The sequence below is a fragment of the Salvia hispanica genome, chromosome 4, assembly GCF_029641045.1.
Source record: "Salvia hispanica isolate PSC_SH4W2 chromosome 4, Shi_PSC_v1, whole genome shotgun sequence".
NCBI lineage: Eukaryota > Viridiplantae > Streptophyta > Magnoliopsida > Lamiales > Lamiaceae > Salvia > Salvia hispanica.
Window position 1 is genome coordinate 58,993,417 of NC_142695.1, and position 233,163 is coordinate 59,226,579.

The 233,163-nt window shown below is 36.9% G+C and overlaps 20 protein-coding genes, 9 non-coding genes and 3 pseudogenes across 37 annotated transcripts; 12 read left to right on the top strand and 20 right to left on the bottom strand.

Moving 5' to 3' along the window:
- Positions 1-7,864: 7,864 nt before the first annotated feature.
- Positions 7,865-12,873, top strand: LOC125195621 (disease resistance RPP8-like protein 3). Its single transcript, XM_089056082.1, has 4 exons — positions 7,865-7,974; positions 9,923-10,694; positions 10,793-12,568; positions 12,651-12,873. The coding sequence occupies exons 2-3, from the start codon at positions 9,929-9,931 to the stop codon at positions 12,562-12,564; spliced, it is 2,538 nt and encodes an 845-aa protein (XP_088912208.1). The 5' UTR covers positions 7,865-7,974; positions 9,923-9,928; the 3' UTR covers positions 12,565-12,568; positions 12,651-12,873.
- A 34,595-nt stretch (positions 12,874-47,468) lies between these two features.
- LOC125195619 (putative late blight resistance protein homolog R1B-16) lies at positions 47,469-52,869 on the bottom strand. The gene is made up of 3 exons (XM_089056132.1): positions 51,639-52,869; positions 49,080-49,665; positions 47,469-48,710 (listed from the first exon to the last, which is right to left on the bottom strand). Exons 1-3 carry the CDS (start codon positions 52,729-52,731, stop codon positions 47,849-47,851), a joined length of 2,541 nt encoding a protein of 846 aa, XP_088912258.1. The 5' UTR covers positions 52,732-52,869; the 3' UTR covers positions 47,469-47,848.
- Positions 52,870-77,747: 24,878 nt separating this feature from the next.
- Positions 77,748-83,535, top strand: LOC125193562 (putative late blight resistance protein homolog R1A-10). The gene is made up of 3 exons (XM_048091385.2): positions 77,748-78,218; positions 80,958-83,186; positions 83,268-83,535. Exons 1-2 carry the CDS (start codon positions 77,802-77,804, stop codon positions 83,160-83,162), a joined length of 2,622 nt encoding a protein of 873 aa, XP_047947342.2. The 5' UTR covers positions 77,748-77,801; the 3' UTR covers positions 83,163-83,186; positions 83,268-83,535.
- A 22,892-nt stretch (positions 83,536-106,427) lies between these two features.
- LOC125193515 (disease resistance protein RPP8-like) lies at positions 106,428-110,704 on the top strand. Its single transcript, XM_089056239.1, has 4 exons — positions 106,428-106,555; positions 107,764-108,558; positions 108,639-110,408; positions 110,491-110,704. The coding sequence occupies exons 2-3, from the start codon at positions 107,772-107,774 to the stop codon at positions 110,402-110,404; spliced, it is 2,553 nt and encodes an 850-aa protein (XP_088912365.1). The 5' UTR covers positions 106,428-106,555; positions 107,764-107,771; the 3' UTR covers positions 110,405-110,408; positions 110,491-110,704.
- Positions 110,705-116,831: 6,127 nt separating this feature from the next.
- LOC125192833 (putative disease resistance RPP13-like protein 3) lies at positions 116,832-128,454 on the top strand. 3 transcript variants are annotated; one of them, XM_089069539.1, is made up of 5 exons: positions 116,832-117,070; positions 117,853-117,987; positions 124,985-125,814; positions 126,372-128,149; positions 128,233-128,454. In XM_089069539.1, exons 3-4 carry the CDS (start codon positions 125,010-125,012, stop codon positions 128,138-128,140), a joined length of 2,574 nt encoding a protein of 857 aa, XP_088925665.1. In that variant the 5' UTR covers positions 116,832-117,070; positions 117,853-117,987; positions 124,985-125,009; the 3' UTR covers positions 128,141-128,149; positions 128,233-128,454. The 3 variants fall into 3 exon arrangements, 2 of the variants coding, with proteins under 2 accessions (XP_088925665.1, XP_088925664.1); XM_089069538.1 differs by having other exon boundaries at positions 124,990-125,814; XR_016137515.1 differs by lacking the exons at positions 124,985-125,814; positions 126,372-128,149; positions 128,233-128,454 and adding an exon at positions 118,586-119,062.
- On the top strand, positions 123,312-124,025 carry LOC148929743 (uncharacterized). The gene has a single exon (XM_089057008.1). It carries the CDS (start codon positions 123,312-123,314, stop codon positions 124,023-124,025), a length of 714 nt encoding a protein of 237 aa, XP_088913134.1.
- Positions 128,455-130,126: 1,672 nt separating the features above from the next.
- Positions 130,127-136,212, top strand: LOC125198109 (putative disease resistance RPP13-like protein 3). Of its 3 annotated transcripts, none has more exons than XM_089069652.1 (5): positions 130,127-130,286; positions 131,064-131,208; positions 131,868-132,740; positions 134,134-135,911; positions 136,001-136,212. In XM_089069652.1, the coding sequence occupies exons 3-4, from the start codon at positions 131,936-131,938 to the stop codon at positions 135,900-135,902; spliced, it is 2,574 nt and encodes an 857-aa protein (XP_088925778.1). In that variant the 5' UTR covers positions 130,127-130,286; positions 131,064-131,208; positions 131,868-131,935; the 3' UTR covers positions 135,903-135,911; positions 136,001-136,212. The 3 variants fall into 3 exon arrangements, with proteins under 3 accessions (XP_088925778.1, XP_088925780.1, XP_088925779.1); XM_089069654.1 differs by having other exon boundaries at positions 136,007-136,212; XM_089069653.1 differs by lacking the exon at positions 130,127-130,286 and having other exon boundaries at positions 130,942-131,208.
- Positions 136,213-136,335: 123 nt separating this feature from the next.
- Positions 136,336-142,529, top strand: LOC148929744 (putative disease resistance RPP13-like protein 3). Of its 2 annotated transcripts, XM_089069650.1 has the most exons (3): positions 136,336-136,880; positions 139,152-139,982; positions 140,374-142,529. In XM_089069650.1, the coding sequence occupies exons 2-3, from the start codon at positions 139,172-139,174 to the stop codon at positions 142,140-142,142; spliced, it is 2,580 nt and encodes an 859-aa protein (XP_088925776.1). In that variant the 5' UTR covers positions 136,336-136,880; positions 139,152-139,171; the 3' UTR covers positions 142,143-142,529. The 2 variants fall into 2 exon arrangements, with proteins under 2 accessions (XP_088925776.1, XP_088925777.1); XM_089069651.1 differs by lacking the exon at positions 136,336-136,880 and having other exon boundaries at positions 138,694-139,982.
- On the top strand, positions 142,320-147,240 carry LOC148929745 (uncharacterized). Its single transcript, XM_089057009.1, has 3 exons — positions 142,320-144,092; positions 144,150-144,231; positions 145,036-147,240. Exons 1-3 carry the CDS (start codon positions 142,503-142,505, stop codon positions 147,123-147,125), a joined length of 3,762 nt encoding a protein of 1,253 aa, XP_088913135.1. The 5' UTR covers positions 142,320-142,502; the 3' UTR covers positions 147,126-147,240.
- Positions 147,241-148,872: 1,632 nt separating this feature from the next.
- LOC125198110 (putative inactive disease susceptibility protein LOV1) lies at positions 148,873-154,273 on the top strand. 2 transcript variants are annotated; one of them, XM_089069616.1, is made up of 5 exons: positions 148,873-149,031; positions 149,969-150,063; positions 150,139-150,935; positions 151,698-153,434; positions 153,901-154,273. In XM_089069616.1, the coding sequence occupies exons 1-4, from the start codon at positions 149,029-149,031 to the stop codon at positions 153,428-153,430; spliced, it is 2,628 nt and encodes an 875-aa protein (XP_088925742.1). In that variant the 5' UTR covers positions 148,873-149,028; the 3' UTR covers positions 153,431-153,434; positions 153,901-154,273. The 2 variants fall into 2 exon arrangements, with proteins under 2 accessions (XP_088925742.1, XP_088925743.1); XM_089069617.1 differs by lacking the exon at positions 153,901-154,273 and having other exon boundaries at positions 151,698-153,563.
- LOC125191745 (zinc finger CCCH domain-containing protein 40-like) lies at positions 154,218-156,598 on the bottom strand. Its single transcript, XM_048089155.2, has 9 exons — positions 156,320-156,598; positions 155,721-156,060; positions 155,566-155,655; positions 155,470-155,491; positions 155,285-155,369; positions 155,036-155,190; positions 154,894-154,944; positions 154,673-154,827; positions 154,218-154,509 (listed from the first exon to the last, which is right to left on the bottom strand). Exons 5-9 carry the CDS (start codon positions 155,300-155,302, stop codon positions 154,493-154,495), a joined length of 396 nt encoding a protein of 131 aa, XP_047945112.2. The 5' UTR covers positions 155,303-155,369; positions 155,470-155,491; positions 155,566-155,655; positions 155,721-156,060; positions 156,320-156,598; the 3' UTR covers positions 154,218-154,492.
- Positions 156,599-157,537: 939 nt separating this feature from the next.
- Positions 157,538-160,206, bottom strand: LOC125191744 (uncharacterized). Its single transcript, XM_089057010.1, has 12 exons — positions 160,131-160,206; positions 159,443-159,514; positions 159,265-159,369; positions 159,161-159,188; positions 158,997-159,069; positions 158,867-158,902; positions 158,675-158,757; positions 158,519-158,590; positions 158,310-158,408; positions 158,114-158,196; positions 157,846-157,959; positions 157,538-157,765 (listed from the first exon to the last, which is right to left on the bottom strand). The coding sequence occupies exons 1-11, from the start codon at positions 160,204-160,206 to the stop codon at positions 157,955-157,957; spliced, it is 732 nt and encodes a 243-aa protein (XP_088913136.1). The 3' UTR covers positions 157,538-157,765; positions 157,846-157,954.
- A 1,166-nt stretch (positions 160,207-161,372) lies between these two features.
- LOC125197514 ((+)-cis,trans-nepetalactol synthase NEPS2 pseudogene) lies at positions 161,373-166,429 on the bottom strand (annotated as a pseudogene). The gene is made up of 2 exons (XR_007172081.2): positions 165,691-166,429; positions 161,373-165,600 (listed from the first exon to the last, which is right to left on the bottom strand). The product of XR_007172081.2 is annotated as a (+)-cis,trans-nepetalactol synthase NEPS2 pseudogene (transcript).
- LOC125197637 (small nucleolar RNA snoR77Y) lies at positions 164,107-164,189 on the bottom strand. The gene has a single exon (XR_007172170.2). It is a non-coding gene; the product is annotated as a small nucleolar RNA snoR77Y (small nucleolar RNA).
- On the bottom strand, positions 164,229-164,372 carry LOC125197661 (small nucleolar RNA snoR2/U65). The gene has a single exon (XR_007172193.2). It is a non-coding gene; the product is annotated as a small nucleolar RNA snoR2/U65 (small nucleolar RNA).
- On the bottom strand, positions 164,544-164,608 carry LOC125197663 (small nucleolar RNA U49). Its single transcript, XR_007172195.1, has one exon. It is a non-coding gene; the product is annotated as a small nucleolar RNA U49 (small nucleolar RNA).
- Positions 164,635-164,772, bottom strand: LOC125197676 (small nucleolar RNA snoR137). The gene has a single exon (XR_007172207.2). It is a non-coding gene; the product is annotated as a small nucleolar RNA snoR137 (small nucleolar RNA).
- Positions 165,646-165,768, bottom strand: LOC125197649 (small nucleolar RNA snoR80). The gene has a single exon (XR_007172182.2). It is a non-coding gene; the product is annotated as a small nucleolar RNA snoR80 (small nucleolar RNA).
- On the bottom strand, positions 165,804-165,901 carry LOC125197627 (small nucleolar RNA Z152/R70/R12). Its single transcript, XR_007172161.2, has one exon. It is a non-coding gene; the product is annotated as a small nucleolar RNA Z152/R70/R12 (small nucleolar RNA).
- On the bottom strand, positions 165,932-166,027 carry LOC125197626 (small nucleolar RNA R11/Z151). The gene has a single exon (XR_007172160.2). It is a non-coding gene; the product is annotated as a small nucleolar RNA R11/Z151 (small nucleolar RNA).
- LOC125197619 (small nucleolar RNA Z157/R69/R10) lies at positions 166,077-166,164 on the bottom strand. The gene has a single exon (XR_007172154.1). It is a non-coding gene; the product is annotated as a small nucleolar RNA Z157/R69/R10 (small nucleolar RNA).
- On the bottom strand, positions 166,228-166,315 carry LOC125197620 (small nucleolar RNA Z157/R69/R10). Its single transcript, XR_007172155.2, has one exon. It is a non-coding gene; the product is annotated as a small nucleolar RNA Z157/R69/R10 (small nucleolar RNA).
- Positions 166,430-167,800: 1,371 nt separating the features above from the next.
- Positions 167,801-169,945, bottom strand: LOC125197466 (peroxidase 27-like). The gene is made up of 4 exons (XM_048096208.2): positions 169,714-169,945; positions 169,120-169,308; positions 168,869-169,034; positions 167,801-168,330 (listed from the first exon to the last, which is right to left on the bottom strand). The coding sequence occupies exons 1-4, from the start codon at positions 169,921-169,923 to the stop codon at positions 167,921-167,923; spliced, it is 975 nt and encodes a 324-aa protein (XP_047952165.2). The 5' UTR covers positions 169,924-169,945; the 3' UTR covers positions 167,801-167,920.
- A 2,105-nt stretch (positions 169,946-172,050) lies between these two features.
- Positions 172,051-173,909, bottom strand: LOC125193268 (peroxidase 27-like). The gene is made up of 4 exons (XM_048091038.2): positions 173,656-173,909; positions 173,270-173,458; positions 172,998-173,163; positions 172,051-172,637 (listed from the first exon to the last, which is right to left on the bottom strand). The coding sequence occupies exons 1-4, from the start codon at positions 173,872-173,874 to the stop codon at positions 172,231-172,233; spliced, it is 981 nt and encodes a 326-aa protein (XP_047946995.2). The 5' UTR covers positions 173,875-173,909; the 3' UTR covers positions 172,051-172,230.
- Positions 173,910-180,448: 6,539 nt separating this feature from the next.
- On the top strand, positions 180,449-182,829 carry LOC125193737 (isocitrate lyase). The gene is made up of 5 exons (XM_048091605.2): positions 180,449-180,569; positions 180,665-180,904; positions 181,006-181,886; positions 181,966-182,447; positions 182,542-182,829. Exons 1-5 carry the CDS (start codon positions 180,537-180,539, stop codon positions 182,637-182,639), a joined length of 1,734 nt encoding a protein of 577 aa, XP_047947562.2. The 5' UTR covers positions 180,449-180,536; the 3' UTR covers positions 182,640-182,829.
- Positions 182,830-182,912: 83 nt separating this feature from the next.
- On the top strand, positions 182,913-189,187 carry LOC125193736 (exocyst complex component SEC3A-like). 2 transcript variants are annotated; one of them, XM_048091601.2, is made up of 25 exons: positions 182,913-183,236; positions 183,879-183,949; positions 184,245-184,325; positions 184,414-184,481; positions 184,554-184,653; positions 184,912-185,063; positions 185,481-185,598; positions 185,719-185,823; positions 185,919-186,020; positions 186,131-186,268; positions 186,365-186,493; positions 186,572-186,652; positions 186,751-186,825; positions 186,907-187,077; positions 187,164-187,266; positions 187,341-187,405; positions 187,502-187,672; positions 187,749-187,828; positions 188,052-188,133; positions 188,210-188,307; positions 188,378-188,486; positions 188,558-188,626; positions 188,702-188,767; positions 188,836-188,928; positions 189,028-189,187. In XM_048091601.2, exons 1-25 carry the CDS (start codon positions 183,056-183,058, stop codon positions 189,136-189,138), a joined length of 2,619 nt encoding a protein of 872 aa, XP_047947558.2. In that variant the 5' UTR covers positions 182,913-183,055; the 3' UTR covers positions 189,139-189,187. The 2 variants fall into 2 exon arrangements, with proteins under 2 accessions (XP_047947558.2, XP_047947561.2); XM_048091604.2 differs by having other exon boundaries at positions 187,614-187,655.
- Positions 189,188-189,886: 699 nt separating this feature from the next.
- On the bottom strand, positions 189,887-192,505 carry LOC125193740 (uncharacterized). The gene is made up of 2 exons (XM_048091609.2): positions 192,053-192,505; positions 189,887-190,254 (listed from the first exon to the last, which is right to left on the bottom strand). The coding sequence occupies exons 1-2, from the start codon at positions 192,374-192,376 to the stop codon at positions 190,081-190,083; spliced, it is 498 nt and encodes a 165-aa protein (XP_047947566.2). The 5' UTR covers positions 192,377-192,505; the 3' UTR covers positions 189,887-190,080.
- A 2,377-nt stretch (positions 192,506-194,882) lies between these two features.
- LOC125193741 (uncharacterized) lies at positions 194,883-196,715 on the top strand. The gene is made up of 3 exons (XM_048091610.2): positions 194,883-195,085; positions 196,017-196,096; positions 196,396-196,715. The coding sequence occupies exons 1-3, from the start codon at positions 194,975-194,977 to the stop codon at positions 196,463-196,465; spliced, it is 261 nt and encodes an 86-aa protein (XP_047947567.2). The 5' UTR covers positions 194,883-194,974; the 3' UTR covers positions 196,466-196,715.
- Positions 196,716-196,833: 118 nt separating this feature from the next.
- LOC125193735 (aconitate hydratase, cytoplasmic-like) lies at positions 196,834-203,362 on the bottom strand. The gene is made up of 20 exons (XM_048091600.2): positions 202,958-203,362; positions 202,120-202,224; positions 201,742-201,902; positions 201,564-201,656; positions 201,211-201,396; positions 200,881-201,042; positions 200,448-200,592; positions 200,226-200,368; positions 200,066-200,122; positions 199,896-199,975; positions 199,735-199,810; positions 199,354-199,539; positions 199,206-199,273; positions 199,011-199,129; positions 198,759-198,880; positions 198,505-198,603; positions 197,941-198,420; positions 197,743-197,841; positions 197,415-197,657; positions 196,834-197,339 (listed from the first exon to the last, which is right to left on the bottom strand). The coding sequence occupies exons 1-20, from the start codon at positions 203,232-203,234 to the stop codon at positions 197,271-197,273; spliced, it is 2,970 nt and encodes a 989-aa protein (XP_047947557.2). The 5' UTR covers positions 203,235-203,362; the 3' UTR covers positions 196,834-197,270.
- Positions 203,363-206,810: 3,448 nt separating this feature from the next.
- LOC125193738 (uncharacterized) lies at positions 206,811-209,207 on the bottom strand. The gene is made up of 5 exons (XM_048091606.2): positions 209,016-209,207; positions 208,530-208,672; positions 208,305-208,434; positions 207,701-207,892; positions 206,811-207,157 (listed from the first exon to the last, which is right to left on the bottom strand). The coding sequence occupies exons 1-5, from the start codon at positions 209,190-209,192 to the stop codon at positions 206,948-206,950; spliced, it is 852 nt and encodes a 283-aa protein (XP_047947563.2). The 5' UTR covers positions 209,193-209,207; the 3' UTR covers positions 206,811-206,947.
- Positions 209,208-211,880: 2,673 nt separating this feature from the next.
- On the bottom strand, positions 211,881-212,965 carry LOC125193739 ((+)-cis,cis-nepetalactol synthase NEPS3 pseudogene; annotated as a pseudogene).
- A 10,092-nt stretch (positions 212,966-223,057) lies between these two features.
- Positions 223,058-223,924, bottom strand: LOC148929746 ((+)-cis,cis-nepetalactol synthase NEPS3 pseudogene; annotated as a pseudogene).
- Positions 223,925-233,163: the final 9,239 nt, after the last annotated feature.

Below are 233,163 nucleotides of genomic sequence, written 5' to 3' on the forward strand. Positions count from 1 at the left end.
CACATTCCATTAACTCATTCTCACTCATATTTTTATTATAAAACTAATATTGTAAAGTAGGACCTACTACCTACTAACTTTTTCAAACACATTCCATTACATTTTTTAAAACCTATGTCCGGTCATATATGACAAAATTTAAGGGACGGAGGAAGTATTTTTATTGATTACAGTATTATGTCTATCAAACTATATATCCATCAAATTTTATGGATAAATATAATTACTAGTAATCATCAAACATGATGCCTTTGTTAACTTACTTAACCTTAAGTGAATATTTGACTTATTTGACGGTTTTTGAACCATTAGACGCTCTTACACAAGTTTTCATCCAGGTGCTTCCTGGTTAGCGGATTGGGGTTTCTAACGAAAGGAGTACTATCGATCAACAAATCGAGGGCAACATGCGGCTACTCAGACCAGCATTATCTCAATGTGGGCGGATGGCTATGCCTACTTCATGTCGTCTCTGCATTTTTTACATTTGTACTCATCTGTGTATGTCTTGCTGATTGATGTACTTTTTATTAGTACTAGCTATAAAATACTTTCAAGTATACAAAGTATATCTAGTATAGCTAAAGGTCAATACAGAGATATCGAACACAGAGTATAAGATTGCAATTGACTATCATTTACTAAGCGTCATATATTATCTAGAGACACAAGATTTTTTATGTGATTAATTAAACTAGATATATGTATATACACAGATGACAAAAAGCATAAAAATAAATATACAAAGCAAGCGAAAGAATGTAGAATTTTGGGATCCAAACACACAATCACTTTTGGTCTCATAAATAATTTTGGCAAATTATTTAATTAACATTTACGTGGAGTATATATTAACACTTTACAAAATGATTATATTAAAGTTGGATTATTTAGACAAAAAGTTTGACCATTCTTCCTCTTCAATTCCTGGAGGGAAAGAATTGTGGAATTTGAGGAAAGTTCAAGTTGGAAAAGATGGAATTGGTTTCTGAAGTTCAAGTTCAAGTCTTTCTTCGATTACAGTACTCTCTTGAGCCTTACATCGAATACCTGTGTTGTGAACAGGTCGATTGAGTAACTCCATTGACGATATTTATAACCAACTGTTTGATGAAACGCCACATCATGTCTCTTTTTTTGATCTCTCTCTCTGCTTATCATCTGATCCTTATTAATTCCATTATAAAAAGCGATATCTCATCACAACATGTGGTTGACACGAGAAACTAGCTAATCTCAGCCTAGCAATCTAGTATGCTGAGAGGTGCTCAACTGTTCGACGAAATGCTCGAAAGAATATTACTCCCTCCGTCCCCAATAAGAGTTACTAATTTCCATTTTGTTCCGTCCCCAATTAAGGGTAGCACTTCATTTTTACCATAAATGGTAAGTAGGTCCCATATTCCACTAACTCATTTCATTCACATTATATTATAAAACCAATATAAAAAAGTAGGTCCCACATTCCACTTAACTTTTTCAACCAACTTTTCTTTACATTTCTTAAAACCCGTGCCCGGTCAAAGTGTTACTCCTATTGGGGGACGGAGGGAGTAATTGCTTTTGAAATGGAACATCAACACGAGAAAATTGGATTACTCTTGAGCTTGAGAATCTCGCAATTGGCGGGGGCGGAATTGGATTACTCTTCAACATCAATGTTGAGATACAGGAGAAAAAAGCATGACGCGCATGGATAGCAGAGATTAGTCTTAATAATAATAAAAAAAAATAATTTGATTATATTGACTAAATTCCACTTTGTAGAGAAAGTTCATTATAGATAAGCACATGAACCAACTCAAACACTGTTACGAACACACCAGATGGAGAGGAACGCGATACACCGTCAGAGTCAATATCAGAGCAGACGCCACCAACGAAGGAGTTGGTGATGCCAACGGAGGAAACGGCAGAAGAGTCAGGGGGAGGCAAGTCGGAGGAACTGGAGAAGGAAGAGGCACCGAAGCTGATCGTGGAGGGAAGGAAGCTACGTCCGAGGGAGCAATTGAAGCCTCCAAATCGTCTTCACGATTGTGTCACCAAATAGGCAGGAGCCTTTAATTTATTTTTGCTTAATTTTGTTTAAGAGTCGAACACTCTGTTTTCCTTATTTAAGTATTTGTCTTGTTATTTAAATTGAGCGAGTTATAAGCTCCGTCGGGTTTTCTTTGTTGGTTCTTTCCCGATGTAGGGCATTCATTAATTTCGATACTCAATTAATGAAGTAATATTTTGCCCACATAACTTGTGCAATACACAACAAACCCTACACGCTGCCGACGGAACCTCTTCCGCGCCAGCCTATCGTTTATCAGCCGCTGATCCCAAGCTTAGGGATGCCGGATTCGTGTGTTGTTGGTTTCGTGACAGAGACACTTCGTTAAGAGAACAACAATCTTAACACACACACACACATCTCTTTGGTTCTTTTTTTTTTAAATGAACGTAAATTTAAAGGCCGCACCACGGAGGACTCGAACCCGAGACCTTTGGATTCAGTCATTATTATCCTCTCTACCACTTGGTCAATCACACACATGAATCTCTTTAGTTCTTCTTGATGTAATTATAAGAGGTACTCCCTCCGCCCCGGATAATTCGGGTCACTTTGACCGGGCATGGGTTTTAAGAATTGTAATGAAAAGTGGGTTGAAAAAGTTAGTGGAATGTGAGTCCTAACTTTATATATTAGTTTTATAATAAAATGCGAGTAGGAATGAGTTAGTGGAATATGTGATCCACTACCAAAAATGGTAAAAGTGAAGTGGGACAAATTATGTTGGGACGGACCAAAATGGAAAACTAGGACGAATTATCTGGAACGGAGGGAGTATTAGTAGTCTTTCGCGTAATCTCCTGTGGCATTTCATCAAACGGTTGGAGCATTATATGAATAGTATAGTTAGGTGGTTCGATTTTCTAGTTAATATAAAATCTAGATAAAATCTAGGATTGAATTGTGAAAGTAATTAGTCATAGGGGATTAGCTAGCTATAACTAATTATCTCATGATTATCCATCTAGGATTGAATTGTGTGATTGAATCAAACACACTACAACTTTTATCGAGATACAATCTTGCAAACCGATCACTCCCTTATTCTTCGAGGCATTTCATCGACAGGTGCAAAGTTTTATAGGAAATGATATGCTACAGATCTTACATGATTACTATCCTCGTTCAACGTGCACTTTATTTTATTTTATAAATTTAGTTTGATTCAAATACATTTAAAAATATTATTGGTATTTTTAATTATATAAAATTCATAAAAAATTAAAGTTCAATTTGTTGTTTTGTTCGTTTATTTGAACTTATGGAGAAAATGAATAAATCAAGTTTTAATTTTTATAATTTTAATAAAATAAAAATATATCATATTTAATTTATTAAAAATATACTCCTATCATTATTGTATTTATTAAATCATTTCAATATTCATAGAAAAGCACACTATATATGTAACGCCCCACTTTTTCAAACCCTAATTTTCGGGTTATAAAATTTTTGCATTAAATGCCTTAAATGCTATGATATGTGAATTATGTGACGAGTAATTAATTGCATAGTGTCTATGTGACCTAATTGCGTATAAGATTTGGGATTGAGTTGAATAGTCAACTTGTTGAAATGTTGACGTGGCTATTGAATAGTCAAAGATGGGGAAAAATGATGTGGCCGTTGTAAGGTCAATACGTTGAGAAAATGAAGTGAAAGTGAAGAGATGATTGAATTGAATATGTGAATATTTTGTTGCGGAGAAATATAATTGTGGGGGAATTATTATTTATTTTCCTAAGGGATGAGTGAGAAAAATAATAGGAGTATTATTTAAACCAGGTGGAATTTTCGGCCATTACATATATTGGAGGAGAAATAATATTATTCTTGGATTTAATTATTTGTTTGGGATAATTATCCAAATTAAATCCAAAGTCCAAATACTCTATAATTCCTACATGGAATTTTCGAACCACTACTATGATTTTTCCCATGAGATTTTCGAAAATCTCATTTATTGGAGAAGAGGGAATTATTTTATTATTTGATCTCTTATTTATTCTATTCCATGAATAAATATAAATATGCTAAAATATCCTAGCATATCTTGCCAAATCTAAGAAAATATAGCAAATCCTAATTAAATTAGGATTCGAAATTCAAATCCCTTTTGAAGAAGGCAAATCACGCCTATTCCTATTAAATTGGGGAGTTTAATTATTTATTCTTGCTCCGTGATATATTATTCTACTCCGTGAAATATTCAAATTAAATCATAGGCTATTTATTTAAGCCTAAATTTTCGAATTCCCCTTTCTTCTCAACAAAAATAACGCCACCCCCCCTTATTCTCTACCATATCTTCCAAATCTTTATTTATTTAATTATTTGGATATTATTATTTGGCACTCTATAAATAAGAGAAGACCTAAACCCTAGAGAACACAAAATCGGCGCCTCCCACTCCTCACAATTTTCGAAAACTACTCCCCCACTCTCTCCAAGTTTTCTTCAAGATTTCTTCATCAATTGAGAAGAATTCAAGTGAAATTCAAGAGATTATTGAAGAATCAAGACTAATTCCTTGTTTCTACCGTTCGTTCTTTTGAAAAAGGTACTTTAATTATTGATCTCCTCTTCTTCTACCGATTAAACGATATTCTTGAATCCACATGCATCTAGAACGAGTGAAAGGGGTTTTAATCGGTGAATTTTGGGGATACACGGATGTGTGTGAAAACGTGTGTGTGTGTGCGCGATCGTGTGTGTGTGTGCGCACGCCTCGATCGGCGTGCACATGTGTTGTGCTCGTGTGCATGTGTTGTGTGTGTGGAACACTCATGTGTGATGCGAACTATTGGTGATTTTGGAATGATTATTTGAATAAAAATGGTATGTTAATCATACTTTGATTTTGATATTTTGATTTTGAAAATAATCGATGGGGAAAAGGGAAACGTGAGATCATGCATAATATTGATCCATGATTGTAACTGATTTGTGATACGCCTAATTTAAAGGTGATACTTCGCGCTCTCAGCGTGATAAACGAGGAGAAGAGAATTCTATCGAGCTGAACCTACGAGGTGGGCTTTCTTTTAAAATAAGGACATTGTCCTAAAATGATATTGATGAGAATGAAAGATGTGTTATCATGCCTTGATTTGTTTTGTCGTGCCTATCCCTCGTGGCTATGCCACTATTGTTATAATCGAATTCGGATCCTTGTAGAGCCGCAAACTCTACTTGGGTTAGTGTACACCAATGTTAGACTGAGTGTCAGCGTACGGGTTGGCCGGTCTAGTGACCTGGATTGCGGCCGCATTCCTTGTCATGTAGAATGAGGATATGGTAAACGTCTATGAGAAAAATGGTTGCGCGACCGTGATATTTGAGAAAGAAGATATTTTGGTGCCTCGGGTCTTTCTAAAGTTAAAACCCCGACGGACACTTGAAAATGGCATGATAATAACTATATTTGTGATAAAACTGTTTTCGGCAATGAGCCCATTGAGTGTGATTTATCGTACTTAGCCCTGCATGTGTTTTCCTTATGTGCAGGTTGAGCAGTGACGAGCGAGCGGCGGTGTTGAGTAGGAAATAATAAAGATGATCTGTTGGTACTATAAGTGTCGTTGTGTCTCCATACATAGCCTCACTTCTTTCTTGGTCGCTTCCGCTGTTTATTATGAAAACTTATGATCTTTTGTTGGGATAAATACTTCTATTTTTGTGGGTATGTTTTGGGATATGAACAGTTAGAATTATTTTTTTTGGAAAAACTTTGATAAGTTTTTATTTCAATAAATCTTTTGTTGGATTCCGTTGCTAAGGCATGATTCTTACTCTACTTAATTGTTCATTTAATGTCTTGGTCAAATCCCTTTTAAATGAAACCCTAGTCTATGATATTTGATGCATTTAAGTCTACCTAGTTAGCGAACGCCGCATTTATTATACCCTAAATGGGCGGGTCGTTACAATATTAGTACTAATTCGTTGAAAAATTTGAAATCCCTTCTGTCTACTGTCAACCGCTTGAGCTTCAATCTGCCCAATTCAATTCCATTCAATTCATATCATTCATTGTTTCTGCAAAATTCCGATGGCTGAAAATTCCAAGGAAGATTTTCTGCAGTTGATCAATCGAGTTGGGGCTTTCTTCACCGACAAGATTTCTAATTTAATCCTACGCCTGGTTCGTTTTCAATTTCGTCGATTTTGATTTCATTTTTTTCCTAATTTTAATTTTTCTTTTCAATTCCACTCTTTAGCCTCTTATTTACTATGAATGATTATAATTAGTAATTAGTTGTTGAGAATTGAGGTTTAAGAGTTTATATGAGTTTTCAAGGCTTTACTTTTTCCTATTTTTCTTCACATATATGATTATTTTTTTTTTTACTTTTATTTGTGTTTTGGATGTGCAATGGGGATCTTCAGCTGAATTATTGTGGTGTGATTGGTAGAATGGAATGAGAAAATTGGGAAATCAATCCCAATTTTGAAGAGTTTATTCATTTAGTATAATTTTTCTCATCATTATAATAACTCAAGGATAATTATAATTATGCTGGATTAGGTGTGACAGTGATCTTAAATTATGGCCGACAATTTGACTTTCTATTATATATATTGTGCTATCGAAATTAGTAAAAAGATATAGTACAATATTGGATTAATTTAAACAATAGTAGCAACTGGCTGCATCGGTCAGAAACTACCTAATTTTTTTAATTTAATTTATCCTAATAAATTATGCAACTAGTTGATTTATGTGACTGCATCCACTTGCTTCTTTTCACATGGCTTATATTATTATATGTGTATAAGTCAGCTAAATTATTTATCATATTTTATTTTTCCAATTAATTAATTTCTATTTAATTTGAGTCTATGAATTTGTTGTTCAGAATTACAACCTCCAACTCTTAAAGATATCACACTCTCTGGCGAACATAAGAAAATGGGTTGAATCGGAAAATCAAATCCACACATTTTAAATTATGGCCAACAATTTGACTTGTGATTAAATTGTGCCATTGAAATTAGCAAAATTATTTGTTATGTGAACGTTGCTTCTCATCGGAAACGATGGATTAATTTATAATAACAATAGTAGCTGGCTGAATAGGCCAACTAATTTTTTTTAATTTTATCCTAATAAATTATGTAAATTGGTAGAGTTGACCATAAGTGTAATTGAGGGTTTATGAATTTTGAAACTGTTTATGAGGGGAAACATAATGATTTTATATGCATATTCATTTTGAATCCATTCCTAATTTAAATTATAATTATTATTTTAAAATTAAATCAATTTGACCATATTAAGTCTATAAATTTGTTATTCAGAGTCACTCCCAACTTGAATGATTTATTAATGTGAAGTTGCTTCTGATTGGAAACAATGGATTAATTTATAATAACAATAATAATAATGTTAGCTGGCTATCCTAATTAATGATATTCATGTTGGAGTTGACATATGATTCTAAATAATGATTTTTTAATATAAGTTCATTTTAATTAATCTCTAATTAAAATTTATTAGATTTTAAACTAAAAGTGTGTAACTGTAGGTTTATGAATTTGCAAACAGCTTCTGAGGGAGAAACATATGATTCTAAATAATGATTTTTTAATGTAAATTCGTTCTAATTACTCACTAATTAAATTTTAAAATAAAAGTCACCTAATAAAGAATAGCAATAGCATGTGTCTGAATCAACTAGATTCCTTTCACATGGATTATATTATTATAACAGCCAGCTAAACTAGTTGTATTATTTTTATTCTCACCATTTGATTCCCAATCAATTTGACCATACTATGTTTATGAATGTGTTGTTCAGAATCACTTCCAACTCTTGAAGATATCACACTTGCTGGAGAAGATAAGGAAAAAAGTTGGATCAGAAAATTGAACGCGCACACAGACAAAGATAAGAAGACATAACTACAAAAAGGTAGCTACTTTTTTCTTTGAATAGTTTCATGATGAACATGATTATGTTGTTTAGTATAGATTTTTGAAATCATTGTCTTTAAAAAATTTATGCATCCAAATGAAAGGTGAATACTTTGCAATTTATCTACTGCAAGAAAATTGTGTGTTGTCAAGTTAGACCTTGTACAAAAAGCTTGGGTGAAATGTGTTAAGAAGATTTCCTATCTTCGATAGCATAGAAAATCTTAATTAAAATTGTCAAAAGATTATTATGGTATCTGTGTATGGATTATGGATATACTGTCAATATTGATCTGAATGATTATTATGGTGTTACCTGGATTTCTGAAATAGAATAATATGAATCTGGATCTAAATCATAGTTGTATTGTTTCGGACCCTACAGATCTAAACTTAATCTCGACCCTACAATGATTTTAAATACTCCTCTTGTCTAGTTGATAACTGAGTTGTATTCATTTTTAAGTTGTCTCACAAGAGCTGTATCATTTCTTTTTTAGTAAAGGTCCATTTTGGTCCTAAACATATGATCAAAATACGAATTTGACAAAAACCATTCACTATTTTGAAAAACATGTCCATAACGAATGAAATGTCGCCGAAGTAGTCCATTTTTTGACTGTTCCGTAAAAAAACTAACAGTCAACGCTAATTGCACAATAGCATGACCGTTAGTTATTTAACGGAACCATAAAAAAAGGATCACTCTTATAAGGATTTCATATATTATGAACCTATTTATTCAAAAATTGAATATTTTGGACCAAATTCATTTTTTTCCCCAAATTTCACACTACATGCACTTCACACACTACACAAATTTCACACACTACAAATTTCACACATTTCACACACTACACAAGTTTCACACACTACACACATTTAACACATTACACACTATAAATTTCACACACTACAATCTTTACACACATTTTGCACATTTCAAGCATCCGGTTTTTTGATTTTTTTTTTCATTTAGATTTTTTTCCTATCTAAATAATAAACTAAAATTTTCCAAAATTTTAATCTGAACCAAATTTAAAATTTTAGTTTCTGAATAGTGTGTGTATTTTGGGTATAGCGTGTGTAGTGTGTGTATTTTGTGTAAAATTTGTGCCATGTGTGTAATGTGCGTAGTATGTGTATTTTGTGTATAGTGTATGTAGTGAGTTAATTTTTTGTATTGTATGTGTGTATAGTGTGCAATGTGTGGAGTGCGTTTCTTTGTATAGTGTGTGCAGTGTGTGTATTTTTTATATAGTGTGTGTGCAGTGTGTGTATTGTGTGCATTGAATGTATTATGTATAATGTGTGTATATTGTATGCAGTGTGTGTATTCTGTGTATAGTGCGTGCCATGTGTGTGTGTATGTGTGTATATTATGTGTATAGTGTGTGTACAGTGTGTGCACAAATTATTCAAATTCAATTTCATATCACTTACTCCCTCCGTCCCTCATAATTTGTCACTATTTGACCCGGCACGGGTCTTAAGAAATGTAATAGAAAGTGGGTTGAAAAAAGTTAGTCGCATGTGGGTCCTACTTTTATATATTAGTTTTATAATAAAATGTGATTGAGAATGAATTAGTGGAATATGAGGTCCACTACCAAAATAGAAAAAAGTGAAAGATGACAAATTTTTAGGGACGGACGGAAAAAGAAATAGGTGACAAATTTTCAGGGACGGAGGGGTACTTCACTTTACCAATCAAAGGATTTGGAATTGAACTAGAATTAAATTCCTTCCAATTTAATTCCATAGAATTCCAATTCCAATTCCTTGTACCAAATTGGGCCTTATAGATAAGTACCTATCGTTTTCGTAGAAAAACTACTAATGTTAGTTAAATTTCGAAACTTGATGCAATATTATTATTCAACTACATAGTTTATGTGGTCTTGGATTTTGCAAGAGAGAAATTAAATTTTTTACCATTTTGGTAGAGAAACATGTTGGAGGACATCATCATAGAGGCCATACAGAAAATAGAACTTTTTCTGGTCGGCATTCCGACTAGTGACGAGCTCTATATATACATGCCCTCTATTAATGCTAACAAGGAGTTCCTGGAAGAGGTAATAAATGAGCTGAGAACGATGCTGGATTTCTTGAGAGAGAAAGAATCAGGAGAGAGGAGCAGGCTAAATTATTTGCTAGCTGACTATGCCGAATATGTTCAACGTATAATACGCAGCACAGATTATATTAGTAGACACGTTATCAACAGAGACATGTCTCTTTTGCAACACTTTCTGATGAAGACAAGAAAGCGCGTGATGGAGTTTGGAATTGGTGAGCCGCAAAGTGTTGGAGAAGAATCAGGCGTGGTGGTGGGCTTGGAGAAAGACGTGCAGCAGCTCGTTGGTAGATTAATTCTTGACAAGAGACCGATGCTCTTGAGTTTGTATATCAAAGGCATGCTTGGTGCGGGAAAGACGACTCTCGCCAAACAAGTATACAACCATCCGGCCATCGTTGAGAAATTCAAGCACCGTGCTTGGGTAAACATGTCTTGTGACACGAGTGCGCATGAGGTGCTTGTGGAACTCATACACCAGTTGGTGGAACTTGATGGGCCGAAGGAAATGGACAATCCGAGTCTTCGACGAATGCTTTACCAGAACATGGAAAAAAAGCCATGTTTTATAGTCCTCGACAACATGCCAAAAGAATTATATCAAGATTGTATCTTTATGGATGATCAGCCAACAACAGGTATATTATCTTCTTTTGTATTGATTTTTTGTACTGAGTCCCATATGTGGATCCAAATAGTACAAGAATTCTAATATTATTATATGGTATGTCATCAGGTGGATCTAGATTGTTGATCACCAGTAGGCATCAGATTTTGGGAGAGGACATTAACACTCACGAGATGAAATCTTTGGATTCTGAAAAGAGCTGGCGATTGTTTTCAAAAACATTTGATAAATGTACAGGTGTTGAAAACAAATTCTCAAATGACGTGAAGAGGAAAGGGAAAGAGATGTTGGCAAAATGTTGGGGTTTGCCGCTAGCTATAATAAATGTTGCAAGGCAGAAAGCAAAGCAAAGACTTTCAGGGATTGAATGGGAAGAGCTTTTTGATTCAATTGATTTGAGTGAATCATTAGAGTTATTGGAACCAATGTATGATAACTTGGATGAACAACTCAAGGCCTGTTTCTTGCATATGTCCCTTTTCAAGGAAAATGCAATCATGAGACAAGAAAAGTTGGAACAAATTTGGGCTCTAAATGGAATAAGCCTAGGAAGATATGTACCATTTCCTCACAGTGTAGAGGAAAGATACGTATCACTACCATGTATATACGAATTAGTCACTGAATCCATTATTGAAGTTGTGCATGATTTCCGATGCGGCATTGAAGTAAAAAGGTGTCGCATGAATCCTTTACTACACATGTTATCCATCAAAATAGCAGAGGAGGAAATAGGGTTGGAGATATTCAGGAATAAGGCTAATGATCGATTCTCTCAGAGTCCTCGTCATCGTGTTATCCATTGTGGTAGAGAAAAGTTTAATCACTTCCAGAATCAAGACAAAAATCTTGTTTCTCTCATCTTTCATGGAGGTGGGAGGTACTTGGACGATGCTAGCATGTCTTATTGGAAGAGATTTGAACTCCTTAGTATACTCGACATGGAAGATTTTGGGGTGAAGTCTTTACAAGAAACTATCGGCACATTGATTGAGCTAAGGTATTTGGGATTGAGAAACAATTACATACAAGAGATCCCACACTCATTGGGGGGCTTGAAAAAGCTTGAGGTTTTCGATATTGCTCTAAACTTTATGGTGGAGGTGCCGGATATTATCAACGAAATGGGAAGCCTACGTCATCTCTACATGTCAGATGTGATTTGCTGGAAGCCTTTAAGAGTAGATGTCCTACAGAGTCTCGAGACCCTAACCTACATCTCGATTTATGATTGGTCATATGAGGTATCGAGCTTGGAGAAGATGACATATCTCCAGAAATTGGGCATTGAAGAAGTTGATGAAAACTCGGATGTAAGCAAGCTCTTTGCATCACTGGCTAGGTTGAGTAAGTTTGAATGTCTTATCTTGAGAGGGTTTCGTTTCAAAATTATGCCATGTTTGGACGAGATCGGTGTTCTAGATAAACTCGTAAAACTGAGACTCGATGGACGCCTAACTAGGCTACCAAGTGCCATGAAACGTCTTAAAGGTCTGTGTTACTTGGTCTTAGTAAACACTTGTCTTGAGGAAGACCCGATGTGCGTGTTAGAGTTTATGTGGAATCTACGAGTTATCAAAATGCGTAATGCATATATAGGTCGAAAAATGTTGATTGGGAGGTACTACTTAAGCCGTCTCAAAATCCTGCGCATCATTGAGTTCTGGAATTTGAGAGATATTCAGGTTCAAATATCTGGCTTGTTGTATCTGGAAGAACTAGAAATTAAGAATTGTCCACTCATGGAGACCCTTCCGGATAAGCTTGGGTCGTTATCGCATTTATGGAAGTTAAAGATGGTAGCAACCAAAGACATTGCAACAAAGATTAGAAAGTTGGACTTCATCTCCAAAATAGCAAAAGTGGATATTAGTCCATAATTCTGTAAGTTGATATACTTTTATTTTTCCCTTTATCGCCTTTGTTATTATGCGTTTGTAATTAACTTTCTTTACATTCTTCGCAGCATCAAAGACGAGGCAAGCATCACCTACTGCAGGTTTTATCTGAATTATTTTTTCTCAATTTTATTAAATTAACGTAATCAAGTCGAGCATGAAGTATAAGCTCAATTCCAGGTTTTCTTTACGGTTCTTTCCTGGAATGTAAAAAAGAGTCGAACCGCATAGGTGTACATATTTATGATAGGGCTATTGTATTCCATTATCAAACTATAAGCAATTTACTTTCTTTTTGGTCTCTTCCAACTAACTATATGCTTAAGTTCTACAATATGGGGTAAAAAAGCCAAAGTGATTCTTAAACGTCTTTCACGTTCATGTCACGGCAAGGCACTGCAGCAAAATCCAATCCGATTTATTGTAACAAATTACTTAATAAGTTGGTTCTGTGTATTCTGAAACAAAAAAAAAAAAAAAAAGTTCATTGGCTTATATCTGACCCTTACTAATTCCACTATAAAAAACGATATGTCATTATTAATTTTGTTGATCATATTCCACATCTCATCACAACATGTGGATGATACGAGAAACTAGCTAATCTCAGCCTAGCAATCTAGTATGCTTAGAGGTGCTCAACTGTTCGACGAAATGGTCCATAGAATATACTCAGAGCTTTTGAAATCGAATATTGAAAGGAAGGGATTTTTGCATGCGTGTTCCTTCCTATTCAACAATATTTATATGTTCCCAGTTCCCAAAATTCTTTTTTTTTTTATGAATAAATAAGTAAAATAAACCAAACCAAACGTTCACATCATACGCTCGGGCATACCCGAGGAAGAACAAAAGACATAGCTACAAGTCAGCTAAAACAAAGCAACTTGGAACAACCAAGAACCAAAAAAGCAAGGGGCGGGGCTCCAACAAGACCGATCACATTTCAAATCAACCATCGAAACCCAGAATGGGCGGGACTCATTAAAACCCCTTGGGGATAAAACCCTATGGGATAAATCTCCCCAAGGAAAAAAAGAGTACCCTGATGAGTGACTCAAAGTGTGTCGAGGACCGAACAACCAATACCCGAGAAGAACCTGCCCGTGGGAGAAACGTGAGTACAAGATGCTATAGGTAGTTTCCTTGATGTCAAAGATGACCCTAGCTGCATCCCAATGCTTTCCCATCAAAGATAACCTTGTTCCGCGTCCTCCAAATGATTGCCACTGAAGCCTTGAGAGCAATCCTCTTTGCCATCTGAACAATCTGTGATCCTCTAGTCTGTCGTCCGGCCCATTTGATGACACTCCTAATCGTTGTCGATCTCCTCGCAATGCCAAGCCAGAGCATGATCTGTACCCAAACTGCCAGATTAAAAGAACTATCAGAGCATTTAAAACAACAACTTAACCTAGAAGCTTGAATAAGAAAGAGAAAGGGGTATCATAAATAACGATCAAATTCTCAAGAGTACGACATAATATTCAAGATAAAATCACAAGAAAAGTCTAAGGCCTCAAATCGAAGGAAAACTGCAAATATCCAAAAACAATCCTAAAGTGTATCAAACTCAGCGGAAGACGACCAAGAGAAAGAGCAGCTATGTATGAGGACACAACTACGCTTAAAGTTCAAAATATCCATCTTAATTAGTTATCATGCTCAACACCCGCCACCGCTCGTCGCCATTCAACTTGCACATAAGGAAAACACATGCAAGGCTGAGTATTTTGAAATACCCAGTGAGCTCGTTGCCAAAACATTTTACAAGTTATGCCACCCTTACCATAGTGAACTCGAGGTTTTACACTTTTCAAAATAAATATTCAACGAGTATCACAAAAATATTTCTATAGATTGGACAATCAAACAACTCCCATTTTCTCATCAAATTCCACAATCACAATCACATCCATGGTGCGACGAAAGTGTGGCCACACTTTTCGCCCACGAGACCGGCCGACTAGCAAGGACGGCTCCCGATCCCCTCATGTACACAGCCTGGTAGGGTTTGCAGCCCATACTCAGACCCGAATTCATTTAACATATCCATAACCATATAACCCAATGGAGCGAACTCACAAACTAGGCATCAGACGCACAATATCACAACAAAACAGACATAGGCATGGCATAACAGTTAAACCACCCTTATAACACCAATCAATATTTTTGACAAAAATAAAAGAGAGTTTTTAGAGTAAAGCCCACCTCGACTTCTTAGATTTCAAGTAGTTTCGCTTTTCCGTTATCCGGCTTTGCAACCAAAGTTTCACCTTTTAATCACATAGGCACATATCACAAATTAGGTTCAACTCTACTCTTACTCATGCATGTCTCAATACTTTCCCCTTTTCCCATCGATTTATCTTATCATTACTAATCAATCAACATCATGTTTATCACACGAATTCCATTTGCGTCTCCAATCTAGATCTAACATCGACACATGTTACACAAGAATATTTAGCCATCAAACACACACTACACCAACACACTCACACACGCCACACACACATGAAACATATTCCTATATCCCCTTTGTCCCACTTTCACTCAACCAAGATGTATGAGGGTTCAAGAAGACCGATTAATCGGTTAGAAAGAAGAGAAATCAGTAAGAAAGATGAAGATTAACATAAGGATACCTTTTTGAGAAAAACGATCGGTAGAAATCAAAGTAAAGCCTTGGTTCTTCAAGATTCTTGGGTTAAACCTCAATTCTTCTCCAAAACATGACATGTATTGGAGAATAGAAGAAGGAAAATTGAGAGAGTGAGAGAGAAGAGGGGGAGACGTGTACTTTGGGGGCTAGGGTTAGGTGCTCTTCTATTTATAGTGTTAAATAAAATCTTTAGGTAATTAAATAGAATATTTGGGATGATTTGATTCTCTACAATTAAATAAAATATATATTGTGAAGTAGAGAGGAAGAAAAAATGGCGTGAATTAGGGTAGGGAAATAAGGAATTTTCGAATTCTAGGCTCTTTAATTAGCCTAGGATTTAATTTGGTATTTTCACGGAGTAGAATAAAATATCACGGAGCAAAATAATAATCCTTCCAACTTGGGATTGGAAAAAAGCGTTAGTTTTTACTTCTCCCTCAAGGAATGGATGTTAAATATTAATTAAAATAAGATATGGTAAGATCTCTTGATGTAACAGCCCGCCCTCCTAGGGTATAATAAATGCGGCGAACTTCTACCCAACCGACTCCAAAGAAGTAAATATAGGCTAGGGTTGCATTTAAATAGAGTTGACCAGAAGACTAGAAGAAATATCAGAGTAATTAATAGCAAAGACTTGATCTAGAAATTTTAAAGAAAGAAAAGGAAGGTATCACAAAGACGATCCAAAGGTCTTAAGTGTACGACATGATATCCAAGACAAAGTCACAATAAACTAAGGCCTCAAACCGAAGGCTAGGTGCAAATATTCCAAAAGAAGAAAGTCAAAAGTATATCAAAAATCAGCGGAAAACGACCAAGAGAAAGTATAGCTATGTATGGGGACACAACTACGTTTGAAGTTCAACATATTCTTTTTAATTAACCAGTCTGCTCAACACCCGCCACCGCTCGTCATCATTCAACCTGCACATAAGGAAAACACATGCAGGGCTGAGTATTTTGAAATACTCAGTGAGCTCGTTGCCAAAACATTTTATAAGTTATGTCACCCTTACCAAGTGAACTCGAGTTTTTAAGCAGTTATAAAAGAAGTATCACGAGTATCACAAAATATTTTCATAGATTGGCCAATCAAATAATCCCCCATTTTCTCATCACATTCCACAATCACAATCATATCCATGGTGCGACGAAAGTGTGGCCACACTTTTCGCCCACGAGACCGGCCGACTAGCAAGGACGGCTCACGATCCCCTCGTGTACACAGCCTGGTAGGGTTTGCGACCCATACTGAGACCCGAATTCGTTTAACATATCCATAACCATATAGCCCAATGGAGCGAACTCACAAACTAGGCATCAGGCACACAATATCACAACAAAACAGACATAGGCATGACATAACAGTTAAACCACCCTTATAACACCAATCAATATTTTTGACAAAAATAAAAGAGAGTTTTTAGAGTAAAGCCCACCTCGATTGCTTAGTTATTAAGTAGTTTCGCTTTTCCATTATCCGGCCTCGCAACCAAAATTTCACCTTTTAAATCACATAGGCACATATCACGAATTAGGTTCAGTACTAAACTTACTCATGCATGTCTCGTTACTTTTCTCTCTTCCCAACGATCTATCTTATCAACACTAATTAATCAAGATCATCTTTATCACACAAGATTATTTAATCATCAAACACATTCTACACCACACAACACACACACACACACGCCTTACACACACACGCACACACACGGCACACATACACGAGCATATTCCCACATCCATTTTTATCCCACTTTCACTCAACTAAGATGCATGAGGGTTCAAGAAGACCGATTAATCGGTGAGAAGAAGAAAAAGAAAAAGTAGAAGAAGAACAAGTAAAATTCTTAAACAAAAATACCTTCTAGAAGAAAAACGATCGGTGGAAAACAAGTACTAGACTCGATCCTTCAAAGTCCTCGGATTAAACTTCAAATTCTTCTCCAAAAGATAGCAAAATATTGGAGAGTAGAAGAAGAAAAATTGAGAGAGTGTGTGGGAGGTGGGGGCCGAAAATATGGGGTCTAGGGTTGGGGTTTTGGTTATTATTTATAGAGTTCAACAAGATCTTTAGTAATTAGAATAGAATATTCGGTAAGATCTCATTCTCCATAAATTAAATAGAATAATATACTATTGTAAAGTAGGGAAGAAGAATTAACAAAAATAGAATAGGGCACTAGTCATGAGATTTTCGAAAATATGGCTTTCCAAATAGCCATAATTTTGTTTTGGTATTTTCCATATAGAATAAAATATTATGAAGCAAAATAAAAATAAGGAAAATCCTCCATGAAATAAGGTATGGGGTGATTTCTAGCCCTTTTAAATAAGGCATGGATTTTTGGATATTAACTAAAATAAGGTAAGGTAAGATCTCTTGTAGTATGGAAAGATTTGGTAGAATAATTAAACTCTAGGTATGGAAGGAAATCAAACAAGGGATCAAATAAAATAAAATAATTCATTTCTTCCCTAATATGGTGATTTTCGAAAATCACTAGGAAATAAGGGGGCTCGATTTTTATATTTCTAAACAAGGAAATAATTGGCTCTTAGAACTTAATTCAAATAAATATCCCAAGGATTAAATTAAATCCGGAAAAATAGGAATCCTCTTCACAAGGGACTAGGGTTCGAACCAAACATGTTGAGGTGGATACACACTTTATCAAGGAAAACATTGAAGGAGGCATCGTAGAGCTGCCATTTATTCGCTCAGAGGATCAGCTTGCTGACATTTTGACATAGGCAGTCAACAAGAGAGTTTTTGAAGATGCTGTTTGCAAATTGAGTATTGGAGACCCTACCACTCAATTTGAAGGGGAGTGTTAGAAAAGGGAAGATTGTGATTGGCATCAATTACTCCAATTAGGTGATTGACAAAATATTTTGTAATTAAATTATAATACTTGGTGCCCAAGAATACTTGAAGCTCAAGAATACTTGGAGCACAAGTTCTACCATATTTACTTGTTTGTAATCCCTATTTAAAGGGTATTTTATACAATGAAATCATCATCATATTCAAAACAACCGTTCTCTTTTCTTCTTCTCTTTCAATTATGTTTTCTGCACCATTTAACATTCACCAATCTTAGAGCCTTAATTTCATCCCCTACCTTACATATAAATTCCTCCATCTTCTACAAGGAGCATAGAATTCAAGGGAGATTAGGCAAGAGCAAGATTAATTCTTTCGGGTTTTATCTAGTTTTTGTTAGATTGAACATGTCTTATTCTTCTTATATTTATTTAGATTATCTGCCTATGGATAGCAAAATTTATAGAATCATAGGGGATGAAAGTAATTGACTCTATGTAGTTCTTTTTGTTTTGTTTAATGTTCATAACTCGTTTTACTTTAATTATTCTTTGGTTTATATTTAACTGCTTGGTTGTTACTTTGATTATTGTTAATCTCTTATCAGTGATGACTTTGAGTGGTTTATATATTTTATGTGTCAATGCAATATCTGTGACATGAGTGTTGATACACGATAGGAATAACTTCTAGTAGAGCTTGAGTCGGATGAACATAGAACTAAAACATTAGAATTACTAATGAGTTGATGAAATCACTACCCTAGGATTCCCTTGTCTCATCTGCTTTCTCAAACCAAGTTAACTGCAAATTGTGAAGTTGTTTCACTGTTTTCATTTAATTGCTTTCTTTACTTGCTTTTATTTTTTGTTTTTCTTAGTTTAATCAAATCTCAACTGTGTGTCCAAATAGTATTTGAGACTTAGTATGTGGTAGACAGTTTGTAAATTTAGTCTCTGTGTTCGATATCCGGTACTGACCTTTAGCTATACTAGATCTACCATGTATACTTGTAGGTATATTTATTGCTAATAAAAAGTGCATCAAAAAGCTCAGGAATAAACCAAACAAGTACAAGAGCTAGATAAAAACGAAGTCAATTGGATTAAAACTATGAATCAATGCATCTTCACCAAGAATTCTACATAAAAAGTTTAGCTACTCATGTTCATGGTATAAAACAAAAAGAAACTAAGCAAAACAATGGAAATCATGATCCAAATTGCAATTGGCGGAGAAATAGAAGCATGAATCTCCAATCTTCTTCCAAGAGTTCTTCAAAGGGAGAGAGTGGGTGTTTGGCGGCTTGTGTAGAATCATCCTTAACCCTAGCCTTTTTCCTCTTTTTCTTCTCTCAAAAATCGTGTTTTATGCAACATAATTCGCCAAAGCAGTGCACCCGGCCGCGTGACGATTTTCGACCCCTTTCTGACTCTTTCTTCGCAGAATTACCGTACTCGGCCAGGTGAATTTACAGTGTATTAATTAACCCAACCACGTGAAAGTTCATGAATAGCGCAAGCGCAGTGTTCTTTGACTCGAATTATTTTAACACGAGAAATACCCGCAAGTGTACGGGGCTATCGTAGTATAGGCAAGTCACGAGTATCGTATCCACAGAGACTAATTAAGTGCTTAAGTACCTCGAATCAAGATCATTCGCTATTTAGACAACCGAAGATTGGGTTTTTGTATCTAAATCCTAAGAACAATGAATCGAAACAAAGTAAATAAAATGAAGATGAGTGAATTGAAGAGAAAGTGGAGAAAGAGTAGAGCTTTGGGATCCAACTACAATGTTATGGTCTTGATTAATCTCACTAAACCTCTAAATCAATCTTCGAGCTATGCCGACTAGGGTCTCAAGAGTTACTAAGTTATCACGAAGGTAAGATCATGCCTTCTCTCGAATGCACATGACCTGTAGGTTGCATGCTAGGCCCAAAGTCTCCTTATACTGTAAGCACACAACTCCAAAAGGCTCCTAAGATTTTTACCCTCACACAAAACCTCACTCCTCTCGGATGATATTGATTAAGGTGTTGTCCACTCCCAAATCACACATTTGTTAATCAACTCTCATATATTGTAACAATGTAAAGATGCATTCAAACGGGTAGCTAATCCAATGAATGTAAAGGCGCGGGAATGACAAAATAACTACATGAGCCAAGCATAACATTCAAAGATCGATTCACCTATTTGTGTCTCTAGGATTATTAGGAAAGTCGCTACCATAGGATAAGCCCTCTCTCGAGTGCACCTACCCAGTTGATTAGACTCTAACTATCAAAGTCTCCTTCTAATAGATTAGATTCTAACTCCTTAAGTTCCTAAGACTCAAGTCCTCACAAAGGGTCCCCTCTCTCGAGTGCAGATAAACCTATGTGTTGTACTCGTTCCTTTCACCACGTAAAACTAGCTATCTCTCGATTAATCTAGTTAAACGGACATAGTTCTAAAGTTGGCCAGACAAAAGAACAATAAAAGCACATGAACAAGCAAAATAACCACAAGAGCTAGGCGAAGGTTCAATTCAATTAAATCAAAACATATTCAAAGTAATCTTCACCCAAACCTCCACAATAAAATTAGCTACTCATGATGTTCATGAAAACCAAAACAATGGATTCAATCAAATACATCAAAGAAAGCAAATAAATACTCTTGTGGAATGATTCTATGGATTAGAGACTCCAATCTCTCGATTTTTAGTCTTCAATCTTCAAATCTCTCTTCAAGTGTTCTTGGGAAGTGTTGGAATGTGTGGTTGGCGGTAGAATGATGAATCCTGAACCCTAGGCGTTCTTCCCTTTTATCCCCAATCAAAAATCGTGTTTTTGGCAAGAAAATACGCCAAAATAGCGTACCCGGCCGGGTGGAATTATAAAGAGCAAAATTCACCCGGCCCGCCTCCAACACTCACACACACCTCCAAGAATACCTTTGAGGGAGAGAATTGAAGATTGAAGACTTCCAATCGGAAGATTGAAGTTGCAATTCCATAGATTCATTCTCACAGGAGTATCTTAATCTTTTCTCCATGTATTTCATTGAATCTTGTGTTTTAAACATGGTTTTTGTGAAGAACATGAGTAGCTAAACACCTTTTTGTAGAATTCTTGGTGATGATGCATTAATCTCATAGTTTTTATCCAATTAATTTCGTTCTTACCTTGCTCTTGTAGTTATTTGATTATTCTTGGGTTTATTCCTTTCAATTGCTTGATCACCACTTGATTGTGTAGGATTAATTAGATTAATCGGGAGATGAAATAATTAATCTGGAAATAGGAATAGTTCACACCTTAATGCAATAAAACTCGGGAGAGTTGAGGTTTTGAGTGAGGTCTTTGACCTAATCGAGCTTTTGGGAATTAGGGGTTTTGGGATTAGAAGGGGACTTCAATCCTAGCACCTAATCTGCAGGTTTCTCACCTCGGGAGGGGGTTTAATCTATAATTGTGGACAACTTAGTAACTCTAGAGACACCAAAAGGTAAGACAATTTGATTGGATAAGAGCTTGGAATTGTGCATCGGATCCTTGAGTTCTACATTTTTCTCCATATTATCTTTTCACTCCGTGTTTACTTGCTTTTATTTATTTACTTGTTCGTTTTATGCTTTTCGTAGTGTTAGAACAAAACCAAACATTTCCTGATTCTCTAGATAGTAGTCAGCATTTGTTCGTGGAGAGTTACTAAGTTATCACGAAGGTAAGATCATGCCTTCTCTCGAATGCACATGACCTGTAGGTTGCATGCTAGGCCCAAAGTCTCCTTATAGTGTAAGCACACAACTCCAAAAGGCTCCTAAGATTTTTACCCTCACACAAAACCTCACTCCTCTTGGATGATATTGATTAAGGTGTTGTCCACTCCCAAATCACACATTTGTTAATCAACTCTCATATATTGTAACAATGTAAAGATGCATTCAAACGGGTAGCTAATCCAATGAATGTAAAGGCGCGGGAATGACAAAATAACTACATGAGCCAAGCATAACATTCAAAGATCGATTCACCTATTTGTGTCTCTAGGATTATTAGGAAAGTCGCTACCATAGGATAAGCCCTCTCTCGAGTGCACCTACCCAGTTGATTAGACTCTAACTATCAAAGTCTCCTTCTAATAGATTAGATTCTAACTCCTTAAGTTCCTAAGACTCAAGTCCTCACAAAGGGTCCCCTCTCTCGAGTGCAGATAAACCTATGTGTTGTACTCGTTCCTTTCACCACGTAAAACTAGCTATCTCTCGATTAATCTAGTTAAACGGACATAGTTCTAAAGTTGGCCAGACAAAAGAACAATAAAAGCACATGAACAAGCAAAATAACCACAAGAGCTAGGCGAAGGTTCAATTCAATTAAATCAAAACATATTCAAAGTAATCTTCACCCAAACCTCCACAATAAAATTAGCTACTCATGATGTTCATGAAAACCAAAACAATGGATTCAATCAAATACATCAAAGAAAGCAAATAAATACTCTTGTGGAATGATTCTATGGATTAGAGACTCCAATCTCTCGATTTTTAGTCTTCAATCTTCAAATCTCTCTTCAAGTGTTCTTGGGAAGTGTTGGAATGTGTGGTTGGCGGTAGAATGATGAATCCTGAACCCTAGGCGTTCTTCCCTTTTATCCCCAATCAAAAATCGCGTTTTTGGCAAGAAAATACGCCAAAATAGCGTACCCGGCCGGGTGGAATTATAAAGAGCAAAATTCACCCGGCCGGGTGGTCATCATCGACCCCTTTCTGGCCATTTCCCGTTGAGTTACAGTACCCGGCCGGGTGAATTTACAGTATATAAATTCACTCGGCCGCGTGGAGGTTTTTGGACTGCGCAGTGTTCTTATAACGGCCATAACTTCTTCTACCGAACTCCGATTGAGGTGTACGAGATACCCACGCGAAGCTCTTTCCAAGAGGAAGATATTGATATTCTTTATAGGCTGATTGGAATTCAAAATCTCCTGTAAATATTGTCTCAAAGCAAGGTTTCTGCGCATCCACATATTTTGTACCTTTTTCTACATATTCTTAACGAAATGGTCAACATACCAATATAATAGAGAAGTATATATAAACATGTCCAATAATAGACAAAATATGATCAAATTCATACATAACCACCCTCTAAAACCATGTAAAATCCAAGTATATCATTCTTGTAATGGCCATAACCTCTTTTACCGAATTCAGATTGAGGCGTGCGAGATACCCACGTGAAGCTCCTTTCAAAGATGAAGAGATTGATATGCATTAGGGGCTGATTGGACTTGAAAGACACGCCCAATAATAGACAAAATATGATCAAATTCATACAAAGCCACCCTCTAAAACCATGTAAAATCCAAGTATGTCAGAGCCAAATCGTGATGTCAAAGCATGGGCCTGTTCCTCGTCAACCGCGAACTGTTCTTCGTCTACCTCATTCGGTGGTGCCGATTTTGAGGATTTGGCATTGAATTTAACCGACATTAAGGATAAAATTCAGAAATTAGTGAATGTTTTGCGCTTTTGTGTTTGTTTTGCTATTGTTGTTGTAACACTTATTTTTATGTTCAATTAATTTGATGGTTTGATGGAGTGTTTGAAAACCCTAATTTTTTATTCCTGTTTGAATTTTGAAGTGAATCATTGTTATTCTTCTTAGAAAAATTGGCAGAAATCAAATTGATTCTATAATTGGACAACCTTAAAATACAAGACAAAGTAGTTCTTTATATAAATTATTTACTTCCATTTGGTCCTGAACATTTAAGCACACCCATTGCAGACTTACAAGACAAAAATTGTGTAGTTGATGTTGGTTTCATACATTATGTGATTGCTTCTTCATATGTGATTGTTTCTTTGTCGACTATATCAATAAACTGACATCAAATTGAACCATTAAACAGACAAAAAAATACAACATAAATTGGTCCTTCATATTCATTTTCTACTTCGAATTAGTCCTTAACATTTAGACTATCAAAAAGACATTATCATAAGGTACTGCATCCTAACATCAATCCTAACACCAACGAAACTAAAAAATCACCACAATTAGTGTCGAATTACATCCACAAAAAAAGATTGTCATAAGGCACTGAATCTTCCTTAACACCAACAACACCCAAAAACCATCAACCCACACAAAAATAAGCAAGTATTCATTGTATTTGTTACACAACATGACAAGCAACATGCCAACATCAAACACCCTTCCATCAAGGTGTTTACTTCTTCGGAGGGAAAGCGGAGTTCGGAGAGACAAAGGAGGCATCAGCATTTGAGGAGTCGGGTTCTGCAAACATATCCACAACCGCACTTGAAAAGTTTCCCTATTGTGGCCGGGTTGGTCGCACAATGTACAAGTCGGTTGTTCTTCATCACGATTACGCTTCTTGCTAACCGTTGGCCCTACAAATAGTTTAGAAAAGAAGTGTTAATGTTTATGGTTTACGGTTGAATGAAAATAGTTCAAAAAATAAGTTATACCTTTCGGTTATCCCAATTGAATGCCTTGGGGATATCTCCTTTTGTAGTGACCTTTTTCACCACAAAGCCGACACTTATACTCCGACATCAGTCCCTTCCTCGACATTCTTAACTCATGCTAATTTTGTAATCAATATGTGACCCACAAGTGTATGGGGTATGTAGCACGTGGCAAGTTAAAATTGTCATTCCACTAAGACTAAAAGGCGGTTTGAGTACAATGATGCAACTTTGAACACTATCTAGAATAATAAAAGGGGGTTTTGGTTTACTTAAACTGTTAGGTTTGGTATACTGAAAAGCATGTTTCGAGCAAGTTTCGCTCGAATAGAATCTTGCTTGTATACGTAAAACTCTATAATCCACTTTTAACCCGATTCAGTATTATTCGAGCAGTTTTGCACGAATAGAATCAATATATTATCACATTGTGTTTGCTTGTGCATTTAGAAGATGTTTTATAAACATTTGAATGTATAAGAAGCAAACAAAGTCTAAGTCTTTTGCTTAGTAGACTGGTTGTGGGCGTCGTCCACTTTAAGGTAACACAGTCGGTTCTATGCAATGCTTTGCAAAAGAAAAAGAAGAATTTCACAACCCAGATAGGCTTAGACTACCTATCGTGAAAGGTTGCAATGTCAGTCCGATTATTTCTAAGCCTTACTGAAATAAGATGACGTTGGTGTGGTATAGCACTGAATGGATCTAACAGCAAGACGTGTCTTTATGCTATCTACTGAAAGACTAGGTCTTGATAAAATGCTATTTCTTAATCTACATACGTTAGCATTGAGCATACGGTATTGATTATGCACTACTTTGACTTATCAAATGGTGCGGGTTTTTCGCAACCCAATAATCCTGATATATTGGGTAGTGGTGATTAATATCTAGCGGTGCTAGGATTGCTATTATGTTGAATCGCGCACGAGGTGAGTCTCGTTTGATAATGTCCTCAAGAGGAGCTCGAACAAGGTTTTATTATTCGGAAAACTGGCCAGTTGGAGTTTTATTACTCTATGAATAATAAATAAGTGTTTCTTGCTAAGTCCACTCTTGGAATTAATAAGATGTTAATTAATTAAGTCCATAGCAGACATTAATTAATTAATGGACATTTATATCTTAAGCGCGGGAAATAAATAATAAAAGTGGAAACCCGGATTACTTGTAATTTCGGATTTGGATGGGGAGTGCAATATTACTTCTGTAGTGGCTGCTCGTAATATTCCAAAATAAGCTTATATTAAATTGGGGTTCAATTTAATTAGTAAAAAGCTAATTGGGTGAGCCCATATCCAAAACCTTCCATAGATCCCTGTCTGGGCCCATAAGGAACTTAATATAAATAGGAGAATAAAGGAGACAGAAGAATCACAATTTCATTATTTTGAAGTTTTCGAAAATTTCAGCTCCTCCAGCTGAAGAGATTTTCGAATTCTACTCCTTTTCCCAAAAGGATTTCTTCTGTCATCTTTATTTAAGTCCTAGTATTCTAGTAAGATCAGCCCACACTGATATTGGAATACAGTTCGGGAACCAGAGAGAAGATCCGTGGTCTAGTATTGAAGATCATCACGTGGAGAAGGCGCAAGCAATCGTCGATTCTTTGGAGAATCAAATCGGTAACTCTAAACCGTAGAATTCATGTTTAGGATTTACTTTCTATGAGCATGAATTATTTGCGTTCTAGCATGCAATTATCTGTTTAACATGTGAATTGATTAATCGCATAATCGGTCAAATAGATCCTATCTGATTTATTTGTTTTGTACAAGTCTTCCGCTGTGCAAGGGGCTCCAAACCCCAGCAATTGGTATCAGAGCCAATTTTTGGCTCTGATTATGTGGATTAATTTCATGTTATGTGAGTTGCTTGGATGCATGTTTTCTTTGTTACGTGGTCGTTGTTTCTAATAAATCAACATATCGTATCGAAGAAGTTAAATGCTGCGTGAATTGATTATCTGCCCAATTTGAGAGAATTAATTCTCCGAAATCAATTTATACCTTCAATATGTACGTGATTCACCTTGAATCATTATGCTGCAAATTGAAAATTGAGTGGGAGCTTGTCTCCCATGGCCGACGAGGGCAGATCAGCAGCGGAGAAGCAGCGCCCTTGCGAAACTTCGCGAGATGGGCAGGCTGCTATGGCGGAGTTCGGGCAGCATCACGTCGGCAGATCAGCGCCGGTAAGAAGCAACGACGGCGCAGCAGCCGCTGCGAAGTCGCCGTCGCAGCAGCGACGACGACGCAGCAGCAGCGCCGGAGGCGAGAGCTGTTCCGTGCAGCAGCACCGGAGGAAGTGCAGAGGTGACGAGCACGACGCTACAGCCACTGCAGCGACGTCGTCACGCAGGCTGGATTCCGGCGACAGCGACGCAGCAGCGCCGTCAGCTCGAGTGGGAGCCCGCCGGCAGATTCCCGGACTCGTGACGCGACGGAAGCGCAGCAGCAGCGGCGAATTTCGAGTGGGAGTACGACGACGCAAGATTAGGGTTTCCCTATGCGTGACGTCACTTTGTCTCATCTCGTAACTTCGCTTTCCAAAATTGATTAGGATTTCCATATCTTTGGATTCAATTTTGGAAATAATTCAAGATTAATTTGGAAATAAGATTTGAATATATCTTTTGTGGATTTTATATATTATATAAGATTTGATTTTGTATTAAATCGGGGATTAATTAGATTCTTTCCTTATTTAAATGGATTTATATGGATTTTATCCCTAGTTGAATCCTAGTTATATTTGGAAAATAATAATCTAAGTTTTTATCTATATCCTATAGATTTATGTGGATTTAATCCTAGATGAATCTTAGTTGGATTTAGATAATGATAATATTATTTTATTCTTATCCTATGAATTTATATGAATTTATTCATAGATAAATTCTAGATGGATTTGGATAGTGATAATATAATATTTTATTCTTTTCTTATAGATTTATATGGATTTATTCCTAGATAAATCTTGGATAGATTTGAATAATTATAATATAATATTATCTAATTCTATGGATTTATATGGATTTACTCCAAGATTAAATCCTAGATGGATTAGGAATAATATTAATATTAATTTATTTTATCCTATAGATTTGAATAGATTTAATTCTATTGAGACAAATCTTAGATGGATTAAAATATGTATTAATCCAAGTTATCCTTATCTTTTGGATTTATGTCCTAGATAGATTCGGATGTTAATGATATATAAGAAAATCCTTATTTAATTGGATTTAGATGAATTTATTCATCTAAGAAATCCTAAGTAATATTTGATGTATTCTGGATATCTATTCTAAATAGAATTAAGATTTGTATAAATCTAGGTTGATAGGATTTTATTTTTATCTTATGGATTATGATGGAATTGTTTCTATCTAGTAATATCCTAGTGCGATTTAAATAATGATAATCCTAAATCAACGTTATCTTGAATTGTAGGATTTGATTTTATCGAACTAAAATCTAGAATAATCCTAAGTGGATTTAGATAGTTGACTCTATCTTGATAAATCCTAAATGAATTTGGATAAACATTGTCCAAGATAAAACTTAATTATTTAATTGATTCTCCCTTGACTAGATTAAATAATTTTCGATAATTATCCAGTGTGTTTAAATGCCATGCTTTAAATGGATTTATCTGTTTATTTGGTGTTTATCTGTTTTAAGTGGATTATCTGCTTTATCTGCTTATGTGATAATTATGCAAAAACCATATAAAAATATCTAAGTGATAATTACAACAAGTGCGTTGTATACGGTCTCCATCGATTGGTTTGCAAATTTATGAAGCCATTTTCTAATATTATCGCCACCCATGCTGTGGGGACAATAATCCTAAGAAATAGCAAGTTCATATGGGCAGACTTCTCAAATATAAATAGTATGAACTAGAAAGTATTTTCTAATATTATCGCCACCCATGCTGTGGGGACAATAATCCTAAGAAATTACAAGTTTCAGAAGTTCAAATAGAATTTATGAGATAGCTTGGTTTTGTTATCAGCACATGAGCATTGTTATGGGAGTGTGTTGTAGAAACAAGATTCTGTAATGCTAAATCTGATGGTCGAGCTTAGGCAACATTTGGCGGCCATGCCGTGCTGCGGTCTCTGGACTATTCGTCGGTGTTGTGACCAGTAAAATTGCTAAAATTTTAATGCGTATTGACCTCTGCTTGAGGGTACAAAATTTTAACTTTACAGTTGCAAGATACATAATTGTTTTGTGGTTATTTGCGATTATGTATTGAGCATGAGTATGTGATAATAAGTTTATATGCCAAATCTTCATTATGTCATTTAATATTTGTCTGCGATCCTTAAAGAAAGTAAACTCGAATGCCTAAATTATGTAGACCGGAAACGAAAATGGATAAGATTCTCATCGCTGAAAGCTTGGAGTTTATACTCAATGATTCATGTCCTCCATTTCCTCGACACAATTCCACGAAGAATGTTCGAGAATGCATTATGCATGTACTTGACAAGCTCTTTGAGGAATAAGGTCGAGCTATTTTCCTTTTAAGTAGCTCGACAAGTCTTGGTTAATGACGATGAAATATGGATATCAATAGAATCTGTCAAGATGATTCGATTGGAATATCCTAGAGTGGCAGAATGTTTTGAGGATCTTTTGATCACTCAAATAGTTTCTGACACAAGTCATCGCCTAAAGTAATAAGAAATGACTACAAGAAGGTTTAACTGAAAAGTAGAAAATCTTCAGAATAATAGTCGTTATATTACTGTTAGAGGAAAGTAACATGATAGATGACGAATTCATAAAGGCTCATTTTTCTTAAGTCCTAGTTCATTTGAACAAAAGACTAGATATGAAAATGGGAGAGCCTGAATTGTCATCAAAGTTTGTTTAAAAGCGAGAAAAGGTGCTTTGTGAGTTGGATTGACCTATTTTATAGAAGGACAATGACTTACATGACAATGCAACTTCTAAGTAAGAGATCTTGATCCAGTTAGGTTTTTGTTGCAGTGGGAGCTATTAATGCTCAAGAATTGTTTTATGGTTGATGCTTAAGGCATCATAGTATTAAAATAATAAAAGTGCGACAAGGTTGAGTATTAAACAACACATCAACTTCTTAATCATTGAATGATAAAGTATTTATGGCTCTTAGTCTTAAGGCCAAGAAAATACTTAGCAATTGTTCGAACTGATCTAGACTATCAAGATTTTTAACATTTCGTTAAATAGCTTGATAGTTGAGAAAGTCTGTTTGATGCACTATGAGTTAGAATCATTAAAATTTTCAAGAGATTCAGAATACTTATAGAAGTGCAACATAGAAAGACTAGCAAGTCTCAATGGTTTACACCATAACGAGACGAGCAAAGGGTTATGATCAGTAGTGGGAGTCTAATCTCCATTAACGAATCCAAGCATTCATCTAATGAATGGGATAGTTATGTAAGAAGGAATCGAAGTCTTTCTAAGACAAGTTTGATTAAGTGATGAGTTGTACTCATTTAAATCTTATCATTGATGGGATAAACATTAAAGAAACTATCAACATCAGTACCTTCTACAAAACACGAGTTGTGGACTAGAGTGTCTCTAGTCTAGCACATCTCAAGGTGTAATGTTGTTCCAACACGTGTTGGAAAAGTGTCCAAGAAATTGGAGTTGTGTACTGAGGCATGTTTTGAGGTTTGTCCCAAATGATGTAAGATTATAAGTTCTGTAATCTTCAAAGATATAATTCTTGTATGAAGATCAAGAGATGAACTTCAAGCCTAACAACGTGATAACTCTCGAAATAAAGAGAGAGATATCGTTTTTCCACATTACCAAGAAGTCATACCATTAGAAACTGTTGCACTAATAAAATCAACTTCAGTACCTAAGATTGTAAGAACCATGTCGTAGTGGGAGCGTTCCACTGGAACACAACAAGTTCATGGGTCTAAGAGTGTCGTAAGACTCAGTCTTAGATTAACTTGAACATAATCCCTTTAACTACAATGTAGTATAGGTTAATTTGGATAATCATCTTTGAAAAGGTGATAGATTCCATATTACAATATATGATAGACAACATATTTTACAAGACTTGCAATACTACCTACAAGCTGTGTCAGTCAGTGGGAGCAAGTATCTTTGCAAGTGTAAATGTGGATCTCAAATGGCAAGACAATGACAATAGGTTATGCCCAAGGAGAATTATCTTCTCGCTATCGTTGTGCCAAGATTTACTCGATCATATTGTCTATTAGAACTTACATAAATTAGAATGTATGTATTATGATTGTCAAGACAGCCTTCTATAAATAGAAGTCTTGAGGAAATCATCTACTAGAACATTCTAATGGATATGTAATTAAGGGCAAGAAACACATGATTGGAAGCTTATATAGACCTTCGTGGTCTTAGGCAAGCATCTAAATCAGAGTATATGTGTTTTATCAAAATAGTCAAATATTTAGAATTTGACTTGTGTCCTTATCAGTGCTATAAGCACAAGGAAGTTGAAAGTGCATTAAATATGGTATTATTGGTACTCTACGATGATGAAATCTACAAAAGTTGCAAACAACTAAGATTGGCATCTGGCGTAGGAAACTGGTTGTCTACCCAGTTTAAGATAAATGATTTAAGAGAAGCTAATTACATTCTTAGCATCTAAGTCCTTTTAAGATTGCTAGAAAGAATGTTGAGATTCTCTTAGGAATTCTATATCTACACATTGCTTGGAACATTTAAGCATTAGAATTTCCATGCAAAGGTTTTACCTTTCAAGATGGAATTTTCTTGTCTCTAGTCAAGTGTCGTTTGACGCTTAGTGAGATCAAGAATTATGAGACTAGTTTCGGAGATAGTTGTCTCATGTATGCTTTAATGTGTACTAAGTTTGATATTAGTTGTGCTTATGCATGACAAGTGTATATCATATTAACCATGGCAAAGGACTTTGATTGAGGTAAAGAGTATACCATAGTGCTTGAGAAAGACTAATTGCTATATTCTAGTTTACCAGTCATTCATGTAATGTCCTTGGGGTTACACTGACTTAGTTTTATGACTAATCAGTGATCGAGTAAGTCATCCTCTGAAAATGTGTTTTCCTTAGGAGTATCTTCCTAATAGCTTTAATCGTAAGTTTGAGTATGCCTATGAGTTTTACATTTGGAGTATGACTCTAGTGAAGGCTAACTCAAGGGACACACGAGCTAATAAAGCTAAGCAATCACATAGAGAGATGAAATTAATTAAAGATCAAGTACGCAGCAAAGACATTATAGTTTAGAAAAGAAGTGTTAATGTTTATGGTTTACGGTTGAATGAAAATAGTTCAAAAAATAAGTTATACCTTTCGGTTATCCCAATTGAATGCCTTGGGGATATCTCCTTTTGTAGTGACCTTTTTCACCACAAAGCCGACACTTATACTCCGACATCAGTCCCTTCCTCGACATTCTTAACTCATGCTAATTTTGTAATCAATATGTGACCCACAAGTGTATGGGGTATGTAGCACGTGGCAAGTTAAAATTGTCATTCCACTAAGACTAAAAGACGGTTTGAGTACAATGATGCAACTTTGAACACTATCTAGAATAATAAAAGGGGGTTTTGGTTTACTTAAACTGTTAGGTTTGGTATACTGAAAAGCATGTTTCGAGCAAGTTTCGCTCGAATAGAATCTTGCTTGTATACGTAAAACTCTATAATCCACTTTTAACCCGATTCAGTATTATTCGAGCAGTTTTGCACGAATAGAATCAATATATTATCACATTGTGTTTGCTTGTGCATTTAGAAGATGTTTTATAAACATTTGAATGTATAAGAAGCAAACAAAGTCTAAGTCTTTTGCTTAGTAGACTGGTTGTGGGCGTCGTCCACTTTAAGGTAACACAGTCGGTTCTATGCAATGCTTTGCAAAAGAAAAAGAAGAATTTCACAACCCAGATAGGCTTAGACTACCTATCGTGAAAGGTTGCAATGTCAGTCCGATTATTTCTAAGCCTTACTGAAATAAGATGACGTTGGTGTGGTATAGCACTGAATGGATCTAACAGCAAGACGTGTCTTTATGCTATCTACTGAAAGACTAGGTCTTGATAAAATGCTATTTCTTAATCTACATACGTTAGCATTGAGCATACGGTATTGATTATGCACTACTTTGACTTATCAAATGGTGCGGGTTTTTCGCAACCCAATAATCCTGATATATTGGGTAGTGGTGATTAATATCTAGCGGTGCTAGGATTGCTATTATGTTGAATCGCGCACGAGGTGAGTCTCGTTTGATAATGTCCTCAAGAGGAGCTCGAACAAGGTTTTATTATTCGGAAAACTGGCCAGTTGGAGTTTTATTACTCTATGAATAATAAATAAGTGTTTCTTGCTAAGTCCACTCTTGGAATTAATAAGATGTTAATTAATTAAGTCCATAGCAGACATTAATTAATTAATGGACATTTATATCTTAAGCGCGGGAAATAAATAATAAAAGTGGAAACCCGGATTACTTGTAATTTCGGATTTGGATGGGGAGTGCAATATTACTTCTGTAGTGGCTGCTCGTAATATTCCAAAATAAGCTTATATTAAATTGGGGTTCAATTTAATTAGTAAAAAGCTAATTGGGTGAGCCCATATCCAAAACCTTCCATAGATCCCTGTCTGGGCCCATAAGGAACTTAATATAAATAGGAGAATAAAGGAGACAGAAGAATCACAATTTCATTATTTTGAAGTTTTCGAAAATTTCAGCTCCTCCAGCTGAAGAGATTTTCGAATTCTACTCCTTTTCCCAAAAGGATTTCTTCTGTCATCTTTATTTAAGTCCTAGTATTCTAGTAAGATCAGCCCACACTGATATTGGAATACAGTTCGGGAACCAGAGAGAAGATCCGTGGTCTAGTATTGAAGATCATCACGTGGAGAAGGCGCAAGCAATCGTCGATTCTTTGGAGAATCAAATCGGTAACTCTAAACCGTAGAATTCATGTTTAGGATTTACTTTCTATGAGCATGAATTATTTGCGTTCTAGCATGCAATTATCTGTTTAACATGTGAATTGATTAATCGCATAATCGGTCAAATAGATCCTATCTGATTTATTTGTTTTGTACAAGTCTTCCGCTGTGCAAGGGGCTCCAAACCCCAGCATAAACTAAGAGCTAAGAGAAAATAAGCAATAAAGGAAAATTAAGTGAGTAAAGCAAATAAAAGATGGTTTTCACACAAATCGGGAAAGGTAGGGATATGGATCCCTTAGAATGGATCGAGGATGTCATCTAAGGGGCATGCTCATCTATTTGGCCTCAATAGTGGTTAGGATAGTCGGGAAGGTTGGTTAGACCCCCTCTCAGGTGCGTTAAACTCGTTGTTCGGCATCTAATGTCGGAGTCTCCTTCGTACAAGTCAAGACCGACTCCTAAGAACAACGGACCCAAGCCCTCTCTCTAGCCCATGCATCTCTCGAGCATATATAAAGCACAGAGTTTTTGATTACACATTTATCCTAATCATGCATTTCTCAATGACATCAATTAGGCAAAAAGGATGTATCTAATTTGTAACAGCCCTGATTTCTAGGGTATAATAAATACGGCGATTGCTACCAAAACGGACTTAAAAGTAATAAGAACATAGGCTAGGGTTTCATTTAAAGAGGTTTGACCAAGGTATTAAACAAACTATCAAAGCAGTAAGTCAACGGTTCAATCAAGAAAAAATCAAAGAGGAATAGATACCATAAACTATGATAAAAATCAAGGGTTCGACATAAATCCAACAAAACCACAACAAGTCTCAATCTTCTAAACCAAAAGGAACAAGTTCAAAATAACCAAATGATACTAAAGTGTTTCAAAAATTCAGCGGAAGCAACCAAGAGAAAGTGGAGCTATGTATGAAGACACAACTCCACTCGAAGTTCAAAATATCCATCTTATTTTATTAATGTGCTCAACACCCGCCACCGCTCGTCGCCGTTCAACCTGCACATAAGGAAAACACATGCAGGGCTGATTATTTTGAAATACCCAGTGGACTCATGCCAAAGCATTTTATTAATTATGCCACCCTTACCATAGTGAACTCGAGTTTTTGCAGTTATCAAAAGAAATATCATCGAGTATCACAAAAATAATTTCATAGACTAGCTAGTCAAACAACTCCCCCGTTTTCTCATCAATTTCCACAATCACAACATTTTCATTGTGCGACGAAAGTGTGGCCACACTTTTTGCCCACGAGACCAGCCGACTAGCAAGGACGGCTCCCGATCCCACCGTGTACACTAGCCTGGTAGGGTTTGCGGCCCTACCCAGACCCAAATTCGTTTATACATATCCATAGCCCTATAGAGCGAACTCTTAATATCATCAAAAACAATCATAGGCATGGCATAATAGTTTAAAACCACCCTTATCTCTCCACTTTCATAAATTTGCAACATGAAAGAGTTTAAGAATAAAGCCCACCTTGACTGCTTAGATTTTAAGTATGATTCCCTCTTTTGTTATCCAGCTTCGCAACCAAAGTTTAACCTTTTAATCACATATGCACATATCATGTATTAGCTTCAACATCAACTCCTCAATCATGCATGTCTCAACGTTTCCCCTTCTTCCCACCGATCCGGTTTACGTTTATCATTCAAACCAAGACATATTCATCATATAAGTTTATTCACTCAACAATCATAGATCTAACATAAACTTATGTCACCCATGAGGGATATTCGCATGTCACACATACACACACGCACACATATTTTCCATATACCATTTATCCACTTTCACTCAATCTAGATACATGAGGGTTCAAGAATACCGATTAATCGGTTAGATGAAGAAAGATTAATATATATGTACCTTTTCTTGTCAAAATGAACGGTAGAAACAAAGTAGAGACTTGATTCTTCGACAATTCTTGAGGCTCAAACTCAAATTCTTCTCAAAAGATGAAGAATTATAAATGTAACGCCCCGTCTTTCGAACCCTAATTCTTGTGACGTGAAAATTTTTGCATTAAATGCTTTTAATGCTATGATATGTGGAATTAATTGATGAGTGATTTAATTGCAATATTCTTTGTGACCTAATTGCGATATGGAGTTAAGTTTGAGTTGAATAGTCAAACGTGTTGAAAATGTGACGAGGCTATTGAATAGTCAATATTGTGGAAAATATGACATGGCAGTGGAATGGTCAAAGTCGTTGGAAAATGTGGAATGAAGGTAAATTCGAATATGTGGATATTCTAATGTGGGGATAAATAATAATTGTGGTGAAATATTATCCTAAGGGATGAGTGAGGATTTAATAGGAGCATTATTTAATCATGTGGAATTTTCGATCCTCCTATTTATTGAAGAAGAAATCCTATTTTTCTTGGATTTAATTATCGCTTGGGATAATTATCCGAATTAAATCCAAAGTCCAAATATTCCTTATTTTATTGATGAAATTTCGAAACCCTTGTCATATAATGGGATTTTCGAAAATCCCTTATATTATGGGAGAAGGGATTATTTTATTATGTTATTTGATCCCTTGTTTATTCTCTTCCATAAATAAATTCAAATATCCTAGCATATCTTGGCATATCTTGTTTAAATAATATTTAATAATTGATTCCTTATGAAGAATCAAATTCCAACGCCACTTTCCTATTTAATTGGGGAGAATATTTATTATATTCTTGCTCCGTGATATTTTATTCTACTCCGTGAAATATTCAAAAATAAATCATAGGCTAATTAAATAGCCAAAAATTCGAAATCCCCTTTCTTCTCAACGGTTTTAACGCCAACTCTCCATAAATCTCTCCAAATCTTTAATTTATTTAATTAAAGATATTATATCTTGCACTCTATAAATAGGAGAGAAATCCTAAACCCTAGCACTGCAGAAAAACCGCCCCCCACTCTCCAAAATCACGCCACTTCTCTCCCCACTCTCTCTCAAATTTTTCTTCTATTTTCTCCATTAATTCTCCATCTTTTGGAGAAGAATTGAAGCTGCAATTCAAGAATTCATTGAAGAATCAAGATTCTACTTGTTTCTACCGTTCGTTTTTGCAAGAAAAGGTACTTTTATTATTAATCTTTTCTTCCTCTACCGATTAATCGGTGTTTCTGAGTCCACATGCATTTAGATCGAGTGAAGGGGAATTTAATCGGTGAATTTGGATGCATGTGTGTGTGTGGGTGTGCACGCCTCGGTAGGCGTGTATGTGTGTTTGTGTGTGTGCGTGTGTTGTGTGTGGGAAACACTCATGCGTGACACGATTTGATGAAAGATCTGAAATTGTTGTGTGAATAAAAATGATATGATAATCGTAATTTGATTCTGATTGTTGATTTTGAAAATAATCGAAGGGAAAAGGGAAACGTGAGATCATGCATAATTTTAATCCATGATTTGAGACTTATTTGAAAAATATGAACTAAAGGTGATAGTTCGCGTTCCCGGTGGGATATCAAGAAGAACTGCATTTTTGTTGAACTCGAAAGAAATCGAGGTGGGCTTTATTCTAAACTCTCTTCTATATGCAAATATATGATGTTGGAGAAATAAGGGTGGATTGAACTGTTATGCCATGCCTATAAATTATTTTGGATATTGTGTGTGCCTGATGCCTAGATTGTGAGTACGCTCCATTAGGCCACAATGGCTATATAAACGAATTCGGGTCTGAGTATGGGCCGCAAACCCTACCAGGCTGTGTACACGGTGGGATCGGGAGCCGTCCTTGCTAATCGGCCGATCTCGTGGGCGAATAGTGTGGCCACACTTTCGTCGCACTATGAATGATGATTGATGAGAAAATGGGAGGTATTATTTGACTGGCCAGTCCATGATATATTTTTGTGATACTCGATGCTTATCTTTAAATAAATGCAAAACTCGAGTTCACTATGGTAAGGGTGGCATAACTATAAAATGTTTTGGCATGAGTCCACTGAGTATATTTAAAATACTCAGCCCTGCATGTGTTTTCCCTATGTGCAGGTTGAGCGGCGACGGGCGGTCGGTGGTGTTGAGATGGTTGAGACAATGGAATGGAATAATGAATGGTTGGGAATTTTTGAGTGTAGTCGTGTCTTCATACATGGCTTCGCTTTCTCTTGGAAATGCTTCCGCTGAATATTGGAAACTATTATCTTTGGTTGTTTTAAACTTTTCTTCAAGTTAGAATATGGTGAATTATGGCGTTTTGTTGGAGTTACATTAAAACCTTTGACATTTGAGCTTAGTCTATGATATATATTTATTCTTGATTTTCGTGAGTTAGCCGTTGACTTGTTGCCTTGACCTTCACTAAATTCTTGGTCAAATCTCTTTAAATGAAACCCTAGTCTACATTCTTGTCGCCTTAAGTTCGCTTGGTTAACAGTCGCCACATTTTTTATACCCTAGAAATGTCGGGCTGTTACAATAGAAGAAAGTGGAGAGAGAGAGAAGAGAGGGAGGGGGCGTGTGATATGGGGTGGGGGCGAAAATTTTGGGGTTAGGGTTAGGTTTTGCTCTTATTTATAGGGTTCAATAAAATCTTTAGGTAATTAAATAGAATATTTGGGAAGATTTGATTCTACACAATTAAATAAAACAAATATTGTGGAGTAGAGAGGAAGAAATATAATGGCATGAATTAGGGTTTCAAGGCTAGGGATTTTTCGAAGTTCCCATGCTTTTATTTAGCCAAGATTTTATTTGGTATATTTTTCGGAGTAGAATAAAATATCACAGAGCAATATAAAATAATAGTTAACTCACTAAATTTCGAAATAGGCGTGTAGTATGGCTCTTCCATAAGGAATGGATTTTAAATATTAACTAAAATAAGATATGGGAAGATCTCCTTGAGGTATGGTAAGATTTGCTAGAATATTTATATTTATGTATGGAAGGAATCAAATAAGGGATCAATTAAACAAATAAAATAATTATTTCTTCCCAAACTTAGGTGATTTTCGAAAATCACCATAGAATAAATATGGGTGTCGATTTTTCTCATAGAGAAATAGACAATAATTAGGTTTTGGATTTAATTTGGAATAATATCCCATGCAAATAAAGTAAGTCCGGGAAATAAAAGAATTTCCCTCCAATAATATAAAGAGGTCGAAAATGTTAGAGTTTGTATACTAGAAATCACCTTTCGAGTGATTGAATACTGTTAAAACTCTTATTTTATTTTCCAAATGAATAAACAGATTATTTTTGTCATAATGTTGTTATATTTTACATTTAATGGATGTTTATTGCACATTTAAACGTATAAGTAATTTAACAAAGTCTAAGTCTTTGTTTTAGTAGACCGGTTGTGGGCGTCGTCCACTTTAAGGTAACACGGTCAGTTCTAAATAAAGAAAAAGAATTATTTCACAACCTAGATAGGCTTAGACTACCTATCGTGAAAGGTTGCAATGTCAGTCCGATTATTTCTAAGCCTTACTGAAATAAGATGACGTTGGTATGGTATAGCACTGAATGGATCTAACAGCGAGACAGTCTTTATGCTATCTACTGAAAGACAAGGTCTCGTAAATTATTTCTCAATCAATGTACGTTAGCATTGAGCATACTGTATTGATTATGCACTACTTTGACTTGCCAAATGGTGCGGGTTTTTCGTAACCCAATAAGCCTGGTATATTGGGTAGTGGTGATTAGTATCTAGCGGTGCTAGGATTGCTATTATGTTGAATCGTGCGCGAGGTGAGTCTCGTTTGATAACATCCTCAAGAGAATCTTGAAATAAGGTTTTATTATTCGGAACCTAGCTAGTTGGAGTTTAATTACTCTATGAATAATAAATAAGATTTTCTTGCTGAGTCCTCTCTTGGAATAAATAAGATATTAATTAATTAAGTCCATAACAGACAATAATTAATTAATGGATGTTTCTATCTTAAGCGTGGAAAATAAATATAATTTATTGGAAACCCGAAGTACTTATAATTTTGGATTTGGATGGGGAGTGCAGTATTACTTCTGTAGTGGCTGCTCGTAATATTCCAATTTTAAGCTTATATTAAATTGGGTTTAATTTAATTAGTAAAAAACTAATTGGAGGAGCCCATATCCAAAGCCTTCCATAGATCCCTGTCCGGGTCCAATATGTGACTTATTATAAATAGGAGAATAAAGGAGACAGATAATACACTTAATTTTTATCTCAAATTTTTGGCCCCTCGTACTTCGTGTAGTGGTCGAATTCTTCTCCTACCGGGGAAAGGATTTCTGTCTTCTCTATTTAAGTCCTAGTACGCTGGTGAGATCAGCCCACCCTGATATCAGTTCACAGTCCGGAAACCAGTCAGAAGATCCGTGATTTTGTACTAAATATCTTCACGAGGAGAAGGCGCTAGCTATCTTCGATTCTTTGGAGAATCATCAAGGTATAATGGCTAAACCCTAGAACAGCATGTTTTAGATTTCATTTAATTTAAAGCATGTAATTATTTGAGTTATGAGCATGATACGTGAGATAATTACGCGAATAGAATTTGTCTAAATAATCCGCTAAATAGATCTTATTATTATGTAATTGATTTATGCATGCGCTTCCGCTGCCAACCCCTTCAGAAAATTCCACAAAAATGTGGTTATGGTATCTATGGAAATATTCTAAAAATTCTCACTCACCCTTAAACAAATAATTCACCACATAATTTCATCTTTAAAACAAATATTCATATGTCACGTCATATATTCAACGAGTTTGACTTTTCAACCCAAACCTCAACCCTAGGCACAACTTGGTCATAAGAAGTCATGTAATAAATTCACTCATCATTTAATTCACGTCTCCCACGTCATCAATAGTATTAAAACATTTAATGCAAAAAAATTTTATGTCTCGACAATTAGGGTTCGAAAAAGTAGGGTGTTACATAATTGATATCTAAGCAATTAGACATTAAAAGCTCAAGAATAAACAAAACCAACAAAATGAGATAGATAAACATTAAACCAAAGATTCAATCCATACCATTCATTCAAACTTCACCAAATCCCTAATGGAAACTTAGCTATTCATGATGGAAGCTAAAACAAAAGAAAATACAAACGCAACAAAGAAAAACATAATGGAAATGGAAATTAGAACTCCCTAAGGTGGAATTGATGTTGGGGAGAGTCTTCTTCTTCAATCTCTTGAAGATGGAAGCTTCCTTGCCTTCAATCCTCTTGAATCTCTCGATTTCTCTTTTTGATTTTGCAGTGGGAGAATTTAGGTGATGTGAATCAAATCATGCTAATTATACTCCAAGTTTTCTCCTATTTTGTATATTTAAATCATCTATCAATTGATCATTTAGGTTTGATTATTATATATTAGTTGATAGATGTACATGTGGAGTAGGGTCTGGTTAAAACTGTTTCTTTGCCTATCAAGATCGTGTCCAAATTCTGTTATCTTACCACCATTATCTTCTTCTTTGAAATAGCTTCGCGTGGGTATATTGCACGCTTCAATCGGAGCTCGGATGAAGAAGTTATGGCCATTTGACGAAGGTTGCACGAAGCAGTCAAAACCGGCAAAAACGCCCGGGTCGGGCGTTTTTAGCATTAAAAACGCCCGGGGACAGTGGAAACACCTGGGTTGACATCAAAAACGCCCGGGTCTGTACCATTTTGCCCGGTCGGGCGTTTTTCTCGAAAACTGCCGAATTTTAGGTTTCAAATTGGTTTCATGGGCGGTTTTTGAAAGGGGAGAGACTTCCTTGGACGAAAAGAGAGAGGGGAAAAGAGAGAGAGAAAGGAGGAAGAAGAGAAGGAAGAAATCCGGCCAACATTCCGACTATCCGTCTCCAAATCTCAATTCCACTCAACGAGAGCATGCTTCCTATGGTTTTCATTGTGATTTTTATCATGTGTTTAGGCTAAACTCTCAATGTTGCTCCAAGTTGTGATTTAGACTTGTGTGAATGTATCTACACCTTTGAATCCACGTTTTGACATCGTTGATGTGTTTAATGTTTAATTCTATCACTTTAGAGGCCTTTATCGTTATAGATGTTTAATCCTTGTTTATCATCTCTTTAACATAGACTTGGATGGACTAATCAATTGATGTGTTGTTGAATTTGAATTGTTCAGAGGATAATTTGACAACGGATTATGTAAGTTTATATAGTAGATGTTTATTTCTCCCGCGCTTCCGTAGGAGTTTATAAACATTGAAAATTAGTTCATGGAACAAGTGTTCAGCTGACTGTGAACTATACGCCGCAAACATATTCAGTGCAAACGATTAGGTTGATGAATTAATCCCAAAGTTTGTGCTTTTGATAGATGTAGAAATATGCAAGTCTATTGAGCAACTTGGAGTGACATGCTTTTCCGTTTGAGAAATCCATCTTTAGTTATTTTTTTATTTTCGTTTGTCTGAATCTTTCAAAACCAAAAATCAAATCCTTATGTTACATCTTTTGAACTCCATAAGTTTTAAACAATCTTTTACCTCCCTGTGGATCGACACTTGAAATACTACTAACGACGTTGTAATCTTGCAGTATCGTAGTATTATTAGAGTTAATAATTAAACTTGATATCTTGTGTGAACTGAATCACATACTCTAAAATACGCATCATTAGGGTTCGAAGTGTGTGAAGTCCACTTTTATACTTGGAGTGAAAATCATGATTAAATGGGCACCTATTCAAAACACCCGGCCGGGTGATCTGTAAGCGGCAAAACACTTGGTTGGGTCTTCTCTATGGAGCCCGACACTTGCTACAAAACACCCGACAGGGTTTTCCGGGAAATGGAAAACATCCGGTCGGATTTCTTCTCTGGAATCCTCCTCAAAAATCAGCCTCGCCTCGTTTCAACCTGTTTTCATCACAAAACTACGATAAACTCATTAACTCACCTAATTAGTGTATTGTGGTGAAAAACCTATATTAAACACCTTAAATCATCAAAAGCACTATCTAATCACTCATAACACAATCCTAAACTATGAGTTTGTCAATTCTCTATCCACCATCTTCCTTATCTCGGACTGTGACAACTCGTCGAGCTATCTTTATTGCCTTCGCTTTGGACTTGCTTCTTTCAGATAGCTCTTCAGCCATTTTTTTTTCTTGCTCCCTTCGGACATCTGGGGAATGCGTAAAGTCTGGTGGAACGATATCAGGATGGGGGGTCTTCTGCCACATATCTGGTCCATGTACCGGGTAGATAATAAACGCATACACCAATTGCAAAGTCTACGTTGAGTAGCATTTAGCTACCAAGGAATCCACATCCCCGACCGTTATCTCAATAGCAGCAATTGCGTGTTGGCACGGTGACCCGGTCAACATCCAACGTCTATAGTTGTAACTCTGATCTCGTATATCGACCACGAACTGCTAATTGAATTTGGTGTTCACCTGATACACCCATTCACCGGCCCGACACAATCCTCCAACTTTGCAGCCATCTTCCGCCGAGAGGTGAACCTGTCCATCAAATACATGCGAATACATTCCAGCATGCCATACAAGGGCTTCTTCTGTGCAAACAAGAGAACTCTGTAGTAACATTCTGAAATGTTTCTGACTAGAATGTCACACTTGGTCTCAAAACCGAAGAAAGTTCGGCTCCAACTCTTCTTCAAAGTGTGCGTGGTCAGCCACGTGTGTGCAGCCGTATTAAGCTCTTTCACCTTATCCATGACCTTGTCGAAGGTGTATATGTTTGTTGCACGTGTTGCTTCCCAAATTTTGTCTTTCAGCTTTGGAGATGGGAAAACCTTCTTGAAGTTGTTGTGCATATGCCAGAGACAGAAGCTGTGTTCAGCATAATGGCAGCAGCTTCGGACGGCATTGATCTGGCCCTGCCCATGACGAAGAGAAACAGTAGCTAATAGTTAACTTTCTAGAATCTACAATTTAAATATATACCTTGTCTATCAGAGATGAATGTCCACTTGCTCAAATCCTTAATTTCCAAATCCTTTGCCAACAAATTAAAAAACCAGCTCCAAGTATCAGTGTTCTTCATGGCTACAACACCATATGCCCTTAATTTCCAAATCCTTTGCCAACAAAATAAAAAACCAGCTCCAAGTATCAGTGTTCTTCATGGCGACAACACCATATGCGACGGAAAAGATCTGATCATTCGGGTCTAATCCAATTGCAGTAAGCAGTATGCCCTTCCCTTGTCCTTTGAGGTGGCAACCATCCAATCCTATGATGCGCATGTAGTGATGCTTGAAGGAAGTTTTACAAGCTTCATAAGCTATGTAGATTCCATTTAACTTGTGATGCTTGATTGTATCACCCTCGATCAGCCTCCTCGCACGTGCCATTGCACGCTTCGCCTTTCCCACGGAAATGGTTATCTTCAACTCCCAATGCACCTTTTCCACAAATTGAGCAACCTTTATCCTGAGGAATACCCTCATATCCTCCTTGAATAGTTTTGACAAGTACTTGGCATTAGCACAGCTGTGGTTGTAACAAGCACCCTCAAACTTGTGTGTATCACGCAGAGCTGAAATCTGCCAACCGCCAAGCCCACTCCTACAGGATAAGGTAACTGACCAAGGACATTCTGCTTTAATTTTCTTATTCTCAACAACCCTTTGCAGCGAGCAACACAACTGATTTTTGTCATTCTTCTTGAGCCTCAACTTCTTACCTAACTTGACACCTTGATGACGAATAACTTTAGTAAAATATTCCTTCGTATTGAACCGCAGCCCTACTTCCAACCTTGGATCATTTAGATTCGTTGTAGGCTTGTATCTTCGGCTTACAATTTTGACGAGATCACAGTCACCTTCGCCCACCAAGTCATCCTCACTCGCACCCGAGCTAGGTGAGTCACTGCGAAGATTGTCACTTTCTCCACCATCATCAAAATCACCAAAGACTCTCATGGAATTCACCACGTTCTTCCATCCCTCAACTTGAGCTGTCATGATGTTGTCCTCTTCCTTGTCACGTAGATCATAATAACTGCCTACAAATGTAGGTTGCCCCACATTGTCGTCATCACCATCAGCATCAACACCAGCCTTACCTTCACCAACCTTACCTTTTCCCTTGGCCTTTCCCTTTCTTTTTCCCTTCACAGCACCCCTTCCCACATCATCAGCTTTCCCTTTTTCCCTTTTCACCAACTCTCTCACTGTTTCCCTTCCCCTTGCATTTCTCCTTTCCATTTCCCCTCCCCTTTCTAACTCCCACGGCCTTTCCTTTCCCCTTCCCCTTACTCACAACCCTCTCTTCTTCATACTCATTCTCATTCTCCATATGCAACTCATAATCACTAGCTGAACTTTGTACTAACCAATCATCTACACCAACACCCTCACCTTCATTAGATCCCTCACCCTCACCTTTATCACTAGATCACCCATCATCATTACCAGACCCCTTAACATTACCATCCTCTTCACTCTTATCTTCTTCTCTTGCGGTTAAACCATCTTTACATTCTCTAACTGGACTAGGAATTTTTTCATATGTTAACTGACTAACAGACAATTGTGTTAACTAACTAACAAACTCCTCAACAGAATCAATCCCCATACTCCTTGGGTGAATTACGTACACATCTATCACCCCAGCACTAACCCATAGCTCTGCCATCTCTATTGTATTAATACCCTATTTGATATTAATTGATACCCTATTAATTGATATTAATACCATATTTGACATTTTTTGTACATTGTAATGATAATTTGGATCAAATGATCTTGGTCCTAAATTTGAAGATCTAATGTCTATTACTCATCCTAGCAAAGTTAGTTTTGATTATTAGGATGCAGTTTTTCTAATTTTCATTCCCCTCTCTCTTGAGTTGGGTCTAATTTCTATAAAGGTGTGACACTTTGTAAATTTAAATTGACATGAATATTATATCTTCATGATTAACATCTAACACACAATTAATTACTCTCTTTGTTCCATAGTAGTTGAGTTATTTTTCCATTTTGAAACGTTCCATAGTAGTGAAGTCATTTCTCTTTTTTAGTAAAAGTCAATATATTTTTTCTCACTTACTTTACTCTGTCTTACTTTATTCTCTCTTCATTTCCTACTTTATTATTTCTTGGGGTCCATGGACTTCATTCTCTCTTACACGAAATGGCTAAAATATCCCTAAAAGTTTTAAAATTTATTGGGGCCCATGGACTTCCATGGACTCTACTCATATTCAAAAGTTTATTTATTTATTGATATGAAATATTAATTTTCGAATAAAAAAAAGAAAGAGTTCATGACATACTTGGATTTTGTACGATTTTAGAGAGTAATCTAGAATGATTTTGATTATATTTTTGTCTTTGTTTGACATGATTATGGCTACATTTCTATATTTTGTTATTTTGACATGTTTGTTGAAATATGATTGAAAAAGGTTAGAAAAAGGTACAAAATATGTAGATGTGCAACGGCCTTAATTTGAGGCAATTCTTCTGGCGATACTGAAGTACAATCAGCCTCCAATGCACATCATTCTCTTTGTCTTTAAAAGAGATTCGTGTGGGTACCTCGTACGCCTGAATCGGAGTTTGGTAGAAGAAGTTATGACCGTTATATTAACAATGTGTTGTCCAGAAACTTTCACCTGGTCGGGTGCAATAATAACAAAATCCGGTGGTTATGGTTCATATATTTAGTAGTACTACTTGTTTTCCACTCTATTTTTTACTTTCTCCGTTCCATTATAGTGAAGTCATTTTACTATTTTGGTACGTTCCATAGTAGTGGAGTTATTTCCCTTTTTAGTTAAATTCAACATATTTCTTCTCCCTTACTTTTTACTCTCTCTTACTTTAGTCTCTCTTCACCTCTCTATTTTTTTCTTTTTTACCTTTTCTTCATTTGTTTAACTCACTTAACACATTTTTCCTTATATCGCGTGCCAAAATGAAACGTCTCCACCACTACGGAATGGAGGGAATACTAGGTTTTCTTATGATATTCTAATAAAGAATCAACGTATATTCACAAATTTTTTCCAACATTTTGTGAATGATCAAGGTATCAAACTCTTCCCTACATCATTTTCTACCATAACATGCGGAATGAGAACATTTCATATAAAATATAATGATGCAGTTCGAACGTAGAAATCGGGCTAAAACCTTCGCTGTCAGAATGACTTGATATTCGCACGGTGCATGCGAATCTCGATTTGGAATCAAACTCATCGCGACGATGGACGATGGAATTTTGGCCATCTGATATCGTTTAGGGGGTGAAAACGACATTTTACTGTTTTTTCAGATTTAGTTTTGAGTTAAGGCCACATTTGGTCCCTAACATATGGCCGTTTTATCAATTTGGTCCTTAACATTATCTTTTTGATTATTTGGTCCCTCACAAATAAACTTCGACCCGAATTGGTCCTCGCCGTTAAAAAATAGACGGTCAACGTTATTAATCATGTTTTGACCAAAATTAACAATTTTAATTAATATCTTTAATTATTTCAGAATAATAAAAATATAATTTTATAATATCTTTAATTAATATCTTTACACAATTATATTTTTATGTGTTTTACACAATTATAATTTTATTTTAAAGATATTGATTAAAATTGTTAATTTTGGTCAAAACATAATTAATAACGTTGACCGTCTATTTTTTAACGGCGAGGACCGATTCGGATCGAAGTTTATTTGTGAGGGACCAAATAGTCAAAAAGATAATGTTAAGGACCAAATTGATAAAACGACCATATGTTAGGGACCCAATGTGGCCTTAACTCTTTAGTTTTAATTTTCTATTTTGCGTTTTATTTTCCTTTCGAATTTCTAGAGTTTCTAGACGCAGCTTATTTTTTATAATTATATTTTCGTTCACAGAAACTAGGGTTCTTCATTACTTCTTCGTTCAGTCTTGATAAGTATAAAAGAAACATGGCTTGAATTCTTCTTCCAATTCAGGATACATTGGTTTCAACAACTTTTTGTGAACAAACTCGACCAGGGTAGAGGCGGCACACAATGGACGGTTCGACTCTCTTTTGCATCCGGGAAAGAACCGACAAGAAAACCCGGAACAAGACTAATTAAGTGCTCGGCTGAGACAGGACAATAACTTAAACTAAAAAAAAAGAGTCAAGAAGACTTCAACAAAGAAAACTCAGAAGAAAGCTCACTAATTGCTCGACTGAATCAGGGTAGTCAATTAAATTAAAAATAAAGACTCAAGAAGATTCAAAGTACTCATGGAGATGGTTGGCCTTTGTCTGCTGTATCGGGCTCCTCATGGGCCGGAGGCGGCCCCTTATCAATCGGCTAACCTTATAATAGTCGAACTTGAAGGACTCTGCCACACCCTTCCTCTTGTTCTTTGCGGATCTCTTGGACACACTCGAGAAGAGGTTTGTTTGTGCGATCAACCTCAATCATTTTAAGTGGCAATATGTTTCCAATTTCTTCTGGAATATCCTCGAGCTTATCACAACGATTGAGAACTAGGCGCTTCAGTGCTGGGAAGTGGTTGTCATCAGTATTCCAAAACTTTAAATCAGATTTTTCAATAAGCAAATATTCCAGTTTAACAAAAATGTCAACATCATCTGACTCGTCAAAGGTGCTCCACGTACTGCCTTCAAAGGCATGATCTCTCAATTTGAGCACTTGAAGCTCGGGCAAAGTGGCAATAGTCTTCATATCTTCCCAAGGAAATCGCCAACCACTCAAGGTCAACTTTTTCAGCGTCTTCGGGAATTCAGGGTTAGCGTTCTGCTTGAGAAGAGAATCTTTCCTCACAACTAGTTTCAACTTCTCAAGTTGAGTGAGGAGAGCAAGATTCTTGAGCTTGTAGTCTTCATTTGGGTCTATGTTCCCATAATAAGTAATTGCCAGCTTTTTCACATTGCAAATCAGTCTCATCATCTTTTTTGTACATATCAGCTTCTTCACAACTGAGAGTGTGAGCAGCTCCTTCGAGGTAGAAGCTGCTCCTTCTTGATATGGCAGAAGATCAAAAAAGGAGACAAGATGTGTCAGAAGTGGCAACATCCAAATCTCCTTTGGAAGATACACCTCATCGTTTGTGTGTTTCCTCAATCTCTTGCTGGGACGAACAATCAAAGTACGGAGATTTTGAAGCCTTGATATGGCGTACGGAACCTCCATTGGACACCCGAAAGCAAGGTACCTGTTACATACCAATCAAAACATAAGAACTCAATATCAAAAGACTGCATATGTTAAAAAACAAAGTTCATTTAGAGCATTTTTGGTAGTGAAGATAACTTATCTATGTTTGGAATTCTCCCTACCAGACATGTTAATACAAGTTGCTTTTTCACAACCTATATGGGACATAAGAGCCCCTAACAATCGACCCCAGCCCCAAAATGTCCTCGTTGGTCACGACTAGTTCATTTGCCAAGCCACTACTCCCAGTCTTGTTGGGCCTCTCAACAATGAAAGCACCAGACAAAAAAAGAGAACACATCCTAATACATTTAATCTATAAACTCACTCCCAGCTAATGTTGGATATTAGAGTCTGTAAACAGTACCTCAAATGAAAGAGCTCGAACACAGGAGCTGGGAGCGAGTATGCCTTGGTATCCACCACATCCAGCACCCTCAGCAACTTGAACTTTCGCAGTCCGCTTATAGAGCTCTCGCTAGGCTGGAAGCTCAAACAAGAGCGCAGCGTTGAGGCGTAATTTCTAGCAACAGACAATAAATCTGTACGGCCAATACTCTGGCGCCGCTCGTAATTCTCATCTAGAGCCCGTGATTTGGCCATTTCACGTACCATATCATGTATGTTGCAGCTTTTGATTTTTCCATTGGACTTGGAGATCGTGTTCGAAGACATATTTCTCTTCACAATATTATTCAACTTCCCTTCAGCCTCCATTTCATCTCCAACGAATCCTTCAGCTACCCATAGCTTGAGAAGCTTCGAGGTCCTGATCTCATGATCTTCTGGAAAAGCACCCATGTGTAAGAAACATGGCCTCAAATCAGTAGGTAAATATGTATAACTCAAGGCGATTCTCTTTCCAAACACATTATCCTTCTCAACAGCATACTTTACGTCTGCCTCAATTTCCCCCCATTTCTCTGTATTCTTTTCCGCACTTGATAAGATACCTGAAAGATTTATAGATTTGCTTGGGATCATTTAATTATAAGAGTTTGAATCATTCATTATTTAATTCTTAAGCTTTTGTTAATCTATTCAGATAATATAAAACAAGCCCATGGGCCCACTGGCGGATCTAGTCTACGAGAAAAAATTCAGTGGTCTCGACACACCACGTGGTGTGTCCCACTAGTTAGCATTTGACAAGTGTAAGTAGGAAGAATATAAAGATATAAACTATTTAGGTATTTAGTTTAAATGAATCATATAAAATATTGAAATTTGGAAACTTTCTAAGTTATTACATGAATAATACGTATACATGGAGATGATCAAAACAAGTATGCATTTAAATCCAGAAATGCAGCCCAAAAATCTTGGCCCTTGGATTAAGTGATCTAATGGTCAATAATTAACCAAAAACACATAAGGTCATAATTAAGCAATTTTAGGCCATATTATAAAATTCGGGTTTATGTCATGTTAAGATCATTTTAGGTCATGCTTTGTTAGCATGACCTAAAAATAAACTAACTATGACCTAAAAATGCCCTACGTATGACCATGTTCTGCGTTTATGTATTTAAATCTAGTTTTCATAGATCAAAACCCTACGTATACATATATAAATATATATTTCATCTTTTATTTTCAATATCCATTCGCATCAATTTAAGTGATTGATTAAAAAAAATTGCATAAACATTTTTTATTTTGTGCAATGACAAAATAAATTATAGATATTTTTAATTCGTGTCTGGTGCTAATAAGATTGATTAGTTTTAATTTATCATTATACTTTTTATTTATAATTTTTATATATAAATAAAAGATAAATGATACTCCACTAAATGAAAGTTATCGTCTTATGATTTTTCAATATACATATAATACTTGTACTCATAATACTCTATAAAATATATATTGTAACAGTTATGCAAAATGTGAATACATATTTATATGTATATCAAAGAAAAAACCATAATAACTTAAATTTATTATTTTTTATATTTTTCGATTTATGTATGGAAAAAAATCACAAATAAAATGCATAATGATAAGTAAGCTATAATTAATCTTGTTATCATAAAAATATTTATTTAATATTAAATCAACCTATATGCAAATAGAATCATAGATGTGCAAATAGATATTGAAAATAAAAGATGAAATATATATTTATAGGGGCATGTTAGGGTGCCACCACCCCTTAAAATAACACCATACCACTATTCCTAGCCAATCATTTGTACATGTGGACGAATAATAAGCTGCCACGTGGCAAAAAAAATCTGAAAAAAGACAATCAGCAATTTGCTGGTCTTTATCCAGCAATATCCGATACGCTATACAACAATCTATAGATTGCTGTGTAGTGTTTGTAATATTGTTGTGTAGCGTTTATAATATTGTTGTATAAGCGGTGTCACGGTGTCATTTTAAGAGGGATTGTCATTTTAACACAAACCTATATTTATATGTGTATATCTATTATTCATAGAATAACTTAGAAAGTTTCCAAATTTCAAAATTTTATATCATTTATTTAAACTAAATACCTTAAACAGTTTATATCTTTATATTCTTCCTACTTACATTTGCCGAATGCTAATTAGTGGGACACACCACATCATCATGCCATGTGGTGTGTCGAGACCATTGAATTTTTTCTCATACTGGAACCCAGAAATGAATGGGTTGAAATTAAATATTTGAAATGTTTATCTTCTTAAGCATAGAATAAGATGTAAGAGAAATGAAGTGCTATATATTTTATGTGACCACCACTCTTGTTTGACGCACATTTAGCATTGTTCGTTTTCGTTCTAAGCCTCTCGTCTATTCTAGTTTATTTTCCTATTGTAGCAGAATAAGTTATGTTCAAGTTACTACGGATTGGATTAACATGCATATCCATGATTTGATCAATTATATTCACTGAATATATACATATGATGATGACATGAATTCCTAACAATACCTGCAATAAGCACAATTGCAAGGGGCAATCCTCCGCAGCTGTCTGCAACTTGCCTCGCGATCTTTTCCATATTAGGCGCGAGATCTTTTTCCGGAAATACCTTTTGCTTGAGCAGAGTCCAACTTTTATCCTCATCCATGAGTTCCATCTTGTGAAGAGAAGCGGAAGGACTGACCTTTGCTGCCACAGTCTCATCCCTCGTGGTTATCACAATCCGACTCCCGTCACACTTGTCGGGATTGCCAAACGCCTTGTTTATGTCGTACCACGCATTTTCACTCCATAGATCATCCACCACAATCAGGTACTTCTTCAACGACGTGATTCGGTGCAAATGTTGTTCCGTTGTCTCATTTTCTTTCAGAAGCTCCTTCGGGACTTGTTTCTTCAATTCAAATAAGAGATCTTCAAAAATATCTTCTGTTTTATAATTTTGGGAAACAACGATCCAAGCGCGAACAGGAAAGTTTTCGACTACTTTATAATCCTCGTAAACAGTTCTCGCCAGAGTTGTCTTCCCAATACCACCCATCCCCGTGATCGGGATTATCTGGCGTGGGGACTCTGGATCTCCGCAGAGCAGACCTCTTATTTCCTCCACGCGCTCCTCAAGACCAACTGTGACAGTTTCAAAACTCGGCGTCTCCGACAGGCTCGTGGTCCCCAGCTGCATCGCTGGACGGCCTCTGTGCTCCTTCGCTTTCCGCTCCATGATCTTAGCAATCTCCTCAGCGATGGGGGTTATGTCCTCCATCACTATTTTCAGCTCACGGAAATCGTGCAGAATTTCTTCTGCACGATTCAGTGGTCGTCCGACAGCGGCCCGTCTGTCGGACTTGAGCTGCGACCGGATGCGCTCATACATGAAATGCTCCAGCACATCTTCTACTTGATTTGCAGCGTCCCGGATTTTTATTTCAAACATCACTGCTTCCTTTGGATATATCTCGAGGATTTGTTTGAACTGTGTGATCTGTTTGAGGAGCTGTTGAATCCGTTGCTTTCCGTCATCAGAAATAGGGAACCTTTGATCATCCACATTTAGGATTCGGTTTATTGTTTGGATAAGTGAATGGGTAACAGCATAAGCCATTTCTGGAAGAAATATGAGTAGGTAAACAAGAATTGATCAAGGAAAATATTTGGTTCAAAATCAAAAAGAGATGAAAAAGATATGAAAAAGAAGAAACAATTTGGATTGCAGTATACTTGTTCTGAAAGCTCAATTTAAATTTCGGATTTCACTTGCACTGCTATACATCTAAAAGGGTAGGTGACCAATTCATATTTATAAATCATGGTATGAGTTAATTATTCAATTAGTGTAAAATATAGACAACATGCAACTAGTTTAATGTGTGAACATCCTACATATATAAAGAAGTGTTATTATGCATAACTTATTTGCTTTTATATTAAATTTTATTCATATAGTACCTCATAAATTATCATTCACGTCATTAGTTCCATAAGTTACATAAAATAAAAGAAGAAATTATTCATTGACTTTATGTAATTTTGTAAAATTAACAACAATATTAATTTTTTGAAGATTAGAATCAAAGTGGAGTACAACAAAATAAATACCCTTAATATTAATTTTAAGAAGAGTGGTGTTCACATATGACACTAACATAAGGGCACTAACATAAGGACAACGTTAGATATATAGCATCACATTTCTTTAGTCACATATACAGAGGTCTATTCAAATATGAACTAGTACTGTAACTTAATGTCACACTAAGACTAAATATGAGCTTTAAAATTTGGAAATCGGATTGCTCTGAATAATACACAGCGTACTAAATGTATAATTGTATAATAACCGCTAGGGATGAGCAATCGGGTTTCGTTTCGATTTTTTATCAAAACCAAATCAAAATCGAAAAACCGAATTTAGTACTAGTTCCTATCTAGATCAAAGTCAATATATAATGATAGTAATTAATATGACAAGTTGTAAATTGTAAACCGGAAATATGAGAACAAAATTTCGATTAAGGAAATCGCATAGATCCTAAAATTAAGACCAGAGTTCACAAATCATAAAAATGAGTAAAGAAAGACTATACCCTTCTGAAGTCAAATTAATTCAAACTTATTTCGATGAAACGCACTTCAGTTTATAAAACATTTCCTCCTCAATAAGTGTGAATTATAATTCGATATATTAATCATCTGACTTCACGCATTCATATTCAATACTAAGCTAACATTTAACCATTTGCAGTTGAATATGGTATATACATAGATTGATAGTGATCTATTTTATGGGATTAGCTGGCCTCTCACTATACAGGCTAATTCAAGTCAACTGAAGCTTAATTACTGGCTAATTCAAATATAATTTCCTACTGCCTCCGTCCCTAAAAATTTGTCCTAATTTTCCATTTTCGTCCGTCCCCCCAAAATTTGTCCCATTTTATTTTTTACCATTTATGGTAATGTACCCCATATTCCACTAATTCATTGATATACACATTTTATTGTACTAAAACTAATATTTCCTCTGTCCCAGTTTAAGAGTCACATTTTGTCATAAAAGTCCGTCACAGTTTAGAAGTCACATTTAGATTCTTCCATATTTGGACATAAAATTTTACCTCATTATTCATCAAAATTACACCCAAATGCCATTATCTACATAAAAATAAACCAAAAAAAAAATAACCAAAAAGTCAAACCATCTTACTTTCCACCAACTCACTTCATTCATTACACACTCCACCATCTCACTTCATTAATTACACATTCCACTAATTTCTTAAAACACGTGCCATAACTAATTGACACTTCTTAACTGGAACGGAAGGAGTATATAATAATAAGACCCACAATCCACTAACTTTTTCAACCCACTTTTCATATATTTCTTAAAATTAATGTCGGGTCAAAGTGGGACAAATTGTCGGGGATGGACGTTACGTTAAGCACTGTTCTTGTTTAATCAACGTTTAATTTAAAGTTTTTGTATTATCAATTTGATTTAATTCTAACATTTTAAAATTATTATTGACATCACTTTCACAAATAATATAAAGTAAAATCAAAACTGAATCTGTTAGTATCCATTTTGGAAGTTATAGATAAATTTGATAAATCGAGTTTTGCCTATTTACGTAGTTAACTTATAAATTGGTGAAGCTTATAATGGTTGTTAACGTATTAAAATCATATAAAATATATAGTAAAATGAAAAATAAAATTAATAAGGATGCTCACGGATTATATTCATTTGAATTACGTAGGAGTAGAACTTTGAGTGATATGGATAAGGATCATAGGACTTTGCGCTTTAATATCTAACTAACTTCCCCACTAATACACACAATTTATTTGATTTTATTTGCATATGCTTATTCAATCATGTAAGTTGTGACCATGTGCATCGCACATGCTATGGTGCTAATTAAGATGCTTTGTATAAATTAGTTGAGCATATAATTTACCAAATTAGATTTAATTGTGGTAGGTACTGATTAATTAAGGTTGGTAGATACTAATTAATTAAGGTTTGTGTAACTAAACATGTATTCAGCCACTTGCAGATGAGAATTAAATATGTAAACTAAGTAATCTCGGAATCCTTTTGACTCTAAAAATTTAGTACGTAGTCCGAATTAATCATGAGATCGGGAGCTTTAGAGCATCCGCAATGGTCGGCTAGCGACCGGCTAGCCGATTCGTCGCGCTAGCCGAACCATTGCAATCGGCCAGCGGCAAATCGGCCAGCGGATCGGCGTGGGCTGGCCGATCGCTCGTCGCTAGCCGATGCGCTGGCCGATCGGCTAGCCCATTGCAGCGGCCCGATCGGCCAGCGGCATTTTTTTTTAGAACCTATATAAACGCGATTTTCGTTTCATTTTCATTTGCACCACTTGTTTTAACGATTTTTCTCTCTCTCTAACTTTCTGTACAAGAGCATTATCGAGCGATGGATCACAACAACGAGTCCAGTCCAGCGACGAGTGGATCTCACACTCCCACGGTACCTGTGGGATCTGGATGGAGGCAGATGGGCCCGGGGTTTAACATCCCTTGGAATCAGATGATGGGGATGATGGCCGGTGTGCCGGGGGGTATGCCTGGTGGGATGTCGGGGGGTATGCCGTGGGGGATGACGGGCGGGCAGGGGAGCGGCGGGCAGTCAGCGCCCGGGTGGGGGGTATGCCCCAGATGCAGCAGCAGATGATGGGGATGATGTGGCAGGGCGGGGGGCGGGGGGGGGGGGGGGGGGTGCAGCACGGTATGTATCCCGGGATGCAGGGGGGGTTGCAGGGGTCACCGGGAGGGGACGCGGTATATCGGCCCTCTCTTGATTTTTTGACGGCATCGTCTCACACGTCGACCCCAGTGGAGACGCAGTTCACTGGCGATGACCTTCTGTCATTGCATGATATGGGGATCGATCTCGATCATCCGGATACTCCCGATCCGGCGAGGCGGGCCGCGCCGAAGAAGAAGACGAGGGGGAAGGCGAAGGCGGTCGGCGAGTCATCGCAGCCCGCTGTTGACCACACCCCTGGCCGGAGGAAGTGGACGGAGGATGAGTACGCCGGGGTGGCCAGGGGGTGGTTGGAGGTGTGCGACGATCCGCTGGTTGCGAACAACCAGCGGGTCGTCAACATGTGGGCGAAGATCAGAGCTGCCTATAGGAGGCACTGCCCGCACGGGAAGGACTTCAGCAACGAGGAGGTCCGGAAGGGGTGGGAGCGCACCAGGGCCGCGGTGGGCCGTTTTGCGAATTTGTACGCCAACGCCCTCCGTCAGCTCAAAAGTGGGCAGAACGAGGAGGACGCCCGGAGGATAGCCGCGAGTCAGTTCCCCGTGGAGGGGAAGTATAAGGAGTTCACCTTCTAGGAGTGCTTCTTGTTGCTGAAGGACTCCGAGAAGTTCCGGGCGGGGTGCAACGCTGGGTGGCCGAAGAAGCAGCGACCGAACTATAGCGGCGACTACAGCGGCAGCAGCGGCGGATCCCACGACCTCCCCCCGGATGCTGAGGAGTTTCCGTCCCCTCCTTCATTTACTGGTCGCCCCCGCCCGAATGGACAGAAGCGGGCGCAACGAGCTGCGAGGGGCGGATCCCCTCTATCGCCCCCGCGAGGTCCAGTCCTCCGCCCTCCCACCCACCCCACTCGAGTACACTCACCATTCGCGTAACCATACGCGGGATCAGATGTACAAGGTCTTACAAGAGTGGAAGGCCGCCACTGACCCCACGGAGAAGATGTTTCTTCAGGAGATGCTCGAGAGCATGCGTGCCGATTTAGCCGCCGCGAGGGCACTGCTAGCAGGTTCCGACGTGGGCTCAGATACCACGGGTGGCGGCAGCGGCAGCGGTGGCGGCGACGGCGACGAGGAGTAGAGAGCGGCGGGGCCCGTGTGTGGAAGCCTTTTTTTTTAGAAAAGAATCATGTATTTTTTTTTTAAATATTTGTACTTTTTTTTAATGGAATGGATTATTTTTCCCGTATATGTCTCGTACATTTAATTCCGTATTTTAGTAATTTTAATTCCGTAAATGTAGTATATTTTGAATTATTTTTATTGCGGCTGGCCTATGGATGGAGTAAATCTGATGTGGCAGGTGGAATTTTTAGTGTTGCTGACGTGGCAAGGGAGAGAATGGCTGGCCTATTATACCATTGCGGATGCTCTTATAACTGTATATTCATATCTACAAAATTAAAAATTAATTCATGTATTTTTGTTTTCCAAAAGTGTAGAAGTAACTAAATGCAAAAAATTTGACGTATCACAGACGATAAACTCATTCTTATCTTTATTCAAAATTCATTTTTCACTTCAAGAAATAAATAAATTGACTTTTGAATATGAGTAGAGTCCATGGAAATCCATGGGCCCCAATAAATTTTTAAATTTTAGGGATATTTTAGCCATGTCACGTGCAAATTACTCTAAAATGTGTGACTGTAAAAACCAGACGAAGGACTAAAACGGAAAAGCAGTAATTATAATATAGGCTTTTTTTGGTTGATCTTATAATAAAATATACGTCTAATGGTTTAGTTGAATGCAAAACAGCAAATGGGACAGATTTTGAGAACCCCATTTTTGTATTATCTCATTTTTTAAAATGGAAAAGCAGTAAATAGAATTGGTCAAAATTGAACAAAAGATTAATAATTTAAATGACAACTATCCCATAACCTAATGTGGTCAATTTTCCCAACATAAGGATATTATGAGGTTGTTATAATGAGGCTAATTTACATAAAGTAATGAGTTAGTTGCACAACATGAGTGCCGTTGACACTATAAACATGGGATACCAGCTCATTTTGATTTTCTTATTAACAAGCTGGATAAAAAAATAATACTACTACAATAAGTTGCATTTTTCAGTATGCTCCTCAACCAAAAAACTCAGGTTTGCTCTCTGTCATATTAATATATGATTAATTATGTTGATCTACAATAGTCATATTTTATAGGGAGGGTGTCAGGTAAATAATATTTTCTGTGTCGACTAAAAGCTTACGTGCATCAAAAATATACTTCATATGATTATAGCAAAAACAAATATTTAGATAAATACATTCTGGACTGTTTAACTGTATAGTTTAAATTCTACTCCTCGTTATGCGATTTAAGAAAAATTGTATTTAGTGAAATAAGTAAAGAAATAATAAAATAGAAAATAAAAAAGGTAAAGAGATAAAGGTGAAAAAAATATGTTGACATTGAGTTCTTAAATCCTATATTTATTACACTATATTGACATTGAGTTCCTAAACCCTATTACCTCCGTCCACTAAAATTTGTCCCATTTTTTCATTTCCGTCCGTCCCCCAAAATTTGTCTCATTTCATTTTTTACCATTTTTGGTAGTAGATCTTATATTCATCTAACTCATTTCTACTCATATTTTATTATAAAACTAATATATAAAAGTAAGATCCACAATCCACTTACTTTTTCAACTCACTTTCCATTACATTTCTTAAAACCTGTGACGAGTCAAAGTGGGACAAATTTTGGTGGACGGAGGTAGTAATTGTTATTATCTTTTTAATATTAAAAAATTAAAAAACAAAATTACAGGTAGCAATTTATATAACATCAGATCTCTAAAATCTTATAGTGTTAAATTAATTGTAGTTAGCAATTAAATGATGAGTTTACAATTGATCACATCTCAGTAACTATTTATGGAACTAACAATATTACAATTATTTTTTTTTCTATTGAATTTATAAGTGTTATTCACTATTAAAACTATGGGTAGTGCTATGTGATCACATTATTGCCAACCATAAAAGGGTATTTAGGTCAATATATAGCATAAAAGCAATAACTACTTAATTATGTTATTTAATGATCAAGTTTGTTTACACTATTACCCTTTACTATTTGTTTTAAAGATGGGAGTATTATTTTTAAGTTTGAATTTAATTCATATATTTATAAAAATTGAAAAAATAAATAAATAAAATTTAAAGAAAAAGGAATATACCGAGGTTCATGCCTGAAAAACTCTCCCACACCGTCTCAATCTCGTCGATTTTGATGTAGTGTTTTCCGAGTCAATTATTTTTATTTTTATGTACACTATAATATGTTTACTTAATCGTAATATTCAACTTTTTTTTATGTACAATATATAATGTATATTTAATAATTTTTCAATTTTCAATTATATCTTATAGTGATTGAATTTATTAGCACACTAGCTTTTATACTAATAACATAATAAGTCATGACATGCCGATTTATCTTATATTAATTAATTAGAAATGTTAATTGATTATAGATTAATAATTAGAGTTATCCATTGTTTTTATAGCTGATTAAAATATTGGAATTCAATACAAAATTTTTATTATAACTAATTAGAAAATTTAATTGAGATTCAGTAGAATAGTTACAATTCTCAATTAAGTTTACATTCAAATTTGATTGATAAATTGAAAATGAATTATATTCAGTAATCAGTATTTAATCAAATTGACCAATTGATTGAATATATTAACTGATTTTAGATATCACTTCTTTAGGATTGTACTAACTGATATAATCCCTCGTTCCCTAAAAATAAAAACTTTTTTCCTTTGATTGTCCTCTTAAAATAGAAACTTTTTATTTATGGAAATTTATTTCTCTCTAATAAAGTAGGATCCATTTTTCACTAACACACTTTTGTTTCTATCTTTCTCTTATTTTACCAATTTTACATTAAAACTCGTACCGTTTCAAAAAGTTCCTATTTTTAGAGAACGGTGGAACTATAAATAAATAAATTTCATAACATTTATCAATATACATAACCATTACATAGTTCCAACTTCCAATTGATCATAGATTAACTTCAAAAAAAAAAAAAACACTAAGGTGTATTATAATCTAATACTAATAATATATTATATTGTACTATGATATACGATTTTTAGATTATGAAATATTATGACAACGTAGTATTGAAACTTAATATTAAGTTATAACTAAATTATGAATCTATGATAACTTTTTCGTCATACTTAATTTATAAAAAAAAATAATAATAGTAATGATAAAAATATTTCTTAAGATTATAGCAGATGACGAGTAATATTATTTTGTATAAAAATCCGAATAAAAAGCAAAATGATAGAAAAATCTGAATAAAAAGCAAAAGGATAGAAAGTACTCTAATAAAACGTAAATATCTTCTAAAAATAATAAAAATAATGTGGGATGGATGAATATAAAGTACTTACTTTATAAACCAAGGTAGAGGATAGAGTTGTCTTAAGAGTTTTGATACTTTTAAGGCGAGTTCGTAACTAAGTGAGCTCATTTATTTTTCAGCTAAAAGATAAATTAGGACCGGTCATACTATGACCATTTAGCATCACTCTAAAACTATTGGTTATGGTTACAGACGAGTGGTAACTCATACTCATTCTTCATTGTAAGCAAGCTGATAAACTCCGCCACAGATGATTATATCCAACGGCCAAGTGGTTAGGTGTGAATTTATGTTTAAATATGAATGCGTAAAGTGAGATGATTCTTAATTATTAAATATTCAAATTAAAACAGTGAGTTTAAAGTGAGATGATTCATGCTGTATTTCATAAATTTATTGATCAATCCGATTTGTTTAAATAACAACTTGGATTTGTTTAATTATTTCCTACATCGGAATCATTATTTTTTTAATAATCTCGCCAAGTGGTACCTTGGAATATGAAAAATAATCCAATTTGTTATAAAATAAATAGGTTTGGTCCCTTAAATTACTGGCATCTAACGTTCTATAGTAAAATATTACTTATATAGTCCAAAATTAGTCCTTTGTATTTGTACATAAAAACGTTTTAGTCTTGCAACATTTTGACACACAAATATTGAATAAAATAATAAAAATGGGCATACGAGTCATTGACTTAGTTCAAATATAACCACTTGCAGCTGCATATGGTATATCTATAGACTGATTCGTGACAACTCGTATAATGATGTATATATTGCAATTAAGTTTCAAATGAAAAATTACTACATTGTGACAAGTAAATAAATTTTTATCCATGACAAGGTGAGAGTTGTGAGACTCATTTTTTACTAACAATCCCTAAACCATTTTTTCTCTTTATATATATATATCTATCTTAGTATAACAAATTTGCATTGGAACCCGTTTCATTTAGTACCATAACTAATTTCCGTGGATGAAGGTGATATTATTTATTATTTTATTATAATATAACTCATAATAATTGTTGGATATTTTTGGATAGACTTTTATTTGGGCCGTGTTATTTGTTAAGCCCGGATGTTATTAATTGGGTTGAGCCCAATAACTTAGCTCCTCTCACCAGATGCTGCCACGTGCCCCTCTCTTTGGATGATGGCTTCCAAGCCGTTGGATGTAGGGTTGTTTGTGTTAATTGAGAATGGGGGTTGTTGCCGTTCTTATTCGATTCATCCTCTCTCTCTCTGCTTTGTGACTTAGAGCATCTCTCTCTTCTCCGGTGACCTTCCTCAGTCACCTTATCTACTGTGGTAAGGGTGGTAGGTGGCTGGAGGCATGAAGACCTTTAGACTAATGGGTGTCAGCCCCTCTGGTGTCTAAAGGCAACCTGGTAGTTCCCAAGATGCTTGTGGACTTAGTCCTTTGGTGCTGAGGGATCTACCTTGTAGGCTGTGATGATTATAACTTAGCCCACAACACTTGATTGGTTTCCCAGAATAAAAGTCCAAGGTGGAGTATGTTGGATATTTTTGGATGGACTCTTATTTGGGCTGTGTTATTTCTTAAGCCCGGATGTTATTAATTGGGCTGAGCCCAATGACTTAGCTCCTCTCACCAGATGCTGCCACATGCCCCTCTCTTTGGATGATGGCTTCCAAGCCGTTGGATGTAGGGTTGTTTGTGTTAAGTGAGAATGTGGGTTGTTGTCGTTCTTATTCGATTCATTTCTCTCTTCTCTGGTGACCTTCCGGCCTTCTCTTGGTGATCTTCCATGGTTCTTTGAGTGTAAGATCAAGTGTGAGTGCTGGTGTGGAGCAATCTCTTCGATTGCTTAGTTCTGGAGAGGTTTTAGGGTTTGGGAGATCTTGAAGGCTGAGTGTAAAGTGTTGTTCGGTGAAACTTGATCTAGTGAGAAGGGCTTTCGCGGTGGAGGTATTGGTGGTCTGAGGGTTAACTCTATCCAATCCATTGGTGCTCCCTTGGATCTAGTTCTGGAAGAATAGATCAGTGTTTGGTCGTGGCGGGTTCTGAGCCAAGTTTTCTTTGATCTCTTGTTCTTACTCTCTGTGGTTTAGTTTAGTACTGGTGCTTGGATCCGAGAGGATCTCTTTTAGTGTTACTAACCTGTTTCTTGAGTGTGCAGGTGCAATTGAGTACAATTGAAGTTGGGTTGACAGCTTCAAGACCTAGTAATAGTTAGAACTAGATTCTTGTAATCCTAGTTGTATTACTTGTGTAAATCAGCCGCGTGGGTGAGAGTTTTGCTAAGCTCTCTTGTACAAGAACAAAGAGGTCTCGGTAATTAGTGAACCTAGACTAATCTGTACAGTGGTATCAAAGCCACGGGGGGATTAGTCTAGCACGCCAAGTCGCTTAAGGAGGTGGGAAAGTGGAATCCTCCTTCGAGAGGGGATTCACTCTAGTAAATTGGCTTAATCCTTCTTGTTTTAAGTTTTCTGTTTAGTGCCAAATATAGGCTTGGGCTTTTGTTTCTGATAGACAGTCCTTGGCAAGGACTTAGGCCTTCTGTGCTTTCTTTTCTCTGTGTAGCTTTCGCTGGTTCTTGTGCTCTGTGATCTCAAGTTACTTGACCACCTAGCATCCTGCACTGCCCAAGTGACCTCCTGCGCCCTCCAATAGTGAGTGATTGCAAGCTGGGATAGCCTTGGCCAGTCTTGCTCGTGACAGTCAAGGATTTGAGTCCCTTTCTGTTGTGTGAAAGCTCTTGGTCTGTTCTTGTGTTGCTAGTATATGTCTCTATGCTTTCAGGTGTGTACGGCTGTGTGTTTCTGTCTTGCTTCCTGTGTTCTTGCAAAATTTCTTGCTAAAATGGCTCAACTTGTTGGTGTGGTTCCTTACAATGGTAAAAATGATTTTGCTATCTGGAAACAGAAAATGAAATGTGTTTTGATTCAACAAAAGGTGTTCAAAGTTGTTGATGGTACTTTGCCTGATGATACTGCTCAGGATAGAATTGATGAGATGAATGAACTGGCTAGGGCTACCATTGTGTTAAATCTATCTGATTCTGTGATTAGGAAAGTTTATCATGAGGAATCTGCTGCTGAAAAGTGGAAATTGCTTGATACTCTGTATACTGAAACCTCTATGTCTTCCAGAATGTATTTGCTTGAAAAATTGTTCAAATTTAAGCTTGATCTTGCTAAAGATATTGATGACAATGTGGATAGGTTTCAGAAGTTAGTTCAGGACATTAAGAGATCAGGTGATAAAACCATAGATGAATACACATGCATAGCCCTGATGAATGCCATACCTGATTCCTATAGTGATGTTAAGGCTGTCATTAAGTATGGTAGAGACTCTGCTCCTCTAGACCTGATTATTAGCTCCCTGAAATCCAAAGAACTTGAACTTAGGGAAAGGGTTGCTGATAAGAATGCTTACAATAAGGTGTTGAATGTTAGAGGTAGATCTAAATCTAGAGGGGGCAATGAGCCCAGTAGTGGTTCTGGTAATTCCTCAGACTCTAGGAAAAAGTTTAGGTCTAGGTCTAGAAGCAAGGATCCTAAAACTTATAGGAAGTGTTTCAACTGTGGTGATGTTGGGCACTATAAGAGAGAGTGCATTAAACCTAAGAAGAATAAGTTTCCTAACAACAGTCTGTTGGGACTACCGCAGCGGAAGACACGGAAAACAAACAGGTCCTAGACTGATCTATTTAGGTGATTATGCATTCGATTCCAAATTCATGCAATATTCATAGATCTAATGATATAACATCAAATAAACACATAATCATGCATATTCGATGTAGATTCGATTGTTACGTCTTGATCCATCATTGGATCGAAGTTGCTAGCTGCACCACCCAGAGATCCTTGGTTTATCGACCGTGAATCTTCCAACATATTCCCTTGTCCTTGATTATTCATTCGTGTGGGCGGATCTCGAAGAACCAAATAAAAGTGATATGAGATCTAGGGAAAACCAACACAAACACGAAATTGTCTTGATCTAATCCTATGAATTAGGATAGAACAAGAACAAAAACCAAAACCCTAATCTCCCTCGTGCAAAGGCACGAAAACCGAGGCAAGAAGGGAGAGAGAGAGCGCCGGTTATGGCGGCTAGGGTTAGGGTTTGTGATGTGTGTAGTGCTTGCTAGGGTTTCCCATCTCTACACTATTTATAAGCATGGACTTGTTGGGCTATGATGGGGATCCATGGAATGATTTAAGTGTTGGGCTCACCCATTAGTTAAATTGCTAATTAAATCAAATGACCCATGATTTAATATATTATCAACGGAATATTATTTTGTTCCACTAAAGAATAATATTGCACTCCCACTTAAATCACCAAACTACAAATAACTTGGGTCCATTTTATTTTATAATATTTCCCGCGTTTAAGATTATCTTGATCCGTCAATTTAATTCTTTTGTCTGCTATGTGACTAGAATTAAATTAATTCTCCAAAGAGTTTTTCTAGTTTGAAACTTTATTTATTATTCGTGGAATAAATTCCAACTGCGCAGTTTTCTGAATAATAAATTCCTCTTTCAAACACCTCATTGGGGATCACCCTTTTAGGGATTTAATCATACCACACTGTGCACGCGAATTCTATGAAATAATATTCCAATACCTTCATGTTATTCAATTACTACCACCCAAGATATCATGAACTTGAGTTACGTACAAACTCTCACATATTGATAAGTCAAAGTGGCGTTTGATTGAATAAACAATATTGATATTAATATCATAGACTAGAAAATACTAAAATTTTCTGAAATATATTCTTTCAGTAGATAGCAATAAAGAATACATTTCGGATTAAATCCTTTCAGTGTTTTACCACACCGGTGTTACTAATCTCTTCTTAGGTAAGAGAGAATTATCACAAACACCGCAACCGTACCGATAGGTAGCCAAAGCCTATCTAGGTTGTGAATACGTTTTTCTTCTTACTAGATCTGGCCAAGTCCCCTACTGGAAAACTCATGAGGAGATTCATCGAATTTCCCTACTTGACCTTCTTAGTAAAAAGCCTTAGACTTGTTTATCATATTTCAATAATAAACCATTATATTATATTATTTATTCTCATAATTAGGTAAACAAGTGGACGTGGCATTTCTCGTATACATGCACAAGCTGACTGTACAAAGGCATGTAAGCTCGAAGCATCTTTTAGTATACAAACCCCAACAATCTCCCACTTATACTCAAAGAATGCTTTCGAGTATACCAACCGCTTTATTGGCCTTGTGCTACACATTCACACACATTTTCTCCCACTTATACTCAAAGCAGGCTTTGGCCACTATGTACTCAAAACTATAATTCTTTTAAAAGAATCTACCAACATAGTTTTCTAGAGTACATAAAACGAAAGTATACTTGTAATTTATAACCTTAATTCTTGCTAAGGAGCACGATTATTTGATCAAAATATTTCTAGGCCATTTGATCCAGTGGAATAATTTTATGTGCCTTTCTCAAGTGCACTTATACATATTCCTCTATCAAAATCCATTATTTTGATCCTTCTGAATTTCTACTAATTAAAGTAGAATACTTATAGCAAATATAAAGTTTTAATCATGTTGAATATGATTCCAAAAACTTTAATTATATAATCCCAATTTAACTTGGTATTATCCTTGCTATATAACTTGTGATGTAAATTTATGTATGAACATAATTACATCATCACAATGACTAATTGGAAATTAGTCCTTATGACAAAATAAAACCGAATGATTGCATTCTTTGTCTTATAGTCATAAATTCCAAGAGTTCATTTATTTAACCATTTGTTGTGATCTTTAGAAATACTTTCTTTGGAAACCCAAAAGTAATTCTAATTTTTAATAGCTAACTTGGAAATATCTTTTAATGTTATTAGAGTCTTAGAAAGTGTGCAACTCATCACTTCTTTCAATCTAGGGTGTGAACCCTTTAACTCTATCAAACATTACCTTAATTCCATTTATGAATATTCTATGAGACAAAATTTAGCTCCCACATTTAAAAGTAGAAAAATACTAGTCTCAATATTCTTTAAGGCTATTAAAACAATTTAAATAGTGCTTGGAGTTAAATTCATCCTAGTTTAATAAAACAAGCTATGAAGCTCTTATTAAACACTTAGAATTTAATCATTCATTAAGAAAAGCTCCCACTATTTTAATTATCACTTTCACAACAAAATAAATAAAATATCAACTATTTAAATAGTTAACTCTTGGCTTGGAACATTAAAACAAATTTAATGTGCACACTATATTTACTATACAAGAATTTCTAGTATTTATAATAAATACTTATCTTGTTTCTAGTTGAATTTAATTTACTTGTCTTGTAATCAATTATTGTGATTATTTTTCTTACACCTTTATTTGAACAAACGCGATCATAAGATCATTTTATTTTGTATTGAATCCATGTCGAACATTAATGTTCTATTGACTCTTCAACAAAATAATGGTTCAAAAGACTTAAGGATTAAAGAAACTTAATAATCATTATTTCTAGAAGAAAATTTCATAATAATTGAATCAACAATTTTAATTACAAGTAAACATTTTGATATTAACCATGTTACATTTGATGTCATAAATAATTGGATAATCAAAATTTCATTTATCTAATAATGCAAGCATTATAAAATGACACCGATAATCCAAAAACACAATTGATAAACTAGGAATAAAATTCCATATCAATAATCCATATGATATCAAAACCAAACAATATAAAAAATCCTCAAAATTCAACAATGTAAATATAAAAGCAAAATAAACTTTTCTGACTTGAACATGATCATCTCAAAAGTCTACCCCTTTTTTCTCATCTTTGTTTGAGCGGTCACAAGCTTGTTATAAAGCTCCAAAAACGAAAGCCTTTTGTCGCTAAACAAAATTTCATTTCTAACTTCATTAAAGCTATCTGGAAGCTCATCAAGGATCATTATCTGTTGGGTTTTTGGGTCAACTTTCCCCCCCGACAAATGAAGTTTATTGAAGTAGCCAAGCATGACTAGGGCATATACCCCCCACGTCTTGGCCCTCTTCAAATACATCATGCCTTAAATGCTTCATCGCGATACCAGCTCTTACCTTAGAGGACTTTTCTTCAAACCACGTGGGCTTGTTGACCAAAGGCCTACTGGGTTCGTCAAACCTCTCAAGGGCATTGCCAACACTGGCCAAAACGAAGCCCTTGAGATGACATTCCGCGGTATGCCACTGATCACGAAACTCCTTGTCCTCTCCTTGTAGATGGTATGTGGGCGGACGATCCTTGCTGAGAATCAACCTCAAGTCATTGATCAAACGATCAACATCAAGTTTACTTTTCCATTCCTTAAACAATTCAGAGTCATGCTTCTTCGAACTAAGTATGGCATAATAAATATCCCAAGTATCAATCATCTTTCGTTCAAGCTGAGAACAAATACCAATAATATAAACATGTAAAATTTCAAGGAATTGCAAATAACCACAAAACAATTCATCAATTTTACATCCACAAAAATCAAGCACAAACGTTCTTCTATGAGGAAGCCGAGTCTTATTCATGCAAGAAATTCATTATTTTTACTGGCCACAATGTCGACAGATAGTCCAGAGACCATAAGAATGGCATGGCTGACTAACAATGCTAAAGCATATAACCATAAAATTAAGCACTAAGGATTCTTTACTTGTGCGTGAACTCCTCTAAAGAAAGGTCGAACCGGACAAGCACCTCCTCCTATAGCTCCTTCTAAGAATTATTAAAATACAATCCTTATAATTTCGCAGCAATATTGCTCCGGTAAAGACCAGTCGCGATATTACTGAAAAACTAATTTTACGATTTTAATAATCCTTTATCTAGAGAAGTCCAAACTTACGAACTGGTAATGTTCCTCCCGTAAAGACAGGCGGTCACTACTTCGCACTAAGACCAATTTTATGGAGGCCATATACAAACGTGTTGTAATTGTCGCTTCATATTTTCTTGTTGGTGGTTTTAATAGTTTAATTATCACTTAAGCAGATAAGGCAGATATCCACATTCAAAGAATAATTAAACATGTACTAGCTATGCATGCAAGGCAATAAGTACATAGGCGATGCATGAGTTAAACTAGATTTTAACAAATAAAATCATAACTCAAATTAAATACCCATCATTCATCAATAAAACATGTAAATACATTTACAAAAGGTTCACATAAACATAATGACGAAACTTGATCATTTAATTAAGCATCTTAAATAAATAGATAGAATTAAAATTCTATCTTCACATAAACAAGATTATCTAGACATTAAGTCCAATCTTAAACAATCATACATTATTAGTTAAAATAACGTATCTTGATTATTAGAATTACCTTTTAATACTATTAATCCATCATTATCCTAAAATTAATGTCTAGGTGCATATCATAAAAGATTAGCTAAGTCTTAATTTTAAATGCCCACTTGGATATATAAATCCGCATTTATCCAATTAAGATTAAATCCGTTTAAAACACACCAATTAAATTTGAGAACTTAAATTTCTCATAGCTTTCATAAAATCACATGACATAAAGAATCTTATTACATCCTTAATTCAAAATGATGTTATCTAGATGAAATAAAATTCACCTTCATCAAAATTAAAGACAAAATTCAACTTAAAAAATAATTAAGGATTTTAATAGCAAAATTAATTCTCTATGAATTCTCATACCTTTAAATCACATTTGATGTTATCTAGATGAAACAAATTCACCTTCATCAAAATTAAAGATAAAATTCAAATTTAAACTAGGAATTGAATTCCAATTAAAATCCAATTAATCATTTAACACTTTAATAATTTAGGATTTTAGTAGCATGTTAATGCCAAATGAATTTTTCACTTCTTTAATTAAACCGATGTTATCTAGATGAAATAAAATTCACCTACATCATATTAAAGACAAAATTCAAACTAGGAATAGGATTCCAATTAAAATCCATCCAATTATTATACATGTAATTTTCGAAATTTTCAAGGTTTGAAACAATTGAAAAGCTCATGTCTTTTCCTTAGGTATATATCTAGGAAATAATTCCATAACACACCAAATAAAATATAGACAATTTTCAATTAAACCTTAAAATTAAAACATGAAAGCATATAGAGAGAATATTCTTTAAAATTACATCCGATTATGGAAAAGCCAAAAATTAGATCAATCAAATATTGAATTTCCTTATGTTAATTACCATGATATTATCTAGATGGAAAGAATCCATCAAAATCAACTAATTAACAATTTAAATCAATTTATTTGACCTAATTAATCAATTGGCAATATTTTAAAGAAAGCAAATATTCTCTTTTAAATTAGAATCTTGATTTAATGACAAAATCATTCTAATTACCACAAGATATTTAATTATTCTAGGTTTAGGATTTTAAACCACAATTATAAATAACTTGTGCCTTAAGAAACGAAAACACGAAAACGAAAAACGAGACGACGCAACGACGCAACCCAAAACCCTAATTAGGGTTTAGGCCGCCACGGGCCTCGCGGCAGCCGCTGCTGCCGCGCCCGACCTCCGCCGCCTCTCGCGACTGCCGCCGCTGCTCTCACAGCAGCGGCGCTGCCTCTGACCGCCGCCGCCTTTGCAGTGTCGATGCTGCCCGGAGAAGGAGCTACTGTCCGACGAAGACAACTCCTCCGCTGTCGCCCGAAGGCGACGCAGCTGCTGTCCCGCGACTGTCCAGCCGCTGCCTGTCTTGCTGCCGGAGCTCGTGTGACTGTAGCGACGCTGCAGTCCGCCTGGAAGCAAGCTGCCGCTGTCCGAAGACTACGGCTGCTGCCCGGTGAAAGGTGACGTCGCAGCTTCCTTTTCTGGAGCTGATCGCCACTGCCGCCGCCGACCGCCGCCGCCCGAAGATGACGACACCGCTGCTGCTGCCCGGAGTCGCTGCTGTCACTGGACTGTGCAGCCGCTGCCCACTGCCCGCAGTTGCCCGAAGACAACGACGTCCCCAGCACCTCCGACCAGCCGAAGCCGCCGCCGCCTTTTCTCATCAGATCTGGATCGACGATCCCCGATGAAGGCAGCCCGGTTCAAGAACACATCTAGGGTTTAAACCCTTGTGTTCATTTATTCGTTTTCAATTAATTAACTTGATTCATCGCGGTCGCTTCGCTTGACCGCGATCTTAAATCTTAATTAATCGTTTCTTAAATTGTAACAATCTTTTATGTTCAACACATATGCATATTTAAATATCTAGCATTTAGCAATTTAAAACATTCTTGCATATTAAGCACATAAAACTATAGATCAATGAATACTTGCTTAGATCTAGAATATTCTTGTGAAAAAACTCAAATAAAATTCGAGATTCATAATATTCTTTCATCGATCCAAGTATTCAATCATGGACCACTTTATTTCTTGATTCAAAAGCATATATTCACTTAAACACATACATATATGTAACATCAAACATATAAACTAGTATATGTTACTTAGAACATATAGATCTAATGTTGTTCATCATAGATCTAGAATATTTTTGTGAAAAACTTGAATAAAATTCAAGATTCATAATATTCTTTCATCGATCTAGAACATCATATCATAGATCCGAAAAGAAAATCAAGAAAAACATAGATCCAACACATATTGCATTATTTTCGAAAATCCCAAGTTTTTACACTACAATTTTCGAAAAATTCAATTAATCAAATACATAATCAGAGCCTAAAAATTGGCTCTGATACCAATTGTTGGGACTACCGCAGCGGAAGACACGGAAATCAAACAGGTCCTAGACGGATCTATTTAGGTGATTATGCATTCAACTCCAATTTCATGCAATTAAACATAGATCTATAGATATAACATCAAATAAACACATAATCATGCAATTTGATGTAGATACGATTGTTACCTCTTCTTGATCCATGATAGGATCGAAGTTGCTAGCTGCACCACCCGGAGATCCTTGGTTTATCGACCACGAATCTTCATTACTATTCCCTTGTCCTTGATTCTCCATCCGTGTGGGCAGATCTTAGATAATCAATTAAATAACTTTGAACGGATCTAGGGAAACCCAATACAAACACGAAATTGTCTAGATCTAATCCTATGAATTAGGATAGATCAAGAACAATAATCAAAACCCTAATTCTCTCACGTGCTAGGCATGAAAATCGAGACCAAGTGAGAGAGAAGAGGAGGCGCCGATTTTGGCGGCTAGGGTTAGGGTTTAGTGTGTCTTGGATTGTGTGCTAGGGTTTCCCTTTCATTCATTATTTATAGTGGACCTTATTGGGCTAGTAAGGGGATCCATAGAATGATTTAAGTGTTGGGCTCACCCATTAGATAAATTACTAATTAAATCAAATGACCCATGATTTAATATATTATCAATGGAATATTATTTTGTTCCACTAAAGAATAATATTGCACTCCCACTTAAATCACCAAATTACAAATAACTTGGGTCCATTTTATTTTATAATATTTCCGCGTTTAAGATTATCTTGATCCGTCAATTTAATTCTTTTGTCTGCTATGTGACTAGAATTAAATTAATTCTCCAAAGAGTTTTTCTAGTTTGAAACTTTATTTATTATTCGTGGAATAAATTCCAACTGCGCAGTTTTCTGAATAATAAATTCCTCTTTCAAACACCTCATTGGGGATCACCCTTTTAGGGATTTAATCATACCACACTGGGCACGCGAATTCTATGAAATAATATTCCAATACCTTCATGTTATTCAATTACTACCACCCAAGATATCATGAACTTGAGTTACGTACAAACTCTCACATATTGATAAGTTAAAGTGGCGTTTGATTGAATAAACAATATTGATATTAATATCATAGACTAGAAAATACTAAACTTTCTTGAAATATATTCTTTCAGTAGATAGCAATAAAGAATACATTTCGGATTAGATCCTTTCAGTGCTTTACCACAGCGGTGTTACTAATCTCTTCTTAGGTAAGAGAGAATTATCACAAACACCGCAACCGTACCGATAGGTAGCCAAAGCCTATCTAGGTTGTGAATACGTTTTTCTTCTTACTAGATCTGGCCAAGTCCCCTACTTGACCTTCTTAGTAAAAAGCCTTAGACTTGTTTATCATATTTCAATTATAAACCATTATATTATATTATTTATTCTCATAATTAGGTAAACAAGTGGACGTGGCGTTTCTCGTATACATGCACAAGCTGACTGTACAAAGGCATGTACGCTCGAAGCATCTTTTAGTATACAAACCCCAACAAGATCAAGTGTGAGTGCTGGTGTGGAGCAATCTCTTCGATTGCTTAGTTCTGGAGAGGTTTTAGGGTTTGGGAGATCTTGAAGGCTGAGTGTAGAGTGTTGTTCGGTGAAACTTGATCTGGTGAGAAGGGCTTTCGCGGTGGAGGTATTGGTGGTCTGAGGGTTAACTCTATCCAATCCATTGGTGCTCCCTTGGATCTAGTTCTGGAAGAATAGATCAGTGTTTGTTCGTGGCGGGTTCTGAGCCAAGTTTTCTTTGATCTCTTGTTCTTACTCTCTGTGGTTTAGTTTAGTACTGGTGCTTGGATCCGAGAGGATCTCTTTTAGTGTTACTAACCTGTTTCTTGAGTGTGCAGGTGCAATTGAGTACAATTGAAGTTGGGTTGACAGCTTCAAGACCTAGTAATAGTTAGAACTAGATTCTTGTAATCCTAATTGTATTACTTGTGTAAATCAGCCGCGTGGGTGAGAGTTTGGCTGAGCTCTCTTGTACAAGAACAAAGAGGTCTCGGTAATTAGTGAACCTAGACTAATTTGATCCTACAATAATAATAATAGTTGTTATTATTATTATTATTATTATTATTATTATTATTATTATTATTATTATTATTATTATTATTATTATTATTATTATTATTATTATTATTATTATTATTATTATTATTATTATTATTATTATTATTATTATTATTATTATTATTATTATTATTATTATTATTATTATTATTATTATTATTATTATTATTATTATTATTATTATTATTATTATTATTATTATTATTATTATTATTACAGATTAATCCTTTGTTTAGATGCAACGTCAACATTTAATCAAAAGTCAAATTATTGGCCATAATTTAAAATGACTACCACATGATACCAGTACAATCGAGTTAGTCAAAATGTGATTTAAAGAAAAGAACAGAGTACCTTTTTTTTGTTCTTATATCTTCTTATCTTTGCCGGTGTCGATTAAGAGTTGGAAGTAATTCTGAACAACAAATTCCTAGACTCAAATTGAATAGAAATTAATTAAATGGAATACTAAAATATGATAAGTAGTTTAGCTGGGTTATACACGTATAATAATATAAGCCACGTGAAAGTAAGCAAGTGGATGCAGTCACACAAATCAACAAGTTGCATAATTAATTACGATAAAATAGAATAAAATTAATTAGATGGTTTCTGACCAATGCAGGCAGCTGCTATTATTGTTGTAAATTAATCCGTTGTACTTAATCATTTTACTAATTTCGATTGCACAATATGTAATCGAAAGTCAAATTGTCGGCCGTAATTTAAGATCTCTGTCACACCTAGATCTGCCCACGGTCCATGAACCGGCAGTATATGGTATATCTGTAGACTAATTTGTGGCAAGTCGTATATTACAATTAAGTTTCAAATGAAAAATACTGAAAATTACTATATTGTGACAAGTCAGTAAGTTTTTATCCATGATAAGGTGAGAGTTGAGACTCATTTTCTACTTACAACTTATAAACCATCTTTTCTCATAAATCATCTTTCTTTTTATATATCTCTCTTAGTATAACAAATTTGCAATAGAACCTGTTTCATTTAGTACCATAACTAATTTTCGTGGATGAAGGTGATATTATTTATTATGTTAGTAACTAATTTTCCATTTCTTATTTACTACTAGTTCCTAGCTAGATCAAAGTCAATATATAATGATAGTAATTTATATGACAAGTTGTTACTTGTAAACTGGGAATATGAGAACAAATCCAACTGGGAATATGTAAATTAGGATCACAGCTCACAAATCATAAAAATGAGTAAAGAAAGACTACCCTTCTGAAGTCAAATTAATTTAAACTTATTTCGATGAAACGCACTTCAGTTTTTAAAACATTTCCTCCTCAATAAGTGTGAGTTATAATTCGATATATTAATCATCTGACTTTCACGCATTCATATTCAATACTAAGCTAACATTTAACCATTTGCAGTTGAATATGGTATATCTATAGATTGATAATGATTTATTTTATGGGATTAGCTGGCCTCTCACTATACAGAATCCAACAAAATATCCAAGATGTTTTCAAGTTTACGGGCTAATTCAAATATAATTTCCTTTGTAATATGGGACAAATGTTACGTTAAGCGCTGTTCTTGTTTAATCGACGTTATATTTAAAGTTTTTGTATTATCAATTTGATTTAATTATATCATTTTAAAATTATTATTGACATCACTAACTTCACAAATAATATAAAACTAAAATCAAAACTGAATTTGTTAGTATCCATTTTGGAAGTTATATGTAAAATTGATAAATCGAGTTTTGCCTATTTATGTAGTAACTTATAAATTGGTGAAGCTAATAAAGGTTGTTAACGTATTAAAATCATATTAAATATATAGTAAAATGAAAAATAAAATAATGGTAACATCGACAAAGTAATAATGATGCTCACGGATTATATTCATTTAAATTATGTAGGAGTTGAACTTTGAGTGAAATGGATAAGGATCATATGACTTTGCGCTTTCATATCTAACTACCTTCCCCACTATTACACACAATTTATTTGATTTTATTTGCATATGCTTATTACAATTATGTAACCATAGGTGACCGACCATGTGCTTCGTATCACATGCTATGATGCTAATTAAGATGCTTTGTATAAATTAGTTGAGCATATAATTTACCAAATTGGATTTAATTGTGGTAGGTACTAATTAATTAAGGTTTGTGTATCTAAACATGTATTCAGACACTTGCAGATGAGTATTAAATCTGTAAACTAATTAATCTCGGAATCCTTGTGACTAAAAATTTAGTAGTCCGAATTAATCATGCGATCAAGAGTTTTATAACTGTATATTCATATCTACAAATTAAAAATTAATTCATGTCTTGTTGTTTTCCAAAAATGTAGAAGTAACTAAATGCAAAAAATTTTGATAAACTCATTCTATCTTTATTCGAAAATTCATATTTCATTTCAAGAATGAAATAAATTGACTTTTGAATATGAGTAGAGTCCATGGAAGTCCATGGGCCCCAATAAATTTTTAAAATTTTAGGAATATTTTAGCCATTTTCATGTGAAAATTACTCTTTTTTTTGTGATTACTTCTCACCAGTCTACTTTTTTTTTCTTCCGTCCGATATTTGTTACACTTAATTTTACTACTTTTACTAATTGACTGCGTACTTTATTAAATCATTTCACTCACATTTTGTTATAGATACACATTCTGTTATTTTTTTCAACTCACTTTTTGTTTAAATTTTTTATAATTTGAGTTGGATATATTCAATATGTGACAATATAAACCAGACGAAGGATGTAGACATACTAAAATGGAAAAGCAGTAATGAAGAATTGAAAATTTGTTTGATGTATAAGCTTTAATCCGATGGCCTTCTGGTTTATACCACTCCTTCATCCACAATTGAATGACATGTTTTGCCACACCTAACTATTTTCCCTCAAAGCATCATAAAGAACGTCGAGCTAAGGGTAATGTTCTTATACGAATATACGATATCAGCGAAGGCTAATAAAAAGATGGAGAAACCGAAAGTCCTTGTATCTAATGTTAAAAATTATAATCCTCCCGTTCAGAATATAGTCTTTTAAAAAAAAAAAAATTAATTGTCCATAAAAAATAGTCACATTTATTTTTATAGCATTTTGGGTCCTCTTAATGCTTATAACATTATAATCCAAAATTAAGACTAAATTTATAACTTTTAAATTTGAAATGAGTGAATAACAAGTTCACAAATTTCAATAAATAGTAGACAAAATATCAATAAAAGGGTAATATCGCTATTATGATATCATATGATAATTTTTATAAGTTTTTTATATCAACATAGTGTATGTAGAATATCAACAATATGACATGAGGATTTCAAGACAAGTACACAAAAATATCAACACATATTTTACATACACTATATTGAGGTTTTTTTTTTTTTTTTTTTTTTGCATTTATTGATAAAAATTTGCTTATCAACATGCACGAAAATTGAAATATAAATCATCAAATTTTATCATCCGAACATCGTCGGAACATATGCAATTGAGATCTTGTTGAAATTCTTATAAAATTATAATTTGATACTCCCTCCGTCCCGGATAATTCGGGTCACTTTGAACATGCACGGGTTTTAAGAATTGTAATGCAAAAGTGGGTAGAAAAAGTTAGTGGAATGTAGGTCCTACCTTTATATATTAGTTTTATAATAAAATGTGAGTAAGAATGAATTAGTGGAATATGAGGTCCACTAAAAAAAATGGTAAAAGTGAAGTGGGACAAATTATGTGGGACGGACTGAAATGGAAAACTGGGACAAATTATCCGGGACAGAAGGAGTATATTATTTGTGAAAAAATAATTTGAATCGAGAGAGTTACGTAAATTTAAAGTTTTGAGATGATTTTGATGAGAGAGACCTGACATTAATATCCTTTAAATTTATTTATTAATTATTTAAATTTAAAATATAATTCACTTGTTATTATTTGAACCGTTAGATCTCTTCCTTTGTCCCATTCAAGATGACCACATTTTTGAATGGCACGAGATTTTAGAAAGTGTAGTTAGGTTGAATAAAGTAGAGATGAAAAAGGTAGTTGAATTTATTAATGAGGGGAGATGAGAGAGGGGGTTATTTCCAAAATTGCAAAGTGGTTGGGACAAACAAAAAAGGAAAGGTGGTTATCTAGAATTGGACCTGAGCGGATCTCCTAATCCATTTTCCTACACCATTCCTAATACACCTCTCACAACTTAATAAAATAATCTTATACATATAAGTGAGTTGTGAGTGTGGATTAGGAATGAAGTAGGAAAAATGGATTAGAAGATCCACTCCGGAATTGGACGGAGGAAGTAGCTAAGAATTAGTCTTAATTTTGAACTGCTAATTAGTTAGCGACGGATCAAAACTATATTTCTGTATTAGCTCATTTTCTATTAATAATAACTCTGCATTTTTTTTCTCTCTCTCAACCAATTTTCCATCAGTAAAGAACAGAGGGAGTTTTATTTTTTTACCCAAATTAACTAACCACAGTAACATGAACTTATATATAGGAGGGAAGAGCATTCCCAATAAACCATCTCTATAAGGATATCAAGAGAAAAATAGAGTGAGATTTTAAAAAAAAAAAAAAAACAGAGAGAGAGAGTGAGAGAGATGGCGGACGCAGCAATAGAATTCCTGCTCAACAACCTCAAGGAGCAAGCGGTGTACCACATCAATCTAATCAACAACACAGAAATCAACATCGAGAAGTTGAGGGAACATCTCGTCGTGTTCAAAGCCTTCCTCAAGGACACTGCGAAGAAGCGGGAAGGCGATCAAATAAAGGAGATGCGGAAGAAAATCTACAGTGCTGTCTATGATGTCGAAGATATCATTGACGCTTACATCTCAAGGTCCAAAGAGTCGGGGCGGAAGAATCATTTTCTGGCGAAGTTCCTGGGTAATAACACCAACAGTCTCCATAGCATTGGCAAGAAAGTAGAGGCGATCAGCGGCCGGATCGAACAGTTGAGGAAAGAAATCAACCTCCCCACCGTCGAGAAAGACGAGGATGATAAACCACCTGAGGTTACCTTCTCTTTTCACATTTGAATATATACTCTAAATTGAATTTAATGTAGGATCTATTTTGTCTAAATTGTGGAGATAAACTGCATATCAAATTATTAAAAGAAATTTTACGAGGATTATAACAAAATCTCAATGGCACATTTTTTGATGAAAAAAACTGTTACTCCCTCCGTCCCAGTTTAGGAGTGCAATTTAGTTAGGGCGCGGATTTTAAGAAGTTGTTGGAGTGTGTAATAATTGAAGTGAGATAGTAGTTGTTGAAGTATGTAATAATTGAAGTGGGGTAGTGGAGAGTGGGACCCTTTTGTCTTTTTATATGTTTAAGATTTAGTTTTGTTTTATTTTTATAAAAGTAATCACATTTGAGTGTAAATTTCATCAACAATGAGGTTAAATTTTATGTCCATAAATGGTAAATTCTAAATGAGACTCTTAAATTGGGACGAACGAAAATGATAAAATATGACTCTTAAACTGAGACAGAGGGAGTATTTGTATATATTTATAACGACATAGTACAATATAAGACTCTTCATTGCATTAGTATGATACATTAGGTCAATGTAGACTTAAGTGCACTAATATAATGCCTAAAAATATGTACATTTTCAAAAAATATATTTGTATTTCACACAATTGCTAGTCAGACTAGTTTACCTTTCAATACCGTATTCGCATATATAAAATGAACACGGAATAACTTGGATCTACACCATCTATATGTTCATCTAATAGAGCACGTTTGAGTTTAGTTTTGATATAAATTTCGGGTTCACTTTTACCCTACACTAGGTACCCATGAACTCTCTCTAACTATCTCTAACTATAGAACTAAGCTGAATTTTATTTTTACTAAAGTCCAATTTTGATTTCTTACATTTGCTCTAAAATTCTCTTTGGTCCTATACATTAAGTTTGTGACCTTTTGGTCTCTAACATATTGTTTTGGTCCAAAACAATTAATTTCTGTTAAAATTATTTGTCAAAATGTTTGATCAATTTAATAACTTAAATTTAGGACTAAAGTCCAATTTTGGTCTTGTACATTTTCAATAAAATTCTTTTTGGGTCCCATACATTAAGTTTGTGACCTTTTTTTGGACTAAAATGTATAAAAACAATATGTTAGGGACCAAAAAGTCACAAACTTAATGTATGTGACCAAAAAGAATTTTAGGGCACGTAAGAGACCAAAATTGGACTTTAGTCTTTTATTTTTCGTCCGTTCTATAGAAATGGTCTATATTTATTTATAGAATCCTTTTATTCCCCTTTACATTATCATTTATGGACCCCTAGTATCTATTATCCTATTTCAACAACTCCCTCCTATCATTTATAGAAGAGTTGTTAGATGGAATAAGTAAAGATAGAAAGGTATTTGAATATTTTAATGAGTAGAGAGGAATTCATTTCTAAATATAGATCGTAGGCATCTTAAGTGAGACAAACTAAAAAGGAAATGTGGACACCTTGGGTGGGACGGAAGGAGTACTTTTTTCCGTTCTCTCTTGCTTTACCAATTATGCATTAAAAATATATTAGTAAATGATAGTACATTTTTATGGGATAGAAGGAGTATATAATATAGGGTGTTATAGAAATCTCTACTAATTTCTTTTATATTTTATCTATCTAAATATTATTCTATAAATATCTATATGTTTTTACCACAAAATATCCTTTTTTTCTCTATTTTGGTTTGTCCCGCTAAATTAGTCTATTTTTTCATGATTAGCAAGTCTTTTCCTCGCTCATGAGATAAATTCATTCTCCACTGACAACACTTTAGTCATTTATTTATGTCCATCTCTTATTCTTTAACATTTTTGCATGAAAATTTGAAACGTCCACATAATATATTTTGTTTGGGACATAAGGAATATTACAAATTCATAGGGATAACTAATCTAGGGATAGATTTTATAAACAAAAATTTGAGTTATCAATCCTACCAAACATGACCTCCTCCTCCAACTCTTCTTCTTCCCATCTTTCCTTCTTTCATCTTCTTAATCTTTATCATCTTCTTCTTCTTCCACCCTACTTCCCTTTTTTCATCTTCTTAGTCGTTATCATCTTCCTCTTTCTTCTTCTACTTTCATCTTCTTCCACCCTACTTCCCTTCTTTCATCTTCTTAATCTTTTTCCTCTTCCTCTTCCTCTTTCTTCTTCCTCCTCACTTTTTATTCTTCTTCAACGCCCTTCTCCTTCTGCTTCCCTTGTTTCATCTTCTTAATCTTTTTCCTCTTCCTTCTTTTTTCCTACTTAAATTATTCTCCCTTTACCTCTTCCTCTTTCTTCTTCTTCCTCACTTTTTATTCTTCTTCAACTTCCTTCTCCTTCTACTTCCCTTGTTTCATCTTCTTAATCTTTTTCCTCTTCCTTCTTTTTTCCTACTTAAATTATTCCTCCCTTTATTCATCATCTTCTTCTTTCTTCTTATTTTTCCTCATCTTCTTCTCCCTCTTCCATTTCTTCTTAACTCTTCTTCCTTTTCCTCATCTTCACATTCTATGTAATTTCTTCTTCTTCTTCTGTCAAATTTATCTCGTTGTTCACCAAGATGGTTGGTGGAGGGTTCCGATTTAGCTAATTTTAAGGGACCGAGTGGCATAATTATTTGAATATTTTTTTCCATAAAAATTGATACTACGAGTAGGATCCATTTTAGAAAGCATTAATTCTTTCTATTTCTTCCTACATCTGGTTGAACTCGTTAAACTTTCCAAACAGACTCGACCACCAAGGAAGGACGGTAAAGTGGTGGGATTTGCAGACGTGACAGAAAGCCTCATACGACGTCTAACTGAAGAAACTGACGAATTTGATGTCATTTCTCTGACGGGTATGTTTGGACTGGGCAAGACGACGTTGGCATGGAAGGTTTTTAGTGATCCTACAATCGTACTACGGTTCCCCACCCGCATATGGCTTTCTGTTTCACAACAATTCACAGAGAGAGACATCTTTCTACGCATCCTCGAAAATTATATCCCAGTAGATGACACGCTACGCAACAGACATCCCGATGAGTTAGCTGATATCGTTGCTGATTATCTCCGGAGAGGCAGCTCCCTAATAGTGATGGACGATGTGTGGACGAAAGGTGATTGGGACAAACTTAAAAAGGCTCTTCCGTTGGAGGAAAGAAGAAGTAAAGTATTGATCACCAGTCGCCATGAGAACGTGGGAGAGGCTGCTAGTAAGCCAAGACCTTTTGTGGCGTTGCGAAAATTTACTAAGTATGAAAGCTGGGAGCTGTTCCGGTGGGAGGCGCTCCAGACGCTCAATTGCCCTCCCGAATTGGAAGAAGTGGGGAAAAAAATTGCAGAAGATTGCGATGGATTGCCACTTGCGATAGTAGTCATAGGAGGCATCCTTTACGAGCCAGCAGACTCGGATGTGGATATAAGAAAAGAGAAGTGGCTTAAAGTGTCCGAAAATGTGACCTCCTATATCACTGAAGAACCCGAAGCACGGATGAAAAAATTCATATCTTTGAGTTATGTGAATCTTCCTGACCACTTGCGACCTTGCTTTCTTTATCTGGGGTTATTCCCAGAAGACTACGAGATTTCAGCATCGAAATTGATCCGCATGTGGATTGCAGAAGGATTCATCCAACAGAAGGTTGCACATATTTCATTGGAGGAGGTTGGACAGGATTATCTCAAGAATCTTATTAGTAGAAACTTAGTCAAAGCTCTCAAGTTTAGAGCTGATGATAGTGTTAAAACATGCCAGATTCATGATACATTGCTTGAATTCTGCCGCGTTGAAGCCAGCAATGAAGATTTTCTCCAAGAGATCAAGCTCAACCAACAAGGGCAATGTGTGCCTCCAATCACTGAATTGTGCCGCCGTATTTCTATTCATTCAGATTGCGAGCTCTATATCTCACTGAAACCTTCCGCTCCTCGGGCCCGTTCATTTGTTTGTTTTTCCAAAAAGCCCTACACGCTGTCTGCGCAGAACAGCACAAAGATCATTAAAGCCTTCAAGTTCCTCAGAGTTTTTGATGTTCAGCCCTTAAAATTCAATGAATTTTATTCTGAGCTCTACAATTTGATCCATATGAGGTACATTGCATTGTCCATCACGCTTGACATGCTTCCTTCATATTTCGACAAGATGTGCAACATACAAACTCTTATCATCAACACCACATCTCGTACCCTTAAAGTTAAAGCCAACATATGGAATATGAATCAGTTGAGGCTTTTCAAGACGAATGCCTCTGCTACCTTTACCCAACCCAAGTCCACCGATTGTGCAAATGAGCTTCAAACACTCGGCTTGATCTCAGTGGAAAGTTGCAAGGGACTTCATAAGAGTGCTCCCAATCTGAAGATATTGGGCATCCGTGGGAAACTAGCCTTGCTTTTTGGCGAAGAGGGATCTTTTGATGGTTTGAGGAACATAAAACATCTTGGAAAGTTGAAACTGGTAAACGATGATTCACAAGCAACGGGCCTACTTAATTGCCTACCAAGAAGTGATCGATTCCCATCTGGACTTACGAGCCTCACACTGTGCTCGACTTTCCTCAAATGGGAAGAAATCTCTATTCTTGGATCACTTAAGAAGCTCGTGGTCCTCAAGTTGAAAAATCGTGCATTCATCGGAAACAGCTGGACATCAGGTGGAGTTGAAAATTTTCAATCTCTTCAATTATTGCACATTGAAGGGACAGATTTAGCTTTCTGGGAGGCCGAATCCCATCACTACCCCAAGCTTAGAAGCCTTGTGCTCAAGGATTGTGACGATCTTCGCCAAATTCCAATTCATCTGGCTAAAATACAGAGATTCAAGATGTTGGAGTTGGTTACTTGCCCAGTTGCAGTTGGCGCTGCCAAGAAAATTGCTGATGAAAAGAAAAAGATATATGGTGAAGGCTCTGGATTCAAGCTCTCCATCTTTCCTCCTCCTGCTGAATGATGAAGATTTGTTTATCATTGCCAAGTGAGTTATATTTCTAATTCTTCCTCCAATATAATCTTTTTTGTAATTTCATTTTAATTGATGGTCACTTGATTTTTGCAGCACATGTCTCACATTTGCAATGTGGCTGGCTGGAGTAACTGCTGCACTTCATTTGTTATGTTGAATTATTTCCCTTCTTCGGTTTGTGTTGAATAAAAGCCGCATTTGATTCGGCTTGTATGTGATCTTGGAAAACATTTCATTGTTGTGTTGAATTGGATCACATTTCTTTGTTTACCATCTTAATTTGTTTGTGTTCATTGATCACATTTAGAACATTGAAGATCTAATTTGGAACTCTGTAGACAGATTGCTGTCTTAGATTTAATCCCTCTTGTCATCGTTTTGTTGTTTTCCAAGATTATTGTTCATATCTTCATGCCAAGTTTGACGTTAAGATTGAAATTAATGAGAAGAAAAATGGGTGTGGGGATATTTTTAATGGAGCGGAATCTAGAGATTCACATAGTTTCTTCAGCCGAAACGCATTTTGGGCTCATCATTTCAAAAATCTATACTACACAACATAATCATGTTAATTATGAAACTATTTCAAAAATCTATAGTAAAAATAATACTCCCTCCGTCCCACTTTAGGAGTCCCGATTTACTACCTTTGGGTGTCCCACTTTAGGAGTCCCAATTGTAATATTCCATAATTGGTAATAGGCCCCACATTCCACTCACCTTTTTCCACTATCTTTTTTCACCAACTTTTCTTCATATTTCTTAATACCCGTGCCGAACTTAATTGGGACTCCTAAAGTGGGACGGGGGAGTACTGTTACTTGTTTAGCCAGAAGTTACTCTATTATGGATATTCTCCTTAACTGCGGTCGGTGGCGAAGCGCAGCGACCAAACGTAACTCCCGGCGCCCTGTGTAGGGTCGGCGGTTTGTAGATAACGGCTGCGCGCGGAGAGCTTCTCCGTTGGGCAGCGGCTAGTCTAAGTTGTGATTTCTTGGAGTGCAAGATTAGGGAGAAATATTACAATTCTTATTCAATGCTTTCATGTTTGACAATTGCCCTATTTATATATCTAAGGACCCTAGGGTTGATTCGACCTAATCATATTCATCTTGGGAAAGAATCAACAAAGAAAATCCGAAACGGAGCTTATAATTACGCTCGGTCTATACTGAAATAGAAAATACTTAAATACTAATATTCCAAAAATAAATATCAAAAATAATAAAAACAAAAACAAAATATCTTGTTCTCCTTATTTTGGAACGTAGTCGCCAAGTCGATCCGGCTGGCGCGCGTTCCTCTTCGGCTTTGACTTCGCAATGGATGTCTGCACGGTTGCTTGAGCAGCCTACTCCAGCTCTGCCTCGTCTGTCTCTGTCACGACCTGCTCTTCAGCTTCCTCCGTTTCCATATGCAGCACGCCTTGGGCTTCATCTTGGTGTGTGGCCATAGCCTCTTGATATTGAGGCGTATCAACTCCCTCCCCGATAGCAACCTCCTTGTCCTCAAGGAGTACATTAGGATACCGTTGTCGGATCATATCTAGTGGCTCCCATGTCGGTGAGTCTCACCAGTCCGACCATCGAACCAACATATGCTCCTTTGCCTCACCATCGTGCCACAGGACGCGACTCTGCAAGACCCTCACTGGGTACACCGCCGGTCGGTCACCCAAAAATTCCTCCGGAAAGCTAATTACTGGCTCCTCATCCTCCCCAGCTATGAACGACGTAACAGGCTGACATGGAACACATTATGGATTCTGCTGCCGTCCGGGAGTCTTAGCCTATACGCCACGGGTCCGATTCGTGCAATCATCTCAAAAGGACCATAAAAACGACGTGCCAATTTTGCGGAAAGAGGGCACACAACAGAATGCTATAAGGTTGCAACTTCAACAACACTTTATCACCAACCTTAAATTCCACGTGCCTCCGGTGTTTGTTCGCACTCTCGCGCATTCTCTGTTGCGCTCTCTGATGCACTTTTTATTAGCACTAAAAATACCTGCAAGTATACAGGGTAGATCTGGTACAGCTAAAAGTCAGTATCGAGATATCGAACACGGGGAATATAATTACAACTGACTATTATGTACTAAGCGTCAAATATTATATAGAGAAACAAGAGTTTTGGGTATAAAATAAATAATGTAAAACAACAAATGCAAAGAAGATGAAGTTAGACAAATAGAGGAATTTCAAGGATAATGATTTCACTAACTCTTTAGTTATTCTAATTAGTTCTACGTTCATCCGACTCAAGTTTTACCACGATTTCTCTTTATCATGCATCAATACTCAACAATATTGTATGAACATATAAGATAAACCAATCAAAGCTATCACCGATCAAAGATTGACAATAATCAAAGTAACGACCAATTAGTCGAACAAAAGTTCAAGAAAAATCAAGTGGAAACGAGTTCTGAACATTAAACATAAAAAGAACTACATAAAAGTCAAATACTATCAAACCTAAAAATTCTATTGTTTAGCAATCCATAGACAAATGAACTAAAACAATAATTAAAGTATGAGACATGAAATAAACAAAACCCAAGGATGAATCTTGAAGTCTTCATGCTCCTCTTGCCTTGCTTCAATCTCCAAGAAAGAGGGAATAATTAGGTTAAGGAGTGGAGAGGGAGGAGCCTTGGAGGCTCCCCTTTTGGGGGCTATGGATGGGTGAATTCTATGAATGAGGTTATTGGGTATATATAGAGTTGAGAATGATTTAAATTTGGTAATAAGTTTCCTCCAAGCATTAGGAAAGATGTAATTTTCGTGCCCCATAGTAGAAGGAAAAGATTTGGCTTCACAAGGTAATATCTTCTTTCCTTCTTTAAATTTCTGCCAAGACTGCAGTTGGAAGCTTTGCGCGACTTTGATAGAATGACCATAACTCTCTCCACAGAACTCCGATTGAGGTGATTTTGGTACCGACTTGAAGCTATTTTCAAGAAGAAGAGAATGGTGTATAAAAATCCCTGATCGGACATTAGAATCGCCGGAAAATTAAGTTTGAAGACAGCTGTCGCGCGCTGCGTTTTCCCAGTAATCGCTGGCAAGGGTGTAGCGACTGTTGGAGAGTGTCAGAGCCTTCTGGAGTCTTTGCAGCGAATGCTGCACTTGTTCCAGCGGCCCACTGGGCGTCCTTATGCTCCTGCTTCCGGAAATTCACCTTTTTATTCCCTTTTCTGCTCTATTTTGCACATTTCTCACAAATCACGTCAAAATACCAAAATGGATAAACTATAAATGATGGACATGTAATGCAACTTTGACAATTAAAACGAACCAAATAATGGCCATAAAATCGTGCAAAATCTGAGCGTATCACTCTCTTCAAATTTCGCCTCAACTCCACTAACAACTCACCACGTTGACGAATTAAGTTGGCCGCTGCAGGGGGGTGTCGTGTCGTAAGGCGGGGAAAAAATCAGCGATGGGGGTTTGCGGCCATATAGCTCCTTGAACGGAGATATCTTTAGATCTTCATCATAGAAACAGTTAAGAGCTAATTCCGCCTACGGAAAGAAATTGGCCCACTTTGATGGTTGATCCGCCGTAAAGGCTCGCAAGTACTGTTCAATGCCTCTATTCTGCACTTCTGTCTGACCGTCCGACTGCGGATGATAGGCTGTGGAAAAATTCAATTTCGTACCACTCAACAGAATGTCCTCCCACACTCTATTCAGGAATACCGGGACACGATCTGAGACTAGCTTCTTTGGAAAGCCATGATGGCGGACAACCACATTAATGAACAAGTGCGCCACCCTCAACGCATCGAACCAAGATGGTAGTGGAGCGAAATGGGCGTACTTCGACAACCTATCCACCACTACCATACAGGTCCGAGAATGAGGGAGACCGGTGATGAAATCCATGGAAACCTCTTCCCATACATGCGAAGGAACTGGTAGAGGCTGCAATAGGCTTCTGTGTGGAGTATTTAGTCGTCTGGCAAGTGACAAAAGACTCGACAAACTGCTTGACTTCCTTTCGCATATTTTTCTGATAAAAACTTGTTGCAATCCTCCTGAATGTTCGATCAAAACCCGGGTGTCCCGGAGAATAGTGATATTCCTGCATTATTGGCTTTCGCGCTGCTGATCTAGCCCTCATAAATATTATGTGGTTGTGAGAGACTAAACCAACTATGAATGACAAGTGTGGAGGGGCCGTTCCATCTGCAATTGCCGCCCTGATCTCTCACATTTCTGGGGATGATGCCGTCTCACTGCGAAGCAGTTCCAGCAACTGCGGAACCGGATGCGCTGCTGCCAAGAACAATGTGCCATCGCGTGACACAGCTGATGGGTCGTCGGCGACCAACTCTGTAACACCCCGACTTTTTCTACCTTTTTGTTTGTTCTTGAAAGGACGTCGTTTACGCACCAGGAAATTTTTTTCGCCTTTGCTCCTTTTATCGAGAGAAAGATTTTACTTTTCAGGCCAAACAATTATTCTTTCCTAGCCCAATTTGAAATCAAGTTATTATGAGTCCAAAATATATTTCTATTATTTCTTAAAGCCCAATTTTGGAGGAGCCTATTTATTCCGTTAGAATTTATTAACCAACACAAAAATATCAGTTCCACAAAATCCGATCGATATCTACAAATCTCCCCATGATTCCATCAAATCAGTTTTACATATATATCTCCCCCCATGATTCCACGCTTCTAAATCACACGATATTCACAATCAATTCCAAAAAAAATCAGAGAGTTAGAAATTTAGAGAAAGAGAGAGAGGGAGTCGAGAGGGAGAGGAAGGTCGACGGTGGCGCGAGTTGGAGGTTGCAGGCAACGACGATAGAATTGGTTCAGAGAGAGAGAAAGAGAGAGAGAGAGAGAGAGAGAGAGAGAGAGAGAGAGAGAGAGAGTGCGGCTGTGATGTACGGTTGTGATGGTGGTGGGGCAGCGAAGAGAGTGCTTGAAGAGAGCGTTTAACGAGGATTCTTTCCTGTGAAGTTGAGCGAGGGGAAGGTGAGGGAGAGATGACTCATGATGGACAGCGGCTATGATGACGGAGAATTACAACGAGACAGCGACGGCAGAGGCGGTTCACACAAGAAGCAGCAGCAGCGAAGGCAGGTTGTACGTTCAGACAACGGCAACAATCGCGGTGAAGGTCGCTGGAGTGGGAGAGGCGCCGGCTGGAGCAACGATCGACGGCAGTGCATAATTTGATGAAGGAGAGGATAACAGTGAGATCGAGGGAGATGGAATTGGGGCTGCATCATGGAGAAGAAGAAGAGGGATGAGAGAGTGACATACTTGGATTTTACATGGTTTTAGAGGGTGGTTTTGTATGAATTTGATCATATTTGTCTATTATTGGACGTATTTATATATGCTTCTCTATTATGTTCGTATGTTGACCATTTTGTTAAGAATGTGTAGAAAAAGGTACAAACTATGTGGATGTGCAGCAGCCTTGGTTTGAGACAATTTTTACTGGAGATTTTGAAGTCCAATCAGCCTCAATCGGAGTCCCGTAGAAGAAGTTATGACCATTTTACGAACATTGCGCTGTCCAGAAAATTACACGCGGCCGGGTGAACTAACCACCCGGCCGGGTACTGTGTTTATGCACTGAAAAGGTCAGAAAATGGTAAAAAATCATCACCCGGCCGGGTGAATTTTACTCTTTATAATTCTACCCGGCCGGGTACGTTGTTTTGGCGTATTTTCTTGCCAAAAACGCGATTTTTGATGGGGGATTAGAGGGAAAAACGCCTAGGGTTCATCAGCATTCTACACTTACTGCCTCCAACACTCACACACATCCCCAAGAACACTTTGAGAGAGAGAATTGAAGATTGATGACTTCCAATCGGAAGATTGAAGTTGCCATTCCAGGAGTATCTTAATCTTTTCTCCATGTGTTTCATTGAATTCTATGTGTTAAACTTAGTTTTCTCTAAGAACATGAGTAGCTAAACACCTTTTTGTAGAATTGTTGGTGAAGATGCACTAATTTCATAGTTTTTATCCAATTAATTTTGTTCTTGCCTTGCTCTTGTAGTTATTTGATTATTCTTGGGTTTATTCCTTTCAATTGCTTGATCACCACTTGATTGTGTAGGATTAATTAGATTAATCGGGAGATAAAATAATTAATCTGGAAATAGGAATAATTCACACCTTAATGCAATAAAACTCGGGAGAGTTGAGGTTTTGAGTGAGGCTTTTGATCTAATCGAGCTTTTGGGAGTTAGGGGTTTTAGGATTAGAAGGGGACTTCAATCCTAGCACCTAATCTGCAGGTTTCTCACCTTGGGAGGGGATTTAATCTATAATTGTGGTCGACTTAGTAATTATAGACACACCAAAAGGTTAGGCAATTTGATTGGATAAGAGCTTGGAATTGTGCATCGGATCCTTGAGTTCTACAATTTTCTCTATATTATCTTTTCACTCCGTGTTTACTTGCTTTTACTTGTTCATTTGCTTATTATATGCTTTTATTAGTGTTAGAAAAAAAACCAAACATTTCCCGATTCTCTAGATAGTAGTCAATGTTTGTTTGTGGTAGTTAAGTTGATACGAATTTGTCTCTATGGGATACGATACTCTTGCTTGCTATTTGCTACACTAGCCCCGTACACTTGCGAGTATCACTTGTGTTAAAATAAGTCGAGTCAGAGAGATATGAGCATGAGATGAAATGAGAAGGAGATGGAGACGTTGTTGTACAATTCTTAGAGAATGAGAAGAGAAGTGATTTTGTGTTTAAGAGATGGAATAGTGAAATATGTGACGTGAGTTTGAAGGAGAAGAGTAAAAGGGGATGTTGTTTACTTTTCAAAATGAGTTGGTATTTGGTCAAGCTGGATGTTAATTCTATTTGTTGGGTATGCAGTTAGGAGCATAATATTAGTTGGGCTGATTTGAATACAAGAATGCTTAGAGTTCAGGCGGCCTCAAAAGTAAATGAAAGATAAGAGAAGCTTGGACTCAAAGAAGGAATTTCCGCGAACAATTAAATAGACGAGGTGGGCTTTCTATCCTACATTATTGTGTAGGCTAACTTTTAAATTTATGCAATATCTTTCAAGTATGAGTTATGTGCTTAAAATTCAAATATATTGTGTCATGCCGTATTTTGTTTTAAGGATGTGCCACTATCTGATCGCCCTAGTGGGGAGTGAACCCTACTAGAAGTTATGAGTTTAATCGAATTTGGTTTTGTCTAGGGAGTGAGTCCCTATTCAAGCTAGTGTACACAAAGAGGATCGTGCGCTAGCTTTCAAGTTGACCGGTCTAGTGATCGAGAATGTGGCCACGTTCTCGTTTCACATATGAGGTTCAGATATGGTATGAGGAAGAGAGAAAAATGGGCTGCAGCCATACTTTTGAGCAAGAAAATGTTTTGGTGACTGGATCTTTTATAAAACCCCGAGTTCACTTTTAAATGCTGACACGATATTTTATGAAAATTATTAATGTAACAGCCCGCCATTCTAGGGTATAATAAATGCAGCGACTGCTACCTAGGCAGACTTAAAAGCAACACAACATAGGCTAGGGTTCCACTTAAAGGGATTTGACCAAAATAATTAATGCACTATTAAAGCAATAGTTCAACGGCTTAATCAAGAAAAATAATAATGGATAGATATCATGGAATATGCTCAAAAGGCAAGGGTTTAATATAAATCCAACAAAACGCATTATGTCTCAATACTCTAATTCAAAAGGAATAAGTTCAAATCAACCAAAAGATAATAAGTGTCATAATTCAGCGGAAGCAACCAAGAAATAAGTGAAGACATGTATGATGACACAACTCCACTCGATGTTTCAGACGATCATATCATTATTCAATTTATTAGCTCAACACCGCCAACCACTCATCATCGCTCAACCTGCACATAGGGAAAAACACATGCAGGGCTGAGAATTTTAAACATACTCAGTGAACTCGTGCCAAAACGTTTAAATAGTTATGCCACCCTTACCATAGTGAACTTGAGTTTTATTTATTTAAAGAATATCATCGAGTATCACAAAATAATTTCATGGACTGGCCAGTCAAACAATACCTCTCATTTTCTCATTAATCAACAATTTCATGGTGCGACGAAGTGTGACCACACTTTCGCCCACGAGACCGGCCGACTAGCAAGGACGGCTCCCGATCTCCAGTGTACACTAGCCTGATAGGGTTTGCGGCCCTACTCAGACCCGAATTCGTTTATATAGCCCTATAGCCTAATGGAGCGCACTCACAAACTAGGCATCAGACACACACAATATCCAAAACAATCACATGCATGGAACAATAGTTTAATCCACCCTTATTCCTTCACTTTCATAAATTTGCAACATAAATGAGTTTAAGAATAAAGCCCACCTCGATTCCTAGATCACAAGTATATTCTTCTTCTGCGCGAGTTATCACCTTTAATTTATGTATTACAAGTAAGTCTCAATCATCGATCAAAATCATGCATGTTCCCACGTTTCCCTTTTTCCCATTGATTAATTTTAATATCACCATTCAAAATCAAAGTACGATTTTTATATCTCTTTTATTCACACAACAACTCCGGATTTATCATCAAATCGTGTCACGCATGAGTGTTTTTCACACAACACACGCACGCACACAACACACATACCGAGGCATGCACACACACACGCGGTTTCACACCCACACACACACATGTGCATCCCATTCATCAATTAATTTCCCCTTCACTCAATCTAAATGCATGTGGACTTAAGAACACCGATTGATCGGTTAGACTAAGAGAGAAAACATAAAAGTACCTTCTCTTGCTAAAACGAACGGTAGAAATAAGTAATAGCCTTGATTCTTCAAAGATTCTTGAGTTTCAACTTCAATTCTTCTCCAAAGATGAAGAAATATTGGAGAATAGTAGAACAAAATTGAGAGAGAGTGGGAGAGAGGGGAGAGACGTGATTTTGGGAGTGGGGGCGTGATTTTGGTGTTCTAGGTTTAGGGTTTGCCTCTTATTTATAGAGTGCAAGATATAATCCCATAATTAAATAAATAAAAGATTTGGAAGAGGAATGACGTTAAATCTGGTGAGGAAAAAGGGGATTTCGAATTTTAGGCTGTTTAATTAGCCTATGATTTAATTTACATTTTTCACGAAGTAGAATAGTATATCACGGAGCAGAATAAAAATAATAATCTCCCACTAAGAATAGGGAATAGGCGTGATTTATTGATTCTATACAAGGAATCAATTTCAAATATTATTTAAAATAAGATAAGGTAAGATATGCTAGGATATTTGAATTTATTTATGGAAGAGAATAAACAAGGGATCAAATAATATAATAAAATAATCCCTTCTCCCATGAATAGGAGATATTTGAAAATCTCCTTGAAATAATCATAAGGGCCGAAAATTTCAATAAATAAGGAATAATCAGACGTTGGATTTAATTTAAATAATTATCCCAAACAATAATTAAATCCAAGAAAAATAGGATTTCTTTCCAATAAATAGGAGGGTCAAAAATTCCATGTGAATAAATAATGCTCTTATTTAATTCTAACTCATCCCTTAGGAAAATAATTCACCACAATATTATTTTGCCCCGTATGAAAATATTCACATATCCACCATTCAAATTTCACCTCCACTTCACATTTTCCAACGACTTTGACCATTCCACAGCCACGTCATATTTTCCACAATATTGACTATTCAGTCATATATTCAACAGGTTTGACTATTCAACTCCAATTCGCAATTAGGTCACAAGAGTCATGCGATAAATTACTCACAATTTCATCCACATATTTCATAGCATTAAAAGCATTTAATGCAAAAAATTTCACGCCTCAAAATTAGGGTTCGAAAAAGTGGGATGTTACAATTTAGGCACGTGTTCACTAGGTACACTACGTACTCAGCCCGCATATGTTTTAAAAATGTGTAGATTGAGCTGTGATGAGCGCGGTGGGTGTTGAGCAAGACCGTTGAAGAAATTTTAAGTGTTCAGAATGTGTCATGTCTTCACACGTGGCATATTCCTTCTCTCGAATGCTTCCGCTAAGCAATTGCTTTTCTTTTTGAGTTTTTGTATTGCTGAGATAATATTTTTTTCGAGTTGTTGTTTTTGAGATAATCTGATTTTATTCGAGCTATTCCCATTTATTTTGAGCAATTGTCGAGTTTTGTTGTTTTCCCCTTTCTTTCCCGCTTCTTTAACCCTCCCCTCATCGCGATTCAACCGTGTTTTCTATCCTTTAAAAATACGGGCGTGACAAACTCGTCCTCCCCGAATCTGGTACCCAGCTGACCCTCCTCACGACTCAATAACGCATCTGCTGTCCGATTAGTGCTACCCGTGAACTCATACAGCCGTAGGTCCGGAGTCTGCACTATTTGTAGGAGCAACTCTTTTAAACTCTTTTGATCGCTACGAATAATAAACTCCCGGCCCAATAAATACTGGCGCCACTTTTGCACCGCCTCCACAATGGCGTACAACTCCTTGTGGTATGTGGACTCCACTCTGTGGCGAGGCCCAAGCTTCTTGCTAAAATACGCAATCGGGTGGGTGTCCTGCAGAAGAACCGCTTTGATCCCCACATCAAATGCATCTGTTTACACGCAAAAAGTCTTCTCGAAATCGGGTAGCCGAAGCACTGGTGCTGTCGACATGGCAGTCTTCAGAATTTCGAAGGCGTCCCCCGCCACTGCTGTGTTAGAGTTTGTGTACTAGAAATCACATTTCGAGTGATTGAATACTGTAAAACTCTTATTTTATTTTCCAATGAATAAAACAGATTATTTTTGTCATAATGTTGTTATGTTTTACATTTAATGGATGTTAATACATGTTTAAATGTATAAGTTAACTTAACAAAGTCTAAGTATTTGTTTTAGTAGACTGGTTGTGGGCGTCGTCCACTTTAAGGTAACACGGTCAGTTCTAAACAAAGAAAAAGATGAATTTCACAACCTAGGTGGAATTTTACTATCCATCGAGAAAGGTTGCAATGTCAGTCCGCATATTTCTAAGCCTTACAGAAATAAGATGACATTGGTGTGGTATAGTACTGAACGGATCTAACAGCAAGACTTGTCCGTAATATTTGTTTCTTAATCAATGTAGGTTAGTATTGAGCATACGGTATTGATTATGCATTACTTTGACTTATCAAATGGTGCGGGTTTTTCGTAACCCAATGATCCTGATATATTGGGTAGTGGTGATCAATATCTAGCGGTGCTAGGATTGCTATTATATTGAATCGTGCGCGAGGGGAGAGTTCAATATTACTTCTGTAGTGGATGCTCGTAATATTCCAATTATAACTTATATTAAATTGTAGGTTCAATTTAACTAGTAAAAAGTAAATTGGATGAGCCCATATCCAAAACCTTCCATAGATCCTTGTCTGGGCTCAAAAGGAACTTAATATAAATAGGAGAATAAAGGAGACAGAATAATCACAATTTCAGCACTGAAATTTTCAAAAATTTTGCCCCCCCCCTCCAGCTGAGGAGATTTTCGATTTCCACTCCTATTCACAAAAGGATTTCCTCTGTCTTCTTTATTTAATTCCTAGTATTCTGGTGAGATCAGCCCACACTGATATCGAAGTACAGTTCGGAAACCAGAGAGAAGATTTGTGGTCTAGTATTCAAAGCGTCACGTGGAGAAGCTGCTAGCCATCTTCAATTCTTTGGAGAATTAATTAGGTATTTTTCTGCTCCGTAGAAAAGCATGTTTTAGGTTTCAATATTCTAAAGCATGATTAATTCAAGTTATGTGCATGATACATGTAAGAATTACGCGAATAGGTTTTGTCTAAATAATCTTCTAAATAGATCTGATTATTATGTGATTTATTGGTGTGATTAATGATTGCTAAATTATGTTAATTCATGCAAATTAATTAGCGCCCACCAGCGCTTCCGCTGCCAGTTCCTACATGATGACCATACGAACGCGTCATTCTTGAGGAGATCCGTCAAAGGGGCAGCTATCAATGCATGTCAACCCCAATAACCCACGCAGTTGTTTCACATTTCTTGGTGTCGGCCAGTCGGTCATGACGGTTAATTTGGCCGGATCGGCCTTGAGTAACCCGTCCCCAATCAAGTGTCCCACGTATTCGACCGTCGAACTATAGAATGAACATTTGGACAACTTCACAAAAAACTTTTGATATGTAGAGTTGTTAATACTGCCGCCAAGTGCTGACTGTGAAGGTCTTCGTTTTGACTGTAGACAAGGATGTCATCGAAAAACAAGATTACACATTTCCGCAATAATGGTTGAAAGATGGCATTCTTGGCGGCTTGAAAAATTGATGGCGCATTCGTCAACCCAAATGGCATTACCAAAAACACGAAGTGCGTGAGTACGAAACGCCATTTTGAAAATATCTCCGTCGTGCATTCGGATTTGGTGGTAGCCCGAACGGAGGTCTAACTTCGTGAAAACTCGCGCCTTTCCCAACTCATCAAAAAGTTCATCCGTTGTGGGAATAGGAAAATGGTCTGCTACGGTTGCATTATTCAGCGCTATGTAATCGATGCAAAACCTGAAAGTGCCATCCTTTTTGTGAAATAATTAGACCGGCGATGAGAACAGCTCCGTTGAATGATGCACTGGTCCAACATTTCGCGAACCTACCGCTCTATCTCGTTCTTTTGGAAGTACGGGTAATGATACGGCCAAACATTAACAGGGCGTGAGCCGGGTAATAGATGCACCCGGTGATCGAATGGGCGGCGAGGGGGCATCCCTTCGGGCATGCTGAAAACCGCGCGAAAACCCTCCAAAATTGTACTCAAATTGCCGGGTAGGTTGGCCGGAAAATCCTCAAGACCTCCCGGCACGGTGGGTGCCATCTCCGGGTCCAGTAATAAAATTTCATAACACTTCAGAGTAGACGACGAAGGAATCAACGATGCCAGAGACTGCAGCGAGACCCTTCGCGGAGGGGGGTGGATACCTTTTAGTTCTGTGGAGAAGGTTTTTTAAAAGAGACAGAAGATTTTTTTTTATAATTTAGACGAAAATTTTGTTGACGGAAAAAATAAGAAAATAGAAAATCAAACTTCTTTTTTTTAAAAAAATATAAACGAATTTAAAAGAACATAAAGTTTTTTTAAAAAAAAAATCTTGCTAAACATGAAACAGGAGGTTTTTTAAGCTAAAGAAAATATAATTTAAACTAGTACTAGCTTCAGCTCTACGGAGAGAAACCCCAGCTCTATGGAGGAAAAATAAATTAACAAAAAGAAGAGAGCGGTTAACAAGGAATTTTATATCTTACCCACGCTCTACGGAGCTTATCCAGTGATGCAGCGGAAGATTGTGCAAACACAAAATTTGACCATGGACACATAAAATTAAACTCATACAAATTGTACCTCAGATGATATTTCAGTTTGACCTTGGGTTTTTCAGCTTCTATCTTCCCTCCATGCATGACTTAATTGTGAATCTTCAACAAAATTAGCTTTGTCAGCAATAAAAGGAATTAAAGATAGAGAGAGGGGGCTTGAAAGATTTCACCCATTTGTCGAACGTATGAATATGTTCACTCATCACTTTGATCATATTGTCGTATCTCTTCTCTTTATTTTCCATAAAACTTGTCAAAGCTTTCATATAAGTGTCCCACCAATCCTTGATTTTAGATACATCATCTGCATGTCTTTTACTTCTTTCTAAGAATCCACTCATCACATCTTCAAAGCTCTCACAATCCCATGTCCAAATCAGAAGCCTACTATATAGAGAATAAGGCATTGTTGTGCTCCTTGCTCTCCTCAAGTACCTCGAAAAATAAAAATAAAATAAAATAAATAAAAAAACAATAAAATTACACTCTAAATTAGTAGTATCAACCTTTCTACAATATCAGCTTAAAGCAATAATATTTCCCGGCAATGGCACCAAAAACTTGATGCACTATTTATTAGCACTAAAAATACTCTCAAGCATACATGGTAGATCTAGTATAGCTAATGGTCAGTACCAGGATATTGAACTCAGGAAATAAGATTGCAACTGTCTATCATATATTAAGCCTCGTATACTATCTAAAGACATTGGATTTTTGGTTTGATTTTATAACTAGACATAAAGAAACAAAAAAAAAAATAACAGAAAATATAAAAATAAATAATATACAAAACAGGTTAAGGAATGTAGAGTTTTGGGAACCACAATCAAAAGCTAAAATCCAAAAGACTTCCTTGTATTACGGTCTCTAGAGTTACTAAGCTATCACATATGTAAAACTATATCTTCTCTTGAAGCATAAAATTTGTAGATTGCTACCTAGAACTGAAGTATCCTTCCTAAAACTAAGGCAACAACTCCTAAAAGCTCCTAAGATAAATTTTCTTCATTCAAAGGATCAAATCTCCCGATTATATTGGCAAAGACGTCAATTTCTCCTCTTTCAAATTAAACTACTCATCTCCCGAGTATTGTAGTAAAATCCACATGCATTTATAAGATGGCCAATCAAATAAATGTATAAGCACAAGAGAAATCGAAATAACTACAAGAGCTAACAATGAAAAACAATTGAATAAATAACTTATAATCATGGCATATTACCAAAAATTCTACAAAAGATGTGTAATACTCATCGACAAGTAAAACAACAAAAAGTACTAGACATGAAGAAAAACAAAACAAACCCAAGGTTGAATGATGTAGTCTTCAGTCTTCTCTCGCCTGGATCTGCAGAGCTTCACTCCAATGGAAGATGAAGGAATAATATGTGGAATATGGGATGGAAGATGGTGTAGAGATGGAGAAGGATTGGAGGCTATGAATGAATATTATGAATTAGGTTACGGGGTATATATAGTCTAGAAAAGGATTTATAATTGGTAAAAAGTACCGTCCAAGTTATGGATAAAATGGTAAATTTGAAATCCTCAATTAATAGGAGAGATTTGGCAACAATTTCTTTCCTTCCTTGATTTCCGCCTAATTTTTGCCTAATTTTGATTGCACTGCGCAACGTTCGTAAAATGGCCATAACTTTCTCCACAGAACGTTGATTTAGATGTTCAAGGTACCCACACAAAGCTCTTTCAAAGACGAAGATAATGGTATGTATTAAGAACTGATTGTACTTCAAACTCGTTGGAACATGGGCTCGAACAGAGGCTGCTGAACCTTGACACTTTTGCACATTTTTTCTATCTTTTTATATCACTTATCAACAAACACGTCAAAATACCAAAATATATAATATATGCAATTTAAGAATATAATTTGCAAGATTGACGTTTAAAACGAGCCAAATCTAAGCCTTAAAAACATGCAAATCCCGTGTTTATCATCCTCCTTGGTGAACTCCAACGTTTTTCCTGCAAAATCTATCGTGACTTTCCCCAATGATTCAAGGCAGTCTATTCCCAGAATTATGTCATGCCCATGGACCGACAAGATATGAAGGTCTATCTTGAACATCGTGCCTTGTATTTCCAAGTTGGTTTGTCTCGAAATATGTGTGCACAATAGTGCCTCACCGTTCCCGACATACACCCTAAAAGGACTGATTGGGAGAAGTGGAAGGTGTAATCGGTTTGCGATTGCTGGATGCATGAAGTCCCTATCGTTGCCAGTATCAATTAAGATGCCCACCTGATGAAGATTCTGAATAAGACCGACAACTCGTAAAGGTCTCGAGCGATGGCCCCCATCCATGGTGTGGATATGAGAAACGTCTGCCAGCACCGGTTCCTTTAGACCCTGATCGCTTATGAGTCCTCCCTCCAGAACCGACTCATCTTCTTCGTCAGCGTAACATAGTAGGCGTAGCTTGCACTCATGGCACAAGGCCCATTTCTCGGGGTAGTGCCAACAGAGTCCCAGGCGGGAACGTTTCGCCTTCTCAGCCGATGAAACTCGGATTCGTGAAAATTTCGGCTGGTCATTGGTGCGGGCTGCGGAGCCCGGGTTCACACCAGTCGTCGGAGCGACAGATTGAGCCGATGGCTGGGTGGTGGAGAAGCCCGATTGGCCTCGGGTATCACGTTGCTGCCATGATCGCCGATTATTGGATTGAGGTTGGGGCTGTGATCGCTCGGATTGTGTGGCTGCTAGCTCTAAACAAAGGGCCATCGCCGCGGCCAAGGAGGGTGGTCGATGTAATCTCAAACGCTCATGCATATCCGGTTTGAGACCCACGACAAATAATGTAAACAACTCCGATTTTGGAATCCCCTGCTCCACCACTGATCCTGTTTGTGTCTCAGGCCAAAATAATTCTGAAACCTCGTGGGGTCAAAGCGATGACGTACATCCTCCAAAAACTCCTGCCATGTGACGAACTCATTGTTCGCTCAATAATTGAACACCCATTCGGAAGTCGGTGGGTCGAATAACATTACCGCGTAATGTAACCGTTGGGCGTGGGGCATCATGAGGTGATTGAAGTACACTACAAAAAAATCGCTGATTAGTGACGGAAATAATTTTTTCACATAATTAGATTTGTGACGGAAATCTGTCTGTACTAATTAATGACAGAGTAATCTGTCACTAATGCGAAACAGTCGTTTATAGAATCTGTCACAATAGATTTAGTGACGGAAATTCCGTCACTAACACTTTTACTAACAAGTTTATTATTGACGGAACTACCGGATCAAGTTTTGGCCTGTCCGTCAATATTGAACTTGTCAGTAAAAAGTTTTAATGATGGAATTTCCGTCACTAATTTTATTGTGACAGATTCTATAAACGACTGTTTCACTTTAGTGACGGATTACTCTGTTACTAATTAGTGACAGACATGTTTCCGTCACAAATCTGATTATGTGAAGAAATTTTACTATTAGTGACGGAAATTTCCGTCACTAATCAGTGATTTTTTTGTTGTGGTAGTATTTCACCCAGGAAATACAGTTTGTTGCATCGGAGCCATCGAATCTCGGTGGGTCCATCTTTACCTTATGCGGTTTATCATACCCTGTTGCCTGCATATTGAACCGCTGCGGCGGGTTCCAACAAGAAGTATGGCGGCCCATCTGTTGATAATAATCGCCAAATTGAGGGCGTGAATACTGCGTGTCCGGTTGGGCCCAGCACGACGTCAGCCTTTCTGTTCTCCATGCGATCTCGATCGTCACCGCGATGATCACGCCGGCCCATAGCTAGGGTTTCTGCGGCAAGACCCCTTTTCCCCATTACGTCTCCGTCGTGCCCCGTCGCCATCAGAATCGTCGTCGTCGTCATACCATGTGCGCAGATCAAGCTTGCGGTTGTGGTTTGGCTCAAGATTATCAAATTTATCCTGTATATCCAACAATTGATCAAATTTCCCGCTAATGGGGTCGTCATTGTTGTTATCATCCATAGGCCGAGTAGATGGCCCCTCGTCCAACGGTGGTCGCTGAATACTCAGGTAATCACGGCGAACACCGACGTCGATGCGGCAGGAGGAACCATTCGAAAAGGTGTCCGGGCGGTGGTTCTCCCTAGTTCCTTTTGGGTTATTATGAAAGCGGGACATGAGTAAACCGGTGAAAGCACCAGTTGTTAAGGATATTCTCCTTGACTGCGGTCGGCGGCGAAGCGCAACGACCAAACGTAACTCACGGTGCCCTGCGTAGGGTCTGCGGTTTGTAGATAACGGTTGTGCACGGAGAGCTTCTCCGTCGGGCAGCGGCTAGTCTAAGTTCGTGATTTCTTGGCGTGCAAGATTAGGGCAAAATATTATAATTCTTATTCAATGCTTTCATGTTTGACAATTGCCCTATTTATATATCTAAGGACCCTAGGGTTGATTCGATCTAATCTTATTCACCTCGGAAAAGAATTACTAAGAAAACCTAAAATAGAGCTTATAATTACGCTTGACTCGTACTAAAAAGAAAATACTTAAATACTGATATTCCAAAAATAAATATAAAAAATAATAAGAACAAAAACAAAATATATCGTTCTCCTTATTTCGGAACGTAGTCGCCAAGTCGATCTGGCTGGCGCGCGTTTCTCTTCGGCTTCGACTTCGCAATGGATGTCTGCATGGTTGCTTGAGCAGCCTGCTCCGGCTCTGCCTCATCTGTCTCTGTCACGACCTGCCCTTCAGCTTCCTCCGTTCCATATGCGGCACGCCTTGGGCGTCATCTGGGTGTGTGACCGTAGCCTCTTGATGTTGAGGTGTATCATATTCCTTCCTTCTCCAAATATTGTCTCACTTTGACCCGGCACGGGTTTTAAGAATTGTAATGAAAAGTGAGTTGAAAAAGTTAGTGGAATGTGGGTCCTATTTTTATATATTAGTTTTATAATTAAATGTGAGTAGGAATGAGGAGTTAGTGGAATATGAGGTTCACTTCCAAAAATGGTAAGTGAAATGAGATAAATTGTGGGATAGACGAAAATTGAAAAAATGGGACAAAACTTTCAGGGATGGAGGGGTTTCTGACCGATGCAGCCAGCTGCTATTATTGTTATAAATTAATCAACGTCCACATTACTAAATCATTTCACTAATTTTGATAACATAAGTATAATCGAATGTCAAAATTGTCGGCCATAATTTAACATCATTGTCACTCACACCTAATGCTCAGTGCAATTATCTCCTAAACCAGTATAATTATAATTATCCTTGCGTTATTGTAACTTGCACAAGAGAGCTATAGTCAAAATATGATTTTTGTTTAAAAAACCATAATTATAATGATCAGAAAATTATAATTGAAGCTTTCAAACAGCAGTGGATTAATATCTCAATGGGTTACTAAAACTCTTCAAAATTGGGGTTGATTTCCGAATTTTCCCATTCCCTTCAAACAATCACACCACAATAATTCAGTAAGTTTCAAATGAAAAATACTGAATTAATTTATTGTGACAAGTCAGTAAGTTTCTATCCATAATAAGATGAGAGTTGAGATTCATTTTCTACTAACAACTCCTAAACCTTCTTTTCTCTTTATATATTTCCTCTTAGTATAACAAATTTGCATTAGAACCCATTTCATTTAGTACCATAACTAATTTTCGTGGATGAAGGTGATATTATATACTATTTTAATATATAACTAATTTTCCATTTCTTATTCACTACTAGTTCCTAGCTAGATCAAAGTCAATATATAATGATATTAATTAATATGACAAGTTGTAACTTGTAAACTGGGAATATGAGAACAAATCCAACTAATTTCGATTAAAGAAATCGCATAGATCCTAAAATTAAGACCACGGTTCACAAATCATAAAAATGAGTAAAGAAAGACTATACCTTTCTGAAGTCAAATTAATTCAAACTTATTTAGATGAAACGCACTTCAGTTTTTATAACATTTCCTCCTCAATAAGTGTGAATTATAATTTGATATATTAATATCTTATTGTAATCGTATAGGCGTTATATATATAAATCATCTGACTTCACGCATTCATATTCAATATTAAGCTAACATTTTACCATTTGCAGTCGAATTTGGCATATCTATAGATTGATAGTGATCTATTTTATGGGATTAGCTGGCCTCTCACTATACAGGCTAATTCAAGTCAACTGAAGCTTAATTACGGGCTAATTCAAATATAATTTCTTACTACCTCCGCTCCCTGAAAATTTATCCCAATTTTTCATTTCCGTCCGTCTCCCAAAATTAGTCCCATTTTATTTTTTACTATTTATGGTAGTGTACCCCATATTCCACTAATTCATTCCTACTCACATTTTATTATAAACTAATACTCCCTCCGTCTCAGTTTAAAAGTCACATTTTGCCATAAAAGTCTGTCCCAGTTTAGTAGTCACATATATAATCTTCCATATTTGGACATAAAATTTTACCTCATTATTTATCAAAATTACATCCAAATGTCATTATCTACATAAAAATAAACCAAAAAAAAAAAAAATCACGTGCCATAAATAAACCAAAATGTGTCCGTACAAAAATAAATAAATAAACCAAAAAGTCAAATCATATCACTTTCCACCAACTCACTTCATTTGTTACACTCTCCACCAACGCACTTTATTTATTACACACTTCACCATCTTACTTCATTAATTACACACTCCACCAATTTCTAAAAACTCGTGCCATAACTAATTGACACTCCTAGCTAGGACGGAGGGAGTATATAATAGTAAGACCCACAATCCGCTAATTTTTTCAACTCACTTTTCATACATTTTTTAAAACTCGTGCCGGATCAAAGTGAGACAAATTTTTGGGGATGGAGGTAGTATATAATATGGGAAAACGTTACGTTAAGCACTGTTCTTGTTTAATCAACATTTTATTTAAAGTTTTTGTATTATCAATTTGATTTAATTCTAACATTTTAAAATTATTATTGACATCACTAACTTCACAAATAATATAAAAGTAAATCAAAACTGAATTTGTTAGTATCCATTTTGGAAGTTACTCCCTCCGTTCCAATTTAGTAGTCTCATTGATTTTTCTGCCCTTTTTTTATAAAAATGATAAAAAATAGTTAAAGAGGAGAAATGAGAGAAAATAATATAGAGAAGAGTCGTATCTATATTATTGTCTCTCTTACTTTACCATTTCTCCATTTTAATTATTTTTTATTATTTTTACAAAAAGAGGGCAGAAAAGTTAATGGGATTGCTAAAGCGGGACGGAGGGAGTATATGTAAAATTGATCAATCGAGTTTTGCCTATTTATGTAGTAACTTATAAATTGGTGAAGCTAAAAAGGTTGTTAAAGGATTGAACTCATATTAAATATTCAGTAAATTGAAAAAATAAAATAATGATAACATCGACAAAGTAAGAATGATGCTCACGGATTATATTCATTCAAATTATGTAGGAGTAGAACTTTGAGTGATATGGATAAGGATCATATTTGCGCTTTCATATCTAACTACCTTCTCCACTAATACACACAATTTATTTAATTTTATTTGCATATACTTATTCAATTATGTAACCATAGGTGACCATGTGCATCGTATCACATGCTATGATGCTAATTAAGATGCTTTGTATAAAATAGTGGAGCATATAATTTGCTATATTGGATTTAATTGTGGTAGGTACTAATTAAATTAATTATAGATATAACATATTCAACTGCAAATGGTTAAATGTTAGCTTAGTATTAATGAATATGAATGCGTGAAGTCAGATGACTCATATATATAACGCCAACATGTATAAGATTACAATAAGATATTAATATATCGAATTATAATTCACACTTATTGAGGAGGAAATGTGTTAAAAACTGAAGTGCGTTTCATCGAAATAAGTTTAAATTAATTTGACTTCAGAAGGGTAGTCTTTCTTTACTCATTTTTATGATTTGTGAGCTGTGATCCTAATTTACATATTCCCAGTTGGATTTGTTCTCATATTCCCAGTTTACAAGTAACTACTTGTCATATTAATTACTATCATTATATATTGACTTTGATCTAGCTAGGAACTAGTAGTAAATAAGAAATGGAAAATTAGTTATATATTAACATAATAAATAATATCACCTTCATCCACGAAAATTAGTTATGGTACTAAATGAAACGGGTTCTATTGCAAATTTGTTATACGAAGAGAGATATATAAAAAGAAAGATGATTTATGAGAAAATATGGTTTATAAGTTGTAAGTAGAAAATGAGTCTCAACTCTCACCTTATTATGGATAAAAACTTACTGACTTGTCACAATATAGTAATTCAGTATTTTTAATTTGAAACTTAATTGTAATATACGACTTGTCACAAATTAGTCTACAGATGTATCATATACTGCCGGTTCATGAACCGTGGGCAGATCTAGGTTTGACAGAGATCTTATATGGCCGACAATTTGACTTCCGATTACATATTGTGCAATCGAAATTAGTAAAATGATTAAGTACAATGGATTAATTTACAACAATAATAGCAGCTGCCTGCATTGGTCAGAAACCATCTAATTAATTTTATTCTATTTTATCGTAATTAATTATGCAACTTGTTGATTTATGTGACTGCATCCACTTGCTTACTTTCACATGGCTTATATTATTATACGTGTATAAGCCAGCTAAACTATTTATCATATTTTATTTTTCCATTTAATTAATTTCTATTCAATTTGAGTCTAGGAATTTGTTGTTCAGAATTACTTCCAACTCTTAATCCACGCCGGCAAAGATAAGAAGATATAAGAACAAAAAAAAGGTACAGTAGTAGTAGTAGGAGCAGTAGTAGGAGCAGTAGTGGTAGTGGTGGTAGTAGTAGTAGTAGGAGTAGTAGTAGTAGGAGTAGTAGTAGGAGTAGTAGTAGTAGTTAGTAGTCGTGGTAGTGGTAGTGGTGGTGGTGGTAGTGGTAGTAGTGGTAGTCGTGGTAGTGGTGGTGGTAGTAGTGGTGGTAGTGGTAGTCGTGGTAGTGGTGGTGGTGGTAGTAGTGGTAGTCGTGGTAGTAGTGGTAGTGGTAGTAGTGGTAGTAGTGGTAGTCGTGGTAGTGGTGGTAGTGGTGGTAGTAGTGGTAGTGGTGGTAGTGGTGGTGGTGGTGGTAGTAGTAGTAGTAGTGGTGGTGGTGGTGGTGGTAGTAGTAGTAGTGGTAGTAATAGTGGTAGTAGTGGTAGTGGTGGTAGTGGTGGTGGTGGTGGTGGTAGTAGTAGTAGTAGTAGTAGTGGTGGTAGTAGTGGTAGTAGTAGTGGTGGTAGTAGTGGTAGTAGTGGTGGTGGTGGTGGTAGTGGTGGTAGTAGTAGTAGTAGTAGTAGTAATAATAATAATAATAATAATAATAATAATAATAATAATAATAATAATATGATGATGATGATGATGATGATGATGGTGATGATGATGGTGATGATGGTGATGATGATGATATTAGCTGGCTATCCTAATTAATGATAAACTTGTTGGAGTTGACGTAAAGTGTAACGGTAGGTTTGAGGGGGAACATATGATTCTAAATAATGATTTTTAAATCTAAATTCATTTTAATTAATCTCTAATTAAAGTTTATTAAATTTTAAATTAAAAGTGTGTAACAGGTTTATAAATTTGCAAAGGGCTATGATTCTAAATAATGATTTTTTAATGTAAATTCATTCTAATTAATTTCTACTTGAGATTGATTAAATTTTTTAATAAAAATCACCCAATAAAGAATAGCAATAGCATGTGGCTGCATCAACTAGTTTCCTTTCACATGGCTTATATTATTTATAATTGCTAGCTAAACTAGTTGTATTATTTTTACCCTCACCATTTGATTCCCAATCAATTTGACCATATTAAGTTTATGAATTTGTTGTTCAGAATCATTTCCAACTCTTGAAGCTGATATCGATCACACTTGCCGGCGAAGATAAGGAAAAGAGTTGGATCGGAAAGTCGAATGCACACACAGACAAAGATAAGAAGATATAACTACAAAAAAGGTAGCAACTTTTTTCTTTGAATAGTTTCATAATGAACATGATTATGTTGTTTAGAATAGATTTTTGAAATCATTGGCTTTAAAAATTTATGCAATAGTTTCCAGTATATCTAAATCCTCATATAACTGCAAGAAAATAGTGTGTTGTCAGGTTAGAGCTTGTACAAAAAGCTTGGGTGAAATGAATTAAGAAGATTTACTAACTTCAATAGCATAGAAATCTTAATTGATATGGATATACTGTCAATATTGATCTGAATGATTATTATGGTGTTATGTGGATATCTGAAATAGAATAATAGTATGAATCTGGATCTAAATCATAGTAGTTTTGGACAAATCTAGACTTAATATGGACCCTAGTGCAAACAATGATTCTACAATACTCCTTCCATCCATTTGTTAGCTGAGTCATAGTTATTTTTGAGTTGTCTCACTGGAGATGTGTTACTTCTTTTTTTGGTAAAGTTAATACATTTATTATCTCTTACTTTACTTTTTCTGACTTCTTTTTGGTAGTAAAAAGCGGAAACAAGCTGAAAGTCTTACTTTATTATCTCTCTAACTCTCTATTTTTATCATTTTCTACATTATTTTCTATTTACTTAACCCACTAAGCAACAATTTTCTTAAATCTCATGCCAAAGAAATGCTTCTACTGCATAAGGACGGACTAAGGAAGTACTAGTTTTGATTTTTGTTATGAAAAGTTCTTTGTTTATTTTTAGAGTTATAATGATATTTACAAAACAAGGAAAGACCAAAATAAGAATTTGGTTCAAAACATTCACCTTTTGATAAATGGGTCCATAACAAACAAATGAAATCTTTGTCGAAGTGGTCCTTTTTTATGGTTCCGTCAAAAACTAACGGTCATGCCACAGTGCAATTAGCGTTGGCCGTTGATTTTTTACGGAACTATCAAAAAAGTACTACTTCGGCGACATTTTCATTTATTATGGACTCGTTTTGCAAAATATGAATATTTTGTATCAAATTTGTATTTTGGTCATATGTTTAGAACCAAGATTGACTTTTACTCTTACAAAAATAGTCTTAAAGATAAGTACCTATAGTTATCATAGGAAAACTACTACTGTTAGTTAAAAATCGAAACTTGATGCAATATAATTGTTCAACTACATAGTTTATTTGGTTTTGGATTTTGCAAAAGAGAAATAAAATTGTTTACAATTTTGATAAATGCAGTTTGGTAAATGCAAAAGAGCAACATGTTGGAGGACATCATCTTAGAGGCCATACAGAAAATAGAATTTTTTCTGGACCGCACTCAGTTGGAGGACTTCATCTTAGAGAACTTTGACGAGTACTCCTTTATTACTACTAACAAGGGGGGCCTGGAAGAGATATTGAATGAGATGAGAACGATGCTGGATTTGTTGAGAGAGAAAGAATCGGGAGAGAGGAGCAGGCTAAATTATTTGCTAGCTGACTACGCCGACTTTGTTCAACATATAATACTCCGGACAGTTGATATTGGTAAAAAAATTATCGTCCGTGACCTGTCTGTTAAGCTACACTTTCTGATGAAGACAAGAAAGCGCGTGATGGAGTTTGGAAATGGTGAGCCGCAAAGTGTTGGAGAAGAATTAGGCGTGGTGGTGGGCTTGGAGAAAGACGTGCAGCAGCTCGTTGATAAAGCAATTCTTGACGAGAACCCAAAACTCTTGATTTTATGTATCAAAGGCATGCTTGGTGCGGGAAAGACGACTCTCGCCAAACAAGTATACAACCATCCGGCCATCATTGAGAAATTCAAGCACCGTGCTTGGGTAAACATGTCTTGTGATACAAGTGTGAATGAGGTGCTTGTGGAACTCATACACCAGTTGGTGGAACTTGATGCGCCCAAGGAAATGGACAATCCGAGTCTTCGACGAATGCTTTGCCAAAACATAGAAGGAAAGCCATGTTTTATAGTCCTCGACAACTTGCCAAAAGAACTATATTATTTCTGTATCTTTATGGATGAGCAGCTAACAGGTATATTGTATTCTTTCGTACTGGGGCAGCAATTTCAATTTTAAATTTAATTCTAATATTATTATATGGCATATAATCAGGTAGATCCAGATTCTTGATCACCAGTAGGCATCAGCTTCTTGGAGAAGACACTCACGAGATGAAATCTTTGGATTCTGAAAAGAGCTGGCGATTGTTTTCAAAAACATTTGATAAATTTACAGGTGTTGAAAACCAATTCTCAAATGACATGAAGAGGAAAGGGAAAGAGATGTTGGAAAAATGTTGGGGTTTTCCGCCATCTATAATAAATGTTGCAAGGCAGAAAGCAAAGCAAAGACTTTCAGGGATTGAATGGAAAGAGCTTTTTGATTCAATTGATTTGAGTGAAACATTGAAGTTATTGGAACCCATGTATCGTGGTTTGGATGAAGAACTCAAGCCATGTTTCTTGCATATGTTCTTTTTTAAGGAAAATGCAATCATGAGACAAGAAAAGTTGGAACACATTTGGGCTATAAAAGGAGTAAGCATAGAAAGATCTGTATCAGTTCCTCTCACTGTACATGTAAGAGACTACTCACTACCATGTATATACAATTTATTCAGCGAATCCATTATTGAAGTTGTGCATGATTTCCGATGCGGCTTTGAAGTAAAAAGGTGTCGCATGAATCCTTTACTACACATGTTATCCATCAAAATAGCAGAGGAGGAAATGGGGTTGGAGATATTGAGTAATAATGCAAATGGTCGATTCTCTCAGAATCCTCGTCATCGTGTTATCCATTGTGGTAGAGAAAAGTTTAATCACTTCCGGAATCAAGACAAAAATCTTGTTTCTCTCATCTTTCATGGAGGTGGGAGGTACTTGGACGATGCTAGCATGTCTTATTGGAGGAGTTTTGAACTCCTTAGTATACTCGACATGGAAGATTTTGGGGTGAAGTCTTTATCAGAAACTATCGGCACATTGATTGGGTTAAGGTATTTGGGATTGAGAAACAACTACATACAAAAGATCCCACACTCGTTTGGGGGCTTGAAAAATCTTGAGGTTTTTGATATAGCGCTAAACTTTATGGTGGAGGTGCCGGATATTATCAACGAAATGGGCAGCCTTCGTCATCTCTACATGTCAGATGCGATTTGCTGTGAGCCTTTGAATGTAGATGCGCTACATAATCTCGAGACCCTAACCTACATTTCGATTTATGATTTGATGTATGAGGTCTCGAGGTTGGAGAAGATGGCAAGTCTCTGTAAATTGGGCATTGAAGAAGTTGATGAAAACTCGGACGTAGGCAAGCTATTTCAGTCACTGGCAATGTTGAAGAACTTTCGGTTGCTTACCTTGAGAGGGTTTCGTTTCAAAAGTATGTCATGTTTGGACAAGATCGGTGTTCTGGATAAACTCAAAAAACTGAGACTCGATGGACGCCTAACTAGGCTACCGAGTGCCATGAGACGTCTTAAAGGTCTTACTTACGTGGTCTTAGTAAATACTTGTCTTGAGGAAGACCCGATGCCCGTATTAGAGTATATATGGCATATACGAGTTATCAAACTACGTAATGCATACACCGGTCGAAAAATGAAGATTGGGACGCACTTTGTAAGCCGTCTCCAAGTCCTGCGCATCAATGAGTTGTGGAATTTGAGAGATATTCAGGTTGGAAAATCTTGCTTGTTGTATCTGGAAGCACTAGAAATTAAGAATTGTCCACTCTTGGAGACCCTTCCGGATAATAATAAGTCGTTATCGGGTTTAAAGAAGTTTAAGATGGTAACAACCAAAGACATTGCAGCAAAGATCAGAAAGTTGGACTTCATCTCCAAAATAGTAAAAGTGGAAATTAGTCCATAATTCTGTAAGTTGATATACTTTTATTTTTCCCTTTATCGCCTTTGTTATTATGCGTTTGTAATTAACTTTCTTTACATTCTTCGCAGCATCAAAGACGAGGCAAGCATCACCTACTGCAGGTTTTATCTGAATTATTTTTTCTCAATTTTATTAAATTAACGTAATCGAGTCGAGCATGAAGTATAAGCTCAATTCCAGGTTTTCTTTACGGTTCTTTCCTGGAATGTAAAAAAGAGTCGAACCGCATAGGTGTACATATTTATGATAGGGCTATTGTATTCCATTATCAAACTATAAGCAATTTACTTTCTTTTTGGTCTCTTCCAACTAACTATATGCTTAAAGTTCTACAATATGGGGTAAAAAAGCCAAACTGATTCTTAAACGTCTTTCACGTTCATGTCACGGCGAGGTACTGCAGCAAAATCCAATCCGATTTATTGTAACAAATTACTTAATAAGTTGGTTCTGTGTATTCTGAAACAAAAAAAAAAAAAGTTCATTGGCTTATATCTGACCCTTATTAATTCCACTATAAAAAACGATATGTCATTATTAATTTTGTTGATCATATTCCACATCTCATCACAACATGTGGATGATACGAGAAACTAGCTAATCTCAGCCTAGCAATCTAGTATGCTTAGAGGTGCTCAACTGTTCGACGAAATGGTCCATAGAATATACTCAGAGCTTTTGAAATCGAATATTGAAAGGAAGGGATTTTTGCATGCGTGTTCCTTCCTATTCAACAATATTTATATGTTCCCAATTCCCAAAATTCTTTTTTTTTATGAATAAATAAGTAAATAAACCAAACCAAATGTTCACATCATACGCTCGTGCATACCCGAGGAAGAACAAAAGACATAGCTACAAGTCAGCTAGAACAAAGCAACTTGGAACAACCAAGAACCGAAAAAGCAAGGGGCGGGGCTCCAACAAGACCGATCACATTTCAAATCACCCATCGAAACCCAGAATGGGCGAGCCTCATTAAAAACCCTTGGGGATAAAACCCTATGGGATAAAATTCCCCAAGGGAAAAAAGAGTACCCTGATGAGTGACTCAAAGTGTGTCGAGGACCAAACAACCAATACCCGAGAAACTCCATCATCTGTCTGGAAGGTGGAGATGAACCTGCTCATGCGAGAAACGTGAGTACAAGATGCTATAGGTAGCTTCCTTGATCTCAAAGATGACCCTAGCTGCATCCCAATGCTTTCCCATCAAAGATAACCTTGTTCCGCGTCCTCCAAATGATTGCCACCGAAGCCATGAGAGCAATCATCTTTGCCATCTGAACAATCTGTGATCCTCTAGTCTGTCGTCCGGCCCATTTGATGACACTCCTAATCGTCGTCGATCTCCTCGCAATGCCAAGCCAGAGCATGATCAGTACCCAAACTGCCATGTCATCGAGCACTTGAAGAAGAGTGGTCTACCGATTCCTCCTCTCGTCGGCAAAGCTGACATGCAAGGTCCAAGTTCTCAAAGAAGTAAAGGCGATCTCACGTGAAAAGGCGTCCTCGAAGTGCAAGCCAAGTAATGAACGAGTACTTAGGAGGGACAACGTCCTTCCATACATATTAAGCCCATAATCGTCTCTCACCTCTCGGCTCTAAACCACTCATACGCCTCATGAACCCCTTTTTCCGCGAACCAAGTGCTCCAGAGTGCTGTGGCCTCGTCTCTAGTGCATCTGTCCAACATCTTATCTCGGATGGATAAGAGCTTCTTGATGAGCACGGAATCGTTCTTCTTGTGTGCCGTCCACACCCAGATCGAACCATTCCTGACATATTTAGGGTTTAGGGTTCTTCTTTGAGTGAATGTTCCAGAGGATCTTGGCTTGGAGCGCCGAATTCCAAGCCTTGAGGTTCTTGGCTTGGCTTGGATCTTAACTAGTACTCCCTCCTCCGTCCGCCATCAGTAGACCCATTGACATTTCTGCACTATTTTGTAAAAATGATAATAAATAGTTAAAATAGAGAAATGATAAAATAAAATTAGAAAATAATGAAGAAAAAAGTCTTCTCTACATTATCCAAAATTCAACCACAATCAAGGAAATAAGCTTAGAGAATCTGGTTTAAAAGCTTGAAAGAAGATTTAACTCAGAAGAAAGTAACAAACACTAGAGCTAACAACAAGCTAGAGCCTAAACATTCAAACAAGAACTAAGCTTAAAATATCAACCCAAGAAAATTGGATTACTCTTGCGCTTTAAATACAAGAGAAAGATGAGATGCATGAATAACAACTCTACATAAAATCCCGTGCCAAATATCTAATGTTTCATATTTAGTTGGACGGAGGGAATATCATTTTCTCAAATACCGTGCCCAAAAAAACTCCTCACATATAGTGGGACAGAGGAAAGGTGAGTATTGACTTTTTATGTGTTGTTTCTTAAACGAATGAGGCAACCCGTTACACTGCAAAAATGATTTTAAGAAGTGAGGTTGTGAATGATCTAAGTAATTAAAAAGTTTTGATGAATTGTCATTAATTGACTTTCTCTCTGTATATTAAAAATTTCATTAATACAAATTTGATTTTCTTAGTATTATATAAGTTTGATTATCCTTTATACAAATTATATTTTCTTATTGTAGAAATTAGATTTTCTTTTGATACAAATAAGATTTCTTCTTATACAAATTTAGATTTTTCTTATTGTACAAATATTATTGATAGTGGAAAAATAAATATATGTTCACACTATAAAAATAAATATATGTTCACACTATAAATATATGTTCACATCTAAAAAACTGCAGAGAATGGGGAACTACCAGGTAGTTTTCCTCCTTTTCTTGGTCGTCTTTGCACTAGACATCACTGAGGCGAATTTTGGGTGGAAAGCACAAGAAGCTCAAAACAAGGTAGTGATCTAGCACTAAATCATTGTTAGAAGTAATAGAAAATTAAATAATTTTATTTTAATTTTTTAAAATTTATATTAGAGTAATGTAAATTTGGTCATAAACATAGGAAATTGTTTACAAATCATAGAAAAGTATTCAGACCAATAAATAAAAATACGAGACATGAAAGAAATTGATAAATCAAGGAAATTTAAAAGCTTGAAAGAAGTATTAACTGAGAAGGAATTAACAAATACTAGAGCTAAACAAGAAGCTAAAGCCTAAACATAGAGTAAATGAGTTCGCTCTCTTAACAGGCTATTCTTTTGAGATGAGTTTTTCTTGTACAGTATGTTGGATATGATCAAGGTTTTAGGCCATTGTAGTTTTTGGTTATTTCTTAAAGATTTAGTGATTAGGTATGGTGAGTTATTTCCATACGTTTCTGCATCATTGTTGGTAAATTAGAAGTTGGGAGGCAATGAAATGCAGTTTCGTTGGTAAAACGCTTCTCCTCTGATGAATAGGTCAAGGAATCGATTCACCACAGCCAAAAGGAAAAAGTAGAACCATATATTATTATCTTTAAAAAAGTATAATGATATTTGAGAAGTTTGAAAACCATTGATTGATGATTAGGGAAAGGTTTAATTTTTGGAGTAAGTAATACTGCCTCTCTCCTTGAAAATTTATCACATTTTTTTCATTTTTGTCCGTCCAATAAATTTTGTCATATTTCACTTTTTTACCATTTCTGGTGATGGATCCACATTCCACTAACATTCTCACTCATATTTTATTATAAAACTAATACTGTAAAGTAGGACCTACTACCTACTAACTTTTTCAAACTTTTCCATTACATTTCTTAAAACCTATGTCCGGTCATATATGACAAAATTTAAGGGATGGAGGAAGTATTTTTATTGATCAGTATTATGTCTATCAAACTATATATCCATCAAAATTTATGGATAAATATAATTACTAGTAATCATCAAACATGATCCCTTTGTAAACTTACTTAACCTTAAGTAAATATTTGACTTATTTGACGGTTTTTGAACCATTAGACGCTCTTACACAAGTTTTCATCCAGGTGCTTCCTGGTTAGCGGATTGGGGTTTCTAACGAAAGGAGTACTATCGATCAACAAATCGAGGGCAACATGCGGCTACTCAGACCAGCATTATCTCAATGTGGGCGGATGGCTATGCCTACTTCATGTCGTCTCTGCATTTTTTACATTTGTACTCATCTGTGTATGTCTTGCTGATTGATGTACTTTTTATTAGTACTACAAAATACTTTCAAGTATACAAAGTATATAATGTGAATCTTCTAGATGGAAGACTCATGAATTTGCCCCGGACTTGTTCTTGTAAATAAACCTAACAAATAAATAAGATAAACCAAGAAATGGAACAAGAAAAATGGATAAAAGGATAGAAGATGGAATAGTGTTATGATTTAGGTGAAGAACAAGAAAGAAATCCCAAAGACACTTTCACATACAAACACCTAATGGCTCCACAAACTAGCAACACAAGAACTAGCAAGCATACCTTTACAATCAACCTTAGCCCGGCAAAAGATCGAATGCAACCCGAAGGAATTTGATAAGTCTTCAAAAGATGAAGAAGGTGAGCCCTCAAATATGGATAAATAGTCTCTTACAAATATTCAAAAGCTGAGAATGAAAATCCTACAAAAGAGTATTTATACTAAAACAAAAGTAATAGGGAAAATAGTCTTTAAGAGCTTGAAAAATGGCATTTTCGGGCAAAACGCCTGGCCCGGGCGTTTTCTCTGTCCCCGGGCATTTTTGGCAGCTCTGCGCGACTTTCGTCAAACGGCCATAACTTCCTCATGCGAGCTTCGGTTGAGGCGTGTAAGGTACTCACGCGAAGCTCTTTTGACGATGAAGATAATGGTGGTCTTAGAACAGAATTTGGACACCATTTTGATAGGAAAATTCCGGTTTGAGTCACACCTCCGAATCTGGCTTGGCTCCTTGCCATATCTCCACCTTCTTTTCGGACCCCAATCAACCCATGGCCCTCGATGTCGTTGCATCCTATGATTGTGAATACCCGGATTCACATCATCCTCTCCTTCTTTGTGAAAGGATTTGTCCTCAAATCCGGTTCTTCGATTCTTCTCTAGGACACCCGGATTCACATCAGTATATCTAGTATAGCTAAAGGTCAATACAAAGATTGCAAGTGACTATCATTTACTAAGCGTCATATATTATCTAGAGACACAAGATTTTTTATGTGATTAATTAAACTAGATATATGTAAATAAACAGATGACAAAAAGCATTAAAATAAATATACACAAGAAACCACAATCCGCTAATATTAATAGCTTTTGAAATAGAACTTCTAACACAAGAAAATTGGATTTCTCTTGAGCTTGAGAATCTCGAAATTGGCGGGGGCGGAATTGGATTACTCTTCAACATCAATGTTGAGAAAGAAGCATGACGCGCATGGATAGCAGAGATTATTCTTAATAATAATAAAAAAATAATAATTTGATTATATTGACTGTTCATTATAGAAAAGCACATGAACCAACTCACACACACATCTCTTTGGTTCTTTTTTTTAAAAAAACTGAACGTAAATTTAAAGGCCGCACCACGGATGACTCGAACCTGAGACCTTTGGTTTCAGGCATTATTAACCTCTCTACCACTTGGTCAACTCACACACACGAATCTATTTAGTTGTTCTTGATGTAATTATAAGAGGTACTAATAGTCTTTCGCGTAATCTCCTGTGGCATTTCATCAAACGGTTGGGGCATTATATGAATAATATACTTAAGGTATGTTTGGTAATCATCTAGGGATGGAATTCTATGAACAAAAATGACATTTTTGTTTATGGAATTCCATCCCTAGATGAGTTATCACCCCTACATTTTCGTTCATGGATTTTCATCCCTAGATGATTTATCACCCCTACCAAACATGGCCTTAGGTGATTCGGTTTCCAAGATAACATAATATCAAGATAAAATCTAGGATTGAATTGTGAAATTATTTTAGTCATAGGGGATTAGCTATGACTAATTATCCAATGATTATCCATCTAGGATTGAATTGTGTGATTGAATCTCATGAATCAAACACACTACAAATAAACAAATTTTATTTGATACAATCTTGCAAACCGATCACCCCCTTATTCTTCGAGGCATTTTTCCGACCGGTGCAAAGTTTTATAGGAAATGATATGCTACATACTTACGTGATTACCATCCTCATTCAACGTGCACTTTATTTTATTTTATAAATTTAGTTTGATTCAAATACATTTAAAAATATTATTGATATTTTGAACTATATAAAATTCATAAAAATTATAGTCCAATTTGTTGTTTTGTTCGTTTATTTGAGATTACAGAGAAAATGAATAAATCAAGTTTTAATTTTTATAAATTTTATAAAATTAAAAATAAATCATATTTAATTTATTCCGAATATACTCCTATCATTATTGTATTTATTAGTAAATCATTTCAAAATTCATAGAAAAACACAACATATCCATTCAGACTTTCAGTATCCCTTCTGTCTACTGTCAACCGCTTGAGCTTCAATTTCCCCAATTCAATTCAATTCAATTCAATTCCATTCCATTCCATTCCATTCAATTCATATCATATGTTGTTTCTGCAAAATTCGAATGGCTGAAAATTCCAAGGATGATTTTCTGCAATTGATCAAATCGAGTTGGGGCTTTCTTCACCGACAAGATTTCGAATTTACTCCTACGCCTGGTTCGTTTTCATTTCGTCGATTTTGATTTCATTTTTTTCCTAATTTTAATTTTACTTTTCAATTCCACCTCTTATTTACTATGAATGATTAAATTAGTAATTAGTTGCTGAGAATTGAGGTTTAAGAGTTTATACGATTTTTCTTCACATATATGATTTTTTTTTTTACTTTTATTTGGGTTTCGGATGTGCAATTGAGATCTTCAGCTGAATTATTGTTGTGTGATTGTTTGAAATTTCAAATTATTGTGGTGTGATTGTTTGAAGGGAATGGGGAAATTGGGAAATCAGTCCCAATTTTGAAGAGTTTTCAATTACTACAATTTTTCTCATCATTGTAAAAACAAAAATCCCATTTTTGACTAAGCTCGCTTATGCAAGTTATAATAAACACAAGGATAATTATAATTATGCTGGATTAGGAGATAATTGCGCTGAGGATTAGGTGTAACAGTAATCTTAAATTATGGCCGACAATTTGACTTTCGATTATATATATTGTGCTATCGAAATTAGAAAAATGATTTAGTACAATGGATTAATTTATAACAATAATAGCAGCTGGCTGCATCGGTCAGAAACCATATACTAATTTTTTTTAATCTATTTTATCCTAATTAATTATGCAACTTGTTTGTTGATTTATGTGACTGCATCCACTTGCTTCCTTTCACATGGCTTATATTACTTTAATCATATAAGCCAGCTAAACTATTTATCGTATTTTATTTTTCCATTTGATTAATTTCTATTCAATTTGAGTCTATGAATTTATTTTTCAGAATTACTTCCAACTCTTAAAGATATCACACTCTCTACCTCTCAAATCACACTCGCCGGCGAAGATAAGGAAATGAGTTGAATCGGAAAGCCAAATCCACACCGGCAAAGATAACAAAATATAAAGACAAAAAAAGGTACTGTGTTCTTTTCTTTGAGTACTTTCAACATTCACATGATTATGCTGTTTTGTATAGATTTTTATAATCCTTGACTTCATAAAATTTATGGAATCCGTATTAAAGATAAAAAGTTTCCGATTTCGAGCACAGAAATCTCAATTAGAATTAGAAGATACTATTTTTTATGGATTACATTTAGGATTTATTAGAAATAGAAGTAAATATATTTGTAGACTCTTGCCAATCTTATGAATCTGGATCTGAACTGTACAGTATTGTTTTGTATCCAAATCTGTACCCTACTCGGTCTTGGGCGGAGTAGGGGGAGCTTGAGCACCTCAACAAAGAAACAAATTTTAAATACTAGTTTTGATTGTTTTGTAGATTTTTTTAAGAGTTTATCTTGTGCTTTTTAGGGTTAAAACATCTACAGTATTTAGAATCAGAAGGACAGAAGCTATCAATTCTGAGAAATGTTGAGAATTCAATTATGAACTTTGGTAATAACAAAATTAAAAAAAAATGTCGTAAAGTGTAAAATAATAAAAAAGAAGTGAAGCAAAATTTGAGAGAACCATTATACTTCCTTCGTCCCAACTAAATTGTGATGCAGAAACGTATGAGAATGGCTGAACTGGTAGATAAATGATACGGTGCAACAGCAGCACGACCACGACGTCGAAGACGCCGACGAACGTGAGACTGAAAAGGTGACTCCGGAGGAAGACTCGCGGAAGGCAAGCAGCGAGTCAGCAGAGGTGCAGCAATCGATCGCGAACTCGAAGCCAAAGAGGAATGTTCGACCTCCTGATCGACTTGGCGACTACGTCCCCAAGTAGACGTGGATTCCATGAATAAAGCTTAGTTTATTATTACTTTCTTTTTTTTGGTTATTTTATAATTTGTTTCTTTTGGGATATTAGTGTTTTTATTATTTATTTTTGCTTAGATATTTCGGGTTTTCTTTTGTTGGTTCTTTCCCGAGATGAGTTAGGATTAGGAGTCGAACCAACCCTAGGGTCCTTAGTATTATAAATAGGGCGCATGTTTCATAAACGAGATACATGAATGAGAATTATCTTTTGCCCAATTATCTTGTTAATCAAGTTACAAAACCTAGAAGCTCTGCTGCCCGACGGGACTTTTGCCCGCGCACAGCTGATCGTTCTTCTCCGCCGACCCTAAGAAGGGCGCCGGAACTATTCTTGGCCGCCGAGCGTAGCCGCCGGCCGTGGTTAAGAGAAACCCTCTTAACATATGGTGCTTTCACCATTGTGAACTCATGCCACGATTCAACAACAACAGTGGGAAAGGGTGGGGCACAGGCCGACCCGACTATTTCCCGAATGGCTCGTCGCGCCGTGACATCGCGATAGGCTGCCGCGACAACAGCGGTTTGAACCGACAACAGACCGACAAGGGGGATCGTGATGATGCCCGCCACGATGATTCCGTGGGATATAAATTGGATCGCTTGATTGATAAACTTGACAACTGGATTATTGGAAGGACGATACAACGAAGACATGACGACCTCCCGTTCAATGATGATGACTGGGACGAGCAAGAATACGCAGATCATCGGCGACGGAAGCAAGGAGATAGGGGACCGCCAGGTCGTATCCCTAATGTTAGTATGCGTGACAGCCCGCCGAGAGACCGGTATCAACGCGATGGAAGAAACCCTCGAGCCTCGTGTTGGGAACCTCCGGGTGGTCAATTTAATCGCCACCACAGAGGCGGTTATGATCAGCAATCCAATAATACGCCTACGTGTTGGGACCCACCCGGGCGTTTCCAACTACAGGCTGCACGATACGATGCGCCACGACGTGTTAAGATGCAACCACCGCGTTTCGATGGTTCGGATGCTACAAATTGGATTTCTAGAGTGGAATATTATTTCAATCATCTTATGATGCCTGACGCACACCGGTTGCACTACGTCGTCATGCTATTTGACCCCCCGGCCGCGGACTGGGTGTTCAACTACTACGGAAATAATGAATTTGTTTCTTGGCAAGAGTTTCTGGAGGATGTCCGACACCGATTCGAACCACAAAGCTTTCAAAATTACTTTGGTCTTATTATTGCAAAATTGGTGCAAACTGGGACAGTAGGGGAGTACCATATGACATCCGAAAAGTACCTCAATCGAATTCATGGTATTCCGGAATCGGAACTTTTCACATTATTTGTCGCAAGCCTAAAACCTGATATGCAGGACCGCCTGAGACTCCACCGGCCTCCCTCTTTGGCGGCGGCAATGGCTCTGGCACTGGAGTTGGCACCCACACAACCCGAACGACAACAATAGTACCAACCGGCGACATCTACACGTCGCACTTGGTAGCAGCGCAACGGGAAGGCTCCGATAGGGGCGCCGCCAACAGGGACAACGGCGTCAGCGTCCGCTACGGGTACGACACATCAACAGGGAGTTACGACACGTTCTGGGGAGCAAGAGCGCACCCCAACGATCAGAGTGTCGTTAGCCAAGAAGGTTGAACGCTCAAGGCTGGGCCTATGTTGGCATTGCCCGGAGAAGTGGATCATAGGACACGTCTGTAAACAACGCTTGCTCTGTTATGTAGATGAGGAGGCCGAATGGGAGCCGGAGGGATTCCAGAGCACCAATCGGAGCAGACTATGGAGGTGTCACACATTCACTCGATGAAGGGTGATCTTAGTTCCCGGCCCCTTAAGGTGGTTGGCCGAATTCTAGACAAGGAGGTGAGCGTCCTCATTGACACAAGCAGCGTCAGAGATTTCTTACATCCGGCGGTAGCAGAACAACTTCATCTGCCATTGTCTCCGATCCGCCCATTCCACGTTGTGGTGGGAAATGGCGAAACGTTATTATGCTCCCATATCGCCAAGCAAACTAAATTGGAGATGCAAGGAACAACGTTCTGGGTGGACTTACACATATTGCCGGTGCATGGTCCCGACATTGTATTGGGAATGGACTGGCTCGAGTCTTTAGGGAAGGTAACTGCCAACTTCGCAGGAAAGACACTTGAGTTCACCCAAGGCGAGAAACCAATTATACTCATGGGTATTCAGCCGCCGCCACGTCGGGTGGCATATCACTCGCTTGCATCTCTGTTGCCTCCGTCCGATGCCGTAGATTGTTACGAAATTTTGTTGTTAGATCCAGAGGCACAGGCGAAGGGTACCGAAGTTCCCGAGGAATTCCCGCCTAACTTGCCAACCGAGGTTCTGGAGGTGTTGGAGCAGTTTCAGCCAGTGTTCAGCCTCCGGGAAGGAATGCCGCCGCCGAGGCTATTTGATCATAGGGTTCATCTCTTGCCGTATACCCGACTGATTAACGTCCGTCCATACCGTTATCCGTATTTTCAGAAGAATGAAATCGAGGGCCAGGTCCGGGAAATGTTAGAGCAGGGGATAATACAGCGAATGAATAGCCCTTTTTCTTCGCCAGTTCTCTTAATTCGCAAAAAAGACGGCACCTTCCGATTCTTCATCGACTATCGGGCTTTAAATAATGCTACTGTTCCCGATCACTTCCCTATCCCGACGGCTGACGAGTTGTTTGATGAGTTAGGGAAAGCTCGCATATTTACAAAATTGGACTTACGTTCGGGGTACTATCAGATCAGGATGCATGAGGATGATGTTTTCAAAACGGCGTTCCGAACTCACGATGGACACTTTGAATTTTTGGTCATGCCTTTTGGCCTGACGAATGCTCCATCGACTTTTCAGGCAGCCATGAGCGCGATTTTCCAGCCACTATTGCGAAAGTTTGCGATTGTTTTCTTTGACGATATTCTTGGTCTATAGCCCGACAGTGGAGCTTCACAGCCAACACTTAGCTGATGATTGAACGTCCTCCGTGAGGATAATTTTTTTGTGAAATTGTCCAAGTGCTCCTTTTGCAGTACGACGGTAGAATATCTAGGACACTTGATCGGGGACGGGTTATTAAAGGCGGATCCAGCTAAGATAGTGTCGAAGACAGAATGGCTTACTCCGAAACATGTGAAGCAACTGCGGGGCTTTTTGGGTCTCACGGGTTATTAAAAAAGGACGCCTTTGAATGGTCCTCCGCGGCAGAGGCGAGTTTCGCGGATCTCAAGACCGCGATGACCTCAGCTCCGGTTCTGCGGCTGCCCGATTTTGATAAAACTTTTTGCGTCGAAACGGACGCCTCAAATTTAGGGATCGGTGGGGTATTACTTCAGGATGGCCATCCAATCGTATTCTTTAGCAAGAAATTGGGGCCCCGCGGAAAGGCGGCGTCTACCTACCACAAGGAGTTGTACGCGATTGTGGAGGCAGTCTAGAAGTGGCGACAATACCTTTTAGGTAGGGAATTCATTATTCGGAGTGACCAGAGAAGTTTGAAGGAATTGCTGCTGCAAGTCGTGCAGACACCCGATCAGCAGTTGTATGTTCAAAAACTTATGGGCTACAAGTTCAGGATTGAATATAAGAGGGGAAGCTCGAATAAAACGGCGGACGCCTTGTCTCGCCGGGAGGACCCGTTGTCTGATACCGCAGCGTCGTGCGACTGCGCCCCTGCTGGCAGCCACGAGCCAGCCAGTTCCACAGCTGATTGAGGTTCTACGCCGGGAAACTATCTCATCCCCCGAGATGAGGGAGATTACCGCCGCCATTAAAGGGGGAACGGCCCCTCCACATCTATCCTTAGTGGATGGGCTGGTCTATTACAATCGCAGGATATTTGTGAGCGCGCGTTCTTCAGCACGTTCCGCCATCATGGAGGAATAGTTCGCCATCCGCTGGCCACCCGGGGTTTGAGAGAACGTTTCGACGCATTGCAATGGGGTTCTATTGGGCGAACATGAGGAAAGAGGTTCGAAAAATTTTGTTGAGGCGTGCGTGGTTTGCCAAACAACCAAATACTCCACCTTGAAACCTGCAGGGTTACTGCAGCCTTTGCCCATTCCGTCGCAAGTCTGGAAAGACGTCTCGATGCATTTTATCACGGGCCTTCCACAATCAAGGGGCTACACAACGATCATGGTAGTGGTGGATAGACTGTCGAAATATGCCCACTTCGCTCCCTTACCGACTAGTTTCGACGCCTTACGAGTGGCGCACTTGTTTATTAATACAGTGGTGCGACACCATGGGTTTCCTAAGACGCTTGTTTCGGATCGGGATTCGGTATTTTTGAATAAAGTTTGGGAGGATATTATGCGCCTCAGTGGTACGAAGCTGAATTTTTCGACGGCTTATCATCCGCTATCTGATGGGCAAACCGAGGTTCGGAGAGGCCGTCGCAGTGGGCGAATTTTTTGCCTTGGGCGGAGTTGGCGCTGAACTGTTTTCATCATGAAGGCTTAGGGATGTCGCCGTTCAAAGCTTTGTACGGCAGGGACCCACCAAGTTTGATATTTGCTGCCCCGTCAGACGAGACCCCGCCGACCGCTGCTGACTTGATTCGTCAAAGGGGGAGGTTACTAGTGGAGTTGAGACACAATCTAGAGAGGGCCCAGCAACGAATGCGCGACTCGGCAAATAAGCACAGTCGCCATGTCGAGTTTGCAGTAGGGGATAAGGTGTTACTTAAACTGCAGCCGTACAGACAACATTCGGTGGCACGACCAAAATCGGCCAAACTGGCGCGCCGATACTACGGACCGTTTGAAGTTATACAGTGCATCGGGCCAGTAGCTTATCGTTTGCGTTTACCGGAGGGAAGTAGGATCCATAACGTTTTTCATGTGAGTCTGCTACGCGCGTTCGTGGAAGGTGATACTGCAGGCCCGTTAGCTGCGTTGCCAACGGAGTTTTTTGGTGATCGCCCAGTTGTTTATCCGGTGCGGGTATTGGACAGGCGTACAATTTGGCATGAATGCGGCCCGGAGGAGCATGTGTTGGTTCGGTGGTCTGATGGAACTGATTCTCCAACTTGGGAGTCGCTTGGCCGCGTCAAGCGCAGGTTTCCGAATGTACTCCTTGAGGACAAGGAGGTTGCTATCGGGGACGGGGTTGATACGGTGCAACAGCAGCACGACCACGACGTCGAAGACGCCAACGAACGTGAGACTGAAAGGTGACTCTGGAGAAAGACTCGCAGCAGAGGTGCAGCAATCGATCGCGAACTCGAAGCCAAAGAGGAATGTTCGACCTCCTGATCGACTTGGCGACTACGTCCCCAAGTTGACGTGGATTCCATGAATAAAGCTTAGTTTATTATTACTTTCTTTTTTTGGTTATTTTATTATTTGTTTCTTTTGGGATATTAGTGTTTTTATTATTTATTTTTGCTTAGATATTTCGGGTTTTCTTTGTTGGTTCTTTCCCGAGATGAGTTAGGATTAGGAGTCGAACCAACCCTAGGGTCCTTAGTATTATAAATAGGGCGCTTGTTTCATAAACGAGATACATGAATGAGAATTATCTTTTGCCCAATTATCTTGTTAATCAAGTTACAAAACCTAGAAGCTCTGCTGCCCGACGGGACTTTCGCCTGCGCACACCTGATCGTTCTTCTCCGCCGACCCTAAGAAGGGCGCCGGAACTATTCTTGGCCGCCGAGCGTAGCCGCCGGCCGTGGTTAAGAGAAACCCTCTTAACAATAAAGAACTCAAATAAATGAGAACTCTAGAGTATAAATCTTAATATCAAAATAAATAATCAAAGTCTGTCTTTAAAGTTCAACAATGAGGCCTTTATATAGGCAAAGAGAAATCCTAAACTTATGAAAATAAAACTAGAAGGAAAATAACTAAAAGGAAAATAAGCAAAATAGGAAAACCTAATTTGTAGAAGGAAAAACAATTACTTCAAATATTTTTCCATCTACTAATTATATTAACTAGGAAATAAATAAAACCAAAAATATAACTTGATTAGTCTCCAAGTCTTATCTAACAATACTGCATCAAGATGAGTCGTAAGCAAAGTGGTTATATTGAGGTATAGACAACATTCTTTGAATCTACCATAATGCATATGCTAATCCTTAATTCTGTTTTTTTATATACATGCAAAATCTTACAATTGTTACGTGCAGAGCAGACTGCAGTTTGCCCAGAAACATGTCGGAGGCCATCATCTTAGAGGTGATAAGGGAACTGGAAAGTTTTCTGCAGTCTGAGGATACAACGCAAGACAGATACAGAGATATCTCGGAGGCCTCCATGACTTCTCGCAAAAGCCACGTTTCAGAGGTTATACATGAGATGAGAATGGCGTTGGATTTCATGAGAGAGAGAGAATCAGGAGACAGGAGCAAGCTGAATTATTTGCTAGCTGACATTGCTGAGATGGCTCGAGTGATAGAGGGCATCATAGCCATGTTTAAGCTCTCTTTCTATGAAGAGATGTATTATGTCCTAGAATGGATGAAGAAGACTAGAAAGCGCATGATGAATTTTGGAGATGGCGAGGGGGCGAGTAGTTCACAAAGTGTTGGAGACGAAGGTGTCGTGCTGGGGTTGGAGAAAGACGTGGAACAGATTATTGATAGAGTGATTCTTGGTAGAGCCGTTCTTAACACAAGGCCGCGTCTCGTGATTTCATGTATCAAAGGCATGATTGGTGCGGGAAAGACAACTCTTGCCTGGAAAGTATACAACCATCCAGACATCGTTGAAAAATTCAAGCTCCGCGCATGGATAACCATTTCTAGTAGTGACACAAGTACACATGAAGTGCTTGTGGAACTGATACAGAAGTTGGTGGAATATGTTGAAGATCCGTTGTCGTTGGATGAAATGGACAACCGGAGTCTCCAATGGATGCTTTGGAAAAAGCTAAAAGGAATGCCATATTTCATAGTTCTCGACAATGTGCCAAAAGGAATGTGGCTGCGATCCATATTAGATGGTCTACCATACAAAGGTATGTTCGCTTTTATATCTTATCTTAGAACTAATTCTGCATGCTTAAACTTATTAGTAGAAACCAAATTAATTTGTTTTATGAGTAATGATCAATTTTGATCCTAAACATGTGACTAAAATATAAATTTGGTCCAAAACATTCACTTTTTTGAAAAACAAGTTCATAACAAATGAAATCCTTATCGGAGTGATCCTTATTTGACGGTTCCTCAAAAAACTAACGATCATGCCTGCGCAATGTGCAATTAGCGTTGACCGTTATTTTTTTTACGATACTGTAAAAAAAAGGACTACTTCGTCGACATTTTCATTTGCTATGGATCTGTTTTTCAAAAAATGAATGTTTTGGATCAAATTCGTATTTTGGTCATATGTTTAGGACCAAAATTGACCTTTACTCTTGTTTTATTAATGTCAATTCATACTTATACATATAAATGCAAATTTTCATACTTCTAAGTCTCCCTTTTTTTGCATCAAGTTCTTATTCCTCCTAGTTTAGTATCCTTCTAAGTCTCCCTTTTTTTAATCTAGTTCTTAATATATGGTATATAGGCTGCCGTGGATGTAATTTGTTGACCACCAGTCGCTATCAGATTACAGAAGACGACTTTTATACTCACGAGATGAAACCTTTGGATTCTAAAAAGAGCTGGCAATTGTTTTCAAAAACAATTGATAAATTTACAAGTGATGAGAACAAATTCTCAAAGGAGTTGGAGAGGAAGGGCAAGGAGATGTTGAAAAAATGTGGGGGTTTGCCGCTAGCTATAATAGATGTTGCAAGGCAAAAAGCTAAGCAAAGACTTTCAGGGATTGAATGGGAACAACTTTTTGATTCAATTGATTTGGCTGAATCATTGAAGTTATTTGAGCCGGTCTATCATGGCTTGGATGATCAGCTTAAGGCATGTTTCTTGTGTATGTCCTTTTTTAAGGAAAATGCAATAATAAGGGGAGAAAAGTTGGAACACATTTGGGCTGCAATCGGATTAAACACAAAAAGATCTATACCATACATGGCCAATGACGAGTGCATGCGCAGGATACGATCATGTATGGATGAATTAGTTTGTGAATCCATTATTGAATTCGTGAACGATTCTGAATTCTATAGGTATCGCATCAATCCTCTACTCTACGAGCTATCCATAAAAAAAGCAGAGGAGGAAATCGGCTTTGAGATCCTAAGGAGCAATGGAATTAATCGGCACTCTCAAAATCCTCGTCATCGTGTTATCCATGGTGGCAGAGACAAGTTTAATCACTTCACGAATCAAGAAAATAGACATCTTGCTTCTCTCATCTTTCATGGAGGTGGTCGCTACTTGGATGATGCTAGTTATTCCTATTGGAAAACTTTTGAGCTACTCAGGATACTCGACATGGAAGATTTTGGGGTGAAGACTTTATCAGAAACTATTGGCACATTGATTAGGTTACGATATTTGGGATTGAGGAACAATTACCTACAAGAGATCCCACAGTCGTTGGAGGGCTTGGAAATGCTTGAGGTTTTCGACATAGCTCAAAACTTTTTGGTGGAGTTGCCAAATATTATCAATGAAATGGGTAGCCTTCGTTATCTCTACATGTCTGATGTGATTTACCGAAAGCCTTTGAAGGTAGACGTGCTACAGAATCTTGAGATCCTAAGATACATCTCGGTTTATGATTGGATATACGAGGTCTCGAGCTTGGAGAAGATGACTCGTCTCTTTTTAATGGGCGTTGAAGGAATTGATGAAAACTCGGATGTCAACAAGCTCTTTGCATCACTGGCTGAGTTTAAGAGCTTGCAACGCCTTAAATTGCGAGGATTTCGTTTTAAAAGCATGCCATGTTTGGACGAGATTCGGGTTCTGGATGGACTCCATACCCTCCGATTGGATGGACGTCTATCTAGGCTACCAAGTGCCATGACTTCCCTTCAAAGTCTTGAATACTTGGTTTTGGTGAATACTTGTCTTGAAGAAGACCCAATGCCGGTATTGCAGGAAATTCCTAAATTAGGAGTCATCAGAATGCGAAATGCTTACAGTGGTCGACAAATGGTGATCGGGAATCATGGCTTTAACACTCTCGTTGTCCTGCGCATCAATGAGTTGTGGAATTTGAGAGAACTTCGGGTCACAGAATTGGGAATGATATTTTTGGAGGAACTAGAAATCAAGAATTGTCCACACTTGGAGACCCTCCCGGAAACGATTGGGTTGATGTATCATCTGAGGATGTTCAAGATGGTAACAACTAAACACATTGCAACAAGGATCAGAAATTCGAGCTCCTTCTCTAATATACTGGAAGTGGATATTAGTCCATAGTTTTATTTTGTAAGTTTATCTTTCTCTTTATCCCCTTTTGTTATTGTGATAATGTAATTAACTTTCTTTGTATCTTCACCTAACAAACATAGCTCAAAGACGAGGCAGATGTCAAGCTACCCTGCCTTGTGTTAGGACATCAGAGCCAACAGACGACGAGCAGCAAACCAACGGATCACGTCCCACAAGATACAAGGACTTTTAGTTCTCGTTAGAATAAAAACTATCTTGTACTTCTTTGTTAATTATTTTGTTTTATTTTCGAACTCATGTAGGATTAGATTTATTTAAATCTTCTAATGGTTTTCTTGATTCTTTCCCGAGTCGTACCAGTCGAATCAAGCGGGGATCAAATTTTGATACGAGTCTCTTAGGCGTCAAAAAACATTGAATATACAAGGTTGTCATTTTGATCCAGAGTTTTGCATGTAAAGCACAAGGAAAAGGCAACTCACACACACAAATCTCTTGGGTTCTTCTTGATGTAATGATAAGAGGTAATAGTCTTTCGCGTAATCTCCCGTGGCATTTCATCAAACGGTTGGGCATTCTATGAATAATGCTCCGTCCGTATTAAAAAAAAAGTAAAGGTCAAAATTGGTCCTGAACATATTGTCATTTTACCTTTTTGGTCCTAAACATTATCTTTTGGATTTTTTGGTCCTGAACATATGAGAATTTGATCATTTTGGTCCTCTGTTAACTTTTCCGTTAAAAACTAACGGTCAACGGTTTTAAATCCGATTTTGACCAAATTTAAGTTTTAATTCTGTTTTTTAAATCCTTAATTAAAAACCCTAACTATACTAAAAATACTCTTTTAAAAAGATTTATAATTAAGGATTTAAAAAGATTTTTAAAAGATTTAAAAGAATATTTTTAATAATAGTTAGGGTTTTTAATTAAGGATTTAAAAAACATAATTAAAACTTAAATTTGGTCAAAATCGAATTTAAATCCGTTGACCGTTAGTTTTTAACGGAAAAGTTAACAGAGGACCAAAATGATCAAATTCTCATATGTTCAGGACCAAAAAATCCAAAAGATAATGTTTAGGACCAAAAAGGTAAAATGACCATATGTTCAGGACCAATTTTAACCTTTACTCTTAAAAAAAAATAGAAATATTTGAAATGGCACAAGTTTTAATGCAAAGTTGGAAAAGTAAGTGAAAAGAATTGGTAAAGTAAGAGATAAAGAAAAGAAAAATGAGTAAAGTAAGAGTGAGGAAGAGAAAAAGTAGTGAAAGTAGAGTTAGTGGATTGTGAGGTCCATGTCTGAGATTCTATAATTTCTATTTTTAAGGAACGACTCAAAATGAAAATAATTGCTATTTTTAAAAGACGAGGCGGAGGGAAATAGTTATTCTTCATGCCATTTCATTGACCGGTGCAAAGTTTTATAGGAAAATGATATGCTACGGTGTGATAACCATCCTCATTCAACGAGCATACTTTATTTTGTTTTATAAATTGTGTTTGACTCAAAAACATTTTAAAATATTATTGACATTTTTAATTATATAAAATCCATAAAAAATAATGTCCAATTTGTTGTTTTGTTCGTTTATTTAAAATTATAGAGAAAATGAATAAATCGAGTTTTAAATTTTATAAAATTAAAAATATACTATATTTAATTTATTCCAAATATACTCCTATCATTATTGTAGTACTCCCTCCGTCCCACAAAGATTGTCCTATTTTTCCATTTTGGTCCGTCCCATAAAGTTTGTCTCATTTCACTTTTTACCATTTTCTTGTAGTGGACCTCATATTCCACTAACTCATTACTACTCACATTTTATTATAAAACTAATATATAAAAGTAGGACCCACATTCCACTAACTTTTTCAACTCACTTTCCATTACATTTCTTAAAACTCGTGGCCGGTCAAAGTGGGACAATCTTTGTGGGACGGAGGGAGTAGTATTTATTAAATCATTTCAAAATTCATAGAAAAGCACAATAGTAGAAAAATTCGAAATCCCTTCTGTCTACTGTCTGCTTGAGCTTCAATTTTCCAATTCAATTCATATCATACATTGTTTCTGCAAAATTCCGATGGCTGAAAATTCCAAGTTGATCTAATCGAGTTGGGGCTTTCTTCACCGACAAAAGATTTCGAATTTACTCCTACGCCTGGTTCGTTTTCGATTTCCTCGATTTTGATTTCATTTTTTTTCCTAATTTTAATGTTTCTTTTCAATTCCACTCTATAGCTGCCTCTTATTTACTATGAATAATTAAATTAGTAATTAGTTGTTGAGAGTTGGGGTAAGAGTTTATAGGATTTTTCAAGGCTTTACTTCTTCCTATTTTTCTTCACATATATGATTTTATTTTTTTTTACTTTTATTTGGGTTTTGGATATGCAATTGAGATCTTCAGCTGAATTATTGTGGTGTGATTGTTTGAAGGGAATGAGAAAATTGGGAAATCAATCCCAATTTTGAAGAGTTTATTCAATTAGTATAATTTTTCTCATCATTATAATAACACAAATATAATTATAATTATGCAGGATTAGGAGATAATTGCGCTGAGAATTAGGTGTGACAGTGATCTTAAATTATGGCCGACAATTTGACTTTCTATTATATATATTGTGCTATCGAAATTAGTAAATTGGTTTAGTACAATATTGGATTAATTTACAACAATAATAGCAGCTGGCTGCATCGGGCAGCCAGCTGGATTAATTTATTTTATTCTAATTAATTATGCAACTTGTTGATTTATGTGACTGTATCCACTTGGTTCCTTTCACATGGCTTATATTATTGTAATTGTATAAGCCAGCTAAACTATTTATCATATTTTAGTTTTCCATTTACTTAATTTCCATTCAATTTGAGACTAGGAATTTGTTGTTCAGAATTACTTCCTACTCTTAAAGATATCACACTCTCTACCTCTCAGATCGCACTTGCCGGAGAAGATAAGGAAATGAGTCGAATCGGAAAACCAGATCCACAGCACTTGCCGGAGAAGATAAGGAAATGAGTCGAATCGGAAAACCAGATCCACAGCGGCAAAGATAACAGGATATAAGAACGAAAATAAGGTGTTATGTTCTTTTCTTTAAGTACTTTCAAATTCACATGATTATGTTGTTTTATGTAGATTTTGATAATCCTTGGCTTCATAAAATGTATGTAATCCATATTAAAGTTAATAACTTTCCAATTTAGAATTAGAAGATATTTTTTATGGATTATTGTGTTGTATAATATTGGTCTGAATGATTATGATGATGTTATGTGGATTTTAGTACATTTAGGATTTATTTGAAATAGAAGTAACATGGATCCAGATCTAAATATATTTGTAGACGCTACCAATCTTATGAATATATTCTCGGGCTGCAATATCCAATACACTAGACTGCAATTTTTGCCCATCCGCAATATCCAATACGCTAGACTGCAATCAATAGATTGAAAAGCAGCGTTTATAATATTGCAGTGTAGCGTGGTGTCAGTCACTTTAAGAGGTGTTGTCATTTTAACGCACCCCCATATACTAATCCTTAATTCGTTTTTTTCATACAAAATATTACTCCCTCCGTCCCACAAAAGATGTCACGTTTTCCTTTTTAGTTTGTCCCACGAAAGATGTCACGTTTTTGGAAAAAGCTCTCTCATGTGAATATAAAAATTATATTTTCTCTCTCTATTTAACACACAAAATAAAATCTCCTAAAATCCCGTGTCGTCCCACAAGTGTGACTTCTTTTGTGGGACGGAGGGAGTACAATTTTGTTACGTGCAGACAGCAGTTTTCCTAGAAACATGTCGGAGGCCTTCATCTTAGAGGTGATACAGAATCTGGAAAGTTTTCTGCAGTCTGAGGATACAACGCAAGACAGATACAGGGATATCTCGGAGGCCTCCATGACTTCTCGCAAAAGCCACGTTTCAGAGGTTATACATGAGATGAGAATGGCGTTGGATTTCTATAAAGAGAGAGAATCAGGAGAGAGGAGCAAGCTGAATTATTTGCTAGCTGACATTGCTGAGATGGCACAAGTGTCAAAAGACAACATATCCATGTTTAAGCTCTCTTTCTATGAAGAGATGTATTATGTCCTAGAATGGATGAAGAAGACAAGAAAGCGCATGATGAATTTTGGAGATGGCGAGGGGGCGAGTAGTTCACAAAGTGTTGGAGACGAAGGTGTCGTGCTGGGGTTGGAGAAAGACGTGGAACAGATTATCGATAGAGTGATTCTTGGTAAAGCCGTTCTTAACACAAGGCCGCGCCTCGTGATTTCATGTATCAAAGGCATGATTGGTGCGGGAAAGACGACTCTTGCCCGACAAGTATACAACCATCCAGACATCGTTGAAAGATTCAAGCTCCGCGCGTGGATAACGATTTCTAGTAGTGACACAAGTGCACATGAAGTGCTTGTGGAACTGATACAGAAGTTGGGGGAACATGTTGAAGATCCATTGACGTTGGATGAAATGGACAACGGGAGTCTCCAAAATATGCTTTGGGGAAAGCTAAAAGGAATGCCATATTTTATAGTTCTCGACAATGTGCCAAAAGGAATGTGGCTGCGATCCATATTAGATGGTCTTCCATACAAAGGTATGTTCGCTTTTATATCTTATCTTAGAACTAATTCTGCATGCTTAAACTTATTAACATTTAGTAGAAATCAAATTAATTTATTTTATGAGTAAAGGTCAATTTTGGTTCTAAACATATAACTTAAATATGAATTTGGTCTAACATTCACTTTTCGAAAAAACAGGTCCATAACAAATGAAATCCTTATCGGAGTAGTTTTATTTGACGGTTCCGTCAAAAAACTAACGGTCATGCCTGTGCAATGTGCAATTAGCGTTGACCGTTAGTTTTTTTACGGAACTGTCAAAAAAATGACTACTTCGTCGACATTTTCATTTGCTATGGACCTGTTATTCAAAAAATGAATATTTTGGACCAAATTCATATTTTTGGTACTATGTTTAGGACTAAAATTGACCTTTACTCTTGTTTTATTAATGTCAGTTCAAAGGCATGTTAGGGTGCCATCACCCCTTAAAATAACACCATACCACCATTCCTAGTCAATCATTTGTACACGTGGATGAATAATAAGCTGCCACGTGGCAAAAAAAAAATCTGGAAAAAGACGGGCAGCAATATACTGGTCTTTATACAGCAATTTTTCTTGAACAGTAATATCCGACACACTATACAACAATCTATAGATTGTTGTGTAGTGTTTGTAATATTGCTGTGTAGTGTTTGTAATATTGCTGTGTAGCGTTTATAATATTGTTGTATAAGCGGTGTCACGGTGTCATTTTAAGAGGGGTTGTCATTTTAACACAAAACTGTCAATTCATACTTATACTTATATAAGTGTAAAATGTCATACTTCTAAGTCTCCCTTTTTTTGCATCAAGTTCTTATAACTCCATCCGTCCCAAGTTACTTGAGTCGTATTCAATTTTGGATTGTCCCAAGTTACCTGAGTCATTTCTTCTTTTAGCTAAAAACAAAACATTTAATCTCACCTACTTTATTCCTTCTTTTACTTTACTCTCTCATCTTTCTCTTTCTGTTATTCTCTCATCTACTTTATTTAATTCATTAAACACAACTTTCTTAAATCTCGTGCCGAAAAAGAAACGCCTCAAGTAATGTAGGACGGAGAGAGTATAGTTTAGTATCCTTCTAAGTCTCCCTTTTTTGCATCAAGTTCTTAATATAGTTTAGTGTCCTTCTAAGTCTCCCTTTTTTGCATCAAGTTCTTAATATAGTTTAGTGTCCTTCTAAGTCTCCCTATTTTGCATCAAGTTCTTAATATAGTTTAGTGTCCTTCTAAGTCTCCCTTTTTTGCATCAAGTTCTTAATATAGTTTAGTGTCCTTCTAAGTCTCCCTATTTTGCATCAAGTTCTTAATATAGTTTAGTGTCCTTCTAAGTCTCCCTTTTTTGCATCAAGTTCTTAATATATGGTATATAACCAGGCTGCCGTGGATGTAATTTGTTGACCACCAGTCGCTATCAGATTACAGAAGACGACTTTTATACTCACGAGATGAAACCTTTGGATTCTAAAAAGGGCTGGCAATTGTTTTCAAAAACAATTGATAAATTTACAAGTGATGAGAACAAATTCTCAAAGGAGTTGGAGAGGAAGGGGAAACAGATGTTGAAAAAATGTGGGGGTTTGCCGCTAGCTATAATAGATGTTGCAAGGCAGAAAGCTAAGCAAAGGCTTTCAGGGATTGAATGGGAAGAACTTTTTGATTCAATTGATTTGGGTGAATTACTGAAGTTATTTGAGCCGGTCTATCATAGCTTGGATGATCAACTGAAGGCATGTTTCTTGCATATGTCCTTTTTGAAGGAAAATGCAACAATAAGGGGAGAAAAGTTGGGACATATTTGGGCTGCAATCGGATTAAACACAGAAAGATCTATACCATACATGGCCAATGAAGAGTGCATGCACATGTTACGATCGTGTATAGATGAATTACTTTGTGAATCCATTATTGAATACGTGAATGATTCTGAATTTTTTAGGTATCGCATCAATCCTCTACTGTACGAGCTATCCGTAAAAAAAGCAGAGGAGGAAATCGGCTTTGAGATCCTAAGGAGCAATGGAAATAATCGGCAATCTCAAAATCCTCGTCATCGTGTTATCCATTGTGGCAGAGACAAGTTTAATCACTCCACGGATCAAGGCAACAAACATCTTGTTTCTCTCATCCTTCATGGTGGCGGCCGCTACTTGGACGATGTGAGTCAGTCCTATTGGAAGAGTTTTGAGCTACTCAGGATACTCGACATGGAAGACTTTGGGGTGAAGACTTTATCAGAAACTATCGGCACATTGATTAGGTTACGGTATTTGGGATTGAGGAACAATTACCTACAAGAGATCCCACACTCGTTGGAGGGCTTGGAAATGCTTGAGGTTTTCGACATAGCTCAAAACTTTATGGTGGAGTTGCCAAATATCGTCAATGAAATGGGTAGCCTTCGTTATCTCTACATGTCTGATGTGATTTACCGAAAGCCTTTGAAGGTAGACGTGCTACAGAATCTCGAGATCCTAAGGTACATCTCTATTTATGATTGGACATACGAGGTCTCGAGCTTGGAGAAGATGACTCGTCTCTTTCTATTGGGTGTTGAAGAAATTGATGAAAACTCGGATGTCAACAAGCTCTTTGCATCACTGGCTGAGCTTAAGAGGTTGCGACGCCTTAAGTTGCGAGGATTTCGTTTTCAAAGCATGCCATGTTTGGAAGAGATTCGGGGTCTAGATGGAATCCGTGCCCTCCGACTGGATGGACGTCTATCTAGGCTACCAAGTGCCATGACTTCCCTTCAAAGTCTTGAATACTTGGTTTTGGTGAATACTTGTCTTGACGAAGACCCAATGCCGGTATTGCAGGAAATTCCTAAATTACGAGTCATCAGGATGCGAAACGCGTACACTGGTCGACAAATGGTGATCGGGAATCATGGCTTTAACAATCTCGGTGTGCTGCGCATCAATGAGCTGTGGAATTTGAGAGAACTTCGGGTCGGAGAATTGGGAATGATATTTTTGGGGGAACTAGAAATCAAGAATTGTCCACACTTGGAGACCCTCCCGGAAAGGATTGGGTTGATGTATCATCTGAGGAAGTTCAAGATGGTAACAACTAAACACATTGCAACAAGGATCAGAAATTCGAGCTCCTTCCCTAATATACTGGAAGTGGATATTAGCCCATAATTTTATTTTGTGAGTTTATTCATTCCATTTATCCCCTTTTGTTATTGTGCTTTTGTAGTTAACTCTCTTGTATCTTCACCTAACAAACTATGATATAGCTGCAGAAAGCATAGCTAACCCGCCTTGTGTTAGGACATCAGCCGACGAGCAGCAAACCAACGAACCTGATGCTGATCACGTCCCGCACAGATACAATGGCTTTCTCATTATTAATATTTTCCTTGTAATTGTTTGTTAATTATTTTGTCTTATTTTCAAACTCATTTAGGATTAGATTTATTTAAATCTTCTCGGATTTTCTTCTTGATTCTTTCTCGAGTCGTACGAGTTGAATCAAGCAGGGACTCTATAATAATAGAGTCTCTTAGGTGTCAAAAAACATTGAGAAATAAAATAATTATTATCTCATTCACAGTTCTTAAAAATCCTAGCACCTCAACTAGAGTTCGTTCTTGTTCTTGTTCTTCTTCTTCTACATTATTTTCAATCAATTTGTGCTCTTTCTCATGTTGGGTATAATAACGCAAGGATAATTATAATTATGCTGGATTGAGATAATGCACTGAGGAATAGGTGTGACAGTGATCTTAAATTATGGCTGACAATTTGACTTTCGATTAAATTGTGCTTTCAAAATTAGTGAAATGATTTAGTAATGTGGACGTTGATTAATTTATAACAATAATAGCAGCTGGCTGCATCGGTCAGAAACCATAGTAATTTTATTTTATCCTAATCAATTATGCAACTTGTTGATTTATGTGTTCCTTTCACATGGCTATGAGCCAGCTAAACTATTTATCATATTTTATTTTCCATTGACTTAATTTCCATTCAAATTGAGTCTATGAATTTGTTGTTCAGAATTACTTCCAACTCTGGAAGATCACACACGCCGGCGAAGATAAGGAAATGAGTTGAATCGGAAAAATCAAATCCACACCGGCAAAGATAAGAATATATAAGAACAAAAAAAAGGTACTATGTTCTTTTCTTTAAGTACTTTCAAATTCACATGTTTATGTTGTTTTGTAGTATAGATTTTTATAATCCTTGGCTTAATAAAATTTATGCAATCCACATTAAAGTTAAAAAGTTTCCAACTTCGAGCATAGAAATCTTAATTAGAATTAGAAGATAGTTTATATTCATTATTGTGTTAAATAATATTGGTCTGGATGATTAATTATGATGTTATGTGATATTTAGTACATTTATTAGGATTTATTTGAAATAGAAGTAAATGCTATTTGTGGATCTTCTGAATCTGGATCTGAATTGTACAGTATTATTTTGGATCCAAATCTGGGCCCTACTGGCCATGGGCTGAGTAGGGGGAGCTTGAGCACCTCAACAAAAAAAAATTAATGTTGAATACTAGTTTTGAATTTTTGTTCTTTTGTTGATTCTTTTAGAAAAGACTAGAATCCAAAATTGACCAACTACATTAGTCCGAAGATGCTTTTTGATCCTATATATTAATTGTGATAATTTATGGTCCATTTTTTAATAGTTGAAAAGATTAGTAACTTAATTGCATTTAAATTAAAAATTGAAAGGAGAAGAAAGTCCTTTTATATTTTTTTTCTTTAATATTTATGCTTTTTAAAAATTTAAGTATTTTTAACTTATACTATTAGTTAGAATGATATTCAACTCTCTAGTCAAAATGTGGTTGATAGTCAATTTTGTTAAGTAACCGTTAAATATAGATCAAAATATATTATTCTATCCATTCCAACAAAGATGAGATACTTTCCTTTTTAATTTGTCATAAATAAGATGATACATTTCTATTTTTGGAAACTTTCTCTCTTTATTAATACATCCAACCGTATTTTTTCCTCCAATTAAAATATTTAACTCCCTTTCACTCTCCATTGAATGCCCACACCTATCTTTTCTATCTCTATTTAAACACATTAACAAACAACTTCTAAAATCTCATGTGACTAATAAACATTTTTCGGGCAAATGTTGAGAATCAATTTTGAACTATGGGAGTTAGAAAATTTAAAAAATAGTCCTAAAGTTTAAAATAGTACTCCCTCTGTTTCATAGTAGTGGAGATATTTCTTTTCGACACAGAGATTAAGAAAATGATGCGTAATGTATTAAACAAAAAGATAGTAAAACAAGAGAGAGGAAAAAGTTGAGAGAATAAAGTAAGAGATAGGGAAAAAATAAGTGATAAGAAATGTGCCAAAATGATAAATAACTCCATTGCTATGGAACAAAGGGAATATTAAAAAAAAAAAAAAAAAAAAAGTGAAGCAAAGTTTGAGAATATGAGCCCCTCCATCCTAACTAAGTTGAGTCATATTCTATTTTGAAATGTCCCAACTAAGTTGCATCACTTGCTTTTTTTGCAAATACTCCCTCCGTCCCGCTTAAGATGACGTGTTTTCCTTTTTAGTTTGTCCCAACTAAGACGACACATTTCCTTTTTTGGTAACTTTCTCTCTCCAATTAATACACTCAACCACTTTTTCTCACTCCTATTAAAATATCCATCTTACTTTATCCCTCTACTTTAATACTTATACCCACCTTCTCTCTCTCCAATTAAACATTTTAACCAATAACTCCTAAAATCTCGTGTCGGCTAAGCAATGTGTCATCTTACCCGGGATGGAGGGAGTAATATTTAATCATTATTACTCCTACTTTATTTCATCTCCAATTTTAGTCTCTCTTATCTCTCGTACTTTAATCTTTATGAGTTCATCAATTATCTTGGGACGGAGGGAATATGATTGACTGTTTAAAAACTTTGATGGTCAAACAAGCTCATAATTTAATAGTTATTCACAACAAATTAACTAGTGGATTATTAGGTTGGTGTTTTAGATAAAATTAATTATCATTTCATTTATAATATAAAAGTGGTTATATTGAGGTATAGACACTATACTAAGAATCTACCATAATGCATATGCTAATCGTTAATTCGTTTTTTTTATAGATGCAAAATCTTACTCTCTCCATGCCTGAAAATTTGTCACCTATTTCCTTTTTCGTCCGTTCCTAAAAATTGTCACATTTCACTTTTACCATTTTTGATAATGGAACATACATTCCACTAACTCATTCTCCCTCACATTTTATTTTAAAACTAATGTATAAAAGTAGGACCCACATGCCGCCAACTTTTTCAACCCACTTTCTATTACATTTCTTAAAACCCGTGTCGGGTCAAATGGTGCCAAATTTTAAAGGACGGAGGGAGTAAGATTTTGTTACGCGCAGACTGCAGTTTTCCCAGAAACATGTCGGACTCGGAGGACATCATCTTAGGGACGATATCCTACCTGGAAAGTTTTCTGCAGTCTGAGGATACGACGCATTTCAGATACAATAAATTCTCGGAGGCCTCCATGACTTCTCGCAAGAGCCACGTTTCAGAGGTAATAAATGAGATGAGAATGGCGTTGGATATGTTGAGAGAGAGAGAAGCAGGAGAGAGCAGCAAGCTGAATTATTTCCTAGCTGACATTGCTGAGATGGCTCAAGTGACCACAGGCATCATACAATTGCATAAGCTCTCTTTCTATGAAGATTTGTATCATCTCCTAGAATCGATGAAGAAGGCAAGAAAGCGCATGATGAAATTCGGAGATGGCGAGGGGGTGAGTAGTTCACAAAGTGTTGGAGACGAAGGTGTCGTGGTGGGCTTGAAGAAAGACGTGGAACAGATTGTTAATAGAGTAATTTTTAATACAGCCGTTCTTGAAATGAGGCCGCGCCTCAGGGTTTCATGTATCAAAGGCATGATTGGTGCGGGAAAGACAACCTTTGCCCGACAAGTATACAACCATCCGGCCATCGTTGAAAAATTCAAGCTCCGTGCGTGGATAACCATTTCTAGTAGTGACACAAGTGCACATGAAGTACTTGTGGAACTAATACATAAGTTGGTGGAAGACGTTGAAGATCCATTGGCTTTGTATAAAATGGACCACTGGAGTCTCCATTCGATGCTTAAGGATAAGCTAGAAGGAATGCCATATTTCATAGTTCTCGACAACGTGCCAAAAGGAATGAGGTTGCAATCCATACTTGATGGTCTTCCATACGAAGGTATGTCTTATCTAAGAACTAATTCTGCATGCTTAAAATTATCAACATTTAGTAGAAATCAAATTAATTTGTTTTAACTCCTAGTACTTTACACCTCGGAACGTACCGTTATTATAATGGCAATTCATACTTGTACTTAATTGTAAATTGCCATACTTAAGAGCGATTCTTAACTTAAACAGGTTAATTCACGCCTATAAACCTATTCTTGATTGTAAAATAGTATAAGAAATCTAGCTTAGATCAAATATATGAGCAACACTTTTTTGGGACCAAGTCAAAAACACATAATGAAACAAAAATATTATCACCTGTTAAGTACTACAATTAGTTATGTATCCTTCTAGGTCTCCCTTTTTTGCATCAAGTTCTTAACATGTTATATAAACAGACTGCTATGGATGTAATTTGTTGATCACCTGTCGTTATGAGCCTCAAGAAGCAATATTTTATACTCATGAGATGAAAGCTTTGGATTCGGATATGAGCTGGCAATTGTTTTTGAAAACAATCGATAAATTTACAAGTGTTGAGAACAAATTCTCAAAGGAGTTGGAGAGGAAGGGGAAACAGATGTTGAAAAAATGTGGGGGTTTGCCGCTAGCTATAATAGATGTTGCAAGGCAGAAAGCAAAGCAAAGACTTTCAGGGATTGAATGGGAACAACTTCTTGATTCAATTGATTTGGGTGAATCACTCAAGTTATTTGAGCCGGTCTATCATAGCTTGGATGATCAACTTAAGGCATGTTTCTTGCATATGTCCTTTTTTAAGGAAAATGCAATAATAAGGGGACAAAAGTTGGAACACATTTGGGCTGCAATCGGATTAAACACAAAAAGATCTATACCATACATGGCCGATGAAGAGTGCATGCAGATGTCACGATCATGTATAGATGAATTACTTTGTGAATCCATTATTGAACCTGCGAATGATTCTGAATTTTATAGGTATCGCATGAATCCTCTACTCTACGAGCTATCTATAAAAAAAGCAGAGGAGGAAATCGGCTTTGAGATCCTAAGGAGCAATGGAAATAATCGGGCCTCTCAAAATCCTCGCCATCGTGTTATCCATTGTGGCAGAGACAAGTTTAATCACTCCACGAATCAAGAAAACAAACATCTTGTTTCTCTCATACTTCATGGAGGTGGTCGTTACTTGGATGATGCTAGTCAGTCCTATTGGAAGAGTTTTGAACTACTCAGTATACTCGACATGGAAGATTTTGGGGTGAAGACTTTATCAGAAACTATCGGCACAATGACTAGGTTACGGTATTTGGGATTGAGGAACAATTACATACAAGAGATCCCACACTCGTTGGAGGGCTTGGAAATGCTTGAGGTTTTCGACATAGCTCAAAACTTTTTAGTGGAGTTGCCAAATATTATCAATGAAATGGGTAGCCTTCGTTGTCTCTACATGTCTGATGTGATTTACCGAAAGCCTTTGAAGGTAGACGTGCTACAGAATCTTGGGGTCCTTGCCTACATCTCGATTTATGATTGGACATATGAGGTCTCGAGCTTGGAGAAGATGACTCGTCTCTTTAAATTGGGTATTGAGGAGGTTGATGAAAACTCGGATGCCAACAAGCTCTTTGCATCACTGGCTAAGTTTAAGAGGTTTAACCTCCTTAACTTGCGAGGATTTCGTTTCAGAAGCATGCCATGTTTGGACGAGATTGGGGTTCTACATGGACTCTATAAACTCCGGCTGGATGGACGTATATCTAGGCTACCAAGTGCCATTAATTTCCCTCGAACTCTTGGATACTTGGTTTTGGTGAATACTTGTCTTGACGAAGACCCAATGCTAGTATTACACAAACTTCCTGAATTAGAAGTCATCATAATGCGAAATGCATACAGCGGTCGACAAATGGTGATCAAAGGATTCGGCTTTGACAACCTCGGTGTCCTGCGCATCAATGAGTTTTGGAATTTGAGAGAACTTCAGATTGGAGAACTTGGAATGTTACATTTACAAGAACTAGAAATCAAGAACTGTCCACGCTTGGAGACCCTCCCGGAAAGGATTGGGTCGATGTATTATCTGAGGAAGTTAAAGATGGTAACAACTAAACACATTGCAACAAAGATCAGAAATTCGAGCTCGTTCTCTAATATACTGGAAGTGGATATTAGTCCATAATTTAATTTTGTAAGTTTATTCTTTCCCTTTATCCCCTTTTGTTATTGTGCTTTTGTAGTTAACTTTCTTTGTATCTTCTGTTGGAAATCAAAGAATATTCTGAAAATAAAGAAGATTGCACAAAATCAGGGAAAGATTGAAGGAAGATTTTAGCCGGTTAATTAGGAAGATTTTATTGAGAATATCTTACCGTGTATAGTTCTCCCTTGGTCTATATGATGTATCTTCTCATTGTGAATAATATATTGAACGATTATACATTTCTACATGGCATCCGAGCAGGTTAGGCTCAGAATATTATCATCATAGCCCCCAAATACCTTTCTCGACCTAAAACGGCGAGAGATCAGTCCAGCCAAAATGTCAGAAAACAAACTAGAAATCGAACCCGTTGTCGAAAAAATCAGATCAAGTAAGAGTGTTACCGTAGCCTTCAAATTGAATGGCTCAAACTATTCACTATGGGCACGATTGATGAAGGTGTCCATCGGCGGCCGAGGAGTCTACCGCCATATATCTGGAGTTCCACCTCCACCACAGCCGGAAGAAATCGGATATACCGATTGGGAGGAGATAGACTTAATAGTCTTCTCTTGGATTATTGACAACATGGAAACCAATCTCATAGCGGATTTCGCGCATCACCAAACGGCGAAATCACTGTGGGACACCCTCGCCGTAACTTTTGCAAGTTCGGCAGACTCATATATCATATACGACCTGCGAAACAAGGCAAGCCGAATTTTACAAGGAGACTCAACGTTGGAGGCCTACTGGAGCAAACTTCACGGACTATGGATTGACATCGATCGATGCCCACACAAGACAGTTAATTGCTGTGACAAAGGAGTAGCACAATACCGGGAAATCAAATCGGAACTACGATTATTCAAATTTCTCACCGGACTGAACGAGAAGTATGACTGGGTCCGACGCGAGATCCTCAAGGAGGATCCATATCCCTCAGCCGACGTAGCGTATGGATGGGTGAAACGGGAGGCGGCTCGACTCAAGATCATGTCGCCGGCGACCGATTCGACCTCCACTACCGTCGGTAATGACACATCATCGGGAATCGGACTCGGATTTGGAGCTAGAGAGTACCGCCCATCACAGCCGCAGAACAGGAATCAACCGCCGATGCCACGCCCCGCCGCCATCAACCGCCGGGGAAACAACAAGCCGGATAAATCCAAGCTCTGGTGCTCCCACTGTGGAATGCACAAACACACGAAGGAATCGTGCTTCCAACTGATAGGATATCCAGAGTGGTGGGAAGAGGAGAAAGCCGGGAAGGCGAAGGTCGCCGTCGGAGCAGAGGGTAGAGGAAGGAACCCGAGCGAAGGGAGCCGAGAGGCGACGGGATTCCAGGAGAGGAGGCCGGATACCGGAGGTCTCCCAACCGGCGGTGGCAGGCGAGGCGACAACGGCGGCGGTGGGGGGCAGACGGCAGAGGCGATGGTGGCGTCTCTCCGATTGAATGGCGGCGGCGAGGATGGAGGTAAAGGGTTAGGGATTGAAAATCCTAACCCTAATAAAAACCCTCTTTCAATTCAGTCCCAAATTTCTGAGTATTATGAAATTTTACCCCATCTGGATAATAATTATAGAATTCGCCCCCAGCCTAGAAATACTTGCAAAATCGACCCTATTATATGCAAAAATTCGTTTGCACCCCTGGAAAATTTATCATATGCTTTTGAGGCCCAGGATTGTGATATAGTTGATGATACGGGGTGGATTTTTGACTGTGGGGCCACCGATACCATGACATATGATAAAAATGATTTTTTAGAAATTCATAAGACCCCTAAATCACACATAAAGGCTGCCAATGGAGGGGTTATGCCAGTTGAAGGAGCAGGGACTATAGAGATTTTTCCTAATGTGCATATTCCCAATTGCCTTTATGTTCCTAGATTATCTCAGAAGTTGATGTCGATAAGTCATGTAACTAAGGATCTAAACTGTACTCTACTGATGCATCCAAACTTCTGTATGTTACAGGATATCCGGACGGGGAAGATTATTGGACGTGGCACTGAACGTCGTGGGCTCTACTTTGTGGATGAGATTGCTCGACAAGATGGTGCGGCGATGCTTGCTCACGGATCCACTAATCGAGATACTTGGCTCTGGCACCGACGGATGGGCCATACCTCTCCGGGTTATTTGAAATCCTTATTTCCTAAACTTTTTGTTCCTAGAGACTTCTTATGTGAAGCTTGTGTTTTGGCCAAGAGCCACCGAAACTCTTTTAAACCCAATGATACTCGTGTTGACACTGTTTTTTCCTTGGTTCATTCTGATGTGTGGGGCCCTGCACCTATAGGAACTAACTCTGGTTTTAAATACTTCGTGATATTTGTTGATGATTGCAGTAGAACAACTTGGGTATATTTCATGAAACATAAATCTGAAGTATGTGATAAATTCATATTGTTTTACAAAATGGTCCAAACCCAGTTTCAAACGTCTGTTAAAATCCTACGATCTGATAACGGGGGGGAATTTTTAAACAGTTCCATGACTAAGTTTTTTGGCGACAATGGGTTAGTTCACCAAACATCGTGTTCCCACACACCAGAACAAAACGGAGTAGCAGAATGAAAAAACCGAATCATCCTTGAAATGACCCGAGCCCTCCTACTTGACTCAAAAGTCCCATCATCTTTTTGGCCTGAAGCCATAGCCACCTCAGTTTATCTCCTTAACAGACTTCCCACTAAAATCCTAAACCGGAAAACCCCGCTAGATCACCTTTCCACCTTAACCAAAATTCCCTCGGCCTTATCCTTACCACCTAAAATCTTTGGTTGCTCTGTCTATGTACATGTCCCAAAGCATGAAAGAAATAAGTTTTCCCCGTGTGCAATTAAGTGCGTTTTTGTAGGGTATGGGATCAACCAAAAGGGCTATAGATGTTATGACCCTAAGAACAAACGGGTTATCACCACCATGAACTGCAACTTTCTTGAGACAGAATTCTTTTACCACCTCGGGACTCAGGGGGAGAGTGAGAAACAGGGGGAGACCCAAGAGAGTGACTCCCTTCGGTGGTATGTGCCAAGTAACTTTGATTCGGAACCAACAGAGCAGGCTGGCACTATTCATGAGCCGATCCCGTCTACAGAGTCGATCCCAGCAACGCTTCCGCCGCGTTCCTCTGATCCAACCGTAACGGAATCCGAGGTAATATCTAGTCCAAATCCTGAAAGTTCAGATGTTATTTCTGACCCCCTCGGTACAGAAGAAGAGGAAGAAGATACTACCATCGATCAGGATACAGGACAGTATGTGCGTCCCCCACGAAGTACGAGAGGAGTCCCCCCCAAGAGATACTCCCCAGAAAGAATAGGGAGGAAAAGCAGATATTCAGTGACGAATTTTGTTGAGGCTAATATGTCAAAAATGGCGAAGGCATTCCATACAGCATTATGTGAAGAAGAGATACCAAGGACCTTTGAAGAAGCCATCAAAATTAAACACTGGAGGGAAGCAATGTTAGTCGAAATGAGAGCACTGAAACGAAACGGCACTTGGGAGGTCAGCCCGTTGCCCGACGGGAAACATACAGTAGGCTGCAGATGGGTCTTTACGATTAAAAGAAGACCAGATGGGAGCATTGAGCGATACAAAGCTCGGTTGGTGGCAAAAGGGTATACACAGACTCATGGGGTGGATTATTCAGAGACGTTCTCTCCTGTCGCAAAAATGAACACTGTGAGAGTTCTTCTCTCCATTGCGGCAAACAAAGATTGGCCGCTCCATCAGTATGATGTCACAAATGCATTCCTCCATGGAGAATTGAAGGATCCTATATATATGGAGGCGCCACCGGGCTTCACAGAAGAATTCGGACAGGGCAAGGTGTGCAAGTTGAAGAAAACTTTATATGGGCTGAAGCAATCTCCGAGAGCCTGGTTCGGAAGATTCACGGAGGTAATGAAAAGATATGGCTATCGGCAAAGTAACTCCGACCACACTCTCTTCATTAAACAGAAGGGAGAAAAGATAACTTGCTTGATAATTTATGTAGATGACATGATAATCACCGGGAATGATACGGAGGAGATAAGGGATCTCAAAGGGCGTCTGGCTGCAGAGTTTGAGATGAAGAATCTAGGGGATCTCAAATATTTTCTCGGAATCGAAGTGCTCAGATCCGGGAAAGGAATCTTCATTAGTCAACGAAAGTATGTTCTCGACCTCTTGACAGAGATTGGAATGCTCGATTGTAAACCCGCAGATACTCCAATGGTTCAGAATCACGGCCTTCAAATAATCAAAGGGGCAGCCTCAACTGATCGGGGGAGGTACCAAAGACTTGTTGGAAAACTCATCTATCTATCCCACACCCGGCCTGATATTGCATATGCAGTTGGAGTGCTTAGTCAGTTTATGCACAGCCCGCAAGACGAACACTGGGAGGCAGCGCTTAGAGTGGTGCGCTACTTGAAGGGGACCGCCGGACACGGAGTATTGTTTAGAAAAAATGGGCATCTTGACATTCACGGATACACAGATGCAGACTGGGCAGGGAACCCGGTAGATAGGCGCTCTACAGGAGGTTACTTCACCTTTGTGGGGGGAAATTTGGTTACTTGGAGGAGCAAGAAACAGAAGGTAGTGGCTCTCTCAAGTGCAGAGACCGAATTCAGAGGCATCAAGAGTGGAATAACTGAAATTCTATGGCTTAGGAGAGTGATGAAGGAGCTAAACTTGGAATCACAAAGCAGTTGCAAGTTACTTTGTGATAATAAGGCAGCGATTAGTATCTCAGAGAATCCGGTGCAACATGACCGAACCAAACACGTTGAGATTGATCGGCATTTCATAAAAGAGAACCTTGAAGAGAAGATAGTTGAAATTCCATATGTGAAGTCTGAAGATCAACTAGCAGACATTTTGACCAAAGCCGTATCTGCAAAGAATTTTCAAGAAGTCTTGGGCAAGTTAAGCTTTGGGAATCCTGTCACTTAACTTGAGGGGGAGTGTTGGAAATCAAAGAATATTCTGAAAATAAAGAAGATTGCACAAAATCAGGGAAAGATTGAAGGAAGATTTTAGCCGGTTAATTAGGAAGATTTTATTGAGAATATCTTACCGTGTATAGTTCTCCCTTGGTCTATATATGATGTATCTTCTCATTGTGAATAATATATTGAACGATTATACATTTCTACATCTTCACCTAACAAACTATGATATAGCTGCAGAAAGACGAGGCAGTGTCAAGCTAAGCATCAGAGCCGACGAGCAGCAAACCAACGAACCTGACGCCGATCACTTCCCGCGAGCCACAAGGACTTTAGTTTGTGTTTTTAATAATTTCCATGTTGTCTTATTTTCGAACTCCTTCTGGATTACATTTATTTAAATCTTCTCGGGTTTTCTTCTTGATTCTTTCCCGAGTGGTACGTGCCGAATCAAGCAGGGACTCTATAATAATAGAGTCTCTTAGGCGTCAAAAAACATTGAGAAATAAAATATTTATTATCTCATTCACAGTTCTTAAATCGTAGCACCTCAACTAGGGTTCGTTCTTCTTCTCCATTATTTTCGATCATTTTTTGCTCTATCTCATTATGGGTATATCTCCACTATTATATTTTTTTTATTTCTCTTTTACTTACCAATTGTGGATTAAAATACGTATCTTTTTAAAAATTTCTATTTTTTAAAGGTGGGGGAGTATAATGAAATATAGTTTGATTTAGTTATGGCTCACATTTCATCGAACAAATGCAAATCACTTTATCTATTTATCCTTTTGTTGAGATCACGAAATAATTCTGCGATTTTTATCTCATGGAAAGAGTTAGTCATAGCAATGTAAGCAAAACAATTAGCTGGAGCAGGTGTGGTAGTCATTTTATATTATGGCCAATTATTTGACTTTCGATTAAATATTGACGTTTGCATCTAATAGGAAACAATGGATTAATTTATAATAACAATAATAATATTAGCTGGCTGGATTGGCCAAATAATTTTTTTTATTTATTTTATCCTAATTAATTATGTTACTTGTTGGAGTTGACCATAATAGTTTATGAATTGAAAACTGCTTTTGAGTTCTGAAAGGGGAAAAACAATGACTTTAAATAAATTAATTTTTATGCTTATTCATCCTGATTGGTTTCTAATTATATTATATTAATTTTAAAATAAATATTAATTAGCTGATTCTACAAAAATGCGGTCTCGTTGATTACAGACAGATTTGCCGTCGGTAATTACATATAAGTTAGTAGTACTTTTTTTCTGTTACTTTTTAATTTTATGAGATAGTCTAATTTTTGTTTATCAACGAGCATTTCCGGTAGGTTTTCGTCTGTACATTTATCGACAAAAAAAAACGACCATTAAATTATTTAACGACTACTCGACTAGTGATTTGCAGACAGTTGTTTTCGTCGATACATTGTTTACGAACAAAAAAATAGGTATTACTGGCGGAATATTTCATCGGTAAAGGTGCTTTTTTTTTGTCATGAAATATAATAAAATGAATAAATTTAATCTTGTTTAATTATTGTATAAATGTAAGTAGCCAAGATCACCTCGTAAATAATAGTTATCCAATTAGTGCAAGTAGGAATTATTGTATAAATGTAAGTAGCAACAACTTGCTGACTTTCAGATGGCTAATATTATTGCAATTGTCTTAATCCAGCTAACCTATTTATTATATTTTTTAATTTTTTCTATCTAATTTCCAACCAATTTGACCATATTAAATCTATGATTTTGTTGCTCAAAATCACTCTGAAAGATATCAAACTGTATACCATTCAAATCACAGTCGGCGGCGAAGATAAGGAAAAGAGTTGAATCGGAAAATCACTGCAGACCGGCGAACATAAGAAGATATAATTACAAAATGGTAATTTCTTTTATTTGAATAATTTCATGATTCATATGATTATGTTTGTTTTATATAGATTTTGAAATCCTTGGCTTCGTAAAATATATGCAATCCAAATTAAATGTAAAAAGTTTCCAATTAATCTAAATCTCTCAAGTTAGAGCTTCTACAGAAAGCTTGGGCGAAAGAAGTTGGGAAGATTTACTAACATCAATAGCATAGAAATCTCAATTAGAATGAAAAAGATTATTGAGATATTTTTTTATGGATGATAGAATTTATAGTGTTATTATGATTGATATGTGGATTTTAGTGAGATTTATTTTGAAGTACTATTTGGATCCGGATATTATAGGAACCACACATCTCAGCACCTCAACAAAAATATGGTTTAAAGACTAGTTTTAATTCTTTGTAATCTTGTGCTTTTTAGAGTTGACTACTATCATATCCATTTTTCTGTTTTAAAGATAACAAAAAATGGTCTAGAAAGATTATAGCCAGTTTTCATAATTTGTACAAAATTAATTTCAGAGTTAAATGCGGTCAACTTGAATGAATGTGTGGAAAAAATCATTGAAATGTGGGTATGCATACCAAAAGTGAAAAATAAGTAATTACTGAAATGTGGGTATGCACACCAAAATTGAAAAATAAGTAAATAATTCTTCAAATTGTGGACATTCTAAACTGACAAAATTATTGTTTATATCGTGGACAGAGTGAGTACTTTATTTTCTTTTATTTTATTTTCATCTCTACTTAATTCACAAAACAACAATACATTAAATCATGTGTCTAAAAGCAAATGTTTCATATTTAGTGAGACGGAGAGGATAGAATAGATATGATGTATCTTTAATTATTGTATCCTACTCTCTCCGCCAGCCAATAATGTCTCATTTTTACCGTCTCGAGTTTTAAAAACTTGCTTATTTTTCGGGACCTGCACCAGATCGGAAGTAAAATATTGATGTTTTCCGGAAGAAGTCGTTGGTTGACGGTCGACCCCACTCAACCCCACCTGAGTCTATCGTTGGTTATGTCGTGGTAAAGACACCTACCTTAATTCGTTTCATTATATCTACATACATCAAAATCTTACTACAATGTTGTCACGTGCAGTTTAGCCAGAAACATGTCGGAGGCCATCATCTTAGGTTCGATACACAAACTCGAATCCGTCCTGATTGAGCCGCTCAATATCAATTCCGATGTGGAGAAAATGCTGAAAGAGGTGGTAGATGAGCTGAGAACGACGCTGGATTTCTCGAGAGAGAACGAATCGGGGGAGAGGAAAAGGCTCAGTTATTTGCTAGCCGACTTTGCGGAGATCGCTCAGTATTCAGCAGACCTCACAATACACATTCATGACTACCGCATCCAAATTGACTTAACGGCTTTCCTAAGCCTTCTGCCGCAGATGAGACAACGTGTGGCGGAGTTTGGAGTAGAAGATGTGAATAATGTTGAAGAAGAAGAAGAAGAAGCGGAAGAAGAAGGAGGAGGAGGAGGAGAAAGTGTCGCGGTGGGGTTGGAGAAAGACGTCCAACTTATTAACAGGGCGATTCTTAACGAGAATCCGGAAACCTTGGTTTCGTGCATCAAAGGCATGATTGGTGTGGGAAAGACGACTCTTGCTAGAAAAGTGTACAACCATCCGGCCATCGTTGGGAAATTCAAGCACCCGAGGGCGTGGGTGAGCATGTCTCGTGACACGAGCATTCACGAGGTGCTTGTGGAGTTGGTGAAGCAGTTGGTGGGACTTGATGGGGATTTGTTGTTGCTCGAGGAAATGGACAACCGCAGTCTTCGACAGATGATTTGCCAAAACATGGAAGGAATGCCGTATTTAGTAGTTTTCGACAACATGCCAAAAGAAATGTATTTGTTTTGCATCTACATAGATCTTCCTCTAACAGGTACTCCTTCTGTCCCAAGTTACTTGAGTCAGTATTATATTTCGGGTTATCCTGAATTATTTGATTCATTATTGCACAGTAAGGCATGCTTGTCTTTATTTCTTTATCTTTGTTGAGGGTCAAACCATCCCACATTGGAGAATTAGAAAAGGTGCGAGCAATACCTTATATAGTTATATCACTCGATTAGTGTGAAGCCTTTTCAGGAACATCCTTAAAGGAAAACCGCGAGGCTTAATTTTGCCTAAAGCAGATAATATCATACTAATGTGAAGTTTGGGTGTGCACTGACGAAATTGATAAAGTATGAGGCATAAAAAGAAAAAAATAATGGAATATTGTTAATGGAGAATTAGTTCATCTCATTAGAAAAAAAAACTTACCCAAAATAACACTAGACTAATTTTGAAAATGAACCAAAATGATAAGTTAACTACTCCATCCGTCCCATTGAAGATGACTTACTTTCCTTTTTGATTTGTCCCAACCAAGATGACTCATTACTAAAAATGGAAACACATTTATCTCTGCTTTATTCTCTCTCTCTTACTTTACTCTTTCCACTTAACACACAAAATAAAGTTGCATAAAAACCTGTGTCGCTCAAGGAAAGGGTCATCTTCCTTGGAACGGAGGGAGTATTTTTTAGGGAAGGAGGGAGTATAAAAAATCAACTGAATATTATAAATACAAAAATAGCTCAGTAGCATTATGAGTCTCTCTTTATTTTTGTGTCAAGTTATTAACATGGTATATAATCAGGTCATGGATGTAGATTGTTGGTCACCTGTCGTTATGAGCCTGTAGAATTAATCTATTATACTCATGAGAAGCAAGCTTTGGATTCTGAAAAGAGCTGGCAATTGTTTTTGCAAACAATTAATAAATTTACAAGAGATGACAACAAATTCTCAAAGGAGTTGGAGAGGAAGGCGAGGGAGATTTTGAAAAAATGTGGGGGTTTGCCGCTAGCTATAATAGACGTTGCAAGGCAGAAAGCGAAGCAAAGACTTTCAGGGATTGAATGGGAAGAGCTTTTTGATTCAATTGATTTGAGTGAATCATTGAAGTTATTGGAACCAATGTATCATGAATTGGATGAACAACTCAAGGAATGTTTCTTGTATTTGTCCTTTTTTAAGGAAAATGCAATAATGAGAGAAGAAAAGTTGGATCATATTTGGACTATAACAGGAGCAAATCCGCAAAATTCTACGCAAGCTTTAGTCCGGGAATCCATTATCGAACATGTGCACGATTTCCGGCTCTACTCGGAAGCAATAAGGGGTCGCATCAATCCTTTACTGCACATGCTATCCATAAAGAAAGCCGAGGAGGAAATCGGCTTTGAGATCCTAAGGAGCAATGGAAATAATCGGCACTCTCAAAATCCTCGTCATCGTGTTATCCATGGTGACAGAGACAAGTTTAATCACTCCACGAATCAAGACAAAAATCTTGTTTCCCTCATCTTCCATGGAGGTGGTCGCTACTTGGATGATGCTAGCCCGTCTTACTGGGAGAGTTTTGAGCTACTCAGGTTACTCGACATGGAAGATTTTGGGGTGAAGAGATTAATTGAATCAATCAGCACATTGGCTGAGTTAAGGTATTTGGGATTGAGAAACAATTACATACAAGAGATCCCGCGCTCATTTGGAGGCTTGAAAAAGCTTGAGGTTTTCGATATAGCGCTAAACTTTATGGTGGAGGTGCCAGATACTCTCATTGGAATGGGTAGCCTTAGTCATCTTTACATGTCTGATGTGATTTACCGGAAGCCTTTGAAGGTAGACGCGCTACATAATCTTGAGACCCTAACCTTTATCTCGATTTATGATTGCACATATGAGGTCTCGGGCTTGGAGGAGATGACTCGTCTCCATAAATTGGGCATTGAAGAAGTTGATGAAAACTCGGTTGTAAGCAAGCTCTTTCCATCTCTATCTAAGTTGAAGAACTTTGAGCGTCTTACCTTGAGAGGGTTTCGTTTCAGAAGCATGGCATGTTTGGACGAGATTGGTGTTCTAGATAGTCTCCATAAACTCCGAGTGGATGGGCGCCTAGCTAGACTACCAAGGGCCCTTGAATCCCTTCGAAGTCTTTTTTACTTGGTTTTGGTAAATACTTGTCTTGACGAAGACCCCATGCCAGTATTACAAAAAATGCCCGAACTAAGAGGTCTCAAACTGCGGAACGCATACACTGGTCGACAAATGGTGATCGAGGAGCCCGGGTTTCCCCATCTCAGGATCCTGCTCATCAATGAGTTGTGGAATTTGAGAGATGTTACCGTTGGAAAAAGAGGAATGTGGCGTCTAGAAGAACTAGAAATCAAGAATTGTCCGCACCTCGAGACCCTCCCGGAAGAGATTGGGTCGATGGATGAGATGAGGAAGTTAAAGATGGTAACAACTAAAGGCATTGCAACAAAGATCAGAAATTCGAGCTTGATCTCCAATACTACTATTTTGGAAGTGGATATCAGACCATGACACTGTAAGTTGATGTATTTTGTTTATTGGCCATTTGGATGGCATACTTTTCTTCTTTCCTTTTTCCCCCTTTGTTATTGTATGTTTGCAATTAACTTTGTTTATAGTCTTCACCGACAAACTATGATACCTTTTTCCTCCTCTATTATTACTCCCCCGTCCCACAATAAGAGTCACATTTGGTTTCAAGAAATGTACAAAATAGTGGGTTAGAAAAGTTAGTAAAATATGAGGTCTATTTTTTTATATTGGTTTTATAACATAATGTGAGTAAAGTGAGTTTATGGAATGTAGGACCTACTTACCATTTACGATATAAATGAAATGAAATGTGACTCTTATTGTGGGACGGACTGAAACGACAAAATGTGACTCTTATTGTAGGACGGAGGTAGTATATGTTTGTAATTAACTTTGTTTATAGTCTTCACTAACAAACTATGATACGGGCGCACCTATTGAAACAACAGATGATTGATACGAGCCCAAACACGACGAGCAAGAGTCAACCGTCTCAAGCCCAGCCAAGCCCACAAGTGAAGCATCAGCCCAGCTCGAGCCTAGGAAGTGGGACGACCAGTAACCACGGCCAATGTGTTCACGGGCCTGTCTTTGGAGCAGTTTTTTGCTTAGTGTGGTGTACATGCACTAGGTGAGGTAAAACATAGTTTCTTTACTCATTTTTACACTTGTTACCTTTGATAAATATAGACTTTGGAGACGATATGAGTTTTAAAAAATAGTCGTAGCAAAAGAGGACTATTTTTAGCATGGATGGACATAGATCTAAATCTAATGTAGTTTCCATATAAGCAGAGAGCAAAAATGAATATTACACAGTGTATACAAGCTAGACATTATGTTTCCAAAGATCATGAAATAATAAAAGGGTAAAATGAAAAAGCAACCAAACCTAATTACTGTACAAGATCTTGAAAACGTGACTGCCCCAGATCTTACCAAATTTGGTATAATGCATAGAATGGAGATGCATCAAACGATATCGACTTCAACAGTCTACGTGTACTGTAAATGATATCGACTCCATCATCGTCCACATTCTCATCGTTGCCTTTGTACTGCAAATGACAACACGGACCATCAGCATCAGGAGCAGATAATCTTGCTGAATTGAGAGAAATAAATTAACTATCGAAACAAAAAATGGCTAAACATTCCAAAGTAGGGGATGTAACTATGAATCGATGCTAGTTTAAATACGCAAATAGTTTAAATAAATACCTGGAGGTGATGTGTCCCGAACTTCCACACGTGACCTCAGCCTACGTGAGGAAGAGTTCAGTTGGTCCTCATCATCACTCAAGGCATCATCTTCACTGCCTTCCCCGACATCTAAATCAAGGTTCTCAGCCAACTTCTGCAGCTGAGCCTCTGATCTACAAAGACACAAACTTATTGAATGAGAAACTAAGGCAATAAAAACAACCAAGCAAAATGCATACCTCTTTAGTTCGTCCTGTAATCGCAAGTGACGGTTATGTGCTTCAATGAACCTAGAGAAAAAGATAAATCCAAGAGTATTGAAAACTGAAATATCAGACTACAATTGACAAGAACCTTCAGAAAGTCGCTTAGTAGCGATACCTTTTCCCCTTTTCTTTCTCTTCAGAAAGTTGCATCTCAAGTTCATGAAGTTCAGAAGTTAACGAATCGGCTTCCTTATCCTTGTCCTCTAGGTACATCTGCAGCCGTTGCTTGTCATCCTCCAGCCGGCTAATTTCAGCGTATGCTTCTCTCAGCTGTAGAGAAAACAAAAAAACGATGAAGACGCCAATAATGGCATGACCAGAAGACGATACAAGTTCTTAATTGCAAGGCCACCATCTATCAGACCTGATCATCAATTTTCATTTTAGCTTTATCTTTGGTTTGATCACCACGGACATCCCAACGTGTTCTCTTCCGCACATTTCTGTCACTGCAATAAAAAGAAGTAAAAGGAGGCAGCAAATACTAGACCATTGTCCCAGCCGCGTAAATATAGGATAAAAGCATAAAAAAGTTTACTGAACCGACACCTTTTCTCAGGAGAGCTATCTCCTGCAAAACAGAATAACAAAAATTAAAAAACAAACTCAATTGAAGATTCAACAATGGTAAGATGTGTCTCGCACCATGAGACGTTTGTATTGCTTTGCCATGTCGTCTATCTGGTGAGCGGTTCCTGTGGATCCTTTCTTCCAATTCAACACTACCTCGATCTCCTGAAATATTGAGAAATGTCATAAAACATACTCCAAGCCAGTAATTGATAGTAAGTTAAGCTTACCATTCCCCAGAACAAAACGAGTAACATAACAACGATAAGTTTTAGTTCCTTCAAGTATAGAAATCCTCTGTCAAACCGTGATAACAATACATATCAATGGCCCGGATTCTTCACATGCCCGTGTGGAATTAATAACTGCATTCTTCCAAGAAAACTACAGATCCCTCCCGAGAATATACATACAGCGCAAAATACGCATTCGGCCCTCGACATTCATTCATATAGAACTCACATCAAGATAATATCACATTCTCCACAAACTGCAAATATTCCAAAGGCATCTTTCTGATCCCTCATACACAACAGCAGATTCAAGATGGACGAAGATTTTCAATTCCAACTGAGATCACAAAACATCAAGACAAGCATCAGAAGTAGCATGAAATCCCTAATTTATACCTAATTTCTTTCTACAGAAAAGAGGGAAAACTCAATAAATAGCACAATAACTCAAATTAGCTAAAAACAATCTGCAAACAATCGCAAAATAGATCGAATTTTACATCAAACAGAAAATTAAAGGTCATGAAATTGGAAAAAAAAAAAAAAAAAAAAAGAATCCTATAATAAAGAATCGATCAATTAGCGATGATAAATACCAATTAACGGGCGGCGGAGCTCGGCGGAGCCATGGGCGAATTTACAGGAGTTGAAAAAGCAGCGGCTCCTCTGGTAATATACACATAGCTTTGTCTTGTACGTATCCCTATCTGCCATCGTTTTCCTCTTCAATTGAATTCCCTCCGCCAATTAAAGTAGAAAATGACCGATGTTAGATCGCAGAATCGGGAGCTGAAGATGAAATGGCGACGGCGATTAACTGTAAATTCAAAACCGTTTTTTTCCCTCTTTGAAAGCTTTTGAAAAAATACTACTCCATTTTTTATAGGTGAAGAAACTAAAATAAAATAAAGTTATGCTATAAGAAAATAAATGTTTATTTTTATAGGTGAATGAATAACAAGATGGAATTAAATAGAGAATAAAGTAAAAAATAAATAAATATAATAATATTTATTTTATCTAACACTCAAAATTTAAAAAAAAAATGTGTTACTACTACTAGGCAAATTAAGCGCCAATTCCGTCGGAGATTCGTCGTTGCCGGAGAAAATGGACAACCGGAGTCTTCGACAGATGTTTCGCCAAACATGGAAGGAATGCCATATTTCATAGTTCTCGACAACATGCCAAAAGAAATGAATTTGGGATTGTCTAGGAAGATTTTCCACAAAGAACTCCCTCCGTTCCACTTAAAATGAAACATTTGGGAATCGGCACGGGATTTTATGTAGTGTTATTTTTCGAGTTAATGAAGATAGAGTAAAGTAAGATAGATGAAAAAGTAGAGATAGAATTGTTTCCAATTTAGGAAACGTTTCCTTTTTAATGGGACAATCAAAAAAGGAAAACGTTTCATTTTTAATGGGACAGGGGGATTATATTTCTTATCTTAGAAAGAAAACTTTACTTTTATAAGGTATGTTTGTCTTTATTCTTTATCTTACTAATTTTGCATGCTAAGTTGAGTGGTATTCTTTTTTTAATTGTCCCAACTATGTTGAGTCGTTCTTTTTTGGAAAAAAACAAAACATCTAATTATTCTTTCTTAATTTTTGTGCCAAATAAAAACGCCCCAATTTAGTTGGGACAGAAGGAGTAGTATATATCCATTGCAAAAACTAAACGCATTGCAACAAAGATCAGAAATTCGAGATTGGGATCTTAAGCTCAACACTAGCCTTTCTTGAAGCTGTTAGAAAATCACAAATTTTATGTGGTTTATGACTATAAAAATCAATAGTGGCTATTTGAGATAGGGAATATTGTAAAAATTGTATACCAGGTAGACATTATATTTCCAAAGATCATGAAACAAGAAAAAGGGTATATGAAAAAACAACCAAACCTAGTTTCTGCACAAGAACTAGAAAATGTGACAGCCCCAGATGTTAAAAAATTTGGTAACTAATGCATGAAATTGTGATACATAAAACGATATCGACTTCAACCATCTCCTCGTCTACTCCATTGTTGCCTTTGTACTGCAAACAAGTCAAGTTCACAGTCTCATCAAAAGAAGAAATTCCTCAAAAAAATGAGCATCAAATTCGAATATAAATACCTGTGTATATGATTTCTGAGGGTTAGGAGGAGGAGGAGGTGGTGGAAATGGCAAGCAGGATGTTTTCAATGTATCTTCCACGACATCAGCTCCATACGAGCGACCAACGCTAACCTGAAACCACTCATCTGTTTCAGCAACCTCGACGTCTTCATCAATTGCATTAGCCCATATAATTAATCACATCAAAAATGGCTAAACATTCCAAAGTAGGGGATGTATGGTAAACAAATGATGGTTTAATTACGCAATTAGTTTAAATAAATACCTTGAGGTGATTTCCCATGAACTTCGACACGTGACCTCAGCCTACGTGAGGAAGAATCCGGTCCGCCCTCATCACCCTGTGATCTACAAAGACACAAAATACCATGCGAGTCGTTACAAAACTTATTCAATGGACTGAGAAACTAAGGCAATAAAAACAAAGAGAGAGAAATATTATTGTCAAGCAAAATGCATACTTCTTCAGTTCGCCCTCCTCTTCACTCGAGGAAAACACCCTGCGAGTCAGTATATCTGCTTCAAGCTGCGCAACCAAATGCTTAATCTGATCCTGTGATCTGGAGAGACACGAATACCATGCGAGTCGTTACAAACTTATTCCATAGACTGAGAAACTAAGGCATTAAAGACACAAGGAAATAATATTATTCTCAAGTAAAATGCATACCTCTTTAGTTCGTTCTCTAATTGCAAGTGAGAGTAATGTGCTTCAATGAACTTTTTGACGTTTGTAGTAAACCTTGAGAAATGGTTAAAAATTCAAGATTAACTGAATTATCAGACTACAATGAACAAGAACCTAGAAGTCGCGTAGTAAGGATACCTTTCCCGCTCTTCTTTCTCTTTAGAAAGTTTCCTCTTAAGTTCATGAACTTCAGAAGTTAACGAATCAGCTTCCTTAATCAGCTTCAGAGAGCAAACATATACAGTTAAGAATAATAAAATCATAGAAACTCGAGGGGATTTTTTCATGCCAAACTTTATGAATGGGAAGTAATGTAAAAGATAAACTAACCTGGCGCTTTTGTTTGTCATAGTGCATTTCTCTCATCTGTAGAGAAAACAAAAGAACGATGAAGACGCCAAAAATGGGACAACCAGAAGATGAAAGAAGTTCTAAATCGGAAGGCCACTATCTATCAGACCTTATCATCTGACATCCTGCCGAAGTAATCATCATGGTCATCCAAACGCCTTTTCTTACTCACATTTCTATCACTGCAACAAAAGAAAACTAAGAAGCAAACACTAGACCATGCGAGTAAATATAGGATATAAGCAAAAAAAAAAAAAAGTTCACTGAACCTACATCCTTTTCCCAGGAGAGCTATCATCTCCTGCAAAACAGAAAAACAAAAAAAAAATAAAGAATAAAAAACTCATTTGAAGAGAATGGTAAGATGTGTCTCGTACCATAAGAAGTTTGTCTTGCTTTGCCCTTTCCTTTATCTGGTGAGTTACGCGATGGAGAACGGTTCCTGTTGAGCCTTTCTCGCAAGTCAACATCCTCTCGACGTCCTGAAATATTGAGAAATGTCATAAAACATATACCGATCAGTTGCCCAAGCCAGCAATTGATACTTAAGCTTACCATCACTCGAACAAATGAGCCAAAGTAATAAAAGGCTCTCTGTGTAAACATAAATAAAACCTTCAACGATCACTGAAGCAACTCAAATCATAGAAATCCTCTGCTACGCTGTGATAAAAACATAAAACCAACTATGCAGATTCTTCACAGATCCCTTCCAAGTATCTTTCAATGAAGAAATTACCACTCTCTCCAAGAATATATACAGTGCACAATACGCATTCGGATATTCTTGGGCCCTCATATATAACAGCAGATTCAAGATGGACGATGATTAACCAAGAGAAGCCGAGAAAAACACGACAAAAGCAGTATCTTGGACGAAGATTTTTAATTCCCACTGAGATGACAAAAGATCAAGACAAGCATCAGAACAGAATACATAAACTAATATCCTGATTTAATCAAATTGGGTATTATTTCACCAATAGCCATCTATTTGTATTGAATTTCCTTCCACAGAAAAGTGGAATATATCAAGAAAGAGACACCAATAGAATTATCTGAAAACAATCAACAACACAAGCATAGAAAAAAATTATACATCGAACAAAATTAGGGATTGTGAAACTGAAAAAAGACCTAACAGCAAGATACACTAAATTGGCAACAGAATACAATGTAAAACTCGATTAAAAGTTGGGCGTTTAGAGTTAAGTGGCGAGAATTGGATATGTATGATGAATACCAGTAGAAGAGCGGCGGATTTCGGCGGATCCATGGGCGGATTGCTTTGTCTTGTGCGCATCCCTCCGATCTGCCATCGTTTTCTTCTTCAGTTGAAATCGCTCCGCCGATTAAACTAAAATCACGCAAAATTGGGAGCTCAAGATGAAATCGCTTCGCCGATTAGCTGCACCGCCAAGATCAGTTGATGAAATGGCGATCAATTGGATTTCAATTTCAGAGCAGTTGATGAAATGGCGATCAATTGGATTTCAATTTCAAAACCGTTTTTTCTGTTATTTAACGAGCGAAGAGGCAAATTGCTTTCCTTCATTTTATTTAATAAACATTCAAATTTGAAAGCTTTAAAAGAATAAACTTTTTAAACAGCAACTAAACTTCTAACTTAATTACTAAAGTAGTGTGATATGTCTCTGAAATTCATTATTTCTGAAAAACATCTTTTTAAATGTAAAACAAACTATTATGGCATGACTTTTAAATACTGCTCCCTCCGTCCTTGAAAATCTGTCACGTTTTTTAATTTCGGTTCATCCTGCAAATTTTGTCACATTTCACTTTTTAACCATTTATTTGTAATGGATCTTATATTCCACTGATTCAATCTCATTCACATTTAATTATAAAACTAATACTCTTGGATTACCTTTTGAATTTAAATTTCTTTATTTTTATATATTAATAACTTATTACTCCCCCTGTCCCGCTTTAGGAGTCCCGGTTGATCAATTATGGACGTCCCGCTTTAGGAGTCCCGGTTGAGATAAATTAATAAAAAATGAATACAAAGTGCTAAAAGTGGGTCCCAACATCCAGTACAACTAATAAAAAAGTGTTAAAAGTGGGTCCCAACATCCACTACAATATTTATTTATTGGACACTCAATTAAAATTGGGTCCCAACATCCACTACAATATTATTTATTACACACTCAAACACTTTATTCTTAAAACATGTATCCGACTCAATCAAGAATCTTAAAGCGGGACGGAGGAAGTAGTTAATTGAGGATACTATTGAGTCAATTATGAAATCTCCCTCATAATGCAGTATGTTTAACTAAATAAGATCACTTGATAATTGTTTTAATGAATTCTCTGTTTCAAATTTTATGGAGTACTACCTTCATCCTTTGCATTAACAGTCACATTTACTTGTCACATCTACTTTTCTGCACTCATTTTTATAAAAATAATAATAAATATTTAAAGTGGAAAAATAGTAAAGTAAGAGAAAATAATATAAATAAAACTTTTCTCTTCCTTATTCTCTCTCTTATTTTACTATTTCTCAATTTTAACTATTTATCATCATTCTTACAAACGAAGGCAGAAAAGGAAAGAAAGTACAATTGCTAATTTATATGTATTTCAACATCTTATCTTCAACCTCATCTTCCTCGGTGCATCGTCGTTCGGCTCCGTCGGCCTGGGGTTGTAGGACCGTATCAGACTCCTATTTGCAGACGGACCGAAATAAAAAACGGGAGAGTATTCTACTATTTATTATTCATGGAATTTGAAATTGAAAACATTAATTCGTGCAAACATTGATTAACTTGACATGTCAAATAGCATGGCAATCATCCCTCCATCCACCTTCAAATCAACTCCGGTGACAAACGCCGCCTCATCCGAAGCCAGAAACGCCACCGCGTCCGCCACATTCTCGGCCGTGAGCATCGCCCCTTTCAAGCTCGTGTAGCGCCCGATGTACCTCTCCACATCCGCGGGCGTCTCGATCCCGTGCCTCGCGGCTAGCGGCGTGAGCACCGCCCCCATCGACACGCTGTTCACCCGAATCCCGTGCTTCCCGAGCTGCAAGCTCGCGGACCGCACCAGCCCCAGCACCGCCCTCTTCGACATCACGAAGTCCGTCACGCTCACCGTCGCCTTCTCCGCCGCCGCGCACACGATGGCCCCCCTCGTCCCCATCTCCACCATCTTACGCGCCGCCTGCTTCACGCACACCGCCACCCCACGCGCATCACGCGCTCGTATTCCGAAAAGTCCAAGTCCAGGATGGTCTGAGGGGAGCCGGCCAAGGTGCCGGCATTGCTGAACATCACGTCGAGGCCGCCGTAGGTCGTCGCCGTCCATTCCACCATGGCCGCGACTTGTTCCTCGTCCGCCACGTCGCACTGGACGTAGGCGCAGCGCTGCAGGCCGATGGATTCGGCCACAGCGCGGCCCCTTTCGGATTGGATATCGGCGATCACCACCGCGCGCGCACCGTGGTCGGCCAGGGCGCGGGCGGTGGTCTCGCCGATGCCGCTGGCGCCGCCGGTTACAATTGCTACTTTGCCTTGAAGCTTTTTCTTGGTTGCCATATTTATTAGTGTAGACTGTTGTGGTGCAGTTTTCTTAACCAAAGGTTTCATGTCTTTCACTATATATAGAGGGAGTATGGAGACAATATTATTATTTACCTACACTTAATAGCCATATTATTTACCTACACTTAATAGCCATGTTTTCTTGGTCGTGGTCAGCTTCAAAAATATACTCTCTCCGTCGCATTTAATATGATCCCTTTCGTTTTATTACTCTCTTAAGCATTGATCCGACTGTAGTAAAGGCATTACTTTTTAGAACTGAATTTAAGAAAAATTGTATTAAATGAAGTAAATAGAGAATAAAGTAGCAAAGAAAAAGATAGAGAGGTTAATGATAAACAAAAGTTTTTTTTTGCAAAAAGAAAAAATGACTCAATTATAAGTAAGACAACCCAAAAAAGAATACTATTCAACTACAAAAATATAAGAGAGTAAGTTTATCTAAGAATATACTACCTTCGTCCCTGAAAATTTGATACACATTACTATTTTGGTCCGTCCCTGAAAATTTGATACACTTCACTTTTACCATTTTTGGTAGTGGACCCCATATTCCACTAACTCATTCCTACTCACATTTTATTATAAAACTAATACTTTAAAAGTAGGAACCACATCCCACCAACTTTTTCAACTCACTTTCCATTACTTTTCTTAAAACCCGTGTTGGGTCAAAAGTGTAGCAAATTTTGGGGGACGGAGGTAGTATAAAAAACAAAAAGGATATCTTAAATGAAAGAGAGCATGTGCATATTTGTTGAATGATTTTTAAAATCGCAATGATATATTGGTGTGTAGTAGAGTATTGACTAGTTTTGACTAAACTGAATCTAGTGGCCATTCTAGAATTCTAGACGTGCACGACAGCTCTTACGATCTAAACAAACAAATTTTGCTAAACAACGATGTCCACACAATCAATTCAAAATAGCCAGATACAGTGGATACTCAGGAAAATGTGGAAGTCTTGTAGAATAAAGGTAAAAAAAAGTCGATTGTCATTAAAGACAGATAAAAATAAAGCAAGAGCGGTAAATATTGGCCGAGAATAAACGAAAAAAAAATGAATAAATGTTTTATCCCGGCATACTTTGACTTGTTTCAATAAGTCCGTAGATTGTATTAAAATGTTAATTAGTCTTAAATCATGCTCCCAAATACAAACCTTGTCACGATTTTCTTTTTAGTTTTTTGACAAAAGATATTATATTTCCATTTTTGAAAAAAAATATCCTTCACATTATCATCACCAATGACCAAAACATAAGATGTTGCAAAGATTCAAGATCTTGCATTAACATTACATAGAAACAATCCAATCGAGGTTTTAATAATCAGCAAATACTATTCCTTCCGTCCCTTAAAATTTGTAATCTATTTCATTTTTGTAATCTATTTCATTTTTACATCTGTCAATAAAAATTTGTCACATTTCACTTTTATCATTTTTAAGCAGAGGCACTACACTCCATTAACTCTTACACAGCCATATTATTATATAACTAATAATATGGAGGGTGTATAAAACTCACGTGCTACAACATTTTCAAATCACTTTTTTTAACATTTCTTAAAACTCATAACCGATCAAACTGTGAAGAATTATTAGGAATGGAGGAGAGTATAATTTGGAGATAAAGAAAGAGACCTCAGATTGCCAATCACATCAAGAAAATTCAGACGGTAATTCCAGAAATATTGATAGTTTTAATCCTCACAGGTCTCAAATCAAGCAACCAATTTCCACAAAAGTAAAATATGATAAATGTAATCGCACAAAACGGCTCCATGAACGAACGGCCAAAATCGATCCACAGATTCCTATCAAGATGCGAAAGAGTTTGCTATTGGTTCAATCATGACATCGACGGTCATCGCTGTTGCTACCGACGACGTGGCATCGAACCGAAACCGGAAAAAATTAAAACAAAAAAGAGATAAAAATTCAATCTTTAAAACCTCAGAGTCCCGTTTCAAATCAACCACGCAGCGGCTGAGCCACCGCCCCGGACCGAGCACCGACTGCGAAGCCACATAGGCACGCAATCGGTGGCGGTGGATGGAAGCGGCTAACGGCTCAAAACGCTGCGTTTTAAAGTGTCATACGGCACTTCCTATTCTTGGGATTTCTTCCTCATTGGCAAAGATTGGAAATTTAGCTAGTGATATCAATGTAGGAGGAGACAGGTAGTTTGATGCCATGGAAAAAATTGAGATCAAACTGTTTAATACTACTGGATTTGTTATATGCTTCGGAAACTAGAACAGTCTTCACTTCAATTGAAGAAGCTCACCATATGAAGCAACAAATTGGGGAAAAACAAAAGTGTTGAAGCAAAGCCACCGGAAAAGCAAGCCAACATGAATGAAATTTGGGGAAAAACTAATGTGTTAAAGCAATGCAACCAAAACAATAAGCTAAGATGAATCAAATTTGGGGAAAAACAAGTTTTTGAAGCAAAGACACCAAAAAAGAAGGCCAACATGAATCAAATTTGGGGAAAAGCAAATGTGCAGAAGCAAAGCCACCAAAATAGCAAGCTAAAATGAATCAAATTTGGGAAAAACTAGTGTTTAAAGAAAGACACCAAATCAGCAAGCTAAGATGAATCAAATTTGGGGAAAAACAAGTTTTTGAAGCAAAGCCACCAAAAAAGAAGTCCAACATGAATCAAATTTGGGGAAAAACAAGTTTTTGAAGCAAAGCCACCAAAAAAGAAAGCCTAAATGAATCAAATTTGGGGGAAAACAAAATGCTGAAGCAAAGCCACCAAAATAGCAAGCTAAGATGTATCAAATTTGGGAAAAAAAACAAGTCTTGAAGCAAAGCCCCCAAAACAGCTACCTTAAATGAATAAAATTTGGGAAAAACAAGTTTTGAAGCAAAGCCACCAAAAAAGTAAGCTAAGATGAATCAATTAGGGGAAAAACTAGTGTTGAAACAAAGCCACCAAAAAAGCAAGCTAAGATGAATCAAATTGGGGAAAAACTAGTGTTGAAGCAAAGCCACCGGAAATGCAAGCTAAGATGAATTCAAAACCTGCTTTATTTCATCAAATGTGACATTAAAGCTACGAAATCGATCTATGCTTCCCGTGACACATCGATTGGAATCCAATCCAATCAACGCAACGCCTATAGAAAGCAACAACAATTCAATCAAATCGAACAATTTACACAAAATTTACGAGGTGTTTCCGGGATTCAATGATACTGAAAACTCACCAATCAGGATAGCCCCAAATTGAATGTTGCGTCCAAGCCATTAAACCAAGAAGAACAAATTAATCAACCGGTATTGGTAAAGGACGCTTGAAATTGGGGATTTTGAAGAAATTTTTGCTCAGTGGAAGGAGAAGTCGTTGATTTAGAAGGCTCACGGATCGGAATCCACTGCCCCAAACACAGAACTTGTGCTTCATCTCATCATCGCAAAAACTGAATAAAAAAGGAATTGATTCGAAAAAGGCTTCAGTGTGTGTAACAATCAGATCATTGATTACGATAAAAATCACAACCTCACTGAAATCCGCTAAGATAATGATTTTTTCATCACAAGCCAAATTGAATGAGAAATTGAGATCCAAAACGAAATCGAAGGAAAAATTGAAGAGTGTGCTCAGACAGCCAAGGGTTGTTTCGTCAAATGCGAGATCAGAAACTCTAGTCCACGAAAAATTGCATCATCACCACACACAATTCGAGATAATCAGCAAAATCAGAGAGATATTTCAGCAAAATTTCAATAAAACTACGAAAAAATTGTATGCTCAGACAGCCAAGGGTTGTTTCGTCAAATGCGAGATCAGAAACTCTAGTCCACGAAAATTTGCTTCATCTCTGCATACAATTTGCCAGAAAAATAAAAATTCAGAAAACAAAAACGAAATTTTGAAGACCTAGATCTGCAATTGGAGCTGGCTGAGGGCGGAGCGGCCAGCGGCGGAGGAGAGGAGGTGGAGATGGCTGAAGGAGAAGAGAAGGAGCTGTATTTATGCTTGAATTTTGAGCTGCGATTTTGCTAGGGTTTATGCGAGAAATGTGGTGACTGAAAAATGGGCTTTTTTTGATCTGCTATTTGTAACTCTGGTGGGCTGAAAATACCCAATTCTAAAAATCCAAAATTAAAAAATATTATTATTGGGCTGCTGGCCCAATTTCTATAGAGCCACTAACCAAAACTTTAAAAAGCCCATGTTTCACTTTATTTATCTTAAAATTTATTTTGTCATTCCACCTTTAGATTAAGCTAAATGGGTAGTGATAAAATGCAAACCTATATATTATACCAACTCTAAACTATGATCTGGACCGTTTGAAAATGTCAACAGATGATTAAAATACATCAATAGAAAATGTCAACACATTTTCAATGCAGCATCAACCATTGACATTGTGTTGACATTTTCTGTTGATATAATTTTATCATCTGTTGACATTTTCTAACGGTTCAGATCATGGTTTAAAATTTATACAATATTTAGAGTTTGCATTTGATTATATCCCTAAGTTTAATAGTCATTTTTAAGGATGTCAATCCAGTGCAAAACTTATGAGTTAGTCAGTTTACTTTTTAAAATGTAGAGCTTTATGGTTGAAAATTTCTAATCTGATAAACTTGAATTTAATTAGCTTGGTATTCGACTATCACTTACCCGAAGCCAGATGGGATGAATCGGTGGATTGACATTATGGCAACGATTGTCTATTCTTCTGATTTATTTAATGGTTTATTACTCCTTCCGTTCCACTTAATGTGAGGCAAAACTTTTGGGCACGGACTTTTAGGAATTAGGAGTGAAAAAAAGGAGAGAGAAAGAGTAGGAGAGATGGTGAAGTAGGAGAGAGATAGAGTGTTGTTTTTGCTATAAACGGAAATATCTCACTTATAGTGGAACGATCTAAAAAAGAATACGTCTCACTTATAATAAGACGGAGAGAGTACTTCATTTGTGATTTTTATACAAAAATAATACTCTCCGTCCCCCATTAGCAGTCACAGTTTGACCGGGCACGGGTTTTAAGAAATGTAAAGAAAAGTTGGTTGAAAAAGTTAGTGGAATGTGGGATCCACTTTTTTATATTGGTTTTATAAAAAAATGTGAGTGAAGTGAGTTAGTGGAATGTGGGACCTACTACCATTTATGGTAAAAATGAAGTGTGACTCTTAATTGAGACGGACCGAAATGGAAAAAAGTGACTTTTAATGGGGTACGGAGGGAGTAGTTACACCAAAATTAAATAAAACTAACTTTCTAATAAAATACTAGTAGTAATAGATAAAAGAACGAAAATCGAGTTACTTTCACCAAATTGATCAAATCAAGAACTCAAATACAAATTGACCAACAATCACACTTTTGAGCTAGTAAAGATGCAAGATATTCAAACACGACTAAAATTTTTATTTTTTAAAAAACATAATCAAACAAACTCAATTAATGACATCAATAAATCAATTAATAGCAGAGCAAATCCTCCTAATTTGGCCAGCATTGCCAGTCAAAACACCAATTTTCCCCATCTTCACCATTGATTCAGCAAAATCCTTGAAGAAACTAGCACTCCCTGCTGAGGTAGAATGTTGTTGCAAATATGCATTTGTCTCATTGTTGTTTAGCAGGGCTGCATCGGTCTCGAAAAGCCCTCTCCTTTTCTTCACAATCGTGAAATAATCGATGTCGAACTCGTGGGAGCTCCCGGGGTCCATTTGGATAATGGACGTCTGGTCTCCGGTGGGGCATCTCCTTTTCAAAGCGGCCACGTAGGTCGGGTCCATGCTAGGGTCCGCGTCGTTTCTTCCCGTGAAATTGTAAATACGGCCAGCGATGCTCGAGCAGTGGGAAATCCCGATTGTGTGCCCTCCTAGAGAAGATTGGTAACTATTAGGAATTTTCTGAATCAATCTATACATATATTAATATTCCCCTCGTACACCGTTAAATGCTCAGTTTTTGTCACTTACATTTAATTATAAAATTAATATATAAAAGTGTGACAAGAGTCTTATATTAATATGGTTTGAGTATTGTATTCCTATTATGCATTTAATATGAGAATAATTATACTCAACAAAATACTATACAACATTAACCTATTCTTATAAGCATAAGTTAATGTAAATTTACATAGTTGAAGTATTATATCTTTACATATTTAATTATGAAGACAATAAAGTCACCTATATATACGTTTCTATGTTTGATAATTTAAAAAAAAATTATATCTTAAAAATTATTCAGATTCAAGAATATTTTTTTGTACATGGTCTTGTTTTTGAAAGCATAATATATATTTTAAATACCAACTAGTATTATTTAGTTTTTACTTTAAAATGCTAGATTATACTTAATATATAGTTCGAGGGTTTTAAGGAAATAAATATATACACTAATACTTTTACCTGATAGAACAACAAGATCCTTAACATTCAAACCCTTTGCAGCAAATGAAGCAATCAATTGAGTAATATTGAAATTTGGAGGTGGTAAATTAGCAAAAGCCCCATTTGAAGTCGACACATTTCCATCTCTTCGACCCAATGGAACTGGCCAAAATGGTCCCTTGATCTGTGAAACAAATTTAAATTTACTATGATTATAATATAAATGACTCCAATAGTGCTTTGTGTGTTAATAATTTTATTAAATTTACTTGTGAAACTGCATCTCTAGCAACTAGAGCCAAAATATCAGCACAAGAAACTGTTAGAGGGCATTGTTTCTCCACTTCAGCTTTCACTGCATCGACTACTTGGAACCCTCGGAGGCTAAGGTTCGGAAAAGCATCCCTTTCTGCTGTGTTGTTCGAAGTTGAGTTCAATAGTATGGATCCATCACATCCCTGTTCAAGAGAATGATGTAAGAAAATGGGGTTTCACACTTTGATAACCTAATTGTAATCGAGTAGTAGTCATTTGCACGAGAGAGTGTGTTCTAAGTAGCTCGATTTAGATGGCGCGACTTTATAAAATTAAAGCATATAGTATATTACTATAATGTAATTTTCTAAAAAAAATGGGTTTTCATCCTTTGACCTAATGCCACAGTCTTGACTGATGTCAGTCAGTACAAAGCCAGACATTTCACGTTGGGGACTGAGAAAGTATTTCACAGTTTCCTTAGCTAGGTTTCCATTTTAAATCAAGACACTTTTTACTCAATATATAGAAATTAACATATCACTAGTAATCTAGTAGTGATGATATATAGAAGTTTGACAAGAAATAAGGATAAAGTGACTACGTACCTCGACAAAGCAGTCGTGAAAGTGCATCCTCAAGAGCGCAGGCGCAAGAGACGGTGCACGAGAAATGAACCTCGCAGTTGTCTGATTAACGATGCTTTCTAGCTTAGGGCATGTATTAGAGTAGAAATTGGCTTTGAGCCTTTGTGCATTGGTCTCATTAAGAGAAATGAAGGCTAAAAAGAAAAAGAAAATGAGCTTTGAAATTGCCATAATGTGAAATTCTTGCTCTTAATTGATGTTTAATTTGACAATAGTGATGTATATGGAGCTCTTTATATAGTGTTAATTTTTGATGAACGAATTGTAATAGTAGAGTAAAGAATGCATGTATTGTAGTATGAAATTAAAACATAGGACTTGACTTTTAGAAATTTAATTTCTTTTCCTTTGGTGCAATTATTGTAATGCTTGGTTGGATGTTTGTAAATTATAACCATGCAAAAGACAGAGTGTTTAATCATTGAATTGTTTTGTGTTGTTTTATTTTGACTTTGGTTCCTATGCGCGGCTAATATGTTGTCGTTTGTTGATAATTTGACTTTGTCTTTTCATAAATCATTTAAAATGTGAATGAAATTATATATAGTTTATACGTGAAAAGTAAATTATGAACTAATTTTAGCCATTACTGTATATAGTTTATTTAAATAGATCGTTTTATGGATTTGGAATTAATATGCACTAATTAACTAGCATATTATTTTTTAAAACTATATGCATTTCTTATAGGGATTAATTGAACTGCATCAATTAATATATGGAGCAGTTAAATTTGTAATAATTTTTCACACACGATGCTCCCACGAAACCCAGTCGATATCAGCACGTTGGATTTTATTATTTTATTATTTTACAGAAAAACGATTACTTTGAAACTATGTCAAATCAGTTATCCAATCATATGTTTAGAACATTCGTAATCTTTTCTTTCTCCATGTAATAAGCAAGAATAACATTTTTGTTTTGAGTGTCAATAGCAAATCAATATTTAAATCTCATCCTATATGTGTTGTACAGAAAAAACTGAAGGTATGAATTTACTACTCCATAGTTTTGGAGAGTTTAGATTATAGTAACGATTGATTTTCTTTTTTAAATCATTTGTTTTGTTTTTGTGAAAAGTTATGTTAGGATGCCTTGAATCATTACTGTTTGCCGCTAGCCAAACGGATATGTTTTCTGTTTTGGCCTTAATTGTTGTATTAGGCCCAGTTCGTCGTTTGTACCTATTTAAATAGAAGTGGGGTACAAAATCATTGTATCTGAAAACCGCAGTCATAATACAATTTGTTCTTCGTTCCTGCCCCTGGACGTAGCCAACACAACGTTGGTGAACCACGTAAATTATGTGTCTATTTACGTTCTTTTGTTTTTCGATTCACAATTGCCTAATTTGTCACAACAAGTTATATACATAACAAACCATGTGATAGGATTACTCAATAAACATATTAATTGAGTAATGTATATAGTTGAAGCAACAAAATTGAGATACCATAAGACTCGAGCAAAAAAATTCAAGTTGAGTCATTGTGTGTGTTGATGTACTAATTGATATATTATATGCAAACACTTGTATATATTTTAATGTATATGTAATTCTCTGAAAAAACTCCTACCATATGGAAATTTACTCTTTTAAAGCTGGAAACCGTAGCACCAAAGTTACATAGAAAAATTTTGCGTGTGAGAATAGAATTTGCATTTGACAGTGAAGTTTAGCTATATAGCTGTCGCACTTTAATAAAAAATATTAAATATTTAAATAACAACTAGCATTAATTTGCATGTTCTAGGGGCAATATATAAATAAAGACGACGAATATTAGTCAGTATAACATTACTTCTCAATGAATTTTTATCAAAATGTTTGTGTCTAATTTAAGTGAATATATTTAGTTGGTAACTTGTTAATGTGCAAATGATACTTTTACTTAATTAGGTGTCGAATATATAATGATTAATCATAGAGGCAATTCGTGTTGAAAGAAGTCTATGAAATCACATATATATTCCAAATTTAATATTTTCATTTGTTGAATTATAAGGTTTGTCTTAAGAAAGAATGAGAAAGAAGAGAGCTGGGTGAAAACGAGAAACGGGACTAAAGGGAGCCCAACAAATAAATTTAATTGGTTCAGAATAATACGAGGTTGTTTCGCTGCCTGTAATCTCACACTGTCTCGATTAGTGTTTTTTAATTTTACATAAGCAAATTATCAAGTCATGTTAGTATCAAAAGTTTAATTGAGTGCTAAACTATAACAAATCAATAATTTTATAATTTAGAGATTGATTTTTAAGTTGACAGCTAGAGGATCATAAGTCATTACCAAATAAGAAATAAAAAGCATATAGTAATAAATTGAATAATCAAGAATCACATGTCCTCCGACAATGCAACTCACTCAATCATACAAAAAACATAACAAACGAAAAAACAAATGGATCAACATAATCATCTGTCCAAATTAAGACAGAATTAAACAAATCAAACCAACCAATTAATTATTTAATCTAATTAACAAAAGCACATCTTCTTCTCACTTCACCCTGGCTCCCTGTGAGCACACCGATCTTGCCCATTTTCACCATGGATTCCGCAAAATCCTCCAAGAAAGTGGAGCCCTTTGTTCTTGCTTGTCGAAGAACATACTCCCTCGTCTCACTATCCGCGAGAAGAGCCGAATCCGAGGTGAATAGGCCTCTCCTCTTGGCCACGAGGGTGTAGTAGTCTTCGTCGAATGTCTTGAAGCTGCCCGGGTCCATCTCCACGAGGGTGGTCTGGTCGGCTGGGGGGCAACGGCTCCTCAGGCGGGCCGCGTAGTTGGGGTCCAATGAGGGGTCGCTGTCGCCTCTACCCGTGAAGTTGTAGAGGCGGTTGGTGAAGCTAGAGCAGTGGGAGGTTCCGATTGTGTGGCTTCCTGTTGCACGATGTGTGATTTGTCAGCTATTGCACGTTAAGAATCTTGAACATAAATATAAGTAGGTAATACCATCAAAAGTTTTCTAAGAAATTCTATAAAATTGTTGTGTGAATTATAGTCATCACTTCAAACAATGAGAAATTTGAAATTTAGAAATTTTAGCCTCACAATAATGTTTTCTATGTCCACTCTTATAAGGGTATTTTGGTCATTCTCAATTTCTTGATGCATGTGTATTAGTATCTATATAAGTTAAATTAACAAAATAAAAATTACTAGTATAACATATAACGCTAATTATAGGCATGAAAATAAGTAAATGCAACATATATATTCGAGATCAATTTAATTTATTACCTGACAAGACAACTAGATCCTTTGTGGTCAAGTTCTTTGAGGCAAAATTTGCTTTCAATTGAGTGATGTTGAAGAAAGGGGGTGGAAGATTAGTCAAAGTCTCATTGGCTAGTGACACTCTCCCATCCCTTCTTCCAAGTGGCACGGGCCAGAAAGGTCCGTGAAGCTGTAGAAACAGAATACGAGAGGAAATATTATTTAAAAGTTATCATCTCTCAAAAAATTAACGAGATAATATATTACTAAAAAAATTCCAGTCAGATAACACTTACAGCTAAGGTAGCATCACGGGCGACTAGAGCCAAGATATCGGCACAAGAAACAACACCGGGGCACTCCTTCTCCACCGCAGTTTTCACTCTGTCAATGGATCCATACCCTCTTAGAGAGAGGTTTGGAAATCCATCTTTCTCAGCTTGATTGTTTGTTGTTGAGTTTAACAACACCGAACCATCACAACCCTAAAAAAATGACATAAATTATTAATCGTCATGTCACTAATCAAGCGAAAAATAATATTTTTAAGAAAAATATCATAAATTTAGTTTGGGCTGCTGAAGCCCAACTGAGTGACGACCTCAGGACTGAAATGATTGTCAAGGATCCGATGACTCAAATCCGAACAAAAATAAAAGCAAAAATACGAATTAACGTGTACCCTAACGAAGCAATCGTGGAAATGCATCCGGAGGAGGGGAGCTGCAAGAGTTGGGGCAACAGCCATGATTTTGTTAGTTTCTTTCTTCACAATGTATTCAACCTTTGGACATGTCTTGCTGTAATATTTGAGAGATAGGCTTTGAGCATTGCTTAGTGCAATGATTCCTAGAAAGATTAGAGTGAGAGAGAAAAGCTTAGTTGAAGAAGCCATTTTCATCAACTCTCTCAAACTCAAAATGTTTTGATTGGTTGTTTGGCGGAGTAGTGATAGGTATATGTATACATTTATAGATTAATATATTAGGATTTGGTGGAGGGATTAATCAAAATTTAATTTGTTGTAAATTAGTTGTCACTTAGCAAGACATGGCCAATTATAGGATTGAATTTTTATTGATGAGATATCTTTGTTAGGGTTGACTTAGATCTTAATTAAGGTATTAAAAATTATGGTTAACATGTGGTGTGCTAAGTTACCTGTTCTTGTTTGTGTTGTTATTAATTAATGAATTAAATACTGGAAAATATTGCAAAAGATCACCTTAAATAGCATATCTTAGTTATGCAATTTTTCTTTAGTAAAAACTTGAATAGTACTCTTAATTATTCTTCACATTATTGCATAAAGGTTTGTCTTGTTTAATTATATTGGTAATCTCTTCTTATCCTTGCTAGTTTTCAGACAAATGTTATCATGCTAAGAAAATCACAAGCAATTTGCTATTACTTATATATAGTCAACGAACAATTTTGTGTTAATATAATTCATTGCTATTAATTTGCTTTATATTATTTCATTCTCTAAATTACAACCTTTTGACACAGTGATATAACACATATACTAATAATTGGATCAGGACCGATGCACTTTATTAATTTAAAGCAATAATGTATGTTACAAAATAATCCAAAAGCAGGTAGATCTAGCTAGTAAAGTACCCGAGTAGGTATATTAGCACAATAGTTATCTAATTAATCTAATTAATTAATTAATTAAGGACATGTTACCACCACCGTTGTGATATTCGTTTTTTGAATCTTTTAATTTCATATATCAAAAAGACCAAGATGATATCATAAGGTAATTATTTTAATCTATATGTGATGACTCTTTACGATGAATGATCTTCTTTGCTGAATTGATATATAGGTCAATAGTAATATTGGATTGTGATATAATTATCAATTGGAATTTGGAAGTAGGGGAAAGAATAAATCAAAAATAAAATAATTTTTTGTCGTGAGCAATTATAAAACATTAATTCCGACAAATTCAACGCCATATATTCTGTGAAATAATGGGTCATTCAATCCCATGTGACACAACATAATTAATTAACTAATCATCCAATTTTACGAATTTATGTTGCACGATCCATTTTAATAAATAATTATGTCATTATTATCAAAATCATTTGCTTGCTTACCACTCCATTCCTCAAACAATTAACTCGGTCTACCGTGATTTTAGTAACTAATTTATCATTACAAAATTACATAACAATTTTCATGGAGAAGTATAATTTTGGTTCATAAAATAATAAATAAATTACTCCACAAGCTAATTTGACATTCAAACGCCACATTTTTAATTACATGTCAAAATTTTAACCTTTTGAAGAGTTTGAAGTTTTCTAATCTAAACAATAATCTAAGTTTTTTTTTTTTTTTTAAATACTTTACACAGACTGTTTCATATTCTTAATCCTTATCAATAACAATATCTAAACTTGTGAGTTTTGGATATTGCATGTAGGTACTTCTTCTATATTTATTAAGGGACAACTATGTATTTTTATGTTCTATCACTAATTAGTTGTATCGTGCTCGATAAAAATTTAATTAGCATAGTCAACTAATATAATTTGGAATTGATTGATTACTTAATCATAGCTGTTGTGACCACGTCCCGAAGTTCTATAGGAATTTTATTATGAATGTTTTGTATATAAATATACTACAAGAGCGTGGATATTTAGCAAACAACAATTCAAATTATATTTTTAAAATGAGAAAAAAAAAAGTCTAACAATCAATTATATTTTAAAATCATTGCATTGGAAGAAATATGTAAAGTAATGCTCAATTGGTACATTATTAATAAGATGTGAGATTTGACAAAGTAAACTCATTTTCGTAAAACAGTGTAGTTTGGAATTAACTAAGACTAACTTTTTTTAAATCTTTCATTTATATAAACAAACATCTAATCTTATATAAGTATTTACTTCCACTTATAATCTCAACACTAATAAATTAAATTAAAATTAATTTATATCTCTCTCACTCGAACAATAACACATACTCACCGACTTTCTCCTTTTTTCCTAATGAATTTAAAATTTGTTTTTATACATGACCCACGAGTTTGAATATGGGCTGAACTGCCTCATAGTGTTCATAGCCCAATGAGTGGATCTTGCAGTTAAACTCGCAGCCCAATAAAGCTTTTACAAAGAAAACAAAAATAAAGTAATGGGCCTTACTATAAAAAGGAAGGGCTTGCTATAATGTTTAAATTTGGATATTTTAACATTGCATTTCCCAATAATTATTTGGCCTCTAAGTTTTTCATATACAAATGTACTATTGTATTAACTTCAGTAAAATACTACTTCATCCGTCCCACAAAAAATATCACACTTTCCTTTTCAGTTTGTCCCACAAAAGATGTCACATTTTCCTTTTTGAAAAAAGGTCTCTCTCACATGAATATAAAAATTATATTTTCTCTCTTCATTAAACACAAAACAAAACCTCCTAAAATTCCGTGTCATCCCACAAGTGTGACATCTTTTGTGGGACGGATGGAGTATGTTCTTTCACAAACTAATGTTATTAATATTATAGTAATAATTAAATATTTCCTCCGTCCCATTAAATATGCAACATTTGCTTTTCGGTATAGGATTTTATGTAGTGTTGTTTTGTGAGTTAATGAAGATATAGTAAAGTAAGAGAGAAGAAAAAGTAGAGAAAGTATTGTTTCTATTTTTAGAAACGTTTTATTTTTAATGGGGCAGGAAAAAAAACGTTTCATTTCTAATGGGCCAGAGAAGGAGTAGAAGGATTTTTTTTTTTTTTTCTGCAAAGACTCTTGTGTCCCTTAGCGTCAAAAAAGAAGCGTCATTTATCCACCAAAGGAACTAAGATGAAAATTAATAATGACTTAATCAAATCGGATTATTTTTTTAGAGCTAGATATGGTTTGAATAATTACAATTACTCTTTTATCACACCCTCACTTGATCCTAAATTAAAGAAAAATAATCGCATAATATTAGATGTGGGTTATAATGGTCATGCAACGTATGGTAGTATACTAAGGTGCATGGTAGCTCACGTATACGATAGTTCACTGGATTAATGCTAGGAGAGTAGAAGCTTTTTTAGCTGTGAAGATATAAAAAGGAAGCTTCAACTTCCCGGTTGAACAGAGAGAGTTTTACATCCAAAGAGAGAAAGGAAGAGAATTCGTCGATAGAGCAGAGAGGTTACTATCTTGAGTGTGTTGTAATCTTAGTCTTCTTCTTGATTCTTTGTAGTTCATCTTTGAGAGTGTAAACTGCAGTGAGTAATACAATCGAGATCCAAATCTTTCCTGTGGACGTAGGTTTATACCGAACCACGTAAAATCGAGTTGTGTTATCTTGCTTTCGTTTTCTTTATTGTTCGGCGATCATATCGGCGCCCAATCCCTAAGATTAGATGTAAATCAATAGTTCAGGCGTTCAACAAAAATAAATAAACAAACTAAAACTCTAAAATAAATCAATAGTTAGAGATTATAAGTACAAACACAAAGAATATAGTATATTTATGATTGTTTCTATTCGTTAATAACTAAATGATGATAAATAATTACGCGGAAAGCATGCTGCCGCGGATTATAATAAATAAATAAATAAATGTTAAATAAATATTGACAATCAATAATGTAAATCAAGACAAAATAAATAAAAAATGTGTTTTCCTCGAAATGATAAAAAGGCGATTATAATCCTCATGCTTTGATTTATGAGCCATACCAATTACTCGTAGTATTGTTTTGAGCCTTTCGTTTTCGTCAATACTCAATATAAAATTTTTTATTATCACTCCAAATTTATCCCATACCTTATAGTCCAACAAATATCATAAGTGTTGTTTGTATATGTATGCAAAATAATGATTGTCTATAGACACAAGACATATATATACATATAGAGGTATAAATGATTTCCACCATTAATAATATGAAGAAATGTTAAACTATTTAATTTGGTACTAGTTCATATTATTAGAGAAATATTATGATATACTAATATCTTATATAAGCATTATTCAAGAGTATTGTTTTCGTTTAGGTGACATTGTTATTAGTTTTTATTTTATTTTATCCATTCTATTTAATATGTAATTTGGCACTAGCTAGTTCGTACTATTAGAGAAATATTATGATATACTAATATACCATGTAAGCATTATTCAATAGTATTGTTTTCGTTTAGGTCACATTGATATAGTTTTTTATTTTATCCATTCTATTCAATTATAATAGGTGAACAATGATTATTGATGTTATTAATTTGTTAAATAAAAATAAAAATCAACGTTCGGTTTAACGCAATAATAAACCATATTTTCATATAACATTGAATCATACTTCAACATAAAATAAATGCGTTGAAACGTAGCTTATTATGTTTGGAACAATACACTAAGATACTTACATATTTAATTTTTTCGTGTAAATTTCTTCATTTAACACATGAAATTATGAGTTCTCCTAATTTATCACAAATCACCTTTAGTTTGATATATGCCATCTAAAATTATTTAAATTGAGAAAGCAGTTTGAAGATATTTTACAAGAGATACATATACTCAAATTTCAACGGTCATAAAAAATAAATTGTCGTCATCAAGAATTCTTAAATATGTACTTCAGCTCAAGAATTAATTAATGAGCTATATTTCAATACAAAATAATAAATATTACTTTAACACAAGATGAATCATACTTCGAAATATACTTCAATTCAACAATAAACTCAATTTCAGCTCAAAAATAATAAAATTTACTCCAACAAAATCATATTTTGGCACAAATTCCATAAATGCCTCCACCTCTCCAATTAAATATGCAATGTCTTCACATATCACAATAAAATAGCTAGTCTAAAATTCGTATTTAATGAGCAATATTCAGTCTTGTGGTTACGATATAAAATAGCTCTGAAATTAATACAAACCTTGAAATTGATTGAAACTCAATTTAATATTATACACATTTACGATTAATTCTTCAGTCTCGATCTTTTTATTTTTTCTTATCAACACTCTTACTAAACACTCTCTAAAAAAAGACCAAAATTTGATATTAATCAACTGATTAATTAAGTCTCCAGTCCATTAAATTTAGTTAATATATACGTATTTGATAAGCAAATCCGTCTAATTAATTAGTAAATGTGCATGCAAGCAAATATATATATTGAGTGAGATAGAGATGGAGTATAGAGGTGACACGTAAGCCCGATTTCGGCCTATGTGTCGAACCGGGAGCATATCCACGTGGCCAGAAGCCATTGTGCAAAGCCACTACAATATTTATCCATTAACTCTTTCCCCAATAGTAATCTTCACGTCTACTTGGATCTTACTCAGCTTCAAAATTTGACTCAATCTTTGTTTCTTCACTTTTGTTCTTACTCAAAAATTTAGTTTTTCCACAAATTTGATCACCAAAATACGAAAAAAAAACCCTCAGACTTCAGGTATTAACTGGGAAATATTCTGTGCTATTTGTTTGGATCTCAAACATATATACTTGTATAGAGATATTATTATTGAATTAGTATGATTAAACCATAATACATTTATTGAGAAGATGAATTACTACTCATATTAATTCAATCATACTATTGATTTGTATGATAATTATTAAACTGTGAAATTATTGGTTACCACCTTAATTTAATTAAGCTTAGTCATGTTTAGTGTAGCCATTAGCATTTTCCTAAAAATATCTTCTAAGAGCTTGAAAATAGGCGGAAAAATTATCCGACTCAAGGATAGTGATAAAATGCAAACTCGTATATTATAAAAACTTCAAACTATTGATCTGGATCGTTAAAAAATATCAACAAATGATAAAATAGTAGCAACAGAAAATGTAAACATAATATCAACACAACATCAACCGTTGACACTGTGTTGACATTTTTGTTGCTACTATTTTGTCATCTGTTCACATATTCTAGCAATCCAGATCATAATTTAAAATTTTTACAATATTTAGAGTTTGTATTTCATTTCATCCCTCCGACTCAATATCTTATCAGATCATACTATCAAGCGAAGTCATAAATTAAACTTACTGTAAAATAATCTTTTTAAATCAAAATAATTTGGCAATATTTTTTGAAACTAGCTAGCATTTTATAGACAAAATCAAGCCTTTGGAAAAAATTTGACAAGAAAAACAAATGAAATTAAACTACTTTTATTATATCATCAACTCTTTCTAGTGAAAACACAACTTGAAAATAATTTTCGAAGAAATGCCGAAAATATATACATATATTAAAAGTAAATATTTAAACAAATTACTATGAAACCGACTGCAACCGTCAGCTGCAAAATTGGACTGCAAAATGTCGAGCAAACAACAGAATCGCAGCCAAAAACCAGCAAACCCATTAATGGAGATAAGAATTAACAATTGATCTCTCAAATTTTCTTGGTTTCTGCAATTTCCCTTATCTTCTCCACCGCTTATAAATACAGCCATTTCCTTCACCATTTCTCATCAATTCCTTCAATATTCACTTAATCTGTATATCGATTTTTAAAAAAAGCAAAAAAAGCAAAAAGAATTCAATTCAGAGTTCTATCATGGCTGCATCTTCTTTCTCAGTCCCTTCAATGGTGAGATTTCAATTCAATTTTTTCTCATTTCTTCCAACATTTGTAGAAAAAAGATTTCTTGATTAATTTGATTTTGTTTCTATGCTAATTGACAGATCATGGAAGAGGAAGGGAGATTCGAAACCGAAGTTGCGGAGGTGCAATCGTGGTGGAACTCGGAGCGGTTCAGGCTCACGCGCCGCCCTTACTCCGCCCGCGACGTGGTGTCGCTCCGCGGCCACCTCCGCCAAAGCTACGCCTCGAACGAGCTCGCGAAGAAGCTGTGGCGAACCCTCAAAACGCACCAGGCCAACGGCACCGCCTCTAGAACCTTCGGCTCACTTGACCCTGTTCAGGTAACTCATGCATCGCACGGGTGTAGATACTAGTTTTTTTAGTAAATAAAAAAAAAATTTAATAAAGCGTCTTACTGACTGAGTTGTGGTTTGGTGTTTAGGTGACCATGATGGCTAAGCATCTCGACACGATCTACGTGTCGGGGTGGCAGTGCTCGTCGACGCACACGAGCACGAACGAGCCCGGGCCGGACCTCGCGGACTACCCGTACGACACGGTCCCGAACAAGGTCGAGCACCTGTTCTTCGCGCAGCAGTACCACGACCGGAAGCAGCGCGAGGCCCGGATGAACATGAGCCGCGAGGAGCGGGCCCGGACCCCGTTCGTCGACTACCTCAAGCCGATCATCGCGGACGGGGACACCGGGTTCGGCGGCGCCACCGCGACCGTCAAGCTGTGCAAGCTTTTCGTCGAGCGTGGCGCGGCCGGGGTGCACATCGAGGACCAGTCGTCGGTGACGAAGAAGTGCGGCCACATGGCCGGGAAGGTGCTGGTGGCGGTGAGCGAGCATATTAACCGGCTCGTGGCCGCGCGGCTGCAGTTCGACGTGATGGGGGTGGAGACGGTGCTCGTGGCCCGGACGGACGCGGTGGCGGCCACGTTGATCCAGACCAATGTGGACACGAGGGACCATCAGTTTATCTTGGGGGTGACCAACCCGGCCCTCCGAGGGAAGGCGCTGGCGACTATTATGCTAGAGGCGCAGGAGGCCGGGAAAACCGGGCCGGAGCTGCAGGCAATCGAGGATAACTGGCTGGCGATGGCGAACCTGAAGACGTTTTCCGATTGCGTGGTGGATGCGATTAATGGAATGAATATCGGCGAGGCGGAGAAGCAGAGGAAATTGAATGAGTGGATGAACCACTCGAGTTATGATAAGTGCATCTCCAATGAGCAGGGTCGCGAAATCGCGGCCCGGCTTGGCTTGGGGAATCTTTTCTGGGACTGGGACCTGCCCAGGACCAGAGAAGGATTTTACAGGTAAAGAAAAAAAAAGAATCTTTACTATTTCTAATAAAAAATGGATTTTTTTTAATCATGCCATGCTACCTGTCAACAGGTTTAAGGGCTCGGTCCATGCAGCCATTGTCCGCGGATGGGCGTTTGCCCATCACGCGGACGTTATCTGGATGGAGACATCCAGTCCTGATATGGTCGAGTGCACGGAATTTTCGCGTGGGGTGAAGGCGATGCGGCCAGAGACAATGCTGGCCTACAATCTGTCCCCGTCTTTCAATTGGGACGCCTCGGGAATGACGGACGAGCAAATGGTGGACTTCATCCCGAAAATCGCCAAGCTAGGGTACTGCTGGCAGTTCATCACCCTGGCCGGATTCCACGCCAATGCCCTGATCATCGACACCTTCGCCAAGGATTTCGCCCGCAGGGGAATGCTGGCCTACGTCGAGAAAATACAGAGAGAGGAGCGGAAGCACGGCGTCGACACCCTGGCTCATCAGAAGTGGTCCGGAGCAAACTACTACGATAGGGTGCTCCGGACCGTGCAGGGAGGGATTACCTCGACCGCAGCCATGGGAAAAGGCAAACTATACATCCTTCTTATCGTCGTTTAATATTTCTCTAATTAAATGTTACGTGGACGATGTTCTAAATTTTGTTCGCGCGAATCCTGTAGGAGTCACGGAGGAGCAGTTCCAGGAGACGTGGACTAGGTCCGGGGCGACCAGCGTCGCGACTGATGGCAGTGTCGTAATAGCAAAATCGAGGATGTAGGGACGGGGAAGGACTATATATATTATATATGATGATGATGTTTGCTTATCTTGTTGAGGAAAAGCTTGAAGAAATATTTTCTCCTATGTATTGGGCCTAAGTTATTTATTTCTCCTATGTTATAGATGATAATATTTGTATTATCAACATATTTCCATAAGGGAAAAATAGATGTTGATTTCCTTTCTTATTCTATGTATGGTTATTGTGTTCTTGCATTGTAACCTCAAATTCTTCTAATATTATAATCTATTGGAGTATTAATTTCTCGATATTTTGCTAAATAGAATTGAAATAGAAATGATTTGTGACAATAGTCTAAATCCGAATTTAAAGGATCTGAGAAAAAAAAAAAAATTTAATTTCAGCATAAGTTTAGAATCAAAGCTGCAATCGCACGAATCGAAACCGCCGAGATGGCGAAATCGAGCGCCGACGACGACGAGCTCCGCCGCGCCTGCGAGAATGCGATCGACAACTCCAAGCAGAAGATCGTGTTGTCGATGAGGGTGGCGAAGACAACCGGAATGTGGAACAAAGCCGGCAAATTGGGGCGCGGCAGCGCCATGGCGAAGCCTCGCGTTCTCGCAATTTCAGGTGAATTTGTGATCCGATGCTCTGTTTTCGTGTAATGATCACGTGAAATGCGTGTTTGTGGATGATTTAAGATCATTTGGTTGTGCAATTTGATGATTTTGTGTTTCTGAATTGAGTTTGGGAATTGATCGTTGTGAATTTTTGGGTTTCATTTGCTCAATTTTGAATATCCTCTGTTTTGAAGCAATTAGTTTTCAAGCAATCATGTAGTTTTAGTTCCTAAAAATCTATCGGGCCGAAAATAATTGAATCCAACTAGGCTTAAAAATTCCCCCCTCGTCCCTAATAATTCCTCACCGTTTGACCCGACACGAGTTTTAAGAAAATGTAATAAAAAGTGAGTTGAAAAAGTTGGGGGCATGTGGGTCCTACGTTTATATATTAGTTTTATAATAAAATGTGAGTGTGAATGAGTTAGTGGGTCCTACGTTTAAAAAATGTAATAAAATGTGACAAATTTTTAGGGACGGACGAAAAATGAAATAGGTGACTAAGTGCAACTTTTTTTGGAATCGGACTGGGCTGGCCCGAACTGAACTGGCTTCTGATCGGCCTGGCCCGGCCAAAAATGGGGTCAGGTCGGGCTGGTTTTGCTAGCTCTAGTTATGCATTGCTAACACCTCCTGTCATGATTGCCTGCAGTGAAGACGAAAGGTAAAAGGACGAAAGCGTTTCTTCGGGTCTTGAAATATTCTAATGGAGGTGTTCTTGAGGTACGAATGTAGTGTTCTGCGAAGGCTTCCTTCCATGAGACTCGTGCACTAGTTTTTAGGTGAAAGGGCTTGATTGTTATAGTAGCTTGATATGTCATTGGATTATGCGGTCGAATATAATGGCACTTGTCTTGGAAGATATAGATACTGAGAATAGAAGCTACACCTATGAACACTGATAATACGTCACAGGGAAGCAAATGATACCGGTGTAGCGAGATTTTAGGATTCTTTTTAAGGTTTTTTGAAGTTCATATTGGTAAGCTTATATTAAGATGTTTATCCACATATGTAGGCTGACAAATTGTACAAGTTGAAGCATCTTTCGAAAGTGGAAGTTGTATCCAATGACCCCAGTGGATGTACTTTCGTACTGGTAACTCATTTCTATTTTCGTTTATCGCAATATATGTCTTGTAACAATCAAGAGAGTTTCACATTTTATGCATGATGTGTTTATGAAGGGGTTTGATAACCTTAAAAATCAAAGTATTGCCCCGCCTCAGTGGATGATGCGCAATGTTGATGACAGGTATGCTGTGAGTTTTCTCTAAGGTTATTTCCTTATGTATCATCTTTCTAAGATGGTGATTTTGTGTTGTAGGAATCGTATACTGCTTTCCATTTTAAATATCTGCAGGGATTCGGGTGATCTTCCTAAAGTTGTTGGCATAGACATTGTAGAGATGGCTCTTTGGGCTAAGGTGCATTTGTCATATGCTCCGTTTATCTCTGCACCTTCACTTTCTATAAGAGTTTCTAAAAGAGTCTTTTTAATTTAAAAATAATGTATTAATGATTTTAAATTTGCATTTTTAAATATATGTCTAGTGTCAACTGGTGCTGTGTTTGTTCTTAACTTTTACATCTTATGGTTGTTGCAATCTGTTCATAATCTTAATTTGGCAGTTTTTTTTGTCCTCAGCAATATTAATTTTGTGAATGTTTTATATCTTCTATAGCAAAACACTCAAGTAATTCCTAAGCCGCAGCAGACAACCTTTCAAGAAGGGTTTACTCCAGCTGTCGTCACAGAAGCTGACATGCAAGTGACAGTCGAAAAGGAACTAGTGTCTCAAGCTGAAGAAGAGGACATGGAAGCTCTCCTAGATACGTATGTATTTCGAAAAACAAATCACTATCTTGCTGGTTTGAAGAATCTGTTCAATTGTTTGTGAAATATCCATCATAGCAAAGTTTTGGAAAGTCATAGTAAGAGAAGGTTACAATGTGAAGCAGTTTTTATGAATGTTGTTCATGAGTCAACTTGAAATTTCAAAAATGACCAAAATTTCCTCAAAGATATGTCAGATGTAGCTCATTTATATATTTCATAAAATTAATTTATGCCGAGTCCTTGTGGATCTGTGCAATTTTGCTTCCTACACTAATGAATCATCCCCATATATCTGTGCATCAGCTTTTGTCCTATTTCTGTTTTGTAGTTGCATACCAATTTGTATTCATTTATAAGCCCCATAGTATTTCTTAACTTGGTGATATTGTTACTGAGAATTGGACAAAACTGCAGTTACGTCATGGATATTGGTGAAGCAGACGCGTTTTCTGAACGGTTGAAGCGGGAGCTTCAAGCTTTAGAAGCTGCAAATGTCCACGCAATCATGGAGAACGAGACTTTGATACATCAGGTAGTTCTTTTTATCTTTAGCCTTTTTTATCTCATGCCTGCAAACATTTGTGAACTATTTTTTGACAGATAGGATTAATATATCTGTACTAGTTAGTGATTCAATTTGCCATTTCTACAGGTACTGCATGGGCTTGATGTAGCTATTACATGTGTCGAGGATATGGATGAATGGTTATGCATGTTCAATATAAAACTAAGGCACATGAGAGAGGACATTGAGTCGGTATAGATCTCTAGACACTTAAGTTTGATTTCTTCTTACCAACAAGCTTTCAGTCATTCTTCAATTAATTACCATCCTTGGTGGCCTTGGTGCAGATTGAAGCGGGTAATAACAGGCTCGAAATGCAGTCAATGAATAATAATTCCTTAGTTGAGGAACTTGACAAGCTTCTCGCTAAGCTGCGAATGCCTCCTGAGGTCTTCCCATTTTCTTTATGTACTTTTGTGAAAGAAACTTTATGCTTATGTTATATGGCATATTTGTCTAAGCTTTGGTTTTTAATTTGGTTTTCTCCACTTAAATGCAGTATGCAGCTTGTCTTATGGGGGGTTCATTTGATGAATCAAGCATGTTTGACAACATGGAATCTTGTGAGTGGCTAGGAGGTGCTTTATCGTCTCTCGAAGAGCCCAACTTGGATCCTTGCTTTGCAAAAATGAGAGCTGTATGTAGACCATCTGCCTTCTTCTTCATCTATGTTTAAAATTTGATAATTATTAGAGAATTTCTTACTAGTGAAAGTGGGAAAAATTCTGTACAGGTTAAAGAGAAACATTCAGAACTCGAAAATATGAAAAGCACGTATGCTCAAAGAGCATGTGAATTCTTGAAGAAATATTTTACGGGTTTGGTGGATTTCATGTTAAATGATAAGACCTATTTCTCTCAGGTACTGCTATGGAGAATGCTTTCTAATTTGCAGTGGTAATGTATTAATTATACTCTTCTGGTTTTGGTGATTTAATAGGTTGGGCAACTGAAGAAGCCCGATCACGCAGATCTACGTTACAAAAGTAGGACGTATGGTCGCCTCTTGCAACACCTGAAGGTGAAATGATAAGTAATGGAAACAAACTTTTCTGACGTTGTGTAGTCTTTTTGCTTCAGTATTTCTGATATCTGTTATTTCTCTCTTGTAAAGCATAGAGTCTTGACAAAAATTTCTTGGTCCCTTTACGGAGAGCATACTGCAGCTCGATGAATATGCTTCTAAAGCGGGAGGTGAGAAAATTTGAAAAATACTTATGCAATATTGCCTTTTGTGTATAGTAATGGTTGATTGGTTTCACATCTCCATGACAGGCTCATGAGTTTGCAATCGAGCTTCGTGCTAGTGCATTATTACCGAGGAACCCAATTGTATGGCTAGATGGTGCTTTAAGTGCTAATCAAAGTACTTATGAAGACACTTCTACCATATCTGAAGTCTATACATTAATGCTCACGGTTTTCATCCCGTGCCTTGCCGATGAGGTTACCATCAAACTGTCTCGTCTTCATGATTTCTGATTTCTTGTCCCTTACCTCACAAGTTGCCTGTTCACATGAAATTCTCTCAGTGTTCCTTCTTTGCACAATTCATGTGCTTCGAACTCCCACCTCCTGTTTCTGCAGAAGATGATGCTAACAATAATAATGATGCCGGTGACAAGGGAAATGCAGGTAAAGACGAATCAGTTAACTTTTAGTGTTCTCATTTCAGCTGATTGAACACAGCTATCCCATTGGTTTTACAGCTAAGCCAACATTGGATACGGGGGCATTGAATGAATGTCTTCAGGAGTTGCTCGATGGTTTGCAGGTATATTGGATTCGAGTCCTGCAATGCAATTTGTTCGTATACTAATATATCACCAATATATATGTTTTCAATGCCTTTTGTGTTAACCATTTTTAGGAAGAGTTCTTTGGTCTGATTGACTGGGCTTATAAGATCGATCCACTTCGTTGTATATCTATGCACGGGACTACTGAACGTTATCTTTCTGATAAGAAATTCGATCAATCAGGGTTTGTGCATGTGTTACTTGACGACATGGAAAGCAGAATCGGTATGCTATTTAGTCGTGTAAGTATCAGATCAATCAGCTCGCATTCTAATGAATTGTTTCGAGTGCTGGTTTGATGGTGTTATGTATTCGCAGTTTGTTGATGATGTTTGCCACCAAATTGAAAAAAATGAGAAGAATCTTCGACAGGTCGGAGTGCTGTCATATATACCAAGGTAAAGCCAACTTATAATGTAGATATTGTTTAATGAAATGATAACCTCACTTCAGTAACTTAATTGGTTCATTCTAAAATTTGATGCTATATATTTGAAGGTGTGTCCAAAATCAATGAATGTAATGTATGAATTGCGGAATTCCTCATCGAATTTAATCTCGGATGTATAGTGATTTCGTCTCTTCTTGTAATCAAATTTATTGGATCTAGCTTGTGGATAGGTTTGCTGTTCTTGCCACTCGTATGGAGCAGTACGTCCAAGGGCAATCGAGGGATTTGGTTGATCAGGCTTACACAAAACTCGTGCGTGGTTGATCAGACAATGCATTTGTTTTCGTTTCTGCTCTTCTTTGAGATGACTAAATAACATCAATCGCAGGTCACTATAATGTTCGTGACGTTGGATAAAATTTCTCAAGGGGACGCAAAATACGCAGACGTCTTGCTCTTGGAAAATTATGCAGCATTTCAAAACAGGTACTGCCACCTTTGTATTTTTTTGGTTTGTGACCCTTAGTTATATTTCCCATTCCTCGTTCGAATACAGTGTTTATGAACTGGCCAACGTCGTTCCCACTCTAGCGAAATTCTACCACCAAGCAAGTGAAGCTTACGAGCTAGCTTGTACGCGCTTTATAACTACAATCATATACTATGTAAGTGCTCTCTCCCACAGTTCACATCACTTTCTTCATGAATTTCATTTACATTACTCTCTAAAACGCAGCAATTCGAAAAGCTATTCAATTTTGCGCGTAAAGTAGAGGATTTGATCACCTCAATCAGCCCAGAAGAGGTAAAAACAGATAAGCATAAGTTCTATTGTTGTGTGTATATGTTTCTTGATCTAAAAGATGGATACAAATTACAGATACCTTTCCAACTTGGGGTGTCGAAATCTGACCTCCGGAAGGTCATAAGATCAAATTTATCCGGGGTATGTCGAGCTGCTAACCTATTCCCCGGGCATGGTCGATATTTTCTGAGAACATTTCGTGTTTGTAGGTCGACAAATCGGTCGCTGCAATGTACAAGAAAATGCAGAAGAATCTGACCTCCTCTGAGGAATTGTTGCCTTCACTATGGGACAAGTGCAAGGTATATAGTAATTTACACAAATTTTGAAAACATAGATTTTGTTCTTGAAATTACAAAATTTTGAATTAAGCACTAATTGATGATGTTGAATTATTGCAGACTGAGTTTCTTGATAAATACACTGTGTTTGCTCAATTAGTAGCAAAGGCATACCCAGCTGAGCATGTTCCAGGTGTACAAGAAATGAGAGACATATTGGCTTCCATGTAGTGAATATTTATTTATTTATTTATTTATATATTTTAATGTATTTGTAGTCTCTTTGATTTTATAGTTTCATTCATTCACTTTTCATTAGTTTTGCTGATATATATCCATAGACAAATCTCAGATTGTGTTTGTAGATAATTTTAATTTTATACAAGAACCCAATTTTAACCTAGATTAAAATACATGAACTTGATTTTAATATGCTGATATGATTTTTGTTGGTGAAATTATACTATCTGATATGACAGTTGAGAAATAATATGTCGATGTTATTTCCATTTGAGTTAAACGATGTAATCTACAAAAAAATTGATGAAAAACATTAATAATATGTTCGTATTTTACATGTTGGTGGCTTGATTTTTTTTCTTGTTGGGATGATTGCAAATAAATCTAAACTATATGTAGGGGGTTAGATTTTTTGACCTTATAATAATTGCGAACAAATTCAAACTCCGTGATGTATGAGTATAATTTTAAAAATTGCGAATAAACCAAAATTTAATAAAATTTCATGTTTTTTTTTAGCAATCAACCCAAAATTTTAGTAGCATTCTCCTTCGCATTTTTAAGTTGGGTTGATTACATATTTTATGTGAACTCATCTTTAAAAAAAGCAAAAAAAAATGTGAATTAATTTTGTGTGTGTGTGTGTGAGAGAGAGAGATGGATCTAAAAAGTTGGCAGGCAACTTGATGGAGCATCATAAGTCATAACCAACTTGAAATATAAATTCTGCAAATGGAGGGAACAAAAGTCAAGATTTATTTGAAAAAATTTATAATCAGAAAACCAAAATCTTAAGTCTAAGCAATTATCCTAGAGAACTTGATGAATTAGAGAACTGCAAAATCAAGAATCAAGAAAGAATTTGTTTCACAATGCAGTTGTCAGGACTAAACTCTCAGCCATTTGCTCATCAAAGAGTACACAATTTCCATCTCAAGCCCTCTTTTTTCTCAGAAGCGGCCGTCTCCCGATCGTCACGCTCTTCTCCGAGTGACCGAACAAACCACGCAACACGGCTAACACTGCAAACCCCAAGAATGGGTAATACAAGTTCAAGAGCTTATCGGATGCTCGGTTGGACTGTTTCAGCTCGGCTAGTATTGCAGCCTGAAATCAAGTAATGTTCAGTTCAGAGACGGACATGGATTCCATTGCGCTGACACGTATACACACACACACACACATGATCATGATAATAGTAAATGCAAGTTCAATCAAGATTCAATTTTTATGATCATAAAGAGGAAGAAGAATAAGAAGAAGAATAAAATGTTTAATATGCACAATCAAGTTTCTTTTCTATTGTAAGGAAACAATCTTGTTTCCTAACTACTTTCACTACACACACATGATCATGATGAGAGTAAATGCAGCTTCAATAAAGATTCAATTTTTATGATCATGAGAGAGGATAAAGAAGAAGAAGATTAAGACAAGATTAAGATATTCAATATGTACAATAAGTTTGTTTTCAATTATAAGGAAACAATCTTGTTTCCTAACCACTTTCACCAATATATTGAAATTATACTCACTCATATCAACGTCAACCAATGGCCAAATCTATACACGAAAGCTCATCGGATGATTGACAATTGTACTTTGAAAGCTAGCAAAATGAAAATAACAAATCTCTTCCATTACGAAGGAACATGAAACTTGTAATGGCCAACTCTAAAGGTTTTATATGATATAAAAATGCGTCAATGATTTGGCTATTCATCCAAAGAAACATGAAGTATTGGACCATTTTTCCCTTTTACATTTCAAGTTCTCAAATTTAGGGAAAGTGACTGAATAGCTAAAACTCCACATCATAAACAAAGTCGTAGCAAATCAATAAGTTCACCAATTTTCTCATATCATAACAACTACCAACAAGAAACAGAAAACAGAAATGCAGCTTTTCCATTCAAGCCAACACACAATGGAAGCAATGAGAACTTTGAAAGGCACAGCTAAACAGTCGAGCCAACAACCACGTACAGATCAAACAAGCAATTGCCATCTCATCTGAGAAATTTTGGTGATTATTAAACCCCAGATAAGGGCAAGAACTGCTTTTTAATCACGCTAGCAAACAACCTAAATCAACTCATTTCATTCATATGCCTCAAAAATTCCCACTCTCACATATAATCACCATCCAAAGTGGTTGACCCTTGATCAATGGGATAAGAAAAATGTAAAATAATCATCTCAATCTATGGAAATGAAACCACAAAAAGTCAATCTTTATGCATATTTCCGAGATCAAACAATAATTCTAATAAAAAACTTCTCTTTTTCTTTATCTCACCAAATCCATCAATAGAATAAGCACATTGTAACAATCACCTCAATCTAAGGAAATGAATCTGTAAAAATCCGATCTTGGTGCAAATTTCATGGATCTAACAATAATTCCAAACCAAAAAAATTGTTTACCATGGTAGTTGATCCCTTGATCAATGGGATAAGAAAAATGCATTAATAATCATCTCAATCTATGTTGTGACAGAATAAAGCAATTGTGTAATCGAGACAAACAGAAACGTAATGAGGCACATAATTTACGTGGTTCACCAACGCCGTTGGCTACGTCCACGGAGGTATGCGCTCTACTTCTATATGAATAGGCACACAGACGACGGACTAGGCCCAATACAAAATTAAGTCCTAAAACAGAAACATACAACTATACAGATTCAAGGTATACTAACAATCTAACAATTTAAGGGAATGAAACCACAAATTTGTGCAAAAAAAACTTCTCTTTTTCTTCATCTCACCAAATCCATCAATAGAATAAGCACATTGTAACAATCACCTCAATCTAAGAAAATGAATCTGTAAAAATTCAATCTTGGTGCATATTTCATCGATCCAACAATAATTCCAAACCAAAAAAAAAAAAATTGTTTACCATGGCAGTCAAAGTGGAAGCGCCATACAACAAACAGGTGGTGGTCAGCCACGATTTCCCAGCTGCGATGGCGTATAGAGACGCGAGGGCGAGGGGCCACTGGAAGACGAGCTCCAGCCAAACAATCCCGACGAAGAAATGCGGCTTCTCGGAGACCAAATAGTCGCCGTAGTTGTGGGTGTACCAGCTCTTGAGCTCCAGGAGGAAGGGCGGAAAGAGGTGCTGCGGGAGGCAGGTCTGGGCGTCGAGGAGCGGCGCTGCGACGGCGATGATGAGGAAGAAGACGAAGAGCACAATGTCGACTAGATTGCAGAGGGCGCCCATCTTCAAAAAGATTGAGTTTTTTTATGTGGGCTGTGAGTTTTTCTGCGTTTCTTGATCGACAGTGTAAAGGGGATCTGAGCTCTGAATTCCTCCTCTCTCTATTGATGAATTTGTTGACTTTGCATGTAAAACTAAAAATGAGTATGTATTGTGGAAATATTTTGAACACCAACGATTTAAAATTTGGATTGAATAAATTTGTTAGCTAATCTAATAAGTTTGTGTATATTAGTATTGGATTTGTTAATTATTGGAATAGGGTGTGTTAGGGTTCTTACAGCATCTTAGCGTAAAACACAGCACAAATTACAGCCCTTGGATCATTAGATTGGATGGCTGTGATTTGTTACATTATGATACTAAAAATCTACATTATTAGGCGAGGTACAATATTAGACTAGAAATGTACATTGTTAAACTAAAATGCTACATTATTATCCGAGCTACATTATTAGTCTAAAATTCTACATTATTAGATGACACGTGACATTAATCTAACCATTAGATCATATGACCCAATGGACTGCAAGTGTTTTGAGTTTTACTTATACTTAGCGTTCTGACCTGAATACATCCCTTATTGGAATGGTTTTACAAGAATTAAGAATGTTTTGATGAGGGATTCAGTATAAATACGTTTATTTGGATATAGAGATATATGACTGGGTAGTCATAAAATGCAAACTTATATATTATACAAACTCAAAATTCTTCAATGCAGTTTCAATACTATATCAATAGAGTGTAAAATTTCAAAATTTTAATGCCAACACAACATCAATCATTGACTACGGGTGAAATTCTGTTGACATTTCCATGTTGATGTTTTTTGTGATTTGTTGAATACTATATCAATAGAGTGTAAAATTTCAAAATTTTAATGCCAACACAACATCAATCATTGACTACGGGTGAAATTCTGTTGACATTTTCATGTTGATGTTTTTTGTGATTTGTTGAAATTTTTCAATGGTCCAGATCATAGTTTTGAGTTTGTACTTTCATTTGATCACAAAAGATATGTAAAATAAAATAAAAAATACGGGCTTTATGTCAAGATATGAATTTTTTTTCGCTGTTGTTTGATAGAACAAAAAATATAAAAATTTGTATAGTATATTAAATAACATGACTTAACTTGACAAGTTGGTGGGTTATATAAACATGGTTAAAGTTATAATTTTGATAAGATTGAAGAGGGCCCTTCTTTGAGTTAAGCTTAACTATAATATCAAACCATTAGAAATGTTCATATATAATTCTCTATCTTGGTATTACTAATTTATCAAAAACATCCGTCAAGTGTATAACGAGTTTATACTATTAATTAATGGTATTCGATTTGACGAAGTGAATTGGATCTTATGAATATTATTCACTTGAATATATATTAATACAAATATATACTCCTTCCGTCTCATAAAAGTTGAGACAAAATTTTTGGGCACAAAAATTAAGAATTTATATTAAATAAATAGGAGAGATGAAAAAAAGTATTCCTAGAAAAGATAAGAGAGAGTAAAAATGATGTAATAAAGTAAGAGTGATTAGATGTTTTGTCTTTTGTTAAAAAAAGAAATGACTCAACTTTGTTGGGACGGACTAAAAAGGAATACGACTCAACTTTTATGGGATGGAGGAGTACTTCTTCCGTCCGCCATTAAATGTCCCATTTCTCTTTTTCGTCCGACCATCAATAAATATCTCATTTCACTTTTACTATATTTGGTTAGTGGAACTCATTTCACTCACATTTTTTCTACACACTTTACTTTATAAAGTCAAATAAATTTTAAAAAACCGTGGCAGTCAAATATGAGACATTTATTCATGGACGGATGGAGCATCTAATATTTGAATAATACTCCCTCCGTCCGTAAAATATTGTCCATGTTTGACTCGGTACGGATTTTAAGAAATGTGAAGAAAAAGTGAGTGGAAAAATTAGTACTCCCTCCGTTCTATAGTAATAGAGTCATTTTGTCATTTTAGTACGTTCCATAGTAATAGAGTTATTTTGTCATTTTTGTACGTATATAGTAATAGAGTCATTTTCCTTTTTAGTAAAAGTCAACACATTTTTCCATACCTATTTTACCCTCTCTTACTTTATTCTCTCTTCATTTCATGGAACTTTTTTCATTTTCCACTTTATTCTCCTTTTACTTAACTCACCTAACACAATTTTCCTAACACAATATTCTTAATCTCCGTGCCGAAAAGAAGCGCTTATATTACTATGAAACGAAGGGAGTAGAATATAGTCCTCACATTTATGTACATAGAACGTGAGTGTAATGAGTTAGTAGAAAGTGAACTCTATTTACCAAAAAAGAAAAAAACAAAAACAAAGTGGACAATATTTCACGGACGGACAGAAATGACAAAATTGGACAATATTTTACGGACGAAGAGAGTATAAAATTAGTCTAATTTATGAAGCTAAACAATTTCGAGCAATTGAATTAACTAATCTCATACTATATGCCATTAAAGCAAATTATTATACACACAAAAAATTAAATAAGCGGCTTTCGTCTTGTTTGCAAAACCCCCAATTCGGAACCCTAGATCATCACACCAATCAAGCCGGAAAAAATGAGCGAGAGGCCGGTGCCGAGAAGGCACAGTCCATGGGTCGACGAAGAGGTCTATAAACGCGAAGTCAAAGCTCACAGATGCAACGATCGCGTCGAAGATGTCATCTATGTCAGTAATCAATTCGATCAAATCTCCATTGTTAATTTCATTTCGTTCGTTTCCCCCCTTTAACTTTAGGAATATGAAAATGGCGATGTTTTAGTTAGGCTTTACGAAAATGCTGGGGAAATATATGTTAAAGACTGCCCCTTTTTCAACTTTTTCCTCATTAATTTGCTTTGTGCTGAGCCTTTTTAATCAGTTGTGGTATTTGAGAATTTTTACTAGGTGTGAATGGTCTAAACAGATGATCAGCTAGGAAGTATTGGATTTGAACCGTTGAAATTCGATGTGAAGCTCGTTGCTAAGTAGTTTTCGACTTACGAATACTAACTTTTGTATCGGGCCTAGCTCGTTGTCTGTGTGCCTATTTATATAGAAGTAGGGCGCATAACTCTGGAATCTGAAAACGATCTGAATAACATCCCGTTTCTGCCCGTGGACGTAGCCAATGCAACGTTGGTGAACCACGTAACTTTTGTATCTCTTTACGTATATGTTTGTCTCGATTACACAATTGCTCTATTCTGTCACAACAAAATTGTTGGCATTGAGCTGTTCTGTGTCACCATATGTGTATGTGCAAAGGCAAACTCGGCTAGAACACAGTTTTGATCATTTTTTGGGATGACAATGTAGCGTGTAACGTGTTTGATGTTACATGTATAATTACAGTACATCGTTCCTAACATTAGATGGAGATGAATGTGCACTCCAATGGAATCAAATCACTTAATGAATCTCTATCTTGAGACGAAGTTTTTGTTTGTTAAGTTATGCTTTGCTATTTAAAATGAAAGATTTAAGATATCTACATATGAAATCCTTGGCATTATCTCTTCAAATGCCCGGTCTTCCCTGTTGGTTTGGTGGCTGCAGCGAGCATATGAACTGTTTTGCATACGAATATTTCGAGTCTATTGATCTCTGTGTTTCACAGGCTCTATTTGAAGGCAACCCTTTCAAAACAATTCCAGCGCCTTTCAAGCTATTTTATCAGTGCATGCGATCAAAACCAGGGTATGTCGTCGTACCTAACTGCTTCGTCTCCAATATTTCTGCGTTTTGTATTGCTCAGCATTGTTTGTGTGTGTTTTCTTTAATTCTTTTCGTTTGATGTTGTAAGAAATTCAAACCCTTGCTTGTGGAGAATGTTGAAGGGGGGTTTGGTATAGAATATCCTCATTTTCTATTTAGTTGTGTTCAGAACCTGATCAAGAATGTTGCGCTCGTTCATCAATAGAATGAGTTTTTTATGCTTGTTCAGTTTCTGTACTTGTGTTTCTAATTTACTCATATGCTGAGATCAAAATTTGCAGGGAAGAGCCTACTGATCCCTTCGTCTACTTGGATCTGGATCCTCCCAAAAGAGAGGCGAAACCTGAGTAACGCGCTTGTGAAAGGGTTTATGGACCAAATAGGCTCACTCTCTCCGGATAGGCTAGTCTTTTGATACAAGTTCTTATGTTTGGTTTGTAACAAAATACGATCTTGTTTCTGATCTCGGCATACTCCTACTCTTACAGAGAGCTATCTGCAACCAAACTCGGTCTCAAACCTCTTTTTTGTACTAATAGAAGTGTTACTATCTCCTTTGAACTCAATATTAATGAGGAAAGTACTGCAAATATTCTCATTATTTTTTCAAGGGATATTGACACCTAATATCATGGAACTTTCAGAAAATTTAATTTTTTCCACGAACTTTGATTTTACTCCGAATTTGTTATTTTCCACCAATAAAAAATTTCGACAAATAATATCATAATACGGATTTTTTTTGTAATTTCTCGATAACAATTTTGAAAGTAAGTCATTACAAATGATGAGTTTATCCAGTGCACACCGATAAGCAAACGCCAAAGAAAAACGATCATTTCGTACAATTCATCTCCATCATTTGTACCGATCATCGGGCGACAATGAGTATATCCGGTGTGCGCCAAAAAGTAGACGTCGGTTAAAACATCTATCATTTCTCCCATGTCTATCCAAGGCCGAATTTTATTACAAAAATAAACGAAAATTACTCTTCGTGTATGACATGGCATGGCCGTTGCTTGATCTTGAAGGAAGCAATAAAATTCTCCATCCCCTTTTCTTCGACAGGATGTAAAATAATGGAAATGTTTATTCTAAAGTTGTACAGTTCTGAGGAAATGTGGTTTCATGGCTTTCATCAAAATAGCCTCTCTTACTGCAATATCAGCTGGCGAATTACGTATGGAAGAATACCACCGTTGTTGAAGTACTCGAGCTCCACCTAAAATACGAAGCATAAGTACGAAACGACACCTTCAAAACAGAGATGCTAAGAGCGCATGGTGGGTGGTTTTACCTCAGTGTCGAAACGGACAGTGCATGTGAACTGCTTTCCATTGTCCGTGCGGACAGTGATGTCTTGGCCAGGGCGGATATCGGATATTTTGCTAGGAAGATCAATGGTGTAGCGTTCCTGACCCGTCAACCCTAATGTCTCGGCATCCTCACCAGCCTTGAAGCATAGAGGAACAATGCCCATTCCCACAAGGTTACTGCGATGGATCCTCTCGAACGATTTGGCAATCACTGCTTTAACTCCCTGTTGAGTATTGAAGGTGGCTCGATTAAGTTTGGTCTTGCGTGTTTTGTCTAATGGGCTATAGCAGTAATTATAGCAGACTTACCAGCAACATGGGGCCCTTCGCAGCCCAATCTCTCGAGCTTCCACTACCATACTCTGCTCCGGCCAAGATGATGGTGGCCTGCCCTGCAGTCTTGTATTTCTGGAAGATTCGTTTCGGTTAATACAAGTAGATTTTTGTGAGAGTATAATCCGAGAGAAAAGATATATGTTTATGTTGGAATAAATCAAGGCGATGTACCATTGCAGCATCAAATACAGAAAGTTTCTCTCCGGTTGGAATGTGGATTGTCTTCGGGCCAACTTCTCCTTTCAACAACTTGTTGACGAGACGGATGTTTGCAAAGGTCCCTCTTGCCATGATTTCATCATTACCACGCCGACTGCCATAGGAATTGAAGTCCTTGCGTTCAACTCCACGTTCCATGAGATATTTGGCAGCGGGACTATCCTTGTTGATGTTTCCGGCCGGTGAGATGTGGTCTGTTGTGATACTGTCGCCAAAGTTCAGCAAGCAGTAGGCATCTTTTACTCCGTGTGGGCCAGGAGGATCCATGGTCATATTCTTGAAGTATGGTGGCTCGTGAATGTAAGTTGAAGTTGGATCCCATGAGTACAGCTTGTCATTGGGTACGATTAACTGATTCCACATGGGGTTGCCCTTAGTGATGGCCTCGTATGTGCTCCTGAACATTTCGGGCAATACACTCGATTGAACCGCCTAAAAGATGTAATCCTCCTAGTCAGTGGGTTTGTCAATTTAAGATAATGCAAATTTTAAAAGGAACAAAGATATTTTGCATACATTAGCTACTTCCTGAGTTGATGGCCAAATATCCCTAAAGTATACTTCTCTTCCGTTCTTGCCTACACCGATTGGCTCTTTCTCGAAATCAATATCAACCTGTCAAAGGAAGTAAACAGGTGACAATGTATTCAGCCTTCGAGGAACACACAAATAAAATAGAGTATTTCTCTTGTTCATGGCACTAATAAGCTATACATGCTTCACCTAACTTTAATGATAGTATAGAACTGTATTAAGAAGAAATCACTAACCGTGCCAGCAAGGGCATATGCGACAACTAGAGGAGGTGAGGCAAGATAGTTTGCTCTTGTCAAGGGATGGACACGACCTTCGAAGTTACGATTTCCAGAAAGTACTGCAGCTGCAACAATGTCTGGAGAGCACAGCGAAAATTGGATTAATCAGACAAACTTCACAAGCATGCAACAGAAGAATGACAAACAAGAGTATAGATTCGGTAGTCATATTTCTTAAGATGTAGAAATACAAAGCTGCGCAATTACCATTTTCTGATATTGCAGCACCAACTGATTCATCCAATTCACCAGAGTTCCCGATGCATGTTGTACAACCATACCCAACAATATTGAAGCCTTGATGATTCAAGTACTCCTGCAGCCCACTGCACAGATGAAAGCACATATTTTCAGTTTTCTGCGGGAAACTATTGCACATAAAACTGAAGTCACGATCAATACCTCCTATCTAGATATTTCTTAACAACTCCAGAGCCTGGAGCAAGGCTTGTTTTCACCCATGGTTTTACCTGATATGTTATCCGCATTAGCTTTGCATGAAAACAACATTTCAATACAAAAGTTCAGTTGAATTGATAAAACAGCAAACCTGCAGACCCAGATCGTATGCTTTTTTTGCTACGAGGCCAGCCCCAAGCATTACACTGGGGTTTGATGTGTTTGTACAACTTGTGATTGCAGCAATCACAACACTGCCATGCCTAAGTTCTGCAGGCTCCCCATGGAATGAAAACTGCGCTACTTTTTCCTGTGCTTCCTTGGGCACAGCAAATCCCTACATTGCAGTTAGACAATGATTTAGTAGAATTCCAGGTAACGGAGTTCCTATCAAAGATAAGCTTCGCATAAAACTTTTGTTGAATTATTTCAAAACCAAAAAAACAAGAGTACCAGAAGCCCCTACTTCCTTTCACATTCTGCAACACTAAAATGATAATATATTAGGGCATTTTAAATGTTATATCCTCACCTTGAATCCAACCTTGCTATCAAGGCAAGAGTGCCAGTCAGACTTCATTTCTTTCAATGTCACGCGATCATGAGGCCTATCGAATAAGTAAAAGAATAGGTATGACAAAGACGTGCAACTAATAAAGATAAATGGAGGCACATAATTCTTGGTACAAAAACCTTTTTGGTCCTGAAATACATGGTTCAACATCTGACAGGTCCAGTTGCAAGTTAGATGAGTACACTCGTTCTTGTTGAGGCTGGCAATTAGAGAGAACGTAGACAGAATAATCAGAAAAAACTAAGTTTTCTGAAAAAAACCCTATATCACAACAAGCATTAAGGCCTACCTCACTGTAGTCAACGAACATATTGTTTGCACGCAAATAAGCTTCAATCATTGCCACCTAATATTGATCCATTGACAGTTACATGATTAGCAAACAAACATAATACTATGCGACTAGATAGTTTTCATTAATTTAAGCAAATGCAGTAAAATGTGCTTACAGTCTCATCAGTTCTGCCAGTTAGTTTTAAGTATTGTAAGGTAACACGATCTACAGGGAAGAATCCCATAGTAGCACCATACTCTGGGGACATGTTTGCAATAGTAGCTCTGTCGGCTAGAGAAATTTCACCCACACCAGCACCTGAACACAGCAATATATGCTTAATTAGGTGATCTAATAGAGATAATTTGCTTTAAATATAGAGAATGAGTATTATTACCATGAAATTCAACAAACTTTCCAACAACACCATGTTTCCTTAGCATTTGTGTCACTGTTAAAACCAAGTCAGTAGCAGTAACACCATCCCTTAACTTCCCTGACAACTTGAATCCAACAACTCCAGGCAACACCATACTCATTGGCTGTCAGATAATAGCACTAGTTACATGGTGCAAAAGAAACTTACTTGGAGCCAACAAAACTAAAAGAACATCAAATTGATATCCACGGCTACAGTATGAAAAGCACATGATCATTTAATCCACTTATCCAGCAAATTGTAGAATAATAAATGATAGGTATAAAAATACAATAACTCGAGGATGATCAAGAACACAAAAAAAGCTTTGTCCTACAAATTGTTCGTACTCAATAAATCAGTAGACCAGAAAGAGATTGAACAAAGATAGTTAAGACTTTAGAGTTCATACCTGTCCAAGCATGGCTGCTTCTGCTTCAATACCACCAACTCCCCATCCAGCAACTCCAAGTCCATCAATCATGGTGGTATGAGAGTCAGTTCCAACAACACTATCTGGGTAGAGTACTCCGTCATTGTTGAAGACAACACGTCCAAGATATTCAAGATTGACCTAGATACATGGATGATAAGGCACAAAGTGTTGGAGAAACTATAATTTTTGAATCATATATGATCACCAAAAATTGCATAGCTTACAAAATATTACAATACCAGAACATGTGAATTGCACTAAACATTATCATGCACGAAAATAAAGCCACTAATGTTATCTCAATACCTGGTGTACAATACCCGATCCTGGTGGAACAACAAGCATGTTTTGGAAGGCATTAGAACCCCACTTAAGAAAGGCAAATCTCTCCCTGTTTCTTTGGAACTCAAGCTCCATATTGGCTTGAACTGCATTTTCAGATCTAGCAACATCGACTTGAACTGAATGATCAATAACTAGATCTACCGGAACCTGCAATACCATCAACCATTAAAATTAATAATCTCTGACTTTTATATGTGAAGCCTGCTTCCTATCTTCTAATAGAAGATATCTTATTAGTACAGCAGCTTGATATTTCAAATTTAATGATTCCTCAATTCATAGTTCCAGAAAAAAGCAGAAAATATAGAGCATACCAATGGATTGATCTTGTTAGAATCATTGCCAAGCCTGTTCATAGCATCCCGCATGCAAGCAAGGTCGACAACAGCAGGTACACCAGTGAAATCCTACCAATAGTGAAAAATATTTTCACATGATATCATCTAAGCTGTTATAAAGAAGGTACAAATATAGTTCAACCACGACCAGTACCTGCAGAAGTACACGGGCAGGCTTGAAGGGAATCTCAACTAGCTTTGGAGAAGTTTTTTCCCAGTCAATGATCTTCTCGACATCTTCCTTAGTTACCTGGAAGCCGTCACAATTACGTATCGCTGACTCGAGAAGAATTCTGATAGAGTATGGCAGCTTATCTGTAATTACATAGCAGGAGCAAGAAATTCTCATTATAAAGCTCTATTTTTTAAGACTTTTGACTGCAGATAACTGACATAAGCAGGATCATTAGAAAGAAGTGTGCCTATAGCTTATCCAAAAGTTTGATTAAATGGTTGTTACACAGTGAAGATAGTCAGTTTGTGATATTTAAGGAATAGGGAAATTGGATATCTCGACAGTATGAGTGCTCACCTATCCTTGGATCATTTAGAGCTGGCAGGCTGTAAAATTTTCCAAATTCACCACCACCAGGCTTCGGCAGACTAGTAAAAATTCCCTTAAAAGCATTCTCGGAAGCTGAAATTACATTGAAAAGAGTAAGCATACTTAATACACGCATATAAAATTATATTTCAGGAAAACTACATGCAATTAAAAAAAAATCAAATCATTCCATGAAATATTACAACCATTGACAGAGGATTAAAATGTATATCCCATCAGAAAAACTAATATTTAATGCTTTAACATAATATTCTAGCTAAAATGTGGTCAATGTGATGCTGTAAAATGTCAGAACTTAACAAAACAGACAAGTATTCTTCAAAAGTTTCTCATATATCCAGAAAACAAAGTGAAACAGCAAAATAAACAGTGAATCCACATTCAGTTTACCTTTTTGACTAAATACTCAAGTGATAACGACAGGATGTGAGTCAACTTCAATGACGTCAAACCAAAGAAAAATTCAAGCTCACTCATCTTGCTATTGATGAAACAGTCAGAACGATAACTCAGCCTTGGCATAAATCGATACCAAACAATCGCACAATTATCAATTGAACCTAAAAAGGATAAATCACATTCATCTTCCACCCCCGCAACTAAAATTAACAACGTAAATCAAATCCATTTCACACATCAATAGAAAAAACAATCCAACATTTCAAAACAGATACAAAATCCAGCTGATCATAATTCATACAGACGATAGTACCTCCAACACCAATCGAAATTTAACGATCAAACAGATACTCATCAAAAGCAACTCCAAAAATCTCAACAAAACAAAATCGACAATACCACACACCAATGGTAGCGATCTTCCGATGCAGCAGGCTATCAGAGACCGAGCAACCGATCCTGATCTGCGACGTTGGCGAGTTCCAGCCAGCGCCGTGGCTCCATCGCGCCGCCGCGGACAAAAAACTCAGAGATCGGAGATTCCGCTGCGAGGCGGCGGCGGCGGCGCCGCCGCAGCCAGGCGAAGGCGCGGCTGGCTTTCTGCAGAGAGAGGAGAGCGTCCTTCTCCCGGAGGAGCGAGAAGCCCTCTTCAGGAGAGCAGAGGTGCCAGTGGTGATGTACATGACGCCGGATTCGATCACAGCAGCGTGTGGCAGTCACATTCAATTCGAATCGAAACAAAATCGGCGCGGCGGTGAGGATCGGGAGAGGGGAATCGAGGCGCGTGGCGATGGAGAAATGAGGTATGCGTATATATATGAGAGAAATGAGATGAATTGGCGGAGATGAGATTTTGTGGGAAGAGAGACGCAGGTGTTGTCGTCTTGTGGGGGGCCCACATGAGAGAGGAATGATACGACTTTGATTTTTTCTTCCCTTTTTATAATAAATTAATAGTCATATGAGATTGAATAAATTTCTGTAGTTGAATAGTCATATAATTTTAATGTAAAATAAAATAAGTATGTAGTAGTACTCGTATTTAAAAAAATAGTGTGTCATCTTGCTTGATGAAAAGAGAGCAATGGAACTATTATATGAGAGTAAAATTTTCATGGTCTTCCCTCACTATGGTGACATAATGATTTGGTGTGTTTCACCAATAATTCTTTGACAATTAAAAATAGAAAGGGTCTACATGCTATATCACTTGGATATATATTTGGCAACCTTATATCTATATTTAAAGACACACATTTAATTATTTTTATGGAAAATGTGATAAATTAAATATAGAAATTATACTTGTCATATAAATTAATGAATTGATATAATTAATATACCGAGTATAAGGGGAGTGTTATATTGCTAACTCAATGCTTAATTGCTAACTACAACTCAATAATAGCCATTAGATATTCAAATTAAAGGCCTAGATCATTAACCACAAAATGTCAATACGATCAACAAAAAACGTCAATAAGGCTATAGGATTAATTCTAATAAAAATCAATAGGGGTATTAATGTCAAGTTATTTATAATTAACTTTTAAAAGAAATCCCTAAACTTTAAATTCATATAACATATATCAAATTAAAGATAATTTTATAAGGATTCCAACGATATACTACATGCATATGTTCCGACGTCAAAATTTGGAAAAAAAAAATCTAGAATTTTCGTATTTTTCGTATATAGGCTAATGTCAATACAGCTAAGATAATATGTCAATATAAAGCATATACAATGTCAATCCTAAATTTGTATTGACATTCCCAAAGCATTGTGTTGATATTTTCGAAACACTATATTGACATTTTCATCCAAAACCCTAATTTGACGTTTTTTTTAAATTTTATTCGATTTAATTAATAAAAACGAAAATTACACGTGGCAAATTGTAGACCACACGTTTTTTAAAATCATGTGGCCTTAAATTAGTTGTAGTTAGCAATTAAATGATGAGTTAGCAATTGATCACTCCCCCCGAGTACAATTTATATTCATTTATATTCATCACATAATATACTAATATAAGTACAAGACATCTCTCTTATAAAATAATAATATTTTCAGATTATATGAATATTTTATTTTTTATTTTGTTAAAAGTTCTTGATTTTTTAGATGCTAATAAATATAATGAAATACAACATATACTATATGCTACTAAGTTCAGTCATAAATTTTATTTATGTAAATTTTTTCATCTATATAAATACTAAAACAATTAGAAAAGATTTTATCCTTAATAATATGATTTTTTTTCTTAACATGAAAAGTAATGCAATATGATTAATTTTACGTGCATAATATTATTGTATTATGAAATTAATATGCATATATACATTGTACTATTAACGTTAATTCATTATTCATATGATATAATTTCTATATTTAATTTAATACACTTTCCATAAAATGTTTAAATGGATGTTTTAAAATTTAGATATAAAGTTGCCAAATTTATGTTCAAGTGATTGGCATGTGAACCCTTTTTATTTCCCATTGTCAAGGAATTATTGGTAAGGTACACTAAATTATTATACCACCATGGTGTGGATGGACCATGAAATTTTTACTCATTATATCAACCCATAATATCTTCTACGAATTTTAACATAAAATAAAATAAGTATATAGTAGTACTAGTATTTAATAAAATAGTGTGTCATCTTGCTTAATGAAAAGAGAGTAATGGAACTATTATATCAACCCATAATATTTATTAAAGTATAAATTTTTTATAAAATTTAAAAAATTTCGATGCTCAGATTTTTCGTGATAATGGAACTATAATCCATACCCAAGATTTATTTAAGGGGGGCAAATCGTGCGTGTCGGGTCATTATCGTGTCGACACGATAACGACACGAACACGATAACAATAAACACAAACACGACCCGTTAAGAAAATCCCAAACACGAACACGACCTTCTGGTACGGTGAATACTAGGGCATTTGCAACATGCACGATAGCACTTTCATTTTGGTACGGTGATTTTCTACTTTCTTAGAAGAACAAAATTATTATCTTAAACTTATGTTGTATATATCACATTTTAATCTATCATTAAAGTTAAAAACCTTCTCTCTCAACCACATATTCATTTTTAGGTTGCAAATCATTTTCATTACTACCTTCAAATTTATGTTTTGGATATGTTACCTAGTAATTTCCATTATGTCACCATAATGGATGTGGTACACCATATGCTATTGTTAAGAATAACTATAGTCAAGTGGCATTTGAATTTAATTTTTTATTATGTTTTATATAAAATTCCACTATGGACTGAATACCTAATTATTACCAGAAACCCAAAATAAAGCATGAAAGAATATATTCTAGGTGGTGGGGTCGGAACGTGGCATGTTATTTAGATAATGGCAACAAATAAAAAGGTATCAATTTATATAATATGATAATAATTAATTACCCAAAAGCCTCATAATTGACTTGGAAAATATTCTATTATGCCTCTGTCCTCTGACATTAGCTTTTTCCCTTCTAATTATTCTTCTAATATATAAACAAAGAAGCTTCACAACTTTACTTCATTACTTAATTGTCTATCATGGTTTGTTTTATAGTAATTATTCTATATTGTTAGGTTGCTAATTTGGCTAATCTCTCTGTGTTGAGACGTAAACCTTTGAATATGCGAATCATCACTTCATTCATGTAGTAGGTTTCAATGATTAATTAATTAATTAATTAATTTAGTTCCTATGTGTTCAACATCAATTTAATATAGATATGATTCATATAAAAGATAAAAAATTAAAAAGAAAACCTAATATTTAAAGGAAAACCAATCAATTACTAGGATTTAAAGGAAAACCAATCAATGTCAATTAATTTTGGTAAAACTTTTTAACTACTTGCTACTAGGACAGCAAATAACTTGCCAAAGCTGGCTAAAAATAAACCCTAAATTTCATTAATAATGTGCCCTAAAATTTAGTAGGACTCAATCTTCATAAATCAGCTCATAAATTTTCAATTTTTGGCCCACTTGCATGAATTTTAATTAATGCAACTTGAAATGCTTCAAATATCTTGACTTACAAATCTCAAATCTAAATGGCTAATTAGACAAAATCATACTAGTATTCAATGTTATAATATTGACAACATTTTAAACAAACTCACAAATTTGTATTGAAATCAGTTAGACTCAATTAAAAGCCACATCCAAAAGGAATTTTTTTGGTTCAACCAATGTGGAATTGCCATCATAAAATCTCACAATATATTTCAACCTAAGCAAGCTTTTATTTATGAAGCATAACACAGTAAAATGGAGAATTTTACACACTCTAAACAAGCACAATACATTTCAGCATTTTACTAGTCGTGTTCACATGATTTAGAGATCGAGCATCTTTGATCAGTTCGACAAGAAACGACCCATCCATGAGTTGAAACGAGACCACGCCTGCTCGACTGCTGCAGCATCCTCGTCGTCCATCCCCATCTTCTTCCTTCTCTCCGCCCCTTCAGGTGAACAGTTCAAAAAGGCATGCCCGATTCCGGGATAGAAGTAAACCTCGTGGGGAACTCCTGATGCCTTCAACTTCTCTTCCAAATCTTTACCAGTCTGGAGAAAAACTCTCACGTTCAAGAAACATTCGATATTCAACGTTCGCACACAAAAAACCGTACATACTTCTGTGACGTGTATTTGCATCAAACCACGTAGTTTTCTCCTCGAGAGAATGACAGCAAGGGCACACTCAACATCACTTTAATCCACAAACTATCCTTGCTTGATCGAAAATGTTTCCAACTTTGAGACGTATTTATTTAAATTCCAAACCATCAGATTTGTATAAAAAATGTCCGGACGTTGAGAAACATAAAGATTTTGGGGGCTGAGAAACGGACGTTGGAAATTTTCGATACGAATGTGATGGTTTGGGATTTGAATGAATAACTCTTAAAGTTCGACATATTTTTGATAAAGCAAGTATAGTTTAAAGCGATGTTTACCCAATTTTTTTCACAAAATGTTCGGAATCTTGACTTGAAAGATCCATAATTTTGCGTTTACGAGATAACCCAAAACTTAAACATATTTGCATAAAGAATTAAACTTTCTAGCACACAATAACAAAGCATTTCAAGAATATCTTGGCAATACCTTTGGATCCGAGAACCCGACAAAACCATCAAGTTCACCAAAGTGGGCCTGCACCGGAGCCTTAGTCTTGACAGGATCCGCGAGCTGGGGTGAAGGCACTCCGTAGAAAGCTACCACGGCATCAACCCCCGGTACCAAAACAGAGCTTGCAATAGCAAGAGCACCACCCATGCAGAATCCGGTTACACCAACCTAATTCAACAAATCTTATTAGTATACGCTTGAAATAACTAACATGTGTATATTAGTCAGAGTAGTGCCATCTCCTTATTTAAAATCATGAGGAAGTTCTCATTAATAGGATTGAGCTAGATAATTGCAAGTTACATCGCCTTAAGAGTTCCCGTTGAAGTTTATGACATGATATTACTATCAAATATCAATGATCTAAAAAATTATAGCCTAAAATCAATCGCTACCAATGTAGTTATATTCAAATTGATAGCTACCACACTCCTAAGTTTCAACTTGATAACCACAAACAGAAACTGTGGATTGACATAAGCAACGAGTTACGAGTTCAAACACTAAGAGCTAGACATCAACTACAAACTCCTGCCGACAAACAAGTAGAAATTGAAAAATCGGAATTTCAGCAGCGCACCTTCTTAGAACCATTTGCCTTGAGCCAGTTGACCGAGGCCTCGATATCCTTCACTGCACCTGGCCAATCGAGACCTTCCATCAAATGTTGAGCTTCCGCGACTTCCAAACCAACCTTCCCTCTGTACAAACTACACAGCACGAAAAACGACTCCAACACTATTACATTTCAACACCACAGAAACATATAGCTCAAGAAAAAGCTCGATCAACACCGGAATCTTACTCGGGAATCAATGCCTTGTAGCCAGAGCCCAACTGAGAGATTTTCTGGGCATGATTCTTGACCTCAAAATCAACACCCCACCATTCTTGAAGCACAACAATCCCAGGAGCGTTGTCTTTCCCAATCACGTAAGCATCAAATGTCTATTTGATTCATTTTCCCCAAAACAATTAGAGCCCCAAAAAACAAAAAAAAAATCACGAAGAAATTGCAGTCAACAATTACTTTATCCCAAACAAAATTAGGCGCCCAATTTGAAGGAAATGTTATCACTTTCAGTCTTTCACATAATTTCGCAATTCAGCTCAAAAGCAATTATCGAAAAATACGCGAAATCAGAAGAAATGAAATGTACGAAAATACGAAGAACTCATCAAAATCAAAACTTTCTCCGATTAAATTGATGGGAATCGCGATTGAAGCAAAACCCAGAAAAATTGAAATGAAACGAGCTAAAAAGTAAACGCAAATGAGACGCGGGCTTACCCCGTTGTCTCTCTGAATCTGGACTTTCTGGAACGGTGAAGAGGCAGCTGCGTCGGAGGCCATTGAACGAACAGAACCGGAGAGAATTGGAAGGGAGAATGTGGAAGGAGGAGTGGATTTGGTTCTGTAAAAGAGGGTTTTTGTAAGGAGTCTAGAACCTTGAGATATCATTGTCATGATTTAAAAAATAAATAAATTTCGGCAACAAGGATTTGTGTTTCATGTTTTAAAAAGGGTAATTTATTTTCCTATTTATTTATAATTATCTAAATTTTACTTAATTTAAAAAAATGTTGTCCAATTTTTATTATGGAATGAATGAAATTAATAATATAAAACTTGTGTGTATGTGTTTGATAATGTATTGTCTGATTGTAAAAGTTTCGGGTTCGAGTTAACAATAAGAGCATCTCCAATGCTAAATAGGCCAGTCATAGGCCAGCAATAGGCCAGCCATTCTCCCTCCCTGCCACGTCAGCAGTACTAAAAATACACCTGCCACATCAGATTTAGGCCAGCCGCAAAAAAATAATTCAAAAATACTACATTTTACGGAAATAAAAATACGATTAAATTACGGAATTAAATTTACGACACATATACGGGAAAATTAATTCATCTCATTAAAAAAAAGTACAAAGATTTTAAAAAAAAATACATGATTGTTTTTAAAAAAAAAGGGCTTCCACACACGAGCCCCGCCACTCTCTACTCCTCCTCGTCGTCGCCGTCCTCGCCGTCGCCGCCGCCGCTGCCGCTGCCACCACTCGTGGTATCTGAGCCCACGTCGGAACCCGCTAGCCGTGCCCTCGCGATCTCCAAATCAGCCCGCATGCTCTCGAGCATCGAGTGAAGAAACATCTTCTCCGTGGGGTCAGTGGCGGCCTTCCAATCTTGGAAGACCTTGTACATCTGATCCCGCGTATGGTTACACGAATGGAGAGTGTACTCGAGTGGGGCGGGTGGGAGGGCGGAGGATTGGACCTCGCGGGGCGATAAGGGGGACCCGCCCCTCGCAGCCCGTTGCGCCCGCTTCTATCCAACCGGGCGAGGGCGACCAGCAAATGAAGGAGGGGATGAAAACTCCTCAACATCCAGGGGGAGGTCGTGGGATCCGCCGCTGCTGCCGCTGTAGTCGCCGGAATAGTTCAGCCTCTGCTTCTTCGGCCACCCAGCGTCGCACCCCGCCCGGAACTTCTCGGAGTCCTTCAGCAACAAAAAGCACTACCAGAAGTTGAACTCCTTATACTTCCCCGCCAAGGGGAACTCATTCTCGGCTATCCGCCGGGTGTCCTCCTCATTCTGCCCACTAGTGAGCTGACGAACGGCGTTGGCGTACAACAACGAAAAACGGCCGACCGCGGCACTGATGCGCTCCCACCCCTTCCGGACCTCCTTCCCGCTGAAGTCCTTCCCGTGCGGGCAGTGCCTCCTATAGGCAGCTCTGATCTTCGCCCACATGTTGACGACCCGCTGGTTGTTCGCAACCAGCGGATCGTCGCACACCTCCAACCACCCCCTGGCCACCCCGGCGTACTCATCCTCCGTCCACTTCCTCCGGTCGGGGGCGTCGTTACCAACGGGCTGCGACGACGCCGACCGCCTTGGCCTTCCCCTTCGTCTTCTTCTTCGGTGCGGCCCGCCTCGCTGGAACGGGGATATCCGGATCCCCGAGATCGATCCCCATATCATGCAATGACAGAAGGTCATCGCCAGTGAACTGCGTCTCCACTGGGGTCGACGTGTGAGACGCAGCCGTCAAAAAATCAAGCGAGGGACGATATACCGTGTCCCCTCCCGGTGACCCCTGCATCCCGAGATGCATACCGTGCTGCATCCCCCCTGCATCCCTCCCTGCCACATCATCCCCATCATCTGCTGCAGCATCTGCTGCTGCATTTGGGGCATACCCCCCCACCCCGACGCTGACTGCCCGCCGCTCCCCTGCCCCCCGCCCGGCATCCCCCACGGCATACCCCCTGGTTCCCCCCTGCATCCCCCCGGCGCACCGGCCATCATCCCCATCAACTGCCCCCAAGGGACGTTAAACCCCGGGCCCATCTGCCCGCCCATCTACCCCCATCCAGATCCCACAGGTACCGTGGGAGTCTGAGATCCACTCCTCGCTGGACTGGACTCGTTGTTGTGATCCATCGCTCGATGATGCTCTTGTACAGAAAGTTAGAGAGAGAGAAAACTCGTTAAAACAAGTGGTGCAAATGAAAATGAAACTAAAATTAGGCGCTGGACGATCGTTGGCCGATCGGGCCGCCACAATGGTGGCTAGCCGATCGGCCAGCGCATCGGCCAGCGCCGAGCGATCGGCCAGCCCACGCCGATCCGCTAGCCGATTTACCGCTTGCCGCCTCCAATGGTTCAGCTAGCCGATCGGCCAGCGCCAAGAATCGGTTAACCGGTCGCTAGCCGACCATTGGAGATGCTCTAACCATAACTTTTAACAAGACCAACTAATCTATATTCAAATGGGTTAGGCAGATTTTAATGAGGCCCACTATTATTGAGTTACCACCTTGATTATATAGAGTGGCTCATTGAAATGGTTGAATCAGTTGAAAATTTCAGTAATGTAGTAAAACTTCCTTCATTTCATAATAATTATCGCTTCTATTTTAAGAAGCATTTCATTTTTAATGAGACAATCTAAAAAGGAAAATGTCTTATTTTTAATGGGATAGAGGGAGTATTAGTTATCTTTGTTTCGACCCCACGATTACGAATTTCTGGATCCGCCATTGTATATACCTTTTTATTGGAATAAATAAGAGAGTATACATGTTTGTTGGAATAATAATGAACTAAGAGAGTGTTACTCCCTCCGTTTCTTCATAGTTGAGTCATTTTTCCATTTCGGGAAGTTTCTTCGTAGTTGAGTCATTTCTATATGCATATAGTAACTTTTTTCATTTTCTTAATTTATTCTCTCTACTTTATTCACTTTATACTTTATTCTCTCTACCTTTTCTTCTCTCTTACCTTTTTTTATCTATTTATTTAACACACCCAACATTCATTTCTAAAACTCTGTGTTGCCGAAAAGTTTCGCCTCAACTATGAAGAAACGGATGAAGTACATGTTTATTGGAATTTTAGATTTCATACATTTGTAATATATAAAAAAAAATAGATTAGTTTAATAGGTGGAAGGGCATGGCAATCATCCCAGCATCCACTGCCAAATCAACCCCGGTGACAAACGCCGCCTCATCTGAAGCAAGAAACGCCACCGCTTCCGCCACACTCTCCCCCGTTATCGTCGCCTCTTTCAAGCTCGTGTAGGGCCCCAAATGCTTCTCCACATCCGCCTGCGTCACCAGCCCATACCTCGCGGCGAGCGGTGTGATCACCGCCCCGGGCGACACGCTGTTCACCCGTATCCCGTGCTTCCCGAGCTGCAAACTCGCTGACCGCATCAGCCCCAGCACCGCCCGCTTCGACATCACATAGTCCATCAAGTCCACCGTCGCCTTCTCCGCCACCGCACTTGACATACACACGATAGCTCCCCTGGTTCCCATTTCCACCATCTTACGCGCCGCCTGCTTAACGCACACTGCCATGCCACGCGCGTTCACGCGCATCACGCGCTCGTATTCCGAAAAATCCAAATCCAGGATGGTCTGAGGGGAGCTGCTGACGGTGCCGGCGTTGCTGAACATTATGTCGAGGCCGCCGTAGGCTGTCGCCGTCCATTCGACCATGGCCGCGACTTGTTCCTCGTCCGCCACGTCGCACTGGACGTAGCTGCAGCGCTGCAGGCCGATGGATTCGGCCAAAGCGCGGCCCTTTTCGGATTGGATATCAGCGATAACCACCGCACGCGCTCCGTGATGGGCCAGGACGTGGGCGGTGGTCTCGCCGATGCAGCTGGCGCCGCCGGTTACAATGGCTACTTTACCTTGAAGCTTTTTCTTCATCAAATTGTTTGACATATATGTGATCTAGAGATTAGGGTTGATGATGCTACTAAGCCACGGATATAGTATGTCTTATGTAGGGAAAGAAAGATGGATATAGCTAGGGATGTTAATGTAGCCCGCAATCCGTGGGCTAGTCCGAATAGCCCGAAAAATTTATAGGGTTATGGTGAGAAATTATAGCCCGATAAAATCATAGTCCGATTAGCCCACACCCGATTAACCCGCAACTCATTAGGGCCAGACCCGAATACCCGATGGGCTGACCCAAAAACCCGATAAAATTTTTATTGTTCTATTTGTTTGACTCCTAATTGGACACATTCATTGATTATTTTTATAATATAGATAACTAAATAAAATAACTTTCAATTTTATATTAATCATACAAATTATATATTAAATTTTTATTATATAATAGTAAATAAATACATTAGAAACTTCAAATTCATTAAAATTATTTAAATTTCAAAAACATGCTTTAAAATATTTATATTTATGTTTTATTTTGCACAAATCTCAAATATTAGTATTTGATGATATTTGTGTTTGATTTTAATATATCTCAAATTATTATAATTAAATATTTTGTATTTTATAAATGTAACTATTTTTTGCCATTAATGATTGGATTGATCGCATGTTAATTTTATCGGTAGCAACCCGATTAACCCGCTGGGCTTGCTTGAAACCCGACCTTTTAGGGCTAGGGTTGAATTTTTATAACCCGAAATAATCAAAACCCGATTAGCTCGCACCCGATTGACCTGCAACCTGAGTAGGGCCGGCCCGAAACCTGATGGGCCGGCCCGATTGACATCTCTAGATATAGTACTAAAAACGTGCTTATATTGTTTTTCTTATAACAATTCTAACTTATACTCCCACCATTCTATATAACTAGGCTAATTGATAATGATACAAATTTTAATATGAGTAATTGGTAGATTAAAGTCAGAAAGAATGAGAAAAAGTAGCTGAAAATATGTACTTCAGTTAATAGTAGAACCCATAAGTGATATTTCATTCATCCCATAAAAATAAGGACACTTTCCTTTTTCGCCCCTCACGTAAAATCATCTCATTTCCATTTAAGGAAAGTTCTCCCAAACTCATTATACATATAAATCAATTTATTTACAACTTATACCACTAAGACGTACAGACTCATCATTAAACACTAATAATTATATGAGTCCCACTGTCCATTAACACTATTTTAACTACCCTTCTCTTCACCTCTCTTACTTTATTAATTATGCATCAATTCCCGTGTCATCCCAAATGTCCTTATTTTTTTAAGAAAGAAGAAGTATAATAAAAGCAAAGAATAAAAATTATCATAAATGAATATGAATTATTTGTACAAAACGGATAAAAAAAAGAAATTCGATGTATTTCAAACAGGCAAAGGGTTAAGGGTTTGGTAGAGTTCAAAATAATGGTTCATTAATTCTAGTTGAATTATTTGAAAATTCCAGTTGACTTGCTAATATATAAAAAAAATTAATGGGGTAGGACCAAGAATGCGAAAAATTAGCTGAATAATTAACTAAGCTTTAAACGTCCCACGCGGTGCTAAAACTCTTAATTCATGTTTGTGTATATTATTTCATCCATCCATAAAAAACTACTCAATTTTCTCTTTATTTGTCTCAATTAAAACAACATATTACCAAAAATAAAAACACTTTTATCTCTATTTTATATATTTTTTTACATCCTTAGGACGGAGGAAGCATATGATTTGGTATACATGTCTTGGATTCATCACAATCACGTTTAGGTTGAGATTTGCGGAGAGATGCGAGAGAAATAGGGAAGGAAAAAGAGAATAAATAATTCTAGTTCTTTCTTTTTAATTCATAAAAAAAGGATAACACATGATAACATTGATGAGCACTTTTGGTGCTAGGATGAAGTAGTACTTCATTCGTTCTATAGTAATAGAGTCATTTTGTCATTTTGGTACGTTCCAGAGTAATAGAGTCATTTCCCTTATTAGTAAAAGTCAACACATTTTTCCACACCTACTTTACTCTCTCTTACTTTATTCTCTTTTCATCTCTCTACCTTTAATTCATTTTCCACTTTACTTTCCTTTTACTTAACTCACCTAACACAATTTTTCTTAATCTCCGCGCTGAAAAGAAACGCCTCCATTACTATGGAACATAGGAAGTAGCAATTAACGGGTGGAGAAGACCAATACGTTTTTCTCTATAATTCTCAAAATTTGTATCGGATTAAAGTGAGACACATCAATTTTTTTTATAGATATATAGACGACATCGATTAACTCATCATTGTGTATGATTTCAGGACGCACATGTCAAACAATACAATTTCTTCAAATATTACCATTGTAGGGTAATTTTAAATAAATCCAAACTTCATTATTTTTTTTGTCAGATTTTAAGTATTACTACCTCCGTCCCTGAAAGTTTGACACAGTTTACCATTTCGGTCCGTCCCTAAAAGTTTGACACACTTCACTTTTTACCATATTTGGTAGTGGACCCCATATTCTACTAACTCATTCCTACTCACATTTTATTATAAAACTAATGATTTAAAAGTAGGACCCACATCCCACCAACCTTTTCAACTCACTTTCCATTACATTTATTGAAACCCGTGCTGGGTCAATGTGTGTCAATAGTTGGGGGACGGAGGTAGTATGAAATAAACCAGAATTTAATCGATCTACGTAGTTTTATAACTTAAAACGATAGGCAACTGAAAGGAGGTTTGCTGCAGATAGTGTTGTACTCGAAATAATAGCGAGCTTTCTCAGATCCAGGGAATCCGCTAGATCACAAGGTCTAGGAACTCAAAGAACCTTCAAAAACCGTCGGTCGTTGGGCACACAATTTTATCTGCCTTAAAACCCTCAACCCACAATACTAAGACTAGTATAAGGAAGTAGGGATCGAATCCCACAGAGATGGAAGCGTAAGAAAACATGCAAGAGATTTTGGACACTGGTTTTGGCTAGACCTAGACCTAGATAGACCTAGGAAAACATAACGGAAGCATGCATGACGAAAACAAAGACACAAACAGGGTAACACTCAAGCGACGAATTTACCAGACCTAGAGAGTAACTATTCCTAAAGTGCCTAGACAGATGAAGAACAAATCGTGGGGACCATTTCCTAAAATAGCAGGTACGAATGAAAAGCTGCAAAATAACTAACTAAAGGTTTAACTAACAACTAGCTCCATCTTCTCCAACGATCCTTGATCACGAAATGTAGAAAAAAATAGCAAACTACAAATCAAACATAGCATGCCGAATTAAGCTATCAGATTACGATTAACTAAGGAAATTGAACAGATCTACTACTACTAGACGCGGTAAATGAGAAACAGAAGCTAAACGTCAAAACCATGCAGAAATATAACAGATCTAGGCATCAGACGCTTTATCCGCTCCGGATCCAAGCCATCCACAACAGACCACAACCATTCTCATCTCCGATCACCACGATCCAACCAAATTTCAACCGATCAACCACAATTCAGCATCGTTCAACTCAACAACTCAGATCAAATGTGAAAAACATGTAAAGTAAAACGAAAAGCAACGTAAACATGGTGCGAAAACATAACATAGATTTCCATAGCTAAATAAGTGCAAATTTTACAGAGATTCAACAAAATAAGGCCGAGCTTCGAACAACAAAGACTCGGGAAATTCCGAAGCGGGAATTAACGACAAAAAACTTTAAATTGTATCTTCGTCTGGCGTAGAGACGGTGGTGCAAAACGATTATCAAACTACGAACCGAATCCCCAAATTTAGTACCCCCCTGATGTGTGTGTAGAGTGTGAGAAGTGAGCTTAGAGCTAAAAGATGATGGAATGATTGTTGGATGCCTTCAGGCTTGTTGCGTGCTCTTATTTATAGGAGTGGAGCTTCTAGATCCTTCCTTGAATTCTCCATTCTGCCCTTCGTCTAGAATCCTCATCCGTCTAGTGATTTTCTTCTTCCTTCTACTCACATTCTCTGTCAGACTCCTTCTCCAGGCAATCTTCTTTTTTCTTCCTGGATCTGGCATTTTTCTCTACACACCTGGCTTACAAACCGTGTTAGACCCAAGAAATTACAGAATTTAACCCCATAACCAATGCATGAAATTAGCCTTATAAAACTGCTCACACTTAAACCATACTTGTTGACATACTTGGAATTTACATGGTTTTAGAGGGTGGTTTTGTATGAATTTGATCATATTTTTCTATTATTGGACGTGTTTATATATACTTTTCTATTATGTTGGTATGTTGATCATTTTGTTAAGAATGTGTAGAAAAAGGTACAAACTATGTGGATGTGCAGCAGCCTTGGTTTGAGACAATTTATACTGAAGATTTTGAAGTCCAATCAGCCTCATATGCATATCAATCTCTTCGTCTTTAAAAGAGCTTCGCGTGGGTATCTTACACGCCTCAATCGTGGTCCTTTAGAAGAAGTTATGACCGTTTTACGAACACTGTGCTGTCCAGAAAATTACACGCGGCCGGGTGAATTAACCACCCGGCCGGGTACTGTGTTTATGCGCTGAAAAGGTCAGAAAATGGTCGAAAATCATCTTCCGGCCGGGTGAATTTTACTCTTTATAATTCTACCTGGCCGGGTACGTTATTTTGGCGTATTTTCTTGCCAAAAACGCGATATTTGATGGGGATTAAAGGGAAAAACGCTTAGGGTTCATGAGCATTCTACACTTACCGCCTTCATCACTCACACACACCTCCAAGAATACTTTGAGAGAGAAGAAGATTGAAAACTCTTAGATCGGAAGAATAGAAGGGGACTTCAATCCTAGCACCTAATCTGCAGGTTTCTCACCTCGGGAGGGGGTTTAATCTATAATTGTGGTCGACTTAGTAATTCTAGAGACACCAAAAGGTAAGACAATTTGATTGGATAAGAGCTTGGAATTGTGTATCGGATCCTTGAGTTCTACAATTTTCTCCATATTATCTTTTCACTCCGTGTTTACTTGCTTTTACTTATTTATTTGCTTATTATATGCTTTTATTAGTGTTAGAAAAAAACCAAACATTTCCCGATTCTCTAGATAGTAGTCAACGTTTGTTCGTGGTAGTTAAGTTGATACGAATTTGTCTCTGTAGGATACGATACTCTTGCTTGCTAATTGCTACACTAGCCCCGTACACTTGCGGGTATCACTTTTGTTAAAATAAGTCGAGTCACTTGTCCTCAAGTATAAAGACAAGAAAAAGGAATAAGGTGAATTTCAACGCATGGTTATTTCATGACCGACCCTAAAGACACTTAAACACCTAGACCTAGACACACTACTGACATAAAAGGAAAAACAAACACTTTAAGAAAACAAAACACATAGGCATGAACTAGCTCAAACTTTTAAGCATCCGTCCCCACAAGCTTAAGGTCAATCAAATAGTCTACACACTCCAAATCCTCCTCTTCCCCTCGTCCACCTAGTCGGTTTGTCAGTTTTTCCAGATAGCCTATAGCCTTACCAGTTCTTGGATTCACTCGATCACTCATTTCTCACCAGGGATGTTAGGATCGATCCCTCTAAGTCATTTCCTGCCACTGATGCCTTGGGTTAGGAAAATTCCTCCTTCTAACCCCCTTCTTCCTTATATATATATTTTTCTTTTTTCCTAGACTTCGTGCAGTTTATACCTCCTCATTTTCCTAGACTTCGTCCAGCTTATACCTCCAAAAGTTAAATTTTTTTACCCTGGACTTCGTCCAGCTTATTCTTCCAGATATATTTCAACCTAAGCAAGCTTTTATTTATGAAGCATAACACAGTAAAATGGAGAATATTACACACTCTAAACAAGCACAATACATTTCAGCATTTTACTAGTCGTGTTCACATGATTTAGAGATCGAGCATCTTTGATCAGTTCGACAAGAAACGACCCATCCATGAGTTGAAACGAGGCCACGCCTGCTCGACTGCTGCAACATCCTCGTCGTCCATCCCCATCTTCTTCCTTCTCTCCGCCCCTTAAAGTTCGAATGAATCACTCTTAAAGTTCGACACATTTTTGATAAAGCGATGTTTACCCAATTTTTTTCACAAAATGTTCGGAATCTTGACTTGAAAGATCCATAATTTTGCGTTTACGAGATAACCCAAAACTTAAACATATTTGAATAAAGAATTAAACTTTCTAGCACACAATAACAAAGCATTTCAAGAATATCTTGGCAATACCTTTGTATCCGAGAACCCGACAAAACCATCAAAATTGAAATGAAACGAGCTAAAATGTAAACGAAAATGAGACGCGGGCTTACCACGTTGTCTCTCTGAATCTGGACTTTCTTGAACGGTGAAGAGGCAGCTGCGTCGGAGGCCATTGCACGAACAGAACCAGAGAGAATTGGAAGGGAGAATGTGGAAGAAGGAGTGGATTTGGATTTGGATTTAGTTATGTAAAAGAGGGTTTTTGTAAGGAGTCTAGAACCTTGAGATATCATTGTCATGATTTCTAAAAAAATAAATTTATGCAACAAGGATTTGTGTTTCACGTTTTAAAAAGGGTAATTTCTTTTCCTATAAATTGATAATTATCTAATTTTTACTCTATTTAAAAAATGTTGTCCAATTTTTATTATGGAATGAAATCTATGAAATTAATAATATAAAAATTCGTGCTTTTATTTAAGAGCACGGAAAGTGGCCCCGACTCCACTTTTACTCCTTATCCTTAGATAAGAGCACAACACCCACATCCGTGCTCTTCCCAAGGACAAGTTTAAGGGTCCCACCATTCTGTTATTCAATTTAAATACTTCAATTACTAAAAACATTTCTACAATATAAAAATACATTAAAAAATAAAAAATTACATAATTAAAATCCTAAAAAATAAAAATTACATAATTAAAATCATAAAAAATAAAAAATTACATAATTAAAATCATAAAAAATAAAAATACATAATTAAAGACTAAAGAAATACACACGTGGAAGACTAGTCCTCTATCCCCAATGTTCTTCGGAGAACCCGTATCATTGCAACATGTGAATCAAGTTGCTTGGGAGTCATCTGAGACGTATCAGCCATATTGAGTTGAGCCAAGAGGGGCCACAACGAATTGGTCGGGGATGGAGGTGGCACAAAGGGAACGGGAACGGGGGCGGATGGAGTCGGGGCGCGACGGCGGCTGGCCGTCGTCTTCTTCATTCCTTGCGGCCGGCGGGAACTGCTTGGGCCAGTGTCGGGGCTACCCAAGTTAGTTCCGGCAAGCTGGCTAGCCACATCATCAGAGGCGCCGTCGGAAAGGGCTACCGACCTCGACCGTTTGCTGGAGGAGCTGGAGGAGGATGCTACTACGCTACTCGTATACTTCGGATGAAGGTGCGACTCCTGCCAACACTGAGGTACTTGAACGGTTTCAACTCCAAGCTTTGGTTGGTCGCCAAGGCGGCATTGCTGATGTCGAGCTCGCTCTTGCCGCTCCCCACCGCCCGCTCTTCCTGTTGGTAATACCCTTGGAACTTACCGATTGTGTCGTTGGCTCTGATGATGCAATTGCGCACCATACTATCATTGCGATAGATGGTTCCCCCAGCCGGGTTTCATTGTAAAGACGAGTGATGCGCTACCAATACGTTTCCCCGGTTTGGTTCATGCCAACTTCTGGATCTTCAGAGACTGCCAAGTAGGCTTTGAACATCTGCATCATCTCATCCGGAGTGTACGAGATGCGGGTACCACGAGTAGGACGAGTAGGAGTAGGAATAGAAGTAGGAGTAGGAGCAGAGCTGCCGCTCCCTCCCGATCCGGATTTGGGTGCCCACCCGTATCGCGCATCAGGGGCATCTTGGCCGTCTATCGGGTAAGGCCGGTAGCCACCCAGAACTTGAGAACCTTGGGTTTGGGGAGGGGCTGAAAATTGTGTTTCCGGACTAGAGAATGGCTCGGAGCCGAACCTTCATGGTTCCAAGCGTGGGAGCCGGAGGGGTGATCGCCGGAGCCGGACATTGTGTTGTGTGGTGGGAATTTAGATGAGAGAATATGAGAAAAAAGATGAGAGATTAGATGAGAATTGATGAGAAAATAGATGAGAGAATTTAGATGATAGAATAGATGAGAATTGTGTAGTGTTATGGGAATTTTGGGGAAAAAAATAAAAAAAAAATAAAAAATGTGTATAAAACGGTTATAATTTATTGGGAAGTGGAAAAATATTTTTTTTATTTAAAAACATTTTTTTAATTAATTTGATTTTTTTTTAAAAAATAATAATAAAAAATCAATTTGCCAACGGCTAAGCCGTTGGCCAATCAGGAACTATCACATATGGCTGCTCAGCGGCATGGATGTGCTATTATTTAAGAGCAGCGCCGTGTCGCTGGTACGGATGGACGACATGCATCGGTTGACTGCGAGGGTCCGTGCCGCTGGCACGACAACATCCCGCTGCGGATGCCCTTATTAACAAGACCAACTTATCTATATTCAAATGGGTTAGGCAGATTTTAATCAGGCCCACTATTATTAAGTTACCACCTTTATTATACAGAGTGGCTCATTGAAATGGTTAAATCAGTTGAAAATTTCGGTAGACCTTGATTATATAGAGTAGTAAAATAATAATACTATTGTCCCACAATAATTGTCACTTTTATTTTGGGCATAGGTTTTAAGAAATATAAAGAAAAGTTGGTTGGAAAAGTTAGTGTAATGTGAGACTCATTTTCTATATTGGTTTTATATATAATAAGAGTGAACTACATAAATGGTACCTGATTTTTCACTTACGCACATAAATGATATCTGATTTTTGTTTTATATCGTTTTTGGTACTCAGTGACAAAAATAAACCTAGGTACCAAACATGTGATTTTTTCGTTATCGAAGATATTTTTGGAAATTTCAATTTTTTTTCTTCCTTTCTTATTTTTTTTTTTACCATTCTTTTTTGTCAATGATAAGTAGGTCTCACATTCCACTCGGTGGGGTCGCATGGGGTCGACCTACCACACCGCCGGCTCCAAAGAGTCGCCGGGAAATACCCTCAATCGGCCGCCGACCCCACAGTCTCTTCACCTTTGCCCCGTGCTCCATATCAAGCTCTCTGCGGCGTGCAGAGAAGAAAGAAGGGTTCTGTTTCCGTATATTGGGCCTTCTACATTTATTACAAATTAATATAAAGCCCAATTCACTTTCACCTTATACTAGTATTTTATTAATATAATTTCCAATGTTAAATCAAGCCTTTATAACATTTGAATGAACGAAAACTTTAGCATAAGTTTTAGCATTAATGTTGATGATATTTTAATTTTTCTGTAAGAATTTTTATTATTTTCTTTTTCAACTTTGTATATAGTACTAATTAACAATTAGTATGTTCACTATTATTTTTCGAATTCATAAATTGTTATACCCTAATTTGAATAAACATAATAATTACTTTAATTATTGATTTCATTATTTTCTTTAACAGACTAGAATAAAAAAGTGCTGCATTTTGACTTTTAGTAATTTTATTAAATTTATCCAAACTACCATGAATAATTTATAATAAAATATTATTCCCTCCGTTTCTTCATGGTTGAGTCGGAAAATTTCTTCATAGTTGAGTCATTTCTATATATGGTAACTTTTTCCCATTCTTACTTTACTCTTTTAGTTTATTCACTTTATACTTTATTATCTCTACTTTTTCCTCTCTCTTACTCTTTTATCTATTTATTTAACACACCCAATATTCATTTCTAAAACTCCATGCCGAGAAGTTTCGCCTCAACTATGGCGAAACGTAGGGAGTATTTAGTCATTTTCATAATTGAATAATCATTGACGCCAATTAATAGTTCTATTTAAATTTTAATATTTTTATTAAAAAATAATTATTCAAATATATGCCTCCGTCCCATTAGAAGTGAAACAATTGTTTTTTGGCACGAGATTTTATGCAGTATTGTTCTATGAGTTAATGAAGATAGAGTAAAGTAAAAGAGATCAAAAGTAGAGATTTTGTTTTCATTTTAGAAAATATTTTATTTTTAATGAAATAATTTGAAAATGAAAACGTCGAGGGAGTATTAGTTATCTTTGTTTCGACTCCACGATTACGAATTTCTGGAACCGCCATTGTATATACCTTTTTTATTGGAATAACTAAGAGAGTGGTACATGTTTATTGGAAGGGCATGGCAATCATGCCAGCATCCACTGCCAAATCAACCCCGGTGACAAACGCCGCCTCATCTGAAGCAAGAAACGCCACCGCTTCCGCCACACTCTCCTCCGTTATCGTCGCCTCTTTCGAGCTCGTGTAGGGCCCCAAATGCTTCTCCACATCCGCCCGCGTCACTAGCCCATACCTCGCGGCGAGCGGTGTGATCACCGCCCCGGGCGACACGCTGTTCACCCGTATCCCGTGCTTCCCGAGCTGCAAACTCGCTGACCGCATCAGCCCCAGCACCGCCCGCTTCGACATCACATAGTCCATCAAGTCCACCGTCGCCTTCTCCGCCACAGCACTTGACATACACACGATAGCTCCTCCGGTTCCCATTTCCACCATCTTACGCGCCGCCTGCTTCACGCACACCGCCATCCCACGCGCGTTCACGCGCATCACGCGCTCGTATTCCGAAAAATCCAAATCCAGGATGGTCTGAGGGGAGCTGCTGACGGTGCCGGCGTTGCTGAACATTATGTCGAGGCCGCCGTAGGCTGTCGCCGTCCATTCTACCATGGCCGCGACTTGTTCCTCGTCTGCCACGTCGCACTGGACGTAGCTGCAGCGCTGCAGGCCGATGGATTCGGCCACGGCGCGGCCCCTTTCGGATTGGATGTCGGCGATCACCACCGCGCGCGCCCCGTGGTCCGCCAGGGCGCGGGCGGTGGTCTCGCCGATGCCGCTGGCGCCGCCGGTTACAATGGCTACTTTGCCTTGAAGCTTTTTCTTCATCAAATTGTTTGACATATTTGTGATCTAGATATTAGGGTTGATGATGCTACTAAGCCACGGATATAGTATGTCTTATGTAGGAAAAGAAAGATGGATATAGATAGGGATGTTAATGCAGCCCGTAATCTGTGGGCTGACCCGAATAGCCCGCAAAATTTATAGGGTTATGGTTGAAAAATTATAGCCCGATAAAATCACAACCTTATTAGCCCACACCCGATTAACCCGCAACTCATTAGGGCCAGACCCGAATACCCGATGGGCTGACCCAAAAACCCGATAAAATTTTTATTGTTCTATTTGTTTGACTCCTAATTGGACACATTCATTGATTATTTTTATAATATAGATAACTAAATAAAATAACTTTCAATTTTATATTAATCATACAAATTATATATTAAATTTTTATTAATATAATAGTAAATAAATACATTAGAAACTTCAAATTCATTAAAATTATTTAAATTTCAAAAACATGCTTTAAAATATTTATATTTATGTTTTATTTTGCACAAATCTCAAATATTAGTATTTGATGATATTTGTGTTTGATTTTAATATATCTCAAATTATTATAATTAAATATTTTGTATTTTATAAATGTAACTATTTTTTGCCATTAATGATTGGATTGATCGCATGTTAATTTTATCGGTAGCAACCCGATTAACCCGCTGGGCTTGCTTGAAACCCGACCTTTTAGGGCTAGGGTTGAATTTTTATAACCCGAAACAATCAAAACCCGATTAGCTCGCACCCGATTGACCTGCAACCTGAGTAGGGCCAGCCCGAAACCTGATGGGCCGGCCCGATTGACATCTCTAGATATAGTACTAAAAACGTGCTTAAATTGTTTTTCTTATAACAATTCTAACTTATACTCCCACCATTCTATATAACTAGGCTAATTGATAATGAATACAAATTTTAATATGAGTAATTGGTAAATTAAAGTCAGAAAGAATGAGAAAAAATAGCTGAAAATATGTACTTCAGTTAATAGTAGAACCCATAAGTGATATTTCATTCATCCCATAAAAATAAGGACACTTTCCTTTTTCGCCCCTCACGTAAAATCATCTCATTTCCATTTAAGGAAAGTTCTCCCAAACTCATTATACATATAAATCAATTTATTTACAACTTATACCACTAAGACGTACAGACTCATCATTAAACACTAATAATTATATGAGTCCCACTGTCCATTAACACTATTTTAACTACCCTTCTCTTCACCTCTCTTACTTTATTAATTATGCATCAATTCCCGTGTCATCCCAAATGTCCTTATTTTTTTAAGAAAGAAGAAGTATAATAAAAGCAAAGAATAAAAATTATCATAAATGAATATGAATTATTTGTAAGAAACGGATAAAAAAAAGAAATTCGATGTATTTCAAATAGGCAAAGGGTTAAGGGTTTGGTAGAGTTCAAAATAATGGTTCATTAATTCTAGTTGAATTATTTGAAAATTCCAGTTGACTTGCTAATATATATAAAAAATTAATGGGGTAGGACCAAGATTGCGAAAAATTAGCTGATAATTAAATAAGCTTTAAACGTCCCACGCGGTGCTAAAACTCTTAATTCATGTTTGTGTATATTATTCATCCATCCATAGAAAATTACTCAATTTTCTCTTTATTTGTCTCAATTAAAACAACATATTACCAAAAATAAAAACACTTTTATCTCTATTTTATATATTTTTTTACATCCTTAGGACGGAGGAAGCATATGATTTGGTATACATGTCTTGGATTCATCACAATCACGTTTAGGTTGAGATTTGCGGAGAGATGCGAGAGAAATAGGGAAGGAAAAAGAGAATGAATAATTCTAGTTCTTTCTTTTTAATTCATAAAAAAAAGGATAACACATGATAACATTGATGAGCACTTTTGGTGCTAGGATGAAGTAGTACTTCATTCGTTCTATAGTAATAGAGTCATTTTGTCATTTTGGTACGTTCCAGAGTAATAGAGTCATTTCCCTTATTAGTAAAAGTCAACACATTTTTTCACACCTACTTTACTCTCTCTTATTTTATTCTCTTTTCATCTCTCTACCTTTAATTCATTTTCCACTTTACTCTCCTTTTACTTAACTCACCTAACACAATTTTTCTTAATCTCCGCGCTGAAAAGAAACGCCTCCATTACTATGGAACATAGGAAGTAGCAATTAACGGGTGGAGAAGACCAATACGTTTTTCTCTATAATTCTCAAAATTTGTATCGGATTAAAGTGAGACACATCAATTTTTTTATAGATATATAGACGACATCGATTAACTCATCATTGTGTATGATTTCAGGACTCACATGTCAAACAATACAATTTCTTCAAATATTACCATTGTAGGGTAATTTTAAATAAATCCAAACTTCATTATTTTTTTGTCAGATTTTAAGTATTACTACCTCCGTCCCTGAAAGTTTGACACAGTTTACCATTTCGATCCGTCCCTAAAAGTTTGACACACTTCACTTTTTACCATATTTGGTAGTGGACCCCATATTCCACTAACTCATTCCTACTCACATTTTATTATAAAACTAATGATTTAAAAGTAGGACCCACATCCCACCAACCTTTTCAACTCACTTTCCATTACATTTATTAAAACCCGTGCTGGGTCAAAGTGTGTCAATAGTTGGGGGACGGAGGTAGTATGAAATAAACCAGAATTTAATCGATCTACGTAGTTTTATAACTTAAAACGATAGGCAACTGAAAGGAGGTTTGCTGCAGATAGTGTTGTACTCGAAATAATAGCGAGCTTTCTCAGATCCAGGGAATCCGCTAGATCACAAGGTCTAGGAACTCAAAGAACCTTCAAAAACCGTCGGTCGTTGGGCACACAATTTTATCTGCCTTAAAACCCTTAACCCACAATACTAAGACTAGTATAAGGAAGTAGGGATCGAATCCCACAGAGATGGAAGCGTAAGAAAACATGCAAGAGATTTTGGACACTGGTTTTGGCTAGACCTAGACCTAGATAGACCTAGGAAAACATAACGGAAGCATGCATGACGAAAACAAAGACACAAACAGGGTAACACTCAAGCGACGAATTTACCAGACCTAGAGAGTAACTATTCCTAAAGTGCCTAGACAGATGAAGAACAAATCGTGGGGACCATTTCCTAAAATAGCAGGTACGAATGAAAAGCTGCAAAATAACTAACTAAAGGTTTAACTAACAACTAGCTCCATCTTCTCCAACGATCCTTGATCACGAAATGTAGAAAAAAATAGCAAACTACAAATCAAACATAGCATGCCGAATTAAGCTATCAGATTACGATTAACTAAGGAAATTGAACAGATCTACTACTACTAGACGCGGTAAATGAGAAACAGAAGCTAAACGTCAAAACCATGCAGAAATATAACAGATCTAGGCATCAGACGCTTTATCCGCTCCGGATCCAAGCCATCCACAACAGACCACAACCATTCTCATCTCCAATCACCACGATCCAACCAAATTTCAACCGATCAACCACAATTCAGCATCGTTCAACTCAACAACTCAGATCAAGTGTGAAAAGCATCTAAAGTAAAACGAAAAGCAACGTAAACATGGTGCGAAAACATAACATAGATTTCCATAGTTAAATAAGTGCAAATTTAACAGAGATTCAACAAAATAAGGCCGAGCTTCGAACAACAAAGACTCGGGAAATTCCGAAGCGGGAATTAACGACAAAAAACTTTAAATTGTATCTTCGTCTGGCGTAGAGACGGTGGTGCACAACGATTATCAAACTACGAACCGAATCCCCAAATTTAGTACCCCCCTGATGTGTGTGTAGAGTGTGAGAAGTGAGCTTAGAGCTAAAAGATGATGGAATGATTGTTGGATGCCTTCAGGCTTGTTGCGTGCTCTTATTTATAGGAGTGAAGCTTCTAGATCCTTCCTTGAATTCTCCATTCTGCCCTTCGTCTAGAATCCTCATCCGTCTAGTGATTTTCTTCTTCCTTCTGCTCACATTCTCTGTCAGACTCCTTCTCCAGGCAATCTTCTTTTTTCTTCCTGGATTTGGCATTTTTCTCTACACACCTGGCTTACAAACCGTGTTAGACCCAAAAATTACAGAATTTAACCCCATAACCAATGCATGAAATTAGCCTTATAAAACTGCTCACACTTAAACCATACTTGTTGACATACTTGGAATTTACATGGTTTTAGAGGGTGGTTTTGTATGAATTTGATCATATTTTTCTATTATTGGACGTGTTTATATATACTTTTCTATTATGTTGGTATGTTGATCATTTTGTTAAGAATGTGTAGAAAAAGATACAAACTATGTGGATGTGCAGCAGCCTTGGTTTGAGACAATTTATACTGAAGATTTTGAAGTCCAATCAGCCTCATATGCATATCAATCTCTTCGTCTTTAAAAGAGCTTCGCGTGGGTATCTTACACGCCTCAATCGTGGTCCCGTAGAAGAAGTTATGACCGTTTTACGAACACTGCGCTGTCCAGAAAATTACACGCGGCCGGGTGAATTAACCACCCGGCCGGGTACTGTGTTTATGCGCTGAAAAGGTCAGAAAATGGTCGAAAATCATCTCCCGGCCGGGTGAATTTTACTCTTTATAATTCTACCTGGCCGGGTACGTTATTTTGGCGTATTTTCTTGCCAAAAACGCGATATTTGATGGAGATTAAAGGGAAAAACGCTTAGGGTTCATGAGCATTCTACACTTACCGCCTTCATCACTCACACACACCTCCAAGAATACTTTGAGAGAGAAGAAGATTGAAAACTCTTAGATCGGAAGAATAGAAGGGGACTTCAATCCTAGCACCTAATCTGCAGGTTTCTCACCTCGGGAGGGGGTTTAATCTATAATTGTGGTCGACTTAGTAATTCTAGAGACACCAAAAGGTAAGACAATTTGATTGGATAAGAGCTTGGAATTGTGTATCGGATCCTTGAGTTCTACAATTTTCTCCATATTATCTTTTCACTCCGTGTTTACTTGCTTTTACTTGTTTATTTGCTTATTATATGCTTTTATTAGTGTTAGAAAAAAACCAAACCTTTCCCGATTCTCTAGATAGTAGTCAACGTTTGTTCGTGGTAGTTAAGTTGATACGAATTTGTCTCTGTAGGATACGATACTCTTGCTTGCTAATTGCTACACTAGCCCCGTACACTTGCGGGTATCACTTTTGTTAAAATAAGTCGAGTCACTTGTCCTCAAGTATAAAGACAAGAAAAAGGAATAAAGTGAATTTCAACGCATGGTTATTTCATGACCGACCCTAAAGACACTTAAACACCTAGACCTAGACACACTACTGACATAAAAGGAAAAACAAACACTTTAAGAAAACAAAACACATAGGCATGAACTAGCTCAAACTTTTAAGCATCCGTCCCCACAAGCTTAAGGTCAATCAAATAGTCTACACACTCCAAATCCTCCTCTTCCCCTCGTCCACCTAGTCGGTTTGTCAGTTTGTCCAGATAGCCTATAGCCTTACCAGTTCTTGGATTCACTCGATCACTCATTCCTCACCAGGGATGTTAGGATCGATCCCTCTAAGTCATTTCCTGCCACTGATGCCTTGGGTTAGGAAAATTCCTCCTTCTAACCCCCTTCTTCCTTATATATATATTTTTCTTTTTTCCTAGACTTCGTGCAGTTTATACCTCCTCATTTTCCTAGACTTCGTACAGCTTATACCTCCAAAAGCTAAATTTTTTTACCCTGGACTTCGTCCAGCTTATTCTTCCAGATATATTTCAACCTAAGCAAGCTTTTATTTATGAAGCATAACACAGTAAAATGGGGAATATTACACACTCTAAACAAGCACAATACATTTCAGCATTTTACTAGTCGTGTTCACATGATTTAGAGATCGAGCATCTTTGATCAGTTCGACAAGAAACGACCCATCCATGAGTTGAAACGAGGCCACGCCTGCTCGACTGCTGCAGCATCCTCGTCGTCCATCCCCATCTTCTTCCTTCTCTCCGCCCCTTAAAGTTCGAATGAATCACTCTTAAAGTTCGACACATTTTTGATAAAGCAAGTATAGTTTAAAGCGATGTTTACCCAATTTTTTTCACAAAATGTTCGGAATCTTGACTTGAAAGATCCATAATTTTGCGTTTACGAGATAACCCAAAACTTAAACATATTTGAATAAAGAATTAAACTTTCTAGCACACAATAACAAAGCATTTCAAGAATATCTTGGCAATACCTTTGTATCCGAGAACCCGACAAAACCATCAAAATTGAAATGAAACGAGCTAAAATGTAAACGAAAATGAGACGCGGGCTTACCACGTTGTCTCTCTGAATCTGGACTTTCTTGAACGGTGAAGAGGCAGCTGCGTCGGAGGCCATTGCACGAACAGAACCGGAGAGAATTGGAAGGGAGAATGTGGAAGGAGGAGTGGATTTGCATTTGGATTTGGTTATGTAAAAGAGGGTTTTTGTAAGGAGTCTAGAACCTTGAGATATCATTGTCATGATTTCTAAAAAAATAAATTTATGCAACAAGGATTTGTGTTTCACGTTTTAAAAAGGGTAATTTCTTTTCCTATAAATTGATAATTATCTAATTTTTACTCTATTTAAAAAATGTTGTCCAATTTTTATTATGGAATGAAATCTATGAAATTAATAATATAAAAATCCGTGCTTTTATTTAAGAGCACGGAAAGTGGCCCCGGCTCCACTTTTACTCCTTATCCTTAGATAAGAGCACAACACCCACATCCGTGCTCTTCCGCAAGGACAAGTTTAAGGGTCCCACCATTCTATTATTCAATTTAAATACTTCAATTACTAAAAACATTTCTACAATATAAAAATACATTAAAAAATAAAAAATTACATAATTAAAATCCTAAAAAATAAAAATTACGTAATTAAAATCATAAAAAATAAAAAATTACATAATTAAAATCATAATAAATAAAAATACATAATTAAAGACTAAAGAAATACATACGTGGAAGACTAGTCCTCTATCCCCAATGTTCTTCGGAGAACCCGTATCATTGCAACATGTGAATCAAGTTGCTTGGGAGTCATCTGAGACGTATCAGCCATATTGAGTTGAGCCAAGAGGGGCCACAACGAATTGGTCGGGGATGGAGGTGGCACAAAGGGAACGGAAACGGGGGCGGATGGAGTCGGGGCGCGACGGCGGATGGCCGTCGTCTTCTTCCTTCCTTGCGGCCGGCGGGAACTGCTTGGGCCAGCGTCGGGGCTACCCAAGTTAGTTCCGGCAAGCTGGCTAGCCACATCATCAGAGGCGCCGTTGGAAAGGGCTACCGACCTCGACCGTTTGCTGGAGGAGGATGCTACTACGCTACTCGTATACTTCGGATGAAGGTGCGACTCCTGCCAACACTGAGGTACTTGAACGGTTTCAACTCCAAGCTTTGGTTGGTCGCCAAGGCGGCATTGCTGATGTCGAGCTCGCTCTTGCCGCTCCCCACCGCCCGCTCTTCCTGTTGGTAATACCCTTGGAACTTACCGATTGCGTCGTTGGCTCTGATGATGCAATTGCGCACCATACTATCATTGCGATAGATGATTCCCCCAGCCGGGTTTCATTGTAAAGACGAGTGATGCGCCACCAATACGTTTCCCCGGTTTGGTTCATGCCAACTTCTGGATCTTCAGAGACTGCCAAGTAGGCTTTGAACATCTGCATCATCTCATCCGGAGTGTACGAGATGCGGGTACCACGAGTAGGACGAGTAGGAGTAGGAATAGAAGTAGGAGTAGGAGCAGAGCTGCCGCTCCCTCCCGATCCGGATTTGGGTGCCCACCCGTATCGCGCATCAGGGGCATCTTGGCCGTCTACCGGGTAAGGCCGGTAGCCACCCGGAACTTGAGAACCTTGGGTTTGGGGAGGGGCTGAAAATTGTGTTTCCGGGCTAGAGAATGGCTCGGAGCCGAACCTTCATGGTTCCAAGCGTGGGAGCCGGAGGGGTGATCGCCGGAGCCGGACATTGTGTTGTGTGGTGGGAATTTTGATGAGAGAATATGAGAAAAAAGATGAGAGATTAGATGAGAATTGATGAGAAAATAGATGAGAGAATTTAGATGATAGAATAGATGAGAATTGTGTAGTGTTATGGGAATTTTGGGGAAAAAAATTAAAAAAAAAATTAAAAATGTGTATTAAATGGTTATAATTTATTGGGAAGTGGAAAAATATTTTTTTTATTTAAAAACATTTTTTTAATTAATTTGATTTTTTTTAAAAAAATAATAATAAAAAATCAATTGGCCAACGGCTAAGCCGTTGGCCAATCAGGAACTGCCACATATGGCTGCTCAGCGACGTGGATGTGCTATTATTTAAGAGCAGCGCCGTGTCGCTGGTACGGATGGACGACATGCATCGGTTGACTGCGAGGGTCCGTGCCACTGGCACGACAACACCCCGCTGCGGATGCCCTTATTAACAAGACCAACTTATCTATATTCAAATGGGTTAGGCAGATTTTAATCAGGCCCACTATTATTAAGTTACCACCTTTATTATACAGAGTGGCTCATTGAAATGGTTAAATTAGTTGAAAGTTTTGGTAGACCTTGATTATATAGAGTAGTAAAATAATAATACTATTGTCCCATAATAATTGTCACTTTTATTTTGGACATAGGTTTTAAGAAATATAAAGAAAAGTTGGTTGGAAAAGTTAGTGTAATGTGAGACTCATTTTCTATATTGGTTTTATATATAATAAGAGTAAACTACATAAATGGTACCTGATTTTTCACTTACGCACATAAATGGTATCTGATTTTTGTTTTATATCGTTTTTGGTACTCAGTGACAAAAATAAACCTAGGTACCAAACATGTGATTTTTTCGTTATCGAAAATATTTTTGGAAATTTCAATTTTTTTCATTCCTTTCTTATTTTTTTTTTACCATTCTTTTTTGTCAATGATAAGTAGGTCTCACATTCCACTCGGTGGGGTCGCATGGGGTCGACCTACCACACCGCCGGCTCCAAAGAGTCGCCGGGAAATACCCTCAATCGGCCGCCGTCCCCACAGTCTCTTCACCTTTGCCCCGTGCTCCATATCAAGCTCTCTGCGGCGTGCAGAGAAGAAAGAAGGGTTCTGTTTCCGTATATTGGGCCTTCTACATTTATTACAAATTAATATAAAGCCCAATTCACTTTCACCTTATACTAGTATTTTATTAATATAATTTCCAATGTTAAATCAAGCCTTTAT

Coding starts and splice junctions, on each gene's coding strand:
- LOC125195621 (XM_089056082.1), top strand. CDS start 9,929: ATGTTGGAGGACATCATCATAGAGGCCATACAGAAAATAGAACTTTTT. Junction 10,695..10,792: donor GGATGATCAGCCAACAACAG/GTATATTATCTT, acceptor GTATGTCATCAG/GTGGATCTAGATTGTTGATC.
- LOC125195619 (XM_089056132.1), bottom strand. CDS start 52,731: ATGGCTTATGCTGTTACCCATTCACTTATCCAAACAATAAACCGAATC. Junction 49,666..51,638: donor TGCAATTGTGCTTATTGCAG/GTATTGTTAGGA, acceptor TAAATCTTTCAG/GTATCTTATCAAGTGCGGAA. Junction 48,711..49,079: donor TTCGAGCTCTTTCATTTGAG/GTACTGTTTACA, acceptor GGTATGTAACAG/GTACCTTGCTTTCGGGTGTC.
- LOC125193562 (XM_048091385.2), top strand. CDS start 77,802: ATGGCGGACGCAGCAATAGAATTCCTGCTCAACAACCTCAAGGAGCAA. Junction 78,219..80,957: donor AGGATGATAAACCACCTGAG/GTTACCTTCTCT, acceptor CTTTCCAAACAG/ACTCGACCACCAAGGAAGGA.
- LOC125193515 (XM_089056239.1), top strand. CDS start 107,772: ATGCAAAAGAGCAACATGTTGGAGGACATCATCTTAGAGGCCATACAG. Junction 108,559..108,638: donor TATGGATGAGCAGCTAACAG/GTATATTGTATT, acceptor GCATATAATCAG/GTAGATCCAGATTCTTGATC.
- LOC148929743 (XM_089057008.1), top strand. CDS start 123,312: ATGTCGCCGTTCAAAGCTTTGTACGGCAGGGACCCACCAAGTTTGATA.
- LOC125192833 (XM_089069539.1), top strand. CDS start 125,010: ATGTCGGAGGCCATCATCTTAGAGGTGATAAGGGAACTGGAAAGTTTT. Junction 125,815..126,371: donor AGATGGTCTACCATACAAAG/GTATGTTCGCTT, acceptor TATGGTATATAG/GCTGCCGTGGATGTAATTTG.
- LOC125198109 (XM_089069652.1), top strand. CDS start 131,936: ATGTCGGAGGCCTTCATCTTAGAGGTGATACAGAATCTGGAAAGTTTT. Junction 132,741..134,133: donor AGATGGTCTTCCATACAAAG/GTATGTTCGCTT, acceptor GTATATAACCAG/GCTGCCGTGGATGTAATTTG.
- LOC148929744 (XM_089069650.1), top strand. CDS start 139,172: ATGTCGGACTCGGAGGACATCATCTTAGGGACGATATCCTACCTGGAA. Junction 139,983..140,373: donor TGATGGTCTTCCATACGAAG/GTATGTCTTATC, acceptor TTATATAAACAG/ACTGCTATGGATGTAATTTG.
- LOC148929745 (XM_089057009.1), top strand. CDS start 142,503: ATGTCAGAAAACAAACTAGAAATCGAACCCGTTGTCGAAAAAATCAGA. Junction 144,093..144,149: donor AGTTGATGTCGATAAGTCAT/GTAACTAAGGAT, acceptor TGTATGTTACAG/GATATCCGGACGGGGAAGAT. Junction 144,232..145,035: donor TGAGATTGCTCGACAAGATG/GTGCGGCGATGC, acceptor GCGTTTTTGTAG/GGTATGGGATCAACCAAAAG.
- LOC125198110 (XM_089069616.1), top strand. Junction 150,064..150,138: donor CTATCGTTGGTTATGTCGTG/GTAAAGACACCT, acceptor TGTCACGTGCAG/TTTAGCCAGAAACATGTCGG. Junction 150,936..151,697: donor CATAGATCTTCCTCTAACAG/GTACTCCTTCTG, acceptor GTATATAATCAG/GTCATGGATGTAGATTGTTG.
- LOC125191745 (XM_048089155.2), bottom strand. Junction 154,945..155,035: donor GAGAAAGAAAAGGGGAAAAG/GTATCGCTACTA, acceptor CTTTTTCTCTAG/GTTCATTGAAGCACATAACC. Junction 154,828..154,893: donor TTACAGGACGAACTAAAGAG/GTATGCATTTTG, acceptor GTGTCTTTGTAG/ATCAGAGGCTCAGCTGCAGA.
- LOC125191744 (XM_089057010.1), bottom strand. CDS start 160,206: ATGGCAGATCGGAGGGATGCGCACAAGACAAAGCAATCCGCCCATGGA. Junction 159,370..159,442: donor GCTCATTTGTTCGAGTGATG/GTAAGCTTAAGT, acceptor TCAATATTTCAG/GACGTCGAGAGGATGTTGAC. Junction 158,409..158,518: donor TTAGAGAACGAACTAAAGAG/GTATGCATTTTA, acceptor GTGTCTCTCCAG/ATCACAGGATCAGATTAAGC.
- LOC125197466 (XM_048096208.2), bottom strand. CDS start 169,923: ATGGCAATTTCAAAGCTCATTTTCTTTTTCTTTTTAGCCTTCATTTCT. Junction 169,035..169,119: donor CTAGAGATGCAGTTTCACAA/GTAAATTTAATA, acceptor TTTGTTTCACAG/ATCAAGGGACCATTTTGGCC. Junction 168,331..168,868: donor GGATCTTGTTGTTCTATCAG/GTAAAAGTATTA, acceptor AATCTTCTCTAG/GAGGGCACACAATCGGGATT.
- LOC125193268 (XM_048091038.2), bottom strand. CDS start 173,874: ATGAAAATGGCTTCTTCAACTAAGCTTTTCTCTCTCACTCTAATCTTT. Junction 173,459..173,655: donor TCCACGATTGCTTCGTTAGG/GTACACGTTAAT, acceptor TCATTTTTTTAG/GGTTGTGATGGTTCGGTGTT. Junction 172,638..172,997: donor GGATCTAGTTGTCTTGTCAG/GTAATAAATTAA, acceptor ATCGTGCAACAG/GAAGCCACACAATCGGAACC.
- LOC125193737 (XM_048091605.2), top strand. CDS start 180,537: ATGGCTGCATCTTCTTTCTCAGTCCCTTCAATG. Junction 180,905..181,005: donor GCTCACTTGACCCTGTTCAG/GTAACTCATGCA, acceptor TTTGGTGTTTAG/GTGACCATGATGGCTAAGCA. Junction 181,887..181,965: donor ACCAGAGAAGGATTTTACAG/GTAAAGAAAAAA, acceptor ACCTGTCAACAG/GTTTAAGGGCTCGGTCCATG.
- LOC125193736 (XM_048091601.2), top strand. CDS start 183,056: ATGGCGAAATCGAGCGCCGACGACGACGAGCTCCGCCGCGCCTGCGAG. Junction 186,269..186,364: donor GCTTTGCAAAAATGAGAGCT/GTATGTAGACCA, acceptor AATTCTGTACAG/GTTAAAGAGAAACATTCAGA. Junction 188,929..189,027: donor CACTATGGGACAAGTGCAAG/GTATATAGTAAT, acceptor GAATTATTGCAG/ACTGAGTTTCTTGATAAATA.
- LOC125193740 (XM_048091609.2), bottom strand. CDS start 192,376: ATGGGCGCCCTCTGCAATCTAGTCGACATTGTGCTCTTCGTCTTCTTC. Junction 190,255..192,052: donor CTTCCACTTTGACTGCCATG/GTAAACAATTTT, acceptor ACTTGATTTCAG/GCTGCAATACTAGCCGAGCT.
- LOC125193741 (XM_048091610.2), top strand. CDS start 194,975: ATGAGCGAGAGGCCGGTGCCGAGAAGGCACAGTCCATGGGTCGACGAA. Junction 195,086..196,016: donor GCGTCGAAGATGTCATCTAT/GTCAGTAATCAA, acceptor TGTGTTTCACAG/GCTCTATTTGAAGGCAACCC. Junction 196,097..196,395: donor TGCATGCGATCAAAACCAGG/GTATGTCGTCGT, acceptor CAAAATTTGCAG/GGAAGAGCCTACTGATCCCT.
- LOC125193735 (XM_048091600.2), bottom strand. CDS start 203,234: ATGTACATCACCACTGGCACCTCTGCTCTCCTGAAGAGGGCTTCTCGC. Junction 201,043..201,210: donor GATCGGGTATTGTACACCAG/GTATTGAGATAA, acceptor CCATGTATCTAG/GTCAATCTTGAATATCTTGG. Junction 197,658..197,742: donor CGAAGGGCCCCATGTTGCTG/GTAAGTCTGCTA, acceptor AATACTCAACAG/GGAGTTAAAGCAGTGATTGC.
- LOC125193738 (XM_048091606.2), bottom strand. CDS start 209,192: ATGACAATGATATCTCAAGGTTCTAGACTCCTTACAAAAACCCTCTTT. Junction 207,893..208,304: donor AGGCAAATGGTTCTAAGAAG/GTGCGCTGCTGA, acceptor TTGTTGAATTAG/GTTGGTGTAACCGGATTCTG. Junction 207,158..207,700: donor TCGGGTTCTCGGATCCAAAG/GTATTGCCAAGA, acceptor GTTTTTCTCCAG/ACTGGTAAAGATTTGGAAGA.